This window comes from Rhipicephalus sanguineus, chromosome 2 (assembly GCF_013339695.2).
Source record: "Rhipicephalus sanguineus isolate Rsan-2018 chromosome 2, BIME_Rsan_1.4, whole genome shotgun sequence".
NCBI classification, from domain to species: Eukaryota; Metazoa; Arthropoda; class Arachnida; order Ixodida; family Ixodidae; genus Rhipicephalus; species Rhipicephalus sanguineus.
In genome coordinates this window covers 1-222,415 of record NC_051177.1, presented here as the reverse complement: position 1 = coordinate 222,415, position 222,415 = coordinate 1, and the positions used below count along the sequence as shown (strand labels likewise).

At 48.3% G+C, this 222,415-nt stretch overlaps 1 protein-coding gene across 1 annotated transcript; it reads right to left on the bottom strand.

The window, feature by feature from the left end:
* Positions 1 to 21,655: 21,655 nt before the first annotated feature.
* On the bottom strand, positions 21,656 to 220,902 carry LOC119383923 (transmembrane protein KIAA1109). The gene is made up of 12 exons (XM_037652194.1): positions 220,856 to 220,902; positions 201,257 to 201,377; positions 171,429 to 171,569; positions 165,801 to 165,967; positions 130,370 to 130,612; positions 118,008 to 118,195; positions 101,782 to 101,907; positions 96,724 to 96,873; positions 66,833 to 67,025; positions 60,044 to 60,160; positions 22,551 to 22,649; positions 21,656 to 21,664 (listed from the first exon to the last, which is right to left on the bottom strand). The coding sequence occupies exons 1-12, from the start codon at positions 220,871 to 220,873 to the stop codon at positions 21,656 to 21,658; spliced, it is 1,572 nt and encodes a 523-aa protein (XP_037508122.1). The 5' UTR covers positions 220,874 to 220,902.
* Positions 220,903 to 222,415: the final 1,513 nt, after the last annotated feature.

The window sequence follows — 222,415 nt, the reverse complement described above, 5'->3', positions numbered from 1 at the left end:
AAAAATATCCGATGCATTAGCGACATAGCACACACCGTGTCTGCAAGTGACAATTGTCGAAACGTCATTCCCGCTAGTTTTTTAAGAGGGGAAGGGGGTGCCACCTTAGGATTTCCGACCACCCATTACCACTTGTTGATTCACCACTGCGGGGTCCTCAACTGGGTTAAAAGTATTAGGTCCTGCGCGTGCTGAGAATTTGATTACATATCATTTATATTCATTAATTTACACAGTTTATTATTCAAAACAATTTTGCATTGCCTTCGTAAGTCAGTGCAAGCTTCTGTAGTCTGTGAACAGGGAGAATCTCACGGGGAAGCAGTGCTCCATACGCGCCTTGAGCGACTTACCGGAGAGACAGGACCGGCTGAGCACACTTGCAATGTAGTTTGCAAGAGTGCATGGGTGGGAACATCTGGAAAAGTTTGCAGGTGAGAGCGAGTTTGTGTGGTCTTTCTTGGCATGACAGCAAGTTTGTCTGTTAAGCGATGTTTTAGAACGGGTACATAAGCACAGCCACAATTTTTGTGGCTCACGATGCACTGGTGTCTGCATGTCTCAGTATCTATGTGTGCTGGTTCCCACCGCATCCTGTCAGTTTCGCAATGGGACATGCAACGTAGGGATGCACCTGCACGCTTTTAGAGCAGCCTGGCCAGTTGCCCGTCCACACTAAAACCAGGGCCGTTTTTCGGGCCTTCGTACACAATATTATTTTTTGGTTTCACAAGCCTCAATTCACAACTACTATTAAATATTCTAGTAAAACTTAATGATGTTGTGGACGACTTCCTATTCTGTGTACATAAAACTTGAAGCAAGATCCTTTCAAGTACATCAATCATTGGAATAGACATATGATTGTGCATAAGGAGCATATTAGTGCATTATGAATATGTAATACACTGTACGTTATGCATTGTATAATTTTAACATTTGTTCGTGCATAGAGGGCTATTCTTTTTTTCAAGGTCTGACGGTTTGCAAATAAAAAACAGACAGAAAATTATCCCGTTGAGGTCGATTTTTTTCTGAAATCATTCCAAAATGTGCATCTTTTTATTGCTGAATTACATTCTTCAGACGATTTATTAAGAACAAATTGTCTAAAATTTTTTGCGTGGCAGTAGAGTGACAAAAAAATTTTTGTTGTTACATACACATGGTTATTCGTAAATCAGCAAAATCCTAAAAAAAACTTATATATTCTTTTATAAATAAAAATTATGCGTTGTATAAACATATCTCAAACATACAAAATAAGACACCAGAGTACTTTTCCGGTAAAAATGTTACACTTTTCAGCGTGTGATAGTCGAGATGTCGCTCCTTCATCATCATCATCCGAGTCTGAACTTGCAAGTAATCCTCATCTGATGAACTGACTCCATGAATCAGATTTCTCATTTTGGCACTTGGGGAATAGTCCACATCGGATGAATCGCCGCTCGACTCACTAGCAGCCGAGCAACCGGTGCACACACTTCCATAGCGTAAGCGAACTACGTGAGTGAGCGCACGGAAGAAAACTTATGGTTGTGTGGTGCCGTCTGGAAAGCAAAATAATGAAAAAGCTATAGTAATCCTTCGTCTTATCGCCGACGAAATGGAGTTTAGTTTTCTCCGTCCTCCAAACAGGAAATGCAACCACAGCGGCATCGTTTGTGCAAGTTAGCGCCGCATGGAAACAGATGTAATTGCGTCCCGGGGAGCAATAAACGAGAAAGTAACAAGCGGTCACCTTTTGAGAGCTGAGAAACAAAACAGCCATCAGCCTTGCGGGCGCGAGAAGCGATAGCCACCGAAAAAACGAAACTGAAACCAGCCGCACTGCGCACCACGCTTGGATGCACAAGTGAAAGCCGCCGCGCTGCTTTGGAAAGAAAAAGAAAACAACGGAGAGGCATCAGCACATGAAAAAAATTCCACACATTCCCGAAGTGTGGCAGCACATGCCAAGCAAGAGAAATGATCAAAAAATCCGGCAGATCCCACGCACTGTGGGAATCTATGTAATGCGAAGCAGCCAGCAAAGAGCTGCATACATCGCCTTGTTTGTCTGTGAGGCAATGATCATTCATGTCATCTAGTTCACTATATATGTATCACGTTTCTCGTGCATGCATGCATGTACAATTTGAATATAATGAAACGTATATTCTGGTATATACATCCATGACTCGTCATTTATGTTCGTCACGCATGTCATGTCATACCAATTTTGGTGTATATAGCCAGTTAACAAACGCTGGAAGCGCACACAAGACAGTGTCATGTAAATCATGCTGTACATGACATGCAGTTACGATTTGCATTTTAGGACCTGTCATTTATGTTCGTCATACAGTCACGTCAAGCAATACCGTTTTTGGTGTATATCAAGCTAGGGAAACGGCCGGAGCGCACCATGAACATGGCATGTAAATCATGCTGTACATGAACTGCACACCATGATTGCCATGTCACCACCTGCCATTAGTTTCATCATAGAGTCGCGTTGCGCAATACTAATACAAGTGTATGTCAAGCTGGCGAAAGGGCCACGAGCCGGCCATGAGTATGGTGTTAAGTCATGCCCTACGACATGCATGTCATGATTTTCATGTTATTACCTGCCATTTATGTTTGTGATGCAGTCAAGTCACAAAACCAACCATTTTGGGGTATACCAAGCCAGAAAACCGGCCACGAGCGCACCATGAGCGTGGCATGTAAACCATGCTATACATGAACTGCATTCATGATTATATGTTCCCACTGTCATGTATGTCATACAGTCACGTCCTGCAATAGCAGTTTTGGTGTAATTCAAAGCTATGGAAACGGCCGTGAGCGCACCGAGATGGCATGTAAATCATGCTGACATGAAATGCACGTCATGATGTCATGTCCCACACCTGCCATTAGTGTTCCGTATGCAGTCGCGTCGAGCAATACCAATATAGGTGACTGTCAAGCTAGCGAAACGCGAAACGGCTGCAAGCAGATCATGAGCACATGTGGCGTGCGAATCATGCCCTACACGAACATGCATGTCATGATTTTCATGCTATCACTGTCATTTATGTTCGTTGTATAGTCACCACGTCCAAATACCAGTTTGGGTATGCCAAGCTAGCGAAACTGGCACGAGCACACCATGAGTGGGCATGTAAGTCTTGCTGCATATGAAATACATGTCATGATTGTCATGTACACCTGTGATTTATCTTCTTCATACAGTCACGTCAAGCAATACCGAATTTGGTACAGTCAAAATAGTGAAACTGCCGCAAGCGCACCATGAGCGGGGGGAATGTATGTCATGGCGTATGACATGCACGTCATGATTTTCATGTTACCACTGTTATTTATGTTGCCATACAGAAAGGCTTCGTCGTACAATTTTGGTATATCGATCTAATTAAACGGCCGCAAGCGCCCAAGACCGTGTCATGTAAAATCATACGTACACGAAAGGCGTGGCATGATTGCACGACAGGACCTGTCACTTATGTTTGTCATAGAATCTTGTCATGCCATGCCAATTAGGGTAAAAATCAAGTTAACGAAACGACGGGAAAAGCACCAAGACCGGGCATGTAAATCATGTCGTTTATGACATGCATGTCATGATTTTATGTAATGACCTACCATTTGCGTTCGTCATACAGTCATGTTATGCCATACCAATTTGGTATACATGACATAATTGGTATGGCACCACTCACCTTGCTCGTCGAAATCAAGTCGTTCGTGCGTCAGGATATTGCCCGCCAGGTCTCTACTGGCTTTTGCTCCTCCGCAGATGTTGACCAGTCGCCAGCTACACTTCTGCCTCCTCTCCGCCGAGTGATTCAGCAACAAATCGCAGAGGTCATTCCTGAATACCACCAACCGCCTCTAGTGCATGTGCCACTAAGCTACACGCAAGCTGTAGCCAGGCTGCCCCCAGCGATTCCTGTGGCTGGACGCGAAGTTACATCGAAGCCATCGCGGACCCCAGGCCTTCGATGTGGCGTGCCGCCTACATACGTCGTTGTCATCCCCAGGCCCACGACTGCTGCCCACACTGCACTAATATCGGCAGCCGCCTCGTCCATCCCGTTCTGCGACTGGATGGGACCCGCGAACTGCTGACGCACTTCCGACAACCGCCCCATCTGTTTTGCGTGCGGCTGCGCCGGTCACGTCGCTCGCACTGCAATCACGTGCAGCCGCCTCGGGTCGCATCAACCCTCACCAGCCCATCAAGTCGCCCTTATTATGACCAAGCGCGGCCTATGTCACCGAGTCCCGCCTCACACCATTACCCGCTGTTCACCGTCTCCACGACATTGCTCAATGCGACCGATGCGTCCACGTCCGGTCTCACGCGACCAGGAAAACTAGTCGTCGTAGTCCACGAGGCAAGGGCTGCGACGATGATGATGAATATATATGGTGCTTTATGGCGCAAAGGCCAGTGATGGCCATAGAGCGACAGGACTGATAGCGGATATATGACAATGGTGATGTTAGGTGGCTGTATAGGGGCCTAGATTCCTCGCGCTACAGGGGGTAAAACATACAAGTAATAAAATTATGAGAGTGAGATGACATGTGTGCAGTGAGCTCAGTGATTGGTCGTGATATTAAACTACGGATAGATGGCGCCAGCACGAATGCATCGTCAAACAGCCCTGGGTCCAAAGGCCACGAGGAGATGCTGTCTTGAATGTAGCCACTGCAGCAGCAACCTCTACTCAGAGGTTGTGCTACGGGTTGCCTGGAAATATGACGTGAAAGGTATTTACAGTAAAACCTCGTTATAACGAAGTTGAAGGGGGAGTCGTAATTACTTCGTTATAGCCATTAGTTCGTTATAGCCAATATCCATTTCTACCGACAATTAGCACACAAGAGAGGATGTACTGACCACCAAATCCCACAGCAGCCCGCCACGCAAACGAAAAACGGCCGTCGCACGGAGAAAATCTAGCAAAAGAAAAAAAAAGAGAGAACAGCAAAGACCTGCTACTTTATTCACGCCAAACTCGGCACACCAGCTGGCGGCTCACTTAGCAGAAAAATAGTCCTTAATAGACTTATGCCGTGTCTTCCTCAGACGGATGATGGCTTTTTCGGCCGCTGCCGCTATGTCGAGTCCGTCCTCGCCGTCATCGTGAGCGCCGAAGAAGCGGCGCAGCAGGTCTGCCGCATCCAGCGCTTGCGCGGACGTCGGAACATCGGGTTCACCAACTCTCCGGGCTGTCGTCGACACATTCGTCACTGTCGTCATTCACCACCCCTGTCACCGCGCGCACAATTTCAGCCTCTGTCAGCTCTTCGGTTGTCACCGCGTCAGCATCGGCACTGACGTACGTGCAGAAAGTGTCGCAGTCGGGCACAACTCCGCGTCAAGGAGAGCGTCCCACGACGCCAGGTCTTGGTCACCCGCGGCACCCTCATTGGCGGCAGCACCGATATCTTCGCTGTCACCGCCGCTGTTGACGCCAAACGAGGCATGCCGGAAGCAGTTGGCGATCGTGCTTGCTGTTAGACATCCAAGCAGCCTGTAGCATCTCGATCGCCATGTAGAGGTCGATTGTAGTCTCGCGTTTCATGCTCATATTGAGTAGAATTCGGTCGATTACACGCTTGCGGTACCGTGCAACGCTACGCCGAAATCTTCGGCAATTTTTTCTTCTTGACGCCGGACTGAACGGCTTTCAACATAGCCGCCTTCTGCTCGATTGTAACCGTTTTGCGCTTTCGTTAGCCGTTGCCGTCGTCCATCTCCTGTCTAGCGGCGGGAACCGAGAGAGACGCTGTTCTGATGCACACGCGGCGAACGACAAGCAAAAAGGCCCGCGTCCACGCGCGCAACAGGAGATCGGGCGGGTCCACGAGTTCCGCGGGAGAGAGGGGAGGCCGGGTGACGTGCGCGGTGGGTCCACGAGTTTCAGTGGAAGGGGAGGCAGGCAGACGCACCCTCGCGCGTGTTGGCAGGCGGCTCCTCGGGAGCGCGAGGCGCGAGTTTTGAATTACCGCATCCGTGATGGGACGTAAACCATCGCGCGCTATAAGACATTGACTTGCCGGCTACCAAAATGGTCAGTAAATGCTCGGTGGGGAAAAAAAAAGGTTCGTTATATCCATTGCGAGGAATTTTAGCTTCGTTAAACGAGGTTTTTAAATACATGGGCGTCTATGGGAATTTCAAGGGGAATTACGATTGCTTCGTAATATCCATTAGTTCGTTATATCCCGCTTCGTTATAACGAGCTTCTACTGTACATCTTTTAAAAAAGCGAACAATGATTCATATTTAAATAGTGGTTCCCTACCGATGAACATTGAAGGATGTAGTGGGAATTGCTGTCAGCAGGGTAATAAAAAGTGCTTTTTCCTGATAGTGTCTATTTCATTGCACTGGATCAGGATGTGGAGCACGGTAAGTGGTCCTTCACATCTTTCACACCTGGGTGGATCACCGCCAGACAGAAGATATGTATGTGTGCTGCATGCGTGTCCTATTCTAATCCTGGCAAGTGTTCCTTGTGTGCGGCGTGAGCTTGATACCTGTGGCCAGTTTCCAAGATTCGGCTTGATAACGTGTAACTTATTATGTGCTTGTCTGTCCCACGAGCGCTGCCAATAAGCCCTGAGCTTTTGTTTTAGGAAGGGTTTAAGATCTAGTGCAGGACAGCTATGGATGTATTGGTGGGAGTGTCGTCGTGGGCAGACGCAGCTAGTTTGTCCACCACCACGTTTCGCCGATCTCGTGGTGCCCTGGCACTAGCATACTACAACATGTTGGTTTGAGTGTGTAAACTGTACATAAAAAGCGTAAAGCCACGGCCAAGACAGGATTTTTTGTGCTTGCTCTCTTAGAGTTTTCAGGTATTTTACAACGCGTTAAGGAATCAGTGTAAATTACTGCGTGGTGGCACAGCTTATTTCTTAATTGTGTTTCATTTGCCGGCCACGTATCGCATAAGCTCTGCATGCTGGAAACTATGCCTTGTGTTGGGGGGGAAGGACACTGGCATTACGTACAAGTATAGGACCGACCCGCTGCGTAGGCCCACACCAGCGTGAGACTTTGAAGCGTCGGTTGAAGCGTCAGGAAGTTGTGTATTTGTCCTGCCAGTTTGAAGAAGTATTTTACGTACGGATATGTTGCAATAGGCACGTGCTTCGTAACTTCCTCGAATGATACATCACAGTGTATCAGCAGCTGCCATTGTCACGGCGGCAGTTTGTACTGGGGTAGGTGCCATTACACGGTGTTCAGAGAGTGTTATGCCAATTTCTTCGGCAAGACCTCGTACACGTAATGAATAGGGCGCTCTCAATGCGGACGGTTTTATGAAAGAGACGGGGAATGAGATAAATCATTTGTAAGCTACTGGATGTGGATGTTCACTGTTTGCATTGACATTTAGACAGAGAGAGAGAGAGAGAGAGAGTGGTTTGTGAAAAGAAGAAATTAAAAGGGGCGCTAATTTTCTGCCTCCCGTCGTGGGGTACAGCTCAGCGCCCTGAGGGATGGGGAAGGTGGAAGCAAAGATGATACAAGAAAGGAAGATATGAAGGAGTGAGTAGTGTGGCAAAAGTGTCTTGTCAACGAATGGCGGGGAGCACGAAGCCAAAGCGCTCGTTATAAGGTGGCGAGTCCGCAGAAGCCCGCCAACTCGAAGAAGGCTCGCAGGGCTTGTAGCTTTGACTGTGTGGGAAAAAGGAAGAGGAAAAAGGAAGAGTGGTCAGATTCAGAGTGGGCAGGGCAGCCTTGGCTACTCCCACCTTGGGAGCGGGTGGCGTTTGGCGCGTGGTCCAGGCAACCGCAATAGGCCGTTGTGGTGCTGCCCCGTGTCGCACCACTTCGGCAAAAGACGTTTTGAAAGCGAAGGATGGTGAAAGACGTTGTCGCGCTTCACGGAACGTTATGTTCACTTTGAATTTTAGCGTTATTATTTCTTTTTCTTTCCTCCAAGTTGGACAAGCTCTAGAGTATGCAGGGTGGTCTCCATCGCAGTTCGTGCAGTGTGGCTCATCGTGAGTGCATTCTTCAGCAGAATGGCCCGTTGTTCCGCATTTAGGGCAAGTAAGCTGCCCTCGGCAGCTCTATGATGCATGACCAAACTGTTGGCACTTAAAGCAACGTCGCGGGTTTGGAATGTATGGTCTAACATGAAGTTTCACATAGCCGGTTTCTAGTCTCAGATAGGGTAGTAGAATTAAAAGTGAGTATTAAATGATTAAACTCGGCGCAACAGACATGATATACAAACGAAGAATACACGAGAATCGGCGCCTGTCCTCGTGTATTCTTCGTTTGTATATCGTGTCCGTTGCGCCGAGTTTAATCATGAACCCATACCAACTCGCCCAACTATAAGTTTTACTGAGTATTAAATGTTTTGTCGGGATTTCGTTGTTGTTTCGCCTGATTGTGATGCGCTGGACATTTACTACATCTTGATCTTTCCATCCATCCAAGAGTTCTGCTTCAGTCAGTTCTATTAGGTCTTCGTCGGACACTACGCCCTTCACAGTGTTCATGGTGCGATGTGCTGTCACAGAGATCGGAAAACTGCCAAAAGCCACAAAGTGTGCCAGTTTATCGTACTGTTCTTTGTCGCGGACTTCGAGAAGAAGATCTCCGCTTCCCATCTTCGTAACTTTATAGCCTGGGCCAATTGCATCAGTCAGCGACTTTGAGACAAGAAATGGTGACATAGTTCGGACTGTTTTGGTTTCATGATTACTGTGCACAATGTGGAACTTGGGAAAAGCCTGCTTCTGTTTAGCAAAAAGAGATGATGTATCTTCGGTGCGCCACCTTTTGAGGGAGCGATCAGGATGTGAGGGCAGAGCGTTTGTCATGCGAGACGTGAAGTTCGGGGGCGATGGTGGCCACCCACCACTGAGCCCAACAAGGGGACGCTACAAGGTTGAATAACACTTGGAGACGCCAGCCATGCATCGCTGCTATAACCAAGTATACCTATCCGAGGTTGGATAACTACACAAGGTTAACCCTCGCCGCCTGGAAAATTTGGAAGTAAACGGAAGAGAGAAGATGACAGGATAAATTTAAAATAAGAGCGAAAGACGAAGATGTAGGTAGAGAGATAGGAAAAGGCGACTGCCGAATTCCCCTGAGTGGGTCAGCCCAGGGGTGCCGTCTACGTGAAGCTGGGGCCAAAGGGGCGTGTTGCCTCTGCCGGGCGGCCTTAAAGGTCCAATCACCCGGCTTCGGCTCAACCCCCAGGATCCCCTTTTTCTCCGGACACGGCAAAGCCATGCACGGCGAGACGTGGAAGGGGTTGAAACCCCCCGTTAGCTCGGGTCCGTGGTGTTGCTACACACCAAACGCCTGCTTGCGCAGACGTCCCTGCGCGGGGGCTGCGACGCTATCAAACTGCGAAAGCCCTCAGCGAAGCCCATCGAACGTGATAGACGTGTTTGTGGACGGTGTTCGTGCATCTGCCCTTATCGACACTGGAGCCGCCGTATCCGTTATGGACGCCAAACTTAGCCGATTACTGTGAAAAGTGACGATGCCACTTTCCGAGCTTTCCCTCTGTACAGCCAGCGCCCAAAGTATTCACCCTACAGCGGTGTGAACAGCCCGCATCATCATTTAGGATGCTCTGTACGCCGCCAAATTGATCACAATTCCTGCCTGCTCTCACAACGTCATCCTAGGATGGGATATTCTCTCCTGCCACGACGCCGTAATTCATTGCGCACCAGCCAAAATAGAGCTCTCACCATTCTCTGATTTGATGCCGGCACACAGTCCATCGGCTGCGGGCAAGGTACTTGTCAAAGACGACACCAAGGTGCCTGCAAACTCGTCAACGGCGGTGTCAGTCTACTGCGCCAGTCTCTCCGACTCCGCTGCACTCCTCTCACCATCTGACTGCGTTTGCACGAGGAAAGGCTTGCTGGTGCCTTTCGCGACCGTGCAAGTCACTCAGGGCAGCACCTCTATTTTTGTTATCAATCCATCCCCGTACAGTGTCACGTTGGTGCAAGAGGAATGTCTCGGCAGCGTGGAAGCCCTCGAAGACGCACAAGTTATGGACGAACCAGATGAAATGCACTGCCACAGTTCCAGTACGCTTGGTGCTGTTTCCATGTCTGGTTCATCACTCGCTGATGTATTTGGTTCCTCCATTGCTGACATTCTTACGCCGGTCCAGCGTTCCCAGCTTCTGGGCCTGTTGGAAGAATTTCGCTCTTCTTTTGATGTCGCTCAAACTTCTCTTGGCCGCACGTCCGCCGTTATGCATCGTATCAACACTGGTGCACGTCTGCGCACGTCTGTGTTCCCGTGTCGTCCCCCTGTTACATTTTTTAGCACAGAACAAGAACGACTGGTGCCCAGCCGCCACTGCGGCAACGTCCATATTGCGTATCTCCCACAGAATGCCGTGTCATCAACGAGCAAGTCGACGACATGCTTCTACACGAAGTTATTCGACCTTCTAAAAGTCCCTGGGCGTCTCCTGTCGTTCTTGTTGCGAAGAAGGACGGTTCTGTGTGGACTACCGACGACTTAACAAGATCACTCGTAAGAACGTTTATTCACTACCGCGAATAGACGACGCGATTGACAGCCTGCAAGGAGCAGAATTCTTTTCATCTCTCGATTTGCGCTCAGGGTACTGGCAAGTAGCTATGGCATTGATGCTCGACCGAAGACCGCCTTTGTCACGCCTGACGGCTTGTACGAATTCAACATCATGCCGTTTGGACTGTGTAATGCGTCCGCCACCTTTGAGCGCATGATGGATACCGTTCTGTGCCACCTGAAATGGCCCACATGCTTATGCTACCTTGACGACGTCGTTGTTTTCGCTTTGGACTTCTCCACGCATCTTCAACGCCTGCGGCATGTTTTGACGCGTTTGAGCGAGGCCAGTCTGCAACTGAATCTAAAGAAGTGCCGATTTGCAGCACGGCAGCTGACAATACTCGGTTACGTCGTGTCAAAGGACGGTATTCTCCCCGATCCAGCCAAGCTTCGGGCCGTGACCGAGTTCCCCAAACCTATGTCCATCAAAGAACTGCGCAGTCTTGTAGGACTGTGTTCCTACTTTCAGCGCTTCATTCGAAACTTCACGACTATCATACTGCCGCTGACGAAGCTCCTCGGAAGTAACAGGCCCCTCAATTCGTGGTCGTCAGAGTGCGACGACGCTTTCGCGAAGCTCCGTCGTTTGTTGACGTCGCCTCCCATACTACGCCACTACGACCCTACGGCCCCTACTGAGGTACACACAGACGCCACCAGTGTTGGCCTTGGCGCTGCCCTTGCGCAATGCAAACCAGGGTTCTATGAATATGCCGTGGCATATGCAAGTAGTACGCTTACCAAAGCCGAGACCAATTACACCGTCACCGAAAAGGAATGCCTGGTGATCATCTGGGCCCTTACGAAGTTCCGACCTTATTTGTATGGTCGCCGATTTGATGTCATCACCGACCACCATGCACTATGCTGGTTGTCATCACTGAGGGATCCATCAGGCCGCCTTGCCTGCTGGGCACTTCACCTACAGGACTACGACATCTGCGTGCTGTACCGCAACGGACGCCAGTATGCTGACGCCGATGCACTCTCGCGCTCCCACTTGCCTGACGACAATACCCACAGCTCAATGTCTCACAATGCGGTTTCTTCGATCGAGATTCACACTATCGCTACCGAACAGCACAAGGATCAATGGATCGCTTCACTGATGGACTTGCTCACTGATCCATCGGCAACACCATCCACTCGCGCGTTGCGTCGTCAAGCCCACCATTTCGCCATTTGCAATGACCTCCTTCACTGACGCAATTACAACGCCGACAGCCGCCAGTGGCTACTAGTAATACCCCGCAGTCCACGTTCTGACATATGCAAATCGTTCCATGCTGATACGCAGTGTGTGCACTCTGGGGTATCGAAAACACACCACCGCATTCGCCAACGATACTTTTGGGGAGGGATGTACCGCTACGTGCAGAAGTTCGTTCGCTCCTGCATCGATTGTCAGCGCTGCAAAACTTCAACGCACCAGTCACCAGCAGGTCTGCAACCTTTACCTTGCCCTGACTGGCCATTTGGGCGTATCGGCATTGTATGGGCCACTTCCTCTGGCGTCGGCTGGTAACCGCTGGGCCATTGTCGCTGTAGACCACCTTACGTGATACGACGAAACTGCCGCCCTCCCAGCGGCTACAGCGCGCGATGTAGCCTCCTTCCTGCTCCACCGGTTCATGCTGCGCCACAGTCCACCCCAGGAGCTGCTCAGCGATCGAGGCCGTGTCTTCCTGTCGGAAGTCGTCGAAGCCATCCTCAAAGAGTGCAACGTTGTCCACCGCAAAACTACTGCTTACCACCCGCAGACGAATGGGCTCACCAAACGCTTTAACCGCACGCTCGGCAACATGCTCTCGATGCACGTCACCGCCGATCACACAAGTTGGGATTCCATTCTGCCTTTCGTCACCTACGCCTACAATACCGCCCCTCAAAGCACCACTGGTTGCTCTCACCCTTTTTCTTATTGTACAGCAGGCACCCATCGTACACAATCGACACAATCCTTCCGTACAAGCCGGATCGATCTGAGTGTGCGCCTATTTCTGCCACAGCCAGATTTGCTGAGGAGTGTAGCAAGCTTGCCAAGACCTCTACTACGCATGACCAAGAGCGGCAGAAGAGCATTCGCGGTGACACCAACACTTCTGCACCCACGTTCCTCCCTGGAGCGCTCGTATGGCTCTCGGTCCCTACCACTGCAACTGGCCTCTCTTCCAAACTACTGCCCAAATACTAAGGCCCCTACTGTGTCATCGAACGCACATCCCCGGTCAACTACCTGATTGAACCCATTGAATCATCTTCGGAGATGCGCCGTCGAGGGTGCGACATTGTCAACGTGGAGCGCCTCAAGCCCTACCATGACCTGCTCATAGTGACCAGCTGTTAGGTCACCAGGCGGCTCCCTTTTCGTACCCGGGGTAATTGTAGAGAAGCAATGGAACGCCGTAATGGGTCGTCCTCTCGAGCGCCTTCTAGTGGGTCGCTCTCTTCGCCTCTTCTCGGAGAGCCCGCCCCTCGTGCTCGTGCGAGACTGCGCTCCGTCGTGACTGTCGTCGTGACTGTCGTCGTTGTGCATCGTCGCCGTCAATCCCGCCGTCAATAAACGCCTTTACAATATATATAGATATATGTATATATAGTGGGAAAAGAATCACGCGGACCCCGATAGAATAAGGAATGAAGGAAGAGACTACGACTTTCGTTGGTTTGGCACAGTATATTTTCACTAACGTTTCGTCTGGTGGACCAGATGTTGACAAAGTCTGGTCCACCAGACGAAACGTTAGTGAAAATATTGCCGTGCATCTTATTTTTTATGAGTTGAAGCTTCACCCACAAAGACTGCGGGCAACGCGCTGCGCAGGCTGCACCGCGATGTGTAAGAAGCTTCGCGATTGTTTTAGAACGTTCTGTTAAGATTGCGCTCCGCACACGGATGTTCCAGCTTTGTCGAGAGATAACGCCGCCACCAGCGATATCACTGGAAAGTTTGATAGCGCCTGTATAAAAGCCGATGCGCTTGACCACTTGTCAGTGAATCAACGGACGCCGCTTTGTTCGCCGCAATCCGTGCTCATTGTGCATTGCTTGTAAAGTGACTATTTCGTTTCTTGGCACAAGTTCGCCAAATAACAAGACTTGTTCTTATCTTGCTGACTTCTGCCTTCGTCCACGTCACGACCACGTGACATCTGGCGGAGGTGCTGCTTCGCTCATGTTCCGGTCGCCCCCGTCAGGCCGTGAACCCAGTCAGGGCCGCAACGAAGACATCGACGCCTACCCCGAGCAGCGAGCAAGCCACAGGAAACAAGTACTATCTCCAGAATATGAGCCTTTACCCGACAAGACCAGAAAGACCTCGACCACGACCACCACAACCGCGACAAGAACAGCAACCATGCCGCCTGCACCCGTGCTGCTAAAGCGCCCAAAGGAACCACCGACCTTTCACGGATCATCTCGTGAAGAACCGGAAAGTTGGCTGGAGAAGTATGACCGCGTCGCCGTTTTTAACAAATGGGCCGATGAATACAAGTTACGACAGATCTACTTTGCCTTGGAGGACTCTGCCCGAACTTTGTTCGAGAACGAAGAGCGAAGCCTCACGACGTGGAACATTTTTGGCACAAGATTCGTTGCCACATTCATGAGTGTCGTCCGCAAGGAGAGGGCCGAAGCTCTGCTGGAAACCCGTGTGCAGCTTCCAAACGAGAAAGTGGTGCTGTGTACGTGGAAGAGATGAGCCGACTGTTCCGCCACGCTGACCCTAACATGGTTGAGGAGAAGACAGTTCGCCTTCTCATGAGAGGAGTCAAGCAGGAGCTATTTTCTGGTCTGATGAGAAACCCACCCAAGACCATCCAGGAATTCGTGGCAGAAGCAACCACCATCGAAAAAACGCTTGAAATGCGAAACCGCCAGTACAATCGGCTATCGATTCATGACTGTCCAGCTGCTCATTCCCTCGGCTCCGACGACCTGTGCGAAATGATATGAGCGATCGTGCGGGAGTCACTGCGCAAGCTGTTACCCTCACCAAAGCCTCATGTGACCTCGATTGAAGACATCATCAAAGAGGAAATTCAGCACTCGCTGGGAATCCCTGAACCAGCCCCACCGCAGCCTCAAGCCATGAGCTACGCAGCTGCAGCCCGCCGTGCCGCTCCTTCTCCCCGCTCTCGTCAAGACGCTGCAGCACCGCCCGACACCCCCACCACAGTTCCGCCGCCACAACCACCGACGCCGTACCATCAGCCTGCTGGCCAGCACTACACGCCAAGAAAAACCGACGTTTGGCACGCCCCAGACAACCACCCCCTCTGCTACCACTGCGGCAAAGCCGGCCGCACGTATCGCCGCTGGCAGTACCGACAAATGGGGCTACGTGGTTTCGCCGTCGACAGCAGGGTGAGAGACCACGGCGCTGTGTCCACAGCAGTGTGAGAGACCACACAACATCACCGACTACCTCACAGGAGCTCAGTGGACGCCGCGGCAGCCTTCCTGATCATCGCCCGGCTGCTACAGCTCGCTGCTCCGCCAGCAGCACAGCAGCCCCTCCTGGGGCCAGTCAGCTCGCCCCCACCCAGAAAACTAAGGGCAGCAACGAATGGAGGTGCAGTTGCTGAACGATGAAATGTTGAAGACTCTTCGCCGTCGACGAAGTCCCGAGCCCCCGCCGCACGCCGTCCTGAAGATGAAACTTTGCGACCGGAAGAAGACCTCACGACGCAACGCGGAAGCCGTGGTGCAAACCGACGTAGCCGTGACCCGACGCCGCTACGTAACCGCAACGTAAGACGGCGGACTAGCGACCTCGACGTACTATTCGACAGACACAACGTTACCGCTCTAGCCGACACTGGGGCCCACTATTCCGTCGTCAGTGGGTCATTCGCCGCGAAGTTGAAGAACGTAAGACTGCTTGGGAAGGACCTGAAATCCGCATCGCTGGAGGTCATTGGATAACGCCGGCTAGAGTCTGCACAGCAAGAGTCACGATCAGTGACCGAACTTGTCCTGCGAGCTCCCTTATCCTGCAGCACTGTTCCAGAGACGTGAAACATATGGGACGGACTTCCTAAGTGAACACGCTACCGTAATAGACCTGAGATCCGAGTCCATAACGCTATCCTCAGAAGAAGCTCTCCCACCCCCCACAACGCCAAGAAACCATGCCTTAAGTGTGCTCTACGAGCAGGTCACCATACCACCTCTCTCCAGTGTCATTATTTCCGTCTGCACCAAAAGAGCCACCGACTTGTAAGGCGTCATCGAGGGTAACCAGCTCTTTATTTGAAAGGTGTACAGAGGGGGTGCTGACATATGCTGAACCCAATGAATATATTTTTTCAGCTTCTATAATCTCGCGAGTGAGCCTATCACTACTTTTGTCAGCGATACTTTTGTATCACTGTTGTCAGCAAAAGTAGTGATAGGCTCACTCGCGAGATTATAGAAGCTGGAAAAATATCTTCATTGGGTTCAGCATGTGTCAGCACCCCCTCTGTACACCTTCTAGATAAAGAGTTGTACTTTCTAAGAAAGTAGTGTGCGCATGTGCGACGGTGTTTGAGCACAGTATATGTACGCGTGTGATGTTCAATGAACCTTTGTTGGTAGTTAGCGCTCGTATGTTGTCTGGTGTCGTCTTCTTTGTGTCTGTTTTTCCTGCGCTGCGTAGTGTTTTAAGGATATGCAAGTCGCCTTCATTGAAGAAATTGTGGAAGCCAGCAATGCCTTCACCCTCACAGATTTAACGGAAGCTTCCGTGCAAACGCCAGGGCCGGAACCTGCTTTTGACGCCAATACAAGTCTTCCCCAGCGCAAGCAAGAACAGATCAAATCCCTGCTCCAACGATACAAGGACTGCTTCTTGTCATCATCACGAATTCCACAAAGTCCGGTGACGAAACACCGAATTATAATGGAGGAAAGTGCGAGGCCCCTCCGTCAGAGCCCCTACAGGGTTTCGACTCAAGAGCGCGACGCGATAAAGAAACAAGTCGACGTGATGCTACGCGACAACATCATCCAGCTGTCCAAGAGTCCGTGGGCGTCACCCATGGTGTTAGTGAAGTAGAAGGACGGGACACTGCGCTTCTGCGTTGATTATCGGCGCCTGAACAAAATCACGAAGAAGCATGCGTACCCTCTCCCACGGATAGACGACACCCTAGATTGACTTCACAACGCGACATACTTTTCGTCGATGGACGTCAAGACTGGCTATTGGCGGATCGAAGTAGGCGAAAGAGACCGAGAAAAGACTGCTTTTATAACATCCGACGGCCTCCTTGAGTTCCAAGCTCATGCCTTTCGGTCTTTGCTCGGCACCTGCGACGTTTCAGCGCGTCATGGACACCGCACTGGTCGGATTGAAGTGGCAGACGTGCCTTGTGTATTTGGACGACATCGTCGTGTTTTTCTCGACCTTCGACGAGCATCTCCGGCGGCTTGAGGCAGTACTTCAAGCAATCAAGACCTCTGGACTGACCCTGAAGCCAGAAAAGTGCCGATTTGCGTACGACGAGCTCTTGTTCTGGGTCATGTGATCAGCAAGTCTGGAGTGCGCCCAGACCCATGGAAAACAGCTGCCATCGCCGACTTCGCGCTGCCCACCGACAAGAAGGCCGTGCGCCGATTTCTAGGCTTATGCGCCTAGCTATTACAGAAGCTTCGTCAAAAACTTTTCACGGATCACCGAACCACTGACGCTTCTCACGAAGACTAACGTGGAATTCAGGTGGGAAACGGCGCAAGTGCAAGCATTTCAAGAACTTAAACGACGCCTGCAGATGCCACCCATACTTGTGCATTTCGACGATTGCGCCGATACGAAAATACACACCGACGCAAGCAGCGTAGGACTTGGTGACGTCCTATTGCAAAAGACTGACGGGCCTGAAAGGGTTATCAGTTATACTAGCTGGTCACTATCCAAGGCAGAAGCCAACTATGCCACAACAAAAAAGGAATGCCTTGCCATCATTTGGGCTACGTCAAAGATTCACCCCTACCTCTATGGCAGGCCCTTCAAAATTGTCAGTGACCATCACGCCTTACGTTGGCTAGCTAACTTGAAGGACCCTTCAGGTCATCTCGCACGATGGAGTCTGAGGCTTCAAGAATTCGACATTACCGTCGTGTACAAGTCCAGACGAAAACACTCAGACGCCGACTGCCTGTCTCGTGCCCCCGTCGCCGCGTCGCCGCAAGACGATGACGATGACTACTTCCTCGGAACTATAAGTGCCGATGACTTCGCCGAAAGGCAACGAGCCGACGCGGAACTGGGGGGGCCTTATGGAGTACCTCGAGTGCAAGACCACTGTTGTTCCGAAGGTATTCGAGCGAGGACTGCCGTCGTTTTTCTTAGGGAACGGCGTTCTCCTGAAAAAGAACTTCTCGCCACTTCGAACCAACTACCTTCTCATCGTGCCCTCATCATTGCGACCAGAAGTCCTCCAGGCCCTACACGACGACACGACGGCTGAACACCTCGGTGTTTCTCGCACGCTCGCCAGAATACAGGAAAAATACTACTGGCGACGCCTTGCTGCCGACGTCGCCCACTACGTTAAGACTTGCCGAGATTGACAGCGACAGAAGACACCGCCGACTAGGCCAGCGGGACATCTGCAGCCAATCGAACCACCTCACTGGCCGTTCCAGCAAAACGGGATGGACCTACTGGGGCCGTTCCCGACGTCGACTTCCGGCAACAATTGGATCGTCGTATCAACTGACTACCTCACCCTCTACGCCAAGACAAAGACCTTGCCCAAAGGCAGTGCCGCCGAGGTAGCCAAGTTCTTCGTGGAGAACATCGTCTTGCGTCATGGCGCCCCAGAGGTCCTCATCACAGACAGAAGTACCGCCTTTACTGCGGACCTAACTCAGGCGATCTTCAAATACAGTGAGACGAGCCACTGCCGCACCATCGCCTACCACCCGCAGACCAATGGCCTCACCGAGCGTCTAAGTAAGACCATTGCTGACATGCTGGCCATGTACGTTGACGTCGAGCACAAGACGTGGGACGCCGTCCTTCCGTACGTGACCTTCGTTTACAACATGGCCGTCCAAGAAACGACGCACATGATGCCGTACAAGTTGGTATACGGAAGAAACCCGGCGGCGACGCTCGACGTCATGCTACCCAACGGCACTGATGAAGAAAATCCTGATGCCGCCACTTACTTACAATGTGCTGAAGAAGCTTGACAGCTCGCCCGCCTGCACATCCAAGACCCAGCAGCACACTGACAGCCGTCGCTACAATCTTCGACGACGCTTCGTGAAGTACCAGCGCGGCGACCGTGTCTGGGTCTGGACGACAATACGACGACGCGGACTGAGCAAGAAGCTTCTTCGACGATACTTTGGACCATACAGAGTACTTCGACGTCTCGGCGCACTCGACTATGAGGTTGTCCCCGACGGCATCACGAACTCTCAGAGGCGCCGAGCTTGACCCGAGGTCGTGCATGTGGTGTGCCTGAAACCGTACTATGTTCGTTAACGCTCACAAACTTTGCAAATCCCATTTCTAGCCTAAAGTCAATATTTAGCAATTTAGTTAAATAATACTAATTAACAAATTATTAATTACAAAACAAAAATTGTCTGTAGTGCTCAAGGTGACTGTCAGCAATATGCCTGCCTCGCCTACCTTTAATATTGCATTTTGTAACCCTTGGCTAACGATAGCTGGGACACCCGGTATAAAGAGGGCGAGAAAAAGGAGGGAGGGGAGACGGGGAAGAAAAAAAAATTGAGCAGGTCCCACGTACCATGGGAATCGATGTTATGCGAAGCATGCGTGGGAAAGTGACTGTGGCATAATTTTTCACATTGAGCGAAAGGTTACGGAATGATGCTAGAGAAATGTGGAAGTGGTATACACACACTCATATGTTGAAGATTCGCATATGTATTATATAACCAGTTGTTTACAGTTGCGTAACGATGCCAACAGGAACATGGGTGTTACAAACACCAGACGCGGTAAGCTGATATGTAGTGTTTATATTCTTTATAATAATAATATCTAGGGTTTAACGTCCCAAAACCATGATATGATTATGAGAGACGCCGTAGTGGAGGGCTCCGGAAATTTCGACCACCTGGGGTACTTTAACGTGCACCTAAGTCTAAGTACACGGGCCTCAAACATTTTCGCCTCCATTGAAATTGCAGCCGCCGATAGTGCTTATATTCTCAATACTCTATAGCGCGAATCCGAACAGGACAAAGAAGGAAAACAGATGCACAGGACAGGCATTACTCGCCACTTAGCTTCATTCAGGAAAGTTTCACTAGATATATGATACGCAGCCGAGTGGCACGTGCAGGCGCACTGCACATACGTTACAGTCACAGTTGCAGGTGTTACAGTTGCGTTACAGTTGTTATGCTTACACTTGTCCGTTATGGCGGAGAATGCATGCACGTTTCACGAACCTGTATGTATAGAAGAGGTTCTTGACAGTTCCTTAACAAGGTCATCATCACCGTGATCAGTGAGCACCAACAGCTGGACCGGACTTGTAAATTGGATCCATTCGTGATCACGGCTACAAGGGGTCTAGGTGTACTGAAGTGCAAGGTATAGTACAGCTGGTGGAAATCGTGGATGCCTCTTCCGAAAGAATGATCTGTGATGCCTCCTGTCCTGGACGTGGCAGCGAGGTCTTTTGATGTCCAGTCCACATCCAAGCTGCCTTTCACGTAGTATAAGGACCAGGCGTTCTTGGGTCTTGAGAAGTCAATGTTGAAGTCACCGGTACTGATAAGAGGCCTGGTTCTCTCGGCAGATTTATTATAGGAAAGCATTGACCCCAGTTTTATTGTAATCTACGTGGTCCACAATGCGGACCACGCGTGGACGAGTGGATGGTATTTGAGCGCTTTCCAGGGGTGTTGTGTCTTCATCTCCCTCACTTTTCTTGCGTCCGCCGCGGTGGTGTAGCAGTTACGCTGCTCGGCTGCAGACCCGAAGGTCGCGTGTTCGATCCTGGCCGCGGCGGTCACATTTCGATGGACGCAAAATGCTAGATGCCCGTGTACTGTGCAATCTCGGTGCATGTTAACAAATACCTGATGTTCAAAATTCCCGGAGCCTTTGCTATGGCGTCTCTCATAATCATATTGTGGCTTTGGGACATAAAACGCCAACAATTATTATTATTATCACTTTCCTTGGGTGTCAATGTGTGTTTGCCATTACTGTGTTGGTTGAGACTCTGTATCACCTGTGGCACATACCCGCATAACATGAAATCTGGTATCCGGGTATGTGCCACACGTGACTGAGAGAAATGGTTTCATGACGTACGCGACAGGTATTTTGCGTTATTCATGTCATAAGCAGCGAATCGTGTTCGTCATACACTGATACCCTGCTATGCCAATTTTGGTATATTACAAGGTATTGAGACGACCAGGAGAGCGCCTAGAGGTAGGCAGATGGATGGATGGATGGATGGATGGATGGATGGATGGATGGATGGATGGATGTATGGATGGATGGATGGATGGATGGATGGATGGATGGATCGATGGATAGATAGATAGATAGATAGATAGATAGATAGATAGATAGATAGATAGATAGATAGATAGATAGATAGAAACGATCAAATTGCCCGAGGTTTGCCAAAAAATGCTTCGCATTTCTTAGACAACAAGATGCTTCTGATTATTGACTAAGATATCGGTATTCCTTGTCCGTTAGGGTGAGTGAAGGGACACTGACACAAACCGCACTTTGTATTTGATACTGATGAACTTTAGCCACGAGTACAAACACCTCAACCAGGACAAGACAATAGCGCATCTAGAAGCAATTGCGGCCATTGGCGATGCCTTAGCCTTCTCGGATATTGCCGAAGCTGCAGTGGTGAACCAAACACCTGAACCAACATTCAACATCAGCCCAAGCCTTCCCCCCTGCAAATACGAACAGGTTCGAAGCCTTATCCAACAGTACAGAGACTGTTTTTTGTTGTCATCAAGAGTTCAGCAAACGCCACTTGCAAAGCACCATATCATAATGGAATAAGGTGCTCGTTCACGCCGTCAGAGTCCCTATTGAGTTTGGCGCGAGAACAAGAAGCCATAAGACAAGTTGAAGAGATTCTGCGCGACGACATAAAGCAACCATCCAACAGTCCGTGGGCGTCGTCTATAGCATTAGTGAAGAAGAAGGATGAATCCCTACTGTTCTGCGTGGATTATCGTTGTTTAACAAAGCCATGAAGAAGGACGTGTACCCCCTCACACATATAGAAAACACTTTGAACCGGCTGTGAGACGCAAGGTATTTCTTGTCGATGGATTTGAAGAAAAGCTACTGACAAATTGAAGTCGATGAAAGAGATAGAGAGAAGACCGCCCTCATCACGCCAGACAGCCTGTTTGAGTTTAAGGTCGTGCCGTTTGAACTCCGCTCGGCACCTGCAACATTCCAATAGGTGATGGACACAGCGCTGGCAGGCTTGAAGTGGCAGACTTGTCTTGTCTACTTGGATGATGTCGTCTCTGCATCAAGCATTGACGAACACCTCCGGGGCCTTGGAACAGTCCTTCAAGCTATCAGGTCATCAAGGGTTACACCGAAGCCGCAAAAGCGCCACTTTGCATACGAAGAACTGCTCTTTCTAGGACATGTCATCAGCAGGGCTCGAATGTGCCCCGACCCCCAGAAGACCGCTCCCAACGCTACATTCCCCAAGCAGGCGGTACATCGGTTTCTCGGTCTGTGTGCCTATTACAGGTACTTTGTAAAGAACTTTTCCCACATCGCTGAGCCACTTACTAACCTAACGAAGATAGACATAGAGTTCAAATAGGAAATGCCCCAAGAAGAAGCATTCCAGAAACCGAAATAGCATCTTCAGTCACTGCCGATACTGATAACCCGCCACAATAATGCCAACATTCTAATAAATAAATGTGGAAGGTAACATCTTACCAACTGATGCCACAGGTGATGCTTTTGCAGCCTGCTGCATGGTATTGCTTCAAGTGCTTGCTCCAGGAAGTCCAGGATGTGTGGGCTTATCACTGTTTCCTGAAGAACATAAACTTACATTTGTTAGGAAGAAAAAATTCGTAACCAGTTGTATATGGCTCACTAAACAAAACCACTTCACACATTACATCAGTTGCCTACACAGTAAAGCTTCATACAATATGAGCTTTCCGCAATAAGGTCAGCAAAATTTCTAACACAAAGACATTCCTGCACTTCCCGTATGAGAATACTTTGACAAAGTCTTTGATGAATTTTTTCCGTAACCTGTGGGCCTTGAAGAGTATCTCAATAGAAACTAGTTCTGATGCCACGACAGTGCTGACAACAAAATAAAATGAAAGCATCCGCCATCTTTGAAGAGTCCCCAATATAGTACTTCCAGAAGCCATGCAATCACAAACATTGTCATCAAAGGATAGTGAGCATTGACTGCTGGGCCAGTTGGTACATAATTGTGAAATGCTTGAGCTACACAAAACACAAAACAGGAAGAAGCATTGTGGACAGGATAGGCACTCACTCAGTTACAAGTGAAGTTTACTGAAAAGATTTTAAGAAAGTGGAGTGGGCGCACATGCCTCATCACGAACCAAGCTCGTATGCAACGCACTGAAACGTTTCTGATGTGCTATTGTCTTGCCAAATAGCACAATTCTTTATTCGTTAGCGTGACTGATGGAACACTTATGCACATATCTGATGGTGTTTGTAATTGTCCACCCTCGACAATTTCCCTCACATATGTGCAACTAGATTTTCTAACAATTTGGTTGCATTGTCAAATAGTGGTGCGCAACTGTGTAGTCTGGTGGGCGGGTTCGAGCCTAGGTGGCCGAGGATGCCGGCCTAAGCCCGAGGGCCGCGGAGTCAACACGCACGCTCCCAGTCCCCAACAGAAATCCCCCAGTTCACTGTCAGTACACCCTTTATGTACTACATCCTATAGAGGGCGCCCCATAACTAACTTGGCTAAAGTTACTAGAGTTGAAGTTTAATGTTTGACGGAAGCCCGTCTGGTCGGGATGATACATGGTGAAGGTAAAAACCTCGAGGCACTGCGCCGACCAAAATGAAAGTTAAAACACACAGCAAAGATGTTTCGGCTCCCACACGGGAGCCTTGTTCACAAGTGAAATGAAACATGCGTCAAGCAGTTCGCCTTATGTAGGCTTGAATACGTCACGCAGGCAGCGCGCATAAACTGGCGGCAGATTACCATCGCTCCTGTTGAGAGTGCGCGGTTTGGTCTGTATCACGAGCGACTCAAGATGAAGACGCCGTGACAGTCCTTTTTCTCTAGCGAGAACACGTGCCCTCCCCCAGTCGATTGTGTGTCCACCTGACGCATGCTCAGCCAAAGCACTGGATTTCACATTTCCCTTCTTCATGTCATAATTGTGCTGCTTGAGACGCCGTTCAAAGTCACCAGTCTCACCAATATATACGTCGTCACAATCCGCGCATGGGACAGCGTACACCACACCGGGGAACTTCACTTTGGGTAGTCTGTCCTTCACATTCACGAGTGATTGTCGCAGTTTCTGGTCTGGAACATGTGCCACCTGGACGTTATATGAACGCAGAACACGGCTCAGGGCTTCGCTTATGGAAGGGATATACGGTATCCCCGCGCGCTTTTTACCAGAGGCAGCACAGGGCAATTGTGGACGTGCCATTTGTCGTTCGACAGCGTTCAAGAAGGAATTTGGATAGCCACAGGCTGACAATTCCCGCCGCACCAAGCGTACGTCCGCTGCGTAGTCTTCTTGTCTTGTGCAGATTTTCTGCGCGCGACGTAGAAGCGTAGAAACCACTGCCCTTTTGTGAGCAGCAGGTTGCATGCTATCAAAATGCAAGTAACGCCCTGTGTGGGTCGTCTTCCTGAACACGCCAAACGTCAAAGTGGGCCCTTTCCTTTCGATGAGCATATCAAGGAATGGGAGCTTGCTTCGACTTCTTCCTCCACCGTAAATTGAATTGCTGCTTCCATGCTGTTCAGGTGTGAAATGAACGCCTGAACCGCTTCGCGGCGTATGATGCAAAAATGTCGTCCACATAGCGGAAGAACACCTTCGGAGCCGGGCTGAACGAGGAGAGGGCTCGGCTTTCAATCGCTTCCATCGTCAGTTAGCAGCGGTTACCGATATCGAAGCACCCATAGCCATTCCGTGAACTTGTTTGTACAACTTTCTTTTCGAAAGTAAAATACGTATTCGACAAACAGAACCGTAAAAGCCGAACTAGGTCCGGTACATCGACAGGCGATCTTTCCGCTAGACTTGCAATCCGATTCCAGAGCGGTCTTGCACACATCCACAGCCAGTTGGACATGTGAAGGACAGACTACCCAAAGTGAAGTTCCCCGGTGTGGTGTACGCTGTCCCATGCGCGGATTGTGACGACGTATATATTGGTGAGACTGGTGACTTTGAACGGCGTCTCAAGCAGCACAATTATGACGTGAAGAAGGGAAATGTGAAATCCAGTGCTTTGGCTGAGCATGCGTCAGGTGGACACACAATCGACTGGGGGAGGGCACGTGTTCTCGCTAGAGAAAAAGGACTGGCACGGCGTCTTCATCTTGAGTCGCTCGTGATACAGACCACACCGCGCACTCTCAACAGGAGCGATGGTAATCTGCCGCCAGTTTATGCGCGCTGCCTGCGTGACGTATTCAAGCCTACATAAGGCGAACTGCTTGACGCATGTTTCATTTCACTTGTGAACAAGGCTCCCGTGTGGGAGCCGAAACGTCTTTGCTGTGTGTTTTAACTTTCATTTTGGTCGGCGCAGTGCCTCGAGGTTTTTACCTTCACCAGTTACTAGAGTTACGCATGTACTTGGCACTTACACGCCCTCTACGTCCCCCCTTTTGGGAAAATAAAAGGAAGCAACACCTTGCCATTAGGTATGCAACGTAACGACATGTCTCGTGGCACGCTTTACAAGTTCATCCGCACTGGTGGCCTAACGCAACGTCCAGACCGAGTACGCACAACCGACACTGACAGCCTTGAGAGAGTAGCCGGGGCAACTGGTGGCAATGCAATTGGTAGAGGAGTGACCGCCCTAGGAGCTGGACTGCTGCACACAGCCTCTGGGTGCGTTGGAGCCTGTGGCGGGCTTTGGGATTCTTGTGGCAATGGACTGGACCTGCCGAAGTGACAACCATCTGATGACGGAGACTGCTGCGGAACCAGTTGTCTCGGGTTGTGGACGAGAGCACCTGCATCTGTCTAGACCACGTAGGATCGTGGACGCTGCACCGGGCTAAAAACTGTGGCAGCACACACTGCGTCGCGAATCCAGACCCTCTGCCCCTCTTCTAGGGGGCGCAACCCCTGCGCAGCATGCCGACGGTCAAACTCTTGACGCTCACAGACGTCTTTGGGCAGTGTCCCGCCTGTGGAAGTCGGTAGCGTGAGGGGATCCTGGAAGCAGCATGGCTGGGGGGACCAGAAGGCGAGTCCTGAGGCTGCGCCCTATGAACAGCTGAGCGGGGCTGTACCCGGTCACGCCAGGTGCATTACGTTATACAAGAGGGCCAAGGGCCAGTATGAGACTTTCTTGAAAAGTCCTTTACAGTCCACACCATCCGCTCGACTTCGCCATTGGACTACGGGCACATGGAAAGTGCAGGTGACAAGGGAGAAGGCGGCGGAACTCTGCTGACGAAAATTGAGGTACATTGTTGCTGACGAGGGTATCCGGGATCCCATGCCTTGCGAAGACCCTTTTGATGATAGAGATCACCGCTGTGGACTTTATCGTGTGGAGGGACAGCACTTCCGGGTACCTTGAGTAGTAATCGACGAGGAGAAGGTAGTCTCTCTTTCGTGATAAAAAATGTCCACCAAGACTAGCTCCTAGGGGTGGCTAGGCAACATAGTAAGAAGCAAGTGGCTCCGCTCGCTGGACCCCGCGTGGTGGCGCAGTTGGAACAGTTCTCTACCATGGTCTTTATCTGGCTCCCCATGGTCGACCAGCCCCCCTGGCTGTGGCGCGAAAACGGTTCACGCCGAGGTGTCCATCGTAGATGAAGGACAGGACATGCTTCCGCAAAGAAGCAGGCACCAGTAGCATCCCTCTCCGTTTTGTGGTATCTCAATCTGCGCTTTTGATTTTTAAAGCTATGTTTCCTAACATATCCCTCAAGAGGTACTTCAAAGCTATTAATGCCAAGTTAGCCTAATATACAGGCTTGTTTATTGGCACGCGAACTTCTATTTGCAGCTTCGTGATGTCCCTATAGAATAAGTGACAATAGTCCGAAAATGAGCGTTACGTGCAGCCAGAGCACGGCTACTCTGCAACCTGTAGTGCAAAATATGTTAACCTGTCAGTCGTCTAGAACCAGTCACAATGTTTGGTTTAAGCCCGAAAGCGACTATGCAGGAATCGAGAAATGTAGGAACGTCGCGAACACACGCGTCACTTGATAGACATCCTCAGTAAAAAAGCCAGCACTCAAAGAATTGGGCAATTTTACAACACGCATCATGTACCATATTGACAATACTAATCACTGCTATGATTTGTTAGCGAGAACACGGAAGAAGGAAAATATCTGAAAAAGTGTATTTGACGGCAAACGCTTCTGCGAACGTGCAACTGCCCTACCAAGCATGGCAGATCAATGCCCTTCTGCTTACGGTGGCGCCTCTGGTGGCCGCTTATGTCCCTATATGAAACTTTCGCGGGAGTTTCAGGACCAGTAAAAAGTATTGAGGGACCATGCTACATGTTATCAAGCCGAATCTTGGGAATTGGACACCAGTATCCAGGTCACACCGCACACAAATAACACTTACCAGGCTATAAATAGGACACACCCACAGCACAGATGCATAGGTGTGCGCACAGGGGGGGCGCCCCCCCCTAATCACCTAAGAGGGGGGGGGGGGGAGGGGCACAAAATCTGCCCTGTACATTGACCCTTAACTGGTTTGGATCATTGACCCTTAACTTGACAACTGGTTGAACGCTCAATTTCTACTCAAATGGCTAACATTGCTCGAAACTGCTTGAACACATTCTGTTAAACACCTGTTACACACAAGCAGTTTTGAGCAATGTTAGCCATTGAGTAGAAAATTGAGCGTTCAACCAATTGTTAAGTTTTGTTTGAACAATCAGCTAAGGGTACTCATTTCTGACAAGGAGGGTTCTTCGTCATCATTAATGAACAAGATTTTTTAAGAAGGCCGAGGAAGCCATAGAAAGGAATTTCAAACCACTTTCTGTGAAAAGCAAGGAAGTAAAGACTAGAGTGATATTGCTGCTGAAAAGGTTTAACCTAGGAAAGCTTGGTTCTTCAGTAGAAAAGGCGAAAGGTTGTGGGGATCGAGAGCGTCCTCCTACCTGGCGCCTCGTTCCCCAGCTGCCGCGCGCGTGCCGGCCGCGTAGCCCGGGCGCACTTAGGCACCGGCAATCGCCAAGATGGCGGCCAGGGCGCCTCTTTGTCTGGCGAGCCAAGCGTCGGCTCCGTCCCGCGCTGGCATGTCCGGACACGCTACGCTGGCGCGCTGCGCGGGCCTACGTCACAACGCAGCGCCATTCCCCATTGGGCCGCTGGTGACATCCTCCTCTCCTACGAGCTAAGATGCGCCCGACGATTCGCTCGTGGCGGCAGATGCTCTCAGGCTAGCACGAGAGGTTGACGCGCTGCTCTAGCAGGTGGCTTCTCGTTCGTGTGCTCGACCGCTGCCTTTTGTGTGGTAGTCTTATCGCCGCTGGCAAGCGTACTCGATCGGTCTTGCGGAGGTTCCCTATACGGCCTGCAAGCCGGGAGTGTCGTACTGTGCTGCATCTTGGGTTAATAACCCGTTGTTGCTGTTACCTGCCTCGTGCGTGGTTTCTGCGCCGTGTCGGAGAAACGACGAACCCCGGCCGCAGCGTCGTCGCACGCAGCGGCAGTGGAGAACGTCGCGTCCCTGCACGGTCGCGCTCGTAGGTAAGCCTAGTGCAAACCTATCTCCACATAACTGGCGCCCAACGTGGGGCCCGAACCCACGACCCCCCACAGGCCAACCCGACTGAGCGGATAAACCGGAACCTCAAGCCCTTGCTGACAGCCTTTGCACAGCAACACAGGGATTGGGATGCCTATCTTAACGAGATAGGCTTCTCCTTGCGTTCCACGGTGAACCGTTCAACCGGGTACACGCCCGCTTTCCTCAACTTCGGGAGAGAGTTGCCTAACCCCATGGATCGCGTTCTGCGGGGCGGCAGCGGGGCGTCCGCCACGAATGCCGGCCCGTCTGGCTATGTGGCGGAACTGCGCTCACGGATGGACACAGCCCTCGACCTGGCGCGTTCCAACCTGGCAAAAGCGCGAGCTGGACAGAAGGCTCAGTACGACCGGTCGCATCGGGAAGTGCACTACGATGTCGGCGACCTAGTCCTCAGGCGTAATCACGTCTTGAGTGACGCCGCCAAAGGCATCTCTGCCTCCCTGTCGGCCAAGTGGTTGGGCCCATACCGAGTGCAGACCAAAGTGTCGCCTCTGGTGTACAAGCTGGCTGACTCCAAGGGAGGCAAGTCGGCGGTCCAGTTAACGTCTCCGACCTCAAACCCTTTCGTTGCCCGCAGCAACGACTTGGGAGGGGGGGAGGCGGTCACACAACCGCAGGAAAGCCGTGAGAAGGGCTGGCTTCCAAGCCACACCACCGGTACAACCTGCGGAAAACGCACCTAAGCACCTTTCTCCCACTGACAGGTAGCTGGACTTTATTCCATACCATGACAGTGAATGGAGAATAACCGCTAAGGTGCGGCGGCACACGTCTGGAAGTGGTAGAAGGCCCTCTTGGCCGAAAATACCCTCTGACGGTTGTCCAAGCCATAACCTGGCAAGCGCCCCCTTTGTTGGGCAGCACTGCCAGGCAGGCACCCTTTATGGCAAGCCGGCTATGCCGGGGACATTTCTGTCCACTCCTGCGTCGCCCTGTCGTCTTCCTGCGCCTGGCTCTACTGGGCCCGCCCAGGCCTGTCGCTGAGCCTGTGGCCCTGCTGTTCTCTGGTCCCTCCAGCTGTGACCTGGTACCCACCTTCTGCCCTGCAGTCACCTCCACCCTGCCTTACCCACCTGGCAGCTTCGGTAGCCACCCTCGGCTGCTATTCCGCCCACTCAAGCTTTGGCCCAGGCCCGAGCGTGGTCGCTCCGGCCTCCGTTCCTGGCTGCCTGCTGTTCCGGCCTGCTGTTCCTGTGTGGCCCCCGTCCCAGCGACTTCCGGCAGTGGGCTGCCGCACGCAACTGGCAGCCACGCCTCGTACGTTCCCGGCTGCCAACCTCTCCAGTCCGGCGAACTTCAAGCGGGCTGGCTGCCCGCCCTTGTGCAGTCTTGCCCCCGTTCCTCCTGGGCTGTGGACCTTCTTCCCGGCGGTGGGCTCTCCCCTTGTGGTAGAACTTTTGGTGGAACTTTTGTGTGGCCATGGCCGACCTATGGACTTTGTACCTCCGGGAAGACGACACCCCCCCTGTTGGACTTTGCCCCGTTGGCCAGCCCCCTTGCGGCTGAGCTGACCTTGCCACTTGGCCTCGGACAGCCTTTTTCACAGGCTGGCCTCGGTCTTAGGAGGGGGGAATGTGGGGATCGAGAGCGTCCTCCTACCTGGCGCCTCGTTCCCCAGCTGCCGCGCGCGTGCCGGCCGCGTAGCCCGGGCGCACTTAGGCACCGGCAATCGCCAAGATGGCGGCCAGGGCGCCTCTTTGTCTGGGCGAGCCAAGCGTCGGCTCCGTCCCGCGCTGGCATGTCCGGACACGCTACGCTGGCGCGCTGCGCGGGCCTACGTCACAACGCAGCGCCATTCCCCATTGGGCCGCTGGTGACATCCTTCTCTCCTACGAGCTAAGATGCGCCCGACGATTCGCTCGTGGCGGCAGATGCTCTCAGGCTAGCACGAGAGGTTGACGCGCTGCTCTAGCAGGCGGCTTCTCGTTCGTGTGCTTGACCGCTGCCCTTTGTGTGGTAGTCTTAGCGCCGCTGGCAAGCGTACTCGATCGGTCTTGCGGAGTTCCCTATACGGCCTGCAAGCCCGTGAGTGTCGTACTGTGCTGCATCTTGGGGTTAATAAACCCGTTGTTGCTGTTACCCTGCCTCGTGCGTGGTTTCTGCGCCGTGTCGGAGAAAACGACGAACCCGGCCGCAGCGTCGTCGCACGCAGCGGCAGTGGAGAACGTCGCGTCCCTGCACGGTCGCGCTCGTAGGTAAGCCTAGTGCAAACCTATCTCCACAAGGTGTAGAGCTAGAAATTTTTTACTCCATTACAACACACAAACCGGAAATGCCGCTGCGCGCGATAAGGGATACGTGGCAGTTGGCTGTATCTCAGTATCTGCAAAAACATCTTTCTGCGTTGCGCGTAAATGACCCTTTTCACGTAAAAGACTCTGGTATCGTGGTTGAATACCTCAACAAATGTGAATGTTCCGATGTTACAGCTTTTAGTCTTGATGTAGTGAACTTATATTATTCTTTGCCGCATGATGAACTGTTAAACAGCGTAGAGTAGTGCATTGTGGAAGACAATGACGAGATATCGTTCAGGAATAGCACAGGAGTGTCGACTCAGTCTTTTTTAGAAATTTTGACGTGCTATTTGAAGTCCACCTTCGTCGTATGGCTTGGGAACCTGTACATGCAAAAATCAGGTGTTTGCATAGGCTCAAGTGTGGCCCCTGTTTTAAACCAAATTTTTCTTGGGAAGCTGGATGCAGCCCTAAGCACTAAACTTCAGCCAAGCACAAAAGTATTCCGTTATGTTGACGATTATCTAATCACCATGAAAAAGTGTTCAGCAGTGGACGTTGAAAGTGTCAAGGCATGCTTCGAGAATGAAAACATGGGCCTCCGGTTTACCTCCGAGGTTCCCAAAGATAACAAATTGCAGTTCCTAGACCTTTCCCTGTTTTTACGTTCAGCCCTCGAAAAATGTTACCGTGATACCATGCAAAGTGGTTTCGTAGCACAGTTAGAACGGCTAATAGGTGCTGGATACCCTTCCTACGTAATAGCCTCAGTCTGTGATACGCTCTTGCGTACGGTCAAAAATAATGAAAGACGCACATGTACTTCATCAGGGAACAGGGAAGAAGAAAAAAAGAATCATGCGGCGGTAATCCCCTACATTCATAAAATGGCCCATGGTTTAAAAGATGTGGGAAACCGGTCTGGCGTGCGCGTTGTTTTCTCTGCACCCAATAAATTGGGCAGTATATGTTCAATGGTGCACAGGAGGGCACAGAATGCATCTAAAGGTAGAAGATGCCTCCAGAAGCATGTAAACAAGTTTGTTAAGTGCAACACCGGAGTGGTATATAAGATACCCCTTTCTTGTGGATGTATGTACATTGGCCAAACCGGCCGATGTGTGAACGTGCGTCTCAGAGAACACAAAAGCTCGTTGAAGAATACACCTTACTCCCATTTAGCGTCACATTGCTTTTCGTGCAAGTGCCAAGCTCTGTTTGAGAATACAATTGTGTTGTTCCGGCATCCTCATGAAACTACGCGCGAAATATCTGAAGCAAATCACATTTCCAGGAATGCGAATCAATGTATAAGTCATCCTTCCCTGTCACTGCATGACTGTGAATTTAGCTACCTAGATAACCCTTAGACATGTGCCTTCATTACACGCTTCGCATGCAGTTCATGCCGTCGCCATGATCTTTTTTGTGACATGCGCAATTTGTGTGTAAATGTGTCCTTCCGATGTGGAAAATAAATCAGTTGTTAGTGAGCGCTCGTCTTATGTGGTTCCTCGCTTCGTCCTTTGTGTTTTTTTCTGCGCTCCCAGTTCGCTGAACGAAGAAAATGAATTACCAACTGGCCCACCTTTCGATCCTCCTGCCGTTTGGAAAGGTCTTGAACAAGTTCTTCGGAAGTACTGCGTTGTGTTGCGCAGTGTACTAGCTTGCTGAGCCTGATCCGTTGCATAGATATGGACTTGGTGCCATTTTCATCGAGGAGGTGTTTTATGAGCCTCCACCCGCTCCCTTTGCGCATTTGCACGTTGAGGGAGTTACAGACTTCGTCTCACTGCTGTCGGGAAAGAACCACGCAGTATTCTTCAATGGTCCTGTTGAGTTCAGCGAGCTTCTTTCGCAGTCTTCTGTTAAAACGTTGGCCCTTCCATCTGGCTAGTATGGAGTGTTTGGTTTGAGAAGGTTCGCTATCTGACTGTCCATTCCCTCCACCTTAACGTCCGTGGTAATCGTTCGTTCCGAGGCTGCGATGTCGGCTTTGAGCTGTTCGGTCCAGCTTGCTATCGTCTGCTTTGTGTTTGTTTCTGATGAGTTTGATAGCTGCGTCCGTATTTTACGAAATTTGTCCCAATCAATTAGTTTGTGCTCCCTTTGCTTCCTTCCTGGGAGCTCTGCACTAATTCGGAGAATGTAGTGATCGCTGCGAAGGTCTATGCCCGAGTTGTACCAGCCATATTTCTCTATGCCCCGGACGAAAGTGAGGTCCAGTGAGGTGTCTCGGCATGCGGAAGTGCCACATCTAGTTGGAATTTCCGGGTGTGTGATGAGAGTGAGGTCGAGATCGGAGGCTGTCGTATGAAGACGCTCTCCCTTGCTGGAGAGATACGCGTAGCCGCATGCCTGGTGTGGGGCGTTAAAATCGCCACCTACAATTAGAGGACTATCTTTAGCGATCTTCGCGATTTTGCCCAGTATGCCTCTGAACCCTTGCCTCGTGTCCTTAGGGCTGCGGTACAAATTAGTGAGAAAGATGCTTTGCTTGTTCCCTACGTGGTCGTTCGGTATCATCTCGATCGTAAGATGTTCGAGATAGCAGGCTGTGTGGCGGATTTCATGATGAATGTACGGGACCTTCTTTCCAAGCAGAATAGCGACGCCTCTGCCTTGCTCGTTTCTGTGGGCTTCGGCCTTATAGCCTGTCAGGGCCAGTTCGGTTGTGATTATTTCTTGTAGCAAAACTACGTGTGGTTTCTCGGTTTCCGATTTTACCATCTGCAGGAGGGCCGCCTTTTTTGAGGCGATCCCCCTGCAGTTCCATTGCCAGATGCGGGGATTACGTGTCCTATTTGTCGCTGCCATGTTGACCATCATAGCACCCTTCGCTTGCAGTGAAAGCATCCTGTAGAGGGCCGTGCACACCAATGTGCTGTGAACTCATCCTCTCCATGGCCGGTACTACCGTATTGTTTATATATATTTCCATTTTCTGTACACGTGTGTTAAACATGTCCATTTTCTCGTTCATGCGCATCATGCTCTCGTTCATTAACCTCATATTCTCGCTCATCACGTCCATGGCATCCTTAACGTCAGATCGCACAGCCATTCGTGGTTGAGTTACAGCTCGCTTCTTAGGAGCCGGGGATCTTTCGCGTTGTTCGCCCTGTCTCGCAAGCTCAACTGGTTGAGGAGTTTCGATATCAGTTGGTGGTTCGGGAGTGCGCATTGGTCTACCGCTGTTTGCTTTACGTGCTTCGGATAATTCCAGGATTAGCTTATTATAAGCGGCGTTTAGCTCTCTTAACTCCTGTTCTAACATAGCGCTCCGTTCTTTATCTGTGTTGCAGGACTCACTTTTTTCCTTCGCCATGGTCATCGTAGCACCTTTGACTTTGTCCGCCCACGTACCGTCGCCTCCGCTGTTTGTGACATCGCCTCCGTTGTTCTTTCTCGCGAAACGCACCCGTGACCTTGAGCGACTCCTGCTATTGGTCGATGTCCTTGCTGGTATGCGGCTCCGCGATTGAGAGTGGAAGCGGCTGCACGTCGACGTCTTTGACGTAGATCGGCCTCGTTCCCGTCTGTTGCTTGTCTTCTTCGACCAGCTGGGCCTGATCTTGTTGCTCCAATTGCGCTCGTAGTCGTCGTGCTCGCACTACATATGGGGTGAGATAACGTTTCGTACACACCTTGTCCGCCGTTGCATGCAAACCTCCGCACAGCTTGCACTGCGGACTGCACACGTGGGATGAGGTTGGGTTAGAAATTCCACAGCCCCGGCATTGGGTGTAGCCCGGGTCGGGGCAAACGTCCGCCCGATGGCAGAGTTTGCCGCATACGTAGCATATGTCCACTTGCCTGCAATATAAGTAGCAGGGTACCAGAGTGGGTCCGTATCTGACGAAGTTCGGGACACGAAGTCCATCAAACACAACAATAACTTAGCCTGAGTTCTTGATTCTCTTCGCCACCAATGCCGTGGGGTGGCTGTCGTTCACGATATTACTTTCAATCGTCCGATGATCGTCAGCAGCGTTGATGTGTATAATTACCCCTTTGCAGGTGTCACTTGGGGCAGCTTCGTAAGTGCTTACTTCGTACTGTTTGCTGACAATTTGGATAGCCCCGACGTACGCGTACTTGTCTGCATTTTCTCTAAACGGCGTGCTTGCCACCATGATATTCTGCATGATGTTGGGACAAATAATGTCCTCCGTGGTCTGATCTGGACAAAGATTTGCTGCTGTCATAAGGGCTTTGCTCACTAAGATAGGTCCGACCTTTTGTAAGTTCAAGCCGCCCTTTGGGCGAAACACTACCTTTATGTTGTCTTGGGGTAGGGGTGGCATGCGTGAGGCTCTGATCACCCGATTAATAATGTTAGGAGGCATCCGAGAGGAGCTCACCTGCCCACCGCTTGGATGGTTTTCTTGCTGTGAAGGTTGCACAGCTGTTTTGGCGCGTTCCTTCTTCCGTTTTCCGGCTGGTCACCACTTTCCAACCCGTCTTGTCCGCAGCGAAAGCTGCGTCTTCATATGCTGCATCCTCTTGTTCATTAGGTGTGGCTGAAGTACCCGGCGTTGCTTGTAGATCCTCCACAGAGCTTTCCAATTCTTCGGTAGTAGCCGCCATTCTCGCTTCGCGTCTGCGTGAAGGGCTCGTTGGGGGTGAGGCCTAGCTTGCCGCCAACGTGACGGGAACACAAAAGTCCGGATAAAATGTGTAAATGTCCACCCACCGGGATAAATTTGGTGTCCGGACGATATTCGCAACTTCAGACGCTTGCTCGCACACTTTTTGGAGTGATCAAAGAGGAATAACCAACCAAAATCATTTGAAATGCAGTAAACAGTTAGCGACGCGGTTGGTCGTATCGGCGTGTCGCAGCGTCTCCATCCATTCCCATATACTGTTGCAATGACCACGAGTTCTAAGTTGGTGTTCCAGTTAGCCACCCTGTTCCTTCTATGTAAACACCAGCGCAAATCGAAATCAACTCGGAGCTTCCATCAACCCAGTTATTCTGCTTAAACTGATCACTTATACATAAACTGAATTACTCTTTTTGAACCTTTCTAGAAATTTTCTCTATTCAGTGAGAGCACCAGCAAACAGCACTATCAAAGTAAAACCAAATATTTCATTTTGGCCCACGGCATCACTTTTAAGATTCTATCATTATCCAGAAAGCAAACGCACACACTCCGAACACCGCACTTTACCTAAAACCCCAAACTCACACTCACACACACTACACACACAATTTTAGGCACGGCGTCTTCCACCAGTCTTGGTCAATCTCGAGGCAGTGAAACGATGTTTCCATTCACTGTGCATACGTCCGCAAGTACAATGTCACTTGCATTGAAGTGTTTTTCGCACACGCGAACGTACTTCGAGTCGAACGAAAATCCGACAGTCTCCTGTTGCGGGATTGCATGTTTCCACCTGTCGTGTCGGCTGGTCAACAGAACAAGGAGAACAAGGAGACAACGGAGACCTTGTCACGTCTCCGTTGTCCGGCGTAAACGGATCTCCCGTATGATGCAATAGATGGCGCTGTCTCATAGAAGTACATCGAACTTCAGTTCAGGGACGATATTCTAGATGGCGCTGTACACAATCTGTGTCGTCATCACCATATCTTGTCTCATTTCCTAGATGGCGTTGGTCCAATAGAATTGTGTGCAACATGGCGCTTGTGTGAATCGACACTAGATGGCGCTGGAAGTGCCGCTGCTCTCCGATTGGCTGCTGCGCGGGGATGCGCGGGGAGCGAGCGCGTCTCTCATTCTCCTGGATCGTTGCCGTATGTGTCGGATTGTTGGCGGAGCATGGACGATGAGCAGCGGCGGGCGCTCGCTTGGCGGCAGCCAGGCGGATCCCGTGACGGTGCGCACCAAGGACGCCGCTGCGAAACGGGCTCAACGAGAAGCGAATCCCGGGACTATGATTGCTTCAGGAGCTTCACCCAAGCTCTTCATCATTCACCCATGGATATGCTGTAATCTTTTTGATGGTGCCCTTGTACCCCGAGCGACAGCCTGGCACACAGCAGGTGTTGGGAATCGCTGTCATGACGAGGTGACCGTGAAAAGAAAAAAGGGGTGCAACCAGCACAAAGAGTACCACTCCGCACCCACACTCCACTAATGGCAGCCAGCAGCAGCCGGCTTCCTCGTCCCCCTTCTAGCTACGCCAGCGCCACGGCATATGAAGCTCTCCCATTGAGTTACGCAGGAGTTTCATGACCAGTACAAGTATTGAGAGACCCTGCATGTAGTTTATTTTGGGTTTGCTTATCCCATAAACTCTGCCAATATGCTCTGAGCTTTTCTTTTAGCAGGTGTTTAAGTTCAAGTGCAAGGACAGCTATTGATGTATTAGTGGCAGCGTTGTCATGGGCTGAGGCATCCTAGTTGGTCCGCCAACACACTTCTCCCGATCTCGCGGTGCCTTGGCACCCAGCACACTACATGTTGTTTGAGTGTGTAGATGGTGCATAAACGGGAGTACAGCGACACAAGGAGAGGATTTTTATGCTTTTTCAAAGTTTTCAAAGCTTTTACGACGCTCAGAGAATCTGTGTATATGAATGCGTGTATTAATTTTATTTCCTTAATGTGTTTAACGGCCACAAGTATCGTGTAATCTTCTGCTCTGAAGATACTTGAATTGGGGTGCAGAATACCGGAATCTGAAAAGGATGGACCAAAGGCTGCATAGGACACACCAGTGTGAGACTTTGAAGCATCCATAAAGAATTCAGGACAGGTGTATTTGTGCTACAGTTCGAGAAAGTGAGTACATATATATGCAATAGGTGCGTGTTTCGTTACTTCTACAAAGGATACGTCACAGTCTATGAGCTGCCACTGCCACGGCGAACAGATATGCAGCGGCAGCCATCAAACGGGGTTCATGAAGTGGCACACCCATTTCCTCAGCGAGGGCCCTGACAAGAAGTGAGTAGGGCTGTCTCTCCACAGGACGATTGTTAAGGGGGACATGGTACGTGGGGTTATCTTGTTCATTCTCTGACCATATTCAATTAATGTATATGTATTTCTTTGTGCTGATTTTAAAAGTGCAGTAATTTTTTCTTTGACTCAAATAATTATTGAGATAATTAAATATTAATTACTATTATTTGGTGAGACAATAGATAATAATAAACTGGGCAGAAAGTTATGTTTAATGCATGAGTGGAAAGCAGAACGAATAAGAATTGAACTGCTGCAAGCAGTTTTGAAATCGAACAACAATTAACAATTTAGCAGCCCATTGAAATTTAGCATTTACAATACAGCTACTAACGATCAAGAACACAGGCAGTTTAAAAAATTATAGAAGAAGAAAAAAAGGAATTTGCTTGCAGCATTTCAAGCTTTATGCGTTTAGCTTCATACAGCAAAAAAATGTTACAGCTGCAGCTATTCTAGAGCTTGAGCAATTGCTGCACCAAACAAGCAGGGTGAGTAAAAGCTTGTTTTGAGAAAATGCAAGAAAACAGATAAACAGCCCAAATGCGTACCTTAAAACAGATAAAGCTTATTTTGAACCACATGTAATAGGAGATATTGAAATATTTTTGTTAGATGATTAATCTCCACCAGGGACATAACCTGCATGCCTACTGCTGCAGCACACGTCATTCAGAAGAAGCATATCGATATTGTCACGTGGTCGTGATGTCGACAAAGACAGCAGTCAGCACGTCCGAGATGAAACTGTTTATTTGGCCGAACTTGTGGCCGGGAAACTGAAAGTCAAACTACAGCAATACACTGATAGCGGCGAACAGAGCATCGACCGTCGATCAACTGCTCATGGCTGGGATGCGCCGTCTTTTATACATCACGCATCGAACTTTCCAGTCTGTGGGGATCCGAGGCGCGCCCGAAGCCACTGCGCGGGCCTTTCGCCGTTCTGCGAATCCTTTCCCTCTCCCGTTCTCCCGCAACAGCAAGTGGCGCCATCTTACGCTACGCGCCGGCTCTCGTGGTGGCGCTGCCCGCGGCCTTGAAGCCGCGAGATTCGGCGACTGACGCGCGAGCAGGCCGGGACGAACTCGCTCTCTCCTCGGACGCCGCTGGGTAAGCACGCGTTTCCTTCTGGCCCGACGTCCCCTTTGGGAATCGCCGGGCTGTAGCCTGCCTGGGTGCCTCGGCATCCTTGCAGGCGTGTTTACCTCAGTGTTAGCTCCGGTTCGTACGTGAAGCCAAAGAGGGGTGCCTAGTGCTCGTGCGCGGTCGTACCACGCCGAGCCGCACTTGCCGGAGGCCCACACGTACGGAGAGTGCCCTAACCCTCGTGACAAGGCCCAGTGGTCATCGCGAGAGTGCGCAGCATAGCCGCGAGGGACCTTTTCCCGAGCGGCGTGTCAAAGCTCGCCATTGCCAGCTGCGACGTGCTGGCGGTCCCCCTTGGTGTATCGTCCGCGTGGGAAGCCCTTTGCCTCCCCGTGCCCCGGGAGCGGACGTGTACTGTGTGTGTGTTGGGGTGCCGCCGAAGGCAAATAAAGTGTTTGTGTGTGTATGTTATATCGAACACTGTGTTTATGTAGCGCGGCGCTCAACGCCTTTGTTAGCTGAGCGCGCGCAGAGCGGTGAGCTAAACGAAGCAGGCGACGGTAGACGCGGCCCTGTGGCTCGCTAAGCCTGAACCCGCGGTAGTCTTCAGCTCCGGTGAGCATCGAGGCTACCAGAAGTCTTATCACTGGTTGTCGCGCAAGCACTGGAATTATTTAGACTATTCACGTCCTGCGTGCAATCTTAACAAAACTATCTACTACACTCGCGAAGCTTCTCGAAAAATGCGGCGTGGTCAGCGTCGAGCTTTGATAACCGCCCTTGCTGGTCAAACCCGAATACATCAAAATAAAAGAAGAAGCGAGCATGGCAATATAAAAGCCCAATTTTCGTGCTTTTTCTCAATCGAAATATACCTTGTTTTGGTAATATAAATTGCTGTTGGGGCTGAAATATCAATCCAAGATGTAAGAAACTTTCTCAGCCCTTGCGACAATGCCTGTATGTTACAAAAATACTATATTCAGAAAATTGATTTTTTCCATGATTTTTCATCTCTAAGACCAGTGTGCCCCGTTAGGGTTCGACAACTGCCCTGAACATGAAATGAGATGACTCCACTGATGGAAAGATTGTCTGTCGCATTGACTCAAACCAACCCTGTTTTTTTCGCGAGAGATGGATTTATATTTTTATTTCTTAATTGAAAGCCGCGAAAAATGACCTGTGGCACGGCTCTGGCGGCAAAAACATGAACTATCCGATGAACCCGGCCATGTGACCTTTGATTTCTGTACGCGGTCGACGATTTTTTGTTAGTATTGAAATATTATTTCTGTCTTTATATTAAAAAGTATTACTCCATAAAAATGTACATATAGGCCTGCTTTAGTAGTATGCATTAAAGTGGCGCTGCCTTCGCGTGACGTAATGATCCCATGCTCGTCAGCGCGGCTTGAGGGACTTTTCAGCAAGCTCATGCAACCGTGCACGCAGTTTCCAGGTCGCTAAGATCTTGGAGCGACATAGTTTTGTTACCTACACTTTGTCTCAGAAATGACGCGTGCTGCTACACGGCATGGCCGCACATATGTGTAGCGACGTTTTCGATGACTTAGCTTGGCTCGTGCATCGGGAGAGTAAGGACGCCGGGACAAGCCACCCATGACACAGGCCCAGGCAACCTTGGACGCATGCGCACACAACGTGGTACAAAAACAGGGAAGGTGTATAATGCCACATCATCTCATTGTAACAGCTTGTTATTTTCAAAAATAGTTGAAAAGCTATTGCCACACCCACTTCTTGTTTTATTTTGATGTATTCGAGTTTGACCAGCAAGGACAGTTATCAATGCTCGACGCTGTCCACGCCACAGTGTTCGAGAAGCTTCGTGATTGTAGTAGATCTTTTTGTTAAGATTGGGCGCAAGACACGAAAAGTCTAGATTATTCCGGAGCTTGCGCAACCACCAGTAATAAGCCTGGAAAGTTCGATGCGTGATGTATAAAAGACGGCGCGTCCCAGCCATGAGCAGATTATCAACAGCCGATGCCCAGTTCGCGGCTATCAGTGTACAGCGTGTAGTGCTTAAGTTTGAGTTTTCATTTCCCGGCCACAAGTTCAGCAAAATAAACAGTTTCGTCTTGAACACACCGGCTGATGCCTTCGTCGATGTCATGACCACGTGACAATATAAATAAAGGTGGCTAAGCATAGTTACAGGAACTCCTGCGAAAGCAGAACAACGATAGCTTCCACAAATCGCGAGAAGGGCTGGTGGCATCGCTATCAATCCTCAGCGTTGCTGGAGGAAAGTTACGTCCGTGTTTAGAGCCTTTCAGATTGGAAAAGACTGCTTGTAAAATAACTATGTGCTTTTGGGATTAAATACTGCAGCTACAAACACTCCGAAGAGTGAGCTTTCTGTTGCACTGTAAAGAAATGGGTCGAGGAAAATCAGTTGTCGGTCCCTTTAAAGAGGGCAGAACTCGAGAAATCATGGACAGAAGAGTGTGCGGGGTGTTCTTTGTCTGCGTTGTCTTTCAGGTAAATAAAATGGACATGCAAGATCTCTGCAGGTGGAGCGACCACTCGTTGCATTCAACGTAGAGGCTTTCTATGGGGCTCGTTCGAAAAGCACCCGTAGAAAGGCGAATGCCTAGGTGGTGAACAGAGCATCTTCGAGGCGCTTGGTGTCGCAGACTGATAAACAATGGCTCCGTAATCTAGGCGCGTGCGAATGAGGCTTCTGTATAGATTCATCCGGCCCTTCCTGTCACTACCCATGCAGTTCGTGACTGCACTTTTAGGATGTTCGTTGTTTTCATACACCTGTTTTTTATATGCTTGACGCGTGATATAAAGTTTACAGTCTATAATTAGGCCTAGAAATTTATGTTCTGCCTCTACAGGTAACCGCTAGCCATGCAAGTCAATTTCGGCATTTGGGTGGAGGCCTCTCTTTTTAGAAAAGAGAACACAGGTGCTCTTTTGTGGACATAACCTGAACCCGTTTTCGTTGCCCATTTAGACACCTTGTTCAGAGAGAGCTGAACATGCCACTCACACATTGCAAGATTACAAGACTTCAAGCCGATCTGGACATCATCCACACAAGTGGAATAGAACACGTTATGTGGGCTGCAGACGTAAGAAATTCACTTTTATAATAAAAAAGTCACAGTTTCACCGCAAGTGCGAAGCAATGAATGCGATAGCAACAAATTGTAGTGTAACACGAAGTGTGGCTGGCAACTGTTTTGCATCCGATCTCGCGTAACTACAAAACGCTGGTGTAAGAGAATACGGCCACTCCAGGGAGAGATGCTCCCCGCAAAGTCACTTCGCGTTGAGAGCGCAGCACGTAGAAGGGTATACGAGCCGCCCACTGTGATAACTTTCAAGATAGCGCGCGCGCCAGTGATCGCCACCGCGCCCTTAGATTAAAGTTCCTCCTGATGCGACGCGACACTCCCCCCCCCCTTCGTGTCTTTTAAGGCTCGTTAGACGGGCGGGGCATTTCCTCTCTGCTTCGACAGCAGGCCTTCCGAGCGGGGTGATGTTTTTGCATGCACCCTCCGAGCGATGGGCCGTTTTGCTTGAACTGTGCTTCGGCCGCGTTTGTCGCCCTCGCTCGCGCGCTTTTACACGCGGTAGAACATACAATGTGCGGGGAGATCTTATCAATTTGGACTTTATACCGGAAGGACATGACGGCGATGGCAAAAGCCCGTCGAGACTGTCCATATAATTGCTATCACAATAAAAGGGTGCTACTCAGGACACCACCCTGTGGTACTCCTGTTTCCTGAACAAATGGTTGGGAGAAAACATTGCCCACTTGAACACGAAATGTGCGATTGGATAGATAACTTTCGACTATGGTGAACATCCTACCTTGCACACCGAAGTGTGAGAAGTCTCTCAGTATTCCAAAGTGCCATGTTGTATCGTATGCTTTTTCCATGTCAAGGAATACTGTGAAGAAGAATTGCTTATGGCCAAATGCTTTGCGAATCTGTGACTCAATGCAGATTAAGTGGTCGGTTGTGGATCGACCCTCTTGAAATCCGCACTGGTACGGGTCAAGTAATTTATTCGTTTCGAGGAAATGTATTAACTGTCAGTTTATCATTTTTTCAAAGACTTTACATAGGCAACTTGTTAGCTATGGGTCTGTAACTACTGACAGAGGATGGATCTTTGCCCTGTTTCAGAATAGGAATCACGATAGCCTCTTTCCAGGAAGAAGGGATCTCACCGGAAAACTATATGGCATTGTAGAAGGAAAGGAGTGTTTTTTGTGTTTCGTGGGAAAAGTGTGTTAACATATCGTATACAATATAATCAGAACCTGGTGCAGACTTGTTGCAACAGTTCAGTGCTGCTTGTAGCTCTGCTAGGCAGTATGGTGCATTGTATGCCTCATTTTGTGTAGATCTCCTTTCCAACTGTAACGTAGGCGGCCGCATCGAAAAAGACATCACTAACTCCTATGCCTCCCAGGCTGAAGCACGGCCCGTTCCTTGTAACCTACGTATAATGTTAATAAAAAATTCTAAAGACATCACATGGTGTCAGAAGCGGGATCGAGACGGCGAAGCTAAGAGGAACAAGTAGCACAGAAGAAGCGAGCGCACAGGACCGAGAACGGCAGCTGCAAAGTGAGCCGACGTAGTCGTGATGGCGTGGGAAAAGAAAATGGCAGCGGACAATGGGCTCCGCCCGCCATAACCTCTGGACGTCGCGTCTCTCAGCCCCAACGAGTGAGAAGATTGGCTCCAAAGCTACAATTGGTATGCGACAGCGGTGCAACTGAACAAAAAACCGCCGGAAGTGCAAGTTGCCAACTTCATGACCGCGATCGGGTCCGAAGCGCAGAAGATTTACAAGACGTTCACAATGAGCGAGGCGGAGAGCAAGGATGTCGAAGCAGTAAAGGCGAAGTTCAAGGAACACTTCACGCCGAAGATCAACCCCGCCTATGAGCGGTACAAGTTGAACAAGATGAAGCAACAAGAAGGCGAGAGCTTTACAGATTTCCTGACAGCAGCGAGGTTGCAGGCTAACAAGTGTCAATTTGGAAACCTGACCGACGAGCTCCTGAGAGACCGCATCATCGTAGGCATTTCAAACGATGACGTCCGCGAAAAACTTCTTGGTGACCCGACCACTGACTTAGAGAAAGCGATCCATTTGTGTCGAGCAAGTGAACAGGCGACGCTACAGCTGAAAGAAATGTCAGCAAAAGAAAACAAAACAGTGGACGCGATCTACGCCAAGAAAAAGAGGAGCCCAAGTAAGCATACAGAATTCAAAAAGCAGTGGAAGCACTGTGGATACACTTTTTGAAAATCTCTCAGTGCGAACGGGACGGAGCACAAAGAAGAGGACACAAGACGAGCGCTGTCTAACAACTGAAGTTTATTGAAAGAAAAATTCAAGCACATGACAACCAACAACGCATGCGCAAAAGTTATCTGTAGTCAAAGAACTCATTAAGCTTACGTGGTTTACAATCTAAAAGGCAAACGGATGGCTCAGATATGGAATCATCTCCCGCATCTTTAATGAAGTACGCTTCCATGAGTTCCCGTGCCCTTTTATCTCTATGTTCGTGCAAGATGACAGTGTTTTTGAAGAACGGTTCTTCGAGAGGCGCCAGACAATCGCTCTACCGAGCGGTGTTTGCGTAGTGTAGACTTTGCCCTGGTAGACGACGTCTTTGCCCCCACCAAGCCAGAGGTCGATGGGACCCCCTTGGCCTCGTCATTGACCTGGCTGCTGCCAGAGATTGTGGAGGCCACTGGTGTGGACATATTGTAGCGATGCTGAAGCACAAGGGCTAATAAAACAAACGTGTTTATTAAGGGTGAACCTGTGCCCACAACTCAAAGGCACTGCGCTCGGAAAACTGCGAGTCAGTCGAACACCAAAGATGTCCTTCAGCTGTTCTCCTCTTCTTTTTCCCCCGAGAGGCACACGAGCGCGTGGCGCATGTGAGCCGGGTCCGGCCAGGTCCTCTTGCCACGATCGTCGCTGCGCGGCACTACGATACGGCACGCAGTGTCGGGTATGCATGTTGACGGCGCGCTATTTGAATGCGGCTAATATGTCGCGGCATTATCCCCTTCCTCAACGCATCGACCCGATGCGTCAGACAGGGAAAGGAGTCGTGCGAACTCTCACTCGTTGTTCGATGATCTGTCATAGTAGGGCTTCATGCGGACTATGTGTACCACCTCTGTGGGATTGCGGCGTCTTGAGGTCTCGTGTCCAACAGATTTGACTTCGTAAGTAACGTCGCTTATACGACGGAGTACTTCGTAAGGGCCGAAGTATCGGCAAAGAAGCTTTTCAGAGAGTCCACGGCGGCGCACTGGGGTCCATATCCACACTTTGTCACCGGGCTCATAAAGCGCTTCAGTACGTCGCTGGTTGTACCGACTGGAATCAACGCGCTGTTGGCGGCGTATTCTGTATCTTGCCATCTGTCGTGCTTCCTCGGCTCTTTGCAAGAAATCGTCTAGGTCAGGTGGATAGCTGCTTTCGTCACCTAGTGGCAACATGGCATCCAATGGAGTGGTTACTCTTCGGCCGAATACAAGTTCGAATGGCGCAACTCGAGTTGTTTCTTGCACGGCTGTATTATACGCAAAGGTTATGTAGGGCAATATTTCATCCCACAGTTTATGTTCAACATCGACATACATTGAAAGCATGTCGGTCAGAGTTCTGTTCAGGCGTTCCGTTAAGCCATTTGATTGAGGGTGGTACGCCGTGGTTCTTCTATGACCGGTATGTGTCATTCGCATCAGGCACTGCATTAGGTCTGCAGTAAAGGCCGTTCCACGATCCGTGATGACGATGGGCGCACCATGTCTGAGGACTATGCTGTTGACAAAGAACTTGGCGACTTCGACTGCTGTTGCGCTGTACAGAGAGTCAGTCTCAGCATAACGGGTCAGATAGTCTGTGGCTACCACTATCCACTTCTTGCCTGTAGAAGATGTAGGGAAAGGTCCTAGGAGGTCCATGCCGACTTGTTGGAATGGGGCGACCGGAGGGTCTATTGGCTGGAGAAGACCTGCAGGTTTTACGGATGGAGTTTTGCGTCTTTGACATTCGCGACAGGTTTTGACGTAGCGCTGCACTGATGCGAGCAACTTAGGCCAGTAGTACTTCAGACGAATCCTGGCGAATGTACGGCTCACACCCATATGTCCAGATGTCGGTTCGTCGTGGCATGCGTGCAGAATTTCTTCTTGCATAGCTTTAGGTACGACTAGTAAAAACTTTTCGCCGTTGGGCTCGAAGTTCCGCTTGTAGAGGACTCTTCCTCGAAGACAGAACGAAGGGAGTCCTCTCGAGAATTTGCGCGGGACTTGAACGTCGAGACCCTGCAGGCGTTGTAAAAGCGGCAGCAAATCCGGGTCATCAAGTTGTTGTTGAGCGATTTCCGATGCGTCGACAACGCCTAGGAACGGGAAGTCATCTTCTTCAGACACACTTGGATCGACTGGTGCGCGTGACAGGCAGTCGGCATCGCTGTGTTTTCTCCCGGATTTGTATACTACAGTAATGTCATACTCCTGCAGCCTAAGGCTCCATCTTGCTAGTCGCCCTGACGGATCCTTGAGATTTGCCAACCAGCATAGCGAATGGTGGTCACTGACTGCCCTGAACGGTCTACCATAAAGGTAGGGTCGAAACTTGCTTATTGCCCAAATAACTGCGAGACACTCTTTTTCGGTTGCAGAGTAGTTAGCCTCAGCTTTCGACAGTTTGCGGCTAGCATAGGCTAACACTTTCTCTTGACCATTTTGCCACTGGACTAGTATAGCGCCGAGGCCGATATTACTGGCATCGGTATGAATGTCAGTGTCGGCTGTCTCATCAAAATGGGCAAGGATTGGTGAAGCTTGCAGGCGTTCTCTTAATTCGTCAAAGGCGTCCTGTTGTTCGCTTTCCCATATGAAGGGCACGTCGTCTCTTGTTAGTTTTGTAAGGGGTTCCGCAATGTTTGCAAAGTCTTCCACAAACCGCCTATAGTATGCACATAAACCCAAAAAGCGACGCACTGACTTTTTGTCTCTGGGTGTCGGGAACATCGCAACAGCGGTTGTCTTTTCGGGATCTGGGCGAACGCCTTCAGAACTAATGACGTGCCCAAGGAATCGCAGCTCTTCAAAGCCGAAGTGGCACTTTTCCGGTTTAATTGTCAAGTCTGCTGAGTGGATGGCTTCCAGTACTATGCGCAGTCGCTCTAGATGTTGGTCAAATGTTGCGGAGAATACGACCACATCATCCAAATACACTAGGCATGACTGCCATTTCAATCCCGCGAGGACAGTGTCCATCATTCGCTGGAACGTCGCTGGTGCGGAACACAGGCCGAATGGAAGCGCTTTAAATTCGTAGAGGCCATCTGGTGTTAGGAATGCTGTTTTTTCACGGTCCCGCTCGTCCACTTCTATTTGCCAATATCCACTCTTGAGATCCAAGGAGGAGAAAAACTTTGCACATCGCAGCCGATCTAGCGTATCATCAATACGTGGCAGAGGGTATACATCTCGTTTAGTTACACCGTTCAGTTTCCGGTAGTCGACACAGAATCGAAGCGTATTATCTTTCTTCTTAACGAGCACTACGGGGGACGCCCATGAACTGTTGGAAGGCTGGATGACGTCATCTGACAGCATCTCCTCCACTTGCTTCTTGATAATTTCTCTTTCCTTTTGCGACACTCGATATGGGTGCTGGCATATAGGTCTCGTGGCGTCTTCTGTTATAATTCTGTGCTTTGCAATAGACGTGCGCCGGACCTTCGAGGTAGTGGAGAAGCAGTCAGAGAATTCCTTTACCAGGGCATATATCTGTTTCTTTTGACTTTCGGGGAGGTTCTGGTTGATGGTTACTGATGTGTCGACGTTGCAGGCCCCTCGTCCAGTGGTTGACGTTGTCGTTAAGCTGCATAGTTCGGTCGCCATACAGAACTCATGGAAATAGGCGATAGCCGTACCTTGGGCGATGTGTTGAAATTCATTCCCGAAATTCGTCAGTAGGACATCTGCACGGCCATTGGTTAGATGAACAAGACCTCGAGCCACGCAAATTGCTTTGTTCAAAAACAGCCCTACGTTTCCATCTGCTATACCTTCACGGTCATAAAATGCCTCATTCTCCACAAGCACCATTATACTGCAGCGTGGCGGCACAGTTACGTCATTCGCAACGACGCGCAGAGCAGTAAGGCGCCGCTCCTCCGATTCCTCCACAGGCATAGCTTGTTCGGTCGAGAATGATACACTGGACCTACGCAGGTTAATTATGGCTCCGTTAGCTTGTAGAAAATCCATCCCTAATATGAGTTCCCTTGAACATTCGGGCAGTACAATGAAGTCGGCAACGTAAGTAAAGCCTCTTATTTCGAGCCTTGCAGTGCATCTACCAAGGGGCGCAATAATGTGTCCACCTGCCGTGCGTATCTGCGATCCGCTCCATTTCGTTACAACTTTTTTGAGTTTCTTCGCCATTTGGTGGCTTATTACGGAATAATCAGCGCCGGTGTCGACTAAAGCATTCAGCTCGCATCCGTCTATCTTCAACCGCAAATCTGAAGTAATCTTTTCGCTGCTGCACCTATTTACGGGAAATATAGCGTAGTCACCCTTAACCCATGATGGAGGATCTTCGTAACTGTGGTTTTCAGCGGCCTCACCTCCACAGGTCGCTTGCTTCAGTTTTCCGGGTGTGGGCTTGGAGAACGACGTCCAGGCAGTCTTGTAGACGCACGTGGGCTGGGCGATCGGTAGCGCATGGGCGACGGTGACCTTGGCTGATGCTGGCGTGGAGCGAGTGGGCTCTGGCGTGTGGATAAGTATTCTTCAATCTCTGTTGGTCGTTCACCATTTCGAGGGCATGGTGCATACAATGGAAAGCCCTGTAATCCAGCCTGTCGGTAAGGGCAGAACCTATACAGGTGACCCGCTTCTCCGCAATGGAAACACAAAGGCCTGCGATCGTGGTCACGCCAGATGTCACTTTTCCGGGGCCTTTGCTCCACATAGCGAGCTACGCTACGCGCTGGAGGCTGGTACCTAGCCGTTGGTTCCGGCGGATGAGGCGCACTGCGCGCTGTCGTCGGGTAAGGCGCCGCCATCGCAACTGCTGCATTGCTGTGCACCACGGGTTGCCTCAGTACCTCGGAGTACGTTGGGATGCGTCGAGTTGACTGTGGCTCACGCTCCGGCTCCCGCATGAGCTGCCTCAGTTCGTCTCGCACTACGTCGACGACAGACAGTGCAGTTGTGGTCTGAGGTGCTTGGAACTTGCCGAGTTCTTCCCTGATTATTGATCGGATTAGCTCTCGCAGGGTTTCCATGTCATTCCGTACGCCTCCAGAGAAGACATTGGCAGGTGAACAGTTTATGTCCCGGTTGTATTGCCGAGCCCGCTGTGCCAGCGTTTTTTCGATGGCTGTCGCTTCGGAATGAAACTCGGCAACTGTTCTCGGTGGGTTTCGGACGAGAACAGCGAATAGCTCCTGCTTCACGCCACGCATAAGATGGCGCACCTTCTTATCTTCGGCCATGTTGGCATCGGCACGCTTGAACAGGCGGATCATGTCCTCGATGTACATCGCCACACTTTCGTTCGTGAGCTGGTTCCTGGTTTGAAGAGAAGCCTCCGCTTTTTCTTTGCGATCTGTGCTGGCGTAAGTAGCCAGCACTTGTCGTCGAAATTCCTCCCAGGTAGACAAAGAGGTTTCATGGTTCTCAAACCACGTCTTTGCAAAGTCCTCCAAAGCAAAGTACACGCGACGGAGCTTCTCTCTCTCTTCCCATCCATTCAGGCTCGCCACTCTCTCGAACAGGTCCAACCAATCTTCCACGTCTTCGAACGAGTCGCCATGGAACACTGGCGGCTGATGAGGTTGATTGATGACCACTTGTGCCGGTGTTACCTGGCTAGTCATGGTGGCGGCGTCCGTTGTCTGAGTTCCCCTTGGCGTGAAGTGAAGAGGACTGAACTCAGGTGAGTCACCTCGAAGACAGCGGCTGGCCCTCTGGTGGACAGGTGTAACTTCTACGGGATCCACTCGCTGGTCGTCGGGGCTACGCTGTCTTGCGTTCGTGGGGCTTCGATTCATACCCCGCACCTCCACCAGAAATGTAGCGATGCTGAAGCACAAGGGCTAATAAAACAAACGTGTTTATTAAGGGCGAACCTGTGCCCACAACTCAAAGGCACTGCGCTCGGAAAACTGCGAGTCAGTCGAACACCAAAGATGTCCTTCAGCTGTTCTCCTCTTCTTTTTCCCCCGAGAGGCACACGAGCGCGTGGCGCATGCGAGCCGGGTCCGGCCAGGTCCTCGTGCCACGATCATCGCTGCGCGGCACTACGATACGGCACGCAGTGTCGGGTATGCATGTTGACGGCGCGCTATTTGAATGCGGCTAATATGTCGCGGCAATATTGATAGTGGGCAGTGCAGCACTGGCTGCTCGCACCATAGGGAGAAGTGGCTTTAGCCTGGGCACTCTAGGCGTGGTCCGGGCTACCGCCAGGGGCCGTTGTGGTACTGCCCCTCGTTGCACCACTTCGGTGAAAGATGTTTTCAGTGGGAATGACAATGAAATCCTTTGCCTTGCTTCGCGGAATGTTATATTTTCCTCTGCCTTTACAGTGATTATTTATCTTTCTTTCTTCCAGGCCGGGCAAGCTCTGGAATATGCGGGGTGACTGCCATTGCAGTTTGCACAGTGGACCTCATCATTTCCGCAATTGTCAGTACTGTGGGCGGTGGTGCCGCACTTAGCGCAAGTAAGCTGCCCTCGGCTGCTCTGAGATCCATGTCCACATCGCTGGCATTTGAAACAATGTCACGGGTTTGGAATGTACGGTCGCACATGAAGTTTTACATAGCCAGTTTCAAGGGTCTCAGGCAGAGTGGTTGAGCTGAAGGTTGTTGCGATTTCAGTGTTGTTGCGTCTGATTGAGATGCGGTGCACATTCATAAAACCTTAGTGCCTCCATCCACTGAGAAGTTCTTCTTCATTTAATGTCATCAAGTCTTCGTCGGATACAACGCCCTTCACTGTGTTCATGGTACGGTGTGGGCTCGTAGAGACGGGAATGTTGCCAAATGCAACGAGGTGCGAAAGTTTGATGTATTGTTCCTGGTGTGTTAGTTCGAGAGGAAATCCCCACTTGCCATCTTTGTAGCCTTATAACCTGTGCCGATGATCTCTTTTAGGCACTTGGCCACAAGGAAAGGTGACATTGCTCTAGCTTTCATTGCGGATTGTTCACAGTGAGGGACACAGTATTTCGGGAAAGCTTCTTTGTATTAAGGGGAAAAGAGAGAAGCTGCGTCTGTGCTTACCGTTTTTGGGGCACGATCGGTTGGAGAAAGCTTCGGAGGTCCCATGGGAAAAGTGACTTGTTCGGCAACGGCGCCTACCACCCAAAACAGAGCCCAACAAGGGGACGTGGCAGAACATGTGAGAAGTCTGCCCTACGCCAGCAGTACGCCGTTACTATTATAACCAAATATGGTTTACCCTAGGTAGGATAGCCACAACAGGTTAACCCTTGCCGCCAGGTAGAAGTAAACGGAAAAGACGACTGTCAATTTCCCCTGGGTGGGTCAGCCCAGGGGTGCCTTCTACATGAAGCCGGGGCCAAAGGGGTGTGTTGCCTCTGCTGGGGGGCCTTAAATGTCTAAGCACCCGGTTTCGGTCACCCCCAGGATACCCTTTTCCCCGGACACGGTAAAGCAATGCCCGGCGGGGCATGGGAGGGGTCAAAACCCCCATTAGCTCGGGTCTGTTGTGTCGCTACACACCAAGCGCCTGCTTGCGCAGACGCCCCTGCGGGGGACCCCAGTTTATTATGTGGGGATCCGAGGCGCGCCCGAAGCCACTGCGCGGGCATTTCGAATCCTTTCCCTCTCCCGTTCTCCCGCGACGGCAAGTGGCGCCATTTTGCGCTACGCGCCGACACTCGTGGTGGCGCTGCGCGCGGTCGGAGAGCCGCGAAATTCGGCGACTGACGCGCGGGCAGGCCGGAACGAACGCTCTCTCTCCTCGGACGCCGCTGGGTAAGCACGTATTTTCCTTCCGGTCCAACGTCCCCTTTGGGAATCGCTGGACTGTAGCCTGCCTGGGTGCCTCGGCATCCTTGCAGGCGTGTTTACCTCAGTGTTAGCTCCGGTTCGTACGCTAAGCCAAAGAGCGGTGCCTAGTGCTCGTGCGCGGTCGTACCACGCCGAGTCGCACTTGCCGGAGGCCCACGCGTAACGGAGATTGCCCTAGCCCTCGCGACCAGGCCCAGTGGTCATCGCGAGAGTGCGCAGCATAGCCGCGAGGGACCTTTTCCCGAGCGGCGTGTCAAAGCTCGCCATTGCGAGCTGCGACGTGCTTCGCGGAACCCCTTGGTGTATCGTCCGCGCGGGAAGCCCTTTGCTTCCCCGTGCCCCGGGAGCGGACGTGTACTGTGTGTGTGTTGGGGTGCCGCAGAAGGCAAATAAAGTGTTTGTGTGTATGTTTGATCGAACACTGTGTTTATGCCGCGCGGCGCTCAAGCGCCTTTGCTAGCTGAGCGCGCGCGGAGCGGTGCGCTAAACGTAAGCAGGCAACGGTAGACGCGGCCCTGTGGCTCGCTAAGCCTGAACCCGCGGTAGTCTTCGGCTCCGGTGAGCAGTCGAGGCTACCACACTGGCGCCCAACGCGGTATCAAAGGCTCATTAAGCCTTTGATTAGACTTAGTCGAGTCAGCACGCCTTTGCGTATCAGGCTCGCCGTGTTACCCGCGTTATGTCTGCTAGGCGTGAGTTTTGTCCGCTGTCGTTTTTAGCAGATACCGCTTTGCTCGAGAACAGGGCCAGTGCCCCCTTCGAGCAGCATGCGCAACAGGCGCTCCCCGAGAACGGTGCTACGGCCGGTATCCCTTTTGAAACCGCGCCGCTTATCGAGCTCGGAGACAGTTCCCCACCGCTCGAACGCGCCGTTAGCGCACCGACAGCTTCCTTTGAAGCAGGTGTACAGACGCTGCTGCAAAATGCCGCCCAAATGATACAGGCGCTCACAGGGGCAGTCCAAACGCTTTCGGCTGTTCCGAAACGCACTCATCCCGCTGTCATGTTGGCCGTTCCGACCTACAGCGGGTACGGTGATCTGCAAAGTGCACGCGATTACCTGGACTCCCTCACACGTTACCAGAGAGCCATGGGTCTAGACGATCAGGAGGTGCTCGGACGCGTCGTCCCAGCTGCACTGACTGACACGGCGGCTAGGTGGTATCGGCTTTCAGGCCACCGAGCAGCAACCCTCGATGAGTTCCGCGCGGCCTTCCTGCGCGAATTCTTACCCGCTGACTACGAGAGTAGGATGCGGCGCGAGCTCGAGCTCCGCACGCAAGCTCCTGATGAGTCGCTTCAGGAGTACGTACGCGCGATGGAAGACCTTTTCTCTATCGCTGAGCCCAGAGCTTCGAACGAGGAACGCGTCGAACGGGTGATTAGGCAGGCGCATCCGACCTTTTCGGCGTACCTGCGCGGCAGCCGCTTCCGAGATTTAGAGGAATTGGCCGCCGAGGCTAAGCGCATTCAAGGCGACATTCTCGCCGCGCGTGCCTATCGCCCGCCACCGCCAGCCAGCGAGGCCCTTGAACCACGCTGCGCATGGGGAGGGACCGTACCCTTTCCCCAACGGCAACAGCCCGCCGGAGCTGCCTTTGCGGCTACCGCTGCAAGCGGGCGCAGTTGGGAAGTGAGCGATCGCGCGTTAGATCCCTACACGTACGGGAGGCGCGCAGCCTGTGCTGCACCGCAACTCGACACGCGCGAACAGGGACGCAATCCGCCCCAACGCACCGCTGAGGGTGACGCTCGTCATAACAGATCCTTTGATCAACAGGCGAACCGACCCCTGCCGCTAGAGGCTGCTCCTCCTCGGGAGAGGGGCCGCGACTGCGCATCTTCCCTTTCCCGGGACGGAATGCGCTGCTTCCGCTGCCGCGAGCGAGGGCACATTGCGAGGGAGTGTCCCGTATCTAGGCCTCCTGTGAGGCAGGGAAACGGGGGCGCGGGTCGTTCGTGAAGGCACGAGCGGCCGAACCCTTGCTTCTCCCCTCCGCGTACCGGGCAAGCAGTCTTGCTGGTGCGCACGCGCCGTTTATTTCGGTCATTATTGCCGGCCGCGAATTTTCGGCGTTGCTAGACACGGGCGCGAGCGCTTCGTTGTTTGGCGAGCAGGTTTTGTCCCACTTGCGGAAGCACTCGGTGCGCTTGCGAGACAGCCGAACGACATTCACCCTCGCGAAAGGCGTGGCCCAGTCGGCTGGCGCCGCAAGGTTGACTGTCACATGGGGAGATCGAAGGAGACGCACGCGTTTCGTTCATCTTCCAGGGCTCAGTGTTCCTGTGATTCTCGGTCGGGACTTTCTCCTAAAAACCGGTATCGTTGTGGACATTGCGAATGGCGGCTATCGCGACGGACCTTTTTCCCAGCTCAAGCCGTTCATCAGCCCGCCGGCGTATACAACTGCCTGTGCAGTAGAGGCGTCGGAACCGTGTCGCGTGCAAAGTTCGGGGGCAGGCCCCTGCGCTATGCGCTCGTCGGCTCAAAATCCCCATCGGGATCGAGCGGCACGACACGCAGAGGCTCCGCATCCTTTGACCGCCTGTGCGACTCATTTGGATGATACACAGAAGGCTCGTTTGTCGGCACTGTTACGCGAGTACGACGAGCTCTTCACCGATCAGCCGGGCTGTACTGAGTTGGTGAGCCACGCGATCGAAACTGGCGACGCGCTTCCTTTGAAGTGTAACCCCAGGCCCGTCAGCCTGGCCAAGAGGCAGGTTATCGACGGCTTGCTGGACGATATGCTTTCAGCTGGCATTGTTCGCCGTTCGTCCAGCGCCTGGGCGTCTCCAATTGTGTTGGTGCCTAAGAAAGATGGCAGTCATCGCCTGTGCGTAGACTACCGCCGTCTGAACGGAGTGACTCGTAAGGATGCCTATCCGCTCCCCACGATTAGCTCCATCGTAGGAAACCTCGGCACTGCGCGGTACTTCACCACGTTAGATGCCTCCAAAGGTTACCTACAGGTCCGGATGGATGAGCGTGACCGGTGCAAGACCGCGTTCACCTCCCACAGAGGGTTGTTTGAGTTCACTCGTATGCCCTTTGGTCTTTGTAATGCTCCTGCGACTTTTCAGAGACTCATGGACCGCGTCCTCGGGGAAGCAAAGTGGTCATACTGCATGTGCTACCTCGACGACATCGTGATTTATTCACAAACCTTCGAAGAGCACTTGGCCCATGTTGCTGATGTGCTCGGGAGGGTGAGGGCTGCCGGGATGACGTTAAATTCCGCGAAAGCCCAATTAGCGCAGACTCGAGTTCAGTTACTTGGGTTTACGCTGGGCGAAGGCTCCATTGAGCCAGACCGGGAGAAACTTCGAGCAATCCTCGATTTCCCCGCGCCCAAGGACGTACGCGGCCTGCGCCGCTTTCTTGGAATGGCCAACTTTTACCGGTCGTTCATTCCGTCCTGTGCCCGAGTGCAGGCGCCCTTGACCAAGCTCTTGGGTAAGTCTGCGGTGTGGCGATGGGGACCTGAGCAGCAAGAGACTTTTTGCCATCTGTCTAGCGCCATTGCGGAGACAGCGCAGCTCAAGCTCCCCGACCTGACCAGACCGTTTGTTGTCCAGACTGACGCGAGTGATCTGGGATTAGGAGCAGTTCTCCTACAGGAATACGATGGCGTGTTGCAGCCGCTGGCCTTTGCCAGCCGCTCGCTGATACCCGCGGAGAAGAATTATTCCGTGACTGAGAGGGAGTGCCTCGCCATCGTGTTTGCACTGCGTAAGTTTGACGTCTACCTGGATGGGACGAAGTTCGTGGTGCAAACAGATCACAGCGCGCTAAGCTGGCTGATGCGGCTCCGTGAGCCTGCGGGCAGGCTGGCGCGCTGGGCTCTCCTAATACAGCATTATGACTTTTCAGTGCAGTATCGGAAGGGGAGCACTAACGTGGTAGCTGACGCGCTATCTCGTGCCCCAGTGTCTACCGGGAGCCTGGATCCCGGTGCGACAGCCGCAAGCGGTGCCTTTGCGCAAGCAAGCGTCGGGGGCGAAACGGCGGCCGAGCCGCCGAGCGGAGAGAAGGGTGAGTGCGCCGACGAGCGAACCCTTTCCGCGAGCCAGGCAAGCAGCGCGCCGCAAAGCGGGCGAGAGGGTGAGCTACTCGTAAGCGAACCCATGACGCCGACGCAGGCGGAAGCGATGGCTGCAGTCCTGAGTGGGAACGATACCAGGCTCCCCTTTGGGAGAATGGGAATCGCTTTCAGCAGGCAAGAGCTACTGAAGGCCCAGCAAGATGATCCGTTTTGTCGTGAGTTGAGCGACGGTCTCAGGGAGACGGAGCGCCGTGACGCTGCTGGTAGTGCGGCGGGCGCAGGGGGACGGGAACCGGCGTGTGTCGCTGGGTCCCCCGCGGATACATACTTGCTGGACCATGACGGGCTCCTGCTGAAATACATAGCCACCGATGAGGAGTCCTGTGGACCCGTTTAAGGTGGTTATGCCCAAAAGTCTGAGAGCCGCACTGTTGCGATCCTCTCACGACGAACCCATGGCCGGTCACCTGAGTGGCTCCAAAGTTTTTGCAAAACTGAGCAAGACTGTGACCTGGCTTGGCATGAAGCGTGACATTTTCCGCTATTGCCGTTCCTGCCATGTCTGTCAAGCGGTGAAATCAAGGGGTGGCAAGCCGCCCGGCCTGATGAAACCGATTGTCAGTGAGCGTCCGTGGCAAGTAGCCACCTGCGATCTAATGGGGCCGTTCCCCAGAAGCAAGCAGGGGTTCATACATCTGATGGTAGTCGTGGATCATTTTTCGAAGTGGGTGGAATTGTTTCCGCTTCGGAAGGTGACAGCGCGAGCGGTGCTTGAGAGGCTGCAGGAAGTGTTTTGTCGGTTCGGCTTTCCGGAAAGACTAATTACTGACAACGCGTCGTATTTCACCGCTCGGGTGTTTGGTGATACGTGCCGTTCCCTAGGAATTAATCACTGCACCACTTCACCCTACCATCCCCAGTCCAATTTGACGGAGCGAACCAATCGTACGCTCAAACCGATGTTGGCGGCCTTTGCCGAAAGTCAAAAGGACTGGGCAGACCATTTGAGTGAGCTCGCGTTCGCAATCCGAACCTCCGAGAATCGCTCTACTGGTTTCTCTCCTGCTTTTCTCAACTTCGGAAGGGAGTTGGCAAATCCGGTGACCAGTGTCATGCAATGCCAGCTCGGAGACGAGGAAGCACCAGCAGACTGTTCTGCTTACACATCGAAGCTTCGGGACAGGCTTTGTCGAGCTCTCTGTAGAGCAAGGCAGAGTTTGGCATCGGCCAGGGCTGCGCAGAAGGCCCAGTATGACCAGAAACATCGCCATCTTTCATTTAAGGTAGGTGATCTTGTCCTGAAGCGCAACCACGCTCTTAGCGACGCGAGCAAGGGGTTCTCAGCCTCGCTCGCTCCTAAGTGGCTTGGTCCGTACCGAGTGGAGAAAGCTTGGACTCCGCTCGCGTACTTGCTGAAAGATCCCCTTTCGGGAAAACTCAGCCGTGCCCACATCGCAGACCTGAAAGCCTTTGCGTCGAGGTCGGACGAGCTCCCGCCAGCGCCCAGTGGCACTGCGCGCAAGCGACGGGGCACACCCGGGGCGGCGGACCGCATTCGGACCACGCACCGGTATAACCTGAGGAAGCGGTCACCTTAGTGATTTCGCGCCGGACGGCGGACTTATTTCCGCAACCGAAGGCCCTCACATTGCTATCTAGCCTCAGTTGCCTAACTTCTTTACGGCCTGTGCTCGCAAAGAAGTAAGCCCCGCCCAGTTTGCTGCTATTTTTGTTTGTTTGAGTGTTCATGTTTACACTTGATGTGTTTCTCATAGTTTTTTTTGTTCGCATATGGAGTGTCATTTTGTTGTGTTTGCTTTTCGCTCTGTTTTTTTTCTTTCGCCTGCGGAAGGGGTCGTGCATACTGGTGCTCATGCGGGGGGAGAGGTACGAAGGACGCTACGCGCCTTCCATCGCGTGGCGCGTTGGGAGAAGCCCGTCTTCGGAGCTGTGTATGCGTGTGTGTGTGTACGTGCGTGGTGGATCTGTGCGTGCCCTGGAAGTGTGCGGCGTGGTGACGACACCATATGAAACCACCTTCACCCTATCGCCGGGGACCCTGGAGGTGTTCGGGAACCCGCTGACGTCAGGCGGACCGCCCGGCTGTGTCCTTGTCTCGGCCGTCGTCGAGAAGCCTAGCTGCCGTCTGCCTCACGGCTGCTGCGTGAGGTTAGCTGACATGGCAGCTGCGCCCGGCTCTCTGCCGACGCCGGGACGCCTTGCAGCCAATTTGGTTTGGCGTCAGGTTTACAGCAGAACGACCGGCAGTCCCACCGAGGTCTTTCGTCATCCAGCCGGGAATTCGGGACCTCCGAACCACCACCGAAGCGGCGTTCGTCGGACTCGCGGGTCTGTCGTCGACTAGAGCGACGAGCCGAAGGTGAGCCCGTTCCGGGCATGCGGACATTAAACAGGCCTCTTGCCTCGCACTCTGGCCAGCAACATTATGCGCCGCCTCCCCTCCGCGCCGTGGACGCTCTCCCGTGTGAGCATCACGAACACTCGCATTAATTTCTTTTACCCCCTTCCGTAGCACCATATTGTATAGTATAGTGTATTTCAAGTGTATTGTGTTATTATTTCTATTTTTTTCATTTTTTTATTTGTAGAGTAATTAGCAGCAGTTGTGGGCCTGGGCTGAGGTTAGCTGTTGCTCATTGCATAACGCCTTTGCATGCATGGGCGACGACCGGCTGCCTTTGCAGAACGGTATAGGGTGATTTAAGGAGAGGAGGATGTGGGGATCCGAGGCGCGCCCGAAGCCACTGCGCGGGCATTTCGAATCCTTTCCCTCTCCCGTTCTCCCGCGACGGCAAGTGGCGCCATTTTGCGCTACGCGCCGACACTCGTGGTGGCGCTGCGCGCGGTCGGAGAGCCGCGAAATTCGGCGACTGACGCGCGGGCAGGCCGGAACGAACGCTCTCTCTCCTCGGACGCCGCTGGGTAAGCACGTATTTTCCTTCCGGTCCAACGTCCCCTTTGGGAATCGCTGGACTGTAGCCTGCCTGGGTGCCTCGGCATCCTTGCAGGCGTGTTTACCTCAGTGTTAGCTCCGGTTCGTACGCTAAGCCAGAGAGCGGTGCCTAGTGCTCGTGCGCGGTCGTACCACGCCGAGTCGCACTTGCCGGAGGCCCACGCGTACGGAGATTGCCCTAGCCCTCGCGACCAGGCCCAGTGGTCATCGCGAGAGTGCGCAGCATAGCCGCGAGGGACCCTTTTCCCGAGCGGCGTGTCAAAGCTCGCCATTGCGAGCTGCGACGTGCTTCGCGGAACCCCTTGGTGTATCGTCCGCGCGGGAAGCCCTTTGCTTCCCCGTGCCCCGGGAGCGGACGTGTACTGTGTGTGTGTTGGGGTGCCGCAGAAGGCAAATAAAGTGTTTGTGTGTATGTTTGATCGAACACTGTGTTTATGCCGCGCGGCGCTCAGCGCCTTTGCTAGCTGAGCGCGCGCGGAGCGGTGCGCTAAACTTAGCAGGCAACGGTAGACGCGGCCCTGTGGCTCGCTAAGCCTGAACCCGCGGTAGTCTGTCAGCTCCGGTGAGCAGTGAGGCTACCACAATTATCAGTTCACCCGTTATGTACTACATCCAATAGAGGGCGCCCCATAACCAACTTAGCTAGAGTTACTAGAGTTACGCATGCACTTGGCACTTACACGCCCTCTACATGTAGGTCTTAAGCACCCATTCGCGCATTTTGCACCATCAGTGCAACTGAGCAAACAATGGTCACAGGGGAGGATGAAAAAGAGCGCAGGGAGGAGGCAGCACGGCAATGCATAACCGGAGGTAGGTCTGTGGTGGCCAAAAAGTGATGCAGCCAACAGATGGAAACAAAGTGGCTATCTGGGGATGGGCTGCTGCAAAACATGCATCCATGTAATGTGCCACACGGCACATTGTCCATGCCAGGCCCGCTACTTCAGAATTTGTGAGTTACATAAGGTTAACATATTTGACTATCTAAGCTTCCCACATTAAGTACAGTTTCATGCAGTCATACCTCTGGAATGCTTTGCAATGTTATCCAAGCAAATAGTGTAGCCTTTTTTGTGCCTCCTTTCCGAGCAGGTGGATCAACTGGACTATCCCCTCCCATGGTCCATGAATTGTAGTGCACCTGAAAAAAAAAAAACAGCCAAGCAGGCAACACTAGAGCACCACACAGATCTAGCATGGGCGCAAGCCTGGAAGTGCTACGTGCCTACGTAGCACAGTTCAGTTTGACCTATTCGCCATGAGTCTAAAGAAAGTATGGTCAAGTAATTTACTAATATGAAGATTATTTGCCAGAGGCAGTTAAATTTCCCGTCATGTTTCTGCAAATAAATAATAAAGCTATGTGAAAAATCAATGTGGTAAAACAACCAGAGCACACTTTCCAAAACATTGTACAACAATACGTGCTGCATGCATAGGCAGCACTACCACTTCCATTTTTAATCTCAAACAACCATTGCAATGTACAATGATGGAAGTCTATCCAGTAAACATGGTACAAATTATTACGCTGCTGTATCGAAAGTTTTAGCACAAAGAAACATGACGATACAAAAGAAGACCCGAGGACACACTGCTACTAACAATTGAGGTTTTATTGCCCATGGTCACCGTACAAATATCAATGCACAAGGAGGAAGGAAAGGGTTCTGCACTTCCAAGCCCGAAGGAAGTGCAGAGCTGGGCGGCCTTGATCCTTTTCTCTATACAGTTGAACACGGATATATCGAACCCACGGCTATATCGAACTCAAAAATTATCCCCTTGAAAATCTTCTGTAAAAGTATACAAATTCGCACGTTTATATCAAACGGTATTTTTACCCGCCATCGGATATATCGAACACCACGCCAGCTGGAAGGCGCGCTTCGGCACTCGCTGTGCCCCGCAACCTTCGCGGCACCGCGTGTCCGCCGACACCCGATACGTTCGAAAAACGTGAGGGCGAGAAGGCTCAGACTGTGCTCCTGTTGGGCGTATTCTCCAACTTGCGGAATGTTCTTTTTTTCTTTTTTTTCTCTCTCTCTATTTCTCATGCTTTCTCCGCGTTACAGTCGGCTAAGAGTAGGAACGAAGTAGCCGGCGGCCTCCTCCTTTCGCCTTTTCTTTTTTTAGAGCAGGAACGAAGTAGCCGGCGGCTTCCTCCTTTCGCCTTTTCTTTTTTTAGAGAAGGAACGAAGGAGCCGGCGGCTTCATCCTTTCGCCTTTTCTTTATTTAGAGCAGGAACGAAGTAGCCGGCGGCCTCCTCCTTTCGCCTTTTCATTTTTTAGAGCAGGAACGAAGTAGCCGGCGGCCTCCTCCTTTCGCCTTTTCTTTTTTAAGAGCAGGAACGAAGTAGCCGGTGGCCTCCTCCTTTCGCCTTTTCATTTTTTAGAGCAGGAACGAAGTAGCCGGCGGCCTCCTCCTTTCGCCTTTTCATTTTTTAGAGCAGGAACGAAGTAGCCGGCGGCTTCCTCCTTTCGCCTTTTCTTTTTTTAGAGAAGGAACGAAGGAGCCGGCGGCTTCATCCTTTCGCCTTTTCTTTTTTTAGAGCAGGAACGAAGTAGCCGGCGGCTTCCTCCTTTCGCCTTTTCTTTTTTTAGAGAAGGAACGAAGGAGCCGGCGGCTTCATCCTTTCGCCTTTTCTTTTTTTAGAGCAGGAACGAAGTAGCCGGCGGCCTCCTCCTTTCGCCTTTTCATTTTTTAGAGCAGGAACGAAGTAGCCGGCGGCCTCCTTCTTTCGCCTTTTCTTTTTTTAGAGAAGGAACGAAGTAGCCGGCGGCCTCCTCCTTTCGCCTTTTCATTATTTAGAGAAGGAACGAAGTATCCGGCGGCTTCCTCCTTTCGCCTTTTCTTTTTTTAGAGAAGGAACGAAGGAGCCGGCGGCTTCCTCCTTTCGCCTTTTCTTTTTTTAGAGCAGGAACGAAGTAGCCGGCGGCTTCCTCCTTTCGCCTTTTCTTTTTTTAGAGAAGGAACGAAGTAGCCGGCAGCCTCCTCCTTTCGCCTTTTCATTTTTTAGAGCAGGAACGAAGTAGCCGGCGGCTTCCTCCTTTCGCCTTTTCTTTTTTTAGAGAAGGAACGAAGGAGCCGGCGGCTTCATCCTTTCGCCTTTTCTTTTTTTAGAGCAGGAACGAAGTAGCCGGCGGCTTCCTCCTTTCGCCTTTTCTTTTTTTAGAGAAGGAACGAAGTAGCCGGCGGCTTCATCCTTTCGCCTTTTCTTTTTTTAGAGAAGGAACGAAGTAGCCGGCGGCTTCCTCCTTTCGCCTTTTCTTTTTTTAGAGCAGGAACGAAGTAGCCGGCGGCTTCCTCCTTTCGCCTTTTCTTTTTTTAGAGAAGGAACGAAGTAGCCGGCGGCTTCCTCCTTTCGCCTTTTCTTTTTTTAGAGCAGGAACGAAGTAGCCGGCGGCTTCCTCCTTTCGCCTTTTCTTTTTTTAGAGAAGGAACGAAGTAGCCGGCGGCTTCATCCTTTCGCCTTTTCTTTTTTTAGAGCAGGAACGAAGTAGCCGGCGGCTTCCTCCTTTCGCCTTTTCTTTTTTTAGAGCAGGAACGAAGTAGCCGGCGGCTTCCTCCTTTCGCCTTTTCTTTTTTAGAGAAGGAACGAAGGAGCCGGTGGCTTCATCCTTTCGCCTTTTCTTTTTTTAGAGCAGGAACGAAGTAGCCGGCGGCTTCATCCTTTCGCCTTTTCTTTTTTTAGAGCAGGAACGAAGTAGCCGGCGGCTTCCTCCTTTCGCCTTTTCTTTTTTTAGAGCAGGAACGAAGTAGCCGGCGGCTTCCTCCTTCGCCTTTTCATTTTTTAGAGCAGGAACGAAGTAGCCGGCGGCTTCCTCCTTTCGCCTTTTCTTTTTTTAGAGAAGGAACGAAGGAGCCGGCGGCTTCATCCTTTCGCCTTTTCTTTTTTTAGAGCAGGAACGAAGTAGCCGGCGGCTTCCTCCTTTCGCCTTTTCTTTTTTTAGAGAAGGAACGAAGGAGCCGGCGGCTTCATCCTTTCGCCTTTTCTTTTTTTAGAGCAGGAACGAAGTAGCCGGCGGCCACCTCCTTTCGCCTTTTCATTTTTTAGAGCAGGAACGAAGTAGCCGGCGGCCTCCTCCTTTCGCCTTTTCTTTTTTAAGAGCAGGAACGAAGTAGCCGGCGGCCTCCTCCTTTCGCCTTTCTTCTTTAGAGCAGAAACAAATATAAGTAACAAGAAGAACCACGTGAACGATTAGAGGTTGGCGGTTCGATAGTCTATTTCTAGTTTGTGTAACGTAAGCGAAGGCCTTGCAACGCACATGCTGCCATACTTGTGGATGTAGAATGCCTCAGTCACTTCTCTCGCTGTTCTATCTTTATGCCTAGACAACACCTTTGTTTCATGCAGCAACGGGTGACATTTGCAAACTTTGCAATGCAAGCACAGATTTGATGAAGGCTGAGCCTTCAGCGAAGCCCCGTGATCCATTAGACGATTGTTCACACACCTCCCAGTTTGCCCGATATAGCATTTTCCGCAAGACAAGGGGATGTGATAGACAACACCCTTGCCGCATTCAACTAACGCCTCCCGATGATTAACTTAACATTCATTCCACTTTTTTCCCTTGCCTTCGACTTTCCTATCCACTGCTGCACAGACTCGGTCCATCTTGTTCCTAGAGGAAAAAGCACCTTAACACCATACCGGTTTCCCACCTTTTTCATACGGTGGGAGAAAGCATGAAGATACGGAATGCAGGCGATGGGCATATCTTTATCAGAGGCCACCCTGTCGCCCCCGCCCTTTCCTTCCTGTTTGAGTTTATTCAGTAATCTTTCACTTATGCAGGCCAAGTTTCCTTCAGGAAAGTTTGATAACCTAAGTCTTTTGATCTGGTTATCAAAAGCCACCGACATTTGATGCGGGCCCAACTTGCGCAATGCAGATTCTAAGCACTATGCGGCGATACCGTTCTTTACTAACTTGGAGTGACAAGAACGGAAATCACGAGGCGAATACAACCAACACGTGTGCTCCTGCCCAATCTCGATTTTCAAGTCCAAAAATTGAATGCAATCATCTTTTGGAACCTCAAAAATAAATTTCAAACCCCGCCCCTTCTCCCTGAACATTTTCAGCACATTGACTCTAGCATTCACGCAATTGTTCTTTTCAACAAAAACAAGAAAATCATTGGCGTAACGCATAGTCTTAAGTGCTACACATTCCAAGGCCACAATCAATCCTACCTAGGTACACTTCACTCAGTATAAGCGCAACACGGGAACGTATACAAACTCCCGGTTTCTGCCAACTTTCCACTCAACCAGAGTCGAGCATAAATACACCGACAACAGCTCCAGGAAGGCCCCCACAAAAACGCCACAGTCATTCTGGTACCTTAGCTCGTCGTTGTCCTCTTGTATGCAGTCTCTCACACATTTCATCAGGGTGTCATGTCATGTCATGCTAGCATTTATAGCTAATAAAGCTAACATCACCCTAGAAGAAATGGTCTCCAAGGGTTCCGTGAGAGTCGATCTACAAAAAACAAAGGAGCTCATACAGTGGGTCCATGGACTGATTAAGCCCGACGCAACAACTGAGCATAAAAGACTCACTTCAATAATGCACGTGCGTGCAAGAACAGCAAACGCAGTGGAACCAACAGACCCTCCTGACGTCAATAGTCAAGTCTTCAATGCATGCACCACGAGATGATGTCATGCCCGACTGTTTCGACGATGCAATAATGACACCATCAGTCCGGCTTCAGTTCTTTGAGTATGCGTGCTCCTAGAATAACTGGACCAGTGACAGTGACCGAATCAGCAATATGCGCCGTTTTCTCATGGGAAACACAAGAAAGTGGTACGACTTACGCATATCAGGCCACGTATTTGAGCCATGGATTGAATGGAGTAATAGCTCTATCCATTCATTTGACCACAATGATGTGGAATGTTGGGACAAGGCCGTCCTTTACAAGCATCGAGGAAGAACAATTGTCGATTATTATTTCCAAAAGCACCGACTATTGCATCTCGCAAATCCCAACCTTTGACAGTTGTCCTTAGTCGCGCTAATAATTCATGGAATGGCTCGGAGTTCGCAGCGCGAAATCATGACAACACCTCATGCGCCGGTGGAAGAACTACTGCATTCCGTAAGGAACATCCCAGCCGACAGCATGCCACCTTGCCACGTAAAGACATCGTACTGCACCCGTCAAACACAACATGAAAGAACGGAATGAAAGGCAAGTGCTTTGCGCCCTTTTGCAACAGTGGCTACAAATCGTGCAAAGAGAAGTTCGCACTTTTCACGCCGCCAGCACGCGAAGGAAGGCTTTAGGCATGGAGGCATGCGATACCACGAAAAGACCGCGTCTTATTAGCAGACAACGCCTACTTATTTACTTTAAATGTGACATGTTATCGTGCAACACCGAATTGCACACCGTCCTCGAGAGCTTGGACTCTAGGTCGTGTAGCTTCTTCTCAGTGATAGAAAAGTTTTACCTGAGATTTACTAAAGTTCTTCAAAAACAAGGACCCATAGAACCGGCACGTTCCTTTAATAAAGTGAAACCAACATTAGCATCTCACAAATCTGGCACAGGCGATTTGACCATGTCCGACTTTGCGATTGTGGTGTCGGGGAATGCGACAAGCAATAAGTTTGCTGGGACCATGATCAACTGCCATGAATTGAGAGTTGTACAATCTGACCCTGTGAAAATCCCCACAATTCAAGGGTTTTCAAGGACTGAAACAAAATTCCAGGACTTTCAAGGCCTTGAAAACGAAATTTTCAAATTCAAGGGTTTTCAAAGATTTCAAGGACCCGTGTGCACCCCAAGTTAGTTGCTGCTGCGAGAGATAGTGCTGTGTTTGCACGGTGGTGCCAGCAGCGCTGCCTGGTGGGAAACGAGGTTATGGTGGCGCTTGAGAAAGAGTGCTGTCAGTCTTTGGCTTTTGGCAGCGTTCGTGGACAGACGTCTCTAGCACACGGGTCTATGACTCTGCCGCTCAGTCCCGCGCACTTCTGCGGCGAGTTGAATGTCGGCAGCGCCACATTTGCAGTACATTGTGTGTGTGTTATGTTGTTTTGTGTGCATTATTTTGTCTGTGTGTTTTATTGGAATTATACTGGATATTTTTCATGTTACTAGTAATTTTTAAGAGTCGGCTGGCAAGCTCGCCATTGTAAAAATGTTTAATAAACACACATGTGGTTTGTTGCTCGTCGAAGTGACTGTGTCCGTTTGTTCCGAGGGCGGCTGATCTTTTTCAGCCCCACAAATTTAATACTTGTTATGTTTAAAATGACGCCAACTGCACTTTACGATGTGCTGGAGCCACACAGCAGCACTCACACTGAAAAAATTCAGACCAACAATCACAAACTGCGACATGTGTACTCACTGATCTTATTACTGTGCATATGCAGCCCAGCAAAGCCAAATGCGTTTGTACAACATGTTAGGCATATGTACAAGCAGTTAAGATTGTGCTAACAGAATGGAACAAACTGCCCTTTGAATGATCTACACACACATGCAAACATGCCGTGGCTAGCAGACGACACAAACTACGCGTGGTTCAGCCAGTAGCCGCCTGGTGGCGACACTGCTCGATCTTGCGGCCGATACTTCTAAAAGCTCTTTCAGTCCTTGTTTCAAAACAGAGATAGAAGTAATATTTATTCAGGTGTCCTCATATGAGGGTTAACCAAGTGAAATTTGCGTAAGTGAAGGCGCCTGTCCTCGTCTTTTTGCGCTAGTTTCACCTTGTTAAAGAAAAGGACTGGATGTCTCCAAGTGAACAAATATTTACAGTGCCGCGTGCAGCACTCACCTTGACATCTAGGCCTGGCACCAGAAACACGGTGAAGTCTGTAGTCACCTGGCTGGAAGCAGCTGAGGCTGCCGGAGGGAAGCGCATGCGAGAGGATGACGGATGGCTGCGAGGACCACTGCGGCGCCTTGTTGGGGAACCACCATCTGGAAGGCCTCCGGAGAAGCTGCGCTCTTTGCGCATAGTGCGGGTCCTGGTAGGTGAGTGGCACACTTAGTCTCTCGGTCAAGAACATGTTTCGCAGTGCTGCCTATAATGGACACAAGCGACGCTTCCCCAACAGCCCAAGGCTGCTTGCATGATTGAAAAGAGACAACAGCAAATGCTCAGCAGGTTGCTTATGATGAAGAATGTAGCCAATGCAATTCCATACTAGGAACTATAGTCGGGTACAATTTTAGAAGACAGGAGAGGCCCCGCCCAGATATGACTGAAGCACAGCAGCCAATTGCCTCCGCAACTAAATAAATAATTGTGACTGCTTCTAAAACGCGTATTTGTCGGTATAAAAGGTTTCTGTATCTTGACGAGTGCTTCGGGAAAGGTCAGCACCTGATCTGACGCACATCAGCAGCGAGGATGGCTTCGTCGACGGCTGCTTGGATGTATTCGGAGGCCAAAAGACAGGTGACTATCACGAGGAAATGGACGGCAATCGCTTTGAGGGCTGGTTCAATGACGTTCTGCAGAAGTTTCCGGCTGGTAGCGTCATTGTTTTAGACAATGCACCTTACCATAGCTGGCAAGAAGAGAAATTGCCGATGATGGCCTGGAAGAAGGAAAAGATCTTGAGGGAGAAAATCAAGCGGGTAACGGTGGAAGATTGGAGGAAGAGCATTCAGCACGTGATGAACTTGGAGGCAAAGTTTAAACTTGACACGTCTGGGAGTGAGCACATTCAACCCATGATCATCCAGCTGTGTGAAGATGACACTGAAGAAAGCAACTCTGACTGTGAGCTGTCTGGCATTGAGCCACTCGACGAAACATAGCTGCTTCTTATTAACGAAAGAACAACCCTTATTAGGGCTACCAAATTTTTGCCGGTGGATTCGCAACAGCCAACCATCCATTCCGTGACCTCTCAAATAAATAAGCAGTACGTTCCATTGATGGCGTATTCCTTATAATAGAAGCTCAATTCTGATAAGCAACGTCCTGCACACATCATGCTCGATTTAAGAAGTGGCATAGAAACACATTTCAATGCTGGCATATCTGAACTGAAGCACTATTGTTAACCCTGATTATCGTTGGCAAGCTCAAAATGCTCATTCGGGCAGATTCGGGCAGCCACCGTCGAGTTTGACGCACCCCATAGTGAAATAGCAGTAGCGAGCTCACTTTATAGTTCTGTTAGCAGTCTGCATTGGAAATCACAGTCATGTCATAGCCAGTGCTGGTGAAATAGCAAAAGTAACACAATACTGACAGCTACTGTTAGCAGCTTTCACGCCAAAGCACATTCATGCGGGTGCATTGTATATTTTGGTTATCTGGTTCACACAAGTAATGGAGATAAGAGAACAAATATAAAACATCACTATATAGCTTAGTGAGGCCCAAAATGCTCATTCAGGCAGCCACCGGCGAGTTTGACGTGCTCCATAGTGAAATAGCAGCAGTCGGAGCACGCTTTATGGCTCCGTTAGCAGTCTACACTGAAAATTGAAGTGCTGTCATAGTCAATTTTTAATTTATTAATCTGACTAGAGCAAGTAAGGCGAATGCAAGCACCATTAATAACGTGACTAACTTTGCTAGCATTCTTTGTCGCATTTACATACCGGAAAAATGCTCAGCAAAGTTGAATGTGTTTTATTGAGTCACTTTGGTTATTACAAGCTGTAGGCAAAGCGACGGACTGATTCAGACAGTGATATTGGTGAAGCAATAAATGGTGAAATTTGCAAAAGCTCTCATATCACTGCTTTGCTGGACTCTATTCACTAGAAAACTGCGTTTGTAATAATGAAAGCGTCAAGACAGGAAATGATACCCCACTGCACAATGTTATATATATATATATATATATATATATATATATATATATATATATATATATATATATATATATATATATGTGTGTGTGTGTGTGTGTGTGTGTGTGTGTGTGTGTGTGTGTGTGTGTGTGTGTGTGTGCGTGTACCACCACATGTGACGGGCAGTGAAACCATCTGTTTATTAAGACTGAATGCAACAACATAGCAAGGTAATGTTTCACAATATGGCACACTTTCCTGTGCACTTCTGGCAAGCTGCTGTATGCACTGATGCATAAACACATTAACAGGGGTAAGAGACGAAGTAACTGTGCAAGCCACTTGATGCTTTTAACATTTTGTATCTGTCAATGCTTCTGTTGTCCCAGCTGATAGAACTTTCTTTAGTGCAAGTTGGTTAATCACGTTGCGGCAACAGCACAAGAAGCAAGGTCAGAATAGTGGGAGAAAACAAAGCAAGATGACAGACTGAGGAGGCAAGGTAGACGAAAGGCTTTAATGACATCGAAGAGGCCAGCCCTGCTATTCACAGGACTTGGTGCTTTGAATGAGACGAGTTAATGAAATTGTAAAGGAAGATGTGGCTGCAGCATGCTTACAAGAACAAATGCAAAAATAAAAGGACAGAAATTGGAATAAACATATACACGCACGTGCACACAAACGCAAGCGCAAAAACTGAGATCTAAAATACAAAAAAGGGTAAAATAACAAATATACGAAAACAGGCAAGAAAACACATACGTACATTTAACGCACATGCGAGTACAACTATTAGGAGTCAGTTCACAAGCAGCTGTGCCTACTTTGTTGTACTTTTTTTTTAATGTACATAATGGCTCTGTTGCCTTCACTGTCATAGAAATTTTTCAGTAGCGACATATCATGACAATCGAAAAACAGCGCAAAGCTGTGTTGTGGGAAAGCAAGTCGAGCGCTGGCAGCCCAACTTATGCGCAATTATGTCACAGCAGGCATTCTACAGCTGGCGTGTGCAATGAGCAAAGAGTTCTAAGTCACACAGCGGCGCGAATTCATGTCCTTGTAATGGCACCAGTGTATCAGTCATAATTTTATATTAGCACCAAGGCTGACATTAAGGAAACAAACACTGCTCCCAAATGCCTGACCGTTAATAATCCAATGACATTGGCTCAAGCAGCACGTGTTAGTCACTGATTGTTAGCATTGGTAGAAAGCAATCAATCGACGGTGCTACACAATACTCGAACAATGCTGCTAGACGCTCGGCTATCTTATTACACAGCCGCCAACGATCGGTCGTTTGCGTGCTGAGCTGGCAGCAACGAATCTTTGCTTTGGAAATTGCTTTTGCAAATCTTTTCTGTAGAGAAACTCGTAGGTTGGTTTCATCCGTTGTGGAGATAGGTTTAGCACAAAGCTTACCCTACGAGGCGACCGGGAAAGGACGCGACGTTCTCCACTGCCGCAGCGAACAAAGACGCTACGGCCGCGTTCGTCAACTCTCCAGCACGGCACAGAAAAGGCACTCGAGGCAGGATGTCAACAAAAAGCACGGGTTTATTAACCCAAGATGCAGCACAGTATGACAGTCACAGGCTTGCAGGCCGTAAGGGGAACTCCGCAAGACCGATTGAGTATGCCTGCCAGCGGCACTATGACTATATCACACGATGGGCCGCAGTCGAGCACACTGTTGTGTAGGGCAGGAGCGCGGCGTAACCCGCGGCAGGCCGACGGAGAGGCCGAACGGCGGGAGGGCACGTAAAGTGACAACGCAGAGACCAAGCTTAGGCGAGAATGACGGGAGACTGCTTTCCCGCGTTTATTGCAGGTGGTTTTAAGGATGGGGAAGAATGGCTCTTGGTCCGCGAGGCATGGGTCACATGACCGGCATGGCCATGCCGGATTGGTGGTAGCAAAGAGACATGGAAGAGACCCAGTTCCAACCAGTAGCATGAATAGAGAGCTCAACCGCACTGGTGTCTTAGCATGTCACCAGGGGTTGCGCGACACAACAAACACGAACGAGAAGCCGCCTGCTAGAGCAGCACGTCAACCTCTCGTGCTGGCCTGAGAGCATCTGCCGCGGGCAAGCCAGTGCCAGACAGAAGCGAGTTCAAAGGGGAAGGGGGTTGTCACTGGCGGCCAATGAGGACAGGCGTTGCGCAGTGATGTAGGCTAGCGTGGTCACGTGGTGGCGCGAGCATGCTCAGGCCCGTTCGGACGCGTGGCTCGTGCGGGGAAGACCAACACATGGCACGCACCGAGCAAAAAGGCCTGGCGGTGTAGCCACGGTAGCCATGTCACCGAATAACGGCGGTTCCCGGCACTCGAGCCGCGCGGGGCCAGCACACGCGCTAGCTGGGGAACGAGGCACCAAAGGGGAAGGCGCGCTCGATTCCCACACCATGTACGCTTTTCTCATTTATCCTAATAATGGTTTTGCTCCATCACTTTGCCACATCTGACGAGAAATGCAGGGGCACAGCACAAAAACAAGCCCGCCGCTCACAGTAGGTACCAGACTTTGGCAAACTCTCCTCCTCACTTAGGAGCTAAACAAAACACCATGGAACAAACACGCACAATGGTTGTTTGCAGCGGTATGTTGCCGCGGGATCCTGTTTCCAGACGAAGCGCAGCACAACGTCACCTATGTTCACTGCAGTCTCTCTTTGCTGGCTCACAGCTCAGAACAAACGCACACGGCACAAATTGTGCATCGTAATCTCACAATAGTATTTCCGGCATGACAGACCCCCACAAACAATTCGAATTCACTCTGACGAAGGGAGATGCATGCACCTGACGCGACTTGGCCCAGTTCGAAACAAGGGCAGCCATGTTAGGCGTGTTCTTCATCGGCGGGGTCACCGGCCATCCGGCTCATGACGTCACCTGAAGTGTGCGCCTATTGGTGGAGGCTAGTGTGCATCCGCTTTTGAGGGGAAAATGCCGCTGCCTTCTAACGTTGTACCCGACTATAATTGCAAATGACCTTTTCAAAGATATCTCTCGAAGCATATGCGTCTAGTAAAAATGGTGTCTGTTTTTTCTGGTGTTATGTAACAAAAGCAGGTGCTGATGAACATGTTAGTACCTTTTTTTCCCTTTAAAAGACTGGTGTTTTGGCCCCCACACAGGAGCCTTGTTCACAATGAAAGGTGAAACAGGAAGAGAATGAGGCTACATGCAGTTGAGGGCACGAAGTGAAGTGTGAGCATAGATCAAATTAAGATTTTTGTCAATGCAATTCCAAGTGCATCTGAATGGGAAGTGCCTTAAGGTAAAGCCTGTGGGATTGCATGAGAATCCCAGTACCTCAAAAACAGTTGTGCCTCTGCTCATGAGACGCTTTGTATGCAGTGGCGAGAGGGAAAGAGAATTTTGCCATTCCCACTGCCTTTCGCTGCCTGCTGAAATTGCTGAAGATGGGACATTCCCTCTTCTTCCTGTTATGAGGAGACTTGCAGCACTGAAAATGCATGCTACTTTTATGATGCTGCTTCGTCTTTCAACTCTATAGTCATGGACAACAACTTTTCTTGGTAATGAAGTGAAGGCCAAATTGCGTAAATTACACTGCTAGTGAATGTAGTCCCACAATTGCATCTGTGTCTGTTATGTCAGAATTAAAAAAGAACTCCAACTCACCGTCTGCACGAAGCTCTTTCACAGCTCGCATGAGTGAGACATTTGCTTTAATTTATGGATTGCCATTTTGCCAAGAAAGTCGTGCCTCTTACATGCGCCTCAAACGCTAAATGGCATCTGCACCTTCAGGTGAGTGTCCGTCTAATTCAGGCTCTACTGCCTGCTCACCTAGGAAACTAGTGATGAAATTTACCCACAAATGGTCCCCTAAGTGGACCAATCAGATGCTATAAACGATGATGTCGCACAGCTATCCCCTTCCACAGCGGCACGAAGCGTGCGCCATACTGGCTCAGGGAACACGCAAGAAATCTAATTAACAAAGAGCGAAGCCATCTTGTCGACCATTGCATGACATGCCCGAATTGTGAACCACGTTTCCGATGCGCAATAATAGTAGGTAGAAGCAGACAAAAAACGGCTCGTGAAACGTTAGAAGCGTTTCTAATCAGGAAAGCAGGTGAGGCGTGTTTCAGCGACACTTCCATTGCGCTTTACAAAGCTGAAATTGATTTTCTTTCGCGATATTTTTGATGTTTTTTGATGTTTTCTGAGGATTGTTGTGACGTTGCGCCTGCGCAGCCTGTTGGTATATATGCCTGGAGATCTGCCTTCAATAAATCAGTTGTTAGTTTGCGCCTGTGCTCGTCTGGTCTTCTCTTGTGTTGTGTGGTGTTGCGCCTTTAACGATGGTTCCCATGTCTGAACACCAACTAGCCCAACAGTCAACTCTCTTAAAGTATACTGGTTTACTTACGTAGGAGTATATTGCCATGCCCACTTCTTGTCTCGTTTTGATGTATTCGGGTTTGACCGGCAGGGACGGTTATCAACGCTCGACGCTGTCCGTGAAGCAGTGTTCGGGAAGCTTCGCGACTGTAGTAGATCATTTTGTTAAGATTGTGCCCCTCACACGAATGTTCCAGCTTTGTCGAGAGATAACGCCGCCACCAGCGATATTGCTGGAAAGTTCGATAGCGTCTGTATAAAAGCCGACGCGCTTGACCGCTTGTCAGTTGATCGACGGTCGACGCTCTGTTCGCCGCTAGCAGTGTACAGCGTGTATTGCTGTAGTCTGAGTTTTCATTTCCCGGCCACAAGTTCGACCAAATAAAGAGTTTCATCTTGACCACGCCAGCTGTTGTCTTCGTCGACGTCACAACCATGCGACAATATATATGTGCAGACACTCTGCCTCTGTAGCTTTCCCGTCATGGCCAAGAAAAGTAGTCAGCAAGTACAGGGGTGTGAATGACCGCATGTGACTGCTCGCTAGTCATTATTTTTCCCACAGGCTCAGTGGAATTCTCCACTACTGCAGTTTTAAATAGTATTTGTTGCTTCTATTGGCAGTGGTGTTTTAAAAAACTAGGGTGAGTGAACACAGTCACTTAAAGCCATTGTCTCTGTCCCCACTGGCCTGACACTTGGCATGGCTGTAACTGAATGCGAACCACGTGTCAGGGGTCCAGCTCTAAGTGATAAGGCTGCTGTGAAAGTGCCAGCGAGCAAGTGCTGTTCCACCAGTGTGTGGTGTGACCCACAGAATGGACAGGTCTGCACGTGCGTAACTGTAAGTTGCATATTATAACCCCTATAAAATGCTCACTCGGACTTCTCTTGTAAAGACGCAGGTGCTGTGGCAGCCTGCTCTACAAGAGCGCAGGAAACCATGTGGCATTTGTTGTTTATTTCATTCCAATGCTCCTTGAGTGTTCTTTTCAGCTTTTATTGATGTAGCCACACTGCATACAGGGAGTAATGTATATGACAATAGGGAACTTCTCACATGGCAGGCACTCCTTCACGTTTACAAGAGCATTTTCGAATTGACGTGAAGGTATGTAGGCAATGTGCACACCATACAGATGCACGACACGTACAAGGCTCTTACTGATGTTCGCATCCCTTGAGAAGCTGTTTTCCCCGCATGGTACCCGTGTGTCCCGTAGGCCAGCTTTCACTAGACGGCAAGGATACACGGGCTCGGAGGAACGGCACATGGTCGTTGGAGCGGGTTGCGGAAAGCTGACTGTTGCATGTGCGCGATGGGGGAGCACCACTGGGTTAATCTCCTGCATTCTTTCCCATTCGCCTTAATATGCCTCAATTTGTGAGGTCCGACTCAAAAAAGACATAGGTGTGGCTTTCTCACAGGGACAAACTGTACTCGCTCGACATCCCAATGTGGTGAGTTGTGGCTCGCTAAGCCTGAACCCGCAGTAGTCTTCGGCTCCGGTGAGCATTAAGGCTACCACACTGGCGCCCAACGTGGGGCCGCGTCTACCGTCGCCTGCTTACGTTTAGCGCACCGCTCCGCGCGCGCTCAGCTAGCAAAGGCGTCGCGCGGCATAAACACAGTGTTTGAGATAACACACACACAAACACTTTATTTGCCTTCGGCGGCACCCCAACACACACAGTACAGCGTCCGCTCCCGGGGCGCGGGGAGCAAAGGGCCCCCGCAGGCGGACGGAATACACAAAGGGGTTCCGCGAAGCACGTCACAGCTCGCAATGGCGAGCTTTGACACGCCGCTCGGGAAAAGGTCCCTATCGCGGATACGCTGCGCACTCTCGCGATGACCACTGGGCCTGGTCGCGAGGGTTAGGGCAATCTCCGTACGCGTGGGCCTCTGGCAAGTGCGGCTCGGCGTGGTACGACCGCGCACGAGCACTAGGCACCGCTCTTTGGCTTCACGTACGAACCGGAGCTAACACTGAGGTAAACACGCCTGGAAGGGTGCCGAGGCACCCAGGCAGGCTACAGCCCGGCGATTCCCAAAGGGGACGTCGGGCCAGAAGGAAACGCGTGCTCATCCAGCGGCGTCCGAGGAGAGAGAGAGTTCGTCCCGGCGTGCACGCGCGTCAGTCGCCGAATCTCGCGGCTCCGAGACCGCGTGCAGCGCCGCCACGAGAGCCGGCGCGTAGCGCAAGATGGCGCCACTTGCCGTCGCGGGAGAACGGGAGAGGGAAAGGAATCGCGGAACGGCGAAATGCCCGCGCAGTGGCTTCGGGCGCGCCTCGGATCCCCACAATTTACACACCGTTGCTTCCACATTATGTTGTACTTGTCGTGTTACATTAGCTAATATTGGTTGTATAATTCGGCCAACAGGCTAACTATGTCAATACAATGGCGGTCTATCATTTGTTTTGTTCGGCCAGTAGGCATGCTATGTAAAATGTGCAAATAAATGCCCTGTTGTCGGTTTGCATGAACACATGCACAGTGTCCTTTGTTCCCGGATTAAGAGAGTAATGTTGTGGTTTTCTTTATTCGAGCATGTGGTTTCTGCATGCCACAGCACCAGCATCGACACGACTGATCTCTTGCGGGTAGTTAGAGTCAACATGCAGGTAGTATGAGTGGGCTTTCTAAACTCTTCAAATGCCAACCTTTGACTAGTCTGTTTTCACCAATGATGCTTCCCGACATGATTGATGCAGCGCTAAAGACATAAAGGAACACAGAGTGCACAGGAGCGCCTGTCCTCTTTACGTCTTTCATGCATGCATTCCAACTAGCCCAACTTTCCATTCTCATGCTTCCGGACCTCTGTGCAGACTCTTGACAACATCAGTTTGTATTATTCGCTTCCTTAAACACTACACCAGCTTTTGTTTTTCTCTTTTCCTGGTGACAGCTCCTGAGGCTGTCATCTCAATATAAAAATTTATTTCAAATAATAACTATGGTCCCATGAGCCTTTCAAACCGTTTTGGCACCTTGCATTGTCCGAGAATAGTCCTTAACATTATCCCAACAGGTAACGATCTTGTTTGCTTTGCTTACAAGACAAGTAATGTGCAAGAGCTTCTTCACAGTGCCCTCAACTAGCCTCTTTACATGTACTTTATCATTGCTTGCAATAAGTGCAACTAAAAGACTTGTTCTGCACTGGTTTTCGAGGTGCCATAGTCAAGCTTGTGCCACTGAGTTCCTAGGTTCAAATTCCCATTGTTGCTGGCCTCCAGGAATAGACTGCACCAATTTTGGGGGATTGGCCAAGAATAGGGAAAATTAAAATAACTAGTGATGTGTAAAATCGAGGCATTTATCTCGTGTTATTTATTTCAAAGGGCCTTTGCAAAACTTTTTCAGCACGGTCAGAAATCGCTTCTGATCGGTAGTCGAGGCTCCCGAGAAGATATGAGCCATACATCACAGGACAGCACGTGGCCTGGAATTTACAATCAATTCTCAAAGTCAGCTAGAAATAACTTGCTCTTCTCTCGAAAATGATGCCATAAACCCAAGTGATGGCACCATAAACAAAAAGCCCCCAACCATTGGCGTATTTTAGTGTTGTGAGCTGTACCATGGCCGCCTTGGGATGGTGTGATGTGCCTGCACGCTCCCTCGCAATCACCCTGAAAATCGGCTGTGTGTCTGAAGAAGAAAGCAGAAAAGAAAGTGCTGATTCTTGCCCTCTTGTCATCGTTGCTTTCAGCGCAGTACGAGAGCGCTATAAAGCGTGCGACAAATCCCCAAATTCTGCCGACACTTGACCGATTCTAAAAATTTCTGCGGCAGAACTCCTTTAATGAAGCCATTCGATGATTACCTGGAAAAGTGCTGCAGGGCCCCTTTAAAAAATTCTACTTCGTGTTATTAAAACATTGCTCTGCATTCGTGGCTTGGAGAAGCCATAATTTTGTTTGCAGTTATGTAGACCTCAGCAGCGGCCACGTTACTAGTAGGCACACGCCATTGTGAGCCTGTAGTGCTACGGCGAGCCCTACTCAGTATCCTTAACTAACAGTATACTCTAAATACTAACAGTAGCCTTATAACTTCAAAGTATGCCGCCCCCTGAGAGTGGCTTTTTGGCAGGAGAAATCTGCAGCTCTAACTTGGAACTGCCCTCCCTTTGGACCCCACTGCTAGGGGCTTTTTGGTCGGAATAGCACTCCAAACTTCCCAAATAGCCATTTCATACTTTCTAGGTTGCCATCTAGTCTTTTTGCAGCAGCACTCAAGCCATGGCTACAATAAAATTTGTTGCTGGGCTAGTTGGTGCATAGTTAAAATATAAGACGGTGGTGCAAAATGGGACAAGGACGAAACAGGAAGAAGAGACGTATACAAGCGCACTTGTATGCACTGTGTACGTCTCTTCTTCCTGTATCGCCCTTGTCCCGCTTTGCGCCACCGTCTTATATTTTAACCATGACTACAGGAAGGGTCCCAATATCGTAGCCATAAACCACAACTGTGCCAGTGATGAGATTTGGTCATGTGTGCCTTCTTTTTCTCTGAGTAGCCTCTCTTCATTTCATTCTTCCCAATTCTGGGCGCTGAATGTAAAATTCGCCAGATAATGGAGAACAGGATAATGGGAACAGAAGTAAATCAGTAATTCAGGTTTTGCAAATCACTTTCTAGTCAATTTGCATAAACCTACAGGCAATAGAAACACTGCACTTTTAACTCTCCACTGATGAGATTAACACTAGACATGGCACGCGTGTTGCTGGGGTGACTGCAGCATTGAACACGCCAATGGGTGACAGTCTTTGCACCGGATTGTTTCAGTCTTGGTTCAGTTTTGCAGAACGAACATGTTTGCATGATCGTTTAATGGTCCCGCGTTGGAGCAATATTGTGCTCTGGGCTGCCACAGTATTTACGATAATTCACCAGGAACAAAGTATCCCCACTTCTTGATAGGAGAACAGACATCAACGTTGGATTCAGCTTGTTCATCATGACAAAGAATTCCGTCTTTGTATTCACTGGAGGGTGCTGTTATCAGCTGGGCAGGACATAGAGCCCTGTGCCAGATCAGCTGTACTTTGGAAACAATTATTAACCACAGCAAGGCCTCCAAATCGCAGTGTGTTGTCTCACTGATTCACTACCGCGGGGACACTTTATGGTGCTCACAGAACAGTCTGTACAAGCTCACAAGAAAATGCTAAAATCTACAGCAGGCATTTTGGGAATAGGAGCACAAAGCCTGCTTTGGCCACTGCAACTTGAGCAGATCTTTCAATGAGCACAGAAAAAGCAATTTGATTCCACTGAATGTGTGCCGCTTGCATTCCCAGCTGCTGAGTTTACAAAGCTACAGTGACTGTATGACATAGCTTAATGATCGATACAAGATAGCGTAGTAATCACCTCCTTTTTTTTCCTCTTTGAGCTTTTCAGCTATTCTTTCCTTACACTGGTTGGCTATGCCTGTTCTGCATTTGTAAGTTTCGTCAAATATATATTTCAATACAGGAAAAAGGGATAAAACAAAAAGTTGTAGGAATAAAACCCCTATGTGCTATTAACTTTCATGGTTTTTCGATGGAATATTGTTCGGCAGACACACACACTTTGGTCATTGTGCACCTGTCCTCTGAGCGAATAATTTAACATTGTGGATATGGTGTGCTTAGAGTAGCCTCCCTTTAGCGATGTTCGCCCCTCTTCACATCACTCAAGCTTTCAGTGTTCGAAAACACAGCAAGCAGTTGCAGTGGAACGTTTAGGGACAATGCGAGTCGCACAAACAGCACACGGCAGGCTTGTTATCGCCCCACTGCGCTGGTAGCACCGCCTGTGCCAGTGCCCATACGAGGTCATCATCATATTTCACATTACTTTTCTGGTATCTGCCACTAAGATACATTTTTTAAATCCTAGTTATTTCATATACTGCCAGGCGCGCTTCTTTCTCTATTTTCATGTAACCGAACCACATGTTCCACGTGGTGCCTTGCATGCACCACGCCGGATGTCAAACATTCCCGATTATTTTAGATTGTTCTGACAAGCTTGAGTGCGCAACACGAGCAGTACAGTTTATTTTAGAACTGACGCGACCACCAACGAAAAGGCTGGAATCTTCGATGCCACAAGTATAAATGTTGATGCGCTGACAAGATTACTGTCGGCCTACGACTGTGATTTCTGCTGTCAGTGTACAGTGTATGCTTTGACTTTTTGTTTCCCAGGCACAATGTCACACAATAAAAAATTTTGTCTTTAATAGCCCAACTGCCGTCTTCTTCACCATGACAATCACATGACAATATACGAGGGTGAAACAAATCAGACTGCTGTTGGAGCACTTTTCGAAGCAGAATAACTGTGTTTTGTAGAAGATTGTAAAAAGAAATTACTTTATGATAGTTATGTAGTGATGCCACCGAGGACTTCTGATTTGGAGCAATTTTTGGAGCAGCAAAATTTTCATGTTGGAGCACTTTGTAGCACCAAAAATTTCCATCTTGGAGCACTTTGGAACAGGCAATTTTACATCTGCAAGCGCTCTGGAGCAGCTAATTTCACATATTGGAAAACACTGGAGATGCAAGTTGCATTTACACTGAAGCACCTTCATAATAATTACGCGGCTCTTACAAAGAGCTAGAAATATTACAATTCAGTGCAAATCTCATGGAGGAAATCATTTATGGAGCACTCCACATTTCATTCGATAATGCAAAAAAGAAGGCCGTCCTGCAGTTGAGTGTTTTGGAATAACCTTATCAGCGATTATTTTTGAAAACACTAGCAAATAAACAGAATACTGGATCAATAAAATTGAGCCTGATGAAATAACACTCTAAATACATCTATGTTGTTATCAGCTGATGTGGCAAACAAACGCCGTGACGTACAACAGTGCCTGAATGCTAAAGAGTCCCTAATGCCTGCCCCTAAGGCGACTCCAAGGCAAAAGCCAGGTTCTTTCTCTTCTCAATCGACTGTATTGCTGGGTGCAACATGACGTTACTTAGCTGGCCTCAAAAAGCCAACCTCCTCTGACACTCCCTTCCCTATCTCTGCTGTAGCATGCTCGCAATGCTTCCAGACTATCGTTTCACATGCGCTGGGTTCCCCGTGGAAGATCGAGACCCGCTTTAAGTCGAGCTTTTGCGAAAGTGTCCGAAAGTTCGTTCAACGAGGGACTACATGATATAGCGGAGAGATCATGACATAGCGAAGAAATCAAAATCAGATGCAAAGAAACTTGGATTCCAATCCTCTTTCAGAGTTTATATGAATGAACACCTAACCCGTTATGGCAAGCAACTGCTCGGTGCCGCAGTGCAAAGAAAGAAGGAACTATGATGGAAATTCGAGTGGACTGCAGGAGGCAAAGTGTTTGCAAAGAAAGATGACAACTCACCAGTGTTGAGGATTGCATGCATTAGCGACACTGAAAAGATGAACGAAGGAACGTAGTGCGCGGTCTTCTAGGTGTACTTGTAGAGTGCCGCATACGCAAGGGACAGTCCTGAAGCTATTACAATGTTGCCACTTTTAACGAGACTTTTTCATGTGATTCTAAACGGTTTAAAATCCTACACTTAAACATGCGTAGCATTAGAAATAAAGAGCAACAACTTAGTGACTTGTATGCCTCGATCACCCACATCTTTGATATTCTGATGTACACGGAAACCTGGCTAAGAAAAACGGAAAAACCGCCACATTTCCACGGTTACTCATATAATGGCCTCGTGCGATAGAGGTGGTGGCATAGCAATTTATGTAAAGCTGTGCGAATAGCAAAATTTTGGGTGCGAAGCGAATTCGAATACAGTAATACCTCGTTAACTCGAAGTAGTAAAAACCAGAAAAAATTTCGAGATAAGCAGATTTTCGAGATAAGCAAAGTTGGGCAAATTCCATTGAGAAGTTCAGTTCTATCTAGAAACGTTATCCCTACTGACCAGTTTCTTAACAGGAGCGCCTAGCTGGCTCTTTGTAAAGCTTTTGAAGAAAAATTATGACATACAAGCGCTATTAACCAGCTGTGTTTTTCGGCACTGCCTTTTTATTTAGTGCAGAGTGACCGACTAAGGCTGGTCTGCCTCTCAGTAACACTTGCACCTAGCAAAGCTTTCTCGAGTTGCTTAACATATCGCATGTGCCGATCATCCGCGCCGCTGCACTCAAGTTTATTTCGCATCAAGCGAAGCATGTTTCTTGTTTCGGCGGATGTCGTCACCCCTCGAGTAGCTGCGTCCACGCTGCCACGATCACTGTGCGTGACGCCACGTTGTTTGGCTTAAGAAAATGGTCAAACCAGCCGATGTTGCAGGCTAGATCAGTTTAGCCCACCGCTAAGTCCAGAGAATCGGCCTTATCTGTCGATGTGACTGGAAGGGGCTCCTCTCGCACGATGCCACACATTCAGCGCCGTTTTGACGTCCGGAAACTTCGAGCCTCGAATCCGTTTCTTTGATTAGGGCTACCTTTCTTTGCAGCGTCAGTGACTTGCTTTGCTTTGGTGGCGTTATCCTCACCACATCGCACGGCTGACGAAAAAATCCGCGCGACGTGTCTTGCGTAAATAAAATGCTGAAATCGCATCACTGACGGTAAACAAAACGTGTACGACCCGAGCTACTTTGCAGGGCCTGCTTATGTGCACGTCTATAGCGTCACATGACGTGACACAGGGTTGCTCGACAAAGTTGGTATGCCGCTAGGTTCCGACTTTACTTTCGGGAACAGTGGCCACTTCGTCGTAAACGCGGCAGCCTCGCGCGAACCTTGTGAAACGTATGACATTTTGCCGCTAGTATTTTGTGAAACGGTTCGGCGGCGATGTTTTGGTTCCATTCTCAGTCGAGATTTCGAGATAACCGAAAGTGGGCACGGAAATACTTCGAGATAAAAGGGCAATAAATACATTGCGCCTATGGGAAATGGTTCGGTACCGCGGAAAACTTCGACTTAGCCGATTTTTCGAGATATGCGAGTTCGAGTTAACGAGGTATTACTGTATTGAAGTGTGAGTGCGAATCGAATCGAATATTTTTCGAATATTTCTAGAATATTTCTAGAATATCGTTCGAATACTTCGAAGCGAAATTGCAGAAAAAAATGTTGGAGAGGATTCCTAAGCATATTCTTATGAGATAGCAACATGAAAGTATTTCTTTTCACTAGGTTGATGAAGCACTGGCGGGGTGGTGTTTCATAGTTTTCTGATCAACAACGAGGCAATGTAGAGGCCGAATTGTATTTATTTACATGATTTGGTGCAACCAAAGTGTTGCCAACAACACTTTACACGTGATAGACAAAGATGCCATTTCCTCAGCCTATCCTCCTCTTTCAACTTCTGTGGAAACAGAAATTAATAGTTTTAGTAATGTATCGACCACCAATGGGCAACTAGATTTTTTTTAGTATTTGGAGCGTATGCTTTCTTTTCTATGTCGATTTTCGACGCGTTTTGTAATAATGGGGACATCAACATAGATATGTTATCGAGTAACACTGCAGCTAAAAAGTTTATTGAAATCATACACTCCTTTGCATGCACCAATCTTATTACGGAAGCCACAAGATTAACTGAAAAAAAGTGCAATTTCACTCGACATATGTGTAACAAACATTCATTCTCGAGACTGTTTTTCTGGACTGCTAACGGCTGACATCATCGGCCATCTAGCAATTTTTTGCTTACATGCCAAATATGCAAGTCAAACGTGAAACCACAGTGGAAGCCTTATCTCGCAGCATTACTGCTGCAGGCTTGGAAGTGTTTTGCTCACATACTTAATCAGTTGGTTGGACATGCGTGTTTGAGCAAAGAAACCTAAATGTAGCATACGAGACATTTTTTGAAAAGTGTGTTATGATCAAGCATTTCCAGTGACCTTGCGAAACCCGAAACGTGCAAAAAATCCGTGGATTGATGAAAAGCTACTGAAAATGATTAAAACAAAAAATAAAATGTACCACACTTTTGTTCGGTCACGGGACCTGGAGGCATTGTCAGAGTTTAAAAAATACCGAAAATAGGTCGAACACCAACTTAAAGCGTGTGAGGGAAACATATTATGAAAAGTTGTTTACAAAAATAAAAAATGACTCTAGGAAGGTGTGGGACGAGGTTAAGAATCTAATGTCAGAGAAAAAAGAAGCACCACCGCTATGTTTTCATACTAATGCAGGCACCTTATCTGATAGTGACGCAGCAAATAAGATGAATGATTACTCTGTGACCGGTGCAGAATACAAAAACAATAGCAACATTACATTACATTAAAGGAGTGTGGGCCTATAAACTCAGTATCACTATCTCCGGTGACATTAGAGGAAGTAATAAACCAGATTAAGAATAACGTAGCCGCTGCCTTTGATGAGGTCTAGGCAACTCAGCTAAAATACATAGCTGACATCATAGCTCCAGTGATCGTTTATATAATAAATCGAATGTTCGAAACTGGCATTTTTGCAGACTGCCTAAAAATAGCGACAGTATGCCGTCTTCAAAAGTGGTGATAAAAGGCAATTCACAAACTACAGGCCAATATCCGTTCTTCCTGTTTTATCTAAGGTATCTGAGAATGCAATAAACGTACGCTTGAACAAATTTTTTGACAAGTGTAATGTGATCAGTGAGGCTCCCAGTATGGCTTTCAAAAAAAAAAATCTTGTGAAGCAGCTCTGTTTAATATTAAACATGAACTGATCACAAACATCGAACATAGACTGTACTCGCTCGGTTTGTTCATAGACTTTAGGAAGACGTTTGATTCGGTATGTCATGAAGTGCTAAAGGGTAAACTTAGCAAATATGGCGTACGTGGTGTGGTTCTTGAGTTAATGAAAGACTATATAACAAAAAGCCATCAATGTTTGCATAAACAACAGTGCATCTACTGTGGGAATCGAGCGCGCCCTCCCCTTTGGCACCTCGTTCCCCAGCTAGCGCGTGTGCTGGCCCCACGCGGCTCGAGCGCTGGGGACCGCCGCTAATCGGCGGTATGGTGACCACGGCGGCAGCGCCAGGCCTCTTTGTCTAATGCGAGCCATGCGTCGGCCTCCCGGCGTGCAGGCACGCGTCCGGGCATGCCTCGACATGCTCACATGCCCACGCCACCAAGCTAGTTTACGTCACTGCGCAACGCCTGTCTTCATTGGCCGCCAGTGACAACCCCCTTCCCCCTTGAGCTCGCTTCTGTCTCGCGCGGGCTTGCCCGCGAGAGATGCTCTCAGGCTGGCACGAGAGGTTGACGCGCTGCTCTGGCAGGCGGCTTCTCGTTCGTGTGCTCGACTGCTGCCCTTTGTGTGATAGTCGTAGCGCCGTAGGCAAGCGTACTTGCTCGGTCTTGCGGAGTTCCCTATACGGCCTGCAAGCCCGTGAGTGTCGCACTGTGCTGCATCTTGGGTTAATAAACCCGTGTTGTTTGTTGACCTCCTGCCTCGAGTGCCTTTTCTGCGCCGTGCCGGAGAATCGACGAACCCGGCCGTAGCGTCTTTGTTCGCTGCGGCAGTGGAGAACGTCGCGTCCTTTCACGGTCGCCTCGTAGGGTAAGCGTCTCGCAAACCTATCTCCACACTAAGTAACAAGAGGAGTGCCGCAAGGGTCAATTCTTGGCCCTCTATTTTCACAATTTATATAAATGACCTGTGTGATATCCCAAGTTAATAATGTATGCAGATGAGAACAGCATATTCTTCAGCGGCACATCCATTCTAGAGCTTGAACAGCAGGTTAATAACTACCTACAAAAGTTGTCCGCTTATCTTAGATTGAATAAACTGCAACTAAATGTTAGTAAAATGAAATACATTGTATTTGCCCCACCTAATAAGCCGTATAACTATAGTTCGACTGTTTTATTTGAGGGCAAAGAGATAGAGCAAGTTACCAGCCAGAAGTTTCTAGGTGTATGGTTTTTCTGAAGGCTGGACATGAAACACACATATAGAAAAACTAACGGTAGAACTCAGTAAAACCGTTGGATGTTTATATAAGCTCAGCCCAGTCTTACCAAGGTGGTTACAAATAGAATTATATTATGCCCTTTTCTACTCTAAAATGGCATATGCTATCTGGGTATGGGGTACTACCGTATTTATTCGAATCTAGGCCGATAGTTTTTTCGGAATTTCTTTGCATCAAACTCCAGGGTCGGCTTATATTCGAGGATTTTGAAAAACGCGCCATTTTTCATCGAGAAAAGTGTTGCAAAACTAGCGCCACCTAGACAGTATTGTAGCAGTTAGTAGCCAAGCCAACACCTGGCTTAAAGGAGCACTGACATCAAATTTTAAAGTCGAGATGTGCCATTCTTTCGATTGCTCGGTATGCATAGGTCTTCTTGGCCAAATTTGAATGGCGTCCGTCGCGTGGAAGTAATTTTATTTCGAGGGCAAACAGCGTACAAAAGCTCAACGGAAGATTGATCACGCTGCGACATCGACACTAGTGCTACGTAATAGGTGTGATACATTCCGCAAATACCATCCTGAGTGACGATACGCTAGTAACAGTGACGTCGCCGATCTGAGTGTATTTATTGTGGCGCCGACACCAGGCGACGCTCTCACTCCCAGCCAGTGGCTCTCCTTGCTGTCCCGATCCGTGCTTGCGATCAATCGGAGCGACTACGTGCCAGCATGTCGGGGAACCGCTGCGTAGTGCGGACCTGCTCGTCGAGGCGCAAAAAAAGCGGCAAGTGCGTGGCGTTTCATTACACGTATGGTACACGCCAACACGACCACAAGCTATCAAAGCGGAGTAGCCTACAGATAAATAACATCGCTAACAAGTAACACGCATGCAGCGTTAATAGTGAATGTTAGTTCGTCCGTGGACTTCCTTGCGCTGGCGTAATACCGGGTTACTGCAGCCGTAACCGTGAGATGCCGGATAGGTGGGGCCATCTGGCGGCGCAAAGAAGAACCTGGCAAGCACAGAATTGTTATTGTAGAAACCTATCGTATTCTATTTCTCCGCTGGAGTGCATTCGCTATGCCGATATTCCATAGACCGGAATTGAGTATACCGGAATGCCGTGCACGCTACAATTCTCTGATATAGCTAATTGAGACACACCAGCAAGTATGGCCCAAGCGTGCGTCCCCGGGCACCTCCTCGTTGCTGCTTGGAACGGCGTCCATTTCTGAATCGCTGTTTTGCAAAGGGTTGAAGCGAAAATGATTCGCGACGTCGCGTATCGCGGTGATTCTATGTTCCAGAATGCCGTCTTCAACACTAGTCGATACTTTTGACGGCGACGACGGCGATGCTGGTGACAAGGCATGACTGAACGTGTGCGCCTAGCAGACGAAATGTTAGGCGAGCAGCTGATCCTCACGCCGCTCCTTTCTGTGGACAAGTGATAAACTGGGGCGCGGTCTGGAGTTGACCGCGAGGGAGCGCTGCCAGCGCTAAAAAATGGCGGGTTTGCAGGCCGTTTTGAATCGTGCTAGATACCGGTGATATAAATCAATAAAACAGATAGTTATTCGTCCCTCAGTTGCATTTTCGGTCTCGAATCGCTACTAGGGGGTAGATAACTACTCGTGGATGCAAAAATCTTGACATGAGTAAATTTGATGTCAGTGCTCCTTTAAGTACGCACGCGAGGCCGCCATTTTTATCTTTGATGCGAGTGTTGAGGCGAGCCGTTCGTCAGTTCGAGTCTCGCTTCGAGTGGGCTGTGTGTGGCGTAGCTCAATGGCGCCAAACGAGCGTAGTCATTATAGTGCGGCGTATAAAAGGAAAGTTGTGCTAGCCGCGAAGTCGTCGTCCAATGTTCAAGCCGGGCGGGACTTTGGAGTGGACGAAAAGAATGTTCATCGCTGGAGGGGCCAACGGGAGAAGCTCTTCGCGTGCGCTGAAATGGACACCGACCTCGCCGTGATACCGGGTGGTATGACGGGCCAATTGCAGCCACTTGATATTTGCATCAACAAGCCGTTTAAGGATCGCCTGCGGGGATTACACACGGACTGGTTAAGCACCGAGGACCACCAGCTGACGCCGACGGGCTGCATCAAGCGGGCATCACTGTCTCAGTTGGCAGGCTGCAGCGTGGGACGACATCCCAGGAACTTTGATCGTGCGCTCTTCAAGAAGTGCGGCATATCAAATGCGCTTGATGGCACTGAGGATTGCGCACTGTTTGAGGACAGCGACAAAGAGATCAGCGACGATGACTCGGAATGAGCGCGGCATCTTGATGATGAACCAACTGCTCCGTTTCATCTTCATATTTTCAATAAATGTCTTCTCTTTGTGAATTTCACCCGGCCTACATTCAAGGTAATTTTTTTTTTTTTTCGGGCTTAGGACTTTAGGGGGTCAGCTTAGAATCGGGGTCGGCCCAGATTCGAGTTATTGGGTACTAAACAAACAATAAAAAAATTACTAGTTCTTCAAAAAAGAGTTTTGCGAGCATTCGAGCAATACCATGGTATCATCACGGACTTGAAAACTAAACCACACTTTGAAAAATACGCAATACTAACGGTAACAAAACTGTATCACTTCAAACTTCTGCAATGGGTTAAACAAAACAAGCCACAGTGTCTTCAGAACCCGCCTGACAATACTCATTATACCATGCGTCAGTAACGCCAAAAAATCCCAGCATTAAGGACAAATTATGGCAAGCAACACATTCAGTATTAAATTCCCACAATGTTAAATCGTTTACACGGTCTCATAAATTTCACTTCCATACCTTCGAACATCATTATCAAGTCCATCCTAATGAACCATGATGTTGAGTATGCTATTAAAGTTTCTATGCTTGATTTGTTACATCCTATCAATCAATCTGGGTGATGTGTTGTAGTTTCTTTTCTTATGCTTTATTTGACATTGTGTATTGGTGAAGTTTCTTATGAGATGAAGCTTTTGTGATGAAGTTCTTTTCTTATGTTTTCTCTGAAATTGTGTAACAAGACCATGCTAAATTTTGTTGTGTTATTGTTTTATTTCTGAAGACATCTGTGACAGATTGAGAGTGGCCTGCATGCCAAACTGTGTTTAGGAGCAGAGGTTCCATGTCAGGCTGCACAGCCTTTAGCCTCTGCTCCCGATCGTGTAAGAATTCAGGAGGACAAATAAACTTCAATTCAATTCAATTCAATATGCATGGTTTAACTGATCTAAGTGCACACAGACGGAGATGAAAAAAGGAGGGGACAAGTGCTTACTTGCAACTACTAAAAGATTATTGAACAAGGAAGCATATAAATACTACTTGGACGATTCTTGAGAGCGCGAGGCATGTGAACGGTGCCGCGGGCACTGTCTGCGTGGGCTCAGCAGTGGAAGGTTGCATCGCCAGCAGACGCACTGGCGACGGGCGTTCGGGTCTGTCGGTGCGGTCGATGGCGTTTGAGCAAGGCTCCTTGGAGATGCGGCTACCGCACTCTGCAAGTACGAGCGTTTCTGTCGCAAGTCCCCTTCAGGAGCTAGATGCTGAAGGCAATCCCCGGAGTGCTACGTGGAATGCCAGGCCGGGCGAAGGAGCCAACGATGACACTAGGCCTAACAGGTCTAAAGCCTACTTGTGTGAACGATACGATGGTCTGCACGTACAGGCGACGCATCGGACAGCAGACTGGACTCCGAGATTGGAGAGGGCATCGTGGGCTACTAGTGATGACCGAACAAGAACGACGACCTACTGGACTTTGGCAATGAAACAAGTCCTCTGTAAACAGGTAGGTTGGCCTGAAGTAAAAGCAGATGTAAGGCTGGCGTTGAGAGACTATAGTTAGGACAGTTTATTAATTAGTGAAGTTTGCATCGACTTTTAAGTTTGTTTGCAGTTCTTGGCATTTCTGTAGATTTGTATATTTCTTGAGTGCTGTGTGCTTTGTTTGATAAATGTGTTTTGACGTTTGACAAGTCTTGTCTGAATCCATTACCCACAACCACCCGAATCGGTGACAGAGCGTCCGCGCATAACCTAAATGTCTGGACGTAGGATTGTCGTGCATAGCACTCAGAATCACTGGCCGAAGGCTCTCCGGCACCAATGGGAAGAAATGTGTACCAGAGCTGGAAAAATTCTTCTTATACAGGAGTCCATCACTTACACCAAAATGGCGTGCTCTCGTAGGGGGTGGATGCAGCGGTAAAGAGCGATGCTAATTTAATGTCCTTTCACTGTTTGACTTTGAGAATGTCGAGGTCTGAAAATTTCGGCGTGACGGAAGCTATAAGAAGGTCAAAGTCATTGGTGTCACAGTCCACAGTGCTGAGTGGCATACCTGAAAGGCAGTCTGCGTAGGCATGTTGTCGACTGCCCTACAGTGAAGTTGTATTCTTGTAGCTAAAGAGCCCAGTGCGCTAGACTGCCACAAGGGTCACGAAGGTTGACAAGCCAAGTGGTCGGTGACGACTGAGAAGGGGAGTCCATACAGGTAAAGCGAAATCGCTGAATCGCAAATACTACGGCAAGGTAGTCTTGTTTTGTGACAGTCTAATTTTGTTCAGGCCTAGTCAGGAAGCGACTTGCATATGCGATCACGTGTTCACAGTCACCGTGGCATTGAACTAGGATGGCACCACTTCCTATGCCGCTGGCATCCGGGTAAAGTTCCGTTGGAGCTGAAGGATTGAGGTGCTCAAGAACAGGTCGTGACGTCAGCAGGATCTTAAGTTGATGAAAAGAGGAGTCGCACTCCGGAGTCCACTCAAAGAGAATGTCTTTTCGTAGCAGGCATGCCGGCGGATATGCCACGTCGGCAAATTTTGGTATAAAGAGGCAGAAATAGGAACAAAGCCCCAGAAAACTAGAGCTCCTTAACAGAGTGCGGTGCACTGAACGCTTCCACAGCTGCTGTTTTCTGGGGATCCGGACGGATGCCATCCTTATTGATGAGGTCCTTAAGGGCCCCTAAGCCACCTCTGCTATTTTTTCAAACATTTCAAGTAAACACGCGCATCGTGTGCAGAATGCCGTCACGATCAACAATGCCACACGTGGCAGCGCTACAATCCGCGGGCGCGCCACAAATTCCCAACAAACGATTTCTTCTCCTCTCCGGGCCCTTCCAGTCTGCTTAGTGACATGGGTGACGTTAGCGTGTTGAATCTGTGATGCGGTATACAGGCGGTGCTGCGACTGGTAGAACAAGAACCTACGACTTCCGGTTAGTCTGCAAGCAGCTGCCCGCGCTCCTTGCTGTTCTTTGTCGTGTTGCCCACGTGTGTGCGCTCGCAAATCGGCAACTGCGGCCCGTAACGCAACTGCCAAATCGCTAGCGTATCAGCACAGTCACACCTAGAGGTCCAATAGGCTGCGCGGACTGAATCCGACAGTGTCTTGCGACGGCTTTCACGCATCAAAACAAAAAGATGCGACACATGTCACCGTACGGGTCCATCATGTTGGCGATCCTTTGAAGGCGTGCGCGCAACACAGGGTGCATATGGCACAATTCGTACGAGCACAGGCTGGCACGGCAACAACGGTTAGCCGAGAAGCACGCAGTTCACGGAGTCGCGGCAACCGGAAATGCCCGCTGTTTCGAAGAGCGCGTCCGGTATGTCACATGAGATTGGGAGGGGCACTCGGCAAGGAGGGCCAAGTGGCTTTGGGAGAGGAGCCAAGCAGACGAGTGGAGGGTAGTGATGGAAAGAGTGAAACAAGCGATCACCGCGTTTTGATCATCAAATCTGTGCAACTCCACTATTATGGCACCGTTTTGAAAAATTCTCACGGCTACGTGTTTGTTGTAGACTTGTGCACAACTGTCACACCACAACTAAATTTCGACCTCTGGGTGGTTTAGGCACAAGGGTCTTATGGCCTCCGAAGTGGCATTTCTTTGTGTTTAAAACAAGGCCAGCATATCTGATGCAGTTCAGTACAATATCTAGACGCAAATTGTGTTCGCTGAAGGTGCGGCCAAAGATGAGAATGTCGTCAAGGTAGCACATCCAGATGTTCCACTTCAAGCTGCGCAGAATAGTGTCCATAAATCTCTAGAAAAGTCACCGGAGCGTTGCACAGACCAAATGGCATCAGGAACTCAAACAGCCTGTCAGGGGTTACAAAGCCAGTTTTTTTCCTTGTACTCAGGATGCATTAGAATTAAGCAGTAGTTTGGATCTTAAGTCTACTGAGGAAAAGTCAGAGGCCGAATGAAGGCAGTCAATGATGTCATCAATACGTGGAAGTGGGTACATGTCCTTTTTTTTGTTACAGCATCAATCGGCAAAAGTCGACCAAAATCTACAAGATCCATCTTTCTTTTAATGAGAAGCACTGGAGCTGCCCATGGACTCGCTTACTCCTTTTTTATCATTCATGCACCAGTTCATTAATAATCTGGTGCTCTGATGGTGAAATACGATATGGCTTTAGTCTAATTGGGTTTGCCGAACTTGTGTTGATGGTATGTGCGTGTTTGAGAAGCAAGGAATGAGGGTATTTTATCCTTCTGCGCAAAGTCGAACACGAAGACGTGCTTTGAAAGCACATCCACCAATGTTCAGTGCTCACTCGTGCTAAGCAACTTATTCACCTTTGAGCTGTTTCCGAACTGTGACCACGATGTTCTTCCGGCACATCTGTAAGTTTAGCCTCCAATAAGGCCGCGTGTTCTCTGCTGATGAGGGCTAATTTCAAACCATTGGGTAATATCACCGGCTCTGCAGAACAGTTGACAGTCCATAAGCCAGCGTGTCCACCTTTGATTGACACCAAACAGTGTGGAACCAACACATCCTTCATCATACAATTGATGTGCATTGGTTCTACATTTGCATCAAAGTTGGTGGAATCGCCGCCGTTACAAACAACAGGAACATGAACGGTTGATGATGCAGGTATGATAGTGTCGCCACAGATGCACAATGCTGTTTTGCCACCTGCAGTCCTGACAGTATGAGACCCCTTACGAATATCTTTCGGTGCGGCAGTCTACAATGGCACCACACGCCCGCAAAAAGTCCACGACCAAAATAACACCATGCGTCAACCGAGTAATAATCGCAAGCTCCGTTGTAACATCATGGCCTTCCAAAAACACGTTCGCACTACACACACCAATAGGCTGCAGCGGCTCACTATGTACTCCATAAAACTTCAAAGCTTCATCCCACTTGGGGAGGTGGCTGTCGTGGTCGAGAACAGAGCACACGAACGAGCAGACGGATAACGACAACTGTTTAATGACTTATTAAGAATTAAAGCACGCGGGCACACGTGGCTACATGTTAGCTCAACAGACATGATCACACACCCAGGTCCCAGCGAGCATCTTCCCGCCTGATCCTCCACTCGTCACGTGATGCGGTACACATAGCGCCATCTCCTAGTGGCTGCGCCCGCGACACCTCCTCTTCTTTGAAGTGACCCTCCTGCTCTTGTCACAGGTCAAGCCGACTCGGAGCTCTCACGGTTCGTCCACTTCTTGTTGTCGCCACAGGTTGTAGCGGCTGGAGATGTTTGCTGGTGCGTCTCGTGAGACCTCCAGGTGTACTCACTACATACGAACGAGGCGTGTGAGCTGGCCCAATGACGGTCCCTGTTGTTGGAGCACCAGACAGAATGCGGACGGCTGTCTGCGGTTGAATGAGCTCTCTTGCCAAGGTCCTATGTCTCCGGTTATATTGTTGGCCCTGCTTGACCTTGTAGGCTTCATTTCGTTTAGTAAATTCTATGGTGCTCCACTGTGGCCTCAGCACGTGTGGTGCCACGGGCACGTCGGTTCTTAGGCGCCTTCCCATGAGGAGTTCCACTGGTGTGAATCCTTCTTTCCCTGGCGTGTCTCTATGCGCGAGCAGAGCCTTGTGGATGTTCGGCGATTTCTTGATCAGCTGTTTAGCAGTCTGAACTGTTCTTTCTGCCGCGCCGTTGCTCTGAGGGAAGTAGGGGCTGCTGGTTACGTGACTCGATCCCCATTGCTGACAAACGCTTTGAACTGTGCCGAAGCAAACTGAGGGCCGTTGTCTGATCGTACGATAGCCGGTGCCCCAAAGCGCGCGAAGATCTGACTCAGTGCTGTGTTATGTTCTCTGTGGTGGTACGCTTCAACTTTTTTAGTTCAAAGAACGTGAGTAGTAGCCCACAACTACGAGGTAGTTAACTCCATCCACACAGAAGAGATCGATTCCTATCGCTTCCCATGGGTGTTTAGGAAGTGGGGAGAATATCATAGGCTCGGCGTGTGGTTTACGGTGTTGTTGACAGACACGGCATCTTGACACATAACTTTGGATGTGCTGGTTAATGCCTGGCCACCACACCGATTGAGTGGCTCGAGCCCTACTCTCCCAATGCCCTGATGACCGGCATGCAAGTGTTCTAGCACATCACTTTGCATGCTTGGTGGAATGACAATGCGGCTGCCTTTGAGTAAAATGCCATCCACTTGTGTCAGTTCATGGGCAAATGCTGAATACCTCTGCACGTCCGGAGGTAGTGCCACTTCTTTGGGCCACAACGTCGTGCAGTAGTCCCTAACTCTTGCTAGAACAGGATCGTTCTCTTGTGCTGCCTTTATCTTTTCAAGCATATCGTGGGAAGCAGGCAGAAGTTCCACAGTGAGAATTTCATGTTCTACGATGGCCTTGCTAAGGCTCCTTGGCCTGCTGTTGTCCGTTTCCTTCTGTGGTTTCCTTGAGAGCACATCGGCTGTATGCATTTCCTTGCCTGGGATGTGGTCAATGGTGTAATCGAACTCGAGGAGTCTCATACGGAACCGTCGCAGACGGGGACTAAGCTCGTCCAGGCGGCTTGATGACAGCAATGGCACCAGTGGCTTGTGATCAGTTTCCACGTGAAACTGCAGACCAAGCAGATAGGAGCGGAAATGCTCGCAGGCCCATGTAACTGCCAGTGCTTCTTTCTCTATTTGCGCATATCGCGTTCCGTGTCAGAGAGGGATCTTGAGGCATAGGCTACTGGAAGTCTCTGACCCGCTGTCTCTTGAAGGAGGACTGCTCCAAGACCGTACGACGATGCATCCGCCGACACAGTGTGATGACTACAAGGGTCGTAGTGAGTAAGCACTGGAGTCGTCGTCAATGCTTTCTTGACGGCGTTGAAGCTTTCTTGCTGTGGCTTGTCCCATCACCATTCAGCGTCGCTGTGAAGCAGGTCACGTAACGGTTTTGTGAGCTGCGAGAGCCCTGGGAGAAACTTGGCCAAGTGGTTGGCCATTCCCAAGAAGGACCTCACTTCTGTTACATCTGTAGGCTCTGCTAGGTGACATAGTGCGCTGACCTTCTCAGGGTCGGCACTGATACCATTCGCAGACACAATGTGTCCCAAGAATCTCACTGACTGCTGGTGTAGTACGCATTTTTCTGCGTTCAAGGTGATGCCAGCTTCTTGCAGGCGCTGCAGTACTTTGGGCAGTCGTGCGTCATGTTCTTCCCTTGAAGGGCCAAACACTATAATGCCGTCTTGTAGACACGCTTGGCCTTAAACGCCTTCTAGAACTCTTAGAATTTCTCTCTGGAAAAACTTGGGTGCTGTCGAAATTCCAAAGGGCAATCGGAGGAACTGAAACCGGCCGAATGGCGTCAGAAAAGTGGTGTACTTCTGGGACTCTGGTGCTAGCGGAGCTTGCCAATAACCAGCCCTTGCATCAAGCTTGCTGAACCATGTAGCTCCGGCAAGTCTGGCCAAACATTCGTCGACGGTGGGCATTACGACTCGTTCCCGCAAAATGTTCTTGTTTAACCCTCCGAAGTCGACGCAGATTCGAAGCTCGCCTCCTCTCTTTTTCGCGACTACCATAGGTGCGCACCACTCTGTGGCCTCGTCGACCTTTCTGATGACGCCAAGGTTCTCCATTCTCTCCAACTCACATTTCACACTGGGCAGCATGGGCAGGGGTACTCGCCGCGGATACGTAATAGCGCTTGGCTTGGCATCGGGGAGTAATATTATCCTGTATTCCGTCTTGAGAAGACCCAGGCCTGTAGTCAAGTTGGGGTAGTGGCAGAGAATGTTGGCAGGGTCGCTGACCTTGCTTGTTGACGCTGTGACTTGGAGGAGGCTTGGAAGGATATCCAGTGATTTGATTGCAGGACGTCCGAGAAGTGCATCGTGTAACTTGTCGATCACGTAAACTTCTTCTTGACACACTCGGCCATTCCAGCACAAGGTTGCGCTGAACAGACCCATTGTTGCGATTTTGGTCCGGCCGGGTCCCAGCAGCTGTTTCCGGGCCTGCTTCAGGTTGCCCATGACTTGTTCGTTGTAGAGGCTTATAGGTATAGCGGTAACATCTGCACCGGTGTCTACTTTGAACTTCATTGGCAAGCCATTTTCTGTAACGTCAGTCCTCCACGGCCCAGAGTCCTGTTGGTCAGTCAATTGACCCAAATAAACCTCTTCCAAAACGGCTTGGTGGGTGCTCTTTTTCTTCCTCGGAGAGGCAGACAAGCACACGGCGGCAAAGTGTCCCTTTTTGCCGCAGGCACTGCATATTTTTTGCCGCAGGCACTGCAGGCACTGCCAAACGGCGCCGTGAGCGGAGTTAGGCCTTGTGACGACTCCGAGCAGTAGGTGCCCGTTGCTTCAAAGTGCGTAATGCGTGGTCGTGAGCACAAAGAGTCGTCCCGCGATCGCCTTCGTCACGATGTCAGAAGTGCTGATAAACAGAACATCTAACCGCGAATCCGACGCTGAAGTCAACGCTAGAGTCGGTCCGAGACGCACGTTTGCGATGTTCGCTAGGAGCGCGGCGCACCATCGTAATCAGATCGAACTTCCTCTTTCAGCTCCAAACTAAAGCGTAATTATATTTTAAGTGATCGTCGAGCCGTGAACACAGAACTATTGCGAACGTGTCACGAAGTAGCGCGATTCTCGACAGCCGTGAACTCGCGACGCGCAGACGACGATCACGACGATCTCCCGGAGCGAGCATCGGACCAATGGCGAGGCGAGCTGGGGCAACATGGCGGACGCGGCCAATCGGAGGCCTCGGAACGACTCTCAAGTGTTTGCTTTTTGTGCGCTTCTTTCTGAATGGAGGAGCCCGCTGAAGCGGGGAATTTGAACACGGAGAAATGCCCTTTCTGACAAGCCCAAAAAGTTGGTTCGCGGTCGCGTCATCGCGGAGCTACAATCTTTTGAAAATCGCTGTTTTTTTGGCAATTTCCACAATAATTTGCGCCACCTCGGAGGGCAAAACAAAGTTTTCGAAGCACTTCTGGGTGGTTTTCAGTTTAGATATTTTGGAATCAGATAGAAAAAGGGTTCCAGAAACTGAAAATTTGATTTTCAGAAAATCGATTTTTTTGCCATTTTTCGCAATACGAAAGCCGCGTCCCCCCTTACCTCTTAAATACAACCTTTTGTCCCAGTGCATCTTTAAAACAAACACTCGTGACCAAAAATTTTTGCCAGACTGGTTGAACATTGTGAACTTATTTATTTCTCCGAAAGTGCAAATCGGAACGGGCTCAACCCTATTCGAAACGGTATTGACAGCCTGCAAAAGACAGAAGCATGCAATGCCTGGCTTTCTTGAGCCTCGATGAGGGAGAGGCATCCAGCTACTCACATTTTGATGGTCTCCTCCTCGTGGTCCCTGGTGTGCAGCACGCACTTGCCGCTGTTGAAGAACACCTTGATGTCGAGCTCAAAGTCAATGCTCGGCTCCACTTGCTGCTGCTTCGAGGGCACAGGCGTGGTGTGGCCTGCACGTGGCTCCCTGCAGCACACAACTGCTATTTCTTCCAGCATTTCCCTTATGAGCATAAACCAAAGCAAATGCTACCGTCCATCCCAAAGTGCCAAATAAAAAGAAGCCCTTGTCACTGCATCCCTTCCTTTTTACTGAACCTATTGTCCAGAAAATCGTAAGTGAGTGCATCCCTCTGACGACAGTCACAATATTGAGAATAAGGCAGCACTCCCAGTTGCAAGTCAGACACTATCTACCCCTTAGAGCCGCCTTTTCTACCTCAACACCAGAGAAGGAACAAACTGCTTTTTCCAGCAAAAATAATGCACAAATACACAAAAGACAGTGCCCTCAGAAATGCCCCTCATCAGCTTTCAGGCTTGGCCGGGTTTGCCTTATTGAAAAAGCTCACGTAAGTCGTGTCATTATGCCAATGCTATTGCACATTTGCAAGCACACAACCAAATCAAGTTTAACCAACAGGATGGCAATGACAGTACAACTATTAAAGGACCCCCGACACCAAAATTGCAATCTCGAGATGTGTGCATTGTTGATTGCCCTGTATATGTGGGCACTTCTGAATGATTATTGATGGCGAATGTTGCCTTTAAGATATCTTAATTTAGCATTAAAGTAAGTGTGACTGATCATCTGAGTTGGCAACACCTCGCTACATCGCCACTAGTATGACGTGGGTTGAAGTGTGATGTTCTACGAGTAAAGTGAGCATATTGTCGATGTCACAGACAAGCACACAATGCCACGAAGAGCACCCAAAGGGAACTATTATTCCTCACCTCCATCACTGTTGTCGGGCTGCTTTCAAGGTGGTTCTGGCCAACGTTTACAGATACTTTTTCAGTCTTGAAACGCCTCCTCTCGAGCCGGGTGTGACCTGCTCCTAGAGAGTGTGGGGGTGCTGTGATCCGTCTCTGTGCCAAGTGCATGACAGTTCTCTGCTGGCTGCACTGCCGTTTCAAATCTGTGCATTCCGTGCTGGTGCTCGCCAGAGACGTTTTTTTCTTATGCGAGCACCTTGTTGCTCCCTATGAACGTGGCAAGCTTTCATGGCCTTCTGCAAAAATCCGACATCTGCCCTCATGGAGATCCTTGGATGTCAAGTACGTACAAGCTGCCATATGTTGACACGCCTTAGGCACAGACCACGTGTTAACTTTATCGCCTCTTGAGTTAAATTCTTCTCCTGCTGTCACGCTGTGCATCATGCCTTATACCATCAGGACATCATGCCGACGTGATTAGAGTCCGGCTGCACTAGCAGGGGCGAAGCAACAAATGCGATAGGAACAAGTTGTAATGTTAAACGAAGTAAGGCCAGGAGCTAATTCTTTTGGATTCTATCTCGCGCAACTCGCCGGTGTAAATGAATACGGCCCTTGCTGTCTGTCATCTCTAATTAGGTAAGCGGTGAGAGCACGACACGTACAAGAGTCTGATGTCTTTCGAGATAACGCATGCGCCAGCACTCACAACCGCCCCCTTATGATCAAAGTTTGCAGCTGCTGCTCGAACAATGCAGCCCCCCTCCCCTCCCACTGGCGCTCTTTCGTGCTCCTTCGCCCGACGAAGGGTGAACGGGGCATTTCCTCTCTTCTCGAGGAGCCATCAGGGCGGTGGGCGGTTCCCCATATGGGCGGTGTTCTAAGTCCAACCTCATTCAACATCTCTCTCATTGGACTGGAGAACTGCATCCCTACATCGGTCAAAATCTCTCTCTATGCAGATGACATCTGTATATGGAGCAGTGGTCGCAACAGACGTGTCCTACGAGCAACACTACAAAAAGCTCTCAATTCAATCGAAAAATTCTTACTCGCGTGAGGTCTAATCATGTCACCAGAAAAATGTGCTGCCATTGCTTTTATGAGGCGTGATGTTTCGCGCTATACGTTAAAGGTAGCACATTCTCCCATTCGGTAATCGACAGGCTAATGACATGGACGCCCCAAGTTCGAATATTAAAGGAAAAAGTTGCATCATACGCAAGCATCTTCCGCTTGTTATCAAGCAACGCCGGGGGCTGCTCCGTAAGTGCCCTGCTGCGAATTTATATGGTTCTCTGTGAAGGTCTTCTACGATACAGCCTTCTTGCATTACATGGTATTTCACAAACCAACATACAAGCGCTGACTGGAGCTCAAGCGAAAGCCCTGAGAGTGTGCCTTGGCCTATGAAAAAAACACATCAAGTATTGGAACCCTTGCTGAAAGCAGACGCCTATCAGCTGCAGTGCTTCTGCAGCAGGAGTTTCCTCGAGCTCACTTGCGTTATGCCACCAGAGTGCCGGGTCATCTGCTTGCTTCAGACAGGTGGTGCGGAGCTTGCTCCCGCTGCATTATCAAAGCACATCAATGCCTATGGAGCCATCGTGGAAAATTCCTTCGTGATCAATAACCGCTTTTGTGCCTGCGTTCAAGAACAAGAGAGGTACACCCGGACCAGCACTAACATATTTCACCCTACAGCACGTGGAAAACAATTACAGGGCTAACTGTCATATTTACACTGATGGCTCTGTTACACCTACATCGTCTGCAATTGGTGTCTGGATTCCATCTGCCAATGTCACCATCTCTGCCACTCTTAGTCACCGTACTTCATCTACAGCGACTGAACTGGCTGCACTACGGGCTGCTTTTAATTACATTGTAGATCAGACAGCTGAGTCTTGGGTGATCTTCCCCGACTCAAGAGCGGCACTGAAGTCTCTGAAGTCTCCACGCACGCAGGACTAACTCGTCATGGACATCAAATATCTATGCAACAAAGCCTACGACCTCCATCACCGCATTGCTCTGCAGTGGATACCTGCCCACTGTGGAATACAAGGCAACGTCCAAGCCGATGACGCTGCCAAAGCTGGACATGACGCCTCGAGAGAAATCATCGCGATACCTTTCTCGAGAAAAGATGTGGCGACACTCGTATCGGCACACACTTGGCGGCTCCAGCGATCCCTCTGGACAGGTGCTAATCACCAGTATGGACCACTTTACAAGATCGACCCATCGTGTAACTTTGATATAGCGCGAGACCTAAACAGACAAGAGGAAACATGCTTGCACCGCATCAGACTAAACGTCGCATACACCAAGCAAGATTAAGCTGTCGGACTCGCCAATGTGCATCCAATGTAACGTCCAAGAAGATCTGCATCATGTTTTTTGTGAATGCAAGCGATACGCATCAGAGAGACAGTCTCTGAAGGCGGCCTTGCAGCACATGTGCGCTACGTGCCACGAAAGCGCTGTTGACTTTCTTGCGGGCCACGAGCTTGAACGAATCTTTGTAAACTTGTGTGGCTGTATGTATTATGCGTTTATCACTGTATATATCATAATCGTCACCCAGCACCTGGAGTAGCATGTCAGGCGGACAGCCAGGCAAACATCTCCAGCTTCATTAAAATGTTTATCTCTCTCTCAAGCGTTGCATGACCTCGGAGGAATACGCTAATGAAAGTTACCTATGATATTCGCATCACTGCACCGTAACGGGCACTTCGTTTCAATAATACTGACGTCTGTGCTCTAACGTGAGTGCTGGCGTTATGTCAGACTATAAAGGTCTCTTCGATTTGGCTTGCACTGCCTGCACTAGTTCTGGAAAGTGCCATGGCGGTGCTGTGAGCATGCAGCGCTGGTTCAGCAAGTGTCGGTGCAGCCGCGACACTACCACGCGGCGGCTGCCACCAAAACGAAGATGCAAGTGCACGCCATGTTGATCGAACAGCCGACATGGCGCGTATCGCTGGTGTTGTTTACCAAATCGCTGCCGCGGCGGCAGTCTTCGTAGCTGCCGTATCGAACTGCTAGACTCTGCAGCGACGGCGATTCCAACAACGGCGACCCTCATAGCAACTCCAAGAAGGAGTTTGATGGTGTATGTGTTTTGGCAGTCTGCATTTTGGTACCTGAAGATGTAACTCCTGTTCCTGGGTACGAGAACGTCGTCAGCAGGTTCCATGAGTGTGATTTCAAGAGACAGTTCACAATATCTAGAGAGACGTTTTACTGGTTCAATGGAAAACTCCGCTGGTTTCGGCCTTCTAAGAAAGTGCGTGCGAGGCCATACAAAAAAAAAAAAAAGAAAATATCTGGGGTCCTTTGGCCGACGCTAAGACGACTTAATGCGAAAGTTCGGTTATCCAGGAAAGTGTATGCTCGCAAATTTGTGTTCAAAGGGTTTTACTGACGTCGCCACTTTTCTTCACGCTAGACTAAAGAACGAATGTGACAACTCTTGTAAACCATTAAGACACATGTATACGCACGCTTGCATGATGAATATATTTTTGAACCCAAAAGTTTTTCTAGAAGACTTCCTTTCGCCTCAGCTTCACGACTGAGAACACAGCTCGCGAGTCGCGCCACAGTTCAACTTGCACTCCCTGAACAAAAACACGCAGCGTCGTCTGCTCTAAACTCGGGAGGAGGAAGGGGCATGCTGCACTTCTTTGCACCTCCTCTTGAGCGAGTGCAGGCCGGCAGAGAACTCATGCAGAACTACGCTTGCACCTTGACAAAATGAGGGAACCGGTGCAGAGGGCGCGCGCGGCACCAGCAAAACGAGGAGGACAGTGCTGCACCCGTGAACTGGTGCCGTCGGTGCAGCCAAATCGAAGAGACCTTAAGTTACCCTCTAAACGCCAGTGTAGTATACAAGCCTGGTAAGGACACGATGTGCACACAGCTACTACATTTACAAAAAAGACCTCGTAACGGTTGGCTCAAAGCCAAAAAATGTAGCATGGACAACTACTCGCTCACTGCTTCGCATGACACCGATTCCCACAAGGCGTGAGATCTGCCGAATTTTTTAAAAGAATTTCTCATCTCATATGTTAAACTGAAATGCAGTGACAAACTCAACTCCCTTCAGGATATGGTGAGTTGACGCTCAAGTACTTACGGGGGAGGCACAATGTCATCCTGAGGACTGAGGGCAGGCTCCGAGGGCTCACTAGTGGGAGTCGGTGCACCACTGTTTGTGACACTGGCCGTTGTCTGTGAGAAGACACTGTCGAGAGAGAGCTCCCTGCATACAAAGATGGCAAACATATAACATTGTTGTGAGGTTTATTTGTGCAAACACAACCACCTGCCTTGGCATAACGACTACACTTTGGATATATCTCAAAAAGGGCACTGCAATACCCCTCTCCTCTGATGAAAAAAATGGTGTTCATGCCATGATGCACGCACATAAAACACCATGTGTCAGACTTTGCAACAGTGGCATAATATTAGAGCTTTGTGGCACCAAAAAATGGTACTATATATTGCAGTGTTTTACCATGGGTGGAGCACACATCTTGGTTTTAGAAGACTTTACTCTAAAGAACTTGTAACAAAAAATCTTTAACTGCACTATGAGCTTTGCCTTCAGTCGAGACTTCCAGTACCCTCACGTTTGAAGTTAAGCCTTGGCATTGTGGGGTTGCATGCACAACCCAGTGCCTTCAACGTGGCGAGAAGTTGCATGGTGGGTAGTGAGAGGGGTTGCATTGGAGAGCGCCCCTAATGCTCTTTGTGCCCTGCTCTCATTCTGCAACCGAGACGCCCTAATTCCTCCTTCTCTGAGCAGATTCCTCCCATCAGCCCGAGTCGATAGGGAGACTGAGGTCGTTTCTTCAGGGCTCCTCTGGGTCGTCCATCATGAGAGCAGAGACGGACCAAGCCGTGAGCTCCGCTGCCGCCCCTGCCGTCGACCCACTGCATTGAAGCGGAGCACAAAAGCCATGCGAAGTGAGTGAGCAATTATCACTCTCTTGATGTATGCTGGATAGTTGTTGATTGCGGTTTCACTAAGGTGCTAAGCTATTGGCAGATGTGTCACAAATATGAATAAACAGCTTGAGTTAAAAGACTCGTTTCTGTCAGGACTTGAAACAAATCGCAGGATAGGAGGTCAGGGTTCTAGCTGTTAGGGCTGCTGAGGAAGTTATAGCGACAGTGACTTCCACTCCGCTAGTGTGCAGCAATCGAAAGATGGGACAGCTTCGCGGATTTGTTTGTTCATATTAATTAAGAACCTGGTACTAATGTAATCTACATACTCTTGATATACACTGTTCGGCATGCTTGCAACTGGAGACACATTCTTTGGCAATGTGGAATTTATGCATGTATGCTGCTGGGTCGTTGGCTGGGCCAGATCAGCATGTAATCACAAGCAAAATATCTCTTCAAAATAAAATGAATGAACCACTTTCTCTTTAGCCTGATTGCAACAATTGCTGGGCAAAGGTGTCTTCTGCGTTTCGCCAGTCACCCGGTCCTGTGCTTGCTGCAGCACCATTATCCCCACAAACTTCTTTCCGACACATCCACACTGAAATCACCGACAACGAGCACAGGGATTGAATAAAAAGAAGAGGACGCCGACCACAAGACAATAAAAATGCATTCGGAATGTGACTCCACTCTTCCTGAAAGAACGCCTATCGATGTGCCAGACCTGGTGAGGCTTCTGCCTGTCCAAGTCCATGGCACAGCATGGGAGCCATTTTCTTCGTTCAGCGAACTGGGAGCGCAGAAAAAAACACAAAGAACGAAGCGAGGAACCACATAAGACGAGCGCTCACTAACAACTGATTTATTTTCCACATCGGAAGGACACATTTACACACAAATTGCGCATGTCACAAAAAAGATTATGACGACGGCATGAACAGCATGCGAAGCGTGTGATCAAGGCACATGTCTAAGGGTTATCTAGGCAGCTAAATTCACAGTCATGCAGTGACAGGGAAGGATGACTTATACATTGATCCGCATTCCTGGAAATGTGATATGCTTCAGATATTTCGTGCATAGTTTCATGAGGATGCCGGAACAACACAATTTTATTCTGAAACAGAGGTTGGCACTTGCACGAAAAGCAATGTGACGCTAAATGGGAGTAAGGTGTATTCTTCAACGAGCTTTTGCATTCTCTGAGACGCACGTTCACACATTGGCCGGTTTGGCCAATGTACATACGTCCACAAGAAAGGGGTATCTTATATACCACTCCGGTGTTGCACTTAACAAACTTGTTTACATGCTTCTGGAGGCATCTTCTACCTTTAGATGCATTCTGTGCCCTCCTGTGCACCATTGAACATATACTGCCCAATTTATTGGGTGCAGAGAAAACAACGCGCACGCCAGACCGGTTTCCCACATCTTTTAACCCATGGGCCATTTTATGAATGTAGGGGATTACCGCCGCATGATTCTTTTTTTCTTCTTCCCTGTTCTCTGATGAAGTACATGTGCGTCTTTCATTATTTTTGACCGTACGCAAGAGCTTATCACAGACTGAGGCTATTACGTAGGAAGGGTATCCAGCACCTATTAGCCGTTCTAACTGTGCTACGAAACCACTTTGCATGGTATCACGGCAACATTTTTCGAGGGCTGAACGTAAAAACAGGGAAAGGTCTAGGAACTGCAATTTGTTATCTTTGGGAACCTCGGAGGTAAACCGGAGGCCCATGCCTTCATTCTCGAAGCATGCCTTGACACTTTCAACGTCCACTGCTGAACACTTTTTGATGGCGATTAGATAATCGTCAACATAACGGAATACTTTTGTGCTTGGCTGAAGTTTAGTGCTTAGGGCTGCATCCACCTTCCCAAGAAAAATTTGGCTTAAAACAGGGGCCACACTTGAACCTATGCAAACACCTGATTTTTGCATGTACAGGTTCCCAAGCCATACGACGAAGGTGGACTTCAAATAGCACGTCAAAATTTCTAAAAAAGACTGAGTCGACACTCCTGTGCTATTCCTGAACGATATCTCGTCATTGTCTTCCACAATGCACTACTCTACGCTGTTTACAGCTTTTAGTCTCGATGTAGTCGACTTATATTACTTTATGCCGCATGATCAACTGTTAAACAGTTGATCCACAATGTTCGAACAGTCCAGTGCACCATACTTGGGTGTGAGTGAGACTTTGGCATGTGTTTAGCACAAGTATGATGTACACATGGCTCATGTACCCACACACAACACACTCTTGTCAATGTGAAAGAAATTACGAAAAGAGTGTGCTTTCCTGATGTGGTTTACCAAGTTCCATGTGTGAACTGCGATTTTGTGAACATTGGTGCATCTGTAAACTTCGAGCGATCAATGAAACGGCACTGCAGTGATGTGAAAATGGAAAGTATCATCTGATGCCCTCGCTGAAGATGCATAAGCCTCAAATCATGAGACAGACGGGGGCAAAGCACGTTTTATCGCTACTGTGAAGGACCTGACTTCCAGATTGTATCTGCAATCCGTGACAATACAAATGAGAAAAAGTACACTCAACCACAAGGACGGTAATCTGGCCCCTGCATGTGCAAGATGTTTAGGTCCTGTGCTTGGGACTATTTGAACGCTTAGCTTTTGTCCTTCGCTTTCATTGTGAACAAGGCTCCCGTTCTGGACGCCGAAATGCCATTGCATTTTTATCTTCTTGTGGTCAGCATCCTCATCTTTTTATTTTCAATGATTCTTCCCGACCAGATGGGTGTTTGTCGAAGCCTTGATTTCGACCACAGGGATGATGCCATTGCAACTAACCCATGGGGAGTGAGTAACCATAAACTTTTTGACACTGTCGTGAGATTACACTGAGCAATGTATACATGGTTGACATCACAATCCCATCCTTCGTTTCTTGATGCACACATCACCACACACAGTAACGTCCGCATCCCATCAGCGCAAGACATACGTTCCATGAAATGACTACTATTAAAATGCTTTCTGTGGCAAAATGCCTGGGAACGGAGCATCGAGGAGCGTGCGGGAATATCGTGAAGACGAGAAAGTTGAGAAGGCACACGCACGTGCAGGAAGGGCAGTTTTCGCCTCCGTGATTAATAAATGGGTCGTCTCTGTCTAACATCTGCGGAACCAGTTATTTGTTACATTTGGTGCACGAAACCCGGGATCCGCCCCTTTAGAGACTTCACGTCATGGCCATGGCAAACTCGGACCAGCTGCGCAAGAAGTGTGGTGTACTCAGGGCTGGCACTTTTAACGGACCTGCTGAAGCAACCAGATCCCGACACCTCTCAGATTAACGACCACATGGATTACCTCAAGTACAAGGAGGACGCACTGTTGAGGCTCGACGATGCCATCCTTGCAATCACGGATGAAGAAAAGCTCGACCAGGAAGTAGAAACAGTGCACAACTATAACGAAAAGATCCTCTACGCCGTGTTGTGAACCAAGTGAGAGGATGATCAGAACACAGGCTCGAGCAACTGAACCTGGGCCAAGCAACCTTGAATGTCCCAACTCCAGCGATACAGCAGGCCAGGTGAGAGAGCACTGTCAGCGTTCAGTACAACTACCGAAGCTGCAGATACCGACTTTTGATGGTAGTCTCCGTGGATGGTAGTCTCTTTGAGAGCATTTCGATGCCACAATCCACAAGAACACTGAGCTGCCACGCATTGAAAAGTTTAAGTACCTACTCACCTACTTGACTGGCGAAGTGGGCTATCGAAGGCATCTGCTCAGCCGAGCAAAACTACGATCAAAACGTTCACAGATTGCTTTGGATGCCGGGATCTGCTTGTGAACGAGCATGTGGGTCATCTCCTCACTTTCAGCCCCATGAAAACCTTATTCGAGGTCCCAAAGCTCCGTCTGCTTCACGACAATGTCCAGTTCCATGTCAGGGCCTTAGAAGGCCTTGGGGTTTCACCAGACCAGTATACCGTGTCTTGATGCGATGTCTGCCAGAGGATCTGACCATCATGTGCAGGCATAAGACTGAGGACTGTGCATCCAGCATTGCTGAAACTCCTGAACACAGAACGCCGCTAGCCAAGGAGATCTTAACGTTCCTCTGCATCCAAGTATAAGTCCGGGAGGAGGGCCAGCTGCAGTCGTGTTGTGTACAGTAAAAGCTCGTTAATTCGACACCCGTTAATTCGAATAATTCGGACAGCTCTATTGGTCCCGGCCAAAGTGCATGGTTATCTATGGGACCAAACCTTCGTTAATTCGTCAGAATTCGGCTCCGCACCGCTTAATTCGGACAAATGCTGACGGCTGCCGCTACACAAAAGTGTGGTAAAGCAGTGCTGGTACCCCTGGAGTGAAACCGAAACCTGAGTGGCATCGCCATCATCATCAACTAGTGGGGGCGATCGCAGCGTCACCGAACATTGGCGCCTTCTTTCTTCGCTCCGCTGCGCCTCTGACGCCATTTTCCCCTGTATTGTGTCGGCACCGTCTCTTCTTGCCGAGTTCTCTTTTTTTCCGTTGTGACTGTGTTTGCATGTCACCACCATCGTGCACTACAGTGATGGCAACGCCGCAAAAGCGGCAGAAATACGAAGCGAAGAACTTGGCGACTAAAGTGGAAGTTTTGGAAGCTCTGAAGAACGGCGAAACGCGACAGCACGTTATGACCTACAGATGTTACCCTTCAGAACTACATCGCGATTGATGATTGTGTCGCCATGACTGGTCTCCTGACCAATCAAGAAATTATTAATGACGTCACAGGCGCCCAAGAAGACTACGATACTGACGAAGAGTCATGCGAGGAGATGCAGCCGCGACCTCATCGCACCTCACGGGAAGTCTCGGAGGCGCTTTTGATATTAGAGGACGTTTGCCTGAGCACTTCCAACAGTTTGCGTGCTGTTGGCCATTTGTAAGAGTTAAGAAAAATTGTAATGTCAGCCGGAATTGCGCGAAAACGCAGACGACCATTACAAAATACTTCAGCAAATAAAGATATGCTTCTCCAACTTGATTTTAATGTTGTTTTTCCTGTTCATTCGTTAGTTTGGCATTTCTTTTATTTCGGACATTTTTTCCGGTCCCGTGAAATCCGAATTAACGAGCTTTTACTGTACTGCAAGACGAACCCAGGACCCACACGTCTGAAGAAACGTATGGCGTGGAACATGTACCATCAGCGTCAGACCTAACCGGGTCTACCTTGCCTGTCAGACCAGCGTGCCCACTATGCCAAAGCAAGGATCATATGATCGCCGTCTGCAGCGTCAACCTATCAGCTGCAGAGAAGCGGGCAAGGCTTCAGTACACCAACTGCTGCTTCCACTGTGGAACATGCAATCACACTGCCAGACTGTGCAGAAAATCCATCAACTCCAATGTGATAGTTGCCAGCAACGTCACCTGATGATTCTCTGCTAGTTATCGAGGCCAGCCGAAGATCCGCAGCCAAATGCTGCATCCTCGTGTTTCATGAACCACCGCCACCAAACATGTGAACCGTCACAACTTGTGGCGACAGGTTTAGCACAAAGCTTACACTACGAGGCGACCGGCAAGGGACGCGACGTTCTCCACTGCCGCAGTGAACAAAGACGCTACGGCCGGGTTCGTCGACTCCGGCACGGCGCAGAAAAGGCACACGAGGCAGGATGTCAACAAACAATACGGGTTTATTAACCCAAGATGCAGCACAGTACGACACTCACGGGCTTGCAGGCCGTAAGGGGAATTCCGCAAGACCGATCGAGTACGTTTGCCAGCGGCGCTACGACTATCACACAAAGGGCAGCAGTCGAGCACACGAACGAGAAGCCGCCTGCAGAGCAGCGCGTCAACTTCTTGTGCCAGCCTGAGAGCATCTGACGCGGCCAAGCCAGCGCCAGACAGAAGTGAGCTCAAGGGGGAAGGGGGTTGTCACTGGTGGCCAATGAGGACAGGCGCAGCGCAGAGACGTAGGCTAGTGGCGTGGCGTGAGCATGACGAGACATGCCCGGACGCGTGCCCGCGCGCTGGGAAGCCGACGCATGGCTCGCACCAGACAAAGAGGCCTGGCGCTGCCGCCGTGGTCGCCATACCGCCAATTAATGGCGGTCCCCGGCGCTTGAGCCGCGCGGGCCGAACACACGCTCTAGCTGGGGAACGAGGCGCCAAAGGGGAGGGCGCACTCAATTCCCAAAAACTGCCCAGAGTAGTCATGTCGAATCTACTCCTGTGTTGCTGCAGACAGGCCGAATTTGGGCACAGCCCGGGGACCAACGACTCCTTGTGCGGATACAGTTGGACAGCGGCAGTCAGTGCACATACATTCGTGCAGATGTGGCAAAATTCTTTAGTGCTTGGTCAAGAGTAAAGAGCTCTCCCTCGTCACCTTCAGAGGGTGTAAGTCACGGAGATGAATCTGTACCGAGCGCGTCTTATGTGCGACTCCGCAGCCAGTTCAACGAATCGGCAATAACCTCGGAAGCGTTAAAGATTCGCGAAATATGTGCTGTAACAAGCCCACCGATCGACTCTCAACATTTTGCACCTGCTTGGCAAAAGGGAGTACAACATAGCTGACAGCTTTCAACTAAATACATGGCAACCAGAAGAGATAAGTGTCCTCATCGGATCTGATGTTTATTGCCAAGTTACCACTGGGAAAATTGATCGCATCAGCACAACAGCGATCGACACTGCATTTGGATGGATGGTGCAAGGCCCTATTAAGTCTGACAACCGCTCCCCATCAAGTGCACTGTTCGTCATGATTGACAAATCTGAATCAGAGAAGCACGACATATCACCAATGTGGCATCTTGATGCCATCGAGATTGATGGAGCCTGTTAAGGGACCCTAGAGAGCGACCCTCACCTGTCTGCATTTAAGCAGGGCATCCCCAAGCAAGATGGCAGTTATCAAATGCCGCTGATGGTTGAACCACCCGGAAGCAACAATCGCAGATTAGCCAAATGTAGACTGCGAATTCAGATCAACCGGTTCTGAGAGCAGTAATCACTGCTAGAAAAATACGACCAAGCAATTTCAGCCTATTTCAACGATGGACATAGAATGATGGACAGAGAACCTGGACGACAAGTAGATGGGGACAAGCACAGACTATCAACTGAAGGTTTATTTATCACATACCCCATATACATGACTGAAACAGGAAAAAGAAAAAAGAAAAGTTGGCTGTTAACAAACAATGGAAAACAAAATTTGTACACCCTATGCACGAGGGAGAAGAGTAGATTCATTGGCCATGTGCAAGCAACAAGCCCAGACACTCTTGCAATGTCAGGCATAAAACCCATAAAACCAAGCTACAGATTGGTGATGTAGTACTAGCAATTTACTGCCAGGAAAAGACGGTATAGTGCATGCTTGCTCAGTGCATCTCACCAATGGTTCAATGGTGAATCGCCCCGTGCAAGAACTCTGCACCCTTGAAGTATCCGATTAATCTTGGCCCGCCCCGAAGGATGTTGCGAAATTCCCAGGAACGGAGCATCGAGAAGCGTGTGGGACTATCGCAAGGACGAGAAGGCACGTGCCGGAAGGGCAGTTTTCGCCTCCATGGTTAATAAACCGGTCGTCTCGGAAACCAGTAATTCGTTTCCAGTTTGGCAGCATAGTGCTTGTGTCTCTTCCCCGCATTCTCTGACTGTACTGCAACACACATAGTCCCTGGCTTACAGTTGGCCTCCTGGGCACAATCATCACTGGTGTTGGCTGCGCACCGATGTCGATCATATTGTCCTCAAAAATCATCCTGTTGTAAGCGAGCTGCTCTTCGGGATGCTCAACTGCACGTGGCCTCTCCATCACAACTCATACTCAACACTACCCAGCTTGGTTCTTTATGGAGCCGCCTCAGAGAAGGCAGCATGTGTAAACTACGTACATGCAGGAAGAAAAAGCACTATTCCTCCATGGTTATATAGTAATGGACTATTTACAAGCCTACCTCTTGCTATGCCAGATATCAGCACAAGCCATTCTGGTTTGTTCCAGCTCTTTATAGGGAGTGAAATCTGTACATCTTGGAGCATCGATTTTTTGCATGCAGACATGAAAATTCTATAGCACCTTCATACACAGCTCTGCTGTAAAATGAATCCTTCAGATTCAGCCACTCTCCAACCAATCATTGGAAGAACGTCCTTCACCTGGCCGCTGCCAAAGAACACGCTGGCTGGCTACCACGATGGCAGAAGAAAAGTGAGGGCCCATGCCATACGCAAGACCGATGATTCAAATTACGACACGCCACCAAATATGCCAATCAAGCATGAGATACACTTACCTACCACAACAATAGACAAATGCCCCAAGTAATGACGGCTGGTGTTCCCTGCAGAGACCAATGAAGTGGCCTTGGCAGCAACAGCTGGTTCCAGCCCCAGCATCATACCCAGCAATTCTGAAGCCGCTGTATCCAACTGTGCCTGTGGCATCGTAGCCCCCCTCAAGGAAAAAGAACCAAGTCCAATCGAACTGATATGGGTCCCAGCCCATGCGGTGAGCCAAGGAACGAGGTGGCTCACCCCTCGGACCAGAGGAACCTTGATGAGACCTTGACAACGTATCACGACATAGTCCAGTATTTCTGCCTCTCAAGACACATCCGAAGTTGAACAAACCACAGAAGCCGACCAAAGAAAAATTCATTCCCCAGCCCACACATCTGCTCGCACATATACCCAGATACAAGTGACCCGCATTGCCATCTCTTTTGGCCACTTGCTCATCACAAGCAGCCTGCAGGGCCACAAAGCATTGCCTAATGGACACCCTACCTCCATAAACAATCAGCAACTACGGTATACTTTGCAAAAAGGTCAAACAACAAAGTTTCCATATAACTTGCCAATTTTGTCATACAGAGGTGTAACTGTACCGAGAGAGATTCCCATTCTTTCAAGTGTACTCGTCCTTCGCTCTTTTCTGATCGTCCACATGATCCCCACCTGGCAAATGCAGACATCATTTCTTTCACACTTCTCTTTCATCCTATTCTTTTCTCGCTCCCTTCATCTTTATTGTCAAACTTGTCAAGCAAGTGATTGCTAAATATATTCGATCGCTAGGGAATCGCTAGGGGCTGCATTATCGCAATCATGCCAACACTCGATGCTCAACAGCTTTGACTCCCAGGTGCTCAGATTGTGCACGGCAGGCTACCAGGACAATTCGCTGTCTTCCACAACAGAAAAACGGGATCATCACCAAGAGAAGAGTTCACTTTCACCAACATTCCTTATTTGCACGGGGTACCAGATTGTATAAAAAAGATAGCACAAAAAGAAGGCAGAGTTGTTTTTTCAGAGATGAATAAGTTGTCCAGTATGTGATAAACGTGAACAGAGTATGGTGCCTGCGATAAGAAACACACAAAAAGCTTGCTAATGCTGTATCACAATTGACGACCGGCCAACACCACACACTCCTTTATTCCTCGCGCCACTTGTGCCATCTCGTTCTTCTCCCAGCAACTACACATAGCCTCCAAGACCCGCACCCAACACATGCGCATTCCATTTTGTCCCACCCTTGTGGTCCATTTATGCCAGCACTCTCCGCCTTCTCCCTGCCATCCCATGCAGTTGTTGCTACATCGGCCAAACTGGCCACTGTGTGCCTCAGAGAACACTGAAATCTAATGAAAGGTTCTGTTGGCAGCCACTTAGACGACGTGCACAGTTCCATATGTGGCTGTCATGCTATGTTTGATCACTGCAAAACACTAAGGCACCATGGTGACCAGACAGCACGTGAAATATACGAGGCATACTGCATCTACAAAAAAAGGAGATATGTGCATGAGTGTGCCTTCTAAAGCGCTCGTCACAAAAAAACCCGTGGATGACCTTTAATATTTTTTTTTCAGTTGTTTGTGTATGTTTGTACACCTTGTCAGGTGTTGTGACTTAAGAAGTGTTGTCCTTTCATGTTCCACGTGCATATATTGTGTGCAATAAACCATTGGTTGTAAGTCAGCGCTCGGTCTAATCCTGTTGTTTGCGCTGTTCCTTGTTTTCTAAGGACATGTACCAACCCGCCCAAATACGCACTCTAGTGTACTGATACATGGTTGCTAAGACCGCTATGTGACTGCCCAAACAAAGGTTGTGGGGTCTGAAGATATCGCCGCTTTTTACATACGGCGAGCTCACCTGCCGAATCTGATACACAACTATTAACACGTTAAGTAACCTTATACAATGCTTATACAATACCTGGAAAAATCCACACACCCAAGGTAACATAAAACATACAATGCACCGCGAATGCGTCGTCGTCGATGTACGACACCACGAGGAGCCTGTGGGAAACGAGCCGCGGTATCGTTCCCCACGGACCCACCACGGGAGACGTCCATCCACGCACGCCGCAAAACCCAAAGAGAGGGCCCCTACCGTTTCCTGCATGCCGGCCTCGCTTCTCCCGCAGGCGGCACTGCCGGCGCCACCATGCTAACCCTAACCCAGGGGAACACAGCGCCACTGCTCGCTCGGCAGCTGTTTAACCTAACTGTGGCCTATCCGCGAGACGCGCATGTGCCATGAGGCGCAAACGGCTTTACAGGGAGTGATAGCACCCCCACAAGGTCTAGAAGTTTCGCTTGGGTTTCATACAGGAAGAAATATTGTCACTGGGTCGTGACGTTGACAAAGGCAGCAGTCGGCGTGTCCAAGATGAAACTTTTTATTTGGCCAAACTTGTGGCCAGGAAACGAAAAGTCAAACTACAGCAATACACACTGTACCCTGATAGCCGCGAACAGAGCGTCGGCCGTCGATAAAACTGAACATCACTGGGATGCGCCGTCTTTTATAATTCACGCATTGAACTTTCAAGCCTTACACTGGTAGTCACGCAAGCTCTGGAATAATCTTGACGTCAATGTACATGGCCAGCATGTCGGCGATGTTTTTATTTAGCCGCTCGGTGAGGCCATTAGTATTAGTCTGCGGGTGGTAGGCGGTGGTCAGGCGGTGACTTGTCTGTAGGCTGTACCTCTATTGGTGATGAGGACCTCTGGGGCGCCATGACGCAGGACGATGTCTTCAACGAAGAACTTTGTTGAAGCTTTTTGTACGTCAAGTATGTCGAGGTCGCTTGTTCGTCGTCTTGCGTTGCGGTAAAGTCGCGGCGTCGGGTCATGGCTAGGTCGGCTTGTCCCGCTGCTTCTACGACGCGTCGATAGATCTTCTTCAGGCCCCGAGGTTTCGTCATCAGAGCTCAGTCTGGTTTGCGTCGTGCTCTTACGATTTTGTCGTGGCATCGTCATCGGAAAATCTTCGGTATTTCGTCATACAGCAACCGCACCTCCATCGGTTGCGGCCCTTAGTTTTCTGGATGTGGGCTATGCGACCGGCCCCGGGTTGGGCCAGTGTACTGGCGGCGCTGTGGTGAAACAGTGGCCTGGCGACGGCAAACGAGAAGGTTGTCGGGACGTCCCCTGCGCTCCTGCAAGGTAGTGCGTGATGTCGCGTGGTCTTTCACCCCGCTGTGGATGCAGTGCGTCGATAGCGAAACCACGCAGTCCCATCTTTCGGTACTGGCAGCAGCGGTAGGTGTCGCCAGCTTCTCCGCAATGGTAGCAGAGTAGGCGGTGGTCGGGGGCGCGCCAAACGTTGGTCTTCCTCGGGGTGTAGTGCTGGTCGACAGGCAGATGGTAGGGCGTCGATGGTAGCGGCGGTGGCGGTGTCTGGTGATGGAACTGCTTCGATGCGGTGTCTTGACGTGGGTACAGAGGGGAAACTTACAGTCGGGCTGCAGCAGCGTAGCTCATGGCTTGCGGCTGAGGCAGCGCTGGCAGAGGAACACCAAGTGACTGTTGAATTTCTTCCTGCACAACGCCATCAATCAATGCCACTTCAGGCTGCAAAAAAAGTGCAAGCTTTTGCAGCTCTTCTCAAACAATGGCTCGGATCATTTCGCACAAATCGTCGGAGCCAAGCGCATGAACAGCTGCGCTGTCTTGAATTGTGCGTTGATTGTACTGCTGGGTGCGCATTTCCAGCGTCTTCTCGATCGCTGTTGCCTCTGACAGGAATTCCTGGACGGTCTTGGGTGGGTTCCGCATCAGCCCTGCGAAGAGTTCTTGCTTGACTCCTTGCATGAGGAAATGGACTTTCTTCTCCTCGGGCATGTTGGGGTCAGCGTGGCGGAACAGTCGAGTCATTTCTTCCGCGAAGATGTTCACATTCTCGTTCGGCAGTTGTGTCCGTGTCTCCAGCAAGGTTGTGGCCCTTTCGTTTCGAACGATGACCGCGAACGTCTCCAAGAAAGTGCTGCGAAAGAGGTCCCAGGTTCGAAGTGTCGATTCCCGATTCTCGAACCATATCGTTGCTGCTTCTTCCAGGTAAAAGTATACGTGGCGCAGCTTGTCCTCGCAGTTCCAGTTATTAAATGTTGAGACCCTTTCGAAAGTCTCGAGCCAAGTCTCGGGGTCTTCACACGGCGAACCACGGAAGGTCGGCAGCTCCCTGGGTGGCTGCATCACGATAGCTGTAGGGGACACTGCGGCAGTCATTGTTCCTGTTCTCTTCGTTGCCGTGGCGAGTCCGTATTCTGGTGGGAGACCTTGCTGCCTGCGGCTGGCTCGCTGGTCAGCGGTGGTGCCGATGTCCCCTTGACGGTGTTGGCTTGGCTCTGAAATGCATCCTAACCAGGTGTCTTCCCCCTTTTTTTTCTGTTCAGGGAAGAGATGGTAGTCACTTGGGAATATGTCTGGGCTGTAGGGTAGGTGTGTGACAGCATCCCATGCAAAGTAGTTGGTGAGATCGTTCGTTACACGGGCGATGTGCGGATGAGCGTTGTCTTGATGCGAACGCATTCTCTTCATGCTTCTTCAGCGTCTCACAGTAGTGATCCACATTGATTGTTGTACCGAGAGGCATGAATTTGCACAACCATAACCTCTTCCTGTCATCACTCTGCCAGCAGACAGTGTGTCTGAACTTCCACGGATTCAGTGACTATTTCCACTGATGGCATTGTTGCCTCACTTCCCGTGTCTTGTAGTAGACCCACGTCTCGTACCCAGTGATAGTAGAATCCAAAAATTCCTCACCGTTGGTTTCGTAGGCCTGAAGAAATTCGCGGGTTGCTTTTAGCATGTTGCCGTTCACTGTCTTCCGTGAGCATTCTGGGAATCCACCTTGCACTAAACTTGGCATACCCCTAAATAGTCTCGCAAAATCTTGTCAATGCAGGTCTTGCCGACATCAGGCATCATCTCGTAGAACTCCCGAAACATTAGCCTTCGGCATTGTTCCTTCCACTTTCGCAATCATTTAGTCTGAAACCGATGGCCGTTGAGAACGCTGTTCCTTATTGACGTCTGTACATTCGTGTTTCAATTCTCAGCACCATTTGCACACGTGCTGTACGCTTATACACTTTTGCCCGTAGTCTTCGCTAAGTTTGGGAAGGCATGTTCACCGGCGCAGTGTTTTTTGAGCAAAGAACAAAGAGAAAACGAATCACAGAGCATGATTCGCACCTGGCAGGAAAAGCGAGTGGCAGCTCCATCTCAAATGGCTGCCAAGCCAAGACTGAGCGTTGCAGAAAGCTAGCCTGACAGCGACTGTGAGAGGGGGAACCGAGTTACACGGCAGTGTCGCCGGATGCTGCGTAACAGCGTTCCTTGCGACTACAGCTCCTTGGGAATCATATTTTATGGACAACCCTCGTAATTGCACCACAAGGGCACGGGAAGTGGCTTCCCGATGCTTTCCATTTCAATTCTACTAGAGCGATGCCACTCGGTAAAACCTATGCTCAGAACTCATTTGACTGCAAGATGGATACTCTTAATTCCATAGCTTGTGAAGTGCAGTATAATTGAAGCATTTGAAATGCCATCACACACATTCAAACCTTATTAATGCAAACAAATAATTGGAACTGGTGCATGGGTCCTGGCAAAATGACATGTGCAGTAAGCTTTTGATAATTCAAACCATGATTTTGTTTGAATTATCAGGAGTTCTCATAAATGGGTCATTCCATGCCAAATGTCCCAGCCATTTTGGTGACCATCTCAAATTTATACGAAAAAAATCGTGCTGATTTATTCCATCAAAAACAGTGCACTGTGAGAATATTTCGCATAAAAGATTTTTGGTCACATGGGTGCCTTCCAAATTTCCCAGAATGTCATCTGGGCGTTGTTAGTAAGAAAATTTAGTCTGAGAGTATCGTTTCTTGTTTCAATACCAAATTTGGTTTACATATTAAGCAAAGCTGTTTGTGTAAGCTGTTTAAAGCTAAATAATATTAGTGCAATTTTCCTGGTTTCCAAGTTCTGGCAGACTTGATGCCTTCAGGTAGTATGCGAGGGATTATTGGTCAAAAAAAAAAATCACGTGCTACGTGACACCAAAAGGCAGAAAAAGAGTTCCACACTCGCTGCCATGGGTGCGATCGGCGCTGACTAACACTCCTCGGTTTAAATGCACCCTATAAAGTGGACAGGGGGATGACCGCCGCTGTAGCTCAGTGGTAGAGCATCGCAGGTTCGGTCCCTGCAGGAGGCAAGTTATCTTTTCGTCCACTTTACTTTCTTCACATTTATATCCCAATTACTACAAATAACATCCCCTATACTTTCCTTGGCATTATTGTCTGTTAGTTCTCATTAATATCTTGTGTCTGGGTATTACTCCTGTGCTAGCACACCTTTCTTGACAAACCCAAAAAGCCACAAGTCAAATTTCACTGCAGTGACCTCACAATGCTGATTAAATCTAGTTGCCACCAAAAAGCATGGCACGGTTCGTTCCGTAAACATAGCTTTATTTGTCTAAGGGCACTAAGCAAATTTCCACTGCAGCATTCGTCATATAAAGCTCTGTGGTAAAATGAACACTACAGAAGTGCAAATAAGCTTAAGTGACACGCTGGTGCAACATTTTTCAGTTTTGAACTCAAGTGAAAGCTAACAATTGACTTTAGTAAGAAGAAACACCAAGACATGTAGGGACCTTCCATTGCTCCTTTCCAAACATGGTGTGATGCATTTTGTTTGCCATTGGAAGCCGCCTTCTGTTGACATAAATGTGCTATCATAAACTAAGAAAAGTCTGATTTGTGCTGTTATGGAGACGTGGTGCTTCTAAACAACACATGGCCGATCATCTGTGCTGACACTCACCAAGTGTATTACCAGCTTTGGTAACCCAATGAAGTAGAACGTTACTGAGCAGGTAAAAGGACTTGGGCTAGTTGGTGTGTCATGATGACTGCTATAGCGCGAACTCAGGATAAGGACATGAAGACGAGCGCTAACTTCCAACTAAGTTTATTGAGCAGAACCAGAAAATATATAGGCGACAAAATCAAGTGACAAAAGAAGAGCAATGCAAAGAAGAAATTCAAATGAGAATACCTGTGGACCAGTGACATGGGTCGCTTTGGGGTGGCGGGCAAGTCGGACATGTCAAAGGATGCAGTGCGTGTGTGCGTGCCATCCTTGGTTGGGGAGGTCTCTAGCTGGTGGGTGACCTCTTCTTCGGGTGTGTCGGCAGGCAACCGAGACACCGTGCCCAAACCAAGCTTGTCCTTGATGGATGCCGCCTGCAGAGAGAACAAGCTGCTTCACTGTGCTGCAGGCAAGCCAACTCATAGGTGAGAAAAAAACTGTACACTGCTGTGGTGTTCTAAGAAGATCCGCGTGACCTGCAGTGCGGCGAAAAGGCAGTGTCTACTCAGACTTGTAGGAGATGCGGAGCAGGGACTGACATCGTCCTGGTCTCGGGCTTTTTGCATAACGAAATATTTGTGCTGCAAGGAAGAGAGTGCCTGATTCACTACATTTGCCCCAAGAGGCAGGACTGTGCTGTTTCCCACAAAATATATGTGTTACAAATCCGTGTCGCCTCTGTTGGCTACCACTCATTTCCATCGGCATTGTGTAAACAGACAATACATCACCGCACAACACAAATAGGACGTGTGTACACGCCTCTTGCTAGTACATTCTCTATGATATAGAATAGCGGCAGCAGCATGAATATAGGGCGGCGCGGAGTCAAGTGACATATTTCAAATAGTAATGAGCACTAACAGACAATAATGCCAAGGAAAGTATAGGGGATGTTATTAGTAGTAAGTGTAAGGTAAATGTGAATAAATAAAGGTGGACGAAAAGATAGCTTGCCGCGGGCAGGGACCGAACCTGCGACCTTCGAATAACGTGGCCAGTTATCTTTTCGTTCACTTCTCTTTCTTCACATTTACCTTACATTTACTACTAATAACGTCCCCTATACTTTCCTTGGTATTATTGTCTGTTAGTGCTCATTAATATTGTGTATAACAAAGAAAAACGAGCCCTTAAAATTAACACTGCTTTCCATCATATTTCAAGTAGGGAATTTTAAGGGCTCGTTTCATAGATAATGAAGCCACGGCAGGTATAGGGGCGTTAATTGCACTGTTGTAACTGCATTGTAGTGATTACGATATAAATGTGAAAAAAATTAAAGTGGATGAACAGACAGTTGAAAAAGTTGTCTTTTCATAGAAAGCTGCCGGAATAATTTTAAATAAAGTTTATTAATTCATTTATCCACCTTACTTTTTTCACATTTATATCACAATTACTACAATACACATAAAATAGAACAATTAACGTCCCCTGCACCCCTTCCTTGGTTTTCATTGACGTAGTCATATGTTATTACGGACGCAGGGAAAAAGATAGGTAAGTGTCTATAAATATGACCAAGTATGCCATTCACTTGCCACCAATTACAAGGTCATTTCTTGAATCTGGCAGGTGGCCTCCTTTTACATCAATTCTTGAAGTCGCACATGCATCATAAATCACTGCAACTTTGTCATCAATGGCAGCTTTGTTAACAATTTGAAATGTTGGCTCTGCAGCACACTGTATATAGCTTCATAAATTTTTATAATTGGTGAAAAGATGGAAGTTGAATGCACTGCAGTAATTTCTGCTTCAATACCAGCACAACCAAGACGCAGACGTGTATCACTCAGAAACTCTGGTTATGTTTGTGCAGATACACTCATTTTCTCTGCATGTGTGAACTTTGACCTTGCACTGCCGGCGCATGCAACACAATTTGTTCACCTTGTTCAGCGCACTTCAGTAAGCCATCGTGCTTGTCGTTTGCTTTCTTGGTGCCATCTATTTTGGAGTCAGTAGAATTTTACAGGTGGAATCAACCCCTTCGCATTTACAATGCTGTTATGGGATGTATCTTTGAAATGGGCAGCGCAAAAACAAGGACACGAGAAATAATACAACACACCACAGAGCGCCTTCTCACAACTAACTCGTGGGGATCCGAGGTGCACCCGAAGCCTCTGCATGGACATTTCACCATTCTGCTAATCTCTTGCCTCTCCCGTTGTCCCGCGACGGCAAGTGGCGCCATCTTTCGCCACGCGCCGGTTCTCGTGGTGGCACTACACGCAGTCTCGGAGCCGCGACATTCGGCGCGACTGAGACACATGCGCGCAGAGACGAACTCTTCTCGGACGGCGCTGGGTAAGCACGCGTTTCCTCCTGGTCCAACGTCCCCTTTGGGAGCCTCGGCATCCTTGGCGGGCGTGTTTACCTGAGTGTTAGCTCCTGATCCGTACGTTAAGCCAAAGAGCAGTGCCTAGTGCTCGTGCGTGGTCGTACTGCGCCGAGCCGCACTTGCCGGAGGCCCACGCTTACGGAGATTTGCCCTAGCTCTCGCGCCCAGGCCCAGTGGTCATCGCGAGAGTGCGCAGCATAGCTGCGAGAGACCTTTTCCCGAGCGGCATGTCAAAGCTTGCCATTGCGATCTGCGACGTGCTTGCGGCTCCCCCTTCGTGTACCGTCTGCGCGGGAAGCCCGTTGCTTTCCCGTGTCCCGGAAATGGACGTTGTGCTGTGTCTTGGGGTGCTGCCAAAGGCAAATAAAGTGTTGTGTGTGCGTTGTTGTATCGAACACTGTGTGTTTTTGCCGCATGGCGCTCAACGCCTTTGCTAGCTGAGCGCACACGGAGCAGTGCGCTACACGCGAGCAGGCGACGGTGGTCGCAGCCCTGTGGCTCGCTAAGCCTGAACTCGCGGTGGACTTCGACTCCGGTGAGTATCGAGGCTACCACAAACTTTATTGGAAAGAACACCCACTATTTAAACCTTCACCAAGTATCACGCGCTCTTACATCATTGACAGCCGAAACGAAAAAAAAAATGTGCTCCTGCAAAGATTACAAACGGTTACAAAAATGATGATCACATGTACACCTTTTTACTATGTAATGAAACGACTGCGGAAAGAAATTTCATTATCATGCAGTGCTATTGAGGGCATGCTTACACATAGATTGAAGGAAAGAAGAAGGGCATGCTTACACATAGACTGAAGGAAGAAGAAGGCTCGTTTTTCTTTGTTAGACACAATATTAATGAGAACTAACACACAATAACGCCAAGGAAAGTATAAAGGGTGTTATTTGCAATAATTGGGATATAAATGTGAAGAAAGTAAAGTGGACGAAAAGATAACTTGCCACCGGCAGAGACCGAACCTGCGACCTTCGAATAACTACGGCGGCAGTCATCCCCCCATCAACTTCATGGGGTATATATGTGTATTTAAACCTAGGAGAGTTAGTCAGTGGCGAGTGTGGAACACTCTTTTTCTGCCTGTTGGCGTCACGTAGCATGTGATCTTTCTTTTTTTTTTATGAGCTGGCAGCTGACTGATAATCTCTCGCATACTACCTGAAGGCACACAGTCTGCCAGATCACGTGCTACGTGACACCAAAGATCACGTGCTACGTGATGCCAAAAGGCAGAAAAAGAGTGTTCCACACTCGGTGCCGTGGCTGCGACCAGCGCTGACTAACACTCCTAGCTTTAAATGCACATATATACCCTATAAAGTGTACAGGGGTCCTAGGAGGTGGGATAAGTTCGCTTTCTCCAGTAGGGAATGGGCAAGAGCTGGTGTCGGCGGAGAAACTTGAGAGGGTCTCCCTAAAGTAGCCATACATTACAACTGAAACTATGCTATGTCAAGTCCAAGTGCTATGCAAACACTCAGACACGATTAACATCAGTGCCACCTGATGCACGCATCCTGCTTTTGAACAAGAGATTTCCCAAAATGCAAACAGTTCTAAAAGACTGTTGGTAACAGCTGTCACAGTGATGCTACCAAGGACTTCTGATTTGGAGCAATCTTTGGAGCAGCAAATATGTCATTTTAGACCATTTTGGAGCCGCTAACTTTGCACTTGGGAGCCCCTTAGAGCAGCAATTTCACATTCTGATATATTTTTGGAGATGCAAGTTGTATTTAACACTAAAAAATGTATCTAGCTCTTCAATGCAGAAATTTGGGCTAGTTCGTGGGTGTAGAACTTGTGCATCTTAGCAAGCACAACAGAACAAACACAGAAGAAAGAGACACGTAAATAGGACGGGCGCTAGACATCAACTGAAAGTTTGCCGACGTAAAAGGATTGAAATGTACAGATATGCACAGAACTCACCACGAGGTGCAGACTAACGCAGACACCTGCAATGTCGTTTCAGATAAGCTGTGTCTTTCGCATGCATAGCCAGGCACACATTTATCAGCTTCTATTGGCCCCGAGATCGAACAAAGTTGGCACCTTGCGGCGAGCAGACGAAACCCCGTAAAGTGGATGGCTCCTCGTGTCATCTGCTGGCCACGCCATGCTCACATGTGTGCGAACGTCATGCACGTACTCAGAGGGCAGCTTATTCCGTTGTATGAGCACAGTATGAAATGATTGTACGTATACCTACACAATATACACAAGCATTTCGCCTTCCGAGGCTTGTACGCAGTCTAATAACATGTAATCATCATGCCGTCCATTCGCTAAAATCATTCCAATGCGGGCGCCCCTTTGTCGTTCAAGCACATCACATTGTCCATTTAGCGTCGTCCTAAACAAAAGAAGCAAGCCCTAAATGTCGAAGAGTGAATGCAGAATTTTAACGACACCATCTTGTGAAGTGTTGGCGTTTTCGAAATCCTTGTGATATCGCAAAGCATGAACTAGCGCCGCAAAGGCCGGTTAGCAGTAAAAAAGGACCTCAAGCCACGCACTTCTATAGCGGTACACGTATTCATGCAAACAGAAAAGAAAAGTGCACAAAGACTTTTTTTGTAGCCCCTGGAACAAGAAGTAAATACTTAATTGGCTCAGTCGCGCAACACCATTTATATTGTAGTATAGGCAGAACCCAAGCCAAACACGTACAAATAAAACAACAAAAAACATAGAGCACACTACAAAACACGACCGTCTTCGAAAGCTCATTGGCAGGCTGCGCTTACTTCACACATAATAAGGATGTTAGGCGGGCTTCATGCATTAATGTGGCAATGGAGGGCCTACATATCACCATTAGACTGGAATCAACGCGCTTCATTTGCCTACAATTGGTTCAAACTGCTCGCAACGAAGCTCCGCTGAGTAGATTTGGCTACGTACCGCTAACGTAACGATGGTGCGAATACTGTGCGGTATGCCTCATAGATTTCTCGAGCTTGCTGAGCAGCAAGGCTGCGCCCTTAAAGTCAGGCATGCCAGAACACCTGCGGCAGTGATGTGGGGGATGGACATTTGCGGATTTTCGCGCATGAGAGTATTGATGACTTTGGTCCTGTGGCCCTCCAAAATTCCACAGGTTTAAACAATGGCAATTTTATGGAATTATTAAGATTTTACCTGTTCTCTACAACTGTTTCTTTTAATGATACCCCTTTCCTTCAAAAGGAAGGAATTTGTATTGGATCATGTATTGCTCCTGCTTTAAGCGATCTATTTTTATCCTTCTATAATATTTAAGAGCAGCGCAAAAGACGGGACAAAGGACAAGAAGTTGACAGACGTGAAAGTCTGTGAACTTCTTCAGTCTTTTGCACTGCTCTTAAATATTATGGAACCTTACCAACTAGCCCAGCTGTCGACCTTGCTTCAATTTACCCTTCTGTGACAAGAGTATTTTTACGTGCATCGAAAAATCAAGTGCTCCTAAGATTTTAAACATTTTTAGATATGTAGATGATTACAGGTCAAGTATGCTGGCGATACCATCTGAGATCCAAAAAACCAGTCCTCAGCTACGATTCGGCCCATTCCAAGATGGTGAAAAGGGGTACTGCCAAAAACTGCATGCGCGCTGCTCTCAATAAGTCCTGCGTTCATCAGGTCACGTGCAGCCTTCAGCTCCACGTGCTCCGCCTATGCAGGGCTGGCTTCCCCGTTGAATTGTTGGCTTCCATTGATGGAAGCTTGATCAAAGAATTGAATACAGGGAAGCACACTGGCTCGAATCAACCGGACACCAAAAAGGTGCGGCCTTATGTGCAAAGCCCCAAAAAAGGTGGCCGGGAAGTGCGGCATTTCGGTTGTTTTTTCGGCACCTGGAAAGCTTGCACGTATGTGCAGTAGTGTGAACAGGGCTGCCAAGGCTGGCTGCACGAAAAAGCACGCCACAAATTTTGTGGAATGCAAAGTAGGCGTGGTATACAGAATCCCACTTACTTGTGGAATGTGCTATGTCGGTCAAACTGGCCGCTGCATTAATGAAAGGTTGAGAGAGCATTGCGCAGCTGTCAATTCACTGGCGGGGGGGTGGACATTTGGCAGATCACTGCCGCAGCAGGTGTTCTTGCATGCCTGACTTTAAGGGTGCAGCTTTGCTGCTCAGCAAGCTCGAGGAATCTACGAGGCATACTGCATCGGTATAGAAGCTGATAAATGTGCGAGTACACCTTCACTGGCTGTGCGTGCGAAAGAAACAGCTGATCTGAAGCGACATTGCAGGTATGTGCACCTCTACATTTCAATCGTTTTCCGGCAGTAGTAAACTTGCAGTTGATGTCTAGCGCCCGTCCTGTTACCTGTCTCTGCTGTGTTTGTTCTGTTGCACTTGCTAAGATGCCCAAGTTCTATTTAGCTCTCCTGAAGAGCTACATAAATGTCTAGGTCCATTGTCGATTCCAATGAGAAAATGTCAATATTATTTCTCCCAATAATAAAAAGACAAGGGTGCCATGCACTTCAATCTTGCAGAGTAAGCTCTCGAGCTATTTTTAAATAGAATACTGGACCAGAAAAAATTACATTCAATGAAATTACACTCTAAATGCAATTACACAGTTATAAAAATGCAAGGCTCCTGCCACAAATTTATAGTCTTGATTTTAATAAAATATTGCACTCTAAGTGCAGTGGTGTCTGAATGCCAACTAAACACACAAAACCAAATGGGAGATCCCAGCCTCGGAATCATGATACCAGTTTAGTAAGCAAGAAGTGAGCACATGTATACACAGCGTGTGCTTTGCACGGAGAAAAAGAAAAAAAAAATTATTGGGGATTCATATGAGGACGGATTATCAAAGAAGCTGTTTATGTTGCATACATTATGAAATCATAGATTATTCTGCATATACAGTAGAACCTCGTTGATACAATTCTGAAAAAAAAAAGAAAAATGCGAAAAATAAACGTACGATCTGGTAAGACGTACGATCCGAATCAAGTAAAAATTGGGGCTGACAAGCCTATGTTAAGGTGAATACCCAAAAACCATTTATTTCTCGAAAAAACATGGAGGGACTTTTTGATTTTCTAACTCCCGGCACCTCGCTGGCAGCCAGAGGTCAGCCAGCTAATTCCAATCCTGACTGGAAATAACGTCGTGGTCACATGTGTTCAAATCACGAGACAACGCGAATATTGCAAAATCGAACTGAGGGACAAATGACGTAAACGTAAAGAAACGCGAACGGCATGTCATCAGACGAAACTTTGGGCAGCATGAGCGTCGGTTCTTTTTGCATTGCCGCTTGGAAATATGGGGCTAGGTTTGCCGAAGAGCGGAAGTGATATTCTCGAGCATTTTCCGGGAATGTATCAACCGGAACGTATTACACACAGTTGTATTGGGTAATTTGTAATTTCGCGAATGCGAGCGTACGGGCCGGGAAATCGTACTAAGCGGGAACGAGGTTCTACTGTTTTAACACTTGTGTACGCGTATATACTTATGCTCATCTAATTTTGAAACTATTGTGATCACTGGTTCATGATCCATGTGATACACAGTGAGAATATCCGTCTTTGCACAGGTCATATTGTTCACCAATGGTGAGTCTATGCAATTACCGTGTATAGTTGTTGGTTTTGATGTGCTGGTCTACCACACGAGACGGAATTCCTCTATGCAGTAATACAGTAGACTCCCGTTAAGACCAACTCAAAGGAGTGCCCCCAAAAAGAGACATGCCAACATGCCAAGTGCATCCAAATATGCTACTTGAAAACACTGAATGGCAAGAAAAAGAATTTATTTGGCTCATCTAGATAAAGACTATGCCTTCAAGCAGAGTATTTACACGGATCTTACGAGCACCCGATTTCGCATGTTCAAAAATAAAAATGTTCGTGAAGATATTTGCTACCACATTTTAATGATAAAACTGTAACACGCTCATGTGTTGACGATTAGAAAAAAATTAAGAGACAAGCACTATTTTCTTTCAAAGAATGTAAAATTTATTGTCCCGGCAGTTCGTTTTCTTCTGTGAGCCTGTTTTGCTGGCTCTAAGATCACTTCTGGATACACCTCGGTCGCGTACTGTTGCCTTGACAAAGTCATTATATGCTGAGTTGCTTAAGAAAGTCTGCAAGGTTTTCTTCGAGGTCCGGATATTTTCCCGTTTTCGGCCCGTAGTAACCTTTCCTGATCGACGTGCAGCTGAAGATATCCCATCGGGCTACTCACGGTCACAAGCCTCACCACGAAAAAGACACGACGCAGCTATATTCACTGTGCAAAATAGCCTTCCTTTGTCGTGCGCTTCCGTAATCAAAATGGCTTATCACAATTTGCACTTCACTGGGAACAGATAGAACGCACATAGGTCCTACGCGAACCAACATGAATTGACAACAAAATACATGTGCTCGGCTGCCATTGTGTGATGGTGATGACAATGCACCTTACCCCTCTGACGGTCGTGTACTCAATTGTAATGCACAGACCATTTTTGTTCCTGTTGTCGCCTTTTTTTTTTTTTCCCCACTCCCCTTGTGTTTGCCCCTCTGACCACAGCGGAGGGGCCCCAAGCTCTTGTGTTGTCCTGTTCTCCTTTGTACTCCAGCTGGGAAACAGAAGAACGGGGGGGAATACAAAAGGATGCAATGGCTTGGGGGTTCAAGTTGTAAATCCCCGACTCTTTTTGTTGCTTTCTTTGCTGATAAAGCCCACACCTCCCCCACCCACAGGCTGGGGGCGAGAGGGGATGCCGGCTTTATCCGCTGACCAGTCTTCTTCGTTTATCTCGCGACGCGCCCTCCGCGTCGCAATTTGCTTCGCGTCTTTGCTCCAGGAAACGCTTTTTTTTTTCATCTTTTTTGCTTTTTCTCGGTCGCCTGAATGCCCCACCAAGACTGCAGTGTTCGTTTCGCAGAATCGCTAGCATTGTTGATCACCGCGAAAGTTCGTCTTAACAGAAAAGTACAGTGGGGCGGTTCGTCTTAAGCGAATTTTTTTTGCATTGAGTCTATGGGATACCAAACAAATGGTCCTGTGTTGTTCTGTATAAGCGAGAATTCGTCTTAACCGAGTTCGTCTTAACGGGAGTTCACTGTATTACACGCGCATCCCAGCTTTATATATACCATCTATGACGTCGTACTACAGCAGCACCTCTAACAAGCCCCGCCGCAGCCTTACCTGTCTCCATTGTTGCAGTGCCACACCCAACTACATTCTTGTCCATGTGCCGTTTTGCTGGTGTAAGCTGCCCAGGGGATGCATACTGAAGGTCACTGTAAAAACTACCTCACCATGGAGCAAATCAAGCTCCTCCGACACTTCCTTCCCTCTCTTACAACATTCTCGCAGTGACAATCGCTCTGACCATTCAACGCCTGGGATCCCTGCAAGTCGAACTGGTATCTCAACTAGCTGTACTTTTTGCTTTTTTTTTTGCCATCAGTGGTTGACCCAGGAGGGGCAAACATAGAACACAGCGTAGCCACTCCACAATGGGCCTTCAGACGCCAGGGCCATCAGTGACGAGCCTGCAAATGACAGTTGCGCATATCAAAGTGGAATAGCGGCTGCTCTGACCAGGAGGCAAACATTTATTGTGATGGCAATTATCTGAACACTCAAGGCGCATTTTTGCGGCTGCTGCCACCGTGAGGTCCCATATAAAGTTCAAATCTACAGAACTGACCTGTGTGTTGTATTTTCTATGTGCGAATGACACTGTGTGAGGGCATTCGACGACCACAGCTCAAGTGAAGAGGACATGTGCTGTCCACTTTCCGCAATGTGAAAGGCCTACTGAAGTGAGGAGGAAGGGTGGGCGGGTGAGAATCCTGAGAAGAGCCGCATCGCTCCACCCAGCACTGCATCCTTTGATCTGCCGGGCACAGTCGCGTGCACCCTATCGTGCCAGGGATCAGCATGGCTCATACCTTTGTACATGCATCAAAGCTTTAGCCCGATAGTCGCTTCGCTCGCTGCAGCAGCCCCGTTTTCTTATGCCAGCGTTTTGTTGAGTTGCGCCAAACTGTATGCTAACGACGTTAACTGCCTCCAGGACTGGAGGCACGGCAGGCACCTCACCTGATTTTGCACTGCCTTCACGATCGGCCCACTAATGAGCAAGCAACAATGTCATGTCACGTTAGGTGACATCACAATGAAGTCACAAAATTTGGCAATCGCTGCCTTAATAATGACATCACATGATGATGCCATCACGTGATGATTTTTTGCATCACTTGTGTTACGACGCAGACGGTCAATTTTTGCATTTGATGAGGTACATAAAGCTTTTGCCTTAATAGTGTCACGTGGTTGTGCAAAATGAAAGCAAAATGCAGCCGGCTAAGATGACAAGCTTTATTGGACAAGCTTGTGCCCGGTAAAAGAAGCAACACTCAAAGGGCAGCGAAAGCGGCAAGCACAGGCGTCACTCATCGGTAATCTGATCAGTAATAAGGCAGATCGGCATTCATACATGTGGCACCGAAGATTCCAGCGCTACCGCTTGTGGCCGCATTAGTTCCAGAACAAACTCTATTGTTCGCGCTGTGCGTGCAATCTTGTCGGAAGATTCTAAAATAACCGAGAACACTGCAGCGCAACCTGTGCAAGGCAGTGGTTACACGTGTAACTGGCCACTTACATAAAAATAGAAAACGAAGCATGTGTGGCCATACTGACTCAATTGCATATCCCTGCTGCGCTTAAAATGAGCTATCGGCAGCGACTTGATTACCACCGATCTCCATGGCAGGCACAAGCCTCTGTGGAGAGCCATCAGGCCAACTTGCACGACAGAAACAGTGTTGGCACTTTGCATGGCATTGTGGCCTAATTGGCACACTTGTGCGATCGCTGCTTTGTTTCGAGAAAATTTCTTGGGTTGTAGTTGTGACTACGGTGGCTCCAAAATGAGGCCTTTTACGTTTTGACGTGCCAGCAGTGCAGTTGCCAGTGATGGTGCCATCAAATCTGAGACACTGATGGCGCAGTAAGTTACATTCAGTGCACTTTGGTGTAGGAGTGGAACCACTGAGCTGTATTGTTCTAAATGGCCAAACTGTTGACACCATTCTTCAGTGAAAGTCAATAAGCAATGAACAAAGGAAAGCACACCACACTTATCAAACGCCAAGACTCTTCTATTTGGTCAAAAGAAGTACCAACAGTAAAGAGGATGAAATGATTTTACATACACTCTCCTACTAGATTATATTTCATAACACTATTACTCTAAAAGACGTATCTGGTCTATAGACTTGTACGCTGAAGAATTATGAAAAAACATATTCCTGGCATAGGCACAAAGCTACCAACGAACCTGCAGGATTTCTCAAAAAGTATGCTTTGAGGCCCATGTACTAGATTTAGGTGCACGTGAAAGAACCCCAGGCGGTCGAAATTTCCAGAGCCCTCCACTATGGCGCCTCTCTTCGAAGGTCGCAGGTTCGGTCCCTGCCCGCGGTAAGTTATCTTTTCGTTCACTTTTCTTTCTACATATTTACATTACATTTACTACTAATAACATCCCCTATACTTTCCTAGGCATTATTGTCTGTTAGTACTGATTAATATTGTGTATAACAAAGAAAAACGAGCCCTTAAAATTTCCACTTTACTTATTTCATAGTGAGGGTCTCATTCTGGCAGACTTCATGCTTTCAGGTAGTATGCGAGGGATTATTGGTCAGCTGCCTACTCGTAATAAGTTCACGTACTACGTGACGCCAAAAGGCAGAAAAAGAGTGTTCCACACTCGCCGTCATGGCTACTGGCGGCGCTGACTGACACTCCACGTTTAAAATGCACATATATACCCCATAAAGTGGACGGGGGGATCGCCGCCGCGGTAGCTCAGTTGGTAGAGCATCGGACGCGTTATTCGAAGGTCGCAGGTTCGGTCGCTGCCCGCGGTAAGTTATCTTTTCGTCCATTTTTCTTTCTTCACATTTACGTTACATTTACTACTAATAACATCCCCTATACGTTCCTTGGCATTATTGTCTGTTAGTACTCATTCATAATCATATCGTGGTTTTGGAACCCCAGATATTATTATTATTATCAAAAAGTATGCTTCACAGTTATCAGTATTTCCCGCCAGCTGCATGGCTTTTTTCCTTGATAGCCACATGCTATTATTTTGAAGGTGTTGTGCATTACACTTATATAGCAGGCATATTACCAACCTTGACACTCTGTCTGCGCAGCTTCTTGATGACATCTCGACGGAAGTCATTGAAGACAGCCGTCTCGAGCTCCTTGAGCCGCCTCTCCTCTTGCTCGATGGTGCTCTGGCTGGCCCCCAAGAAGCGCAGGTCACTGATGATCTTGGCCTGCTCGTTCATCTCTTTCTCAATCAGCCGAGAACGCTTCTTGGCATCCACGCTGGGGTCGAGCAGCAGGCAGGCATGTCGCAGGGTCACTGGCTCCTGAGAAGTAAAGATTGCATGCTAACTACCCATCGCAACCTGCAGAAAACACCTTGACCACGTTTAAAATCACTAGTACCCACACATGAGCACAAAGTATCACCCAGCCAGACAAGTCACAGCCTGGGCACTTTAACAACGTTACGGTAGTAAACAAATAATCTGCTGCACTGACGCCTGGGGAGTGCACGAAAATTGCTATAACAATGTGGCAACAGGCACAACTACAAACTTTGAGGCATAAAACCTAATCAGTCAGCATGTCGCTATGGCAACTAAATGAACTGAACAAAAAACAGAGAGGTTCAGCCCTAATTGTAATTGACTCTCAATCCGCTTGCCATCTGTTTCAGCCTGATGCAAATGCCAGGGAGGCATTGAAAATACTGGGCAAAGAACTACTGAATCCACATTCCATCATTTGGCACCCTGCGCATACAAAACGGAGAGTTCGCCACTGTTCCGTACAGGAGGGAGAAGTAATCCGTAGCATCATCATCATTTTCCACCAACATGCCGTGCCTCTCACAGTGCTCATGCATAGAGCTTTCCTGGCTGCGCTCAACAACTCAGCCACCACTACTCTGCTTCAGCCTTTTCCTTTCCATATCAAGCATCATCATCATTTTCCACCAACATGCCGTGCCTCTCACAGTGCTCATGCATAGAGCTTTCCTGGCTGCGCTCAACAACTCAGCCACCACTACTCTGCTTCAGCCTTTTTCCTTTCCATATCAAGCATCATCATCATTTTCCACCAACATGCCGTGCCTCTCACAGTGCTCATGCATAGAGCTTTCCTGGCTGCGCTCAACAACTCAGCCACCACTACTCTGCTTCAGCCTTTTTCCTTTCCATATCAAGCATCATCATCATTTTCCACCAACATGCCGTGCCTCTCACAGTGCTCATGCATAGAGCTTTCCTGGCTGCGCTCAACAACTCAGCCACCACTACTCTGCTTCAGCCTTTTTCCTTTCCATATCAAGCATCATCATCATTTCCACCAACATGCCGTGCCTCTCACAGTGCTCATGCATAGAGCTTTCCTGGCTGCGCTCAACAACTCAGCCACCACTACTCTGCTTCAGCCTTTTTCCTTTCCATATCAAGCATCATCATCATTTTCCACCAACATGCCGTGCCTCTCACAGTGCTCATGCATAGAGCTTTCCTGGCTGCGCTCAACAACTCAGCCACCACTACTCTGCTTCAGCCTTTTTCCTTTCCATATCAAGCATCATCATCATTTCCACCAACATGCCGTGCCTCTCACAGTGCTCATGCATAGAGCTTTCCTGGCTGCGCTCAACAACTCAGCCACCACTACTCTGCTTCAGCCTTTTCCTTTCCATATCAAGCATCATCATCATTTTCCACCAACATGCCGTGCCTCTCACAGTGCTCATGCATAGAGCTTTCCTGGCTGCGCTCAACAACTCAGCCACCACTACTCTGCTTCAGCCTTTTTCCTTTCCATATCAAGTGGCTACAGACACGTCCCTCTCTCGCTACAGTGGTGATCGGAGAACGCGCTTGTTGCCTAGCAGGTGGTTGCAATTCGCAATGCATTCGCACTATAGGTTATCCAAGATGGCGGACCGAAAGAGTATCTGTGTCGCAGCATGTCGGGCTTTTTCCCGTCCTTCTCGTAGCTCGCTTTTCTCATTTTGTTCAATTCTACTGCAAAATGCTGCTGCTTTTTATAAATATGCTATTCGTACAAAATATAATGGGACACCTTGGAACTTACCAAAAAAAGGATCCGGTGTCTAATAGAAGGTGAAGAGTTTTGAACGCTGTAGCCCTCTAATTGACAGTGACGTCAATATATGATGTGTTCCCGCTTTACGATTCAAGGACTGTGTTCACAAACGTTGAGGGGAAGCTTCCTGGAGTGAAGTTTATTTCTGTACCAATTACATCCGTAAGATTTTTCTTGTATGCTGCAGCCGCAGTGGCCGCTCATGTGTCTACACTGTGCTTGCCTTCACGCCCCGCGTCAATTTTAATACCTAGCACAAACGACTAGAAGTGCATACGAGCTCGTTATTTTTATGTCGGACAACATGCTTCACCTTGTCTAAAGAATTTTTGCTGCGATGCGAAGCGTATCTAGAACGAACACTGTGGGTTGAGTGCAACGTTTTACATTTAAGCCAGAAAAAGTACGTTGATTGTGTTTTCAAGTTAGACTTATGAAGTCAAGAGTTTGGTGGAATCCCACCTGGCCGGGGAACGACGTGAACGAAGAAAACACAGAAGGTGGTCCGGAGCACATGCATCCTTTACAACTTGGTTGATTCACTGAAGCACGCAGCAAATAATGTTGCTTTTAATTATTTTTTTCCATGACATTGATAAAACCTGTTAAAAAAATAGAAAAGAGGTGAATTCAATGCAAGAGGTCTGCGACCTCAGTGCTTGTTAAAGAAACACGGGTGGTCTACATTTTACCGGAGCCCTCAATCATGGGCAGATCAGAGTTTTTACATTGAATACCACAGAGATGATTGATATTAACAAAACTGAGATGCACCCGTGCATGGGAAGACACACGACAACACTGCGCCTATGCTCTCTGAAGTAGTGCTCTACGCAGCGCAAATGTACGTGTGCATTGCAAATACTTTCGGGACTGTTCCTGCAAGGTATTGAGAATGGTTCTTTCATACCGATGCCATCGTAGAGCTGAATGGTGCCATTGCACAGCCGGCGATGCCCGCCATCCTTCCGAATGCTCTCCCGGTCAAACTGCGTCATCTCACTGGCATGTTGACCTTTGGCTCATGGCCCCACGACCATCTGTGTGCTGCATGCTGCCCTGCTACTAAGAAACGTACCGCCTGCGTTCAGGGAGCCACCACGGGGCCCCAGCCCTTGCTTCACTGCAGCGTGTGGTACCAATCGTACCACCACCGTAACCAGATTCATCTCCAGCTGCTCTTCTCACGATGCTCGAGCAGGATATTGACTGCATGTCATTTACATTGTCCCCGCCCTCTACCGTGACACACTCTTCCTCACACGACAAGGAGGTGCGTCATCTTCCGTCAGCCGTGCTGCTCTGGAGTGCTCGGTCCTGCCCTCACATAAGCTGCGTCCATTGTTGGAGCCAGTGCAGTCTTTTTTGGTCAAAGGTTAACCGCATGTGCCCACCATTCTCGTGTATTTCACCACGACGTCAATGGCCCCCGACGGCTGTGATACCAAAGACCCAATGCCACGCACCGGCCAACCTTACAGCCACAGCTTCCTGCCTGTGATGATTTCGTCGCACTGTCCGGTGAACCAGGTACGAGAGGATCCCCAAAGCCAATGTTACTTGCCGATGCTTCACACGTCGTCCAGTGTCAGCCACCTACTGTTGCCCTTCGAGCCGTAACGAACCAAATACAGGTTGCACCACGTCTGCACTCGACGACACATTTCAGATGGATCAGATCAGGATCCATCCACGAACACTCCTTGTTGATAAGTTTTCTTTTAGAGGCATGTAAGTGCTTTCACAATGAGTGTCTTTAAACTTTGAGCACAACTCATCGACTTGATTTGTCTCATTTATTCCCTAAAACTCCATCATCGTCCGCATGCGTATAGCCTCTCACAAATAGGATGCTCAAGAACAAGTAATTGATCATCAGATATCCCATCCTTGAAAACGAATCGGGAAGCGAGCTACTTGTACACGCAAGGTCACGAGAACTGGAAATTCTCACGGCATCGGAAACCAAGTGGGGGGGAGAAAGCGTAAATGCCATTATCAGTAACACTTTTTATACCTTTGCCGTCATGAGAAAAGCTGCACGAGCTTGTTATAAGGATGTTTGAACGCGAATTTGTATTTCGCAGCAAATTATCATACAGTGAACCTAAGTATTCCTTGGGAGCATTCGGAGGACACCTCCCCATATTTTGGCTTTACCAAAAAACTGATATTTCCTCTTCCGCCTTTTCTTTTCCTGACCTTCGGGTCAGCAGTTGAGCGCCATAACCACTAGACCACCGTGGTGGGGCTGTGTGGATACTTGTAAAAAAAAAAAAAGGCGAGAACACGATGGAGACACAAGATGAGAAGGACACAGCGCTTTGTCCTTCTCATCTTATGTCTCCGTCGTGTTTGCAACTCGCCCACCTCCCTACGTTACACTCTCTGGAGTGGGCAATGCAGCGGCAAAAGGGCAACATGCTCAGGAAGCCCTTTTTCTATGTATTCCAGGTCGGTAGATACTTGCCGACGGCGTGTTGTTGTAACGATAATCGTTTACTGCTGCTGCCTTGCCCACTGTCTTGAATGCCTTGTTGCTCGGCTCAAGTATCTTCCTGTAAATCTCTTGCTTTGTGGCGACGTTGAGGCCAACCCTGGCTCTTCCGAGAAGGAAATACTCATGGAACTTCTTGCCGGTCAAAACTAATTAAAAGCAGCTACCTCAGATAGAGATTGGCAAGTTCACTAACTGATCGTGTTGATGGTTTAGAGCGCCAACTGAGCAACTAAAGTGTAGTCAAGGATGTGGAGATCTACGGTTAGAGCAGCTCTAGCCTCCAATGTTGACAAACTAGATGACCTAGAAAATCGTAGTGGCAGAAATAACTTGGCCATTTACGGTCTTGATGAACCAAGCAACGAAACTTCTGAGGATCTTGAAAATAAAGTAAAATAAAGTAAAACATTTGTTTCACAGCAGATTGGGTGTTTCTGTGGCAAACATAGAAGGATGCCAAAGAATTGGGGAAAAAAATGCTAACCATGCCAGACCAGTCATGCTTAAGTTGCTTGACTATCGCGGAAAAATGTCAGTTTTGAAGGTTTCATTCAAGCTGAAGGGTACAGCTGTTTCAGTACCCGAAGATTTCTCACGTAGAATTTGTGACATTCGAAAGAAGCTTTGGAACAGTTGCACTCTAGAAAGAAATAATGGCTCAAAAGTAAAACTTATGCACAATAGACTGAGCACAGACGGCATTATATTTGGCTGGGATGAAAAGGAAGGTGCACGTGTTCAACTAAAGAAAAATGAAAACTGACGTCGCGTACCAAAACCTCAGGAGCTTAATATACTTAACGTGAACTGCCAGAGTGTTGTTGACAAAGTCACTGAACTGGAGGGAATATTGGTGACCCATAGCCCTGAAATAGTTATTCTCACAGAAACATGGTTAAATGATTCTATAAATGATAATGAATACGTTCCTCGTGGGTACAACACGCACAGGAAAGATTGAGGGAGCAAAGGTGGGGGTGTGGCATTACTGTTCAAGGAGCGCTTTAAAATTCTGAGAATGCCACATATAGCGAACATTTAGGGCACATTTTGTAAAGCTTATCATGGTGTGATTAGATATGTATTGGATGTTGAATTTACCGCGTTCAGCCCGCAAGAAGAAGAAGACAAGCACGCGCTCGCTTGCCCAAAACGTGTCCATCATGTAACTTGTCCATCGTGTAATGTGTCCATCGTGTAACGTGTCCATCGTGTAACGTGTCCACCGTGTAACGTGCCCATCGTGTAACGTGTCTGCATCAGCAGACTATTGGAAGTCGGACACAATTGGGTAGCCTGAAGAATCGCCCGAAGGATGATTGGTTGCGCACGCAAGACTGTGCTGCCATCCAGGAAATTCAAGAGCGTCCCTCAATGCTCACACGAGAAGATGCAACCTCATCAATTGCTGCAAGAATCGGATTCAAGACTACAGAACTGCCTTCCCAGCAAAGAAAACCTGAATGTGAGGACAGTGCTGGATTGTTTTGGCAACAGATGCCTGCTGCTGAAACCGTTGAAGCAGTATGTGCTGAGAGTCCTGTGGACCTGCTCGCCTACATCCGCGAGCTGGCAGGAGAGGACGTCCTCAGTCTCCATGCCAAAGCACGAGAGACAATGGAAGGAGGAGTCTGTAAAGTAGAAGACTGACACCTTCAGGACACGTCGAGGAAGCGGAAACATCACCGCGTACGGAGGCAATACAGCAAGCGCCTGACCGTACAGACGAGACACCACCACGCAGCCGGGAATGTGTTGAATTTCCCGTGTTCGGCCCGCAAGAAGAAGACGAGTTTTGGGCAAGCGAGCGCCTGCGCTCGTTCTACCGTGAACCAAGGAGCCACCTTTACGTTCTGGGCTCATGCGGATGCTAATCAACATCTGTTTGAGCTTCTAAGTCCGCGTCGGCTGTTATATGTGCCACATATTTTACATTGGGGGCACTTTACTGAGCACCAAATTCCTCTCCTGATTTCTTTGCTCACTTGCAAAGTTACCTCATTGCTCATGTGAAGCCTGCTGATGGACTAATTCTAGGTGGAGACTTCAATCTGCCCCACGTGGATTGGCCAACCTTCACACTAAATGTTTCTAATGACAAGCCACAGGAACGGTTACTTGATATGATCTTTTCTTTTGATCTGCGGCAAGTAGTTGAAGGTTTCACAAGAACACAAGGTAATCGCTGCTCCCTCCTTGATCTGTTTTTCTTAAGCGGTTCAATTACGGGGCAAGCAAAGTGCAAAGTACTGCCTGAAATTTCTGACCACTCCACTGTATTGTTATCCCTTTCGGGCATCTCCATTGCTGTCACTTCCATGCCAAACTTCTCCCGTGCAGATGATGTAGCCTTGATGGGAACCGATGCGCACAAAAGACAGGGACACAAGAAGGAACACAGATGGACATACGAAGCGTATGTCCATCTATGTTCCTTCTTTTGTCCCTGTCTTTTGTGCGCATTGGTTCGCATCAAGACGAATCACCAAAAAGCCCAAGTCGAAACCCCCCTGATGATGTCACCATATTAGACATGCTTTCGTTTAGTTTTGACTCGTTCCAGGACAGGAGCACAGACATACATACACTTTGGAATCAATCTTGTAAATGATTGCATACAGCACTTTGTTCCTTGCTTGTTAAACAAAGGCAAATCTCCTTGGCTTTCTCGTGACACATTGCAATTAAAAAGACGATGAAGACCAAAAGAGGTACTGCAAGAGATTTGGATGCTTTGCTCTAAAAACCAAAGTTTATTCAGACAAGCAACGCTACTTTGGTGAGCAACTTCCAAAATTTATTTCAACATCCCCTGTAAAGTTCTGGAGGCTGATTTCTCCCAGTAAACAAATTAATGATGCTTTCACGGTCAATGGTGTTTTGAGCGATGATAACACAGGAATAGCGGATGCATTCAACTTGCACTTTAGGTCTGGCAATGGTTCAATGCCATACTTTCATGCTTCATTTGTCTGACGTTACCATTAATGAGAGTGGAGTATGCTTCTAAACCTCGATATTAAGAAATCCCCCGGTCCTGATGGTTTGCCAAATGAATTCTTAAAAGCGATACTGGCCATGGGTCTCTAAATATCTGCGTGTACTGTTTTCTAAATTGTACACGCATATATTTAGGCAAAGGAGAGATACCGATTGAATGGCAGCAGTGAAACCTATTTTCAAAAATGGTAATAAGCAGCACATCTTGAACTATCGCCCTATCTCCCTGATTTCAACATCATGCAAGCTTCTCGAGCATATAATACATAACCGCATTGCTGAGTTCCTTTCAAAAAATAAGACATTATCATGCAATCAGCATGGCTTCAGCAAAGGATTTTCTATATGCACTCAATTAGTAACCACTGTACCCGATTTCGCTAAGGCAACACATTCGGGTAAACAGGTTGATGCAATTTTGCTGGACTTTGCTAAAGCCTTTGACAAGGTTTGCCACAAAAAGCTACTCCACAAACCTGATGTCACTCTGGGTAATGCCAAAATTGTTACTTGGGTTTCTGCGTATCTTTAAAACCGACAGCAATATGTTTCATTTGAAAATTGTGCCTCTCACAGGCTTCCTGTAGACTCTGGCGTTCCACAGGGTTCTGTACTTGAACCACTTTTGTTTCTTCTTTTTCATTATTGATATTGGCAACGACATTCCCATGAAAATTAAACTGTATGCGGATGATTGTGTAATGTATTCACAAATAGATAGCGTCAGCGACCAGCTACGACTAAATGAAGCCTTTGAAAAAATTGTAAAATGGTGTAGTGATTGGCACATGACTATCAACTTTGACAAAACAGTTTTTATGAAAATTTCGCGCAAGTGTAGCAATCTGCACTTCCAGTACTCGGCGCGTAATGTTTTGCTCGCTGAGGTTGAACACATAAAATATCTTGGCATTTGGATTTCCACTGATCTGAGATGGAAGAAACACATCAATACTGTGCAAAGTTCTGCCAATCAAAAGCTCTTCTTCCTCAGGTGGGCTCTGAAGCTAACAACTCCAAAGGTTCGTCTTCTTGCATTTAACGCAATTGTGCAGCCTTTATTAGATTACGCTTCTGTAATTTGGTATCCCTTCACTAAAGTAAAAGTAGGGGTGTGCGAATATTCGAAATTTCAAATATTTTTAGAATAGTGTTTGCTATTCGATTCGATTCACACTGGAATTTTACTATTCGAACTTCCCAAAAACAAATAGTCAATGTTGTGGGAATTCAGGCGTCCGCAACCAGTTGCTCGGCGCCATCTTCCCTTGGAGAATTCTCGTGCCCCTCTCCTCTCGACCGGACGGGTGGCAGCTGGTCATAAATCGCTGTCACTTTGCTGCCACCCTGCCCTCGAAGGTAAACACGGTGTCCCATTGGCCCAGTTTTGGCGGGATTTGGACCTGGCTCGTGCTCGCCTAGAAGCGGCGGGCGCGCGACCAGGTTCGGGGGGAGACCACTTGGGGACCTCGAAGGGTGTGTACGCGTTTTGGCCACTCCGGCCGGCGGCCATCCTTTGCTCTTTGTTCTCCGTCGCCGGCCGGCGGTTACGTCGTTTTGTCGAGGCCCCGGCCTCAGCGGGCGCGCGCTACCCTCCGCGGTCTCGAAGTCCCGAGGCAGCGCCTCGCGATCGTGCTCTGTATACGTTTCTTTCAAGTGTTGCTTAGTCTGTTCTGTATCTTCTGCTCTGGGGTGCGAGATCGCGGGAGCGCTGGCCGAAGGGTAGGTCGGCTCACCAAACCTGGTTCTTTCTTTCTTTGTTTTATAGGTGTGCCATTCGTGGCCACATTTGGTAACTTGTATTAGCTAATTGGTGTCCTGTGTAATTACGTTACGTACGATTGGCTGTGTCGAATTATTGATCTCTTTGTAATCCCAGTGATAAATCACTAATTTGGAGAGTGTCGCCTAGGGTCTCCCTTGCTGCGCGCGACGGCTCGCCCTCCCCTCGCGGTGATGGGCCGAATTCTCGCGCGCAGCAGGTCGAACGGTACACGGGCACGGGATGAACTAGACGCGGCACCCTGCATGAAGCTCCCAGTGCTCGAACCCGCGGTGGTGTTTGGCGCGTACGGCTAAAGAGTATATAGTGAGGACCGTGCGCGCCGGGAGTGAAGACGACGACACCACAACGTTCGATTGAAAGTGACTTCTTCAAATTTTCAATATGCTTCACCTCATAACACTCTTGTATTGCGGAAAAGCTGCCTTTCAAGTTCCGTTACGGTTGAACTTTGCCAAGACACAGTCAATGTCCGATTGGAAGTGGTCCCTAAATTTTCAATATGCTTCACCTCATCACACCCTAGTATTACAGCAAAGCTGCCTTTCAAGCTCCACTACGGTCGAACTTTGCCAAGACAGTCAACGTCCATCCAATTGGAAGTGGTCCCTAGTGGTGCGATCTTGTACGCATTCAAAATAAACACGGAGGCATGGCGTTACATCCAGCCGCACGCGAATGGCCCATGTCAACCGCGACAGACGTCACGGCCCTGCATTGACCAATCGCGTGTGGTCACGTGCGGCTGGATGTAATGCCATGCCTCCGTGTTTATTTTGGAACGCGTACAAGATCGCACCATAGATTTTCAATATGCTTCACCTCATCACACCCCGGTATTGCGGCAAAGTTGCCTTTCAAGCTCTGCTACGGTCGCAAATGTACTAAATCAAGAAACGCTGGTTCCAACATGGAGATGAAAGATGTGTCCGAGGTGGGGGTTCAATGCTGTTTTGGACCTGAAATTTGGGCAGGAAGTTCGAAAAATCAGAAGCCGAAGCTTTTTAGCATCCAGAATTTCAGATGTTCTTATATATCAACGTCTACGAGGCAGATTTGGAACTCGGGACTTGAAGAGAGCACACGGCCCTTGTCCGCCACATCAGTTGGGCTTCCACAGAAGTTGAAAGAGGAGGAGAGGCTGAGGAAACGGCACCTTTGCCTATCACGTGTAAAGTGTTGTTGGCAACACTTCGGTTGCACCAAATCATGTACATAAGTAGAATTTGGCCTCTACATTGCCTCATTCTTGATAAGACAACTATGAAACACCACCCCGCCAGTGCTTCATCAACCTAGCGAAAAGAAACACTTTAATGTTGCTATCTCATAAGTATATGCTTAGGAATCATCTCTAACTTTTTACCTGCAATTTCACTTTGAAGTATTCGAGAAATACCCTAGAAATATTAGAAAAATATTCGATTCGCACGCACACTTCAGTATTCGAATTCGCTTCGCACCCAAAATTTTGCTATTCGCACAGCTCTATAAAAAAGACAGTGACAAAATAGAAGGTATTCAAAAGCAGTTGGATACATATATATAACAGCTTTGGGCGGACGTCTATGACAGCCTTGCTCAACAGAGCCAATCTTCCAGCAAGGACCCAAAGGAATCGCATTCTCAGATTAAAATTTCTGTTCCAGCTAATCAAGGGACACTACAGCGTAGATATTTCCACTCATTTCCTTTTCAACGGGTTATGCTACAAGGGAACGGCATGCACTAACAATTACCCCCTTCACTAGCCGCAATAACTGCTTTAAACACTCTTTTCCCAGGGTCATAGCTGAATGGAATCAACTGTCCAACGATGTGGTGTTGTGGCCATCCCTGAATTTGTTTATGTCTCATATTGTGTAACTTATTTATTCCTTCTGTTACCGTTGCACTTGATGAGTTGTTGCAGTTGTACTTGAGGCATATGTTTATTTCATGATATCTGTATTGTCTTCGTACCAGTACTTGCTTGCTATATTTTTATTCTATTATTGTTTTTGTTTGCCCTGCAAGTGATATTATAAAGTTGCATCCCTATCCTGCGAAAATCCCATTATGGGATTGCAGTATTTGTAAATAAATAAATATGGAGTTTATTTCAACATCTAGACTCTTTTTAAAGATTTCTTGGTTAACTTTCTGCTCCGGTTCTTCTGAGTCCTCCCCTCCATAAGCTACACTGTTGCTGCGATCACTTCTATTTTCGAGGTCATCGACCTCTTCGACTAACTCAAGAACTACAGTGGAACTTCGATTATACGTCCCCCGGTCGTGCGACGACCCGCGTTTTACGACGAATTAGCTTGGTCCCGGCAGAACCCCCATAGAAATAATGTATTAAAAACCTCAGTTGTACGACGCAATTTTACGCCGGCCCCGCCTCGTACGACGCTTCGCTGGACTGTCCGAGAAAAAGAAAGACCTACGATGACACGGGCTGGCCCGCAAACACACTGCGGCCGGGTGAAAAAAGTCGGGAAACCGAGGAACCGAGTTCGTATCCGCGCTGCCACCACAGGGCCTCTTCAATTTTTCGACACGCGGTCGGCCATAGCTAGCCAGAGCCAACGTTGGCCGGAGCCAGCCGGAGCGCATTCGTTTTGTCGCATTGCACTGCGCACTTCTGTTGTCGCCTTTTTTTTTTCTCTCTCTTCTTTTGGGTGGTTTTGTAGTGACCGTTGTGAGCAGATAACATGGCAGAAAATTTCGAGCTCGCTTTCTAGTATGCGATAACTTTCACTAGATTTCGTGTCGTTATACCGGACGTGTTGAACGGCGATTGTTGAGCCAACGTTTGCTACAGCCGCGGGAACCGGAACTCGCTGCTGTCTAGCTACCAGAGGGCTGGGGCGTTTTAGCCGCTCGCGATTGGTCGAAGCTTGCAAATCGAATAGGCCTACTGCCGTGCTGCCATTCAGCCATTCCTTCCAGTGATGCCACGGCTGCTGATTTATCAGTAGATCTACTGACTTTTGAAATTTTCTGCTGATTCAGTGATAAGGCGTCTCGATCTACGGATTTTTCGTCTTTTTGCAGAAAACAAAGGAACTTGTACTTTTTCACCGCCAACCTTTCTTTGCTGTGGTGCCACGAGGCAAACAAGAATGTTCCTTCAATTCCAGATTCTCAAACGCAGCAGTACATATGTCCTAAGAGCCATCGAATTCCAAGAGTAGTTGGTGTAGGAAGCTCCATGTTATTCGTAAATATCGGAAAATCACAATGTAAATGCATTAACCCACCCCACGGCTACGAAGCCACAACGAATAGCTCCATTCCTGTTGTGCTTCGAGTTGCCCCGCTGTGCTAAGAACTGGTATTGGCTCGATAGCCCGAGGAAGATATGACCGGGGCTCAGAAGGCGCACGCTAGAGCCAGAGGAAGATATGACCGGGGATCAGAAGGCGCACGCTTGCTGGTCACGCTGGTGATTTCAGCAGTCAGTCCCGCCGTGGGCCTCGAGATGATTCTCTTGTTCTCCGCGTCCTCTCTGAGCGCCTCAGCTGGCCACTGGCTCTGAAGCCGCGGCCCTTGGTCAGTAAAGGGAAACTAATGGGAAGACCTACATGCCACAACAAGGCCAACACGGACGCTATAGGGGCTTTCTGCACACAAGACACCTCAAGACTTCTTCAGCATGTCACGTACAGATTCAACATCCACAGGCCATTGATAAGGCAAATGAACAATACGGATCAACATTGAGCATTTAATGGGGTGTTGCTGGTTCACCCATCTATGGAATGCAAGGAAACACGTGGTCGTGTTAAAGCTCTGCCAGGAAAGTCATTTTCGGAAGCTTTGTGGGCATCATGCTTTCTCTCATATCTGGCATAAGTAACGCCTGAAATAATCATGCTAGGACATGGCTCTCGGTTATAGTGAACTAGAACTCGGTATACCGGGTTTCTGCAGTAATGCATCACCGCTAATCTCACGGACATTTTTCGTGCAATTTGTTATAAAGTACAATACTGCAGCAATTGCCAATATAAGCGCTGAATTTGTCATTAAAGAAATCCTGCGCAAATACTGAAATTAGAGATTTACTGATTTCTGCTGATTTTTCGCAAAAAATATTCACTACTATTTTTTCATGTGTCGTGGCAACACTGATTCCTTCACGTGTTTGCCTCATCGGTTGGTTGTGCTGCGCCGCAGCTGCTGTGTCCACGTGCAAAATTTTCTGTGTTTGGACATTGGTGTGCAAGGAAGCTTTCGAATTCTTCGTTGCGAGTGCTGCGTCTCGCAATGTCGCGGAACCGAAAACCGCTGACGCTCGGAGAAAAGCTTCGCATAATCGAGGAGGCGGAGAAGCGGAACGGAGCAACAAAGGCCAGCATTGCCCGCGACCTGAACATTCCCGAGTCGTCGCTGAAAACGATTCTCGCGAAGAAGGACAGCATCCTACTAAATGCGGCAAAGTTCGGCCTGAACAGGAAGGCCACGAAAGATGGCAAATATGCTGCCATGGAGAAGGCCCTCGTTGAGTGGTTGCGTAAGGCCCGCAGTTCAGGAATTGCCGTGGATGGCGCAATTTTGAAGGAGAAGGCTGAGACAGTTGCATTGCGCTGCGGCATTGACGACTTTAAAGCCTCCAATGGCTGGTTGGATCGCTTTAAAAAACGCAGTGGAGTTGTGTACAGCCGCTGCTGTGGAGAGAGCGCGTCAGTCAGCTCCGACACTGTAGAAAAGTGGACTGCATTGCTGCCGGAATTGATACGGGAATACAAGCCGTCCGACGTGTTCAACGCGGACGAAACTGGATTATTTTATAATATGCAGCCAGAACAGACATTGGCATTCAAAGGAGAGAGCTGTCACGGGGGTAAGCGAAGCAAAGAGCGTCTTACCGTATTGCTTTGCGCTAATGAAGACGGCTCTGAAAAGCTTCCTGCCCTCGTGATCGGCAAGTTTGAGAAGCCGCGATGCTTCAAGAATTTGAAAAAGACTGCCGTGCCAGTACACGTTCAACCGGAAAGCTTGGATGACGGCTGCTATGTTTTCTACATATCTGCAGCAGCTGGACTCCAAAATGGGGGCTAAGAACTAGAGCAGTGCACGGGCCGTGATTCTAGGCCTGGGCCCGGCCCGGGCCCGGCCCGGGCCCGGAACTCGTTCAAGTTTACCCGCCCGTACCCGGCCCGGTGACTCAAAGCGAGGCCCGGGCCCGGCCCGAACCCAAGAAAATCTTTCGCTTACCCGGTCCGGCCTGACCCGACCGCAGATCGGGCCCGACATAGGCCCGAGCGAATAATCTAGGTGGTGTTGCCCGCACATGGAATCGACATCAAGACGTTTCAAGTGACAAATCTCTACTCTTTGTTCGTGAATGTTTCGCTAACAATTATACTTTAACCTACGGTAATTTCTTGTAAAAAGCGGCTCACGGTGAAAGCATGTAGCTGAGCGGGGGTACGATGAACGTTTGTTCAGGCGCCTATTTTTTCTGCAAATAGAGTTAGGATCATCAAGAGCGTTTTGTAGCAGATATTGACAGAAAGTGATTGACAGAATGAGCTCAGTTTTAATAGGGAGCGCAATATTTGTTTTTATTGCATGCTCTATTGAAATTTAAAGCATGCTCTAACGAAAAAATGAATCGCGCACTCTTCTGGAGAAGTAGCGCCTGTCTTCAGCGTAGTAGCGCCTTGTCACAGCAAGAGAAATAGACGAAAAAAGCCATATTTATTACTTTCGTTGTAAATACACTATCCTAGATAAAAATTATAACGAACCATGTGTACCACGCGTACTTTTAGTGATACCGAAAGGGAGAAAAAAAAACTATTTGTCAAAGCATACTTTTCATATATCACACCACTGCTGGTACAGTTTTTTTTTGTGTGGCATAGTTTATAGTTTATTTTTTCACATGTTATTCTCCCAAAAATTAAATTATGAAGAGATTCCGGCTTGAAGCACGCCATGCGCTGTTGCATCACATATCCAGCCGCGCTAAAGTTTCTTGTGCCGCTTGCGCTAGCCGCAGGGGCGCACATTTGCCTTGCGGATTGTGAAGGCGTCAGCAGCCAATCTTACCTTCCACCACTGGACAAATTTAGGATATATTCGTGGACCTCTGCAGAATGAATATAGTAGCTGTCCACCTCATCCCCTCATTTCTCTCGTTTCCGAACAACGTGCCACTCTTCAATATTATGTTTAAAACTCCTCCTTGAGGGCTTCTTCCAGTTCTCAGCAGTGTATGTTATGCACGGTTTGCACTATGCTGTTTTTTTTTTTCATGTTCTAATGGGCGTATGCCTTGCTAACGATGTTGTACCGGCAGAAGGTGGCCATTGGGCTAAGCGGGTAAGAGTGGCTGGAGATGGAGGAAGCGATTTCGGTCTATTTTCGGATTCGTTCCAGTTTGGTAATAAAGGCGCGACTTCTCGACACTTGCTCATTGGGTGAATGTGGTTCGACGTAAGGCGGACATCACCCGGTACGGTGGACCTATGCTAATCCTGCACATTTCAACTCAGTTGCGGCAGTATCATGTAGCTCTCTCGGGCTGCATGCGGCCCGCTGATCTCTCGCTACTGTCTTCGTCCAATTCTTTTTTATTTTCTTTATCGTTCCGGAGCTACAGAGGCGTGACAGGTCTAAAGATTTTTTTTTTTCGTGAGGCACCCCCTGTGGTCACCATGTGTTGATACACAACCGTGAAACAAAACGATATTTCAGAATCGGCGGCCAGATTTTAGTCCATTTGGAAATAGGTATCTATATGTTGTTGGAATCCAGCCACCAAATCCCGTTCAGTAATGACCCATATATGAGATATGGGAAAGGTCTTCTTTCAAATGGCAATGTGAACATACATTTTGTCCCCACGATCCCCGCTCCTACCTTCGTCACTGTCTTGGCCCTGGCGGGAGTAAATTTTCGTGAATGCGGCCCGTTAGCTGAGGTGAGTTCGACAACCCTGATATAGCGTAACAAGACGAAAGTACACAAAGCAGGCTGTGCATGTCCATCTCGCGTCACATGACCACTGGGAGCCGTGAAGGAAAAAAGAATGGGTCTTTATAGAGATTCTGTGTAACAATACCCCGCGCAGTCCTTGCGTTTTAGTTAAGGGCTGGGGCGTCTCGTCTATTTACTTTTAGCTCGCCCATTTCAGATAAATCCGGTAGCCCCATATGCAAAAAGCAAGAGTAGTTCATTACTTGACCCTCAGAAAACTTCTTCAAATAGCCTGCCCCAGATAAAAAAAAAACGTATTTTGTTTTTCAAGATAAAATGTGGAACATACGTACATGCACAGCGTATATGTAATAAACTTAAAGGGAAACTAAAGAGAAAAATGATTTGTGTATTACCAGAAAAGTACCCTTTTAAAATTTCAAAATCACGCTCGCCGCGACAAGACACTCGGTAAGCGAGAAAACGTGCAAATATAAAATGCGGGTAGTGACGCCACCTTGACATTCGCGCAGCAAGTGCCGTGACGTCATAGATTCCGACGGCGTCTACGGGGCCTACGTAGTTCCTAATCGGAAAAAATGAAGTACATTGACCTCAGAGGGAGTCATACATACATCAACATACAAAATTTCAGAAAATTTTGTTGAGAGAATGTCGCCAAAATACGACTAATACACTTTGAAATCCATGACGGGCCACGCAGAGATTTCGGAGCGAAATTAAAAAAATGGAACTTTGAAATAGATTTTTTCCGCTATAAATAAACTTATAATGATGAAATTAATGACATTCGAGTTCTCAGAGTACACTTTATCAACCTAAACCGATTTAGTGTTTCACTATAGTGTCCCTTCACGAACTGAGCAAAGTTAAGCCCGGCCGGACCCGAGCCCGCCACCTCAATCCCGGGCCCGGCCCTAAGCCCGGAGCTCCAGGCCCGAGCCCGATCCGGGCCCGCCGTGAAAACTACTTTACCCGGCCCGTGGGCCGGGCTCGGGTTTTCGGGTAGGCCCGAGCCCGTGCAGTGCTCTACTAAGAACAGAAAGATTCTTCTTCTGCTTGACAATGCGCCATGCCATCCATCAGATATGTCGCATTTGAGAAATGTGAAAGTCGTATTTCTGCCCCCCAATTGCACTAGCCAGCTGCAGCCACTTGACGCTGGCGTCATCAAGTGCATGAAACAGAAATATCGGAAGTTTCTGGTGCAGCGTCGGCTGGCGGGCATGGAACGCAAGCAGTTGGATAAGAAGCTTTCTGTGCTTGATGCAATGCACTACATTGCTAGTGCATGGGATGCAGTCACGCCAGAAACCATCGCCAACTCCTTCAGGCACTGCGGCTTTAATAGAAGTGGTGCTTGTTCTACCAGTGAAGCTGCAGTGCCTGTTGACGACGAACCAGAGTTCGGCAGCCTGGAGCTGCCTGGATCTTTCGCGGACTATGTTGGTGCCGACGACGACGTTGCAGTGTGCAGTGAAGTGTCGCTGGATGACATTATCGAAACTGTGCGTCCCGACACTGCAGGAACTTCCGACGAGGAAGAGATGGACGACGCTGCAGAGGCTAGCGCGTCCGTTCCGACTTACGCGGACGTGTTGTGCTACGTCGACCACATTCGGCGGTTTGCTTGCGCACGCGACGAGATCGGCGACTTGCTGCCAGATGTTGCAGCTATCGAAAGAAAGCTGATGTGTCGTGGCTGGGCAAACTCTCAGAAGAAAATCACAGATTTTTTTAAAAGGTGAGAAATAAAGGTTCGTTCACACCTCCGACAAAATGCGTGGTTGTCATTTTTTCAATTAATTTAATCTACGTTCCTCGGAGCAGCGTAGGTTTGTGCCGCGGACTTTCTTAGGCATTATGTGACCACTGTTGTGGGGCAACAATGACCGTCACTGGCTATATTCTCGGTTTTTCGATTATATGACGCCCGGATTATACGACGATTTCGCGCGGTCCCCTGAAAGTCGTATAATCGAAGTTCCACTGTAATTTGTTCGTGCAAGCTTCGTCCATCTTCTCCAACCTTTGCTCATATTTCTTGATTTGGTGCAGTTCCTGCTCAATATTGGTAATCCTGGTTTGAATACCTTTAACTGCCGATTCTACCCGTTTCAAATTAGTAGCCAGAGCCTTATTGTATTTGTTTGCTCTTTCAAAACTTTCTTAAGTGTCTCAGATTACAAGTGAGACGAGGGACCAGGGTTCAGCTCTATGTCTCCAGACATTAGTAGCAATAACCTGATCACATGCAGACAGTCACACAATGAACCAAGCAAACATTGGTGACTAAATCATCTCCAATAGAAGAAATTCAGTACTTGTCTTCAACCCGTCTGCAAGTGGTGCCACCAAAGCAGTGTTACGTTTGGGCGTGCTGTATTGGCATTCTGTTGGGTCATGTTGAGTTTAGTTATTTGTCAAGATTCGGCTGGCAAGCTGTTAATAAATGCCCAGGTGTTTGCTACACTAGGGCTCGTGCTGTCTCCGTTGTTCCACGAGCATAGCTTTTGATGTTACCCGCTGAAAAGATTCCCTTGCTCTGGCTTATATTTTGAACTCGGGACCAACACAGGTGGTTACCTGAGCTCACCATAAAAATGAATTTATTAACTACTACAGGTATCTTAGGACACTACAAACGAACTGCGGAGGAATGTGCTTGAAATGATGACTTTCTAGATTCTAGTTGCTTTCAATCAAGTGCATTTACACATCTGTCTCGGCATGCTTTGCCTCACTATTGTGGTGATGATAAACTGTGTGCAGTGCTACATGGCACATAGCCTCAGGTTACTACCATCATGGGTGTTCTGGAGGTCAAAGCGTGCTGCACCCATCGTGTTTTTCGGAGTTTCTTTTTTTTGGCCGAGCGTTTATCAGAGTATGTTTCTCGTAAGTAACCAATTCTCTGAAATTTCAAGTTAAATTTTGCATTAGTCTTAATACTCCAAAATGAAATGATATCTGAATATGAAAACATCAGAAAACAGAAGGGTATTTTAGTTGTCTGGAAGGTTTAAACGCACAAACACCTAAACACACAAGCACAAAAACTTCACTACAAAACACCTACGGTTGTGCGTATTACCACCTTAAAGCTTGTTGTAATACATACAAGCATACTATTGGCTTCGAGAAAAGTCTAGAAGCTGTCACACTCTACGGTCGGCAACCATGTTCACCACACAACCCTTTATTCACACGCACCAATGTCCGACTCCTTGCGTCCCTTTGGGTATCTCTTCTCTCGTTTTTTCCCGTGTGCCCTCTCAGAGTTCCCTTGACACTCACATCACCCAGTTCCTCTCCAAGCAACTACACACAGCCCCCGAGACCCGCACCCAACACAAGGGCACTCTTTACTCCCTTTCATCTCTCACAACTCTCCCCCCCTCGAATCGTGAATCCGGGGTGGAAGGGAGAAGTAATGGTTTATGGTACAGCACCAACTGATCGGCAAGGGATATAGTTCGACGGCGTCCCGTAGCTGGGTCACTCAGGAGGATGCCATTTTTACCAACCTCTTGACCACACGATAAGGTCCACCTCGCTGCAATGCCTACTTACGGAAGTATGATGAAGATTCTTTGGAGGTCACCCTCTGAAAAATCATCAAGCGAGCCCTTGATCTCCCCATTTCTACTTCCAATGCAAGACTTCTTGCCTTGGGGGTGGTCACCTAACAAACCAATACAGTAGACTCCCGTTAAGACGAACTCGAAGGGACCGCGGTCATCTGTTCGTCTTATCAGGAGTTCGGCTTATCAGAAGTGCCCTCAAAAAGAGACATGCTAACATGCCAAGTGCATCCAAATGTTACTTGAAAACACTGAATGGAGTAGACTTACAATGGGGGCGAAAAGACAAGAAAAATAATTTATTTGGCTCATCTAGAGAAAAACTATGCCTTCAAGCAGAGTATTTAGACGAATCTTACGAGCACCCGATTTCGCTTGTTCAAAAATAAAAATGCTCATGAAGATATATGCTACCACATTTACATGATAAAACTGTAACACGCTCCTATGTTCACGATTAGAAAACAAATTAAGAGACAAGCACAATTTTTCTTCAAAAAATGTAAAATTTATTGTCCTATTGTTCTTTTCTTCTGTGAGGCTGTTTTGCTGGCTCTAAGATCACTTCTGGATACGCCTCGGTCGCGTGCTGTTGCCTTGACAAAGTCATTATACGCTGAGTTGCTTAAGTCTGCAAGGTTTTCTTCGAGGTCCAGATATTTTCCCGTTTTCGGCCCGTAGTAACTTTCCCTGATCGACATGCAGCTGAAGATATCCCATCGTGCTACTCACGGTCACAAGCCTCGCGCACACGAAAAAGGCACGAAGCAGCTATATTCACTGTGCAAAATAGCCGTCCTTTGTCATACGCTTTCATAATCAAAGTGGCTCATCACAATTTGCACTTCACTGGGAACAGATACAACGCGCACAGGTGCTACGCGAACCAACGCGAATTGACCACAAAATACGTGTGCTCGGCCGCCATTGTGTGATGGCGATGACAATGCACCTGACCCCTTTGACGCGCCGCGATCGTGGTTTCGGTTTCGTACTCGATTGTAATGCACAGATCATTTTTGTTCCTGTTGTCGTTTTTTTTTTTCCCCACTCCCCTTGCTCTGACCACGGCGGAAGGGCCCCAAGCTCTTGTGTTCTTCTGTTCTCCTTTGTACTCCAGCTGGGAAACCGAAGAATGGGGGGGGGGGGGGGGGGGACAAAAGGACGCAAGGGCTTGGGGGTCCAAGTTGTAAATCCCCCTACTCTTTTTGTTGCTTTCTTTGCTGATAAAGGCCACACCTGCCCCACGCACAGGCTGGGGGTGAGAGGGTATACTGGCTTTATCCGCTGACCGGTCTTCTTCGTTTATCTCGCGCCCTCCGCGTCGCGATTTGCTTGAGTCTTTGCTCCAGGAAGCGCTTTTTTTTCATGTTTTGCTTTTTCTCGGTCGCCTGAACGCTCCACCAAGACTGCAGTGTTCGTTTCTCAGAATCGCTAGCGTTGTCGATCACCGCGAAAGTTCGTCTTAACAGAAGAGCACAGTTGGACGGTTAGTCTTAAGCGAATTTTTTTTGCATAGGGTCTATGGGAAACCAAACAAATGGTCCCGTGTTGTTCGGTATAAGCGAGAATTCGTCTTAACCGAGTTCGTCTTAATGGGAGTTCACTGTACACTTGCCTGGCGCAGACACCGTCAGGCAGATGACTCCTACATCGCCTACACATCAGGCATGAATTCCACACAGAGGAGCGGGTACGAGTGCCCGAACATTGGAAATACGCGAACCATGTTCGACCCCTCCCCACCAATGTGTCGCCCCATGAGTCACACGCTGGCCGATGGGAGGTGCGGGCTCCTGCCCTCCAGCGCCGATACGGCTCTAAAGAAAACGTATTTTAACCGGACGTTGCAGGCCCTTACCACGGGGGTTGGTATACGACAGCCGTAGTCCACCAAGACAGGCAGGTCGACTTCCGTGCACCCAATGCTACCAATGCTGAAGAGATGGCCATAGCCCTTGCCATCTCACATGACACTTCTAAAACCATAATATCAGACTCCAGAGGAGCCTGCCGAAATTTTGAATTGGGGCGGATCTCACCCCTAGCTGCCAAAATTCTTAAATCCTGTCTGCAGGAAGGTTACCGCTCTCCCCGCTCACTAATCTGGACTCCTGGCCATCGGGGCCTCGTAGGCAATGAGGCAGCGCACGCTGCTGCCCGTGCACTCATTCCCCGGGCCGCTGATCCGCACACCAATGACCCCCCTGGTCCAGAAGAGAACTCTCCTCTTCTAACTTTTAAAGATATAACTACCCATTATTAGGACTCCCACCACCGCTTTCCTGCGCTTTGCAAAGGGCTCAAGAAGGCAGACGAGAGAGTTCTCTGGCTATTCATTAATATGCTGCTGTGCCCAGCAGTGCTTAAACATTTTGATTCTTCTTTTTCCGGCCTCTGCCAGTACTGTGCGGAGGTGGCTGACACCTACCACATAGTATGGGCATGCCAGCTCAATCCTTCTTTACCCCCAAACCCCAACCCAACCCGAGAGGACTGGGAGGCGGCCCTGCTCGGCTGCCAGGACCTTACGGCCCAACAAGCCATGGCCTGGCGCGTCAGGACAGCGGTCATGACCGATGGGGTCCCCAACTAAGGACTCCACCTGGTATTGTAAGGGAGCTCACCCACTAGGGGCTGGTTTCTCGAACAACCTCTCCGTATGTAACAGCTTAATAAATGTTTACTACTACTATTTGACCGAAACACCCTTGGCCGCACCACTCAAGGTCTGAGTATCCAAGAGCAGAAGGTCACAGTCTTTAATGGTTGTTGGCTGTCGATGACGGTCGTAACTTGACTTCTGGGACTGCCAGGCAGCTGCTTGATGCTTCTTAGCATACCTCAGGGCTTCTCCAAGGCACTGCCGGAGTTCTGCAGCAAGGGCATGATGCACTGCTTCTGGAAGCTCCGCGTCCTCCTTGTCACCTGCAGGTTCCCACGGAGTGCGCAACTGTCTGCCAGATATACTCTGCCAGAAATGCCAGATATACTCTGCCAGCAATGCCAGAGTATATCCGGTGACCACGCTCTCTGCAGTACGCATGGCAAGGCCGATCTCGGGTATATGCCGGTCCCAATGTTTGTGCTTAGTGCAGTATGCTCGTAGACACTGCTAAAATTGTGCCATTGTGACGCTCAAGCATCTGTCCAGCCGGCCTGTAAGGCATGGTATGCCGATCCTTGAGTCACCAGTGTTTCAGATTGTTCTGTAATATTGTGCTAACGAAGGCCTTTCCATTTTTACTGGTGATGGCCACAGGTGTCCCATGGCGGCAGAACACTTGGACCATGCACTCCAGGATTTTTGCACTGGTTGCTGCTTGTAGAGGAAACATCTCTGGAAACTTTGTGAACTTGTCAATAATGACTACCAAGTATTTGTGGTGACGAAGTGTAGACGGCAAGGGTCGAATAATGTCCAGACTAAACTCTTCCATGGGTGCTTTTGCCCACTGACTGCTCACCAGGCCTTCAGGCTTCTTGCGTCAAGCTTTTGTGCGCTGACCTATAGCACTGCACATACCCTGATATGTCCACCCACATGCCCAGCCAGACGAATTGTGCTGCCACACGCCTCAAGGTTTCGAAAAATCCAGCATGGGTCGAAGTGGGGGTGGTCATGCGCCATTTTCAATGCCAGGAGCTGGAGGTGAGAAGGTAGCCATGGTACTTTCTTGTTGCTTCTTCGCTGAACGAGCAGTCCGCTTGGCTCCAGTTCTGTTGTTTCTGCCACATCATGAAAAAGGTGATAAGGGTCTGAATTCGGCAGCATAGTCTCTTGGACCACGGTTTTCAGCTTTGAGAAACGGCTGTCACGAGCCTGTTCTTGTGCGAGTTGTACTGTGTCACTTAAGGGTGTTGTATCATCCCCCAAGGCAACTACTACTAGCTCAAACGTAATTTTCCCTGCAGATCCCGGTGAAGCAACGGGAAACAGTTTCTCGTGCAAGCTGTCACTGGGGTGGTCCTCACACTAAAGAGGGGCTCTACTCAGGGCATCTGCGGGTATAGCCTCCGTCTGTGCTTGATTCAGCAATTGAAACCCTGCAGGTGGAGGTCCCAACAGTTGGCCCTGGGCGAAGCTTCATCATCATCAGCCTGTCTACGCCCACTGCAGGGCAAAGGCCTCTCCCATGTTCCGCCAATCAACCCGGTCCTGTGCTTTCTGCTGCCACGTTATACCTACAAACTCCTTAATCTCATCTACCCACCTAATTTTCTGTCTCCCCCTCACACGTTTACCATCTCTTGGAATCCAGTCAGTTACCCTTAACGACCACCGGTTATCCTGCCGACGTGCTACGTGCCCGGCCCATATCCATTTCTTCTTCTTGATTTCAACTATGATGTCCTTAACCCCCGTTTGTTCCCCGACCCACTCTGCTCTCTTCCTGTCTCTTAAGGTTACACCTATCATTTTCCTTTCCATCGCTCGCTGCGTCGTCCTCAATTTAAGTTGAACGCTCTTTGTAAGTCTCCAGGTTTCTGCTCCGTAGGTAAGTACCGGTAAGATGCAGCTGTTATATACCTTTCTCTTGAGGGATAGTGGTAGATTACCATTCATGATTTGAGAATGCTTGCCGAATGAGCCCCATCCCATCCTTATTCGTCTAGTTATTTCACTCTCATGGTTCGGCTCCGCGGTTACTACCTGTCCTAAGTAGACGTACTCCTTCACAACTTCCAGTGTCTCTCCACGTATCGCAAAGCGCTGTTCTCTGCCAAGATTGTTCCACATTACTTTAGTTTTATGCATATTAATTTTCAGACCTACTCTTCTACTTTCCGTATCCAGTTCAGTAATCATGAGCTGTAGTTCGTCTCCCGCGTTACTCATCAATGCAATGTCATCAGCGAATCGCAGGTTACTGAGATACTCTCCATTAACTCTTATCCCTAATTCTTCCCAATCTAGGGCCCTGAAAACCTCCTGTAAACACGCGGTGAATAACATTGGAGAGATCGTGTCTCCCTGCCGTACGCCCTTCTTTATTGGGATTCTCTCGCTTTCTTTATGGAGGACTATAGTGGCCGTGGAGCCGCTGTAGATTTCTTCCATTATGTTTATGTAGGCTTCGTCGATGCCCTGATTCCGCAGTGCCTGCATGACTGCTGATGTCTCCACCGAGTCAAATGCCTTCTCGTAATCTATGAAGGCTATGTATAGGGGTTGGTTGTATGCCGTGCATTTCTCTATCACCTGATTGATAGTATGAATATGGTCTATTGTTGAGAAGCCTGTACGAAATCCTGCCTGGTCCCTTGGTTGATTAAACTCTAATGTCGTATTAATTCTGTTAGCAATTACTTTTGTGAATAGCTTGTAGACAACGGACAGTAAGGTTATGGACCTGTAATTTTTCAGGTCCTTGACGTCCCCTTTCTTATGAATCAAGATAATGTTGGCATTCTTCCAAGATTCTGGTATCCTCCCTGTCGAGAGACACTTCGTATACAGGGTGGCCAGTTTCTCTAACATGATCTCTCCACCGTCTTTCAACAGGTCTGATGTTACCTGATCCTCACCAGCGGCTTTGCCTCTTTGCATTCCCTTTAGGGCTTTCTTTACTTCTCCTGCCAATACTGGTGGGATGTCAGATTCCTCTGCGCTAATACTGCTTCTTACGTTATCATCCTGAATGTCTCGGCTGCTGTACAGATCTCTGTAGAACTCTTCCGCTACCTCAACTATTCTATCCATATTGTTTGTGACATTGCCTTCCTTGTCCCTTAATGCATACATCTGATTTTTGCCTATGCACAGTTTTGTCTTCATAGCTTTGAGGCTTCTTCCGTTCTTTAGAGCATGCTCAATTCTCTCCATATTATACTTTCTTATGTCGGCTACTTTACGCCTATTGATTAGCTTCGAAAGCTCCGCCAGCTCTATTTTGTCTGTTGCACTTGAAGCTTTCATAGCTTGACGTTTCTTAATGAGGTTTTTCGTCTCTTGGGATAGCTTACCAGTGTTCTGTCTGACGACTGTACCCCCGACTTCCACTGCACACTCCTTAATGATACTAGTCAGATTATCATTTATTGCGTCAACACTAAGGTCGGTTTCCTCGGTTAAAGCCGCATACCTATTCTGAAGTGAAACTCTGAATTCCTGTACTTTCCCTCTCAGAGCTAGTTCATTAATCGGCTTCTTGCGTATCAGTTTCTGCCGTTCCTTCCTCACGTCTAGTTGAATTCTAGATCTTACCATTCTATGGTCACTGCATCGGATCTTGTTAACTACATCCACATCCTGTACAATGCCCGGGTGGCCGCACATTATGGCGAAGCTTGGTCAGCGCTAAACATCCATGACAGGGATGAGTGGTCACAGTGCATCTCAAATTCTGTAAATTCAAGATATGTCCTCAATTTGTCCACTGCCCACACCACTGCAAGGAATTCCCACTCCTGGACAGTATTGTGGCTTTCGGCCTCTGTGAGAACCCTGCTAATAAAGGAAATGAGCTGCAGTCCATATGGGCCAGCCTGCAGTAGCCCAGCTGCAATGCCAATGTCGCTTGCATACATTTCAAGCACAAAGGGTCGATTTAGATTTGGAAGGCTCATAATTGCATCCTGAGCTAAGGACTGCTTGAGCGTAGTGAAAGCCTGCTCTTGGTGCTCTTCCCACTTCCATGGCTCATTTTTCTTCAGAAGGACAGTGAGTGGATGTGCCGTCGGTGAGAAGTGTGGTATGAAGCTGCTATAATAACCAGCAAGTCCCAGGAAGGCCTGCAACTGTTTAATCGCGCTGGGTCTTGGGTAATCCAGCACCGCCCGCACTTTCTCTTCATCTAGTCTCTGCACTGCCCAGGATGGCCCAAGAACACAAGGGACAGACGGCAGACCTGCATTTTATCTGGATTAATCGTAAGGCCAGCATTCTGAATGCGCTGCAACACTTCCCTGACTTGCTCGACATGGCTCTCAAGATTCTCAAAATAGACAAGGACATCGTCTAGAAACGTCATGGCGAAGTTATGATTGATTCAATACAATACCCGGTCCATCAAGGTTTGAAAAGTTGCTTGGCCACCTGCCCCCCAAAGGGCATTCTCATAAAGTCAAATGTACCCTGATGGCAGATGAAGGCTGTTTTCGGTGTGTCAGCATTGGAAACAGGAATCTGAAAAAACTCCTGGGAGAGGTCGAAGCTCGAGAACCACACTGCATGGCCCAATTGTGCAAGCAGTCAGTCCATTCGAGGCACTGGGTAGGCAGGTACCCTGGTGCGTGCGTTCAATGGTCGGTAGTCTACAGCAAGCTGGCAGCCACCAGACTTCTTGGCAACAAGCCCCGGGGCACTAGTCCAAGGGCTGGTGCTATGTCCATGAGGCCCTGCGCCAGGAGGTCATTTACACAACCCTCAATGATCTTTTGCTTTTTAGCATTTACTGGATGCAAGTTGCATCTCGTAGGTGCACTATCCCCACTGTCAATGTAGTGCTGAGCGAGAGTGGTACATCCAGGAACTGCAGTAAACAAATGGTAGAAGACCTCGCGCACTTCATTCATGGGTGGCATGTCCTTGTCAGTCGGAATGGTGCTGCCTGTGCCCAGGACTACAAGCACTTCTTCAAAGAGGCCCTGTAAACAATAAGATTTGCCGTCTTCCTATATCGTGAGCGCGGTGGTTATATCTGCGTCACGCTTAGCAAATGTCACAATGCACTGCCGGTCAGGTCAGTTCCAATAGTCCACCCACCCTGCGCTACATGTGGGAATATGCCCGTTGCAGTCAAAAAGACTCTGCAAGCACAATGTCCCCACTCAAATCTGGCACACACAGGAAGCGTTGGATGCGGTTGCTCGTGGCCCAATGTACCTTGCACTTTAAGGATGTGGTTGATTGCGACCAACCTGATGCCAATCGGAGTGCTCGTTTTTGTGTCCTGAGTTTGGCACCCGTAGCATCCACTACCTTTGCCGCTGGCTCTCCAACCAAGGTCGCACTAAAGCCTGTATCTAGCAGGCCCAGGAATAGAGCCTGCCCAATACGCACTTCAGTAGAGGCTCCTTGTTGCTGGCCAAGGCCGCTACCCGCAGTGCTGTGCTCGTAGGTGCTTGCTGGAGTAGCACCTATCGTCTCCCGTTTCTAGGGCACTGTGAGCGGAAATGTATGACTCTGCTGCTTCGGTAGCAGCGGGGCGGCCCGCTACGCCGACCTGAAGGGCACTCGCGGGCTATGTGACAACGCCTCTGCAGCAATGGCAGGCAATTCTGCCGGAGTCGAGCGGTTGGTATTCTTGCGGCTGTGGCGGCGTTGGGAGATGTGGCCTTGCAGCCGAAGCGGGAAATCTGTGCAACTGGTCCCGGTGGTAGAACGGCTGTATCGCCACGGGGTGCAATGGCCAGTGAGATGCCGCCGATAGAAGTTGAAACGGTGCGGCAGCTGCCGCCACCATTACTCTGGGCTGCGCCCCAGATAGGCCAGCCACATTTCCAGCTGGCTGGAAGGCAAGGTCCCTCGAAACTTGACCGGTTGGAGGTGGCGTTGGCTTGTACTGAAACCGCCCCCAATAATGCTCCATGAGGCCGCCAGCGGCCTTTCCCAACTCCGCGAGATTGGCAAACTGTTTGCCCTCTCCCAAATCTTGGAGTTGTGGGTGGATTTGTCGCAACACGCAGTCGACCTTTTCGGATTCCGGCACTTCGCCACTGATCTGGTGATAAGAGCCCACGATTGTGTAGATAGATGCTTTTAAATTTTCTTCTGGGTGTTTAGTGCGGAGCTCAAGTTTGTGCTTCAGGCGCCGCTTCTGTCGATGGAGGAGAATCCCGCGATGAACGCAATTTTAAAGTCCTCCCAAGACGCAAAGGATTTGATGAAGCGAAGCCCCAACTTCGCTCTACCCTCCAGCACAGTGGGCACAATGTGGGTAAGTCTTTTGTCGGCGGCGACACCATTTACCAGACAAAAGGTCTCCAATCAGTCTAGGAACTCCTCTAATGACAGCACGTCGTTGAATCCCGAGAACTTCGGGGGCTGACTTCCCAAGAACCGTGGAGCGCAGTCACCCGCCAGTTGGATCACTGCCACTGCCGCTGTCATGGAGCTTGCAGGCATGGGGTCGGCCGTCATAACTCTTTGTCTGACAGCAGCCGCGATTTGCTCGCGCTGTATGGCGGAGCCGTTTGTTTGCCCCAGCAGGTGCTGCAGCAGCTCCTCTGGCACATTCACTATCTCCATTTTCATTGCCACGTCGATCCTGGATGAGCCCCCACTTGTCACACTCGACGATCGGCAACCACGTTCACCACACAACCTTTTATTTATTCACCCGCGCCACATGTCCGACTCCTTGCATCCCTCTTTTCCTGCTTTCCCACGTGCCCACGCGCGCCCTCTCACTGTTCACTTGACACTCGCACCATCTAGTTCCTCTCCTGGCAACAACACACAGCCTCCGAGACCCGCACCCAACACATGCACACTCTTCACTCCCTTTTATCGCTCACAATATCAAACATATCTATTTATCTGTTCCATTGCCTATGGAGCTCTGACTGCTTGTGAACAGTTGTGTAGTTTATGCTAATGTAACTAAACACTCTGATCAAGTTGGACTCAATGATGCATTGCACTCACTCAGTGGATTGAGTGAAACATGGGACTTGAAGCTTAATACTTCTAAGACAGCAAGTGTTATATTTAACAACAAAAAAGAACCCTTAGAATTTGCTTATACTATTAATTATGCTTACATTAAAAAACCCAGTGTGAAGTATTTAAGTGTTACTCACAAGCAATTTAAGTTGGGAACCTCATAGTGACAACGTTTGTAGCAACGTGCTAAAAAAAAGCTGGCATTTTTAAACAGAAATTGCGTTGTACCTCATCGATTGTAAAATTAACACCGTAGAAAGCTACCGTCAGGCCAAAATTAGAATATGCGGATTTGATCTGGAGGCCGCCTCAAAAGCACTTAATCAAGAAGATAGAAAGAGTGCAATATTTAGCCTTGAGGTTTATATACACCACTCATTCATGTTTCTAACGGACAGGGCAGAACTGAAAAAACTAGCTCACTGCAGAACTGTTTTCATATGAGCTACCACTACGAAATACCGTGTGAAATTGAGCCCTCCACGTGGTCTGGTCGTACAAACAACAACAAAACCTATTTATAATCTCAACATACCTCAATATTCTCTTTTTCACCATGCAATTTCACTATGGAGTAAATTAAGTTGATGTATATTATGTATTTTGCCTTATGTACTCAATTGCTGTATGTGCATGTTTTATTACTGTTATATTACTACAGTGTTACCAAATTGTGAAGTGCATTTATTTCTTGTTGATCGTAGTCAATATATATATATATATATATATATATATATATTCAAACCATATGTGTTAGCAACAGTTCCACTTATTGCTGCTGCTATTGTTTATGTATAGTGATGTTCCCACTCATGCTTAGGCCCAAGTAGGGTCTGCAGAATATGTAAATAAAAATTAATAAATGAAATCAAAATAACACATACAACACATCGCCAACATTCGACTCACCGTGGGAATTCGCGAGACCGAGCCGCGGAATCGTCCCCACAGACCTCCCACAAGAGACAACCGTCGACTTGCGCACCAAGCGCCAAAAGAGGACGAGTGCTCTTCCTCATACGACCGTGTAACCTCTCGCTGCCAGGACGATGTCATCGCAGGAACAGCGCCATCCCTCGTACGGCGGTGAGTATGCAAACTACGCCGAAGGACGCGCAAGTGCCACGAGGTGAAAACGACTTTAATGGGGGTGTGACCACTCCCCTTCCCCCCGAACGAGTGGATAGCTCATTTTTACGTGGGAAGCAGTGCACGGAGACAAGGCCCGAAAGGAAGAGATGAATCAACAGGACAACCGCTATCAGACGATGCAGCGTGAAAAAGATTTAACGCACAATCTAAAGAATGTTGGCAGCAGGTACGTCTTGAAAGTTGCCATTTCTGCACCAAACAAACTCGGCAGCGTGTGTGCCAGGCTGGATCCCAAGTTATCGACCAAAAAGGATCAGTCTGGGTGCACCATTAAGCATGCTTCTCTCGACTGCCTTTGTGCACTGTTTGCATCTGTCGTGGAAAGATGTCTATCGGCCAAACTGGCCGGCGTGTTAACATATGGCTTTTGGAACACAAGAGGTCATTAAAGGGCATCGCTCAAATTGTGGTTGCAGGCTGCTTTTCCCTGAAACAGTGATACTTTCAAATCACAGGGAGAAGAGGCTTTCTACATCACCAAACGAAAAGAGAATTGTATCGGCCAAGCATCAGTTGTTCTTAGCGATTGTCAAGTTCTTTTTTGGAAGATCACCGAAAACGGTTATAACTTTGTAGTATCAGTGAAAGCCATTGTTACACGTGGTACGCTGGTGTGTATGTATATTAACCCAGTCTTGTTCAAAATAAACTAATTACGGGAGCAGCGGTTGTCCCGCCCATTCGTTTCTTCCTTTTGTGCCTTGTCTCCGTGCGCTGCTTCACATGCAACAATGAACTCGCCCAACTATCGACTTTACTGCGCTTGAAATGGATAGCCTTGCATAGAGCTCCCGTAGAGCCGCTTTGCCAAATGGCACGCAGTACGGCTCGGGGGCTATTTTAAAGCATGCACTCATAATATTTCTGTGAAAATGCACGTCATAAAGGGCCTTCCCCCTGTATTTGTTAGAGCAAGAAAATCATTTTAGGGACACTATAGCTATGAATTATTGAATTAGGCAACAAAAACGTGCCCAGAAATATGCAACAACTTCTAGATAGTTTGGACATGACACATTGGTGCAGCACTCATTACCAATTATGTCATGTAGAAATAAGTGTGGTGATATATTTATTTATAATAATACTCTCAACATACATTATGGGGGAAAGGAATGATTGCTAGAGGATAGAGTGATTCTCTGGCAATGACAATGGATGATTCAAAAGTGGTACTATGATGGTAAGTTTCCTGAAAAAGTGAGATAAACAGCTAGTACTCTTATAATGCCAAAGCTGCTTTCTTTTGCATTACTTTGATAGTCTGCTAGTACACAAAAGACCAAGCAATGCTCTTCGATGGCATCAACTGATGTGCATCCCAAAACAGTGATGCATACTGTAGAATGAACGTGGTATACAGAAGAGCACAAGGAAAAGTGCAGTTACTGAGAGATTCCAAGAAGGGTTGCAACAGCATGACACGACAGATTGGAGGGAATTATTCAGTACACATGTTGGGCATGCTCCACTAGAATGTGAACTTGGATGTGGTCTTTCTGCGGGCAAGTTATTTTATGATACATAATACGATCATCAGCAAACAAATTTGTGAGAAAATGTTCTTGTGTAAGTCATCTGCAGTGCACACACACAATAACAACAGCAGAGGATTAGAACAGAACCCTGACAACAAGAGCCATGTTAGATGTAGCATCATAAGCGGTGGTCACGAGAAACAATTTCACGGACCCACCATGTGCGAGGCTATGACAACCAGAGACCGATACAGACATCAGCTCGACAAAGGCTCCCTTGTGTTTCCAGCTGTTATTACACATATATATACAGTTAAATATGCCTATAACGAACCTATATACAACAAAGTCCTCAATATTATGAAGTTTTTCTATTCCCCACCGTTACTCCATAGGAGCACATGTATTGGCGACCTCCATGTAACAAAGTGGCAGGGGGAGCCACCCTTGATATAAAAAAATTTTCGGCGCCGACAATCTAGGGATTTTGTCACTAATTTTGTCATTTTGGCACCAGCAGGAGCGGCATGCGTCTTCTGCAGTGGCCCCGCCAACGAGAGCATGGCGTGCTCAAAGCCCCGGCGACTGCGAGGCGAGAGCAAGCGCTCGTTTATGTGTGCGGGTGTGCGCAAGACGGGCAGGCGAGGCCTGTGCTCCTCGAGCCGGCTTTCTTGCCACCACGAGCGCAGGCGTGCCCCCCAATTAATTAATTAATTAATTGTTTAATTAAGATTATTTAAGTAAATTGCTGAATGTTGACCTTATTCAAGAAATGGGATTTGCAAAGTTCGAGAGAGTCTTCACAAACCCCATTGCATTATTTTCGATAAAGAAAGTCTCACATGTACCATTTTTTCCAAGCTGCAAAGAGAGCTCGTGAAATACAAAAAAAAAAAACACACATTACTAGCGTATTCGTGCACCGCGATTGTGCTGCTCGCAGCCGTGGTTTGAGTGAACGAAATCAGCTGCAGGCGCAACTCGCCGGCTCCGTTACAGCGGTAGGCCGATAAGTGGGCGGTGATATCTTGGCCCGCGTCAGCCAGTTTGCGTGCGTGACGGTGCAAGTTGTAGTGAGTGCGGGCCAAAAAACCACTGCCAACTGTGATGTTGAAATTATTCCACATCACAGACACAGAGTGCATAGCGGTTGTGATAATTTTGTTCTTTTTGCAAAATAGATTAAGTACTTAAATAATCACTCCATTTACTGTACGACATAACAACGATGCAAAAAAGTGACCGTACTGAGGATAATTTCACCTTCAGCCAAAAGAAAGCACAAAGAGATTCTTACCACTTGTAGGATTATACAGTCCCAAAATAACATTAGTGATATCATGACTGTCAAACAAAGTCTAGTACACTCAAAATAACCACGGTAACAGTGTAAGCAAACACAAGATCAGTTCAAAGGCTCAAATACAAAGTACAGGGTGTATAGCAGCAACGCACCTAGAGAACATTCATCCCACTTTTATCATCATTGGCCAATGTTACATCTACAGGAGCCAATGACTTTCAATTCTCCAGTGCATGTGTCATGAGCAATGGGCACGAGACACATGCCAGACGACAAAGAAGATGCGATGGTATGTGATCCGAAGGGAAAAAGCTCTCGATGATGCACAGTGATGGTATGCATCGGTGAAGAGACTGCTTGTAGCATGCAACCTGAGCTGTGGTGGGAAACTGAGCAAGGAGGAGTCCCTATTGTTCTGTGGAGCACAGGTCGGCCAAGGTGGTCAAGCCAGCATTGCACTGGTGACGAGAGCAGCATGTGCAGAGTCCAGAGTCCAGAGGATGCAGCGCTAGGAGTCTGTGGTGTGGACGCCGATCTCGGCAGCGACTGGGTGAGGCTATCTCGGACCCTCGTCGCAGTGGTTTCTGGACCACCTGCAATGCTGTGCTTTTGTTGGTAGAACAGCTTCTGTCCACTGTAGCCTCTGGGACGCCCCATCGTCACTAGGAGTCTGTGGTGTGGACGCCGATCTCGGCAGCGACTGGGTGAGGCTATCTCGGACCCTCGTCGCAGTGGTTTCTGGACCACCTGCAATGCTGTGCTTTTGTTGGTAGAACAGCTTCTGTCCACTGTAGCCTCTGGGACGCCCCATCGTCACTTGGAAGCAGGTACCGAGAATGCCGCTAGGCCTAACCACTGTGCAATGGCGATGGCCTTGATGACGGCCAGGAAACTCGCACCGGAGACAAGCAGCTCATCAGGTTTCTACCGAGCAATGACGACCGTAGGACCTCATCGAGAATGTCGACGATGGACAAGACGTGACAGAGTCAGCTTTGGCAATGGGTCAACCATCCGAACATTAAGAATGTTCTACTACGCACGTGATTGTAAGGCCAATGTGGCCAGACTGCTGTTGCAGTTAGGGACTGTGTTTAGCTTGTAAAGTCAAAGTGGCCCCTAGTTAGCATATTAGTAATAGCGTTATATTGGGTGCTCATTAGTGTTGATTGCGTGTCTTTGATTTGTGTGAATCTTTGTGAGATGTTTGCTGTTTCTTTAGATAAAGTCATGTTTGCTGTGTCACCGCTGTCTCACTCCTCTCAGTCCATATAAACACGAGCACTCCGGAGACCTGCGACATAATATTGGTGTGACCATCTTTATCGACCGGTGCTCCACAGAACGATACTGGACCCCTCCGTCCTCAGTTCCGACCACAACTCGGGTCCTGTGCCACGAGCCGTCTCTCTGCCAATTGCGTGCATGGATGTGTCGCGTGCACCACTGGGTATCTCTCCACTTGAGTGCACACCATCGCATACCACTGCTGCACACCATCGCATCTTCTTTGTTGTCTGGCATGTGCCCATTACTCACGACAGCAAGCTGGTTCCATTTTTTGCCTAGAAATTTCTTCATTTCATCACCCCATTTGTCCCATACTCATTACACCTAGCAATGTCCTACAACAAGTATGGATGGCGGCAGGCATCTCAATCAAGGTAGAACTGTAGCATTCGAGATCCCATGTGTGCTCTATTGCTCAGCCTGCACTAGAGATGGTTGGAAGATGAGTGAAGTAAAATGCTTTGCTGGGCATGTTGGTTCACTGTCTGGAACAGATTTGAGCTTAAAAAAGATGCGACAGAAAAAGACAAGACGCTTGTTTAGTTGTCCTCTTGTGTCATGTCTTTTTTGCACGCAAGTCTACTCTAGAAGATGGGCAAGCCATATTTATGCTCATCTACTGTGGGCGCATCCCATCAGTGGCTGTGCTAAACTGACTAATGGGGCTTCACTCCTCTTTTGGGGTAAAGCTGTCGTCTCATGACATCTTCCACACTGAAAAAAGTGGGCCCATCCCAAAGGCAGTGCTATACCATCAGAGGCGAAGAATACTAATAAATACAATTACCTGTGCTGTACGGGCTTGCTCTTCGGGGCTTTCGCCTTCATCACCCTCTCCTGTTAGGGCAGTCAGTGTACGGAACAAAGCTGAGAGAGCCTTGCTGATGCCCACATCCACATGAATGTCCACGCCCTCCATTTGCCACTGGACATTGAGGATCCACTTGGCATTGCCTGCAGGTCATTGCATCCTGCTCAGCACCTTATGAATACACGAAGGACAGGCAATGGAACAACCAAGAACTTAGAGGGCTCTCAACAAAGTAGTACAGCAGCTGCCAAGTGAATCTCTTGTCAAGGATAGTTCACACCTATATAGAAAAAGAAATAATGCTATAATAGCTAATAATAACTCTCTGGGCAGCAACTCAGGATGGCTCATAGTTCAATATATGTAGTACAGTATAACCTCGTGAGCGTAGTTAGGCCTAGTGACGATTTCGAGCAGAAAGCTCGACTGCGATGCGCACGGCCACGGTGCCCAATGTTTCAAAGTATGTCATGCTCGATTACGAGTACAAAGGGTTGTTCCCGGGTGGTCTTCGTCATGAGATCTGAAGTGCTGATGAGCAGAATCTCTAACCACAGGTCCGACGATTCAACACTATTACAGTCGGTCCGAGACGCGTGTCCGCGATATTCCTGACGAGTGCGGCGCGATATCATAATCCGACGATTGAGCTTCCGCCTGAAGCTGCCAAAGTAAAGCGTAATTATATCCTAAATGACCATCGACCCGTGAACACAGAACGCGTCACTAAATAGCGCGATTTTCACAGCCGTGACCTCGCGACGCACAAGCAGCAGACGATGCTCTCCCGGAGGGAGCATCGGTCCAATTGCGAGTTGTGCTGGAGCAACATGGCAGAAGCAGCCTATCAGAGGCCTCAAACAAACGTCAAACGTTTGCTTTTTGTATGCTTGTTTCTCAATGGAGGAGCTAGCCGAAGCGGGGAATTTCAATACGGAGAAATGTTCTTTCTGATGAGCCCAGAATGGCAGCGCCCGTACAGCACAGGTACAAGCGCCTGTGCCCCGTTAACGCTGTTTTTTGTTTTTGTGATTTCTGCCACCTCTGTAGGTGCAACAAATTTTTTTACAGCACTTCTATGTAGTTTTCAGTGAAGATATTTTGGAAGCAAAAAGAAAAAGGGCTACAGAAACTGAAAATGTGACTGAGGAAATCGATTTTCTGTGTTATTTTCCACGGTAAGAAAGTCGCGTCTCCCATTAATAATTCCGTTCTTTGACTGCGTCTGTGACTTGTAATTCTCTCCGATTATAACAGACCCATTGAGCATTTACATATAAGTCTGTTGCAACAGTACTTGGATTTTACATACTCCCTTTACAACAGACAAAATTCCTCTTCACTATAAAGGTCTGTTGTAACGAGGTTATACTTAATTTGTGCTGTAGTATGGAACACCAGCTTGCCCAAAAAGCAACCTTTCTGTGTTTTCTTTATTACACATTTTCCTCATAGAATACCTGTATGGATAAACAGTATAGAAATACACTGAGCATTTCTGTTGCATGCAACCTTCGGTTCTTAATGAAGAATCCCATACCAAACTAGTCCACCTGTTGTAATATCACAAATGTTGACTGGGTGCATTCTGGAGCTCACTGTGTGTGTGGGCTCAGCAATTCAGCTGCTGCCCTGTGGTGATGGAGTGATATCATCATCATCATCATCAGCCTGTCTATGCCCACTGCAGGGCAAAGGCCTCTCCCATGTTCCGCCAATCAACCCGGTCCTGTGCTTTCTGTTGCCACGTTACACCTACAAAACTCTTAATCACATCTACCCACCTAATTTTCTGTCTTCCCACACGCGTTGCCCTCTCATTGGAATCCAGTCAGTTACCTTAAGCCACCGGTTATCCTGCCGACGTGCTACGTGCCCGGCCGATATCCATTTCTTCTTCTTAATTCAACTATGATGTCCTTAACCCCCGGTTGTTCCCGGACCCACTCTGCTCTCTTCCTGTCTCTTAAGGTTACACCTATCATTTTCCTTTCCATCGCTCGCTGTGTCGTCCTCAATTTAAGTTGAACCCTCTTTGTAAGTCTCCAGGTTTTCTGCTCCGTAGGTAAGTACCGGTAAGATGCAGCTGCTATATACCTTCCTCTTGAGGGACAGTGGTAGACTACCATTCATGATTTGATAATGCTTGCCGAATGAGCCCCATCCCATCCTTATTCTTCTAGTTATTTCACTCTCATGGTTCGGCTCCGCGGTTACTACCTGTCTTAAGTAGACATACTACTCCTTTACAACTTCCAGTGTCTCGCCCCCTATCGCAAAGCGCTGTTCTCTGCCAAGATTGTTCCACATTACTTTAGTTTTGTGCATATTAATTTTCAGACCTACTCTTCTACTTTCCGTATCCAGTTCAGTAATCATGAGCTGTAGTTCGTCTCCCGCGTTACTCATCAATGCAATGTCATCAGCGAATCACAGGTTACTGAGATACTCTCCATTAACTCTTATCCCTAATTCTTCCCAATTTAGGGCCCTGAAAACCTCCTGTAACACGCGGTGAATAGCATTGGAGAGATCGTGTCTCCATGTCGTATGCCCTTCTTTATTGGGATTCTGTCGCTTTCTTTATGAAGGACTATAGTGGCTGTGGATGCGCTGTAGATTTCTTCCCATTATGTTTATATAGCTTTGTCGATGCCCTGATTCCGCAGTGCATGCATGACTGCTGATGTCTCCCACCGAATCAAATGCCTTCTCGTAATCTATGAAGGCTATGTATAGGGTTTGGTTGTATTCCGCGCATTTCTTTATCACCTGATTGATAGTATGAATATGGTCTATTGTTGAGAAGCCTGTACGAAATCCTGCCTGGTCCCTTGGTTGATTAAACTCTAATGTCGTATTAATTATGTAGCAATTACTTTTGGAATAGCTGTAGACAACGGACAGTAAGGTTATGGACCTGTAATTTTTCAGGTCCTTGACGTCCCCTTTCTTATGAATCAAGATAATGTTGGCATTCTTCCAAGATTCTGGTATCCTCCCTGTCGAGAGACACTTCGTATACAGGGTGGCCAGTTTCTCTAACATGATCTCTCCACCGTCTTTCAACAGGTCTGATGTTACCTGATCCTCACCAGCGGCTTTGCCTCTTTGCATTCCCTTTAGGGCTTTCTTTACTTCTCCTGCCAATACTGGTGGGATGTCAGATTCCTCTGGGCTATTACTGCTTCTTACGTTATCATCCTGACTGTCTCGGCTGCTGTACAGATCTTCGTAGAACTCTTCCGCTACCTCAACTATTCTATCCATATTGGTTGTGACCTTGCCATCCTTATCCCTTAATGCATACATCTGATTTTTGCCTATGCACAGTTTTGTCTTCGTAGCTTTGAGGCTTCTTCCGTTCTTTAGAGCATGCTCAATTCTCTCCATATTATACTTTCTTATGTCGGCTACTTTACGCCTATTGATCAACTTCGAAAGCTCCGCCAGCTCTATTTTGTCTGTTGCATTTGAGGCTTTCATAGCTTGACGTTTCTTAAAGGGGCCCTGCAACACCTTTCTTAGTTAATATTGGAATAGTCTCATTATTGACCTATGACTCTTCACGAGTCATATGCCGCAAAAATTTTTCGAATCCGTCAAGTCTAAGTGGTGTTACCAAATTATAGAGATCACGTTCCGCAGCTTTCTCCCTCAACTCAACGCCGCGAGCGCGCGGAGAGCTAGGCAGCGACTCGAGGGAGGGAGCGCAGACGAGCGAGGCTCCGCCCAAGAGCGCCGGCGGAAATTTTTTCTTCATTTTTTTCTCTCTGACGTCTGGGCGCAACCACGTGGTCTGTGCCGCCACTTCCGGTCGGCTTGCGTCGTTCTCGTCGAGCGGAGCCGGTGTGTATCGCGCGTGCTTGAAAACTGCGCGTCGGATTGGTAATGTTGGGTGTGCACCTCGAACGCCGTAGGTTTTCATCGCTCTGCCAACCATGGAAGCAAACCTGCGCGTCGTTTGGAACAAATGACAGCTGAGATCGGTTTCGGCCCATACTCCGATACACCGCCTCGTAAGACGGCACTGGCAGACGACCCCGAAGCGCTGCCATTACCGGACGCCAGCATTGTTATCGGAGACACGCTGCGCCCGTGCCTCGGTCGGTCGTGAGAACGTGCCGACGATGCAGTTCTCAGCTGACGAGGCAACACTCGAACGGCTGCCACTCTCACGGCAACCGGCGATGGTCAAAAGCACAGAAATATTCACGTTTTCGGCACTGCGCATGGCGATGAAAACGGAACCACGCAACTACGAGCAGACGAGCTGTCGGTGAGACCGGAAGTGCTAATATTAATGTTTGTTCGGTGTTTTTAACGCGACAACATAATATAAACATGCATATTATGTACTTATTGAACTCAAAATTAACAATGAATGTAATAATGAGGGTGTTATCGTGATTATAACATCAGCCAATAGTGGAACTGCCGACAATCGCGTCATATTTTACGGACTAATACATCATTTGTCGAGAGAAGAGGGAGCGATTTTCAGCTGACTTTGAGAATTTATTGTAAATTCCAGTGCCGTGCGCATCGCTATAATATTTGGCTCGCGTGTCTCGGGAGCCTCGACTACCGATCGGCAGCGCTTTTTGAGCATGCTCGAAAAGTGTTGCAGGGCCCCTTTAATGAGGTTTTTCGTCTCTTGGAGACGTCTCTTTCGTCGATGGAGTGATATGGTGTGCCACAATTGGGCCACATGTGACTTATATGAGGAGGAAGGATTGGTGGCCATAGTCGAGCCCAAACAGCAGCAGACGGAAGACAGCAGGCTGAAGCTTTGGATCCATGCTCCAGCCAGTAAACGCAGCCATCCGTGGCGTTGCTGCCCAACCAATGGAGCGCTCTGCCAGCACGAGCATTGAAGCTTGGAGTGCGACCTAACCTACCACGATTACTGCAGACCGCAGCAAGGCATCGCATCGGTCAGCTGTTCGGCAGCAGAGGCTTGGCTAATGGTCACAATTGCACCGAGCATTGCGGTTCAAGCTCCAATGCAGCTCGATGCTGGTCCCCAGGCCGTCCAGCTTTGTGTCAGCATCACACAACGAGACGCACCTGGTTCCACGGCATTGTTTTTTGCCCAGCTGCTGCTACTCTGCATCTGGCATCACGTCCACTGTGAGATCTTTCCAATATTCGTTTCAGCTATTTTTCTTAATGTTTGTCGGTAGCTGTCTTGTGTCATGCCATAAACATAGCATGAGTTTTACCATGGCCTTTATTGCGTGTTTCTTGCGCCCCTTCCTTTTGACGTGGCATGCATGACAAGTGTGACAAAAGTCTACGGTACTTTGCAGCTGGTATACAAAGTCTGAATTTTTCACGAGAATCGAGTCTCTGGTGGGTATGAGATTTTGGCGTAATTGTTAGCCCTGGCTGGGATCGACATATTTGCACAGCGCTAAGTGAACAAGGATGTATGAAAGGACACAACACGTGTTGTGTCCTTTCATACACTTAGCGCTGTGCAAATATATCGATTCTAAAGCCCGTGCTGCCGTTCTGTCTGGTTGGGATACGGTGTGTATCCTTCAGTATCTTTCCCGAGGTGCAATCCTAGTTTCAAAGATAATGAAACAAGGTACTCACTAGTGGCCTGAGCCGCAATAGTGCGAGAGCAGATTTCATAGGTGCCCTCAGAAACCACACACAGGTTCGTAGTGGTCGCATCACTTGGCTTCCAATCTTCCATGGACACCTCAAACTCATCAGCAAAGCGCAGGCACAACCCTGCATCATATCAGAACACCTCATATCAGTTGCACCATACAGATTAAACCTTTGGTATTCAACTTGCTCATTACTTAACGTACGGCATCACCTAACAGGCACCAAAGGGTTTTTGCTGTACATGTACGGCATTGCCTGCATGTTTAAAACGCACGCCTTCTTCGATCATTTCTTTCGCTGGGCATGTGCTGCCATACTTCGGGAATACGTGGAATTTTTTCATGCAGTGATGTCTCTCCGTTGTCTTTTTTTTTTTTTGCTTCACAAAGCGGTGCCGGCTATTGCTTGCACATCCGAGCGCACCTGTGGTGTGGTTGATTTAAAATGCACGCCTTTTTCGATCATTTCTCTTGCTTAGAATGTGCTGCCATGCTTTGGGAATATGTGGAATTTTTTTTCATGCGCCGATGTCTGTTTCTTTTGTTTTTTTTTTTCTTTCCAAAGCGGCGCAGCGTCTTTCACTTGCACATCAGAACATGCGCACGTGGTGCGGCTGGTTTCAGTTTCGTCCTTTGGCTGGTCATTGCTTCTTGCGACCGCAAAGATGATGGCTGTCTGGTTTCTAATCTTTCAAAGGGTGACCGCTTGTTACGCTCTCATTTACTGCTCCCCGGGGCGCGATTACATCTGTTTCTGGGCGGCGCTAAATTACACAAACGCCGCCGCAGTGGTTGCGTTTCCTGTTTTGGGGACACGGAAAAACTAACTCCGTCTCATTGGTGATGAGACGAAGGATTACTATAGCTTTTTCACTCGTTTTGCTTTCTGGATGGGCACACAAACATACAGTTTTCTTGCGTGCGCTCACTCACACAGTTCGCTTACGCTATGAAATAGTGTGCCGTTTGCTCTACTGCTCGTGAGTTGAGCGGCAAATCTTCCGATGCAGACTATTCCTCAAGTGCCGAATCAGAATCCGATTCATGGGATTTCAGTTCGTCAGACGAGCATTTTCTGACGAGTTCAGGCTCCAATGATCCCTCTGTGTGGAACCATGCTTCAAAGACTCTGACACGCAGAAAAGTTTTTAGTGTTAGAGCACGAACATTTTTTACAGGAAAAGTACTCTGATGTGCTTATTTTTGTATGTCTGTGAGCTACGTTTAATACAACGCATAAGTCCAAAAAAACGGCAGGCAATGGAAGATGGAAGCTTGCGATGAAAAAATCGGTGTTTACAGATTTTTTCATCACAATGCATAAGTGTTATTTATAAAAGTTTGTATAAGCGCTTTTTTTTAGGATTTTGCTTGACGTTACTACGAATAAACTATGTGTATGTAACAACAAAAATGATTTTTTTGTCACTTTAAGGTCCAGCAAAAAATATTTTAGACAATTTTTTCTTAAATAGAATTGTCTGAAGAATTTATTTTAGCAATGAAAAAATTACACATTTCTGGACTGCATTTTGCGAAAAAATTCGACCCTCAAAGGTTTAATTTTAAAATACAGTTCAGTGCTCAGAGTGAAGCACTTAGGAGTACAATTCTGCTTTATGAATGATATTTAAACAATTAGTGAACGCGTGGCAAGGGTGAAATGATGAGCTCATGCAGCTAGCTAATTGAAGCTCCGACGACACTTGGGTCAAGGTATGTTTACCCCAGAATGCCACATTCGATTTCTTATATTAGCAACACACTTTGATGTGCTGATAACCCTCAATCAAATGAACTGCAAGGACTTGCTTTTTGCCGCAAACTCTACTATTACAACACGAATGCAGGTGACTCGATCTTTTCAAAAGCGGTCCTACACTGTCACAGTACATCTCAATTAGAGGGAAATAGTTAACGGGAAGTGTTTAACCACTCAAGTACAAAAATAGGCGTGGCGAGATGAAGACGGGAACGCTCAGACATTGGAGTTTGACATTTATTCTGCTCAGGTGGGTTACATATATTATGTTTTCACATCCAATCTGTAGCACCAATCCTGTGAAAATAATCGTACTATTATATCCCAATGTGGGAAGTAGTTATCCAAGCATTATTTTTTGGAAAAACATTTTGTTATGCCATGAGGGCATTTAGGGCTTTGCGCAAGGAAATGAATCTAGAAGAGTTTGGATGCGAGCTCGTTGGTACGGATTCATCTTAAAAACACAGCGCTTATTTAGACATGGACAGAAGAAGACATGGACACGTCCTCGTTTGATGTTTCTTCTGTCCATGTCTAAATAAGTGCTGTGTTTTCAAGATGAAATGAATCTGTATCGTGCATAACAATTTCTGTATCTGTATCGTGCATAACAATCCAGTCAGTTACTCTTAAAGGGACACTAAAGGCAAATGTTAAGTCAATGTTGGTTCCAGGAACCCCGTCGTGTTTATTTCGCACCAAGGAAATGATTATTTTGAAAGCAAATCACGTTTTAGTGGTCCGCATGGCGTTGGCACACTTAAATCACCCGCCTGAACGGGCCTTCTGACGTAGCAGTTGTCATGCCCAACGTTGCCCGCCTTTATTGCCCGGCCGCCGATGGTACGGTTTCTTGCGCAACAGCGGCCATCAACTTTGCCAAGACGCAGCCACGGGCCACTCTGAAACTGCACAGTTCACTGTAACGGAGCTTAGATGGGCCAGCAGCAGCAGAGGTATAGTATCGACAGGGCGAAAATAGCGAGAGCCAAGCACACGCAGCAGTACGCGATACCGAAACTACCACTGAGACGTGTAGCTCGGCGAAAACAGAACTTTTGAACCCCTCACGCCATTCTCCATGGTAACGCCAAGAGGTTCTTTTTTCCACGAATGAAACACAAATGAACAAGCAGCATTTTATTACGTCTTGTGATGCATGGAAGGTTCTTTCTTTATCGCAACTAGTTTGATTACTAGTGGTTAATTGTACTTGGGACTCTTGACGCCATCGAGATCATTTCTAAATATCCCACTCGTGGTGCACATCATGTCCTACATTTACCTTAATTTCTCGATTATACTAGAGCACTGCTGTTGATACTATTGACATTTTAGACATTCTCACACATTGACCTTTCACTCTGACATAAATTGTCATTTGCCTTTAGTGTCCCTTCAATGACCCGCGGTTATCTTGCCTAAGCGCTACATGCCCTGCCCATGTCTACTTCTTCGCGATTTCAACTAAGATGCCCTTAACACCCATTCTGCTCTCTTAGAGTTACACCTATCAGTTTTCCTTTCCATTGCTTCCTCAGTTTAAGCTCTTTGTAAGCCATCAGGTTAAGTACCAGTAAGAGGGATCTCTTATACACCTACCTCTTGAGGGATAGTGGTAAACTACTATTCAGGATTTGAGAATGCTTGCCGAATGTGCTCTACCCCATCCTTCTTCTTCTGGTTGCTTCAGTCTCGTGGTTTGGTTCTGCGGTCGCTATCTGTCCAAAGTAGATGTACAGTAGAACCCCGCTAATACGTTTTTGAAGGGACCGTAGAAAATAAACGTAAGAGACGGGAAACGTAAGAGCCGAAAAACAGGAAAAACGGCAAAATATTTAGTGGTACAGAAATGTATTTCAATTCTTACGAGCAGCACGAAAATTGGCGCGCTCAGCCGCGATCTAGTCGATGGATAGAAACGCGGAGCTGGGGACGGCCTCATCCACAAAAATGTAATCAACGTATGTGATTTTTTTAACACCAACAGCTGTAGGCATGAAAGAACTAAGCACACGCAATCACGACCGGCGCGGCGAGTCCGACCGCGAACCGCACGCACGACCATGCGAGCTCCAACCAGCTCGAACTCCTCCCGTTCTCCGACAAATAACGATGATGATGAGTCTACGCCAACGCGATGGCAGAAGTAAATGCCAATCTCGAAGGCCTTGCTTTTGCAAGCAATTACGTCATACACGCCATGTTTGTGCAATACAAATCTCAAAGGCTATGCTTTTGTCAATAGTAAATGCTAATCTGGAAGGCCTTGCTTTCGCGAGCAGTTACGTCATAGACGCCATGTTTGCAATTTGAATCTCGAACGCCATGCTTTTGTTTGCATCAATTGAAAGATTCTGTTGCTTGCGCCTCTCATGCGGCTAATATTACGGTCAAACGAGGCCAAGCTGCGTGAAAATGCACCATGGCCGCTCTCTTTGGTAGTCACTCGGTCGGCTCCGAGCGCACTTCGCGACGTATCATACGGGAACGGTCAGACAGTTACGACGTAACAGCGGGGTTTCCAATACATTGTATCCTATGGGAGCTATGCCGGGACCGGCGGAAAATGACGTAACAGCCGGGAAAACGCAGCAGTGAGGAACGTAACAACGGGGTTCTACTTTACTCCTTTACAAATTCCAGTGCCTCGCTACCTATCGCAAAGTGCTGTTCTCTTCCGAGACTGTTGCACATTATTTTAGTTTTCTGCATATTTATTTTCAGACCTACGGTTCTGCTTTTCTTGCCCAATTCAGTAATCATGAGTTGCAATTCATAAATGCAATGTCATCAGCAAATTCCGGGTTACTAAGGTACTCGCCCTTAACTCGTATCCCTAACTCTTCCCAGTCTAGGGACTTGAAAACCTGTTCCAAGCATGCGGTGAACAGCATTGGGGAGATTGTGTCTTTCTGCCTTAAACCCTTCTTTATTAGAATTTTGTCGCTTTCCTCTATGATGACTATGGTGGCTGAAGAGCCTCTGTAGATTTCTTCCAGTAAGTTTATATATAGTTTGTCGATGCCCTGATTGCACAGTGCCTGAATGACTGCGGATATCTCGGCCGAATCAAATGCCTTCTCGTAATCTGTGAAGGCTATATATAGGGGTTGGTTATATTCCGTGCATTTCTCTATCACCTGATTGATAGTGTGATATGGTCTATGTACGAAATCCTGGTTGGTCCTTTGGTTGACTGAATTCTAATGCTGTTTGAATTCTATTAGCTACTATCTTTGTAACTAGCTTGTGGACGATGGACAGTAAGCTGATTGGCCTGTAATTTTTCAAGTTCTTGAAGCCCCCTTTCTTATGGATTATTATGATTCTGGAACCCTCACCGTCAAGAGACACTTTGTATACCAGTTCTTCTAACACAATCTGTCCACCGTCTTTCAACAGACCTGATGACCAGCAGCTTTGCCTCTTTGCATTCCCTCCAAGGCTTTCTTCAGTTCCCATGTCATTACTGGTGGGATGTCCACTTCCTCTAGGCTACTACTACTTACATTATCGTCCTGGTTGTCCTGGCTACCGTACAGATCTCTGTAAAACTCCTCAGCTATTTCAACTATCCTATCCATAATGGTAGTGATTTTGTCTCCATTGTCCCTTAGTGCATACACCTGGTTTTTGCCTGTGCCTAGTTTTCTCTGCACCGCTTTAAGACTTTGTCCAATTTTTAGAGCATGTTCAATTCTTTCCATATTATACCCCCTTATGTCGACTACCTTACGCCTATTGATTAACTTTGAAAGCTCTGCCAGTTCTATTTTGTCTGTTGTGTTTGAGGCTTCCAGGGGTGGAAGTGGGCTTGAGTGTTTTGGAGCAGCCCAGGGAGCAGGAATAATACTGTTTTGGAGCAGCTTTGGAGCACCAAAATGTGTGTTTTGGAGCGATGCAAGTTAGTTTTGGAGCAGAATTCTATGATCAAATATCAGTTTTATTTTATTTCTGGTAAACACAAGAAATTCCACCGATTTTAGAAAACATTTAATACTGATGAACCAACCACACTTAACACAAATGATATATATATATATATATATTACACACATGCGCGCGCGTACGTGTTATCAAAACATCACAGCTGTGATAGAGCAATGACTAAGGAAAATTAGATAAGCGATGTTCTGAATAGCTACACTTAACTAGGCTGACAAATGAAAAACGTTAAAGGTATATAATGAACGTTTTTCAGCAGCGGCGTTTTCGCACCGCGTATGCCGAGTTGCTACATTTTCGTCAAAAGCCTACGCCGGCTTCAAAAAGTTCCTTCGAAATGCGCGGAGGTCAGCGCCGTCTGGAGGCATTGGGAGAAACCAAAGAAGCACTTGTCTGCACCCTAAACTCCATTTGTCGGACGAGCGGGCGATGTGCCGCGCAAGGCGTTTTCTTTTCTACTTCGAGCAGGAAGACACGGCGGTGCGATTTTGAGATGGCGTTTGACAAAATAACGCGCGCGACCCTCCGACCACGCGTCAGTCGCGCATGAATTCAAGCCATTCGGGACGCAACAGCGTGATTTCGCGAAGGCGTTCGTCAAAAAACATGCGCGTCCCTCCAAACGCGCGTAAATTGCGCCAAAAATTGCGCCATGCGGTTCAATCTTTTCCCTTCAAGTTCCCTTCCAAGATTTGTCAATTATCGGTGTCGGTTATATGCACGGAAATATGATACTTGAGGTGGGATGATACTAGATGTCGCAATCGCACAATTTGTATCCCGTGGTTCTGTTTCTTACTACCTCACATTCGTCTCCTCAGCAATAAACGTTCCAAGAGTCTATCTTGTTCTTTTTTGTATATTTCTTCACTCGCCGCCTCATGTACCAAGCCACACACTGCAACGGCGAGCGGCATGTCATGTGGTGCGGATGGTACGACCTTCGTCCTCGACCACGAGCCGAGCGCAGGTTCTGACGAGCGCGTTTACATGCTGCATTTATAACGTCTAAGGGCTTGTGTGCAATGCAACAAATTCTGCACATGGAGAGGCACGCTTTCAATAAAAAAAAAAAAATGAGTTTCGGAAATGGTCGCCCTGTGAGTGGTTTCGCGGTTGGTAGTGGCTTCATTGACCGCGAACGGATAAAACATTTTTTTCGTTCTCATGCAGACTTACGACACAATATCCAACTTACACACTCAGCTATGCAGCGGTTTCCTTAATGCAAAGTTTCTAAATAATGGTCGCACGTTTACGTCCGCGGCGGCTGCTCGCGCTAACCTCATGGCTTCACATCAAATTAAATATTCGCAGTAAATAGAACCTTTTCGACATTATGAAGCGTCAACGCAGTTACTTTTGTTCACGTTCGCAATCCCAGGCCACGATAGCAGCAACCGCCTCGTGCGCGCAGCGCGCCAGAAAACTTCGTTGCCGTCGGCGTCACAATCGGCGCACAACTCACTTTCTTGTAGCTAGGTCCTGTGCAGGCTCGCTAGCATTTTTGTGCCTTCGACAACGTCACGAGATCGCCAAGTGATGTGATGATATAAGCTCGCATAGGCGCGCCATGACACGGATGACAGCGGCACATAATGGCACCAAACGTAGCCTCGGTGATCGGTTCCGGAAGCGCACTGGAGACCATCGCGGAGGCCGTGCACCAAAGACCGCTTGGGAGCAGTTTCGGCGCAATAATGCGTTTTGGAGCAGGATGGCGCAGCAGAAGCGGATTGGCGCAGCGTGGCGCAAATGGCGCAGCACTTCCACCCCTGGGCTTCCATGCTTTGACGTTCTTTAATGAGATTTTCGTCTCTTGAGAGAGCTTGCCAGTGTCCTATCTAATGACTGTACCTCCGACATCTAGTGTGCACTTCGTAATGATACTCGTCAGATCATCATTCATTGTGTCAATGCTAAGGTCAGTTTCCTCGGTTAGAGCCAAGTATCTGTTCTGAAGCGAGACCCTGAATTCCTGTTCTTTCCCTCTCAGCGCTAGCTCAGCATAAAAGCTATTGGCGATCAATCAGAGTTGTCTATTACAAGACTGTGGCCCTGAAAAGCAACAAATAAAAACACATGCCAGTTTTCTTTTGTCACACACTAGGCATACCATGTTAAAGGTCTTCCTTTTCACTCGAACCGTCGTGGGGTCTCTGGCTGACACTTGCCTGCCCACGGGAAAGGTTGGGTGGTTGGGACTTAGTGTATAACCGGACGGTGCGGCCAACAAGAACGAGAGAAAGAGTAACCGGTGCGGGGGAACTCGGCGGCCGAAGAGAGACGAGAGACCGGGAGATATTTCGAACAACGAAGGACGATAGATCCTCAGCTCCCATCCCAGTTGTAAACAATGTAAAATGAACTTCCAGTATCATTTAGAAACCTCAGCGTCATCGAGCCATTGAACCTTTTTATAACAAAGGTCATACTAACAACATACTAATTGGCATCCTGGTTTTCCATGTTTTTCGGAGATGCAAAATTCGGCTGACACAAATATTTTTAGAACAACAGAGAGCTAAGCTAGTTGGTAAGTATTCATTCTAAAAATACAGGGCGTGTAAACACAGACACAAGAAAGAAGTCAGGACACCACAAACGCTGACTAACAACTGAATGGATGCGCAACGACGGAAAAGAAGGCACGAAAACTTATCTGCGCATGCCCATGCAATAGGCGAATCTATCAATCGGGCACGCGTGGGGGCCTACGCGAAAGATAACTGTTAAGGCATTTGATTTCATCTTTATGCAAGTTAATCAACGGTTGGCTCACGCATGCGCTACCACTATTCTCGATATGCCATGCCTCAATCATCAGACGCGTTTCTTCATTCCTATGCCGGTACAACACTGCGCATTCATCAAATTTTGGCGTGTACTTACAATCTCGACAATGTAACGATAGATTAGAAGACGAGCCTCCGGTTAGCGATCATTTATGTTCTAATAATCTCTGGTTAATGCAGCGGCCCGTCTGTCCTACGTAGAAGCGGCCGCACCTGAAAGGAACCTTATACACCACACTTGTATGGCAATCAGTGACTTGATTGTGTGTTTTACAAAACAAATATCGGTTCCCTTCTTGTCTTTTACTCGCTCATTCTTCCTCTGCGCAGAGGCACATATCTTACCTAGCTTACTGGCAGCCGTGAAAACAACATTAACGCTACGTCGATGACTGCTTTTGTGTTATCAAGAAAGAAGATTTGGATCCGTTTGTGCACTGCCTGAATTTCTTTGAAAAGTCCCTTCAGTTTACCATTGAAGAAGAAAATAATGGAGAATTGCCCTTTCTCGATGTTCTGGTGAAACGCGACAGTGTTGGGCTCTCTTTTGCTGTCTTTAGAAAGAGCATGCACACCGGCCGTTATTTACATTTTAATTCGGTACACCATGCTGCACACAAGAGGTCCGTCGTGTTATCTTTAGTGCAGCGTGCCCACAAGATTTGCAGCAAGTCTGTTGATCTATTCTTTGACATGGAATGTGTGCGCCATGACCTATCGGGAAGTGGTTACCCGGATTCCTTCGTGTTGTCCGTCGAAAGCAAGTTGGAATGCCCTTCCACAGCCCCGTCACAATGCTCGAAACGGTGCAGTACATCCTACGTGCCTGGCGTGAGTGAGCTTTGGGCCGTGTTCTGCGCAAGTATGATGTACACGTAGGTCATGCACCCACGCACAAGCTGAAACACACTCTCGTGAATGTGAAAGACAAATTACGAAAAGAGTGCTTTCCTGGTGTTGTGTACAAGGTCCCGTGCGCGAACTGTGATAGTGTGTACATAGGTGAATCCGGGAACTTCGAGAGACGGCTAAAACAGCACAGTAATGATGTGAAAAACGAGAAGGTGTCATCAAACGCCCTCGCCGAGCATGCGCAAGCCTCAAACCATGAGATAAACTGGGGCAGAGCACGTGTCGTCGCTACCGAGAAGGACTTGACTTCCAGATTGTATCTGGAATCTTTGACAATACAAACAAGAAACAACACGCTCAACCGCACAGACGGTAATCTGCCCCCCCCCCCCCGCATACGCAAGATGTTTAGGTCACGTGCTGTCGACTATTTCAACGCTTAGCTTCCACCTTTTGCTCTCATTGTGAACAAGGCTCCCGTTCTGGGTGCCGAAACGTCATTACATTTTTATTTAACATTAATGCCGTATCTGCTTCCTACTTTCTTTAGCCTGTGAGATACGCAATGAATGTACGGTATACCTATGACACGTTTCTTCCTATTGCTTTCTGCAACCATGCTCGGACTTAACATAATGGATTTCTATAAACGCTCAGCGACCGTGGCCACTGCATCATGGGGACAACCTACATCTAAAAGACACGCAAGCTGTGCGTTAAAGCTATCACTCATTTTGTGCTCACATGACTTGGTGAGGGCTGACTTAAGGCAAGACATGGAGATGCCGTTTTTTACCACCTTCGAGTGCTTCGACGAAAAATTTAATAGCGGTTTTGAAGATCTAGGAGCATACTGCCAGCACACGTGGTTCTTCTGAAACGTTGAGGAAATGTCTAGAAATTGTATACCATTATTCTGAGGCAACTCTAGTTAGGTTCAGCCCTCCTCCATTTAATTCAAATTTTTCACTCGCTGAGGTTACCACGTTTTCAAAGCCGTCACCACTACAAAAAATCAAGTAATCGTCCACATAAGGAAAAACCTTAATGACAGAATTACCTAAGGCACCTTCCAAAAGTTTGTCAATCTTGCTAAGGTATAAATCACTAAGAACCGGATCAACCTTAGAACCAATACATATCCCTGATTTCTGCACATAAACGCCTTCCTTCCAACCTACCAGCGTCGACTTTAAATACAAGGAAAGAATTTCTAGAGAAGCCCCGGTATAAACATAACATTTATCGGTGAAAACCGTCTCATGCCCTTGTTCGTTAATACATTCATGAACACATTTTAACAAGTCCCCATGCGGCAAGGAGTAATAAAGGTCTTCAATATCCATACTAAAAGCTTTACAACAGCCGGGGTTCTCCTTTGAGAGGAACTGAACTAGCGCCTGAGAATTACGCATACGAAAAGGATCTGGAAAACTCGACGAAGTTAAGCAGTTCTGCAAATAACTAGATACAGCGACTTGCCAGGTGCCTTTCTCTGAAACAATTGCGCGAAAAGGAATCTCGTTCTTATGTGTTTTCGCTGAAAAAAATAATTCTAAAGTAAGTGATTTAGCCTTCCTGACATTACAAGCTATTCTCTCAAGATTATGTCTTAAAGGACCCCTGACACCAAAATTGAAACTTCGAGATCTTTGTGTTGTTTGACTTTCCTGTATACGGGGGCACATCTGACCGATTATTAGTGACCAACGTTGCCTTTAAGATATCTTAATTTGGTTTTAAAGTAAGCGTGAGTGCTCACTTGAGTTGGCTGCACCTTGCGACATCCTGGTACGACGTAGATAGAGGCCCCGTGTGACGTTCCACGAGTAAAGCAAGTATTGTGGACGTCACAGAAGGTTTGCGGGGCGCACGTGCACAACACGAGAAGCACATATCTCGGATAAGAAATTCCACCACCACCAATCGTCTCCAAACGCGACGCGAGGCCTATTGTTCCGCACCCCTCTGGCTCTGTTGTCGGGCTGCTCTCGAGGTAGTTTTCGTGAAGGGACACGCGCTTAACAGGTTTAACCCATACTGAGGCACCCACATACTTTCAATCTCTACCGCGCGCGGGGCCCCGATTTGAAAACCGCGCTGTCAACGTCACCACAGCTTGAGTGCACGTGGTCTTTGACGCTCCCCCGCATGGGGCGCAGGTTTCTTGTGGTTTTTAGGCGGGCGTTTTGAAGTGATGCTAAAATGGTCACAATTAACTACGCTAGAATTAGTTGTACGATACGCTAGAGCATTTACGATTTAATTTAGAGATTACCAGACACAAATCTACAAATTACTGCAAAAAAGTCACCAACAAAAATTTCGCTGTCAGGGGTCCTTTAACAAAAGGTCGACAGCATGTTGCCTAACTACTGATGGTTTAAGTTTTACCGTCCTAAAATTCTGTAATGCTGTATCTAGTTATTTGCAGAACTGCTTAACTTCGTTGAGTTTTCCAGACCCTTTTCGTATGCGTAAATCTCAGGCACTAGTTCAGTTCCTCTCAGAGGAGAACCCCAGCTGTTGTAAAGCTTTTAGTATGGTTATTGAAGACCTTTACTACTCCTTGCCGTATGGGGACTTGTTAAAATGTGTTAATGAATGTATTAAGGAACAAGGGCAGGAGGTGGTTTTTACCGATAAATGTGGTGTTTATACCTGGGCTTTTCTAGAAATTCTTTCCATGTATTTAGAGTAGACCTGTGCGAATAGCAAAATTCTGGGTGCGAAGCGAATTCGAATATTGAAGTGTGTGCCCCTGGTAGGCAAAGGTGCTACCTATATACGCAACACGTATGACTTCGTCGAAAAGGTCAAAGACACAATAGTCGATCCGGACGAAGTCTTGGTTTCCTTCGACGTTGTGTCACTTTTCACGAGTGTACCCATAGACATGGCCGTGGATGTGTGCGTTGCCGCCCTCGCAAGGACCCGATATTGCCTGAGCGATCTCCCCTCGAAGTGCACGACCTAGGCAGGCTACTCAAGTTTTGCCTGTCGAACACCTATTTCACCTTTCAGAAGAAGTATTACCGGCAGTTACACGGTGCGGCGATGGGGGCGTCGATTTCGGTGACTGTTGCTAACCTAACAATAGAGGCTATTGAAGCTCGGGCGCTTTCATCGTTTACGCCGAAACAGAAGTGCTTTCTGAGGTACGTTGACGACTGCTTCAGTGTTTTGCAGCGGCAGAAACCTCAACCTATTCACGGTTCGCCTCAACAGCATGCATACAGCAATTCAGTTCACAGTCGAAGCGGAGTCTGAGGGCCAGCTACCGTTCTTGGACACCCTGGTGAAACGCGATGGCTCAGGCTTGTCTTTCAAGGTGTTTAGGAAGCCCACTCGCACTGGCCGCTACCTGAAGTACAGATCGGTGTACCCGGCTTCGCAGAAGAGGTCCGTTGTCGGCTTTCTTCTTTGTCGGGCGGAAAGGGTATGCACGACAGGGGAAGACCGTGCGGGTGACAATGCACTGTTGCGGCAGGAGCTGATGGCGTGCGGTTACCCTGAGTACCTAATTGACTCAGTGGGGCGCCAGTTGGCTCATGCAGTGCCCGCCCAATCTGGACCCAGACAGAGACGGGTCGCGATTCCGTACGTTCCGGGAGTAAGCGAGCCCCTTGCACGAGTTCTGCGGTCTTATGACGTGCAGGCTGCGCACGTCCCGTCCAGGAAGCTCCGGCACGAACTCGTACGTGTGAAGGACCCTCTTGAAAAGGAAAGGTACCCGGGTGTTGTGTACGTCATCCCCTGTGCGGACTGCCCTTACGTCTACGTGGGGGAAACCGGCAACTTCACGGCGAGACTTCAACAGCACAAGAATGACGTCAAGAATAAACATGTTGCGTCCAATGCCGTGGCCGAACACTGCGCCACTACGTTACACGCTATCAGCTGGAAACACGCCCGTGTGATTGCCAGGGAAAAAAATCGTGCTACGCGCCTTTATCTGGAGTCCCTGATCATCCAAACCACGCCGCACACCCTTAATCGCAACGACGGTAATCTTCCTCCGATGTACGCCAGGTGTCTTGGTCACGTGATGCACTGCGCTTAAAAAGGTGAACTGCTGTGCCGATCTTTTATTGTGAACATGGTTCCCGTGGGGGAGCCGAAACGTCAATACATTCGTTTTTAAATCATTTGGTCGGTGTCCGGATCCCTTTAACTAGTATGTTTCATCCCGGCCAGACGGGTTTCCCTCATACTCTCAACTTCATCTTTCATCTCCATGTAACCAGCGTTTTCTTGAGTTAATACATTTGCGACCATAGCAGAGCTTGGAAGGCAACTTTGCCGCAATACCAAGATGTAATGAGGTGAAGCATGTTGAAAATCTAGGGACCACTTCCAATCGGACGTTGACTGTGTCTTGGCAAAGTTCTACCGTAACAGAGCTTGAAAGGCAGCTTTGCCGCGATACTGGGGTGTGATGAGGTGAAGCATATTGAAAATCTAGGGACCACTTCCACTTCCAATCGGACGTTGACTGTCTCTTGGCAAAGTTCGACCATAACGGAGCGTGAAAGGCAGCTTTGCCACAATATGAGAGTGTAATGAGGTGAAGCATATTGAAAATCATAAGGGGTCACTTTCAATTGGACGTTGACAGTGTTTGTTTTTGGGAAGTTCGAATAGTTCGAATAGTAAAATTCCAGTGCGAATCAAATCGAATAGCAAACACTTATTAGAAAAATATTCGAAATTTCGAATATTCGCACACCCCTAATAATAATACAATAAAAAATAAAGATGTTAAGCGATCTAGTCAGGTAAAATATCTCGGCGTTACAATTACTTCGAATTTGACCTGGAACAAGCATATTGAAAAAATTTGTGGTTTGGCTGAACGTAAGCTGGGTCTTCTGCGGCGGAAGCTAAGAGATGCTCTGCCTGAGACAAAACTGATGGCTTACAAAACAATAGTATGCCCAACCCTAGAATATGCCAGTATTATATGGGATCCACACTGTCAAAAGCTTGTTGATGAGCTAGAAAGGATCCAGCGAACGGCAGCCAGATTTCTTTATTCGTGCTACCAGAGGACGCAATCAGTGATTGTGTTACTCCACAGGGCTAACCTTCAGAAGCTGTCTACGCGCAGACAAATCGCACGCTTGAAGTTTCTATACCAACTCTATAACAAAACACTAAACCTAGATCCAACTTTGTACTTGTACCCCCCAGCCCGAGTGTCACCGCGTATCAATCATCCGTATGTTATTTCACCCTATGCAACGAGAATTGATGTGTTCAAATTTTCATTTCTGCCTCGTACAATTATTGACTGGAACAAGCTTGATGCCAGTGTATTTATTGATTGTGAATCAGCTGAAGTTTTTCAGCATCATTTGGAAATGATTTGTGCATAATATTGTATTTAATGTTGTATATTACGCTTTCCACCCCTGTGACAGCCCGTGAGGGCTTACAGTATTGTAAATAAATAAATAAATAAGTCGACGCTGGTAGGTTGGAAGGAAGGCGTTTATGTGCAGAAATCAGGGATATGTATTGGTTCTAAGGTTGATCCGGTTCTTAGTGATTTATACCTTAGCAAGATTGACAAACTTTTGGAAGGTGCCTTAGGTAATTCTGTCATTAAGGTTTTTCCTTATGTGGACGATTACTTGATTTTTTGTAGTGGTGAGGGCTTTGAAAACGTGGTAACCTCCGTGAGCGAAAAATTTGAATTCAATGGAGGAGGGCTGAACTTTACTAGAGTTGCCTCAGAATAATGGTATACAATTTCTAGACATGTCCTTAATGTTTCAGAAGAACCACGTGTGCTGGCAGTATGCTCCTAGATCTTTAAAACCGCTATTAAATTTTTCGTCGAAGCACTCGAAGGTTGTAAAAAACGGCATCTCCATGCCTTGCCTTAAGTCAGCCCTCACAAAGTCGCGTGAGCACAAAATGAGTGACACCAAAGTGCACACCAAAATTCGACGAATGTGCAGTTTTGTACCGTCATAGGAATGAAGAAACGCATCTGATGATTGAGGCATGGCATATCGAGAATAGTGGTAGTGCATGCATGAGCCAACTGTCGATTAACTTGCATAAAGATGAAATCAAATGCCTTAACAGTTATCTTTCGCGTGGGCCCCCACGCGTGCCGGATTGATAGATTCGCCTATTGCATGGGCATGCGCAGATAAGTTTTCGTGCCTTCTTTCTTTTCCACCATTGTGCATCCATTCAGTTGTTAGTCGGCGTTTGTGGTGTCCTGACTTCTTTCTTGTGTCCGTGTTTGCACGCCCTGTCTTTTGACAAATATTTTTCGTGAACGCGTAACATTTGCGTCATTGAGATTCTAGTGTATAGGAGTTATTTGGCTAAAATCTGTGCCTGTAGACCTGACTCTTCTCCAGATGGCTGTCACTTTAGCAACAGCCCTAACAGCTAGAGCTATGTCCCAGGGTTCAAGCCAGTAAGTCTTTACACTGAGGGCATTTATTTACTGTTACACACAGCCACCGCCAACAGCAACAATTGTACAAGTGCTATGACGAGACAAGTAGTTGTGAGGCATTGCATGCGCACCTTTCGAGTCTCAAGGTGCTGCTCTCGGAACAAATGGACGTCGCAATGCAAAGAATACATTTGTTAAATACCGCCGCCACACAACCACTCCCGAAAACTCAGGGCACGAGAATTCAGAGGAAGTAGCACCCCATTCTACATAGCAGCTCAAGTAGTGGCGCTGGCAGTGGGCATGGTGTCTCAGACATTTACGCACCCTGTTTAGACAAACATTGCATATGAAACAGCATGGGAGGATGTCACTCAAGTCTACAGTGCTCAAGCCGCGCCTGAGGCTGCCACGAAGAGGTGAGCACAACTAATCATCATTTGCCCTTTCAATTATTATCTCATTATTTCGTCTTTCTCTGTATGTCAGTTCTAGAAATAAATATGTTTCACCTCCTTTTAGCTTTCTGTCACAGCTCATTTGCCTAGCCGTAACTATTAGTATGTATTTCTGGCCACCAACAGACAACCTCGTTATGTTCCTTTTACCCGAGTACAGTTGAAACCCGCAATGACGAAATCGGCGGGGAAAGCACAAAATTTCACTCTTGCGGGAATTTCGTTAGAGCGAGAATGCGGCAGAAAAGACATGGAATTTACAAAAAACACATTTTACTTCCAAAAATCAGTAAGTTTGCTTTGGCGAGCCTTACCATGCAGCAATTCCATGCCTCTTGATCGGGAATCACGCTTGCCACCGCACAAAGTTCGCCCCATGCGCTGGTCAGTGACGGCAGCATTGCGCTGTCACCAGTACCGTCATCAAGTGCGCCTAGAGGCGAACCTTCTTCCGGCTCCGCTGGATCAGCGTGGATCATAGCAGAATCGTGGACAGCGAGCTGCACGCAATGCCGAATTCTTCGGCGATGTCCATTTTTTTCCTGCCCTTTTCCACCTCACTGATGATTGCAGCCTTATCTTCCAGCGTGATGAACTTCCGCTTTTTTGTTGTAGGCGGCAACTTCGCAGGCAGCGAAATCGGACGAAGCATCGCAACACACAGTTCACGTTGCACCAAGCGACCAAGCAAACGCTCCACAAATGGCTCCACACACGCGACCAAGTACGCGCAAAGTCGACAAAGCCAAGCACAGAGCCAAGCCAACGAACGAAAGTCCATGAGGACTGTGGATTTGGCTACGTAGTTCGCGCCAAGGAGCAGGTGTTTCGGCAAGCCATCATTATCATCATTGTCGCCAGCTTTATGTTTTTTTTGTAAACAATGATGGCGGCTGCTTCTCAAGTGCGCTGTAACGATAGTTTTGCACAGTTTAAGTGTAGCATGAATGCATTTCAGCAGTTTCCGAATGTAGTTTATATTGCCAGAATAGATTATTTGCGCACTCGTGTTTCAAAAATTTCGTTAATGAGGGACTGCTGTATGAACATTTTTCGTAGTTGCGAGTTACGAAATGCATCGACTCCTATGGGCGTTTGCCGGTGCTCCGAAAATATTTCGTTGCGGTGAGAATTTCGTTCCCTCGGGATTTCGTTATCGCGGGTTTCGACTGTAGTACTTACTATCCCGAAACCCCACAAAGTGCGGTACGACAGTGTTAAAGCTGAGGCCGTCTATCCTTCTGGTGTTAGGAATCTTTTGTGTTCATTTTGGTACTCGGTTCAAACTCGCTCGACTCAAATCCATGCCACAAGAGCCAAGTGATAGCAGCCGATAATTTCAGAGAAGAGGAGCGTCAACCTTGTGGGCACATTTGAAATGCTGGTACAAGGGTCCTACCATTTGGAATCGGCAAAACCTAGGCATCATAAACATTTTGAGGTCACAATCGTCACACACCGTAAATCCCATCCAAAGCATGCTGAAGTCAACACAGCATCACGAGTGCGAATTGCCAGCCCACCTTTGTTTTTTGGACCATCAAAGTGAGGATTGTTAACGCTGCCCTTGTCCTTGGTCACCGTCGAGGCACCTCAATGGTACACGTTATCTCATTAAGACTCAATCCAGAACAGCAATTGGCCTCCCTGGTGTGATATCTGGCCAACAACTCCCATGTGAATCGCTCAACTACACACTGGCCCTCAGACTCCAGCAGCTGCCGAATACCCGCTTACGCCGACGATCCGACTTGTAAAGCAGCGGAGGGTACTAATAATCTCGGGATTCAAACAGGGCGCTACTGGAAACTGAACCTATACTCCATCTCAACATTACCCACCAAGGCTACGGGGTGTAAGCAAGCCACATGCTTGTGCAGCAAAACATAGTTCCAAATATAATTACCTTACAGTTGGCAGGGTTGAGACATTTGCACTTGTTTGGCACGTGTTACGTCACATCGATGTGTTTATTCTTCTTTGCATGGATTCCGTGTGCCTTTAATTGCTGTATCAGTAACTGCTGCTAACTTATAAATCAACATGTCAGCGCCCGTGCAGCCGCGACTGCCCGCTTCGATCCGAACTTGCGCTTGCTATTCACCTACTGCGCTGGTGGCAACAAACAAACGGCGAAATTAGCCATTGCCTTGTGCTATCTCACGCTGAGCACAAAGCATCAGGTACATTTTGTTGTTAATTGCAAGATCAGCTATTTATTTAGCCACGTCTGGTAAGCCTAACGAGCCGACTATTTGATAATGGTTCTTGGAATGAGCGCAATATACACTCAAACCTCATTATAACGAAGTTACATCTTACGCGGAAATATCTTTGTTATATCCGAAAATTCGTTATAAATGTATATTACTAACACTATGTATTGCAAGACTCTATTTTTCATTTACTTTGTTATAACCGATATTTCGTTATATCCGCGTTCGTTATATCGAGGTTTCAGTGTAGTTACGAATACATTGCTGTTGAAGCATCAGCACATTAATATAAAGCAAATACAAGCATCAGTTTGTAACTTGTGCATCATACAGCGCATGATGACGACTTGATAAATTTGATGCGGTGGGCACCAGCTGCGATGTGTGCAGTCATTTTTTTTGTCGATGCCGTCTGTTTGCTTTACTCGCCCTACGTATGTGAGCAGACGCCAAGGAGATGCTGAGCAGACGACGCGACGCAGATGAATACATGTGGAGGGGCTAATTGCCATTCCTATTGGCTAAGGGGCCCTGTAGCCTTCACAGTGCTGAAGGGAACTTCTGAGATGGAGCATAGGAATGTTTAACACAAGGACCTTACCAAGCGAAGCTAGACTAGCGGAGTTACTCGAGCAGTTAGAATATGTTAACTGGGATAATATTGGCCTTAGTGAGGTTAGAAGAGCCCGGGAAGCATACACTCTACTATATAACAGTCAGGTAGAGAGGTGGGCAAGTTGTAAGTGATGCATGTTTGTAAAAATCAGCGCGAACAGGACGGAGCACAAGATGAGAAGGACACAGTACGAGCGCTGTCTAACAACTGAAGTGTACTGAAGGAAAAAACGAACACAATGAAAACCAACACCATGTATGCACAGAAATTTTAGGAGATGTCAAAGAAATGGTTAAGCGTGCGTATCTTGCAATCTAGCAGACAAACAGGTGGTTCAGATATGCAATCATCACCTTTCATTTTGATAAAGAATGCTTCTGCGAGTTCATGAGCCTTTTTGTCTTTGTGCTATCGAAAAAAAGTTTACACCCGCATGATCTGCAATGGGCTGACAGAAGTGTGTTCCCTTTAAGGTATTATTGCACTGGCGAAGCCTTTCGGTGATGCATTTACTGGACTGGCCAATGTACAGTCGCCGATTCTTTATTCGGACTTCGCGGGAACCACCGAAAAGTCCGAATAATCGGGAGTCCAAAAAAAGAAGATTTACCAGTATTGACCCAGCGGCCGGAAAAAACTTGTCAGCACGCATCTGTACACATGCACGCTTACGCGCGATCTAGTCGGCCTGTATTTCAGCCAATGTTTGGCCACTCCCGTGGGTCGGCAATAGCACTGCAACGGCCTATGCTAAATCTGCATTTGATGGGTGTGGTGTGGGAGGTGTGTCATCATGGCAGTCACTGTCCACATGCGCTGGTTTGAGTAGCTGACGGATGATCTCATTGGGCAACTCGGCGAAAACTCCCAAGCAACTTCGGATTGAGGTCGGCCGCCTTCCACCTGGCGAATAATAGCTGCATTTTTCGCCATCGTCAGGGCCTTGTTGTTGCCGCGTTTCTTTAGTTCCGATGGCGCACATGGAAAGGGTGGCGTCGGAGCAATTTCAGCAGATCAAGCCTCGCACGCCACGCAACAAACAAAGGAGCGAGACACAAAACTCGAGACGCAGATCAGGCCTAGCCACAGAAACATCTGACAACGCAAACCCTCAAACACCAAAAGGGAACTACGTTGAGCTAGTTGATGTTGCAGCGCTTATGCTGGCATACTCTCTTTGTACGAGTTAACGCCTGACCACACGTATGCGTTGCAGCATGTCAGCGCGTGACCTTTTGACGTGGCACCTCGCCCTCTCCCTATGGAGAGAGAGGGCTCGCAGCTTCGCGTAGCCGCGTGCCCTTTCACCCCATAGAGAGAGGGTGCGGCGCCGCGTCAAAAGGTCATGCGCTGACACGCTGCAACGTGTACGTGTGGTCAGGCCTTTAGGATCCGCGTCGTACTCGTATGCGCTGTCATTCACCTGAAATGCCGCACCGAGCCGATTCCGATCTCGGCTTGGCTTGGCCTGCTGTTTGGCCGCAATAGCCGTTAAATGCATACTTGATTGGCTAAAGCCAAACCGTTACACGTCGCTGACAAACAGAGCCTTCGAGATCGGCAATTTCTGCGTGGATTTTGACACTGGCACGATCTCCAGCTATCGCCAGTGCAGCATTTCAGTGCTGGCAACCTAGCAAAAATATTGTAAACATTGTTGACAGCTTGTCGTGGCGTTCAACGTCGCACTCGATCAGCCAGCCGGAGTCCGAAAAATCGAACGGCACACTGTGGGGCGTCCGAATTTTTCGTCGTGAGTTTACATTACTTCAATGGGACGAGTGGCGGTGCTGCGAAGGTGTCCGAATAAACGAGCATGTCCAAATTTTCAGCGTCCGAATAAATGGTCGGCGACGGTACACCTTTCCGCAGGAGAGGGAATCCTATAAACAGCACAAACGGAGCAGGAAACAGCGGGATTGCGATGCTTCACCAAGCAACCCACACTCGCAGTTCCTCGAACCTTCTCCCCAATCGCAGCACAAGCTTTACCTGCTTTTAGGTTGGAAGAAAATGTCGATATATTTATCTATTTTGTTAAACCGATGTGACAGTCGGTGTACGTAAGGCATGACAGCATATTTCTTAGACTCATCTCCTGGCACCACGGTTTCAATTGTATGCGATTTACACTTGTCTCTCAGACACTGACACAAGCACATGCGCCCAGCGTTTTTTAGCCGAACAACCGGCTGTTGAAGGCTATCATGGCATCTGTGTATGCAGGGCTGTAAAGAGTTCATAGGAAGGGCATTCTTATATTGTTAGAATGACCGGAAGAGTAGCTAAGCAGCCATTTTTTGAAACATGAAGGGAAACACCAGCAAACGTGGTCATGTTGCAGAAACAAATGCAGGTCCAAGAACAGCAAGGAATTCCGGTAATTCACAGGTGAAATTAAGCCCAAATGCCTTTTCCTTAAATATCTGCATGAGATTAATTGGTGAAAAGGGGCACAATTTTTTCGGAAAAAATCAGGAAATCGTCTACGTAGCAAAAGATTCTTACCACCAGATCACATACTTGACAGTCTACAAGCCGATCAGCATCACTAAGAAAAATATCGCTTAAAACGGGTGCCACCCTAGAGCCGGTACACACACCGGACTTGTATGCTGCCTTCCCACGTTGCAAAGGTCGCCTTGAGGTAGATGCTCAATAGCTCTAGAAAAGCCTCAAGAGAAACCAGGCTGCTGTTAACAAATGCAAGTTGATCGTTATTTTCGATGATGCGACATTTTACAGATTTCATCCACTTGTCATGTGGGAGAGAATAAAATGAGTCTTGTGCATCCAGACTAAAAGCTTCACAAGGACCGGGGTTATCATTAGGCAAAAACACATCACACGAATTAGACACTCTGAAAGGGTCCTTGAGATGCAGAGTAGAGAGATGCTTCAGCAAGTACCTCGTTCGGACACATTGCAGCAAAGAAAACCTGAAGAGTGTGCATGCATGCCTTTTCAACCGGCTCAAGGCCAAACTCATTGAAGAGAGAGACAGCTTCCTTCTTCACACGGTTAGACTTCAATAGCGAAGGCGTAAAATTTTGAGAATGCCTTCTCAAGAAATACAACAAAATGCCATGATAGTCTTCAGGAGCAGGTTTTTCAGCTAAAAAATGCTGGGTACACTGCGCATGTGCTTGTGTGAGCGTCTGAGAGACTTATCAAAAAGTGTAAATCCCACCCAGTAGAAAACCGTCGAGTCAGGTGATGAGTCCAAGAAATGTGCTGTCGTGCCTTACGTACACCGACTGTTGCATCGGTTTACGCAGCTTCACACAAGAGGATAACAAGAGGTATACCCAGCTTTTGCACAAGAGGATAACACCAATATTGAGGAAAGGAACGAAACAAGACTGATCTCCGAAGCAGCTATCCAAGTTGGAGGTAAAACGCCACGGCAGGGCAAGCTCTCACAATCCACGAAAGACTCAATAAAGAAACAGGAACACACGAAGGAGACTAACTCGATATCTCAAATAGAGTTCACTGAGCTAACAAAGCTGATCAACAATAACAAAGTCAGTGGTATGAGCAACTACAATGTCAACGCGATAGAGGCAGCAGCATTAGGACAGAAGACGCTCTTTAGGAAAAAATAAAATGCGCACTCTAAAGCATGAGCAGGGAAATATCAACGATTTCAATGACATAGTCGTGTGGCGCAGGAATTGTACATTGAGCTGTATAGTTTGAAAACAAGCCATCCACCCTCGAGCACTATAAGGAAGTTCCATGTGTAACTCACGATGAGTTATATGTGATATGCCACGTGGAAAGCTGGCTGGCGATGGCAGATTAACAGCCGATCTGATTAACCCCTTGAGGGTTTCGCCGTACATGTATGGAAGAAGCTTCCAAAAGGTTTTCATCGTACAGGTACGGCATAGTGTTTATTTTTGAAACGTGCGCCTTCTTCAATCATTTCTCTCCCTTGGCCTGTGCTGCCACGCATCGGGAATACGTGGAATTTTTTTCATGCACCGATGTCTCTCCGTGCTTGCTTTTTTTATGTTTCACAAAACGGCGTGCCGGCTATCGCTTGCGCAACTGAACGCGCCCGCGGCACGGTTGGTTTCAAACATGCACCTTCTTCGATCATTCCTTTTGCTTCGAATGTGCTGCCACGCTTCGGTATTAGGTGAAATTATTTTAATGCGCCGATGTCTCTCCGTCTTTTTTTTTTCTTTTTTTTTTTTTAAAGCGGCGCAGCGGCTTTCAGTTGCGCATCAGCACGCACACACGCGGTCCGGCTGGTTTCGGTTTCGTCCTTTGGGTGGTTTTCGCTTCTTGTGCCCACAAAGCTGATGGCTGTTTGACTTCTAATCTCTGAAAGGGTGACCGCATGTTACTCTCTCGTTTATTGCTCCCCGAGGCGCAATTACATCTGTTTCCGTGCGGCGCTAAATTACACAAACGACGCCGCTGTGATTGCGTTTCCTGTTTCAGTGTCTCGGAAAAACTAACTACGTCTTGTTGGCGATAAGACGAAGGATTACTGTAGCTTTTTCACTCGTTTTGCTTTCCGGACAAGCGCACAACCATACAGTTTTTTTCCGTGCGCTCACTGACGAAGTTCGCTTACGCAATGGAAGCGCATGCCGGTTGCTCTGCTGCCGGTGAGTCGAGCAGCGATTCTTCCGATGCGGACTATTCCCCAAGTGCCGAATCAGAATCTGATTCATTGGATTCCAGTTTGTCAGACGAGGATTTTGTGACCAGTTCAAACTCCGATGACGATCAAGGAGCGACATCTGAAAAGCGTACGTGGCGAGACGATGCGGACTACGAATAAACCATGTGTATGTAACAACAACAATGATTTTTTTTGTCACTTTACGGTCACAAATAAAAATTTTAGACATTTTTTTTCTTAAATAGAATCATCTGAAGAATTTATTTCAGCAATAAAAAATTACACATTTTTGGACTGGATTTCGCGAAAAAATTCGACCCTTAAAGGGTTAAAGACGGAGGAGAACTTATTCGGTAGAAACTTGCTGCACTGTACACTGTGTGCCTCAAAATGGCAACAGTTCCAGTGAACCGGAAAAATGCCAACATTATACTAATACACAAGAAGGGAGACAAAAGACTTGAAGAATTATAGGCCCATCAGCTTACCTTCGGTGAAATACAAAATATTTAGAAAGGTAATTTCAAACAGGATAAGAGAAGCACTTGACTTCAATCAACCTAGAGAACAAGCCGGGTTCAGGAAAGGCTACACTACGATGGTTCACATTCGTGTCATCGATCAAGTAATGGAGAAAGCTGCTGTATGTAACAAACCCCTTTACTTAGCAGCAGTCTCAAAAGCACCAAGTCGACAAGGAGTACCTAAAGCTTATGTCAATACCTTATTCGACATCAACAAAGACTCCACAGCTACCTTACTTCTCCACAAAAGAAAAGCAATAAAAAAAATCATAAAAATTACGAGCATCGGATGCGTTATTCGAAGGTTCGGTCCCTGCCAGCGGCAAGTTACCTATTCGTCCACTTTACTTTCTTCACATTTACACGATAATTACTACAAAATAACACCCTCTACACTTTCCTTGGCTTTTTATCTGTTAGTTGTCCTTGATGAAAAAAAAAAGGAGCCAGACAAGGAGAACCCCGGTGCTGTTCACTGCATGTTTAGAAGAAGTATTTGAACAGCTAGGCTGCTGGAAGAAGCAGGAATCAAGGTCAATGGAGAATGTCTCAGCGACCTACAATCTGCAGGTGACTCTTAGCAACGAAAGCAATGAACTGGAAGAGATGACTGAGGAATTAAAGCGAGAAAGTAGGCCTAAAAATTAATACGATGAAGACAGATATAATGCTGAATAACCTGGCGAAAGAGAGAGAGTTCACAATTGGAAAACCATACACTGGAGTGTATACAAGAATATGTATACCTAGGTCAAGTACTAGCAGGAGAGCCTCATCACAAAAAGGAAGTTCGCCAAAGAATAAGAATGGGCCAGAGTGGATTTGGCAGGCACTCCCAAATAATGTCAGGAGATCTGCCACTGTCAGTGAAGCGAAAGATATACAATCACTGCATATTGGCAGTTCTAACGTGCGAGGCATGGAGGATAACAGGTCAAGTAGAGAAAAAGTCGAGGACCACGCAGCGGGCAATGGAATGAAAAATGATCGGAGGACGGCACAGTGGGTCAGGGAATGGGTGGCAGACATCCTAGTGGACATCGAGCGAAAAAAACGGACCTGGGCTGGCCAATTAATGCGTCGGACAGACAACCGGTGGGCAGCAACCGAACCAAGGGATGAGAAACCCGGTCGAGAAAGGCCGAGAGTAAGCTGGAATCAAAAAGGTGGCGGGAATACAACGAAATCAGCTCGCAAGGGTAAACAGGCCTGCAGTGGACTTGACAGTGGGCCGAGAACAATGACGTAACGGCGAGCCCGCCAGCCGAATCTTGGAAATAACTGCAGTAACATGACCCAAAAGAATACCGATAGCTGGTTGGTTAATAATCTTCAAAACTGGATAGCGCCTGTCCTGTGTTCCACCTTAGTCCTGTTCGATTTTGCACTATCCAATTTAACGCAGTAACAACATAGCACATACAGTGTGCTGCATACTCCTGCCACTGTGCACATCTTGTGCAGCCACTACAAAGCAACTGGAATGCGGATGCAAGCCAGAAACCTACAAATTGTGGATACGATCCTCTGGAAAGTGTCTTTTATTTTAATAAGTGTCAGAAATAACACGTGTTCTAAATTTCCTCATGATGAACTAACTCAAATATAAATATAAAAAAACTATCACAGTTCTGAAACACTGGTGTCTTCAGATTAAACAAGAAGATGCTTTGTACACAGCAATAATTTAGCTCAAGTTCTTACACACAACACAGTTTCACTTTTGCATGGAAAGTTCGAAGCACCCTGATGGCATAACAAAATGTTTACTACGAAATACATTGCTTGAATAGCTACTTCACACATTCAGATATAACAGCAACCTATTTTTCAATACAACTGAAGATGACTGAAAAAGCAGCACTTGAAATAGAACGATCCATATAAACCTAAATATGCCATACGTGAGTATAATCAATTTCTTCATATAAAGAAGTACTCAACTTTTTTATTGGAGCATTATGTATTTCTAACCTGAATACAGTCGAACCCGTTTATAATGAACTCGAAAGTGTCGTGAAAAGTGGTCGTTATATCAGTAGTTCGTTGTATATGGACTCGCCCTTAAAAGCGTGTGCTTAGCGGCCAAGCCGTTTTTTTTTCTTTGTGCACTTTTATTAAAGTGCTATCAACCCCTTCGGTGACAAGCTAAGCCTTTTTGCGTCGTGAAGCGACGCCCGCTGCGTGCTTACGAGTGAATTAACCGCCTCTGCAATGAGCTGACACCGTTTCACCGAAGCGCGGTACCGCGACGTGGAGCCGATCATCCCTGGGTAGTTGCGTGCAGCGCGTCGCCTACTCGGGTCGCGGAGTCACTGCCGGGCCGCTTTCTGTATGCCGTATGCGCGCGTTTGTACGTTCTTCGTGCTTGCTTCACTCCGGACCGTGCATGGGTGCGGCGACTAGCCTCTTCGTTCAACGCGGCGAAAACAAGCATTTTCCAAGCAACGCGCACTCTACATCTCCGCGATGCTCTCGCGGCCCTGCATGATGATGCGCGGCGCACTTCAGTTGTCACCTAGTCAAACGCTCGCTGTCAGTGCATCGACGTTTCTTGGTGCCCGCGCCGCTCAACAACAACGAGCTACTTTTGTTTCTACAACGCGACGCGCACTTAAAAAAGAAAAAGCGGTCTAGCACGAAAATGCAAACGGCAGCATGGCGCGCTCGTACCGCCGTCAATCCGCAGTGTACGGCCTATGCCACACGCAAAGCCGAGTATCTACAGATGACTGTGATAAGGTTGTCGGCTATAAGGCATAATTTAACTTTCATCGACGGCCACCACCTCGCCTTCATTCTTTTCTGATGCTTATCCACGAAGGTATCGCCGCAATCGCGCGGAAGTTATAATCACCGATCGACCGGCCTCTGCCGTTACCAAAAAGATGGACGACTTTTCGCGGCACATTGTGGCGTCGACGAGTTTAGGGACGCAGTGAACCTTTTTGCGATGGAAAGCTATCGCAGTTATCACTTCTTGCATTTATGCCTTCTTGCGTTCCAAGGCATTGTTTGGTTCATCGCAGGCGGTCGTAGCTGCAGAGGACGGCGTCAGGAAACGTTACCTTGCGAAAGCTGACCGCAAGGCTTCATGCTGCTGCCTACTATTTTTTTTCCCTCACTGCCATTCTATCACTGAAGAAATGCCTGGAAAGTGAGCGACCTCGCTCGCAGCATCCGAAATCTGCGTGCGGTGCTCGCCGATCTGGGTATCTTAATCGCGAGTAAACTGGAGCGGGGCACGCGCGAGCGTGCGCCCCTGTCACGCTTTAGAAGGCATGTCTTAACTTTTTTCACTTCATATGTGCCGTGTTTTTACCGCGACCGTGTCCGAAGTGTTCGTTGTAAAAGTAAGAGGCTTTGAAAAATGTTCGCTATATCTGGACGCAGCTTCAATGGCTAGCATAGGAAAATCGTAAGTGCACCCAAATATGGTCGTTATAACCGATAGATTGTTATATGTGGGATCGTTATAAGTGGGTTCGACTGTATAATAAAGCACTTTTATTGACGGTTTCAGTGTAACCAACAGAGACGTGCTGGCCCCAGTGGTCAAACTGCTGTGGTTATTGGCTGCTGTCTTGTTGAGATGTGAGCAGTATATTTTGCGCCACCCTTATGTAGTGTTTTTGCTCTCACCCAGTATCAAGAGGCAGCAGTACTAAAAGGAACTACAGTAAAACCTCGTTAATTCGAAGGCCTCGGGACCGAGAAAAATATCCCAATTAAGCGGGATTCCCAATTATCCGAAACAACGCGAAATCAAAGAAATCAGCCAGAAAACGTGATGTACGGAAGTCACACCTTTATTGTGGCAAGTCAGCCTACTTGGAGAAAAATTCCTCCATGCGTGACTGACGCGTTCGGTAGTTCCCAGCACTGAAAGTCATATTTTCCAGCCTGTCAATGAGGCGCAGCATCTCAGCCTCGCCGCCGTTGCACTCGACGAAGCTGCGCACAACACTCAAGGCATCGATGACATCCGCCAAAGGGGGTGCTCGGGAGGGCTCGTCATCGCTGTCAACATTAGAGGCCGAATCGGTCGATCTCGCAGCCTCGCTGTCGATGTCGGCGTAACTCGTCTGCACTGTGCACTCGACATTTGCGTACTCGGAGAATCCGATTGGAGTGCACTCCTCGTCTGCGTGCAAAGCCTCATATCGAGCGCAGAGAGTCTCCCCTTCTTCATCAAACGGGCAAGTGACAGCGGTGACAGCAAACTCAGCGGAGGTTGCCTCTTCTCGTTTTCGACGCCGTTGACTTGCTGGCCTCTTCAATTAAGCACACCTTTTCGTGCAGGGACAAGCTCTTGTACTTCGGCATCTTCCTTCCAAGCACACCTCAATCAACTAATTCACAGGAAAGACACTCAAGCGGAGACAGGAGACAAATGGAGCAGTCGCACCGAATCGCACAATGCTCGCCAGCCGACATCCAAATGGCACAAAGACTCCACAAAACATTCACTTCGCTAGAGTGGCTAACATCGCTGTTGAGATGATGATGATCATGATCGCAACCGCACGCATCGCCGCCTGGCAATTGCTAAAACATGGCGTCTACGACGTATTTCCGGTAAAAAAAAACATGGCCTTCGAGATCCGTACATCAAAACAAAAAAAATGCATGTTTTAGTTACAGCCTCCGAGATTCGCAACACCCTTTGCATATCTTGGAAGTCGCGGCCAAGTGTGCCAATTAACCTTGAAGTCGCAGACTGGCCGCACCAATTATCCGGTTAAATTTACATGTAAAAATTTGGGACCGCGCAAATAATACAAATTATCCGGGATTCCCAATTAACCGAGTACAAATTACCGAGGTTTTACTGTAGTGGTCACTCATCTGGCACTTTGTATCGCAAATCCATGCACTCTTGCCGATAGCTTCTGTAACCCTTTCGCTCTCTCATTTAGTTAACCGACCAATTTTTCGAAGCTGCTTGCAGTTAAGCGCCACACTGCTACAAGTGCTACCAAACTATGCTAGTGTTCTGTGGTGAAGCAAACTTGTGTTGAACCTGGTTATTCACTACACCATGCCACTGGTTTTGCTCAATTTTTAAAACACAAGGCAGGCGTGAATGGAAAACGTGGGAAACAACAAACAGATGTGCTGTATGTAATCCAGAACTTTGACACATTTCCAGCACTTAGGCGAAATAGGAAAAAATAAAAATGTGCAAACACCAACAAAGACTAGCCTAGCAAGCTGTTTCAAGTGCTGCAATCCAGGTCTTCCTTCCCTATGCTTTTGGGCTTGTGTTCTCGGGGCATGCAATGGTATTTTATGTTGCGCATTCGTGGAACTGAGTGGAGAACAAGCGTGGTTCAGTTCAATAAACATCTGGAATAACACACCTCAAGCTAGTTGGTTGAGGCGATAACAGCGCACACTTGACGACAGAGGGAACACAAAGTGGCTGTGTTCCCTCTGTCGTTAAGCGTTTTCGACTCGCAATAAACACCAACACTATGCACATAAAAGTTTTGATGGCAAGCCATAGAACGAGTGCAATAGCTTAACACTGATTGCGACAGGGCATTAAAGCGTCAATATTTGCCTTACCTGTGAATCGGGCCTTGCTCACAAGGGAGCCACAAGAGCAAGCAGAGATCCGTGTGTTCTCCAGGGTCACCACAACTGCCGGAGTGGCATCAGCGTCAAACAGCCGGCTGTTCGTTAGTGTCTGCATCAGATGGGAAAGAAGCACAACCACCTCTTAAAATTTGTGGCATTCTCTTTTATTTAAAAGACCAAAGTCCACATTAATTAGAACTGAGAAAAAATGCAGTGGTTTGCTAGTGACAAAATAATTGAGCTTACTCTGAACAATTTTTTGTAAGTGCACTCAACGTCACCACGATAGCTATATTGCACTAAAGTATACACAGCCTACTATCGGAATTATAGAAATTAAAACCACACAAAACGAGGACAGAGAAGTGACTCGAGACACACTTGTCTGCGGGCGGCACACACGTTAGGTGTCGTGGCATTTTTTTTCCGTCGCCGATGTGGTTGCTTATTCCAAAATAAAATTTTCTCCCCTTTTAGTTTCTATCGTGGCTTACCAACATGGCTGAACAGCTGAACTGCTATCACCAATGTTCAGGAGTAAAAACCTCACAAGGTCCTTTACGCATTCACCTAAGGCAACTCGAAGGCCAGCTCCTTCTTTTTCTTCTCGGTCAATCTGTCACCTCTTTGTCGATCCTCAAAGAGCGGAATGGCTCCTCAATTCTTTTTTTTTTTATTGCGATAGCAATTACATGTACACTCCTGACAGGTTTCTGCTGTCGCCGTGCTGCTGGTGACGAACGCGGCTGAAGCAGGCATGAAACGAGCTGGCCGTCTCCGTCACACGAAGGGCCCATGCGATTACATCACCCCACGTGCGAGGCCTGCCGTCGAGTGCTCATCAAACAGAGGAAATGCCCTCGTGTCTTTCGTAAGGAGCATGAAGGGACGCCAGGGGGGGAGGGGGGATGCATCGCTCGAAGGGCGCAGCCGCTGGCACGTGCACTTTATCGAAACTCGTAAACCTGCTGTGCTCTCAGCGCTTACTTTACATTTAGAGAACTTGCAGCACGAAAACCACTTCGGTCCCTAGAGGAGCCTTTATTCCCTAAAACCATCATTTTGCTGAGTTACGTGAGATCAGATCCAAACGAGTTAGCTGCTAGCCTTACTTTGCATAACAATACAATCTGTTGGTATTGCATTCATTGCTTCGCCTTAAGCAAAACTGTGATTTTTTTTAACCGTCAGCTATTGACAGTGGAAAGCAAGTGGAAGACGTATAACATGGCGCAGAGGCTTCACAGAGGACCTTCCTGGGGCCATCAGCGATGGGCCTGTTACTGACAGCAGTGCATATAAAACCGAAATGTGGCTGCGCCTACCAGGAGGCATGCTTTTATTAATGATATGACATTTAAAAAAAAAAAGCAAGTGAAAAAATTCGAATTGGGGCACTAGCACTTACGAGCTCGAAAGGTCAGGGCCTTTTAGGGGGTATTTACTGAAGAGCGATTACAAACACGGAAGTGCTCGTGGAAGGAATGACAAAAAACTCTACTGGATGAGTATCCGTAGATAAAGTATATTTGAGAAAAAGCGTCAACGCGTTCCCACTGTTCATGAGCTCTTCCATGGGCGCGAAGTGCGGAAAATTCTATATTCTTCCATATATCTATTGCTAGCGTTCCCCGATTTCATTCCGCGATGTCCGGAAACAGGAAACTGAAGTGACAGACATTTTAGCGGCACGCGTGCAGTTATTAGTGAACACTGCTTTAATTGCGTGCCATGCGATGCTTGAAACGAGCTACCAGCAGTATTTCTAGAACAGATGACACCCCTCCGAAGAATCGCCACCAAACTTTATCGCGACCAATTGGCGTAGACGTCACAAGCCTTTGCAGAGGGCGCATTTTGCTGTCGAGCCGACTTGCACAACAGATGATGCTACTTGGGATGCACGCACGAGCGCTGTTTACTCTGTGGAATAATGCTACGTCCGTGGTTGTGACTTTGATGGCCCATGTTTTGACGCACCGGCGGTGCCATTGCCGGTAATAGATGCTCCCAACTCTGGTGCAGTTTGGTGCAATTTCGGTCGACATTATCAGAATGGCGCAGTAAATCCAATTTGGCGCACTTTGGCGCAGGAGTGGCATCACTGGATATGTCGCGCAGTAATTGGCTCATGTTACTTGGAGCATTTTATATGAGCTTGCTTTGGCTATGCAAAATAAAGTAGGGCGCTAGTGGTGCGAAGACTCCCCTCTTCCTCATTTTCTCTGCACGCTCCCTCACTTGCTTTGTTCACGAGATTTAACGGGCCAAAATGACCCTTGCTGTGCGTGCTCACATCAGTGCGACTGATGGTTGTTATGAGCTTGCATTGTGCGTAAATCTCAGTTTTAATTATTCTTCTGCATCAACACCTTGCTCTGGCGGCTTTTCGTCAATAAAAATGTATTCTCAAACTTTATTTGTGTCTACCGCGTGCGGGAGTGGGCTGCTGCCACTCTCTAAAGGGCTGCTAACGCATATGCAGTTTGCAGCTTACAACCTCAACTTACCTCGCCATTATTCGCTAATCAGAAGCACACGAGAAACCGCGAGCACATGGTTTAGGTGACTGTGCCAAAACTCCCCTTGCACACAGAATAAAGCATCTGCATGTAGCGAAGGCCAACGTAATCTGTAACTAAATGCCACAATCAGCAGGCACGCTGTTATGCAGTTGCTTTCTCACTGCCTGCTTGCTTGCCTTCCATTTCGTGCACTGTAGGCTCTAACCATCTTTCCCATTCGATGCACAATGTGCCTAAACAACATTTATAAAAGCTTAGCTCAATCATTTCCGAGCCATTTATTTCATTTCCCGCTATCACATGTTTTTGGCGTCGCAGATCACGTCTTCCTGTATCATCTCGACCTTTACCTCAGCGTTTCAGCAGCCAGGAAACGTGCGGTGTGGCATGATTAAGCCATAAGTGGCCGAAGCTGCCCAATTGATGATGTTTTGTCGGCACTAGTGCTTTCCCACGTCGAGAACAGCAGAGGTCACTGGTGGCGCCAGACGGACATTATCCTTAGTTTTGACAACGAGTGTGCCCTACAAATTAATTATCACAGCCCAAAGCGCTTAGACACCCTTGGTCATAAAATGTGACACCATGAGGAGTTCTGGAAACTCATTCATGACAGCTGCGAAGAAGTGACAAATTGTGTGCGGCGCCGTTCAGTATAAACGTTTCGACTTGGTCTAGCTGTTCACTACACGTGATGCGCGCGGCCCATGGCTACGTCCAAGTATTCTGTGCCAATTATTTACGTGTTCACAAAAAAGAAGATTGCTGAGAAAAATATTTTCGTTGTGCAAATTTTTTTCCTTGCTCTTGTTGTTGTTGCCAACCTCCAGAAGATACTGTCATAGGCGGAGGATCTTCACAACACCTGCGAGGTCTGCTAGCATTGCATTACACGCCTCAAGAAAAACTGTCTAGATTTAACCGCGATGAGGTAGACCAGAAATTCCTTCAGGAGGAGGAAGCGATTGATATCTTGAACAGGCGTGCCCATCTTTCCTCTGATGATTGTGGGCGAGGTTGTAGGCTGCAAACTGTTTACACGTTAGCCCTTTAGAGGGCGGCAGCAACCCACTTTTGCACACGCTAGACACAAATAAAATCTGAGAACACATTTTTCTTGACGAAAAGCCACCAGAGCAAGGTTTTGCTGCAGCAGAATAATTAAAACTGAGATTTACGCACAATGCAAGCTGATAACAACCATCAGTCGCACTGAAGTGAGCACACACAGCAAGGGTCATTTTGGCCAGTTATATCTCGTGAACAAAGCAAATGAGGACATGTGATATTAAAACCGTGTGTTCATTCACATAAGCGCTCTTCGATAAAAAATTGTCGTCAAAACTGAGACTGGAGTTTTTTTTTTTTATTTTTTGAAAATGAACTTTTTTGAAAAAACTCGCTTCTTTAACTATTTTTTTTCTTTTTTCACGCTGCCCGTAGGAAAATGGTCTGTCGTATAAATGTTGCAAAGGCTCTTTTCTATATTTGACAATGTTTTGAAGTTTCTATTTGAAATACAGTGATGTGATTGACTGAAGCTGTTTTGGAGCAGGTTTTTGGAGCAGCAAAAAGTTCATTTTGGAGCAGGAAAAGGGGCTTTTGGAGCAGCCAAAAACGCGTTCTGGAGCAGGGAAAACTGCTTTTGGAGCAGCTAAAAGCTCACTGCCAAGCAGAAAAAGGGACCATATGAAGCAAAACAGTCAACTAAGGAGGAACTCTTTTGAAATTAAAAGTTCTGTCCAATAATGGGTGTTTGCATGACACCACTGGATCACCAAACAGCCTCATAAGTGTAAACGTTGACATTGCGGTCTTATCAGGCCCATAGCCAGCCAGCCCCCCCCCCCCCGAAATTTTGATGGAGGGGATGTTTTACCAAAAATAATGGAAATCAGAGTTATTCTCAAATAGTGAAGGTTTCCAGCACCTGCCCCCCCCCCCCTCGCGAAAAAAATCACTGGCTACGGGCCTGGGTCTTATAATGGCTTAGAGTGGCCACACAAACGCAGCTAGGGTTTCTCAACTACAGTAGAATCTCAGTGATACGAATCTGAAGGGGGAACGACAATATTCGTATCGCCTAAAATTTCGTATCATCAAAAAACCAGCTAAATCTGTTTCCAAAGAACGATATACGCACAAAGCATTTATTTCTGTCAAAAGAACTCGCGTATGACTTTATGGAACACACGTGAACGGACCAATAAGGGATGGCGCAGCTGGCTGCCGCGAAAGTGTGCGTCAAAGCTTCGCTTGAGGCCAACTGGTGCCAAAGTCCGCTCCACTATAGTGACAAGCGAAGATCGACACGAACCCCGAAAGGCTTCGTGCCTTTTTTTATGACTATATTGCCTTTAATCTATCGCTGCAGTATAGCCGCGTACCTTCGGAGCTCGTAGTCGCTATCGATGATAGTGTGGATAGCGACCGTGGTTTCGTGCGCAGCGGTTGCTGCAAACGGTAGTTCCGTTTTCAATTCTCGTGCGCTGGCCGCGCACGTGCCTTCAAAACTCAAAACTACGTCGTTTGTTGCTATCTACGATCGCATCTGCCGCGGTTTTGTCTGCAGCGTTTGTGGAAAGCAGCGTCGCTTTGACTGGGTGAGCGTTGGACGCGAGTGCACTTTCGGAGTTCCGTCAGTTTTGTCATTGCCATACACGATCGTGTCAAGAGCGACTGCGGTTTCATCCTCCGCGGTTGTGGCAAACGATAACCACAGTTCCGACAGTGTGTGAGCTGGCCGTGCGGGTATTTCTGAAGCTTCCAGTATTCTGCTCTCGGCCGTCGCTCGACGAATTCGGTAGCAACACATGAAACACATAACCTCTAGAAAACGTCTTTAAAACCTTTATTAACCTCTATAAAACGTTTTGTAAAGGTTTCGTGTTTCGTGGGAAAGTTGGTATCACCCGCCGCAACGCGGAAAAGTGTTTGGAACATCTGAATTTCGGCCCATTCGACACAGTGGAATTCGGCTGGGGAATTTCACGAATTCGTATCAGCCGGTTACGTTTACATCAACGCCTCCTAAATTGGTTTCCTATGGGTTCGCAAAAAACCTGGATCGATTAGGTTAGACTTTTCAATGTGGATAGGTCACGCACAGAAATTTCGATGTCCGGGAGATTTTCCTGCCAACCGTACACACGTAAGAAAAGGTCGAAATCGGGGAGTCTCCCGGATTTCGGCATCTATGCACCATAGGAGGCTTTCGTTCGTTTGCAGGAAAACTGTTTAGCGATTTCGGAGTCCGCGAACATCCTCGGAAATAGATGTGGCCGTATCTGCCCAAGAGTCTCTCTGCACGAACCACACGGTCGCCCGAGAGCGTAGCTGAACACTGCGAGAAGTCCAAATACGTCTGACACGCAGGTTTTTGCGGAGTTTTCAGTACACCTGTTGAATCCCGGTGCTGCTTCGTGGCCTCAATGTGCCTCTTAATTTCTTGTAGCATGCCGCTTCATCGCTGCAAAACCATGCTGTTCGCAGTTAATGGTCTGACTGCAGACAATACAAAATCCACTGCCATCGCTGCCTTGGCGACGCCAAGATGATATAGTGTCACCATTTTCATCCATCTTGTTCAGGATGTCGACGCTGAACTTGGTGGAATGACCTGAGGCTCTGAGACGGCGAGACACGAACAATGCGAAAAGCAATTCCCCTCAAGAAACGTGTAGCGATACGCGTTTTGCTAATCCCGCCGAGGACGGAATAGTCTTTGTTGCTAGACGTTCCACGGCGAACCTATATAGTTTGCCACGACTTTTGCTCCCCGACTGCGTTCCGTGAAAATCCTCAAACACGAAGCTGCCAATTAACTGCGCCATCTTGCCAGCTTTTCGGTTTGCGATAACTGCGGTTAGGATGTTATGTCTGTCCTGTAGCTACCCCTAACCGTGGTTAGCCGTAACCGTAGTCAGCTTAACCAAGGTTAAAGGTATAACAATGGTTTGAGCAGCGGAACGTAAAAAAAAGGGGTAAGAAGATGGCAGACAAGGACGTCGCTGTACTAACAACTGAAATTTTATTTCTATGTTGCTGCGGCGGTGCGGTCACACCAGCTCGCGGCGAGCCGCTCCTTCCAAGGTGCATTTTTGGGTCACGCCAGTTTACAACAGTCTGGAGAGGATTATGTCGGCCCCCAAAAGCCTGAGCAAGCCAAACCAATGCTTAACGAGCCTTTCCATCAATCAGCGTCCGGTGAGGTCCGCCAGAAAGCACCGGGCGGCGTGCCGCGAAAAATAATGCACGAACCCATTCCTCTCGCGGCACGAAAATTATGCCGCGCGGCAGCTTCAGAGTCTCGCGTTTTGCCGGTGCACGTTTTGACGCTAGTGAGCTTATCGTTTGGCGCAGATTTGGCGCAGAAAAGCGCAGATGTAGCAGGATGTAGCAGGTTTCACGTCTTGGCGCAGTTTGGCACAGCTATCACATCACTGGAAATAGGAAAGGTCCCAAGGCGCCTCAAACTTAGCACACTTTTTTTCTTTCAGCCGTGTTTGCCATTTTTTCACATTTTCTTCCTTTTGAGGACGGCATAAAAAAAGCATGGATGCAATTCACAGTAACGCGTATTAAAACCAGCAAAAGAATTTTTCGGCACATCATTTATAGTTCGCGTTAAATTCGGCTGCGAAATCTGAAAACATTTCAGTGAGCAAAAACAGGAGGCCCGCGCCGCCACCTTCAAATATTTTTTTGGCGCGCTGGGAGCATTTCTTGGAAATAAAACTTTTGGTTCTGTGCACTTTGAATGTGCCCACATAACATACAAAAAACCAAGGCAAAACAAAAATATCGAACGGACAGGCCCATGTTCGATCTCTCGTGAAATCACCCAGAAGATGAAGACGATGACGAAGAGAGCGTTAGCCGGTTCATGATCATGTTTTTTCTGGTGACACTGCACGAACTATGCCGAGTTACAACAGCTTTGCTGTTAAAGGACTAAATGCCCGCGCATGAAAAATATTACAATACTCTGCGGCACAATCAACATCATCACTGAGCTCTTGTCAGTATCTGTTGCACGTGCCATTTGGGATCACTTCTAGGAATTAAGAAGTTGAAATACCTCCAGCCACAAATTCTTGGAGGAAACCCGACGTTTCGAGACCGGCTTGGTCTCTTCTTCAGGGGTGACTGTGCTGATCAGGGGGGCTTCGTCGCAGCTTGTTTTTGGCTCCGCCTTTCTCTTTCCCTCACGTTCCGGAGGCCGTGCACGTAGATCGGAGGCATTGTTCCGAGGGACCGGTTCACATTCGCAGGTGTGTTCTGGATGTGCCACGACTCGAGTAAGAGCCTCCTTCCCAGATTCCTTTCCGTTTCTATGATGGAAGCGCCCTCGAAGTCAATTTTGTGGTCGTGCTTCTCGCAATGCTCTGCAAGGGCACTGCGTTGTATTTCAAACTTTCTGACGTCGTTTTTGTGTTGGCGCATTCTTTCCGGGAAGCACTTACTCTCGCCTATGTAGCTCGCTGGACAGTCAGCACATGACACTTTGTAGACCACACCCTGGTGTTGCTCCCGGGATGGTCGATCTTTCGGCCGCGGTAGTAAGCGAGCGAGCGTTGAGGCCGGCTTGTGAACCACCGTGACCCCAGCTTTTCCGAGAACCCTGGCGAGCTGTTCGCTAGTTCCCGGAACATACGGGATGACGACTCGTTGGGCTGGTTTCTTCGATACCATTGTATCCGGTGGGGTGGCCAGCGTGGGAGGAGGGTCACGTGTGTCGTTCGCAGATGCGTCTCCGCGGTGGGGAAGCTGATCTCTCGGCATGCGGCGTGCCACACGGCGGATGAAAGCTGTCGTGTATCCGTTCTTTCTTAACTCGGCCACGACCCTCTCTTCTTCTCTCTTTCTCTCTCCTTCTGATGTGCAAATGGCTCTTGCTCGTGAAAAGAGTGCCGACACCACGGAAGCTTTGTGGGCAGTGGGGTGACTCGAGGTGAAATGCAAATACCTGCCGGTGTGCGTTGGTTTTCTGTACACCGAGAAGGTCATGCGTTCGCCTTGTCGTCGTACTAAAACATCGAGGAACGGTAGCGCTCCGTCTTGTTCTCTTTCCCCCGTAAACTGGATTGCTTGGTCGACGGAGTTAAGATGTTCGAGGAAGCTGTCTACCGCTGTCCTCTTTATGATGCAGAAGCAGTCGTCCACATACCTCACAAATACTTTCGGCCTTTCAATAAAGGAACGCAGTGCCGCCTCTTCTACGTGCTCCATTGCGAGGTTCGCAGCTGTAACGGAGACGGCTGCTCCCATCGCGGTCCCGTTGGCCTGTCTGTAGAAGTCCCCGTTGACACTAAAGTATGTTCCCTTGAGGCAGTACTCCAGTAGGCGGCACAGCTCATCGGTGCTCAGGCAGGTTCTTTCACTCAGGAGTTCGTCGTCATTCAAAGCTGCCCGTGCGCAAGACACCGCTAGTGTTATGGGCACGCTGGTGAACAGGGACACGACGTCGAACGAGACGAGGCACTCATCACTGCTCACGGTCACTTCCTTCATGCGCTCCACGAAGTGGCTGGCGTTGCGTATGTGGGTTGGTGTTTTTCCCACGAGCGGCGCCAGAGTCCGGTGGAGATATTGGGACAGCGCACGGAGTGGAGAAGATGTAAAATCCACGATCGGACGGAGCGGGATGGTGGGCTTATGGATCTTTGGAAGCCCGTAAAATCCTGGTGCAGAGCCGTTCCTGCAGATGAGCTGGAGATAGATCTTCAAAAGACACCAAGAGGCAAGAACCATACACGACAGCTTTCATCCGCCGTGTGGCACGCCGCATGCCGAGAGATCAGCTTCCCCACCGCGGAGACGCATCTGCGAACGACACACGTGACCCTCCTCCCACGCTGGCCACCCCACCGGATACAATGGTATCGAAGAAACCAGCCCAACGAGTCGTCATCCCGTATGTTCCGGGAACTAGCGAACAGCTCGCCAGGGTTCTCGGAAAAGCTGGGGTCACGGTGGTTCACAAGCCGGCCTCAACGCTCGCTCGCTTACTACCGCGGCCGAAAGATCGACCATCCCGGGAGCAACACCAGGGCGTGGTCTACAAAGTGTCATGTGCTGACTGTCCAGCGAGCTACATAGGCGAGAGTAAGTGCTTCCCGGAAAGAATGCGCCAACACAAAAACGACGTCAGAAAGTTTGAAATACAACGCAGTGCCCTTGCAGAGCATTGCGAGAAGCACGACCACAAAATTGACTTCGAGGGCGCTTCCATCATAGAAACGGAAAGGAATCTGGGAAGGAGGCTCTTACTCGAGTCGTGGCACATCCAGAACACACCTGCGAATGTGAACCGGTCCCTCGGAACAATGCCTCCGATCTACGTGCACGGCCTCCGGAACGTGAGGGAAAGAGAAAGGTGGAGCCAAAAACAAGCTGCGACGAAGCCCCCCTGATCAGCACAGTCACCCCTGAAGAAGAGACCAAGCCGGTCTCGAAACGTCGGGTTTCCTCCAAGAATTTGTGGCTGGAGGTATTTCAACTTCTTAATTCTTCCACCCAGCCAGACAGACTTCTGTCGAAATGTTTACATTTAACTTCTAGGAATACATCAGTCCCTAATCTTTCCACTTCAAATGCACAATCTTGGAATGCAAGCACGACAGCAAAGCAAGTAGGTCACAGACTGCATGCCGCCATGCTGGCTGATTTGGTCACGAGGTTTTTGGTGGATTACACTTGACGACCAATCTCTACTGTCCCCTCAATACAGCCAATGGTTGGCCAGGCTGACAAGCTGCTCAGCGGTCACCATAGGGAACACAAGCTCAAGTTTGCGGCGCGACGACAGCGCCGCGATGGCCGCGCTGCGGCTCTGTCGGAAAGCTCTGGAGTGCATGCGCGGCCGACTCAGCCCCTTTCACGGTAGCGGTAGCGCACGTGCACACGCGTTCTTCTGTCGGTGCGGGTAACTGGGGGGCCGTCAGCTCGGCACGTTGAAACGAGAGGCTTGCTGTGCAAAGCTGCGCATTTCCGCGATGGCAGAAGCGACCCCGCAGAAGCGGGGTCGCTTCATACTGCGCCACAATGGAAGACGAATGCACACGAGAAAGATTACACGAAACACAAGCCCCGTGTTTCGAGTAATCTTTTTCGTGTGCATTCGTCTTCTCTTGTGGCGCCGTTTCGGCAGTACGAATCCGTACCAACTTGCCCAATTGTCAGTCCTCCTAAGCATTAAATTATTTCACCCTCGGCAACTTACGAAAGGACTCTCACGTGATACGAAACTACGGCATCATTTAGGCACTAGTGTGGACCCAAACGTGATGCCCTTTTTTTTGACTTAGGATAAAGTCCCTCACAAACACTTACTACTGCTGAAGACGATTAAATCTCGACTTTCTTGTCTTTAACCCTTTCAGCCCTGAATTTTTTTTAACGGGTAGATAATTTTTTTTCTTCTTGATATTGCTTTTTATGACCTCAAGAGCACGAAAATAATATTTTCTGAGCATCCCATCAGTGTATGAGAAAAATAGCGTCATGTCCTAAATATAGGACACCAGGGCTTAGAGGCTGTGAAAGGGAATATGGTGAATTTCAATATTGCTATTTATTTTACTGTGTTTACACCTGAAATTGTTTTGAAGCTAGCATACCAGCAACCATATATGGGTTACTGCGTCTCAAAGGTCCAAAAGCAAGTTTTTGCACTTGTGGCACAGTGCTCTTCAATGCACTTGAATGGCCATTATCTAATTATTGGACGCCTTGTAAGATCTAGCATCATAATAAGTTGCCGAATCCTCTTTTGGTGTGCCGCAATTATTGTCGCCCGTGCCTGCATGGGTAAGCTGATGGAACTGCACTTCATCCTCGTTATCTTCAAGCCCTCTCATGCGCCATTCTTACACTGCACAAACGTATTCGGATCATTTATTTACAATCTCGCTGTTGGGACCCCCTTGCGAATTAGCAAGAAATGCAGGCTGATTTCCCGAGGAGAATAACAAGAAATTGGAAGCAGACACAAGCGCTACGGCTCGGCTCATCATGTAATGCATTCAAAGATCTCACAACCATTAAGCCCTGGTGTCCTATATTTAGGACATGAAGATTTTTAATTGCAGCGGCCTAAGCGGGAATGTTAGGGAAGGTCCCTTTTGTAAATAAGTCATCAAGCACTTTAGAAACAACATAGAAAATTACGATAGCTACAGAGAAAATAGTTATTCAGTAAAATGCCATCAAATATTTGGTTCCGGCGTTTGTCGTCTTTTTCACCTTCCGCCATCTTGTTTTCGACATTGCAGAATTCCGAGGAAGACGATGATAAAAAAACCACTACCTATGTTTGCACAGGTGTATTGCGGATACCACACACACATTTTTGAATTTTGTAGTTGTTTATGTGACAATTTATAGCAATTTTTCTTCGTGTCCTTTTTATAGGACGCCAGGGCCGAAAGGGTTAATTTGCAAGAGCTCGTGACAGGTCCTCACAACCTTTCAGTGTAACGTAAGAAATACCACGAGGCGCACTTCTGGGTCCCGTACTATTTTTAATTTATAGACGCAACAATATTTCATCAAACATTCGCCTGCCAACCGAGTTTCAGATAGAAATACTTTCCAGCCCGACTCAATGAGTGGCGTCATAAATGGCTCGCGATCTTAACATTACAAAAGTGCACTTGTTTCCTTTGACAGACGCCAAAGCTATCCCACCACAATCCTGAATGTCCCCGCATCTCGGCACTAACATTTCCCCGTGCCATGTTGTTTTCCGGCCTGCTTCTTGGCCACCTGAAGTCAGTACAGTATACTGCGACATCGCCTCATTCACTGCCGACTGGGCTAGCTGGATCATCTTGTTCGTGGGGGAAGGCACGGTGGCACAAGAAAAGCCTTGTCTTCACAGAAGCTTTCAGCTAACCGGCTGGATGTAGGTGCACAGGCTGCAGTATGCTACCAGCTATATCACTATCGATAAGGAATGCCACTCCTAGTTATCTTCTGTCAACTAAGCCACGATTGGCCATGCGTCCTATAGGTGGCATCACCGTTGCTCCTTCAGTGTGGAAGAGTACAGGGTTGCTCTTCCTATATACTGGTCCATACCCATAGAAAACGTTTCAATTCCCATGGGGAGGTTTTGTTCAGTTCCACATTGTCGCACGCATTGCACAGAGCCAGGGACTATCTCGGCGACACGGTGCCGAAACTGCAAGGCGCCTTCCAGTGGGGTTCCTTCCAGGTGCCTTCCAAGTGTGCTACAGCAAGCATTTCGATGATGGTGGGTGTAAGCAATTGCTGGCAAAAAGTGTTGATGAACTGTAAAATTTCACAACATGTTTCTCAGTCTTAGTCTGCAATCTGTGCATTCATGGGAGTGCACTTTGTGCGTGAACCTTCGTGCAGTGCATGAAAGTTAGTGGTGGCTTAGCCAGTCATGATTTGCTTGTGCTTTCACATATTTCCACAACTAAATAAATTCATAGAGTAACAGGGAGCTGAGCTAGTTGGTAAGTATTCATTCTAAAAAGACAGGGCGTGTTTGCACGCCCTGTCTTTTTAAAATAAATTGAGTCTCCAATCATGCATTTTGTTACATATCCTCGACGTGCCACCTTCGCAGCAAATCCAAGGCTTGTTAGCACTAGCTGCGAGTCCTTTCCATGGTAAATAGAAGCACCTAACACATGTCGAGTTCACGCTGTTTAGCGAGCCAGAAACTGACGACAGAAGGTATAAGCTATGAATGAGCTAGTTGTTCTCTCTCTCTTTTTGAAGAATGCTTCTTACAGAAAGGATTGAGGCCTGATGTGACGGCAACCTTGAACTTGCTGCAGCGTAGATTTGATTATCAGAAGATGCCTCACAAGTTGTGATACAACAAATCACGATACACGCTGCAACCAACCACATAGGAATATAAGGAGAACTTGTTCTTGGCCTAGTTCTGAAGGGAAGCAGACAGAAGAAGATGCCTCTGTCTTCCGTCTGGGTCCTTGTAGCGGCAAGTATGCTACAACAATATCTGGAGGATTTACATTTCAAATGTAACTTCACATTGATCATTGTGACAACGCAACTGATTGTATATTTACCCACCCCTTATGTAATACCCTTCTGGGGGTCTTTAAGAAAATAAAAATGAATGAATGAATGAATGAATTGTCCTGCAGGCAGTGCGTCAGAAATTTTGTGAAAAGTGATAAGAGTGGCAACTAGAGCTGTTTATATTAACGCAATTGGACTATCGTGTGCCTGTCACACAGGCCATTGTGAAGACGGCATTCTCGGCACTGAGATTTGTTTTATCAGAACAGCGGCCTTCGCAAATCAGAGAGTGCACTCGATGATGGGTTGCTTCTGAGACTATGCTCACACACAAAGCGCTGAGCGTACTCAGAAAACTCATAATTGCCTTTTGAGAAATTTCAATCATTCAATCAGCTACGCTACAGAGTACAGTGTACTGTAATTTGATCACACATTTAAAGTAAATGGGCAGGATTGGCAAAAAGGCATTAAAGAAGGCCTTTTTAAAATTAAATACTTAGAAGGGTGCTTAGAAATACTTAGAAGGGTGCTGTTTTGCGCTAGTTGGTAGGAATTCATGGTATGGTTACTTGAGCTCCTCTTAAGAACGTGAGAAGAGCGTGTTTTACCCATGTCCCATTATGAACCGTTCCGGAACAGAAACGGAACAGAACTTCTTGCGGTGGAACGAAACTAAAACCGAAATGAAAAACATTTCGTTCAGACACCCCGCCTGCAGGCCATGTGCAGTTCAATTCTGCTATTTTTGTCTCATTGGCCAACTACAGTCCGAACCTCTGTGAGTTTTCACTGAGCCCGGACAATTGCAGCACAAAGGCAATACAGTAGAACCTCGTTGATACGTTTCCAAAAAAATCACGAAAGATAAACGTACGCTCCGAATCCGGTAAAAATTGAGGCTGACAAGCCCATATTGAAGTGACGGGCAAAAAACACTTGTTTCTCAAAAATCATGAAAGGACTCTTCGATTTTCGAACTTCTGGCATATCGATGGCACCCAGAGGTCAGCCACTGTCATGAGTAAAGGGGCACGGGGCGCGTGCCGGACAGCGCAATGCGTCGATGGTGTGCGGGGAATGGAAAAGTACCTGATGGTGTGCACCCCCGCCACGTAGACGCAAGCCATTGGCCGGCGAAAGGCGCGTGCCACGCGACCCGAACTGAGGTGCGGAACCCCAGAAGAGTTGGGCATTGTTCGGTGGAGTCGTCGAGGAGCAAGGTGGTGGAAGCCAGCGTCGCGTCCGCGACGGGAACGGCAGGGCTGAGTTCTGGAGGCAGCAGCACGAGAAGCTCGGGAGGGTGGCCGTCGACCTTGGCGTCATCGAAGTGAGGAGTCTGTAGGAGTAAAGCATAGCCTGTAGGCTTTGCGATTTGTTAGAGATTGCGCGCTATAGCGTCACTTTTTCTAACGTTACATTTTGATGTAAATTTTTTGGTGTTAACTTCTTGTTTGCAGTGTTGTGGTTCATAAAGTGTGTTTGCAGTGACGCCACGGTCTCCCGCCTCACTCACTCTCCCAACTCCATCACACATTGCAAGCGCTCCCGAGATATGTGACATAATAAGTGGCAATGTGTGATGGAGTTGGCGTGGCGTCACTGCAAACACACTTTATAAACCACAACACTGCAAACAAGAAGTTAACACCAAAAAATTTACATCAAAATGTAACGTTAGAAAAGTGACGCTATAGCGCGCAATCTCTAACAATCGCAAAGCTACAGGCTATGCTTTACTCCTACAGACTCCAAAGTCTGGCCACTATGGCGCCTCAGTCTCGCTACGCGAATCGAACGTTCTTACGGTTCGTGTTGCCCGTCGCCTCGATTCGATGCGAAGATCGACGCCCTGCCCAGTCGTCGCAGCTGCTGTCGACATCTTGGGGTCGTCGTCGTCGATCCGCCGCGTCGCTAGTCTTCCTCGTTGCCGGTCCTCCGGCCCTTCGTCGAGAACATCTGTCTCGTCCAGTTAGGCCTAACTCCTGGCCTCCCCTTGGTGCCACCGGGTCGAACTGTCGACGTGGCTCTCCGGTGATTGTCGGTGGGTCGCCGTCGTCTTGCCGAGCTGTGGTAGTGCTGCAGGTGCCACGAGAACTGCGTGCTGAGGCTGCCGCAAGCCCAGGACGCCTCGCTCGGTAGACCCCGAGGTCGACGGCCACCCTCCCGGGACATGCACAACGCTGCCTCCAGAACTCAGCCCTGCCGTTCCCGTCGCGGACGCGACGCTGGCTTCCACCACCTTGCTCCTCGACGACTCCACCGAACAACGCCCAACTCTTCTTCTGGGGTTCCGCACCTCAGTTCGGGTCGCGTGGCACGCGCCTTTCGCCGGCCAATGGCTTGCGTCTACGTGGCGGGGGTGCACACCATCGGGTACTTTTCCATTCCCCGCACACCATCGACGCATTGCGCTGTCCGGCACGCGCCCCGTGCCCCTTTACTCATGACAGCCACCTAGTTACGGTCCTGACAGTAAACAACGTCGTGGTCACGTGTGTTGAAATCCCAAGCTATCCCGGATATTGCAAAATCGAACGCCAAGACAAACCAGCGTAAACGTAAAGAAACGCTACCGCCGTGGCAGAATACAAAACATTGCGTCACATGATCGAGCGTCAGTTCTTTCTGCACTGCCGCTTGGAAATATGTGGCTAGGTTTGCCGAAGAGCTGAAGCGATATTGTCGAGCATACGCAATTGGGATACGATCTAGCGCGATTCACCTCGTCCGTAAAGAAAACTACCGCGCCCCTAATGGCTTAACAAGCTCAACTCTGTGCACTCCATCTAACAATAGCGGTACAACACGATATGCAAAATCTTGTGAAAGTGATAAGCGTCCTTGAAAGCGACAGCTACTCGCGGCTATTGCATACTACGTCGCACACACGTGCTGACCAGTTTGCGTTCTGTCTTGACTTGAGACATGCGGCGGTATGTTCGCCGCCACTCGTAATCACACCGTCTCGCACGGCGCAACGGGCTTTGAAAGATAACGCCACGCGTAATGGCAACCGAAGGTGAAGTCCCCAAGTGCCCCCATTGCGATCTGTCGAGTCCTCAAAAAGAAGGCGTTTAGAGCACATAGTCTCTTTTTGGCGTTTCATAGCCAGAAACCTTCCCGATATCTTCCAGAACAAATTTGTCTTGGCAGGTTCTGGCTACCCCGGGGGTAGGCAGGATCGTACAGCCAGAGAAAAACGAACAACGACTGGAAGTGTGTCACGCGATGCGTGGAGCAACCCAAAAACGAACGTGCTCTGGGAGAAAAGTGTGGAGGAAATGACATCTTATCAGCCGTATACACTGTGCACAATGTAGGCGTTGCTATGGTATGTGGCACGGTGTGTTGTGTAGTGGCGGCAGCATGTGCGTTCCGTAGGCCTCGTACCGAACCGTGGCGGACTGGAGGAACGACAGCCTCCATTTATTCCGTGTGAAGATTTTGACAGCCAGCAGTGCCGCCTGCCTTCGGGCCGGTGTGTGGCTGACAGAGAGCTGAAGCAATGGCTGAGAGGGCGATTGAGCAAAACAGAGAAGGTGCGGAGGGGGAAAATTAGGCACTGCGGAAAAGCCGCCATCGCCGCCCAGAGGCATGCGCCTTAGTGCTTCACAAGTACACGAGTGGGCTCTTTTCGTACAGCTGAATGAGAGTTTCCGGCTGCAGAACGTATCATACAACTGCAGTTTCCCACGATGCTGAACGTTGCTGCCGAATAATCGTATTTTCGGGGAACGTATTACATGTAGCTCTATTGGGTTAGTTTTTGTTTCCATGTTTGCGAGCGCAGGAGCCGGGAAATCGTATCAACGAGGTTCTACTGTATTATTAGAGTAGCAGGTGGAAGAGACTGCCCGGCATTCAGTGCAGTCCGCCACACGACACACTGCTCCGAACACAAGCAAAAATTCATATTTGAAGAAAGAAACCACAACACAGAAACGAAAGGGACAGGACAATGCGCTACTAGCAACTCAAGTTCAATGGAAACCACAGAAAAATATATACATACAGTACAAAAAATAACAAGATTAAAGAATCATGCAGCTACAGAATAAGTATGCAATGACAAAAAACGCCAAGCATATTTACGCCAACAGATTACATGACATCAAGGTACTATTCCGCTTTGCGGCTAGATAGCGCCACCGATGGACAGCTGATGCATGAAGTACTGTGTGTGCATATCTTTCTGCTTTCGATTAAAAGTCAGTTGCTAGTAGCACGTTTTCCTGTCCCCTCTCTATGTTGTAGTTTTTTCACTTACTTAGCATTTACAAAAAAAGCTATGAACCCTTCCTCTCAGTGGAGGGAATCTTATCGGGAAGTTAGCTAAGTGAAGGGCAAGGGTAGAGTCTCAGCATCGAGCGGCCGCTGCTGCGGGTTTGTCAAGCGGCTGATAGCAAGACAAAGCTTGCTGAACCCGTGACACCTGGCTGCGCACTTGGTGTGGAGCTGCTGATTAGTGATTATGTGACGTACAAGTATTTTGAACAACTTATATCCGAGTTTCAGCACATAATGAACGACGTGGCCGCTAGGCTGACTTGGTCACATTTGACGCCTTAGAACTTGTTAGCAACCAAAATAATGCGTTTTTTATGCAGAATGGTAGATGACGTCCTTGACTTCAATCAGAGGGATTTTATAAAAAATTAAAAATGGCCTTTTTGAGAAAATTATTTTCAAAGTTCGGCCTTTTGGTAAATCACTTCCGTTTAAGCCCTATAATCGAGTAAAATGGAGCACGATATAAAACCACGAAATTATTTTAAAAGAGAGCGAAGGTATCAAAGTTAGTATGTACCGATTTTTATTATCCTCACTTTTATTTGTTTGCAGCAATAAATTCCTGAATTACAGGTATTTTGCGCGATTTGCCAAGTTTGTGATTTTTTTCTTCAAAAGTGCTTCGACAAGCAAGAGAAATAATAGACTCATTAGATTGTATATCACTTATTCTTTGAGGAGAATAATATTGTGACCAAGAAGTGCACCGTTTTCTCCCTAGACGCACTCAAAATTCAGAAATTGCGAAATTGGCGGAAAAGGGCTTTTTGCGGCCAATATTTATATATATTTTTTTCAAGCGAACAAATTTTTTTTTTGCGAAACTAATTTCAAAAACATTGTTCTGGATGTAATGCCTAGACCTACAGTAAATTTCATCAAAATCGGGAATGGTGACCGGGACCTCGTGTTCGATCTTATCTGGACACACACAGCAGCTTGGCGCAGGAAAACGAAATCGTATCAAAAATGTGCAATATCCGCAGCTGTCTTACCCCTGCTATTACATCCCTCCAGTTCCTCAAACAGAGATCATAGACTTGCCTCTCGAGGTGATGGTTTAACTTTAAGCTGAAAAGCGAGCTGCCATCTCCAAGATCCTGACCAGTGACATGGTGGAGGGTGCTAAGGGTCCGGACAGGCCGCCAAAGGAATTTGAAGCTGGCAACATTTATGGCCTTCCAACATCCGATAGTGGTACATGAGCTGAGTAATGTCACCATTAAAACTGCAAACTGCTCTTCACTGCTCTTGTGTGGTTGGAGGCACAAAGCTGTCGTATCACCAGCAAATTGCAAAATTATGTTGAGGAAATTATGCTGCTGTCTTCAGTAAATATGACATCAGGGCAGCACTCCCTGAAGCTGCTCCAAATGGCATCTTTCATTCAAAGACATCGGGGTTGCACAAAGCATCTCACTTCGTGGGTGTTACTGATAACCAGCAACATACTTGTTACACAGTGGGAATAGAACCCTCGTGTGCAAAACACTGTCTAGAGAAAAACTGTGCCATAAGCGGCCTGTTTGTAATAAAATAATTGTATTCTCACCACAGGCTTCCTCATCTGCAAGTCAGGAAACTTTACTCAAAATTAGAGAGGGCCACCAAGCTCGCTCAGTGTGCACTAGGAAGCTTGTGCCATGTCTGACAAAGCAATAAAACACTGGCTTGTGCTCCTTTCGCGGTTAGATCGCACTTTACCCATGCTTATGGTGAGGGCCTACTGCAGGGCTGCACTCACCCCTTTGTTGAGAGGCATGCAAATGCCCAAGTCCTGAACTGTCAGCTGGAGGAGAGTGTGCCCAGTGCTTGGCTACTCAGCGAGGAAACTGAGGCACCCGCTCAAACAGCTGCTGGGTGGCTGCAGCACCTGCACAAGCAATAATCAAGAACATCACCTCCACGAAGAAGTAAGCGACTGGATGGTTGTTTATGCACTATGCTGGCAGAGACAGCGTGAAGACTTCTACTGTACCCTTCTGAGATATCATTCACTGCTGATTGACAATGTGGCTGAAGCATCACTGACCCATAAGAGAATGTAATCAAATAGGATTAGAGCAATTTTCGGAGCAGGAAAATGCAAATGTAGAACAGGTTACGGAAAAGAAGAAAACATTTCTGAGCACCAAATCCTAAATTTGGAGCAGTATAAAAAAAAGAAAAAAAGCTTACTTCTGGGAGAAGAAAAAAAAAGGGGGGGGGGGGGTGATCCTTCTATCATGGGAATATCGGTATAACACGAAAGTGAACCGTGTCTTGACAGAGTACTAGTTGACATATGAGAGCTTGCACAAGGTCCTATTGGTGTTTGACAGCTTGACGTGGATGCATCCAAGTTGGCGCCTAGTGGCACATCTCCCTCCCACTGACTAAGGTCCTCTGTGGCAGCTGAAGCAGCTAACGTACACCTTGACCACACCTGGACACAGCGTGTGGTGACTCCCACATAGCAAGCACACACTGGTACTCGATATGCCGTCATTCAAAGCGTCATCATTGAGGAGAGAAATGCCCGGGTGTGTGCTCCCTAGTAGAGGCTGTGCTCATGCATATAGTACCAAAGGAACATGAGAGGCAGAGTTCAGCCGTGAACACGCGAGGCGGTCCGCTTCCTGTCAGTGTGTCTCTTGCTGCACCAAAGCACTCACCTGCGTGACATCCACCCCCTTCAATGTCCCTGCTTTCTGCGGCGCCTAATGCAGCAGCAGTTTTATTACTCAGTGAAGGTGCATTTGTGAAGCCTCCTGCACATGCGTTATGGTAGAGTGCTGGCTAAAGTGCCCGGCACGTATTGCCGCGGACCGAGAGGTTGTAGGTTCGACTTCCCAGGTCGTCTGACTCGACGAAACTTTTTCTTCTAGTTTTTCTTTTCTTTGTCGTCTGTTCGTGTGCCTTTAATCGACGTCACTTTCGTGATGGAAATGATGTCTGTGAAGTCTTGATGAACTTGGGCATAAATAACTTTCGTGTCAAAATTTACAAATCCATGTTCCCATGCTTACCACTAAAGGGGTCACTACACTGACACCCAAGTCAAAATGATTAATCGACCAGTGTGCATTTCCCGAAAAGCCAGAAAACCTTTTGCACTACACTGTGTGGTCAACCTCACTGCTAGTGGGGGGAGGTGCAGTTAACCTTGAATCGTGTACAAGTATGGCTCAAGTGGCCGCACTTGTCTAACTACAGTAAACACTAGTTAATTCAAAGTCACTGGGACTATGAAAAACTTTCGAATTACGCGGGTTTTCGAATTAACGAAACATACAAAAAGCGGGATTGCAAGGAACTTTGAATA

Bases quoted from the DNA above. Each gene is read 5' to 3' on its own strand.
- LOC119383923 (XM_037652194.1), bottom strand. The intron at 67,026-96,723 runs GTGAGTAGCTGG...CTCACCTACCAG, and splicing joins GAGGAGGAGACCATCAAAAT to GACCCGCACTATGCGCAAAG. The intron at 22,650-60,043 runs GTATGACTGCAT...TATGTTCTTCAG, and splicing joins CATTGCAAAGCATTCCAGAG to GAAACAGTGATAAGCCCACA.